The 260,108-nt window shown below is 33.0% G+C and overlaps 2 protein-coding genes across 6 annotated transcripts; both read right to left on the minus strand.

The window, feature by feature from the left end:
* Positions 1-220: 220 nt before the first annotated feature.
* Positions 221-90,505, minus strand: LOC141538797 (ABC-type organic anion transporter ABCA8-like). Its single transcript, XM_074260613.1, has 39 exons — positions 90,329-90,505; positions 88,709-88,815; positions 84,227-84,425; positions 82,995-83,159; positions 81,008-81,111; positions 80,585-80,811; positions 78,854-78,995; positions 77,428-77,613; positions 76,285-76,432; positions 72,154-72,310; positions 70,466-70,524; positions 64,689-64,799; positions 63,102-63,277; positions 62,758-62,877; positions 62,398-62,536; positions 61,685-61,775; positions 59,988-60,127; positions 53,792-53,911; positions 51,916-52,117; positions 49,734-49,900; positions 48,797-48,930; positions 45,262-45,399; positions 41,293-41,400; positions 40,765-40,947; positions 40,442-40,555; positions 32,279-32,386; positions 29,957-30,031; positions 29,339-29,433; positions 27,091-27,211; positions 22,834-22,951; positions 22,119-22,210; positions 14,821-14,999; positions 13,553-13,628; positions 13,381-13,475; positions 12,718-12,837; positions 12,340-12,480; positions 10,148-10,227; positions 936-991; positions 221-828 (listed from the first exon to the last, which is right to left on the minus strand). Exons 2-39 carry the CDS (start codon positions 88,802-88,804, stop codon positions 730-732), a joined length of 4,881 nt encoding a protein of 1,626 aa, XP_074116714.1. The 5' UTR covers positions 88,805-88,815; positions 90,329-90,505; the 3' UTR covers positions 221-729.
* Positions 90,506-114,032: 23,527 nt separating this feature from the next.
* LOC141538799 (ATP-binding cassette sub-family A member 10-like) lies at positions 114,033-232,638 on the minus strand. 5 transcript variants are annotated; one of them, XM_074260617.1, is made up of 41 exons: positions 232,106-232,638; positions 231,104-231,240; positions 212,986-213,137; positions 211,517-211,618; positions 208,517-208,721; positions 201,035-201,199; positions 200,209-200,312; positions 198,738-198,964; positions 194,470-194,608; positions 192,835-193,020; positions 185,268-185,415; positions 182,374-182,539; positions 177,683-177,741; positions 173,952-174,062; positions 173,262-173,437; positions 172,938-173,057; positions 172,453-172,591; positions 171,570-171,660; positions 166,460-166,599; positions 164,477-164,593; positions 157,269-157,458; positions 156,742-156,908; positions 154,648-154,781; positions 150,084-150,221; positions 148,521-148,628; positions 145,738-145,914; positions 144,616-144,729; positions 143,384-143,503; positions 140,245-140,325; positions 139,617-139,708; positions 136,926-137,046; positions 134,192-134,309; positions 133,244-133,335; positions 126,248-126,426; positions 125,698-125,773; positions 125,526-125,620; positions 124,587-124,706; positions 124,168-124,308; positions 117,987-118,066; positions 116,035-116,090; positions 114,033-115,910 (listed from the first exon to the last, which is right to left on the minus strand). In XM_074260617.1, the coding sequence occupies exons 4-41, from the start codon at positions 211,610-211,612 to the stop codon at positions 115,812-115,814; spliced, it is 4,887 nt and encodes a 1,628-aa protein (XP_074116718.1). In that variant the 5' UTR covers positions 211,613-211,618; positions 212,986-213,137; positions 231,104-231,240; positions 232,106-232,638; the 3' UTR covers positions 114,033-115,811. The 5 variants fall into 5 exon arrangements, with proteins under 5 accessions (XP_074116718.1, XP_074116717.1, XP_074116720.1 ...); XM_074260616.1 differs by having other exon boundaries at positions 231,089-231,240; XM_074260619.1 differs by lacking the exons at positions 231,104-231,240; positions 232,106-232,638 and adding an exon at positions 230,117-231,082.
* Positions 232,639-260,108: the final 27,470 nt, after the last annotated feature.

Consider the following 260,108-nt stretch of genomic DNA (forward strand, 5'->3'; position numbering starts at 1 on the left):
TTAATTGTATACTTTCCAAAGCTGCCAAGAAAATTAATTTCGTATGGAAGAACAACATGATTGGTAGCAACAATGATGGTGGTGGGTCCCACAGTCATTGTACTTAATACTGAAATTCCCTAACTAGAGGTATCCACAGCAGTTAGGGCATATCACTTTCCATTCCTCCTGGGAAGAGGACCAATGCAATCTACTAAATAATTTTTTTTCAAACTTGAGATTCTATGGGCATATGATTTTATTATTTTTAATCACCAGCATTTATTAATCACTTACTATATTCTAGGCATTGTGCTAAGACAAAGAATGAGAAAATAAAATTCCTGCTCTCAAAGAATTCAGCAGAGACATAAGTAAAAAAAAAATGAAAACAAGATATATACAAATTGGAGACAATCAATAAAAGGAAGGCACTATAATTAAAGGTAATAATGAAATGCTTCTTGTAGAAAGTAAGGATTTGATTGGGACTAAAATTAAAAAAAACTCAAATGATACTGTTTTTCTTTCTGTTCCTCAAACAAAACCTTCTATATTCTGACTCCATGCATTTACATTGACTGTCACAGATGAGTTGAATTATCTTCCCCTTCATTTCTGTTTCCTTTTATTCCCAAAAAATATTTGATTAGCTCATTTTTGTAACAAAATATAAGATAAATAAGGCAAATTAACTGAATTATAAATTATTCTATTGAGCTTAGTAACGAATATAGGAGGTGTGATCCTTTAGGGCTCTTCCTGTGGGAGGAGTTTCCATTTTACGTTTGTATCCAGTTCTTCTTCAAAATCTCCCATCTCCTGATCCTTTGACAACTCTAGGAAGATCTGAAAAATGGAGAAGGGAAAGAGGTTAAAAGGGGATGGGCAAAAGAAAAAGAAACGGCAAGTTGATTTCTGTACTCCCAAGTGAATTGTTTGGCAATATAACATACCTGTTCCAAAGTAGACTGAGAGAGGCTGTATTCCTCCAGATTGAAGGTACATTTGACTGCACAAGAATAAATTTCAAGTGAGAATACATCACATATATTCCATTCATTATTTAGAAGCCATAATATAACATAATGACAAATAGAAATAAATGAAGCATTGGGTGGCCAAAGCTTCAGGAGTCAAATATATTTAGTCAGTATCCATATGTTTCACATTTTCCTAAAAAGTGGAAGCTTAGAGTAAAAAGAGACCTAAATTCCAATTGCCTTAATCAAGAAGACCCCTGGATTGTTGAAGGAAGCTCCATGTAAAAAGCACATGCTCCAGACACCAAAACTTATTATGGATTAATTCTGCAAATTCATCAGAAGTTCTGTTGAAGAATTAGGCACAACAATTTGACTCCTATTTTAATGGATTCTCAGTCCTAGTTATCCCAACCTAAAGCATCAGTGTCATGTACATAATCTTTTCTAAATGTTCATCCTTATTCTTTTGATCTCTTTTTCTCTCCAATTCTATTACAGGTGGTTCACCAATCAATTAGTCCATTCCTGTGGAATACTCCTCCATTGGTGATACATACTTGAACTTTCAAACAACATTTTTTTCCTATTTCTTCATTCAAGAATGCTCAGAAAACAGATCCTGTCACAAAAAGGCTTATACACTAAGGATACTAAGAAACAATGAAAATGTTCCTGAAAGAGGAGGTAGAATAGGACTGTAAAGGGTAGAAACATAAATGGATAGCAATTAGGTTAGAGAGAATGCTAATTTCTCATTTTAATTAATATTTTTTGTGCTAATCAGATACTACTGTAAATTGTCTCTGTCTCTGGAGTAAATACAGATGCTATCAGCATTCTTTAAATTCAGGTGTGCCTGGGCAAAGCCATTATTCTTCTACTCTTATTAGGGCTCCATCTTTTTTTTTTAATTATAGCATATTTACTGTGAGAAATGCTGAACAGTTGGGTTTACACAGTGTTGTAAGCTTTGAGGTAGTGTGGGATTGGGATAGTGGGTACCACTGACCAAGAGGTTTGCAGAATGTGAGATATTAAGGAATATTAAGATTCGCAGAACAATTAAGTGATCAATAGAAGCCTTGAGCAAACAAGAAATTGAAGGGCTAGGAAGGCACACAGGTAGATTTGGCTAATCAAAAAGAGTCTTGTGGTTTTGAGAAAACCACAAATTTAAGATAATAGCCTATCCAACCCAAACTCCTTGGGGTCAATGACCTGACTTAACCATATCACTACTGTGGCTTGCTTAATAGGATAATTGAATATTAAACAACATATCCCAGAGGAAGAGTTTTCTGCCATTTTTGAACATGGAATGTTTGATGAAGGAGAGGGGACATGTTTTATACATATTAAGGGGAAACATGTAGTGGGCAGAAGACTGTAGAAAGACTGTAACTCAGAATAAAATGGACCAATCTGTTCTCTGAAGAGAGGAGCTGTGTCACACAAGCAAGTATAAAGATTTCCCCATTTCTGTACTCAGTATACTGTCTTCCTGAAGAGGAATGGGGTCCACTTCTGGCTAAAAATGTTAAGATGATTCCTTAAGATTCTTTTAAAATAAATTTTCCTTGACATCTGATTTTCAGTGTCGAGTGTTATTTCTAACATTTATTATGTGCCAAGCACTTTACAACTTTATGTTATCTGATCATCATAATGACCTATTATTATTTACATTTTAAAGATGAGGAAGCTGAGGCAAATAGAAGTTAATTGAGTTGTACAAGATAATACAGCTAGTAAATGTTTGAGACTGAATTTGAATTTGGATCTTTCTAACTCCAAGCCTGGCAATCAATACAACCAACTTGCTATTCCAGGTCTCAATACTGCTAAGATCATTCTATTACTTTTTTTTCATGAATTGGTACATGATTCATGGTCTCCCTCTACACTTATAATCAGAGAAACCTTTTTGGTAACATGATTTCTTAATTCTTTTGTGTTCTTAAGTCTAATGAATACTTCCATGCCACCAGTCATATCTGAGCATATTTTAGAATTTATTATTTCTCAGTATTATATACCTCCAGAACAAGCTCTTTGAAGTACTATTCTTCAACTACAGACTTCTTTTCTTTTTTTATTATTCTGCTTTAAATGAATTATTCAAATTTATCATAATCTTTGGTCTCTCGAACTATTTCTATTCCCCTAATCCATCTCTTTCATTCTGACTTTCTTCATTAAGATTAAACCTTTACTTTCCCCTTTTCTACTTCACATAGTTAAGATGTCATTAGCTTATGCAAAGAAATCCTTTATACCTCTTCCTTTCTGCTGATGTGACAAGGACTCTTCATTTCCAAAGAATCTCTGTTGATTTCTGCGCTCAAGAAGCAGAGCTAATAAAACTTCTTAGAGAAAATCTTTGGCAATATGGCTTCAGTTTCTAATTCTCTAAGGAAACTACTCTCTCCAAGATAGATATTCTTAAATGAGAATCCATGAATTTAGATTTTTTAAACTATTTATTTTGTATCCTACAACTTTGCTAAAGTTGTTAATTATTTCTAGTAGCTTTTAATTGATTCTCTAAATATAGTATCACATTGTGAAAAATGCTGTAAAGTTGGGTTTCCTCAAGTGTTGCAAACTTTGAGAGAGTGTGGGATAGTAGGTATCACTGACCAATAGGTTTTCAGAATATGAGAGGTTAAGGAAGGTTAGGATTCATAGAACAATTAAGTGATCAACATAAGCCTTGAGCAAACAAGAAATTGGGGTCCTAGGAAGGCACAGATGGATTCAACCAATCAGAAGGAATCTTATGGTTTTGAGAAAACCACAATCTTAAGGTAATAGCCCATCCTGCCTAAACTACTGGGGTCAATGATAATACTTGACTAAATCACTACTGAGCATGCTTAATAGACTAATTGAATATTAAACAACACACCCCAAAGGAGGAGTCTTCCTCCATTTTTGAACAGGGGATGTATGATGGGGAGAACATGTTTTGTACATATTAAGGGCAAACATGTAGTGGGCATATCAGAAAGATTGTATCCTGAAAGAAGTTGAACAACCCATTCTCTGAAGAGAGGGGGCTGCACTACACTAGCAAGTGTAAAGGTTCTCTCTCTTCTGTGCTCCCTCTTCTTGAAGAGGAATAGGGTCTGCTTCTGGCCAGAAAGGTTAAGATGATTCCTTAAAATTCTTCTTTAATAAATTTCTCTCCATATTTGATTTTTCATCGTCAAGAGTATATTTCTAACAATATCATCTGCAAAGAGTAATAATTTTGTCTCCTCATTACCTACTCTATTTGAGACAGACTTTTCCTGAAGTTCTTCCAAAATATCTTCTGCTGCAAATTTGTTACATTCCAAATATTTGTGGGTTCTGCCACTCTAAAACCTGTTCAAAGGCTTAATTTGGTGTTGATTCTGAGGGAAGCCAGAAAGAGCTCAATGACAAGTCTACTCTCTCTCATCTTGGTTCTTCAACTTAGATTTTTTTTCAAATTAATAACTATATTTTACTATAATCTATTTCCTTTGTAATATTATGCATTTTATTTTATACATTTAAAAACATTATGAGAAGTCCAAACAAAGGAATCCATTCTGAAAAAAAAAAGATTCAAAACTAATGTAGCGTGTCTAGTAATCTCTTAAATGCTAAATACAGAGGCTTTTTCAAGTATTTTTCATCCTTGAGTTTTCTGCCTAATTTAACATCTTGATTCTTACTTGATACTAGATACTTTCTTTTGAAAGCTATTGTGATAGTGCATTCTTCTAGTTCTTAGTTCTTTAATCATTTCTTTTTCTTCTTTGGACTTTTAACTTCTTTTCATCAATTTAAGAGCTGGAATTCCTCTTGAGATTTCTTGTGAGCCTCTTCATTTCTCTGTTTTCTTTCTCTTTTATTTCATTCACTCTGCTAGGAATAAGTATAACACTACTATGCAAGTCAAGTCAACAAATATTTACTAAGCACCTACTATGTGTTAAACACAACACTAAGAACTACAGACACCTAGAAAGACAAATACATTTACTGCTCTTGAGGAGCTCACACTGTAATTAAAAGTAAATTTGTCAACAACTATGTTCAAACAAGATTTATACAGGAAAAATTGGAGGTAATCTTAGAGGGAATATTAAATGGGGGGGGGTAAATCAGGAAACATTTCTGGTAGATACTGAGATTTTATAGCTGAGATTTAAAAGAACCCCAAGGAGAAGGGGGAGGAGAGAAAGAAAAAGAGTTCCAGAAATGGTGGACAACATTCCCTGTATAGAGAAAGTGTCTTTTCCAGGGAAACTGCAGAAGCCATTGTTACTCAATTCAATAAGGTAAATGAAGGGGAGTAAGATATAAGAAGACTGGGAAGTCACATAGGAACCATGTAACAAAGGGCTTAAAAAGTAAAATAGGGAATTTTATATTTGGTTGTAGAGGTAACAGGAAGAGACTGGAGTTTATTGAATAAAGGTAGTAGGCTGTGTGTTTCTGTGTGTGTGTATGTGTGTATGTGTGTGTGTGTGTGTGTGTGTGTGTGTGTGTGTGTGTGTGTGTGTGTGAGTATGCCTGTGTGTATGTGTGCAAGGCATGGTTAGACCTGGTGTTAGAAAGACCACTTCGATAAATGAGTAGAGGAAGGCCAGGAGTTGGGAGAGACTTGGGGCATGCAGATCAAGCAACAGGTTCTCATAATAGCATAGAAGTGAGATGATGAAGGTTTACATCAGTGTGGCTACAATGTCAGAAAAGAGAATAAAGAGGGCATTTAAAAAATTGCATCACTTTATATGTTCTCTTCTTTCATCCTCACAACAACTCTCTATTCTAGGGGTTTTTATTATCTCTGTTTTGCAGATGAGGAAACAGGATGAGAAATTTTAAGTGACTTTCCCATGTTGAGCAGTTGGTACAACCTTTCCAGAAGGTTTGTTATATATGCAGGTATCCAAAACTATGAATTTGATTTCTGGTTTTTTTCTTGGACATTGTTTCTTGAGAATTATTCTTTCTTTTTTCTATGCTGTACTTGCTGTTCTCTGCATCAGCTTTAGCAGATCTGTGAACTATTTTTTCACTCACTTGTTCTTTTCATTTTAAAGGCTCTTTGATAGTATTTACAAGAATTGGGATGAATAATTTTTTACTAGTTTTTTTTTACAGATCCCATCTGTGTTAAATACAATAGTAGTAGTAGTAGTAGTAGTAGTAGTAGTAGTAGTAGTAGTAGTAGTAGTAGTAGAAGCATCAGCAGCAGTAACATAATAATCAATAACATTTCTATATCTCTTCAAAGTTTTAAAAAGACAAATATTAACCATTTTATCCTCATAATGTCCCTAGAAGTACTGTTATCATCCCCATTTTATGGAGGAGGAAACTGAGGCAGACAGCAGATAAGTAACTTGCTTTGAAGATGCAAGGCCTTATCTAAGGCAGGATTTAAATGAAAATCTTGATTCCAGATCCAATGTTCTATCCACTGTACCACTTAGCTGCTTCACTTCTTGTTTGGAAATTCTAAAATCTTAACTTCAAACTCTACCTACTAAATATCTGTTTACTTCACAAATATGCCCTTTCCTTAGGAAGTCAATTCCTTTAATAATGAAAATACCACAAGGTGTCACTAAGGTCATCAGTTTTTTGCCCAGGATTTTATGCTTCAATATTCTTTTATTTAGTTATTATATGGACATACTTCACTGAACGCCTAGACCATAAAGTAATGATATAGGTAGTGCTAAAGGCAGGCAAGACAGTAATCTTCAAACTACAAGTAAATAGTTTGACTTAGATTCTTTGCAAAATTGAAAATGTCTTACCACAAAGATTGTTAAGTGAACATTAGAAAAAAAAAACAGTTACAGAGAGATAGCATGACCTCTTCAGGAATGGGTAATGTTAAATTAGGCATATTTTTTGGGGTTTTTTTTTTTGGCCAGGATTGCTAAACTTATAAATAAGTAGAATACTATAAATAATTCAATAATCAAAAGCAAAACATTTAATAAAATCTTTCAAATAATTCTTCTGCAGAAGAATAAGAGGTAGACCAATTAGTATGATGGCATAATTAGATAAAGAACTGGTTGGTAAGCCAGACCTGAAGAAAAAAATTTAATGAGTTCATGTCAATTTGGAAGGTGGTACCAAAGAATAGTAGAAAGTTTCTGGGAAGGATTCTGGGAAGATAGTGGAGTAAGATAGAAAATTCTAAGTTCTCCAGATTACCTCTGCAATAAAAAAAATAGTGCCTAAGAGTGAAAATAAACCAGTGAAAAACAAGTAAGACTGGAGCAGAACAGGAATTCTTCTGGTACAACTGGAGAAGACAATTGAAGAAAGATCCTTGGAAGGGGATTTAATTGGGTATGAAGTGCAAACATTTCCAGGGTATAAGAAAGAGCCAGTGTGGAGCCCTTTTACTTCCTAAATTCAGCTGAAGCCTCAGCATAAATCAGAGGAACTTTCACTTTTCCAATAGGGCAGTGGTGTCTGAATCTAGGAAGACTGAGGGAACCAGGAATGATTAAGAATGCTAGGTCAGCTGTTCTGCTGAGACAGGGCCTCGGGGTGAAGGAACCAGCATATTGGCAAGAACAAAGAGAGAAAGGGATGCTTCTGGCTACAGGCACATGCAGAGAGTGGAATTTTGGGTTTATAGTTCCAAATCAGTGGGAAGAGCTGAAGTGAAGCTAGAAGCACCATCACCCCAACCTGAGGATTAGAGGTGGTTACATTAATAAATTCTCATAAAAATTAATAAACAAAGAAGAAAGAACATGAACATAAAAACTTAGTATAGGAATAAGAAAGATTGGGGTTCATTCTCAAAAGAAGACACTCTGAAGTATAAAAAAATCTTTCCAACACCAAAAAGTAATGTTATATGGCTATCTTCCCAGGAAGATTTTGTAGAATTCAAACAAGACTTTAAAAATCAGAAAGATTTTTGACAACAATAAAACAATAAGAACTATCCAAGAGAAACAAGAATATGAAAAGAAAGTCAACCAATTAGAAAAGAAGATACTATCTTAAAGAAGAAAATAGTTCTTTAAAAATTAGAATTGGGTCCCTCTAATTTTATCTGCCTGCATTTTGGTTTTCCTTCACAGGCTAATTGTACGCTATTTCAAAGTCCGATTCTTTTTGTATAGCAAAATAACTGTTTGGACATGTATAAATATATTGTATTTAATTTGTACTTTAACATATTTAACATGTATTGGTCAACCTGCTATCTGGGGAGGGGAAAGGGGGGAAGAATTGGAACAGGGGGTTTGGAAATTGTCAGTGTTGTAGAGTCCCCCATGCATATATCTGGTAAATAAAAACTATTAAAATAAAAAAAAATTAGAATTGGGGCAAGGAGAAGCCAATGGAACTATAAGAGACCAAGAAATCACATAAAAAATAAAGATTAAAAAAACAGAACAGAGTGTAATATAAGAAACCAATTCTGTAGAACAGATCAAGAAGAGAAAACTAAAAAATATTTAACTCTCTGAAAGCTATGACAAAAAACCCTCAAGAATCTTGACACAATAATGCAAGAAATAATTAAAGAAAATTGTCCTAGAGTTTTAGAACATGAGGGGAAAGTAGAAATAAAAAAATCACTATTCACCACCTCAAAGAGATCCTTTGTGGAAAACAAATAGGAATACTATTGATAGACTTCAAAAACTCTCAGGTCAAAGAGAAAATTTTGCAAGAAACAAACAAAAACCAATTCAAATATACTTGAGCTACAACTGGAATTGTACAAGATTTATCAGCAGTCACAAAAAAACAATCGCAGGTTCAAGAATATTATATATCAATTATCAGAAGAACTCTGGTTTGGTCTGTGGGCAAAAATATATTTTGTAAAATTAATCATAATGTTGAGTATTGTTTCAGCTAAATCTGAACTTAACAGAAAATTTAAATGGCATCATCAAAGATTAATTTCAAGGAATCAAAACAAGGATAAACTATTTATGTTTTATATGCAAAAATATAAGCCTATGTCTAAGATTGACAGAAGTAATTGGGTAGTCCAAAATTAAGACTGGGGCAGAACTGAGTCTCATCTGACTCCAAAAAGAAAAACAGTCCAGGAGAAAGATTAAATTAACAATAATGCTATACAAATGAGATATATTCTATTATTATATGTGTTTTCTTGAAAAGAAAATTTATTGTTACATGTTTCGAATCTTCCCTGATCTGCTAGATACATAACAAAGCCTTTTCCCCCCTTTTATGTTTTTTTTAATTTTCTATTTTGTTTTTTCTTATTTTGAATTTAGTTTTAAATAAAGACATTTTTAAAAAAAAGTTTCTAAGCTTCATTCTCTATTGTTTAGCATGCTCTTAAGTTACTTAGAAAAATGCTTTGATAGAGCACTTTTCAAATTTGAAGATGGCACAGAGGAATAGCTAAAACATTGGATGACCCAGGATGCAGATACTCTCTTTTGAACTTTTTTCTTTTCTCCTGTTTATTTTGTAATGATTTTCAACACTCCTTCCTCCTTGTTTCTCTCTCTCTCTCTCTCTCTCTCTCTCTCTCTCTCTCTCTCTCTCTCTCTCTCTCTCTCTCTCTCTCTCTCTCTCTTTCTCTCTCTCTCTCTTTCTCTCTCTCTCTCTCTCTCTTCTCTCTCTCTCTTCTCTTTCTCTCTCTTTCCCTTCCTTCCTTTCTTCCTTTCAAAATTTTGTTCTCTTCTTCTGTTTATTTTGAAATTATTTTCAACACTCCTTCCTCCTTGTTTATTTCTCTTTCTTTCCTTCCTTCCTTCCTTCCTTCCTTCCTTCCTTCCTTCCTTCCTTCCTTCCTTCCTTCCTTCCTTCCTTCCTTCCTTCCTTCCTTCCTTCCTTCCTTCCTTCTTTTTTTCTTTCCTTCCTCCCTACCTGGTTCCTATTTTCTTTCCTTCCTTCCTTTTATCTTTCTTTTTTCCTTTCTTTTCCTCCTTTTCCCCTTAGTATTACTATCATTTACCTCTCATTTCCCCTCCACAAGGGGGCTCCATATGAAAATTACTGTGGAACTACAACATTAAATTTCAAATATACTATTTAAAAATATACTTATTTTGGGGAGAAAAACTTTAAAATGCTTTAGGAATTTTGAGCTATTGTTATTATATTATTTTTTAAAATTTTACCATCTGCTATGTAGAATGTTATTTTCAAAGTTGTCTTTGAAATCTTACCTGCCTCTAATTTGGAAAAGGCTTGAGATAGAGGTTGAACATCTTCCATAGGCAATTTATAAGCCATAAAAGAGGAATACCTTAGAAGTGGGGAAATAAAAGTTCGTTAGTTTTAAAATCACAAATTACCATTTTTTCAAATAACACAACTGGAAATAATTTTCCATTTTCTGTAAAAAAAAAAATAGTGTTATATAGCAACTTATTAAGCCATGTCCAACTCTTCATGACCCCATTCGGGGTTTTCTTGGCAAAGATACTGGAGTAGTTTGTCATTTCCTTCTCTAGCTCAATTTACAAATGAAGAAACGGAGGCAACAGGTAACTTGTCCAGAATCATACAATTACTAAGTATCTGAGATCAGATTGGAACTCAAGAAAATAACTCTTCCTAACTCCAGTCTAGGCACTTTATCTATTGTGCTACCTAGCTGTTCATATTCTAACTACAAAGTATACATCTAAAAACCATTCACTCACATTTAGAATTTCATATGCATCTGGTAAGACATCTGCCTTATTTTTACTCTCAATCTGAGTTCATTTACCTAGATTTCTCTAAACCTCTAAGGTCAGTAACCTACCTAGATACCCCTCCAAGTAAATGCTTTCTCTCTCTCTCCGTGCCTCTATATCTGCGTCTGTGTCTGTGTCTGTGTTTGTCTCTGTCTCCCCCACCCCCAGAGAATCCACCTAGATACTTCTCCTACTAAGTGCTCTCTTTCTCTAAATCTGTGTCTCTGTGTCTATGTCTGTGTCTGTGTCTGTCTCTCTCTCTCTCTCTGTCTCTCTCCCCCCTGGAATTATAAGGATGAAGAAACAAGGATTAGCATGAGATCTGGTGAGAAACAGAGAGAACTTGTTAACACCAGTGGTCTAATATACCCATCCATGTCTATATAAACGAATAAGCATATGATTCTGTTGTTCTTTTCCGTCTTTACTGTTTATTCTTTCCTACTTTAGGTGAGAGAGTATTAGAAATGGAATGGAATCATTTAAGACGCTATGAGCTTTGAAAAGTTGGAAGAGTGATCTGCCAGAGGTGTAGTGATGGGATCAATGCTAGAAATTTAGGACAGTTGAGCCTAAGAAGGAGTTAAGCCTAAATGTCCTAAATGACCTAGCAGGATATCAAAGACAGCTTATAGGGAAATAGCTTATCTATATCACATTTGGAAGTGAACTTGAAAAGGGTAAATACTTTGTAGAAAATCCTTTAAACTCTCCTCAGGAGTTGAAGTGAAATAGAAGAAAGGATCCACCTAGATGAGAGGTAAAAATGTCTGTTCTTCTCTCCTCATTATATCTTTACAGCAAATATTTCTTACTTTTTATTACTTGGTTAAATGATGCTGAGACATTAATCCTCAGCAATTAATATTAAGGAGGTACAGAGCAGAATGGGGGATTGAGCCAATAACATTAGACAAACTACTTTTGGTTACACCCTAGAATCTTGAGGTAAGATATAGTCTTCTTCAGGGACCCCACACATCAGTTAAAGTGAGAATTGCAACACAGAGAGACACCAAAGCGTATATGGGTTACATTTGTTTATTTTTAATCTAAACTCAAACTTCAGTTATTAGATTAATAATTCTTGTTCAGGTAGCAAAATTGTCAGTTTATTCAATTTTTTTATTCAACCATTTCAACTTTTATTCACTGTCAATCAATCAATAAAAAATTATGGGCCTACTATATGCCAGGTACTGTGTTAATTGCTGGAGATACAAAAAAAAAAAACAGGCAAAAGAAATCTCTGTCCTCAAGGAATTTACAAACTATATTCCTTCCTTCAATCACTCAACACACAAGCATTTATTAAGTAATTACTATGTGAAAGGCACAGTTCTAAGAGCTGGGAATACAGATGTAAAACAGATAGAACTACTCTTAAGAAGCTTCTTTATTTTCTGAGCATTAAAAGTCATTAATAGCATAGTTTTATTAGTAGCTAGTCTTCTCAAAGGAAAGACTTATCTGTAATCTTTGCCCTTGGTAGTCCCATAATCACTTTCTAGAAATAACAATTTATTCCTCTCTTTATTCCCAGGGAAACTAAATATTCCAGGTCATATTATTTATTTTTTCCTCAAGCAAATTGCACAAAAATTTATAGTAAAGCAAGAAAAGCTAAGGACAGAGTAAAGCTAACTTTTGCTGCCAGAGGAAAAAAGTTTCCTTACCTCTCTTGCCGAGCTGCTCTTGGAAAAAGCTTCAGAATCTCAGCATGTAGGGGCTTTATTTGCTCAGGTTCCTTCACTTTTATTTCCAGTAAATAATTCTTGCCAAATTTGCTTTTCAGATGTTGGATAGAACCAATACAACTAGGACCAAAAAAACAGGAACATAAAGGAAAGAGAGACAAAGTCAAAAATAATATATTTTCTATTTAATCTATTGCTCTAGATTGCTGTTATTCTTTAGTCTTTGAATAATAAGTGTTGAGAGGGAGGGGAAGAAGGGAAGCAGAGAAGAAGTTATTATAAGAGCCCCTGTATAAGACTCTTTCTCCTAAAGTGTTAAGTATTTGTTTTTATAGTTGTCATTATACATTCACTCACCGTAGTTGTCCTGACACCATGATGGCCACTCTGTCACACACAGCCTCAGCCTCTGTCATATAATGTGTAGTCAGGATAGCACCATTCTCCTTGTTCTTAAAGGTTGCTCGAATTGCTTGCCTAGAGTGAAGGCAAGAAAATGCTTGTAATCACTGGAAACACACTAATGTTTCTGTAAAACTTGTCAAAAGAAAAATGAATTTGTCTTGGGAATTCAGAACAGACAAAAGAGAAAATGATTTTGTAGAGGAAGATGGCAGGGTTACAAGGGACCAAGCAAGTTGTGTTCTCCATCTCTAATAAGTTGCAGAAATTGAAGGAAATAAAAATAATGAGAGAGGGATTCTGAGATAAGGCAGAAGCACAAATTAAAAGAGAAGAGCATTGAATTAATGAACAATAAAAATTAAAATAAATGTATAAGACAGAAGACCTGTTGTGTATAATAAAATAATTGGAGGATTTACTAGAACTTTAGGTAAGTTATTTAACCTGAGTATAAGAAACCTTTTGGAACTAAATATTGATTTACCAGAGTTGATCACTTGGAGTGAATGAAGAAATAGAACTTTCAAGGCCTACTTATAACAGAACCAACTAATAAATTAAAATCAATCAGATCTTTTGCTACTAGTGCTGAGATTTATTAAAATTTCTTCTCACCATATTTGCTGTTGCCCTTCTGGGTCCATTCCAGTTGAAGGTTCATCAAGAAGTACTATGGCAGGATTTCCCAGGATACTCAGTGCAAAACACAGCTGAAATGAAGAAAATTACTGTTTATGACTGGCCTTATTTTGGTGGCTCTTAGAAGAACATCAAGCATGATACATACCTTTCGCTTTATACCTGGTGGCAATTGTTTGACTGGAGATTTCATGTATTCCTGAAGTGTGAGAGCATCTGCTAATCTGATAGAAAATAAGCTAAATGTGTTATCAAACTCTATGCCCTTGGTGGACACTGGGATAAGGTACCCACAAAAGAGAATACAATTACCCTCTTCCATATCATGGAGGTGAGGGGCAAGGCACCCCCTGCAATCTAGAAAATCCACGTAAAAATTTGTGGCCTTCTCTTCATACCAAAGAGAGAAGTCTGAATTATTATGGTACTAAAAATAAAATATATTGATGTATAATACTATACACATATTTTATACATTTTGGATTTTTAAAACATTTTTTGTTATCTACTGGCCTTCATGTATTGTCTGTAGCTTCCACAAAACTCCCCAAAATTCCCAATTATTTGTGATGTATCAAAATCATAATGGGAAAAGTCATTATGTAGAAGGCATACTTTTAACTAGAATTGCTGATCATGATCATTCTGAAAATCCCAGTTCTGTATATCAGAAAATAGACTCATTTGGGCATAAGAGAGTTCTGATTTCTCTTAGAAATCTTTCAGTACAGATCAAATTTAACCTAGCCACTTACTTTTATATGGCCCTTCAGTTAAGAATGATTTTTTTTCATTTTTAAATAAAGATTGATTATATTTTAAAATGTAAAAAAAAATTCTTAGCTCATAGACAGGCCAGATTTGACCCTCAGATTTCAGTTCGTTAACTTTTGAAACACTTTTGCCTTTGAAATTTGTTACTTCTGTATTTTTCAGTTATTTAATTTCAACTTGCATTGTTTGCCAATTTCATGACTCCAGATTTATTTATTTTTAGGTTTTATTGTTCAAATGACCATTGAATTGAGACATAGGAAAGTAGATATTATCAAAGAGAATGCTGTTTAATTTTAAATTAGTTCTCTAGAGGAGGAAGGGAGAATATACTGCCTGACAAATTCTACATTGTTCAAATTTTCTTCTTCACTTTTTAAAGTCTCTAAAATCAACAAAACAATAAACCAAAGCTTGACTTATAGCATTTGCTAACATCTATGATGTAACTATTCACAGTGGAATTTAACTTTTTAGTTGTCTCCAGCACATCTTTAGTTCTATCCCAGCTCTAGCACTGATGACCTATGATTTGAGTCATAATAGCATACAAATTTCCATATCTGATTGTATGTAAAGGGATAACTACACTTTTCTGACTCCTCCTAGAGAGAACTGGTAGGGATTCTTTCTATTTCATACCGTGAAGTCGTAATGAAAGCATCTTCTTTGGCTATCCCTTTCACTGCAGCATACAGCTCCAGGTGTTCTCTCACAGTAATGTTTTGCCATAGTGAGTTTTCCTGAGCACAGTAGCCAAAAAATTGGAGCATATCATTTCCTTCTTGACTCATGGAAGTACCACTCCTTTTTAGCACCACCTATACAAAGATCCTGTTTTCATATCATTCATGTAAAATATATAGATGCATTTCCACAATATATTCTGTTCTACATTAGAATAAAGAATAAATCTAATAATTTAGCTATGATGAAAAGATGAGAGAGAATAATTGCATGAATATTAGGGTGTATAAAAGCATAGAAAGTGGTTCTTTTCATAGAATCCATCACTTTACCATGATGAATATACCTTAGTTTCTTATCTTGAAGAAAAGGAAAGGAAAAAGGAATAAATATTTATGTATAAATTATGATATGCCTGTCACTGTTCTAAGCACTTAAAACATATATATATATATCTTATTTGATCTGCTACCTAGCTGCCATTTTGAAGCTAAAATTCCTATGATTCTATGAATTAGTAACTGAATTCCTGATTCTTAATCCTGCCCTATTTATTGCAACTTTCCAAAGAGCTTGAATCTGACTTTCTTTTCACTTACTATTAATATCCTTGAACAGTGCTTTCCCCCTGAAAAAAAAGAAAATTATTGGTGTCCTTTGCTTCTGAAGGGATTATTATCTCAAACCTTATCCCTCACTAGGCAGACCTTTCTTCATGATACTTGCAGTCATTCTCCCTGCCTCTTTTCTTCAGATTAGCTCTCCTCTCTAGTTTTCCCAGGTGCCATCTGAGGCCTGGTTCTGCTCTGGGGACATCTGTCCAGAAGACTGGCCATTGCTACTGCAATGTATGTATTTGTAAAAAGTTGAAGAAAGAGAAAAAGATCTTCATCTCCTTCATAACCTATGATCAGTATCAACACCAAATAATTAATGAACTCACAATTTGTATAAGTTGACTATGATAGGAGCTGAATTTATAAAAAGGCATAAAGCACTATCTTTTCTCTTGAAGTATGCATAATAAAATTAGGATGGTAGGACACAAAAATAAATAACATTACATGGTAGTACATGCCAAGTGCCAAATGTATAGAATAGACCATGAATACTAGCTATATTTGTCTGCATCATCTGGATAATATAAAATTTGTGTCAGTTATAATTGGTATTCTTTATCGTAGGAATATATGTATATTATGGTTAGCTGGGTAATTCAGTGAATATGGTGCTGGAAATAAAGTCAAGAAGACTTTTCTTCCTAAGTTCAAATCTTGCCTGAGACATTTATTAACTGTATGAATCTAGTTAAGTCATTTTATCCTGTTCGCCTTATAAAATAAGCTAGAGAAGGAAATGGCAAACCTCTCCACTATTTTTGCCAATTGGGTGTCACAAAAAGTTGTACATGACTGCAAAATGATGACAACAAAACAATAAATGCTTTTGTATGTACATATATATGTATATTTGTTGCTAGAAAGAAGCACTATATATTATTATGTATTAATATTAATATTACATATATATTATATACTACATACACATGTGTTTTGTTTTTGTCAAGGAGGTGTGGATGTTAATGATTGTAATTTGCTGTTCAGGACAGAAATCATCCAGTGATTCTATTTCCAACTCCCCAGAAGAGTTCCACTGACTTTGTAGTCAATAGTATCTGGATTTTTATAAACTAGCCTCTAACATTTTAATGCATGGTGGGAGGAGTAGTTATCACAGGAGAGGGGCCAGCTCAGGAACAATTATGATGGTAGTGAGATGAATGCATGGGGATCAGAAAGGGGCATGCAAGAATAACTGCCACCATAAGGAGCAATGATGGAGATTTGGAGAGAAACTATGAAGTAGGTAGAACCAGCTATGAGTTCTACAGCCTCAGAATCTAGAAATGGAACCATGTATATAAATCAAAAGAGGATAGATATAAGAGAAGGTAACCCATGTCACTGAAATTCTCCTTGCTCTTCACACTAAGTCACTAATTCTTGTAATTTACCTTCTTCCCTCTCCCTTTCTCAATCCTTAGTAAATAAAGCATATACCTATTCTTCAAATATACATTTCATAAGTATTAAAAATGTGATTATTTAATCACTGTAGTACTGCTCTGTGAGTATCCTTATTCAAACACAGAAAAGAATGCTAGGGAATCACCAAGAGGCAGATAGTATTTTATTGGAATAAATTTTCTCTAATTGGGTGCTTGAGCTGTATAAATACATTTTTACAACTTCCTCCAGCAGGTAGAAAAATTTGAACCCAGATCTTTCTAAGTAAATGAATTAATAATTTGGCTGAGGGGGATGGGAAGCATTGTACTGCCTTGACAATTTCCTTTTACAAGATTTCTTGTAGCTCAGGAAAATTTTCTTGTAAAAGGAGGAGCAACATCCCTCATATAATTAAAGAGCAAATTAAATCACAGCTCTGCTTATCCAGACCAAAACAGTCATTCTATATCATCTCCCTGTGTGTATTCATGTGTGTCTGTGTGTGTGTCTGTGTTTGATAGAAGGTATAGAAAAGATACATTCTTTTCTTTGCCTATCAAAATGCTTCTCTTTCTTCAAGATTTAGGCCACTTTAATGAATATCTTCACTTCTCTGATTTCTCAAGCTCAGAGTTCTGCTTCCTCACTTTTTTTTTCCTGCAGAATTTATCTGGATTTCTCCTGTACTCCCATCATGTACAACCTTTTATTATTCTTGTTTTTCTGCATATTGACCCCCTTTTTGAGGATAAAGATTTTGGTTTTTCTTCTTTATGGCTCTAAAATATAGCACATTGTCTTGTATTGAGTAGGAGTTTAATTAGTATTTATTGAATTATCTGGTGATCGATATGTTTTCATGGCTGCAACTATCATTTCTGTTTCTACATATCTATTTCTGAACCTGATTTCTGCTGAAACATACACTCATTACCTGACTGATATTTTCCACTTGGATATATTTTATCACCTCATTTTTCATTTATCTAAAATCAAACTAATTATCTTTTACTTGAAGTCAAATCCCATTTATTATTTTGTAATTTCTATTAATGATATCTTTATTTCTCCTAGTACCCACAATCAAGATCTTGGAGTCAATCTTGACTCTTTCTCCTCTCTCACCAGCCCTTCCCAAACCTACCTACATTTGGTCAGTCACTGGTAATTTTGATTCCTTCCTTGTAACTTCCATAGAACAAATTCCCTCTTTTCTATTTCTTGTGGCAGAGCCTGACCTCATCAATCCTAAGCTTTGACTATCACATTAGTCTATTAGTTGATTTCCCTATCTACTATATATTCCTTTTTCTAATAAAATCTATAGATTGACAATTAATATTTTTAAAATGTTATTTTGCATTCCTTTGCACATGGGCAAAGCTCATCAGAGGTCCTCTATGTTCTGCTGAATGAAATCTAAAGGCCCTAACATTCAAGGCTCTCTTCAATCTGATCCTTGTCAATTCTATAGCAATACCCTTTATTTTCCTACTCATTGGATTGCAAACAGATTAATCTAATATTCTATTTCCATGTAGGTTTCCACTTTAAACATATTTTCTCCCTCCTTATCTTTTCCTATTTTTATAAGTCTTACTCAATTTTCACTCAAGTCCCACACATTCTCTGAAGTCCTTGCCGCCAGCTGAATTTTCTGACATTGATCTCTTTACAACTTCTTTAAGAAAATATTGTTATATAAAAGAACAGTCGCTTTGGGACAGCTAGGTAGCACAGTGGATAGAGCACCAACCCTCAAGTCAGGAGAACCTGATTTCAAATCTGATCTCAGACACTTAACATTTACTAGCTGTGTGACCCTGGACAAGTCATTTAATTCCAATTGCGTCAAAAGAAAAAAAAAAAAGAAGAAGAACAACCATTCTCAATACAGGTTAAACTTATAGGGAGACAGGCTAACTATCAAAGTAGAAAGACTGCTGATTTTGGAGTCAGGAAAATCTGAGTTCAAATCTGTTCCTCAATTGTAAAATGGGGATGTATATCTCACAAATCTGCTATAACAATTAAATGAAATATTTTAAAAGTATTTAGCATATAGTAGGTATTTAATAAATGCTTATTCCCTTTCCTAAACTTCTAGTCTTTTGAAGCAGAAATGAATTTTTAAGCAGAAAGAAATTACAGAATATTTTAAAAGACATGAGAATAACACAAGCAACTATGCAAAATATATGGCAAGTTGAGATTGATTTGATTTCAATAAAAAATTTAGGTCACAGTAGGAAAGGGTAAGGTTGCAATAAACAAAGGCCAGAAAAGTACACTAATGGATAGAGTGTTGGGCATAGAGTAAGAAAGACTCATTTTCCTGAAATCAACTCTGGTTGCAGACATTTATTAGTTATATGATTCTGTAGGCCTATTTCCTCCTCTGTAAAATGAACTGGAGAAGGAAATGATAAATCACTCTAGTATCTTTGCCAAGAAAAATCCAAATGGGATCATGAAGAGTCAGACATGACTGAAATGTATGAACAACAACTAAAAAAAGGACCAAATTAAGGATGAATTAAGTCTGAATGACAGACTAAGACTAAGATTCTATAGGAGACAGAGTTCTACCAGTGGTTTTAGAACATAGAAAGTTATTTTAGAATGACTACTTGACAGCAGTATATAGACTTGAATGAAAGGAAGAAGAAATGAGAAGCAAGAAAACCAAATAGTAAACTATGACAATAATAAAAAACCGAGACTAACTACTAGGGTTTGAAATAGAGAGTGTATTGAACAGACATTTCAAAACTCAAATCATACTGACTAGGTGATGGATCAGTAGCGAGGGGTGCGATGGAAAGAAGTTAAAGATAACCACAAGATTCTGAATCTGGAAAACTAGAAGAATCATGCTATAGAAATGGGGAAATTAGGAAAAAGAATAAGTTTTAAGAAGATATCCAGTTAAAAAAAAGATAGCCTATATGATCACTTAATAATAAGATGGAAGCAGATAAAATATTGGGGAAAATTGAAAATGTAGAGAAAATCAGATTACAGCTCAACAAGGAAAAAATGTCATAAAAGCCTAGAGAGAAGCCGGGATTCCAAGTAGTCAAGAGGAAAAGATGGAATTGCATGCTTCAGAAGAATCAAGTAGGATTAGGACTTATAAATGGTCATTAAGTAATGAAGAATCCATGGTGAGTTTTGAGAACAATTTCAATATAATGAAATCTGGAGAAGAGATTCTTAACAACATTTTAAAAAAATTGTTACAGATTCTCCTTGAAGTCTTATGAAATTTATGGAACTCTTCTCAGGATAATGTTTTTAAAAACATAAAAACCAAATGAAGAAATTTCAGTGTATCTGTGAGCTTGGATAGAAAAAAAATTACATTTTGTTTTCACTAGCCTTTAATTTCAATTTAGTTTTTTCTTTAATACATTCTTCTTATAAGTTATGAATCATAGTATTATTAACTTTCACCAGATTGCCAAAGAGGTTCTTACAAAAGAAAAAAGACTAAGAAGCCTTGGCTTGAGTAGATCTACTTGAAAACTATCCTTTTTTGTGAGTATTTGAAAGAGTAAACATGTATTCCAATTTCCCTTCTCCCTCCTTACTTACATAAGCATACTATGCAACATCTCAAGTCCAAGAAGATGGTGTTCAGCCGTTGAAGCCAGCTTAATCTAAGTGACCTTTAAGAAACCTTTGAATAATGCCTTTGGTTCATTAATAACTTTTTTGTCCTTTGCAGGATTTAGAATTTAGACAATCTGGACCGGAAAAATATTTTGTCTTTTCTCATATGTTACTTTTTCCTTATTAACTGATAAATATAAGATGTATCAGTTCTTTAAAGAGAAGGGACAATAATTTTCCCCTAGTTTTATTGTTTAGTAAAATTTTGAGCCATGATTTTTCCCATGATATTATTAGTTTGGAAAGTCATGTACTCATTTACCATATGTTATGTTTTGAATACTAAGTTAATCAGTCAATAAACATTTATTGAGTTCCTACTATGTGCCAGGCACTGTGCTAGGCACTAAGGACACAAATAAAAGCAAAACACAGCCCCTACTCTCAAGAGGCTCACATTCCAATGAGGAAGACAACATGAACATAACTATGTACAAATGATATTTACAGAATAAACTGGTGATGATCAACAAAGGGAAGGTACCAGAATTAAAAGGGGTCAAAAAGACTCCCTCTAGAATGTGGGATTTGGGCTGAGATATGAAAGAAATCAGGAAGACAGAAGGTCGTGACAAGATCCTAGTATGAGAGACAATCAGTGAAAATATCCAGAGTCTGAACATAAAAGTATTTTGTTAGGGAACTGCAAGGAGGCCAATGTTACTGTATTGTAGGGTAAATTGGTTGAATACAACATGTAAGAAAAATAATGGAAAGTAGGTTATGAGGATCTGAATACCAGATATTTCCTATTTGATCCTGGAAATAATAGAGTAATTAGAATTTATTGAATAGGAAGAAGGACACACTGTTCAGAATTGCACTTTAAAATGATCATTTTGACAGATTAATGGAAGATGGACTGGAGGAAGAAAAAACTTGAGATTGGCAGACCAACCAGTAAGATTGTAATAGTTCAAACATGACGTGATTTAAGTCTGCATCAGGGTAACATCAAGATCAGAAGAAAAAAGAAGAAATATAGAAGTGATATTACAAAAGTGTAAATGACGGGACTTGGTATTGGCTGGCTACGAAGTCTGAAAAAGAATGAGTAGTCAAGAATGACACATTGGGTGTTTGGGAGGATGGTGGATTGCTCTTCACTATATTAAGAAGTTTGAAAGGGCAGGTATGGGGGTAAAGATAATGAATTTAGCTTTGGACATATTGAGATATCTATGGGATACATAGTTTGAAATTTTTAGTAGACAAATGGAAATATGAGTCTGGAATTCAGAAGAGAGTTATAATTTTATAAATATATCATATTCATTAGCATAGAGATAATAATTACCATGGAATTACCAAGTGAAATAAAATAGAAGAAAAGAAGAGGACGCTCTAGGATACTCGGGATTAATGGGTTGAACTGAATGAAGATCCAGCAATCAGACAAGCACTTGGAGAACCAGGAGAGAGTAGTATCATGAAAACCCAGAGAAGAGCATAGAAATAACAAAGGCTATAGAGATAAGTTGCAAAAATCTAAAAATTAATATCAGTAGTTGAAAAACTTATCTTCTGGGCGGCATCATCTTTTAAACAATTTCCTTTTGTTTCTCCTACCTTTCCTGCAGTTGGACTTATGTCTCCAGTTATCATCCTAATTGCTGTACTTTTGCCAGCTCCATTGTGTCCTAGGAGCCCCAGGACTTCACCTGAAAGGAATAGTAACTGAAAGTTATTTTATGCTCAGATTAATTTACCAACCTTCTAAACAAATGTTACCTGGAGTCTAAAAGAGCAAGAAGTATTTTTGGAGCCACTGCATTGATTTTTCATTAATGTCACTGCAATGGATATAATGTCATTACAATGGAATAGAAAAGAGCTGTTTTGTTTACATTTTCTTTATGTCTTTTATATACCAGGAATTAGGTAGATTTGGGGAAACTTTCTGGAGTCCTGCTTTTTCAACTTGTAATTGAAATCTTGATTAATTTAACAGTTCATTCAATATCCCATTCTGACATAGTGGCACAGGTCTAGTCAAGTTTTAAACCATAAATATTTCTGTTGCATCTTGTTTATTATCATATACTTCAACAAGAAGTTTATAACTTTAATAGAGGTATAATTATTTTCCTATCCTAGAAAATAGCTGTCTTTTGATCAGAAATTACACATTAATAACACAAACACATTTACCCAGCTTACATATTGAATACTTTTATATTAACTACTAGTTTCAAATATACCAAACAAGCAGGACCCTCGAAAATTCTACATCTAGAAAATGGGGGGAGGGAAGAACTCTGCTAATTGATCTATTGTTTCAAACCTTTTTTAACGCAGAAAGAAATATTTCGTGTAGCCAGTTTCTTTTTTTTCTTTGCAAAGCAACTTTTCTTCTTGCCTTCATATTCCTTTCGTAGGCAGCTAGCAATAATAACGGGTTTCTGAAAAAAAGACAATTTTTATTTTCCTCACAATTTTGGTTGAATACTGCATTTCCCTGGCTCTACACCATATTCTGCCCCAAACTGTGAAACTAGTACACACTAGGGACAGCACCTGTATGATAAAGGCAAGAGTACTATCCCATCATGTGTTCATATCTAGGAGGATATGTAATCTCAAAATGTTGAGGGCTACATAAGCTAATTTTCATAGTTTCAATATGTTAATGATCTGTGGGTTTAAATCATGGAACATCACAATCACCAACAAATAAAAATTGCAAATGACTCATGGAGCAATGGAAAGATTGGTGGGTAAGTAGGCTAACAATAATGCTATATTTTAAAAGTGATGTAAATGACATGAAAGATGTAAATGACTAGAAAAAGAAGGGGTAGTCATATAAGGGAGAATGAGGGACAAAAATAGATATGAGGAGATATACCAAGTTTGTCTCTATTATACCAAAGGAAAGCTTCCAATATGTTGGAGAAATTCATTTTTTGTAGAATTTATAAGACATCGATTAGAATTGTACCAGATAAGACAGCATCCAGAATTTTAATTTTATAATAGTGGAGCAACCTACTTATTGTATCACAGAACTATGAGAGATAAAATGATGTGCTGGAATAAGAGTCAAAAAAATCTGTGTTCAAATTCTGCTACTCAATGTCTGACCCTAGGTGAATATGTTACTCCATGTCTCAATTTCCTCATCTGTGAAATCAGGAGGATTGGATGTTCCATTAAATTGTCAAAATTTATTATCATTTTCAAATTATAAATTTAATGTGAGTTAATATTTTCTCTAAATGGATTAAAGTCAGGCTCATTGGTACATAATTCTTCAATGTGCACAGAGACTATGAAAACTTTTACTTCATATTTAAAAACCAATGGAATCTTGAAGTGTTAACAATTTGACTGTCATTTTTGAGGAGTATGTGAAGATCTTGAGAATTTAATTGTGATTCTGGAAAATTATCTGTTTTCGTTAGAGATAAATTGAATGAAAGAACTAAAAGAAGCAACCCCCCCCACAAGATCAAAACAATGTGTAATCATATAAAATACTATAATTATTGATAAGCTACAGATTAAAACAACCTTGAGATAACATTCTACACCTATCAAATTAACTAAAATAATGGAAGGGGAAGATGACAATTGTTGGAGAGGACATGGAAAATTTGGGGCACTAATTCATTATTGGTGGAATTGTAAAATGATTCAACCAATTTGGAGACCAACCTGGAATTATGTCCAAAGTGTTATTAAACTAAATGTTCCCTTTGATCCAGTAATATTTGCTCTATTTCCAAAAATGGTTAGAGATAAAGGAAAAGAACCTATAGCTTCAGAAATGATTATAACAGTTCTCTTTGTGGTAGCAAATTATTGGAAACTCCAGGGATTCCCAACAATTAGGCAATTGCTGGACAAATTGTATGATTGTAATGGAATACTACTGTGCTATAAGAAATAAAGAATTCAATGATTTTAGAAAAAACAGGGAAAGACTTGCATGAAATAATGAAGGGAGAAATAATTGTATACTGTAAAGGCAATATTGTTTTAAGAACTGTTTTGGGCAAATAAGTTATTTTGACCATTATACTCAATTTAATTAAAAAGGACATATGATGAAAGACATCAAGAAAGAAGTGATAAATACAAGGATATATGGAACAATTGTGTTTGTATTTGTGTGTGTGTTTGTGAGAATGTGTATGTGTGTGTATATATATATATATATATATATATATATATATATATATAAAATGGTACATATCTCTAGAATAAAGGGTGGGAAGAGAAGAAAAAAAGAAATTTACATAATATTTCTGTTGTATATTTGGAAGGAATGGCAAGTTGTACATAGCAGATTTACAGTTTCATGGATAATCAGCTTTCCTATTGTACCATGTTGCAAAAATGTTGTTTTATTCCATAAATTTAAAATACTTTTTAAAAGAAAAAAATTATTGCCTGAAAGAGAAAAAATATTTCTTCTCTTGCAAAGAAATACCATGACAAGAATTCTTAAGAAACTTTGGCTGCCATTCTAAAGAGAGTTAAATGGTGGAATTTTTTTTTTAAATTAATGAATCAGTTCTTACAAAACTGGTGAGAGGTGACCCTGACTATGATCTTTCTCATAATGCAAATGTGTTAATAACTATTTCTTTCCATGTTTCATTGTTTGTTGGACATATATAAATTGTGTACCCAATAACCTTGATGGTTATTTAATTCTGGGAGATTAAGGATTTGACATAGAGAAAAATAAGTAAAATATTATGAAGATATATATATATATATGTATATATGTGTATGTATATTATATATATATTTACTTATTTTAAAAGTAATGTTTAATTAAATGTAAATTAAAAGAGCAAATTAATTAATTGGTATGTTGCATTTTTAGTTATTGATAAGGAAATACCAAAATATACTTCTTAATTACTGGATTGAGAGAACTAGTAAACTAACAAGTAGAAGGCAAAAGGAGTTGAAAAGTTTGAATTGTGAATGGTAAAGGAGCATACCACACAGCCCTCCTGACCCCATGTACACTATTCACCAAAGCTGTCAGTTCAAACCTTTCTATACATACAACATCTAAATTTAGCAAAAGGCCAGGTACTCTATTCCTATTCACCATTCCTTAAAATTAGTCTCATTCAAGTTCTTTGATTCAGAGCCCTTTTTAGAATTATTATTCATAAGCTTAACAAAATCTTTTTTCCTCAAAAAAGTACATTCTATTTCTATATATGTAAATTTATAGATATATTTACACTGTCCCTTTCATTTTAGTTTCTGAATAATCTTTTAGCATTCAAATTTTAACAAAAAGGTAAACAGATTCAAGATAGCAAGATAACAGATATTAAAAGAGAAATGTTTCCTGTCAATAAATGGGTCAGTGGATTGCCTCCATTTATGTTAAAGTCCCTGAGCAAAAGGACCGTTCCTTTTTGTAAATGTTGGGGAGTACAGAACAAAGAATAGAAGAGGATAGATGAAATGATGGGATTAAAGACAACATGACTGGTTACAGAGCTGAAGCACAGGGAATAACATGATTAGTTAGATGTTTACAAATGGGGCATAGAAACTATCTCCCTTCTCTCTTGAGACTAAGAAATGCTCATTGTTTAATTCCAGGTACAAGATAGTGGCCCAGATTTTTAGACAGCTTTGTGGTGCAAAGATACTAGACCCAATTCCCCTGTGTTCACACATGTCCCTCAAGGTCATTTAAAGTCCTTGAGTCAAAAATAGACCAAAAATAGATCAGAAAAGTTGGATTTTAAACTATGTATTACAGCCCAGTTGAGTCTCTGAACTTAGTTCAGAGACAAAAAAGCCATGATGTAAGCAGTTACAGAACAAAAACAAATAATTGTAAACAGGATCAATAAGCTAAATTATACAGGATCAATTCAGTCTTCTCAACCTCCAACATCATCATGCATTATGTCCCTTTGAAGTTTCTTTTCACATGGAGCTCGTTGGTACTAAAAGGAGCAGAATACTTTTGCAGAAAGAAAAAAATAATTAAATCAACCAATAAAAGATGCAGGGTACTGCTTCTTTCATAGGTGAACAGTTTATTGACTGAATGGTATAGGAAAAGAACTTTGAGACAAAAAAAAACTGGTAAAATATTTTTGTTAAACACATTTTCAGATGGACTATGAGAAGTTGAGTTGAAAAAAATAGCCAAAAAATTAATTGTGATATAAATTTCAAAAAATCTAATCAACTCCTTTGTATAATAGTTTAGCAGTTTAAAGGGGATTTAAAAACCACTTTTACTTATTCAAAATTGATAAAACTTTGAGTGATCCATGTGATAGTGGTTGATTTCTAGTAATTAGTTCTGTGAATTTGAAAACAGATTATGCAGAATTAAATTAAATTAAAACAGAATTCAGAGAGACACTGTGTCAGATATGAAATATTACTGTAGATGGCTCTTTTACATGTACATTAAACATGCATTAGGGAGACTGAATAAACTGTTTATATTACAGAGATCGGATTGCTTACCCTACTTGATAATTGGTCCAACTAAACATCTAAGTATTTTAGTAAATAGTGGTTATTTACTTGTCTATTTTACCTCATCAAGGTTTGAAACAGTCAATGCATTTGCTGTTCTCTCTCTTTCTTTCTGAATGTCCTCATCTTCACCTTCTGGTTCTTCAGGATTGGGACCTGCATCAATACTTGATGGAAAAATTCTACAGAGAACAAAGGAAATATAAAAATACATGGCATAAAGATCATGTTCCACCCGCAAAAATGTCTACATATTGTTATCCTTGGTCTTATTAGATTATCTTCTCCAAAAAAGTATCTCTTCTCTGTCAATAGTTCTTAATATTCTAGGTTAAATATCCCCTTCTGTATCATTTGTCATGGTAGAAGAGTTGGCTCAGTCAATGAAACTATGAGCTATGCCATGAAGGGTTACCCTAGGATAAGTGATAGTGCAGAGTTCTAACAAAAGATGATTCATAGGAGAAGAAAAAGGAAAATCACTTCAGTATCTTTGCCAAGAATACTCCATGAATATTATTGCTAGGATGCTATGGTCTACAAAATCATAAAGAGTTAATCATGACTGAACAACTGAACAATAATACACATATTGATAAAATTAACTCTTTTCTCTACTTTGAACCCCTAAATCCAATCTATCATCAAACCTATTATTCCCAACACACACACACACACACACACACACACACACACACACACACACACACACACACACACTTTCTCCTTATTTGCTTTTTACTGCTATCAGCCCAATTTAGGTCATTATGTCTATATAATTGCAGGAGGAGCATTAAGGATATCTTTATATTTGTTTCATCCTGATTCCATAGTCAAAATAATTTTTTAAACATTGTTTTAGTATGTTACTAATTTGTTTAAGAGCCAAGAGTAGCTCCTTATTACTTTTTTTTTTTAATTCAAATTTCTCTGCAGGTTTTCAAATCACTCCAAAATCCAGTCCCATAGATCTAACTTCAATTTCTTTTACTACCCAACACAAATAGTTCAAGTCAATCAGGCTGGACTTAATATTTCCACATTCATGGCTATTTTTAATTGTACCTTTTAGATTTTAAAATCATGGAATTTTTCCAACATCCCTTTCCTCTGCTCAAATCCAGAATCCCTAGTTATTATGAAGCAAAACAGTAAAACTAAATTGTCATTTGGAACCCCTAGTTTCCTACCCTCCTACAAAGGAAAAAGATTTGTTACATTTTTGTCCTTTAGAACCAACATTAGTCATTGCCCTAAGTTTAACTACCTTTTTAATGTTCTTTTCATTAACATTATTCCATAGGTCTTCCGTGTTTCGATTCACTCAGTTTGTGATTTCTCATAATATAATTATATATCATTACATTCACTTGTATATACCATTCACCAACTAATGAGCACACATTTTTCTAGCTTTTCTTTCTTTTATTTTTTTCTTTTCTCCTTCCTTTTTTTTGCTTCCTTCCTTCTTTCCTTTTTTTTCTTCCCTCTCTTCCTTCCTTCTTTCCTTCCTCTTTTCGAATAAAGAAAATGTTACTATGAATATTTAGATATACTATATATATACATACACACATATGTATGTGTCTGTTATTTCTCTGATATATGCTAAGATAGATAGTATGGCATAGTAGGTTGATTGCTGTACATGTAATAAAAAAGATATTTACTAACTCTGGGACTGTAGGCAAGTTACTTAATCTTACTATCTGGTTTCTCAAATCAAAATTGTGATATCTGTATTGACCTTGTGAGACTGAATTACTTCATAAATTTTATCATTATGTCAGCAATCATGATTATAATTAGTGGGAAAACTGGGAATGAATAGTTAAGAGATCTTTCCTACATAATTTTATTTCTTCCCTGAATTGTTGGCCAAACATATTATTCCTAAAGTCTGAAATGCTTTCTCTTTTCTGAGAAATCCTACCCATCTTTCAGATATCCTCCATTTCATCATGGTCTTTTCTGATTATAATAGCTGATTTCTCCCCCTCTATTTCAGCAACTAATTAATGACTAATTCCTAACCCTAATTCTAGGTAAAATGCAAATGCTCATTAAAGTTAGGATTTAGAATTTAGAGGTAGCATTAGGTTTACCTCCAGGTACGATATAATCTATTTAAATGCAGAGATTTTAATTTATCTCATTTTTTTTTATCCTTACCCACCCAATTCTATATTAGTAGAGTACGGTAGTATTGACCCAGGATTATTATTTAACACACCTTTTAAAAATCAACATGATAGTTTTAAATTTTAAAGCTAAAATTGAATACCAAATTCTATTTTTTTTCTCCAAACCTGAATATAGGGTCCATTCTTATTGATTTTTTTCCATATTTCATTTTTTCCAGGTATCGCAGAACAAAAACAAAAATGATGCAATGGAGATAAGGCTAGAAGTGGAGAAGCAGAGAAAGAAAACTATAATTATTAGCAATATTGCAAAGATTATATTCATATTTAAATTAGGAGAATCCCATCTTGTATCAAGGTAAACATGTAAAAATATTTTGTATTTTTGAGAGATAATGTGCATATTCTAATTATTTTTCTAAGATGGTCTCACTTTTTAATAAGCAGTGAGAATAAGACAGAAACATATTCATAACCTAGAATATTCACAAACTTCCAAATTCATGACCTTCCAAAACTAGACAAATTTCAAAATTTTAGAAAGAGTCAGAGTCATTTGGTAGTAACAATTATTATTCCAGATTATTCCATCAAAACTATATAAAAGCTGAATGTCTAAATTAATTCACTTTTTAGAAAAATAAGTTAGGCACTATTAAAATGATGGTATAATATTAATCGATGGTATAACATATTATTAATGGCATAATCTGATAATGTCATAACTTATGATATAACAAATACTGTCACCTTTAACTTATTGGAAAATGGAAAAGTTCTTACTATGAGAATAATGAAGAATAAATTTTTATTAATTTCATCTCTCTTATATTCAGGATTTATCTCTGCATAATAGACCTGCCAAAGAAAAACAATATGTAAATGGAAATTCATCAATTTAATAAATAAATAAAATAGGATGTAGGCATTTAATTTCCTTGCTAAATACTTGTCTAGGAATAGGCATTGCCTGGACATTTTAGAACTCTTATGTTCCCATATATACAGCATAAATTTTACACCAGTTCAGTTTAACTCAGGTTCCTTAGAAGCATTTTGCCTATTTCTGCTTAGGTGCGATCCTGAATTGATAGAGAAAATAATTATATTTAATATGCCCAAGTAAGAGGTGAAGTTGGTATGAGTGTTTTGGAAAAGAGAAGCATTTCTGCCTTAAGAGAAAAAACACATAGTTCTAATCTCTTTTGTGGAGAGAAATGAGGAAACAAGACACAGACTGAACAGCAACAGACCTATTGAGGAGCTGATGCCTCAAAAAGTCCCTGATTTTAAGCTTGTCTTTCTAGAAATTTGGGACAAGTTCCCCTTGAATGAAATTAGGGAACCCCCTTTTAGGTCAACTTGAACTATATTTGTTCAAGCTTCATTCAAGCTATGCTTTAATATTTCTTTTCCTGAAACATTTTAATCTAGATTTGTTATATGATTGGATATGGATTTACTCACTGTATGTTACTTATGATGATATTTAATGTAGCTAATATTTGGTATGAAGGAGTCAAGCCTGCTGGTATAAGCTTGGTGTACCTTCCCTTTTAAGGCAAAGAAATCAGGAAATCATCTTAAAATGTGGATGTATAGCTCTGTGTGTGTGTGTGTTTATGTGTGTGTATATATAGATATATGCATTTACATATATTTGTGTATTATGGGAGAAATATATCCTCTTTAAATTCATATACTAAATTACTATTGCTGAAATAAATGTATCACAAGCACATTTTGCTTGTGTTTTTTCTCTTTCGCTTCACGAGAAGTAGATTTTCTTTTGAAGAACAGTGAATGTGTTTTTTTTTTCTAATTGCATTCCAAAATTATTTCCTATGTGCTTATTTTGTTTTGCTTCATTTTTTTTTCTTGGAAATGCAATGAATTTATCCAAATTAAATTGCCTTGATTCCTACTTGAAATCAGCATGCAAATATTGTACAATGAATGATGAATTTATTAATATTCTATGTTTCTTAAAATTTTAAAATGCTACTATATATATAACTAATTGCTATATGTGAATGCATGATAAATTCATTAGTATTCTTTTTATGATTTGAATTCATGCCAATTGCTATGATAGTGTATTGTATAAGTATTAATACAGTAGAGCTTTGCTGCTATAACACTAATAACTAATAAAAATAACACTGCTCAATTAATTATTGTTAACATTAATACAGTATATAATTACGGCCAAGAGCTTGAAACATACTAAGCAGCATTCTAAACACATATGTAAACTTTATTTCATTCAACCAATTTCCCTTGAAATGGTTGTCTATGGATTATTGTCAGAAAAAGGTGGGTGATAAATACCTGAAAAAAGTGATATCAACCAAAAATCAAGGAGGTAATGATACCATGGATCTTGACCTCCAGTCATCTTACTAAGAAGATGATGGCAAAAAATTGGAGCCTTGCAAAGAAATGCTGCATTGGATTGTGCCAGATTCCACACACAGAACCAAGAAATACCTGGTACTACCCAAAGCTCTATAGGGGACATTGGTTCAATATTGTCATGAAAGATTAACATAATGACTTTAAACACATGAGTCAAGTCAATAGAGCTGATAAGAAAGACATTTTTCTATCCTAAGTGGGCTAGATGTTACTAAGAAATTTGTATCAAATGTGTAAAAGAAAATTATTACTAACTTGCTCTATATACCAGCAAACCTTAGGAATTTGTATATATTGACTTTTATATATGAAAGGAGATAATAAAACTATAAAGCATATCTTAGTGATAACCAATCCTTTCACCACATATATATAGCTACCCCAAAATCAGAAAATATCTACTGTTACCAAATCATTGTTTGTTTTTTTTTTCTTGGTAGAGATTTCAAGAGATTTCAATAGGATGCACTCCAATTAAGATAGAGAATTTGAAAGCAAATTACTCAAAGAAATGTTGACTTAAACAAGTATCAAAAAGTATGGAATCACCCAAGTTCAAATGTTTTATTTGCATACTATTGAATATATTGGGAACATGTACATCTAAATGATTTCCTTTGTGTGACAAAAATTTTTCTCCAAAATTTACATGATCTGGTAATTGGGGAAATCATTAATAGTGCTTACCTCAGAAAGAAGTTCAAAAATGCCAATCAATGTAAAAAAAGGTATAAATATTATGCAAAGGATCCTTTGGCTAAAGTTCTCATAAATATTTATCACTATTATTGATACCTGAAATAAAATATTAAAAAAGAATCATTATCATATGAGGGACAAGTTCAATACTTTGGAATTTGTTATTTTCTTAATATAAATAGTTTTCTAAGTTTTAAAAATATTAATAGCATTAATATAGCTTACAAAATACTTTTCTCATGGCAAAGTCAAAGAATAAAAAATAAATAGAGAACATGAAACATCTCATTAGAAAAACAACTGAGTTGAATAAATCAAAGAAAGATAATATAAAAATTGTTATACCTGACAATTACAATCAGAAAAAGATACTTGATAAAGTATTACAAGAAACTAATCAGAAAATTTTTCCTGAAGTTTTAGAACAAAGGGTAAATTAGAAGTTTTTTTTTAATCCACTATTTATGGCTTGAAAGAGATATCAGGAGGAAAACTTACAGGAATATCATAGTGAGATTTTGAAGCTCCAAGGTTAAAGAGAAAATATTACAAGCAGCAAGAAAAAATAAATAAATACTTTGGAGCTCTTTTGTGAACCAAATTTAACCAGCAAAGTTAAGCATCATCTTGAATAGGGGAAAAAAGACATTTAATGAACTGAAAGACTTTCACGTATTTGTAACTAAAAGGCCAGAACTCAATGGGAAATTCAATATATAAGATCCAGAAAAAAATATAGGAAAAACATTAAAGATCAGCTGTAAGGAACTCATTAAGGTCAAACTGTTTATTTTTTTACATATGAAAAAGTTATCAGTATTTTCAAGCCAGTGATCAGTAGTTTGAAAGAAAGGTTGGAACTGAGTTGGGGTGATTCTAAAAAAAAGAATTGTGAAGCAAAAGGTAAAAATGAAGGATTATCTCATATAAATGAGTCTTGAAAGAAAGTGAAAAAGAGGAAATAGGTGGGAGTGGCAAATTGGTAGAAACCTTACTCTCATCCTATTGGGGTTAGAGTAAAAACAACATATACTTCTAAAAGGATACACAGCTCTTTCAAAATAAAGAAATAAGAAGACTAGAGGACAGGATAATGGAGGGACTTTTAAAAGTTTGTATAAATTAATATTTAAGAGGGTGAGTGGAGATGATAAGGGAGGGACTCATAGGAATAAGTAGAATAAGTAATAGGAGGATAAAGGGAGAGGATAAGGAAGGGAGTCTTTAAAAGACTGGATTAGGGAGGCTATGGTTAGAAAAATTTTCATAGTTAAAACAAGAAAAGCAGAGCATCATTTTTAGATCACAATGCAATAAAATTATATTTAAGAAGGTATCAGAGAAACATAGATTAAAAACTAACTGGAGACTAAACAACCAAGAATGAGTGGTTAAAGAAAAAATCATGGAAACAATCTATAGTTTCATTAAAAATGAATACAATAATAAGATGATATATCAAAATCTGTGCAGTAGCACAAGTGGTAATCAGAGGAAATTTTACATTTCTAAATGTTTACATGAATAAGGTACAAGAACAAACCAATGACTTAGGCATAGATTAAAATAAACTAGAAAAAGAACAAACTAAAAATTCCCAATTACATACTAGATTGGCAATCCTAAAAATTATAGATGAGATTAATAAAATTGAATGCAAAAAATCAGTGAAATAATAAATAAGACTAGGAGTTGGTTTTATTAAAAAACAATAAAATAAATAAAATGTGGTTTATTTGATTTTTAAAAAGAGAAGAAAAGCAAATTACTAGTATTAAAAATGAAAAGGATTAATAAACCATTAACAAATTAAATTAAAGCAATTATGAGGAGTTATTTTGTATAATAAAATACAAAAAAACCAATAATGTGAAATTGGAAGAATATTTACAAAAAATTAAAAACTAGCTTAATCAGAAGAAGAGGAAATAAAATATCTAAACAGACATATTTTAGAAAAAAAATAAATTAAACAGGCCATAATGAGCTTCCAAGAAAAAAAAAAGCAGCAAGCCAGATTGATTTAAAAGTGAGTTGTACCAAAAATCTAAAGATCAATTAATGCCAATATTAAATAAATTACTTGGAACAATAAGTAAAGAAAGGATCCTAGCAAATTCTGTAAAAAACATATATGATACTAAATCTAAGCCAGGAAGAGTAAAAACAGAAAAAATAAAATTATAGACCAACTTCATTAATGGATATGGATGCAAAAATTTTTAATAAAATACTAGCTAAAAGATCACAACAATATATTATATTATGTCAAAGCAGGATTTATATCAGGAATGAAAGGATGGATTACCATGAGAAAAGATGTTAACATAATTGATTATATTAATAACAAAGGTAATAAAATTACATGATAACATTAAGAGTTGGAAAAAGCTTTTGTTAAAGTGCTACATGTATTTCTATTAAATACATATGAAGACATAGGTATAAATTGATCGTTTCTTAAATTAATAAAAAAGCATTTACCTAAAACCATCAGCAAGCATTATCTGTAATGGGGATAAAATAGTAGCTTTCCCAGTAATATCAGGTATGAACCAATGATGCCCACTGTCACCAATATTATTTAATATTTTATTAAAAATATTATTAATAGCAATAAGAGAAGAAAAAAGAAATAGAAGGAACCAGAGAGGAAATCACATAATAAAATTATCTTTTTGTAGACAATATAATATACTTGGAAAAACCCAAAGACTCAACTAAAAAGTTAGCTAATACAAGTAATAATTTTAGCAAATAAATACACAATAATCATTAGCATTCCAATAAAACACTTCAAAAAGAGATGATAAGAAATACCTCACTTAAAATAGCTCTAGATCTTATAAAATACCTAGGAGTACATTTGTCAAAACAAACCCAAGAACTATATGAACAAAATTTTTAAAAATTATACAGATAAAATCAGATAAAAATATTGTCTATGGATACATAGAGTCAATATAATGAAAATGACAACTTTACCCAAACTAATTTATACTTGATGCCATCCCAATAAAATTACCAAAATATTTTACTGAGCTAGAAAAACATAATTTAAAATTTTTTGAAGGGATAAATGGTAAAGAATATCAAAGAAAATAAAGTATGTAGTATGAAGAGGTTTATCAGTATCAGATCTTAAATTATATTACAAGGCACTAATCATCAAAACTATCTGGTACTTACTAAGAAATAGAAAGATATATCATTGAAACAGAATAGATACCCAATTTACAGTAGTAAATTATATAATAACCTTGTATTTAATCACTATAACAGTTTAAGATAAGAACTCATTATTTGGTCAAACAGTTGTTGGGAAATCTGGCAAGCAATCTGGCAAAAAATGAGCATAGACCTATCTCTTACACCATTTACCATTTATAAGGTAAAAATGGATTTATGACCTAGATATAAAGAAAAATATTATAAGAAAATTTGAAAAATATAGAACATATTACCAATCAGAGCTATGATAGTTACACAATATATTAAAAAACAAACCCCCAAAATACAGAGCAGTATGAAGTATAAAACTGATGATTTGGATTACATTAAATTAAAAGGTTTTGTACAAATAAAATAAATGTTATTAAGATCAAAAGCAAAGCAGTAAATTGGGAGAAAATGTATAGACAATTTCTCAGCTAAAGGTTTCATATCTCAAATATATAAAGAACTTTTTCAAATCCATTAGAATAATGGTCTTTCCTCAATTAATAAATGGTCAAAGGATCTCAACAGGTAGTTTTTCCATGAAGAAATAAAAAAAATTATCATGAAATGCTTTAAATAATTATTGATTAGAGAAATTCATATTAAAAGAACTTTGAAATATTATTTTGTACCTCTCAGATAGAATTAAATGATTGAAAGACAATGTTACAAATATTAGAAAGAATATTGGAAAATTGAAACACTGATTCACTGTTTATACCGCTGTGAAGTGATCCAATCATTTTGAAACCTTGTTTGGAATTTTGCACACAAATTGTTATTAAACTGTCTATACATCTTGACCCAGCAATCACATTTTTAGATCCATTTCCAAAGATGACTGGGGAAAAGGAAAAAAATCTATATGTTCTAAAAATATAAAAAATATTTTTATACAAAAATATTTATATAGAAAAGGACTAGAAACTGGGGATGTTCATCAATTGGGGAATGACCAAACAAATTGTGGTATATGATCATAATGATGAGCTCGATGGTCTTAGGAAAACATAGACTTGCACAAAATAATGAAGAATTAAATTAGCAGAACTAGGAGAACATTGTATACATTAAGAATAACATTATTTTAAGAACAACTGGTAAAATTAGAGCACCCCTTCTTTCTCCCTCATTGTGGAAAAAAAGAGACTACAATGACAAGGACTCTGTCTGACAAACATTGTTGGAAAAGAGGGTAGCAATTTATCATAATTTAGGTTTAGACTAACTTCTTATTTCACAAATTACATGAGCTCCAAATGTATATGTACATAACCTAGATATATAAAGATCATATAAGCAAATTTGAGAAGTAAAGAAGTAGATTTCTTAGCAGCTATGGATAGCAATGAATTCTTGACCAAACTGGTAATAGAAAGCAGATAAAATGGCTAATTTGGACTGTATCAGATGGAAAAGTTTTGCACAAATAAAATAAATGCCCTCAGAATTAGAAGGTTAAGCCATTAACTGGGAAACTATCTCTGTATAAAATTTTATTTTTTAAGGAATATTATTCAAACATCCTGGAATACATTTGGAAACTATATACCAAAAGTCAATAGACCATATTCCAATAATTAAACTATACAAACATGTATATCTATATATGTACTAACAATACACACACACACACACACACACACACACACACACACACACATAAAAAGCTCCAGGTTTTTTTTTGTTGTTGTAGCAAAATACTAGTAAGTAAATGTGTATACACAAATTGAATAATTACCAAAAATATCATGCTTATATCCTTAAGCTCCAAATATGATGACTTTTTCTCACTTCTAACCCTTCTTGACTTCTGTACTATCTGTGATACCATGTATTATCTTTTCTTCCTGAATGTTTTGCTCCTCTCTGATTTCATGAAATTGCTTTCTCTGGATTCCCATCTGCATAATGTCTCAGTAACCTCTAAATCACTTTCACTAACCATAGTTTATCTATCAAGGCCCTATTGTAGGCCTTCTTTTCCTCTCCTCTCTATAACATCTTGCTTGATAGTTTCATCAGTTCCCATGGATTAAATTATCATATCTTTGAAGATGGTTTCATGATTTACATACTCAATTCTAAGATCTCTTCTGAGTTCCAGCCTGATTTGAACATCTCAAATTGGATGTCTTATAGTTTTGAATTCAACATGTACAAAACAGTTAATTATCTTTTCCCCCAAATCCTCCCTTTTCTCTTACTTTATTATTATTTATATTAAAAGTACCGCCATCTTGGTTCATAGTCAGTGTCATCAATGTTTCATTTGTACTCATCCTTTATATCTAATATATTGCCAAATCTTGTTCTTACATTCACATATCATATATTTGCTTTTCTGTAGATTCATCTAGCCACACCCTTCTATAGGCGCTTATCACTTCTTAACTGAACTATTGAAATAGATTTCTAATTATTCTCCCTCTCTCAGATTTCTGCCCATTCCTCCATTAGGCTAATCTTGTAAAGTAATCTTGGTAAAGCTCTGGTCTGATCAAGTCACCTACCTAGTCAATAAACCCCAATGTTCTCCTATAAATTTCTGGGTTAAATATAAAATCATTTGGGGGGGGGGGAATTTAAAGCCCTTTATACCATAACTCTTTACCTTTGCAGTCTTTTTACACTTTATTTACCCTGCACAATCCAATAACATTGTCCTACTTGATGTTCTTTTCACCTGACACATCTCCTAACTTTTCAATAGATAATTCTGATTCATAAAATGATTTCCTTTATTTCTGATTCCTGATTTTCTGGTTTCCTTCAAAGCTCAAATCTACCTCTTTTAGGTGGTCTTTCTCACCATCACTCTCTCCCCTCCCCCTTATAGTTCCTTTCTATAAGATTATCTTCCATTAACACTGTATAAATGTAATACTCAATTACACTAATTAAAGACTGGAAGAATGAAGTGCATACAATCCATGTGGTTATCTCTTCTGTTGTTTTTGGAAGTTTAGTTTTGTAAAAAGTTATAAATTCAATAAAAATTACTCTAAGTTCCCAGTTAGAAAAATTCTTTAACATTTAGACAGAGGTTGACCTCTACTTTATTTTCTAAATGTAGGTCTCTCCATTTAACCTAAGTCTTTGTGGTAAAGGCAAATTTTCAGTTATTGCAAATGCTTCTTTAAAGAATTTCCAAACTAGTTATTCTCCTTAAAGTGCCTTATTTGTTATGTTCCTTAGAGAAAGAGGTAGTCTATGGAGCTAAGCCAATTAATGTCCTTTGATCTTTAGGACCCAGTTCTAGAAAATGATGAAAGAGGACCTCCATTGGGTAAGCTCTTCTCTCTCTCTCCTGATTTTGTTTGAGTTCTTATCTCTTCCCCAGCTAAATGGCTCATTTGCCTTTTTAAAATGACATTTTTTGCTTTAAAATTTGCTTAAAAATGACAAAAAACAGAAAACCATTAAAAATAAGTAGTAAAATGACAAATGGAAATCAAGAAAGTTCTATTATTTTTAATGGAGTTCTGTTATTTGTCTTTTTTTCAGAGGAACAAAGACATCACAGGGTGATATATTGACTTGTTCATGAATTAGAGATATAAGTGAGACAGTTGCACAGAATTGGCAGCATCGGTCTCCTAATTTTTTCTCTATCTCTTACTTGATTTTCAAAATCACTTTTGAGTTCTTCCATGGCCAGAACCCAATTCTTATTTTTCTTGGATGCTTTGTATATAGGAGCTTTGACTCTGATATCATCTTCTGAATATGTGTTTTGCTAAGATAATAGAGTTCAGGGCCACACAGCTAGAAAGTATTAAGTGTCTGAGGCCAAATTTGAACTCAGGTTCTCCTGACTTCAGGGCTGGTCCTCTATCCACTTTGCTACTAGCTGCCCCCACCATAACTTTCAATGATCAGAAACTTTTTTTTTGTTGTTGTTGTTGGCTCGTTTTTTGTAGTCTATTACTCAGCTTTTAACTCTTTGTTAAAACAGGACTCTGGATGGATGTTGCATTGTCCCAAGCTTCAGGGGTTTTGTGAAGCTGTTTTCAGAGATTCTTCTAGGGTTATGACCACAAGGACTCTTTTCTGCCCTGAGCTGTTAGAAGTGTCCCCTGCCCCACTGTAGCAATAATATCTAGTGTGCTAAAGCAACAGAACCGTTCTTTGCTGATGCTGGGGCTGCTGATTCTTTGCTAATTCAGAGATCCTGCCTTGCTGACAGCTGGGTTCAGGGGCAGAGCTGTTCTGGGATTGCATGGTGGGCTCCCACCTTGGTTCCACAGACATTTCTGCTGATCTTCTAAGTCCTCTTTGATGTCTCTGGGCTGAGAGACCTGCAAGCCACCAGTGCTGATGCTGATTCAGAGGTTGGGCCAGGATGAGGCTGCACTGAAATGGACTGCATCAGACTATATTCTGGATTCCCACCTTGGTGCCACAGATCATTTCTGCTGAGCTTCTAAGTTCTCTTCAGCTAGAAAATGTTTTACTCCATCTTTTTGTATGTTCCAATACTCTAAAATTTGTTTAGAGTCAGTATTTAAAGGAATTTGGAGCAAGTTGGGGGAGAGGTTGGGCAAATTCTTGTCTTTATTCCACCATCTTAGTTCTGCCTCTGGCAGCATGTGTTAACTACATTAGGTTCCCACCAGCTGTTAGTAATTGGGGCCAGGATCCTGTTAAATAATTAATCTCACATTCTTATGTTCTCTTTCAATGATAGAAATAAAGTAAGATTAATAGAATGTACTTTGGGGATTTATGTCTATTGAAAAATTTGTCATTTAAAAATCACCATATAAATAAAATTTAGCCATTCTATGCTTCTATGCAATGATTTAACGACAATACAATGCATTTTATGTTGTAACATTATATTACTCCATAGATAATTTTGAAGACAAAACTGTTACATAGATTTATATCAAGTCCTTAAAAATAAATGCATTATTTATGTGTACTTACAATAAAGAAGCAAATAGACCAAAGGCTTCTATTTTTTTTTCTCTTGCAAAAGATGAATGAAATTATATATGTGAAGAAGATAGTAGATGCTGCATAGCCAATACCTGACAGGATCTGAAATGGATACAAATTATTTTTAAACACAGTTAAGACAAATTTTATTCTGGTAGATATGTTAACTTGGAAAGATCTCCAAAATAAACTTGATATAATGAATATTGTATAGTTTTAATTAATATGATATTAAAATTGTTAAATATCTTTCATGTTTTCTTTAGACATTGTTATCTTTTTCTATATGAGTTTTTAAATACTGTACTTACCTGACCAAATATGATCCCAAAGTAATGGAAAGAATTAATGAGTATACTGAAGTTTAAAATATACATTAAGATAAGTGTTAAAGAGAGAATCAAACAGTATAGGGGGATATCCACTAGAGCTTGGCCACACCAATATGCAGAAGGGTAGAGGCCTGAAATCCTTAGTTGAGATTGAGCTTTTATCTGATAAAAAAAAAAAAGTACAAAATGGTTTTGAAGTTTGATATATTTCTAAATGCAGTTACATTAAAATATGTATTTATAATAATGTTCTAACAATTTTGAAAGAACCTGTTAAATATAGTGCCTTTCATTAAACACCAACCTTCTTCTTAAGGAATAACTAGGAATAACTACTTAACAAGTAGAACTTGTTTTAAATAGTTACAAATAGAAATATGTATAAGAACAAATAAACTAGGTGTTACACATATAAACATTTATATATTGTTGAATAAAACTGATGTATTTTTAAAAATCTATCCTCTCAGAATAAATTTAGTTGATGTTTAAATAACTTTTTCTTACTTTGTAATCGTAGATACTGCTCATTGCAATATAAGGAGAAATACTATTGGCCAGCGTTATCCAGAGAACATCACTGTATATAGGAATAAGCATAATTTCTGCAGAGTCCTAAAAATATAAAAAATACTATTAGCTATTTAATATAAGAAGCAAAATAGAAAATGATAAATAATGATGGTGTCAGTTTTTCAAGGTGGGAAACTTTTTGAGGGAAGGAAAAATAGAAGGGTAATATTGAATTTCCATAATAAAGTTAACAGAGTTTTTATATTTAAGGAAAATAGATGTTATTTTTTTAGTTTAATTATTTCTTTTTAAGACACATTTCTTTATTTTCTTTATGCATCATGTTGGGAGAGAAATATCAGAACAAAAGGGAAAATACATGGAAAAGAAAAAAAAAACAGAAAAAGAAGTGAATATAGCATGTGTTAATTTATATTCAATCTCGATAGTTATTTTTCTGGAAACAGAAGGCATTTTCTGTCGAAGTCTATTGGGATTGCTCTAAACCACTGAACCACTGAGAAAAACCAAGTCCTTTATAATTGATCACTGCACATTCTTGCTGTTATTGTGTACAACGTGTTCCTGATTCTGCTTATTTCTCTCAGTGTCAGTTTGTGTAAACCTTTGCAGGCCTTTCATTTTTTATAGAACATTTCTTTGGGATGCATACCTTCTTGCACTTCTGGGTCAAAGGTCATATACAGTTTTATATCTCTTTGGGCACAGTTCCAGATTGTTCTCCAGAATGGTTGGATCATTTCATAACTTTATCAACAGTGCATTAGTATCCCAATTTTCCCACATCCCCTCCAATAATAAAAATTCTTAAAAAGAAGAGTACCACCTTGAATAACAAAGAGCAATAGAAATGAAGTCTTGGATTCATATTTTAAATGAGGGGACAATTAATGGCTCTGACCTGAATTGTTACAACAGCCTACTAGTTGGTCTGTCTGCTACAAGTTTCTCTCCACTCCAGTCCATTTTTCATTCAACCATCAAATTAATCTTCCTAATACATAAATATGATCATATCACCTCAATTTCACCCTCTATTCAATAAATTCCAATGGCTCCTTATCACCTCCGGAATGATATATAAAATCATCTGTTTGGTATTCAAAGTCCTTCAAATATACCTCCCCCACATATTCAGTTTTCTTATACTTTTAATCACCCCAACTCTAGGTTCTTATTCAATGACACTGTCCTAGCTATTCTTAGAACCAGATATTCCATTTCCTGACTGAGAATTTTAATAGGCCTAGAATACTCTCACTTTTCATTTCTACTTTCAGGCTTAGCTGCCTTTAAGTCCCATCTAAGATGAATTTTTATAGGAAATATTTCTGGTCCCTTTTAATTCTAATATTTTCTCTCTATTGATAATTTCAATTTTATCCTGCCTCTATCTTGTTTTTACATAGGTGGTTTTTTTTAATGTATCTCAGTTGATGATTTTTTGTCATTAAGACACTCTCACCAGCTTTCCCAGAGTCTGTATGAGTTGAGTTGAACACCCTTTTCAACTCCAATAAGACTGATTTTTCTTGAAGTTTTTCCAGGCTATCTTGAGCTGGAGAATGGCTTAATTCCATCAGACTCTGTTCAAAGGCTTGGTTTCATGTGGTTTTTGAGGGAAACAGGGAGAGCTCAAGCAGCTTTCTGGCTTTACTTTGTCATCTTGACTCCACCCTCAGAAATTAAGAAAAATGAAGTGAAAAAATATATTTCATTTTGTACACAGAGTTCATCAGTTCACTTTCTGGAGGAGGATGGCAAGTCTTCAAAATGTGTTCTTTGGAATTGTTTTGGATCATTGTATTGATTTGAAGAATTAAGTTTTTCACATTGATAGTCATTGCAATGTTGCTGTTACAATATTCTTTTAGTTCTATTCATTTTACTTTGCAGTAGTCTTCCTAGGTTTTTTAAAACTATTCCCTTTTTTATTTCTTTTAGTTTGTTTGTTTTTTGATGAGGCAATTGGGGTTAAGTGACTTCCCAGGGTCACATAGCTAGGAAGTGTTAAATGTCTGAGGCAAGATTTGAACTCAGGTCCTCCTGAATTCAGGGCTGGTGCTCTATCCACTGCACCACCCAGCTGCTCCACTCTTTTTCATTTCTTATAGCATAATAGTTCTTTGTGATAATCATATACCACATATTGTTAACTACTCCCCAATTGATGCGCATCTTCTCAATTTCTAATTTTTTGCCACCACATAAAAATTGCTATAAATATTTTTGTACAAATGGATCCTTTTCCTTTCATATAAACATGATCAAATGATCTGTACAGTTTAATAACCCTTTGGGTACAGTGCCAAATAATTCTTTAAAATAATTGGACTAATTCATAACTATCAACAAATCATCAATCTACATATTTTCATAAATCTTTCCTCCAACATCAGTCACTTCTAAGAAGTATGAGGTAGTAACTCAGATTCATCTCAATTTGTAGTTCTCTAATGACTAATAATATAGACCATTTTTTAATGTGACAATAGATAGCTTTGATTTCTTCTGAAAACTGTTTATTTATATTTTCATATTTTTTCTATTGGAAAATGGCTCTTTTTTTTTTTTTTAGAAAGTTGACTCTGTTCCCTATATATTTGAGAGATAAGGTCATTGTTAGATAAACATGTTATTTTTTTAAAAATTGTTACTTCCTTGTCTATAGTACCTTTTAGCAAAATGTAATTTCCTGACGGTTATTGTTGCTGTTTAGTTGTTTCAGTGATGCCTGACACTTTAAGATCACATTTAGGGTTTTCTTGGCAAAGATATTGGAGCAGCTTGCTATTCCCCTCTCCAGATCATTTTACAGATAAAGAAACTAAGACAAACAGGGTTAAGTGACTTGCCCAGGATCACAGAGTTAGTAAGTGTGCTAAGGCTGATTTTACACCTATCAGATTGGCTAAGATGACAGGAAGAGATAATGGTAAATGTGGGAGGGGATGTGGGAAGACTGGGGCACTAATGCATTGGTGTAGAGTTGTGAACTGATCCAACCATTCTGGAGAGCAATTTGAAATTGTGCCCAAAAAGGCTATATAATTGTGCATATCCTTTGATCCAATAGTACTTCTATTTAATCTGTATCCCACAGTGATCATTAAAAAAGGAAAAGAACCCATCTATACAAAAATATTTATAGCAGCAATTTTGAAGGAACAAGAAATTGGAAATTGAAGGATGTCCATCATTTGAGGAAAGACTGGAGAATGTGATATATGAATGTAATGGAATACTATTGTTCCTATTGTTCTATAAGAAACAGTGAGCAGGCAGATTTCAGAAAAAACTTAGGAAATCTTACATGAACTGATGCTGAATGAGGTGAGCAGAACCAGAGATCATTGTACACAGTAATTTCAATAATGTGAGATGATCAACTATTGTAGACCTAGCTCTTCTCAGCAATACAGTGATCCAAGAAAATTCCAATAGACTTGTAATGGAAAATGCCATCCACATCCAGAAAAAGAATTATGGAGACTAAATGCAGATCAAAGAATCCTATTTTCACTTTTTCATTGTTTTCTTTTTCATGGTTTTTCCACTTAGTTCTGATTTTTCTTTTGCAACATGACTAATATGGAACTATGCCTAATGTGATTACATGTGAATGACCTATATTGGATTGCTTGTTGTCTTGGGAAGGGGGAGGGACAAAAGGTAGAGAGAAGAAAATGGGACTTAAAATCTTAGAAAAATGAATGTTGAAAACTATTTTTGCATGGAATTGGAAAAATATATACTACTAAAAGAAAAAAGGGGAAAAGGGTTCTTTTAAAAAATGTAATGTAAAAATCTTTTGGTCCTTAAAGAATCAATTAGATACTTAAGTATCAATTAGTTGGGACACTTTCTCTTCAACAACCTCATTTTTAAGCAATAGTGGCTAAAAAAGTTATACTTTATTTATATATTTATTGTTATACTTACAAGAGGAAATAAACTTCTCTCAGTTTGAATATGCTTTGAGGAATTAAACATTTTAAGAAGTCCATTACTAATGATGTCCACAAGCACAGGAAAGCAATTCAGTCTCTTGGTGTTACATGCAACTGAATACTCATAGTCCTTAGGGAAAATAAATGCAACATCAACATCACTGGAAATAAAATTCAATCAATTAGTTGTTTATGAGTAAAAATAGTGGTGTTCATAGTTTTCATTCTTCATTTAAATGATATTAAGTTCATATCAAGTTTTGAATGTTAAATAAATTCTATAATTTGTATCTGGGAAAGATTTAATAAATTAGGAGTTCAAAATACTATAGTTAACTAATGATGATTATTGATATGTGGTAAAGTTATGCCTATGGTTACAAACATAAAGCACATCACAAAAGCCAGCAGAATGAAGAAAGTATTCTATCACTGAGATGATCTTTTATCAGATATATTAAACTTAGTATTAGTTTGCCAATTTTTTTCAGTTCATTTTACAGATGAGAAAAATGAGGCAAACACATTTAAATTAAGTGACTTACCCTGTGTCACACAGCTTGTAACTGCCTGAGGCTACATGTAAATTCAGAAAGAGTTTTTCTGACTCCAAACCTAGCACTTTATCCACTGCGCCATCTTGCTGCCTGGCTTAAAAATGGTATCATATGAAGGGCTTTAAATGCCTAAGAAGAATTTGTTCTTTGAAGTAATAAGGAAATAAGTAATAAGAAAATAAGGAGTTTTGTTTGTAATTTTTATTTTTTTTTTTAATTTGGAGATGAAGGGATGAAGTAATATAGAAAGCCCTGTGCTTTAGAAACTCACTTTGGCAGTAAAGTGGAAGAGGGGATGAAATGAACACAAATGAAACAGGGAGACTAGGAGACTAATGAAATCATTCAAGTAAGATTTGATAAGGGCAGGTACTACAATAATGGCACCTGAGGGGAGAAATGTGTGAAAAATGTTGTGAAGGTAGAAACAAAAATACATAACAATAGATTTGTGTAGCTAGTGCAATTGAGGCATTGAGGATGACACTTTTTTGTGAGTCTAGGTGACCGAATTAATGGTGATATGTTCAACAGTAATAGGAATATTTAGAAGAGGAATATTTAGAAATATTTTGAAATTTTGGGGAATAGGAAAGTTCTCATAGAAACTTATTAAGTTTGAGATGCTTGTCATATATTATATTCATGATATCTAAGAGGCAGTTGATGATTCCAGACTAGAGTTCAAGAGAGGATGGGACTGGATATGGAGATCTGGTAATCTTCTTCGTAGTGATCATAATTGAATTTATAGGAGCTCCTGATATCACTAAGTTCAATAGCATAAGAAAAAAAAAGAAGAAAAAAAATCATGATAGAGCCTTGGGAAATGCCTATGATTAAGTGGATGTAATCTTGATAAAGATCAAGAAAAAAAGACTGATGTATAAATCTACATCTCATTTGTGGAGATTTTACTTATCCCTTTGCTTTCATCCTAGCTGTTTATTACAGTCAGCAATATGTATTTTCTTTTCACTTCTTTTGTTATGTAAATAGTATTCTTTATGTGAATTGCACTCTTTTGAGTGCTTCTGAATTTAATTTATAAGGCTATACAAACTTCTAGGAATTGATACAATCTGCACTTCATTTGATAGCAGGAGTAACTAAAAATATTATTACTAATAGGAATTAAGTCTTCTATTTGTACTCTACCTTGGACTATGCCAGTGGTAAATATCTTTCTTAATTATATGATTTATGATTTACTCCATATTACTAATGAGATCAAACAAAATTCTGTTATTACTTCTTTCAAGAAATCTTGTATGATTTTAACATATGTTTGAAAGACTCTATTGGAGGAGAGTTTTTAAGTTGATATTTTGCTCTACTAAATCAATTGTTTCTTAAAATAAATTCTTAAATATATCCTCTATACTGTAAAGAATTACTTAACTGAAGATATTATTTTCTAAAATCATGCTTATTCTTTCACCAAACATATCCTCAAGGTATATATCATAAAATTTTGTCATGAACAGTAAAAGGATCACATGGTTTAGTAATTTTTTCAAATGTTCTTCATCATATGTGAGTATGTGAGTGTGTGTGTGTGTGTGTGTGTATGTGTATTGTTCTTTCACCAAATATATCCTCTATGGATATATCATAAAATTTTGGCATGAACAGAAAAAGAATCATATGGATTAATAATTTTTAAAATGTTCTTAATCATGTGTGGGTGTGTGTTGAAATAGGGAAAATGAAGATAGAAAATTCCTTTGTTTCAGATACTTTGGTAATTGATCCACTAAAGGCCCTCAAAATTTTGTCACTGCCAACACAGGTTTCAACTGATTGGATTTAATATCGACTAGCTGTTTATGTCATCTTTGTCTATGTGTATAAATTAAGTTCTGTGAAATTATAATTGTAAGAGAGATTTGTTTAGGAAAGACATTTTGACAAATCAGTTAATCCTTCAACTAAGTGTTAGCAGAAGGTAGAGATGGTTTAAAAACAAAAGCAAAAATTATTTTGCTAAATAATGACCTAAAATTTAATTTCATCCCATATCCTTAAACATTTTGAGAACAGAGTAAAATCTAACTTTGTTTGGTTGCTCTGTTCTCCTTGGTAGTGAAAAGAATTTGTTTATTTTTTAAAAATCTGTGCAAATATTTTTCATTTCTTCTTTGTCATTCTCTTTTTAGTTCTAAAATCAAATATCCTCTGCATTGTTGCTTAATTGGTTGAAATGTCAAGCTCCCTTGAAATTTAATTTTCTCCTCCACTCTTTTATACTGTTTTATAAAATAATAAGTCCCCACATCTTCAATCATCCTTTTCTACATGAGTCTAAAAATGACTTTATAGTCTAAATTCATGTTGTCCTTGGGTGCCATAGTTCTCTGCTGGGCAAAGTGTACAAATATGTGCTGTCTAAACTCTTTTCTAGTATTTGTATATAGTATTCTATGTATTTGCATAAAGAAGAATTCAGATAAACATGGGAAAAGTTACATGAACTGATGTGAATGAAATAAGAAAAACCAGGAAAACAATACAATCAATTATAACAAGATGAATGGAAATAGCAAACACAAACAAAAACATATAAACAAACATTCTCAGAGGAGAGATAAGAAAATTAAACTCTGCTTTCTTTTCAGAAGTTGAAGGCTATAAGTCAGGTAATAGTACCATAGTCATTTGATGTATTGGTTAGTTTTGCTGAATGGCAAAAATCTGGGCAGAGGATTTTTTAAAAATCTGACTTTATTCCCTACTTATTAAGATAATTATCTAAATTAGGACCAAATGGCCTCAGAGATGGAATTTAAAGTCTCCTTTTCAGAGACCTACTGGTATTCTAGGGTCTCTGCCTTCCCTTCTCCACTTCCCAATGAAGATTGTTTACCCCAAGAGCAGTCAATAGTGCTTGCTCCATTTGTTAAAACAAAATGTTTACCCCTCTTAATAACACCAATATATTGATATCTAGTAAACTGGAGACTGACATACCTTTTTAGTACCTGATACAATGATGGCTCCATTGTATGATGGATCATCAATGCCATTCTTATTTACAAAATCCTTTATTTCCACAGCTATGTTTTGGTGCTTCAAAGAATCTATAAAATCTTCAATGTTTGACCCTAAGAAATTATAATTAAAAAGAAATCATCATGAAAATGGCAAAATAAAATCTCATATTCTATTATTTTTTCAGATGTTTATATCAATGGCAACAATTATTTCTTCAATATTGAAGAATGCAAGTAAACATTTCTTAACAACTGTGAGAACCAAGCTAGTTTATTTAAAATTTGTGTGCAAATAACTCAATGTATATTCATATGGCAAACTTTGTAGAAGCAAAACATGATTTTCCCCCATGATGGATGTATCCCAAACCCTCTGATTTAGGACATTGGGATAATGAATGTAAAAACTTTCTCATGATCTAGTTTTTGAGTGATGAAATTAAATTTTAGATCATTATTTAGCAAAATAATTTTTGCTTTTGTTTTTAAATCATCTCTACCTTCTGCTAACAATTAGTTGAAGGATTAACTGATTTGTCAAGATGTCTTTCCTAAACAAATCTCTCTTACAATTATAATTTCACAGAACTTAATTTATTTTCTTGTGTTTCATAACCTTTATAGCCTTTCTTCTTCCACAAACTCATTATACCCCCCCCACAAAAAAACCCCAACTCTGAATATAGGGGTACGTGTGTGCGTGTATATACGTGTGTACATAGGATTTAGGACTGTATATATATATATATATATATATATATATATATATATATACACATATCAGTACTATATAGAAAGTATCAGTGTATATAGATCTCTTTTAGTTTCTGAGTATACTTAGAGCATGCTTAGTTTATTCTCTTAACAAAAAAAATAAATAAAATTAAGACTAAATTTTAGCCCAACTTCTTTACCTGTGTTATTAATGATTAATAGGCTGGTGAGTGGACTTTGTGGATATTGTCCAGGAGAGAGGAAATACATTTTAGGTGAAAGTCCCCAAGAAATCTCTTGATGAAGTATTTTAGACAGCCCCTTTTCTAAAAAAGAAGGTACCAAAGCCACTCCAAATAGCAGTAATCTAAATAGGAGAAAAAGTAACATAGGGGAACATAGACATTTTTTTCTATAGGAAAAAAAGCATACTATATCAGACCTGCTGCAAATCAATACAATAAGCAGCAGTAATCAAAACCATTTGCTACTGATTAAGAAATAGAGTGGCGTATCAGTGGAATAGATTAAATACACAATACACAATACTAAGGCCTATAGCAATCTAGTATTTGATAAATCCCCAAACTCCAGCTTCTGGAATAAGAACTACTTGACAAAAATTGCTGGAAAAACTGGAAAATAATATGTCAGTAATGGCATAAATCTACATCCCACACCCCCTATTAAAATAAGGTCAAAATGGACACACGATTCGGGCATAAAGGATGATTTCATAAACAAATTAGGAGAACAATTTTCAGATGAAGAAATTAAAGCCATTTATAATTATAAGAAAAATGCTTTAATTAATGATTAGAGAAATGCAAATTAAAACAACTCTGATGTACCACCTCTGATTGACTAAGATGACAGGAAAAGATAATGATAAATGTTGGAGAGGATGAGGGAAAACTGGGACACTAATGCATTGTTAATGGATTTGTGAAATGATCCAACCATTCTGGAGTGCAACCTGGAACTATGCTCAAAGGACATAAAACTGTGCATACTCTTTGACCCAGCAGTGCCATTATTGGGTCTGTATCCCAAGGAAAACATAAAGGAGGGGAAAGAACCCCAAGTGCAAAAATGTTTGTAGCAATTTTTTGTGGTAGCAAAGGTAAAAAAAAGTAGTAGATGCCCATCAGTTGGAGAATGGCTGAAAAAGCTGTGGTACATAAAGATAATGGAATATTATTGTTCTATTAAAAATGATGAACAAGCTTATTATAGAAAGGTCTGAAAAGATTTACATAAACTGACACTGAGAGAAACAAGCAGAACCAGGAATAAATTGTATACCATAATAGCAAGAATGTGCAATGATCAATTATGAAATGCTTGGTTCTTCTCAGTAGTTCAATGATCCAAAGCAATCCCAATATACTTTACACCAAAAATGTCATCTGTATCCAGAAAAAGAACTATGGAGATTAAATTTAAATAAACACAAGCTGTATTTATTTCTTTTTTCTGGGTTTTTTTTGTCTTCCAGGGTTTTTTCCTTTTCCTCTGATTTTTCTCTCTCAATATGATTCATAAAGCACTGTGTACTAAAAAATACACAGTTTGTTGTTGTACTACACAACAAAATAAGGTTAAAAAATCAGGGGGAAAATACAATTGTGCATTTAAAACTATTTAATAAGAAAACTCAAAGTGTTGGATTCCCTTAAATAAATTTGATGACTATAAATAATAATCAGTTGGATTTCATTAAATATAAATAAAATATATAGAAATAAATGTTTAGAGTGAGCTTCTCTGGTAGAGACTTCATTTCTCAAACATAATAAAGTCAAATTTATAGAAATAAGAGTCATTTCTCAAATGATAAATGGTCAAAAGATAGCTTTAAATGCATAATTGCTTTAGATCTTGAGCATTGTTTGATTAGGTTTGGTTAGGAGTTTTGTCTTTAAACAACTGACAAAGGAATCTCATTCAATTTTCCCCTAATTTTGTTATGATGAAGTAACATAGGATTGAGATCTTAGTTTAGAGATTAGGAAATATAATTCTCTCATTTTTCAGATAAGGGAACTGAGCCCCAGAATCCTGAATAACATGTCAATCAATACCGTACAGATAGCAAGATTGTTGGATTAGAGGCTAGGAAAAAAAATTCTGGGTTTAACTTCTAGGTTTGTTTCTTATCCTAGTTAGTTGAAGACAGACTTATGCAATTCCTTGTGATTCACTAATTTTATACAAGGATCACATTCTCCCATAACTGTGGCCCCTCTATTAAATTTGACCATACTCCACTAATCCTCAAGGAGTGAGGAGAAATGCTGGAGCAAAATTTTTCCTCCTTCTTCCAACTGAGTTCTGATACAATATTTAAGTCGGGAAAAGAACTAGGATTCTTATACTCACAGAGTCAGAAAAGTTTTTCTATCATGTTTTAGTTTTAAGAATCGAAGTCTTGCTATTGCCCAGACTTGTTGTCTCCACAGAGCCATGGGACTAAGTGTCACCTTTCTCCTTTCAGGAAGGGAAAAGAGAGCCTGGTCAAGTTCAACAAAGTCTTCAGAGTTTCTTGTCACTTCTGCTTGAGCCTGTACCCAATTGCCAAAATCTGTGGACAAATTGAGAGACAAAACAAAGAAAGCTATTACAAGATGCTATTCTAAATTCATCAATATTGTCTTTAAGGATGTTGAAAAAGCCATAGAATATTCATGGTCATGACATAAATCATAGAATAAATTACTTACATCGATAAGGTACAATGGAAAAAATAGTGAACTTAGAGTTAGGAAGACTTGAGTTCAAATTCTACCTCAGACTCTTACTAGCCATGTAACCTTGGGGCAAGTCATTTAATCTCTCTCATCATTAGTTTTCTCATCTATAAAATGGATGTTAATAATACATTGTTTTGCTGGATTGTTGCAAGAATATAATAAGAACACGTATAAAGCATTATAAATGTTTTAAATAGCTATCCATATGCTAGCTGATTCAGTGCCCCAAAATTTGTTTCTTTAAAAACAAATCCAAAAGAGAGTGTGATTCATAGAAGGAATTAAGAAACATAAATCCACTGCCATAAAGGAACTTATTTTTAGGAATGAAAAATAATTGAAACTCTGAGCAAAATTAAATTATTCCTGCACAATAAGTATAACTCTTTGATAATTTGTCTTTGAAAAATCCTTTCTTTTTTCTTTCAAGTCATTTGGAAATGTATTTACCTAAATCAGTTCTTTTATTTCAATGACTATTTTGGCAGTCTGATAAATTCTACAAACCCTCTCTAAAGATATTTCTAAATTCATAAAAAAAACATAAGATATAAAGAAAACCAATTATATTGAAATAGTCATAAAAAATTAAGAGAGCAAACAAAATCAAATTAATAGACCCAATATGAAGTTCTTATTACTGAAAAAGCATCTCTTTTTCATTTGAATCTTTTGCTTGATTATTTGCTTTTGTTCTTGAGAATGGCTCTATAATTAGTAATGCTTCTGTTTATAGGAAAATTTTGAAATGGTCTTTGGAATGAGGCATTGCCAACTATACAAAGGAATAGTGGAATGGATGGTAAATGTTAATAGCAAAGAAAACTGTTAAACGGGTTGGGAATAGTTATAGTACAAATAGCAATGTGACCAGGGATACAGGATAAAGGAGAATGTCAGTCTCTCAGAGAATCTTCACCTCTTGATGATCCAGGGAAGATGGGCCTGGAAAAAGAGACATAGAAGCAATGGACACTGATGATGTTAGCTTGGATGATTGGTAAAGGGATTGCCTATATTTTAGGTGGACCAGTGAAAAATCATGAGATGAGGTAGGATGCTATAGGATTGATTATTATTGGAAACCAAGCAGGCATTAGGTCAAAGACATTTGCTAATTATGAGTCTGATTTTATCCATTAACAATGTCTTATTTACTGTTAACCTCCAAAACATCAAGCACAATGCCTTGGCACATAGTAAAGATTTAACAAATATTATCTGAATTAAATTTGCTAAATTTGAAAATTTTTAAATTAGCTAAATTAAAACCAGGATTAGAAAGCAGTATAAATAATTTACCATATAGTATTACTAAAAGTACTCAAGTTTTATCTCTCAGACAAAAAAAAATATTTCTTGACATTTACCTATAATTCATGAAATTGCACTATTAGAAAGTTATTTCTTTGGGCAAAATCTTTAAAACCTATTAAAATTAAAATTATTGGCTTATACATTTCAAGTGATCATTTTATTGTTAATTTCCATGAAAAAATTTTTACCTGCTTCATCAGTTGCTGCTTTTCCTTCTAATTTTAGGAATACTTCATTCAAAGTTGTCTTAGAAACACCATAATGCACAATTCCTTGACCATTATAACTATCAATATCTCTGTAAAGGTCTAAAGAGCACAAAATAATATTAAAATTATAAGAATTACTTATGTTACTTAGATTGATAGTTAATATATTACTAGAGATAAAAATAAGCCAGAAAGAACAATTTCAGAATTATCCTCAATTTCTCATTCTCCCTTCCTCCGCATATCTAATCAGTTACCAGATCTGCCTCCATTACATCTCTCTCATCTGGTTTCTTATTTATATTCAAATGGCCATTACCTTAGTTCAAATAATTCTTTCCTCTAACCAGTATTACTTCAATGAACTTCTGATGCTTTGCCTCAATTTTCTCTCCATTCTAATCTATCTTCAAGATAGAGGCCAACATAAACCTCCAGTGACTTCCTGTTGTTCATGGGATAAAATATAAATTCTTCTGCTTTTTTTTTAAATCCCTTTACAAACTGGCCCTCTCTTTCTCTCTTCATTACAAATTACTCTTTACACTTCATTATCCAACCAGACCAGCCTTCTCTCTGCTTCTCTGACTATATTCCTTTATGTTGTCTTATGCCTTACAGTGGCATGACTAGAACACATTCCCTCTTCACTTCATAGAATCTTTCCATTCCTTTAAGATGCAGCTTATGTACTATCTTTGAACTGAAGTCTTTCCAGACCATCTCCACTGCTAGTTCTCTCCCTACTTCCTATTTTAATAATTTGTATTTATTCGTAGAGACTTATATATGTGTACACTTCCCTGAGAGCAAAGTTTGCACCCATGATGATGTAAGAAACTGGGCAGAGCAGTGTCAAGAAATCTTAATTCTCTGTTCTTAGCCATCACAGCACGCAGGCAGCCCAAGGAGAATCCATAGCAGCAGCTCCACAAGAGAAAGGGTTAGGATAGAAGTTAGAAAACAAAACATATTTCTACCTTATATTAGCACAATAAACAATATTGGAATGAGGCTCAATACACTTCAAGTAAGCCATGGAACCAACTTCTAGTTCAAAATATTTAAGAAAAAACAGAGAAGAAAGCAAAACCAAAATCTGTTTAGCCCCTTTGACATGAAGGCAAATAGCATAAACTTATGTAGAACCTGAGGCCCAGTATAAGCCACTCCATACAAAAGTAAGCAGACCCTGCTCACAGCACCCAATAGTATAAGAGGGAATGAACCTGATCCAAATGCAAAGCCACAATGCAGAATGATTCTAAAGATATAAGTGAAAAGAGGAGAATGTCAAACACAACTAAAATTTCAAAGGAATAAGATAAACTCAAAGAATAAATTCAGAAGAAAAGACTTTAACTTCACAATAAGCTCAAGGAGAGAAAAAAAAATGCCTTGACTATTAGAGAACCTGGAAAAAGTTACAAATTTTTAAAAAGGATGTTAAAAGAATGGAGAGCCATGGGAAAAGATTGGTAAGAATTAATATCTTACAATAAATAATGACCAAAAAACCCAAAAAACTTAGACATGAACTGAACTATTTAGTAATTTGAATAAGCCAAATAGAAAGCAATGATTCCATGAGTCAAGAATTGGTGGGGAAGGAGAGTGGGGGAAGCTCAAATATGGAAAAATAGAAGAAAACATAAAATATCTGCTATTAAAAACTGACTAGGAAAACGGGTCAAAGAAATAATCTAATCGTCCATCAGATCACCTCTAATTAGTGTGTTTGAAGAAAAGCCTAGATATTGTATTTCAATAAATCATTACTGAAAATTGTTCATATATCTTAGAACAAGAGGGCAAAGTAAAATTAGAAAGAACTGAGCAATCACCTCCTGAAAGAAGCACTAAAATGAAAACTCTCTGTTATGTCTTAGCCCAATCCAAAGCATCTACATCCAATGAATAAATACTAAAAAGTTGTCAAAATGAAAAAAATTCATGTACCCAGGAAGCAAAGTCTTGATCACATATATCTTAGCAGCTACCATATAAAAAAGGAGAACTTGAAGCACAATATTCCAAAAAGCAAAAGATAAGGGTTTATAACCAAAATATCTCACAAAACTGAATGAAAAAGGAGAGCGGGAATAAGGCGATTTAATGAAATAGAGGAATTTTAAAAATTTGATGAAAAGATCAGAATTGAATAAAAACAGATGGAGACTTTAAATCTCTCTTTCCAACAACTGGTGGAGGTAGAGCCAACATAGTAGAGTGAAACCAAGAAGCCGCTTGAGCTCTCCCAGTTTCCTTAAAAACCATATGAAACCAAGCCTCTGAAGGGAGTTTGACAGAATAAAACTAAACTACAGTTCAAGATAGATTGGAAAAACTTTAAGAAAAATCAGTCTCACTGGAATGAAAACAGTGTTCAGTTCAGCTCAGACATTCTGAGGCTGGGGTTAAGTGACTTGCCCAGGGTCACACAGCTAGGAAGTGCTAAGTGTCTGAGACCACATTTGAACTCAGGTCCTCCTGAATTCAAGGCTGATGCTTTATCCACTGCGCCAGCTGCCCTGAGAAAGTCTTAAACACAACAAATCAGCAAATAAAATCCTTGGTCCTGGCTGAGTAAAGGAACAGATCAGTGGGGCAACTTCTAGTCCATCTCAGAAGGCAAACTCTGAAAAACCAGGCTGTTTCCTGAAAAAAGCAGGCAAAACTATTCTCTGCAAACACAAGGGGCCTTTGTGCTCAAAGCCAAGGCTCAAAGCTACACAGGAAGCATGGAATAATGCCCCTTTTATCCCAGGAGCAGAGTTTGGCTATAAAAGTAAAAAAAAAAAAAAAAAAAAAAAAAAAAAGAAAATAACAAAAGGAAAGAAAATGAGCAAGAAACAGAAAAGACCAAAATACAACCCAAATGAGAGCAAAATGTCCACAGAAGAAATCTCAAAGATTGATATGAATTGGTCTCAAGCCCAAAGATTCTTCTTGGAAGTGCCTTTAAAAGGCAAATAAGGAAGGTAGAAGAATAAAAATAAATAAATAATGAAAAAGAAAAAAGAAAAAAGAGGTATGCAAGAGAGAGTCAATAGTTTGGAAAAGAAAATCAATTCCTTAAAAAATACAATTAGGCAAATGAAAAAAAAAAATCTACTGAAGAAAACCACTTTCAAAAGTACAATTAATCAGATGGAAATAGAGCTAACTGAAAAAAAATTACATTAAAAATTAGAACATGGCAAATGGAAGCAATGTCTTTAAGAGACAGAAAGAATCATTCAAACAAATTAAAAAGAATGAAAAAAATGAAAGAAAATGTGAAATGCCTTGTTAGAAAAAATTATCCAACTTGAAAACTATATCCAGAAGAGACAATGAAAAAATTATTGATCTACCTGAAACCATGACCAAAAAAAGAGCCTGAAAGCATTCTTCAAGAGATCATCAAGGAAAACTGCTCTGATATTCTAGGGACAGAGGGGAAAATAATCATTAAAATAATCCAACAATAATTGTCAGAAAGAGATCACAAGAAAAATCCCAAGGAACATTGTTGCAAAACTCCAGAACAACAATTTCAAGAAAAAATACTGCAAGCTGCCAGGCAAAACAATTCAAATATCAAGGAGCTACAGTCAGGATTATGTGGCATCTGGCAGCTTCTATAATAAAGAATAGGAAGACCTAGAATACTATATTACAGAATTCAAAGGATCTGGGGCTAAAACCAGGAATTAATTACTCACATAACCTGAGCATTATCTTTCAGGGGAGATGATAGATCTTCAAAGATTTAAGAGACTTTGAATCATTTTCATTGAAAAAAAAACAGAATTAAACAGAAAATTTAATCTACAAAGACAGGACTCAAAGCATAGAAAGCTAAACAGTTTACCATAGAAATGTAAACAGGGGAAATATATATATATGTGTTTATATACATATATATACATATATATATATTTAATATGTATAATATGTGTTATATATTATATATATATATATATATATATATATATATATATATAATTTAAAGGTGAATCTGTTTATATACCTACATGGGGAAAATGATAACTGTAACTCTTGATAAATATACTTGTTACTGGGGCAAACAGAAGGGGACAACACATGGATGGAGAATGTGCCTGTGAATGGACTCTGATGTGATGATAACTGATGTAATAACATCAGAGAAAATTATATTAAGGGATGGAAACAGATCCATACTGGAAGAAAAGGAAAGGGGAGATATAATGGGACAAATTAGATCACAGGAAGAGGCACAAAAGACCTTTTACGATCCAGGGAAAAAAGAGAGGGGTTTGAGCATTATCTGAAGCTTGATCTCATCAGTTTTGGCCTCTAAGTGGGAATAGCTTAATCATTCAGTTGGATTTAGAAATTTATCTAATCCTATAAAAAAGTAGAAGGACAAAGAGGAGGGGAAAGGAGTTGGACAGAAGGGAGGGTGGAAATAAAGGGGAAAAAGTAAGAGAAGGGGTGGAAGGGTGATAGAAGATAAAGTAACAAAACTCTTCTAAGGACAGGATGTAAAGAAAGAACAAAAATATATACAGGGGAGAATATAGGATGGAGGGAAATACAGAACTGTGAATGTTAATGGCATGAATTGTCCCACAAAATGGAAGCATATAACAGAGCAGATTAAAAAACAGAATCGTGCAATATGTTGTTTACAAGAAACACTTTGACATAGAGATACACATACAAAGCAAAGGTAAAAGACTAAAGCAGAATTTATTATAATTCAGCTGAAGTAAAAAAAAAAAAAGGCAGGGTAGCAATTCTGATTTCAGATAAATCAAAAGTAAATATAGATCTAATTAAATAGATAAAGGAAAATATCCTGTTAAATGATTCCATAAACAATGAAGCAGAAATAATACTAAGTGTATATACACCAAGTAGAAGAACATCAAAATTCCTAGAGAATATATTAAACCACTTATAAGAAGGAATAAACAGTTAAACTATATTAGTGGGGGGCCACAACCTTCCCCTTTAAGAATAAAACCAATCCAAACACAAATTAAATAAGAAAGAAACTAGGGAAGTTTATAGGATCTTAGAAAACCTTGATGTGATAGACCTGTTGAAAAAAAATGAATAGGAACAGAAAAAAATACACTTTTTTTGAAGTACATAGCACCTACACTAAAACTGGCCATGTTTTAAGGTATAAAAATCTCATAATTAAGTGCAAAAAGGCATAAAATGTAACTATTTCCTTTCCAGACTACAATGCAATAAAAATTATATTCAATAAAGGGCCAGGGAAACATACACAAAAACAAATTAGAAATTAAATAATCTAATTCTAAAATTTGAGTGGGTCAAATAACAAATTTCAGGAACAATCCATATTAATTTTTCAAGAGAATGACAATAATGAGACTGCATACCAAAACCTATGGGATGCAGCTAAAGCAGTTCTTAGGGGAAATTTTATTTCTGAATAGCTACATAAATAAAATAGAGAAAGAGGAAATTAATGAATTGGACATACAACTAAAAAAAATAGAAAAAGAACAAATTAAAACTCCCCAATTAAATACCAAATTAGAAATTCTGAAACTCAAAGGAGAGATTAATAAAATTGAAAATAAGAAAACTATTGAAGTAATTAATAAAACTAAGATTTGGCATTATGAAAAATCAACAAAATAGATAAGCCTTTGGTTAATCTAATTAGAAAAAAAAGAAACAAATCAAATCCCTCTTTCCATGTAAAATATATAATTCTAAATCAAATAATTTTCCTGTGATATACTACAACTCAATCTCAGATTTAGGAAGTTTGAAAAGCAGACTAAAGATCTGTCATCTTTATTTGGTTGATGATACATTCCAAAAAAGTTTGGCCCCTGGAAGCAGACTCTGAAGTGATAATTCCCTTATAGAGAATGAAGCTTATGGGAAGGAGAAGAGAGATTTTTCTTTATCTGATGAAGTAAAACTAAAAGATGGAAAAGTCCATTTTTTTTTTGTTTTTTGTATTTTGGGGTTTTTTTGTAAGAAGACATGGTAGCATGGTAGTCTTAAATGGATGATGGCAATTGAGGCCTAGACAAGGGGTGAGAGAGACAGCTGAGGTATAACAGGCCAGATACAATACCCAGATCCCAGATTAATGTAGACTAAACTCAAGAAAAGTAGGACAATGGCACCACTGAAAGGCATTCATATAAATTACCTGGAAATTTGTCGGTCCTTTCTAAGGGCAATGTATAGACAAGCTTTTCTTCACTTTCTTCCCTTAATTTGGCATCAGGGATATGATGTTTAACTAAAGATGTTATTGTCTTTGAGTCACAGTTTTCTTTTTTTTGCAAACTGATGGTTTTGTTTAATAAAAAAAAAAAGACAGGTTTTTATTATATTCTTACCATCAGAACTTTGAAAAAAATTTAATGTTCCTCTATTTACATTATTTTATTACTAAGCTTTATAACAGAAATTAATAATATAATGATGAAATATTATGACAAAAATGATTATTGCATAAGAAAATATTAGGATAAAAGAATTGGATAATGATATGAGGAGTGAAATTACAGCTATGTTCTAAAGGAGAATAGATAGCAGAGAACAGAGGTTAGAAAATCAGGAAAGCAATATATACCTGGAGAGAAAAAAAAAAAGAAGTGCATATGATAGAACCAAATATTCAATGATATAAGAAGAAACAGTAAAATAAAAAAAAATTAAAAGAATATAGTAGGTATCTACTTTTTCTCTTTTTCTCTCTGTCTCTCTCTTAACTTTATTTTTCTTGAGGTTTTTTTTTTGGGGGGGAGATCTATGTTTTCTTTTACAAGATGACTTTTATAGAAATGTCTTATATTCTTTTACATGTACTTTCTTACTAGGGAATGGGGATGGGGATAAGGGAAAGAATCTAGAACTCACAGTTTTAAAAACAAATGTAAAAAATTATTCTAAATGTAATATTAAAATAAATTATTTATTATTAAATATTTAAATATTAAATAAACTTTTAAAAAAGGTTGTCTTGTTGCACTTTGGCTTATAGAAATATGAGAGTTTTAGTGATTTGGGGGGGGTTAAAACCAGTTTTGTCATGTTTTGATTTGCTCTGTTGTTTCTTTTTTCATGTTTATATTGCTTTCTGTATGAGACATTTTACTTCTTAGAAAATCCATTGGCTCATTGAGATTTTTAAAATATACTTTCTGGGGGGCAGCTAGGTGGCACAGTGGATAGAGCACCAGCCTTGAATTCAGGAGGACCTGAGTTAAAATCTGGTCTCAGACACTTAACACTTCCTAGCTGTGTGACTCTGGGCAAGTCACTTAACCCCAGCCTCAGGAAAAAAAAATAAAACAAAATATACTTTCTTTCTCATAGATTAAATTTATAATCTTGAATTCTTCCTTCAAATATTTAATTTCTTTCCTTTCTTTTTTTTTAGTTTTAGTTTAGTTTTTTTGTAGAATTTTCCCAATGAAACTTTTTCTTTGTATTGTTCATATATATGTATATATGTGCATATATATACACATAAATCTATAAACAATATAAATATGTATATATATTATACAAATATACAAATAATATATATATATAATTGTATATTAATTATTATCTTTATGTGATAGGTACATATTTATAGACATGCTCTCTTATCACTCGGCTAATGGTTTCTATTGCATTCCAAATCTTTCTGTAAGTGCATTTATATCATCTCACTTTACTCAGACTCTAATTAGATTTAAAGTTTCATATGAGCAAGGTATCTTATCTAAATCTTGTATTTTATCTAAACCTAAATCTGCACACAGTACGTACTCAAAGAATGTGCCTTGTTCACTTGCTTATATTATTATGTAACTAGTATATATCCTTACAGATTTTTCCAAAATACTATACCTTAAATGATATCCAATCCCCCATTTCCTCTTCAGAAATAGAGAAGAACCTGCACATTTCAACTGCCCATTGGAAATAAATATTTTTCTATCTGAGTAGGAAGAAGTTAATGAGAAATTAAGTTAAAGTCTTTTCCATTTACTTCAAAGAAATAACAGTGAGAGAAATAATTCACTGGCATACTAATAAATAATTAACTATGTAGTCTAGAAGCATTTAATATAAAAATTTAAATTTAAAATCCAGAATTTAAGCTGGAATTCATGGAAATTGATTATATTTATTATTTGATTATAACTTTTAGATTGTTTCTGTACCTTATAACTTTATTGTTATGTTGTTTCATTAAAATTATGTCAGGGATAACACCTTAACCTAAGATCTTAGAACCTTAAGACATATACTTACAAAATTGCCTAATTTTTCAAATGAATATATATCAATGTATCCTATGTTTTTCAATAGTTAAAATATAAAGTCTAATAGCTCTGAGGAAAACAAGATATTTTGTAATAAATTATTTACCTTGTTACAATATGAACAATTTTTCACTGAGATTCAAAGTGTTACCATAAACTAGAAATACAATGCAGAGAAATAAATTTAACTCCAAGCCTGTCTCCTAATCCCTGTCAATCCCAGATTCTTTTGATATCTTCATTTAGTTCTCAGTTTTACAAAAACCTTAAACATGAGTACAAACCAAAACTCACCAGCCAGTATATCAGCCTCATCCATGAACTGGGTACTTAAGAGGATCCCTCTTTCTGATTTACCTTCTTTTAGAATGTTCCATACTTGATGCCTTGAAAAAGGATCCAATCCAGCAGTTGGTTCATCCAACAACAAAACCTGTAGAGAATGAAAGCATAAAAAAATGCCTTTCCATTCCAAGGGAAATTCTTTCAGAAAAAGACATGGAAATTATAAAACATGTTTTTCAGTTGAACTTTTAACTTCGAAATGTTGCATTGCATTTTCATATAGTTTCCACTTTATCTATATTTAAAAAAAAGAGTGGAACTTGTACCAAATAATATTAGATTCTTCTATCAATTTCCATCTTTTCTTACTTGAGGATCTCCTAGAATGGCAATTGCAAAGGTCAGCTTTCTTTTTTGTCCACCACTTAGGTTTTCTGCGATGATATTTTGAATGTTTTTCATTTCCAATTCTGTAACAACTCTTTGTACCTAAAAGTAGACCAAATTTAAAGAGCAGATCAGATTAAAAACAAAACAAAACAGTGACTCCTTTTCTTTTTGCTCTCCATTAAACATGGAATAACTTTTTCTTGAACTTTTTTGCCCAAATTTATAATGATTAAATGCAGATGGATATCTGAATAGAAATAGAATCAGATTTCCTTGTGTGAATATTTTCCATCTCAATTACACTAATCTTAATGTGCTCCTACCTCTTGTTCTACCTTCTGGGGCTGAATCCCTTTAATTTCAGCAAATAGCCTGAGATTTTCTTTCACAGTGAGGAAGTCAAACTGTACATTGAATTGTGGACAAACACCAATTATCTTTCTGATTTCTTCCAAATCAGCCTTGTCAGACAGTTTGTTGTTATAAATGGTAGCAGAGCCTACAAGTATAAGTTTAAACAGAGTTCAGGAGAATGAGGCAGAGAAGAGAACAAATGTTTAACAACATCTAGAATACTAATTTTTAAATAAATGTTATCCTATTGGATAACTTAAAATATTTTGTAACCTGTTTTTGTTCATTGGTGGAAAAATATCTTACTTTATGTACTCTGTGAAGAGAAAATATAGCATAAAATAGTATAAGAAAACTTTTTCTGTTTCCCTTAAAGATAACCCAGATGTAGTTGATCATTCTAATAATGGATATATGACTTATAACATTTTCTTTGTCATCTTTTTGGGGAGTACTGCTTTTTCTTTTTTTTTTTTAACCTAGTCTTTCTTCTTTTAGATGTCTTCTAGAGCCTTTAAATTTTTGTTCTTGTTGCCACCCGTGTGTATTTGTTTTCATGTAATTATTCTGACCTAAATCTTCTTTTGAACTTCATCTTAAATAGCTAACTTCTTATTGAATTAAGTCTTAAATGATCTGATAGTAGAATTAGTGCAGTGCAGTTAATTAGAATTGGGATAAGGATGATCGGGATTCAAATTTTGTCCTTGCCACTTGCTACTAATCAGATGATCTTGTGTACTTGCCCAAAGATTTTAACTTCATGTACCTGAAGTACCTTCATAAGATTTGTCTACTGTGTCAGAGATAGTTTGTGAATTATTGACAAAAATCATATGTAAAGATATATAAAAATACATGTCTTAATGACAATTGATGGCTCTATTAAGAATGAGATGTGTAGCCTCATGAATTCCCTTGACAGGCTTTATCTTTCTGGATTTGACTCAGTAGTGAACACTACTGAGAATCATCAAAAGATGTAGGAACAAATAATTCTCTGTTTTAATAACTTTTTATTGACAGAACATATGCCTGTGTAATTTTTTACAACATTATCCCTTGTACTCACATCTGTTCCTATTTTTCCCTTCCCTCCCTCCACCCCCTCTCCTAGATGACAAGCAGTCTTATACAAGTTAAATATGCTATAGTATAGTCTAGATACAATATATGTGTGCAGAACCGAACAGTTCTCTTGTTGCACAGGGAGAATTGGATTCAGAAAGTAAAAATAACCTGGGAAGAAAAACAAAAATGCAAACAGTTTACACTCACTTCCCAGTGGAACAAATAATTCTTAATGAATATTTCTGTGAGCATCAGCAAATACAAGGTCTATGAATAACTTGTATCTCATTCTTAATGCTATCCTACCATCCAGCTTGGTCCATTTCCATCTTAGCCCCAGATCATTTGTGTAAAGCCATCATGGTTTTCCTGACATGGAATTTTCTGTGCTGCAGATTTTTTGTGAAGGGCTCTTTCTTCACATATATATTTTGAATGCATAACAACCAATTTAAAAATTTTCCTTGAAGAAATTGATTTCTCACCTTCTGTTGGAACAATCAGTCCACTAAGAATATTTATCAGTGTTGATTTTCCTGCTCCACTGTGACCAAGTATTGCAGTGATCTGGCCTTTATAGATGTCCAATTGCAAACCTAGCAGCAAAATGAAAATGTCTTAATTTTAAATTGTCATACTACTACTAGACATATTATATTCTGGGGAAAAGATCAGAATGAGTATATAAATGTATTTAGTGCTCTAATAATCAAAAATTTCATAGTATTTCCATAGTCACTGAAAGTAAAAGGAGAAAAAACTTAGACAACATCAAGTATTTCTTCAAAATATGAAACATATGCTTCAAGGGGATACAGCAAATTTTTGTATTCACTACTAAGTCAATCAGAAATTGATAGAGGAGGGAGAATGACCATTTGAATCATCATGCTAAAAAGCATGGAAGCACAAAGCCCTACTTTACTCTATTAGTAACTAAGAAAAGCATGAGAGCTTCATCCACTACCTAAACCCATGCAAATAAGTCATTATGAAACAGCATACAATACTGATGGACTTCCTTGGGCAACCAAATTTTGACATGATCTTTCACAAGCCTTCATACCTGACAGTATAAAAGGCTTCTATTAGATTGATGAACATCGTGTACAGACCTCTGTTCTGCTTCTGGCATTTCTCCTGGAGTTGTCAGGCAACAAACATCATATCAACCAATCCTTTGCCCTTTCTGAAACCACAGTGGCTCTCAGGCAGATGACCATTTTCCAGGTAAAAGATCATCCTATTAAAGAAGACTCTGCCAAGAATCTTGCCATCAATGACTAAAAAGGAGACTCTCCTATGATTGTCATAGGACAACCTATTTTCTTTTCCTTTATAGAGATGTCAATGGAGACAGCCTTGAACTCCTGGGACATAATGTCCTCTTACCATATAACACAAGCATAACATAGCATAAGCAGCAGCTTCCCTGTCTTGTAAATCTCTTAGAGAATAAAATCAGCATCAGGTACTTTGCCACATGAGAGCATCTTAATGTCATTCAAAATCTCCTCTTCAATTAGAAGTACAGCTAGAGAGGGGTTCATTTTAACCTGAATCTGTATTCAGTGATGTCAACATTGGTTAAATATGGTCTGTTGAAAACACTGTAGAAGTTTAAGTGTCCTTATCACTGATCATGTAACTCCATCGGTGCTGAGTAGCTGAGATGCACCAGAATTCTTTGGTCCATAAATAGTCTTCAGAGTATTATAGAAGTAGTCTGAATTGCTGCTATCAGTATAAAACTGAGTTTCACTTGTTTTCTTAGTGAGCTAAGAATTCTGCTTCTCTCTAAGCTTTGTTTGTACTTTTTACTTTTGATGAAGTTGAAAAGAAACAAAACAAATGAAGAGACAGTGTTCAGAATCTAGGGAAGAGAAGAATAGACTGGCAGTGGAGTGAAAACAGTTCGCTTCATTTATAGATCACAATGTATTTCACCACTTTCTTTTTTGTAAAGAGAGGAATAGGGGCTGGAAGGAAGAGAGGAAAATGGACAAAAAATATGACATAAGGAAATGTACAATTAATAATCATAACAATTAATAAGAATGGCATGAACTTGTCCATGAAACAGAAGAAGATACCACAATGGATTAGAAAGCAGAATCCAAAATATATTCCTTGCCAGAAAAACGCTGAAAACAAAAAGACACACAGTTAAAATTAAAGGATAAAGTAGGGTTTATTTTGCTTCAAGTAAATTTCTAAAAGCAAGGGTGACAATTGGAATCTCAAACAAGAAAATATAGTTAAAAGAGAGATTAAGGGGGAAATTATATTATACTTAAAGGTATCACAGACAATGGAATAATATCAATAATTAATACATATTCATCAAATTATATAGTACCCAAGTAGCTAAAATAAAAAAATTAACTTATAAGAAGAAATAGGCCATAAAACGATAATAGGAACTTTAACGTGTTCTACTTTTATATTTATCAAAAATAAAAGAAAGAGATAAACTAAGCCTCTAAATGAAACTTTTAAGAAAATTGGAAATGACAAGATTCATCAGGGAGATTAGGCAGGAAATAGGATGAGATTTAAAATGATAAAAAGTGGGACTGATAAAATGGTCAGGACTATAGACAAGAAGGGAGGAAATGAGATCCAGGGAACAAATAAAAATTGTAGAATCTAATTTTTTTGGCAAAAAAAAATACTTTCTTCTTTAAAAACTGGATCAAAATAGGTGAAAATGGGTGAAAAGTGGGGAAGGACATAAGAAAAAATGAAAGAAAAGATGTCCTCATCTTTTTAGTTTTCATTAAATATTGAGAATGTCATTTGTTATGACATAAAGGCAGGGGAGCAATGGTGTACTGGTAAATGTTTGACAACTAGCTCTTCAAAAATATGTATATCCACAATATGCACTTTAAGTTTTATCTGTCTTAATACCATTTTCTTAAATATAGACAAAGAAACAACAAAAATAATCAAATCCTGATTTGTAACATTTGCCATTTCTGAAATATATATATATATATATATATATATATATATATATATATATATATATATGTAAACATTAAAGATTTAACAATCAGATTTCATTAGACTTTATCAGTTGGTTCTAGTATCACCACTGAGTAGGGCTGACATTGGGATACTGAGGAGAGAGGAATAGGTTTGGAACTTCCATTATTGGAGCCTGATAGAGAATAAAGACTAAGTACTACCATGAAGTTGCAAGACTCAGTTAAAATTAGATAATATGAATCTATTATAGGTACATAGGAAATGTGTGTTTTCCTCCAAGACCCTTAAGCCCAATACAAAATAGGAATTGAGAGGACAGATAGTAAGGATAGTGAGAATGACCCACAAATAAGATTTGCGAGAACAAGAACTATAGAAGGACTAGAAGGCAAGAAATTCAAGGGTGAAAGAAGGCTCATAGATTAGCTGATTAATTATAGGATCAAGATTATGAATATCTAAAAAAGGCCATTGATGTGAATTCTGAAATGAAAATTAAAATATAAAGGAAAAAATTAAAATTTCAGAGGAAATAATTTGAGTTTAATTATTTTCTTTTAAAATGTAACTCTTTCTGATCATGATCATGAGGTTTTATTTGATTTTTATTATTTATCTTGTTTGTTTCTATTTGCTCAGATTGATTTTAGTTTGTTATAAAGGATACATTTTTAAAAGAAATTATTTAGTGGCCTTTAAGTGAAATTTTGTTAAATAAGAAGGCCAAGCCAAGCTCAATTATGGAAATATTGAAATAATTTAATATCATAGAATCTTAAAATGTGAGAAGCAGAAGAGACTTTAATCTAAAATATTAGAATTCTTTGACTATACATGAGGAAACATAGTACTCAATATGAGTACTAAAGTGATTTGTCCAAGGTCATAGATCAAACTGGAAAAATAAAATGCTTAATTATGTCTTTTTATATAACTGTTTCAATTCTACAAAGCATTTCTCTCATAAATCTATGAGATAAATAGTAAAAATAATAATGATTTTTATTTTGCAGAAGAAAATAATGTATCTTAGGAGTCACTCAAATAGCAAAAACTGTAATTAGGACTTGAACCCAGATCTTCTGATTCTTTGAGATGGATAGGGAACTTTATTCCAATCTCAGTGCTGCTAGTAAATAGCTATTTAACCTTGAGTAATTCTTAAGAAATAAGCTAGTTGCTAATGGAATACAACTTGCTGGCAAATCTAGAGAAATGACACTAAGAAAGTTCAGCAATTTAGCAAGATATGATCTAGTGAAGTAAAGACATGTCCTTCCTTTTTTACCTTTTAATTTATTTCAAACACAGGTAGTACTAAACCATACTTAAAACTTGTAAGAGCAACACATTGATGATGCCTTATTAAAAAAAAAAAGAATAAAATGAACCAACAAGAGAAGAAATCTAGAAATAAATTTTTATAATTTGATTGCATTTGATAAATATTTGTTAAATGCTTGTCATGTCCCAAGGACTGTGCAAAGTATTAGAGTACAAAAGCAAACACAACACAGTCTCTTCCTTTAATAAGCTTCCTTTCTACCAAAGAGAAACAACAAGATGCAAATAGGTATTTATAAAATAAATATACAATACATGGATAGCAATATTTTTTTCTTTTTTTTCTTTATTAAAGCTTTTTATTTTTTAAAACAACTGTGTGGACAATTCTTCAATGTTAACCCTTGCAGATTGTGTGATGATTAACCATGATTGACTTAACTCTTTTCAGATACAGTGATACAAAACAATTGTAAAAAGATTTGGGAGAGAAAATACCATCCACATTCATAGAAAGAACTACAGATATTGAATATAGATTGAAGTACCTGTTTTTGTTTGTTTTTTATTTCTTGTGGCTTTTTGCTATACATGATTAGTATGGACATAAATATGTTTAAAAGTAAAAAAAAAAATTAATCCTTGCAAAACTTTGTGTTCCTATCCCCCCTTTTCCCCCTTTTCCTCAGATGGCAAGTAGTCCAATAGCAATATTTTTTCTTTTGTTGTGGGTAGAATCAAAACAAGGTCCTGGTGGAAAGTAGCTCTTGAATTGTCTTAAAGGGATTCGAATTCCCCAAGATAGAATTGATGTGGGACAACATTCCAAGAATGAGACAAAGTTATATAAAAGGTAGCAAGATAAAAGATGGAATATTATCTACAAAGACCAGCACGCTGACTAATGCAATTGTAATAAAAAGTATATGCAGAGGAATTTGTGTTTTATCTTACAAAAATAAGGGAAACCACTAAGTAGAAAGTGACATAATCAAACCTATCATTTAATAATTTCACTTTTGACAACTATATAGAGTATGGATTAGAGAAGCAAGATTTAGAACGAGAAAAGAAAACTTATTAGGAGGTTATTGCAAGAGTTAGAGAAAAATCTCAACTAAAACAGTGGATATGTCATTGGAGAAGAGATGAATGTGTGAGAAAAATTATGGAGATAGAATTGAAATGATTTGATAAGTTATAACAGAGGGAATAATAATTGGATATAATGAGAAAGTGCATGAAGTTCTTAGGTTATGAGCATGCATGACTAGAAAGATACTGATGCAGTAACAAGATTATGTGGTGATCACTGTGATAAACTTGGCAACGAGATGATTTAGGCCAATTCCTGAAGAGAGCCATCTGCATCCAGAGAGAGAATGTAGGGATTGAATGTGGATCACAATATAGTATTTTCATCTTTTTGTTGTTGCTTACTTGCTTTTTTTCTCATTTTTCTTTCCTGTTTGATTTGATTTTTCTTGTATAACATGATAATTGTGGAACTATGGGTAGGCTAGTACAGCTCAAACCCAGTCACTATGCCAGCCCTAGTCCCAACAAAGCAGGAATAGATCTTGGACGTCTGCATCAGTGCCAGTACTGGTGGTTTCTAGACTTCTCAGATCAGAGACAACAAAGACAACTTGGAAGGTTAGCAGGAAAGATTTGTCTATAGGTTAAAAGGGCTTTGGGAAACCAGCAAACTAGGAGTAGGTATAGGCAGTGGTGGCAGTGGAAGCTTTTGGAGGCCTCAGATTACAGGAGGTTTTTTTTTTGTTTTGTTTTGTTTTGTTTTTAAATAAGTACTGAGGAAGGATTCTATTACTTTAGCACATGAGAACTTACAGTTACAATAGCTAACAATTCCAGGGCAGAGAAGACTGCTTGTGATCAGCAGTCTAAAAGGACTCTCTAAAATAGCTATTTCTGCTATAACACTTCAATTAAATGTCAATATAAATGAGATTTTCCTCCTTACCTTTCAGAGCTTCTACTTTCTCAGAATTCCTTTTATATTCTTTTCTGATATTTCTGATTCTGAAAGAATAATAAAGTAAACATTCAATGAGTTTTTCCCACTATTAGAGCTGGCAATCCCAGCTCTGAAGTCCAGAAGACAGATGTTGAAATGCCTATCTATCTATCTATCTATCTATCTATCTATCTATCTATATCTATATCTATCTATATCTATATTATATATATATTTTTTTTTTGAAAAACATCTACTGCTAGTTGAACTTATGAGAACTGATGAAATCACAAGCAAGATAATATAAAAATCAAAGAAAAAAAGGTACAGGACAGATTCTTGTGGGTAATCAGAGTTAGTAGGTATGAAACCGATGAAGACATAGCAAAGGAAACAGAGACATTGTAGTCAAACAAATAGGAAGGGAAACAAGAAAGAGCAGTTGAACAAAAGTCCAGTAAGGCAGAATATCTAGGAAGCAAAACATTATCAATGTAATAGTAACAAAGATTGCAGAGATTAGAGAAAGATGCAGGTTTAGAAAATGTGTTGAAATTGGTTGTTAAGTGATAGTTGGTAACTTATCAGATAGAAGTTTCTTGAATAATAAGGTAAAAAGACAGAATAAAAGGTTTAAAACTAAAAGGAGAGGAATTAGAACTTGTGGAAGACAATTTTCTCAAGGAGTTTAACCAAAGAGAGAAGAGATACAGATCAGTTGCTAGTAGGAATGGATGAATCAAAAGAGAATTTTAAAAAGAAAGTAGTTGTGGGTATGTATACAGGCAACAAAGGGAAAAGTCATTACATAAGAAAAGTTTAAAGATAAATAGAGAATGATAATGAAGGCTATTGATTGGAAAATATAGGAGAGAATGAGATCAAGGATACATGTAGCAATTTACTTAGGGATAAACAAGCGTCACCTCTACGTCAGAAACAGGGCTGAAGGAGGAGAGAGTGGGGAAAGATATCTGAATGATATAAGAAGAGAAAGGAAGAAGGGACTCTCAATGAATGACCTCTGTTTTCAGAGGCTGAGTTGAGGGTAAGGAGGGGGAGTACCATGGGAATTTAGAGAAGACATGAAAATTTCAAACCAAAAGATTTGGAATAGCTGCTGCTGTGAGTGGAATAGAAAATCAGTTTAGGAGGTATAAAAAGATTTCCTTGCTCTAGTGAAGACTCATTTAACACTATATTGTCTAAATTTGTACTGAACTGGGTCAACATAATGTCTTGATTTTCTCCACATCTATTTAGCAATGAATGCATAAATATGAATAAGGAGGTATATTGTGAGAGTAATCCAAGGTTACAACTTGACAAGGTATGGTTGACAATAGAATGAGGGACAAAGAATTCTAGTATATTGGATAGTGTTGAGTTAAACTAGTTCACCCTCATGGTCAATAATAGAAAAGAGAGGAGGGTATATTGAACCAAAGATTTCTGAACTGGGAAAGAACTGAGGGTTGGAGAAAATAGAGCTCATGATAAGGATGAAGAAAATGGTTGGACTCATTAAAGAAAGGGAAAGGTAGAATGAAAAAGGATAATGATAAAAAATAAAAATTTATCTTTTGCCTAAGTCTAGTCCTAGTATAATTGATAAGATTCATTAAATTAATACTAATATTTTTATATAATAAATATATACTAATATTTATTACCTGAATTACATAATCCATTACCTGATGATTTCTTTCCCATGGAATTCTGGAAATATTGGTTCAAAAAAGTCAGAGCTATATTCAGGACTGGTCTCATTCTCTCTGACTCTCTGACAATCTCTATGTTGACGTCGAGACTTTAGAAAAAACAAGGGAGAATCCCAGTATCCATATTCACCTAATTTAACAAGAGGATATTATATATTGGGTCATATCACTTTCTCAAAAGGGTATTAAAGAGCTTATCAAGTGATTTTTGCAAAGCACAGGGGAATAAATATAGTCTCAGGTTGAAGGAGCTGCTGTAGTAAAGAAAGGGATGGCTACCAAGAGAAGGGTACTCAAGGTGAAATATGAACTCCTTTAATTCATCAGCAGAGGATATAATTTACCTCTTGATCCAAACAGCCAGCCTGATACAAAGCTGAAGATCTTTTCTTGGATTGGAGGAGAACACAAAAGTGCCTAAATTTTAGGTATTTTTTGAAAAGACATTTGAGATCACGGATTTTACCACTTGCTCTTTTCTTGGATTTTGTATCATGAGCTATTCTCTATACATTGTTACTTTTCTGCAATTGATTTGGTGAACCCATACACACACAATGTTATAAATTATATTATGCTGTTATATCATATATGTTGCATATTATGATATATTTTCTATATTGAATCACATATTACATGTCAAATATACATGCTATATGTTGTTATACACCATATGATATATATATTATGTCATATTATGTATTTATGTTTTACAATACATATATTTATGTAAGTAGATTTCTTCCTATCCCCTTCATTTTAATATTGTTTTGATCAAATTTATAAGACTTCATGGAAATACATTTCTATCAGCCTTTGTTTTGTGCATTCTGTCTCTGGCAAGGGATCAGTATTTACTACATTTTAAGCTATGAACCAGAAATCCAAATCCCATTGTTAAATATTTTCTTATTATTTATCTGTTTACTTTACAAATTAGGTTTTCTCTTTGCCTTTGATAGGGAGCAGTGCTGATGGGAAGCAATACTGAAAAAAAAACTTCTAGTACCCATAAAGTTTTCAGGTTTTTACCTGAGACTTTTTATTCTTTGGTAATACTTTCTAAATTTTGTCTGTTTCTATTTAGTAGTCTTAAAGACTTAAAGATTCTAAAACAGATTAGGAATCCATTATGATTCTTAGATTCGTTTTTCCCCCTTTGTCATATAGCAAACATCCAAATTTTTCATGGAACACCTTGTCTCAGAATATCTGGAAAATAAAGAAGCATACTTCAGTCCCTTTATCTTTTTCTATAGGAAAGATATCAACTCACACATTGGCTACAGATTCTTTTGGTTGCATTACTATGGTCTTATTACTGACATTTGAAATTACTCAAAAAAGTTTGAACTAACAACAGGCAGAAAAGAAGGGATGAAGAATGTCTACTTTTTTCCCCCAACAGTAAACATGTAGTTGGGCGAATAGTCAACTGAGTTATTTCAATAGTACGTATTTCTTGAACATTCATGATGGACCCCAAATTGAATGACTAGATTGTATTTGTGAAATTAAAAATCTTTTAACTTCTTTGTATGATTATGAACTATGGAAAATGCAGATATCTGAAAGGAATTAATATTGCAGAGAACTCAAAGGATAATAAGGAGACATCTTGTATGTGTAAATAATGCTTAATGCCTATTTCCTATATGGTAAAGGAACCTCTTAACCCTAGAAAGACCAGATACATGAATTGCATAAAATGACTCAATAATGTTTCAAATTTTAAAGTCTTCTAATTATTTACTATAATTTCTCCTATTTGTATAAATATGAATAATTATGAATAAATGTTGTGATTTTATGAGTCTATATGTATAGAGAAGAAAATGGCAAACCACTCCAGTATCTTTGCTAAGAAAATTCCAACTGGGGTCACAGAGTCAGACATGATTGAGCAAGGATGTTGTAGAGGTTCTTAATGAATGGCAAAAGACAGGAGAGTCTTCAGTGTGATGGACAGATATTTTACAGAGCATTTATGTGCAGGTGAACAGCAATAATACAGAAAAAGAAAGCGAACATAAGTTACTATCTGAACAGATGAATAGGGTACACATGTAGAAGAGAACAGACATCCAGTAAGATAATAAAGAGGTCAATATCATCCACTAAAATCTTATTCTTAATGTCTTGCTATAATTGGGAAGATAAAACTATATTCCTAAAGGTAAAGAAAGTGGAACACAAGTCCTACCATGTCCTACCATGCTGTTGTCATGGAGGACTGGATAATGGGACAAAGTTTCTCAGATCATGGGTTAACTCATACTCAGATGTTGGTGAGGCTTCCTCTGGAAATGCAGAATGATATGTATCAGGAGCAAAGAGAAGAGTTCCATTATATATTAGAGTATGTAGACATTCTGGCTTTTTTATTGTTTTCCTGTTTCATGGTAAAGAAAGACCTCTTAACATTAGAAGAACCAGGCACATCAATTGCATCATATGACATTTTTTATTATTTGAAAATTTTAAAACATTTTCCTCTAATTTCTCCTGTGTATGTACATGTACTTTAAATGTGAATAATTACAAGCAGATATTATTTTACTTTGCAATAAAATTTTTTCATCCTACTAGCTGTAGTTTCTTGGCCTTGTGGATTAAAAAATGTATTAATTGATGTATCTCAGTTCTTTGAGGTGTGCTTAAATTCTACCCCTTCTAATTTAACAAGTGCTGAGCCTATACATGTGTATACATATAAAATTCCATAAGTAAGAATCCAACCTTTTTTCTCATCTTCTGGGGGTGATTAAGGGCAAAAATTGTGGAAAGCCTGGGAAATTTGGGGGCTGGGTAGGGAGAGAAGTAGTACCAACAATCTGTTCTTCCTATCTTGCCTGATTCACAACACATGGTGCCTCTTTTCATCTATACTTTACTATTCTAAGGTGAATGAAGATTGACCTATTGGTCAATAGTGTCAGGCTAAGACCCTGTAAATTTTGAAAATCTGAAAGACCTACATATTGTCAACTAAAATCCAGTCAGAGCTTGCCAGCAACTGGGCCCAATGAGTCAGAACTTGAAAGATGATCTTTTTCAACTAATCTAGCAGTGAATCAACTAACTCTGTGGTCAAGACATCATCTGAAAGCAAAGGAGTGATACAACCAACAGAGATGCCATACTCTAAAGTAAACTTGATGGGATGAAATGCTAAATGCTGTATATAATTGTTATTATTATACCTTTATAGTAAACATGTTTTTATAAAGAAAAAAATGATGTGAATTGCTTATTGTTGTTATCAAAAATGTCATCAGATTAACTAATATTGGGTCAGTATTGGGTGAGTAATATTAAGGAGAAATCCCAGAACCTTGATCTGAAGGATTTTAGGAAATCTTTATACTTAGGGGCCAGGAGAAACACAATGATGTTATTAGTGAATATTTTTTTTATTTATTTATATATTTATTATATTATATTATATATTATATTATATAATATTATATAATATATAAATATATTATTATTATATATTTATTTATATAATATAATTTATATATTATTTATGAATTATTTTAAAATAGGGGTTCTTGATGATCAATGAGAAAAACATTACAGCTTTAAAAAACCCATTATTTTGAGAAGGAATCCATTGATTTCAACAGTTTGCCAAATGGGATTATGATTTTAAAAGTTAAGAATTGCTGTTCTAAATTGTTAAATTCATTCCTGACTTGTACAGTAATGAGCCAGATGAAGTAGATGATGATTTTGAGGTATTTAACAAATCTTACTGCCAATTATAAAATTAAAATGTTTCAGAAACTTGAATGTTTCCATTAGTTCAAATAAAAACACTTCACCAGAATGAATAAATAACTGTTTCAAAGTAATCTTTAAAAATAGAAAAAAAAATTCCATAAGTATATAGCAGTAGAAAGTCAAAAGGTGACTCCATGAAGAGGGAAAATTTGCATAAGAATTCAAGTCTTCAGTTCTAAGAGGTAAGAACAAAGGAATTGCTAAGCCTGTACAATTAGTATTTATTATTGTCCTCTATTAAAGTTAGGGATATTTCTTAATAAGTAGGCAAAAAAAAATTTTAAGTTATAAATGATTTATAAAAACACTATTACTTACGTGGTAAGATTTTGTCAAAATAAAATGTCAGTGCCAAATAAAGGATAGTATCAAAAATCAGCATAAAAATCGTTGCTATTAACACATGCGATCTCCCTGTGGGGTCATGGAAAGTAAAACCTTTCAAGTCATAGTCCAACCACATGATCTGAAAATGCAATAAATGCAAAAGAAAACAATATTATTGGGGGATTAAAGAAGGAATAACTCTTGATAGGAATTGTAACTTGCACTTAAAATGACTGTCATCAAGGAAAATATAAATATTGAAGTTAACAATGGTGGTTAGAGCATTGGACGTGGAGTCAGGAATCCATGAATTCAGAACTGTCAATCACTAACTAGTTGTGTTAACTTCTCATTTTTCTTATCTATAAGACAAAGGACTTGGAGTCAATGATCTCTAAAATCACTTGGAACTTTAATTATATTACCTTATAATCATTACTAAGATTGATGATATTGTTATTTACTAAAGAAAAAAAATGTCACATATAAAAGATGATGGAGGGAAACAGAACTATTTAAGAGAGGTTTAATTTACTAATGAACCCTTGTTGTTTTAAGAATCATTAAGTACTTTAAGAAAGATGAAATCAATTTTGATTGACCACACCCTAACCATATTTGTTATTATAAAGTTTTTGTTGTATCATTTCAGGCATGTTTGACCCTTTATGAACCCTTTCACAGTTTTCTTGGCATATATACAGGAGTGGTCAGCCATTTCCTTCTCCAGATCATTTCTTTCAGATGAGGAAACTGGGGCAAACAAGGTTAAATGATTTGCCTAGGATCACACAGATAGTAAATTTCTATGGGCAGACTCATTTTCATGAGCTTTCCTGATTCCAAAACCAGTGCTCTACCCACTCTCACAGGTACATAATTGATTTATTTATAAAGAATTTTTAAAGCATGTTTCAGCTCTTTTAAGTTATGGGATATCTCATCTTGGGCTAAAAAATAGTTTACTTAAAAAAAGAAGATCTACCATAGCAACAGTAAACGAGCATGGATTGGGAATTTGAATGCCTGAAACTTTGAAAATTAGAATTATCATCTACTAATAATTTTTTCAAAGTCACTTTTATTATTCCTATTATAAATATAATAAATGAATGAATTATCATACTGACTTACCTGGATCATTCCATGAGTAAAAGCAAAGGGACTCAAGAGACATAAAATCCATTCCAAAGATTCAGGAAGCTGTCTGTGCAATGAAATAAATCCAAAACATCCCCAAAGAGCAATAAGGAAGATTGTGATTGAGCCGGTAAGTACAGGTCTCTTTATCAAAACACTCAACAAGAAAGCAAAAGCTACCTAAAGCAAGAGAAAAATTCCTGTTAGCAGCTGATTCTTTGGGAGGTCTTAAAAGTCTCAATGAAATAAGGATGTTGGCTTTATAAACTTATCAAGTTCTCATCCTCAGAAAGAATGTCTCACATAAATATAGAAAACAGAACGGAATGGAAGTAACTGCAGTGGTACATATTTTATTCTACATACTTAAGACCTGAGTAGAAGGTGTGAAAAATCTATCTTGCCTTGCAGGAAAATAGGAGGAAAATGGAATATGGGAAGTGGAAGGGAGGATGATAACGAGAGGGCATATTGGGGGAAGGAGTGCTCAATAACAAAACACTTTTGAAGATGGCAGGGTGAAAGGAGAGAGAGAATAAATGGGGGAAAATAAAATTAGCAATAGTAATTGTAAAATAAATTTGGAACAGGTTTCTCTGCTAAGCGCTCATTTCTCAAGCATAGAGAGAACTGAGTCAAAATTGTAAAAAATAAGAGTCATGCCCCAGTTTATAAATGATTAAAAGATATGATCTGTGCCCAAAGAGCTGTAAATTCATGCATATCCTTTGACTTAAACACCACTATTAGACATGAATACCAAGAGAAATTCAGAAATAAACAATAGCAACAAAAAAGGAAAAGTACCTATATGTACAAAAAATATTCATAGTAGCTCTCTTTTCAGGTCAAAAAGTTGGAAACTGAGGAGATGATCAATTGGGGAATGGCTCGATAAACTGTGGTATGTGTTGGTGATAGAATATTATTATTCTCTGGGAAATAATGAGCAGGATGCTCTCAGGGGGAAAAGCACCTTGAAAGTCCTCCATGAACAAAATGAAATATACTGTATACAAAGTAGAAGCTGGGATAACCAGCTATTCTGAGTAATACAATCATCCATGATTACTCTGAGGGACTTAGATTGAAAAATCCTATCCACATTGAGAGAAGGAACTGATTGTATCTGAATACAGATTCTTTCTCTTTCTTTTCAACTTAATTTTCTTGAGGGTTTTTAGTTTCTTTAGGGTGGGAGATCTATTTTTATGATGACTTTTATGAAATGTTTTGTCTAATTTCACATGGGTTTCTTAATTATGAGTGGGGATTAGAGAGAGACCCTAGTACTCAAAAATCTTAAAAACAAATTAAAAAAAAAGGAAAATTGTTTTAAATGTAATACTTTGAAAAGCATTAAATAAATAAATATTTTTTGGGAAAAGAGAGAGAAGTAATATTTAAATCACCAACTCACCAAGGAGAGACCATAGAAAAAGAACAGAATAAATATCACAAAGTAGCCAGTGACAATCACAAGTTCAAAACATGTTATGGTAAGTGCCAAACACGTGGCAATAATAAAGATGAATCCAACATACAGTGCACCCCAGGAAAGCCTATAGTGAAAACAGAGAATTATTTCAATGTTTTACATGCTGTTCAACCTTGAGGAAAAGGTAGGAAGACATAAACATCACTATATGTTAAACACCTATTTTTATTTTCAGTGGTTCAAAATGTTTCTTCATGAACAATTAAAATCTCCTCCCCTTCAATATAAATTCATTCTTTTTAATCAGTTATTTGTAAACATTTTAAAAATATAATATATCCTCTTCAATAAAACTCTTTATATATGACTTGTAATTATAAAGTAAGTGGATTTTTAAAAACAAGTTATAATTTATAATGTGCATTCGCATACACAACTGATTTGAGTTTTGCTCATCCAATTCTCATCTTGATAGGTGAATGAATCAATTCTGTGATTCATTCATTATTTGAGGCATATTATGTAACAAATGCCAAAAGGTCATTGCCATAACTATATGGTTCCATCTCCTCTTTGACAACAAATAGTATAGTATGTTATTCAATAAATTCTGATGGCTTTCTATCACTTTCAGGATAAAATATAAAATTCTCTATTTGATATTCAAATCTCTTCATAACCTATCTTCTTCACTTTGATAGTCTTCTTACATTTATGTTCTCCATGCCCTGCCCTGCCTTGAGTTCTATCTTTGCCCAAAAAGTACTCAATAATCTTGTTATACTGACCTCCTTATTGTTCCTCTCATAAGACTTTCCAACTACCGACTACATGCATTCCTTAGGCTATCTTCCCAATGGAATGTTCTCTCTCATCTATACTTCTTGGCTTCCATAACTTCCTTTAAGTCCTAGCAAAAATTTCACCTTCTACAGGAAACAATTCCTGTGTCCCCTTATTTCTAATATTTTCCCTCTGTTCATTATTTCCAACGTATCCTGTATAAAGTTATTATTTGCATGTTGTGTCCCATGTTAGACTTTAAGAGCATGGACATAACACAGGGCACTTAGTAGATAGTTGGTGTTTATTATCTATCTTATTCATGAGATTTGCTTCTAAAAAATTTTTAACTATTTCAAAATCTCAAAATCTCTCTTTAAGAAAGGTAGCTTCACTGAAGATGCCAAAAAAAATTGCCCAAACTTTGAGGCCACTTCCCAAAAAGTTGATTCAAAAATACTTTGACCAAAAACCACATCACTGAGTCTCTCTATAAAGGTTAAATTCTCAGGAATGGTTTGATTTCATAATTTTTGTCACATTTCTTAAAAATCAATTTTAATACTTTGACATCACATAACAAATATGTGAATATGTGTGTATAAAAATATAGACAGATAAATATACATATACTTATGCTTTTAATAATAATTAATCTTCTCTCAGCTGGGCTAACCAATTCCAATTCCTTAATCTATATTCATAAGTCTTTCTTTCCATGATTTTTGTGCATTTCTATCCATTTTTTGTGGACATCTTTTAGTTTTGCCACATTCTTAAAAAATTTTATGGTGACCTTTTTCATTGTAGGTAACTGTGATTTTCTGTGTTGCTACTTATCTCTGTTCATTATTTGTCTGTTTTCCACAAAGAGGTAAATAATTATTACTTATAATTATTGAATAAATATTGGAATAATAATTTATTTACCAGAATGCTGAATCTTGGAGACCCATCATTTTCATCCATTCCTTGGCTTTTTTCCTCTCTTTTGAAACATTGACTGATGCAAAGTATATCAGTGGGGTAAATGAAATTATGTAGATGAAACTAATGAACTCATTGATAACTATGCCTTTAGAAATAAAAGGTAGCATCTTCATTTTTATTCCATTGAGTGCCATCATTTTATCCATCACTGAATGGTTTGTTGCGATCTAAAATATAATATTAATATACAGACCCATTATCTCAAATATAGAAACAGACAGGAAGAAATAACTAAAATGCTCCAATTAATTATTTTAAATTTTTAGTCTTATACATTCAAATGTATGTTACACTATTAAAGCATCAAGTATCATCTTTTGTCAATGTTCCAATGTACCTTGGATCTTTCAGTTATGCACTTACTTCTATAATAGCAGCATTTATGGCGGCTTGAAATGCAACAAAACCATTATTCCAATATTTTTCAAGAAGACATTTGGTGCCTTGATAATATTCATAGCAATGAGCTTTAAACAAGAAGAAAACACAAGCTATCATGAGAGAAGATATGGTATTGAAAACAAAAGACATTAAAATTGGGTCTATGGAAATGGCTAAAAATCCTTGTTATACTCTTTTCTTTTTGCCATCTAGCCTTTAGTTACACCTCTTCTCTTGGTCTATAGTGGCATCTAATATATGGCTATATATATATATATATATATATATATATATATATATACATACATGTGTAAGTACAAATATACATATTTATGTATCAATAACATGTGATATATATATATTTTTTTCCTGCATTACAAATATACTAAACCTGTAGGAGCTGGGTGAGGTCATCACGAGAGTGCATATAAAAAGCCAAGAGAATAAGTTCCAGCCTAATCTTGGACAACACCTAGTGAGTGTATGATTTGGATAATGAGCCAGCAAAGGTAATTGAGGAGATAGCAGATAGGTAGAAAACTTGGAAAAAGTATTGTCATGAAAAGCCAGAGAGGAGGGAGTATACAATATGTGTGTGTATGTATGTGTGTGTGTGCGTGTGTGTGTATGTGTGTGTATGTGTGTGTGTGTGTGTGTGTGTGAAAACTTTGAGAAGATTAGAGGTTTGTAGAATAGGCCCTTCATTTTTCCTCAGTTCTGTGCTTTCATATCTGAGGCATTACTTTAGCTCACCATAGGAAATATGTGTTCTCAGAAGTCTGTTATAACTGCTCATATTGCAGATAGGAAAATGTTCAAGGAAGGGAAGGGCATATGAGCTATGTGAATGAAAAAAAGAAAAGAGGATATTTATGACATATTGTAAAGGTAGAATGAGATAGATTTTTCAATTTATTGTAGGTCAAGAGAATAAATGGTTATATGAAAACGGGATTGTGAACTTGGGTGACAGAAGGGAAGATAATGCTCTAAACAGAAAAAGGGAAATTCAGAATGGAGGGCAGGAGGAATTTAGGCAGGTGAGGTGGGAGGGTAGATAATGGAATCAATTCTGTAATACAGGTTAGAGACCAACCATTTAAATATGTGGATGTATATGTGTGAGAAACATATAGTAAAAGAGAAAGACAGACAAACTGACAGAGAGGTAACACAATATAGTGGACAGAGCTTGCCTTAAAACCAAGAAAACCTGGATTAGTTGTGTGACTCAGTAAGTTAAGTTCTCAGTGCTCTAAACAACTCTCTGAGATTCTAAATAGCAGAGAGGATACATTGACCTGCATTACTAAAATTTCCTTGACACTGAATTCTCTATACAAAGAAACCACATACTCATTCCCTATTCATGTACACATATACGCACACAGACATGTGATTAACAATTTCTTTATTACCCAATAAGAGGAAGCTATCCTTTCTTTTTTTAAGAACTCATCTGTATAATGTTCGGGCTAGCTGTCTGGAGGTCCTTTAGATGGCCTTGGTCTCAGCAGGATAGATACCAGGAGAATGGTCAGGAATAGAATTTAAAGTCTATATTCTGGCCCAGTCTTGATCTTAGCAGAGAGTGCAGGAGGCAGGAGAGCCACCAGGAGGATGGTCAAAAATGGAATGTCTCTTTTCCAGTCCTTCTCAGCCCTTATATACCTTGGTATGGTTATATCATTACAGCACACTATGTATATGTGAACTAGAGAACCATTACATCACCATGGTAAGTACTAAGTATATGTATACTAAAGAACCATCATCTCATCAATTTCACTGAATTAACACCTTGTGTAAGTATCCTTGTTTCTAGTGTACTTCTCCAAAGTTCCGGCCCTCTACACATCTGGATTCAGAAATTAAATATATTATTCTCTCTCTATCCTATACTTCCTTCTTCCAGTCACTTATCTGTAACCTTCCATGGCTAACTTTTTTTCAAGCATGGGAAAATTACCTGTGAGATCTTTGTTTTCCTCAAAAAATGGAAGTCTGTATCCCATAAGAAACTTTAATTCATATGAGAAAGTATCATGAAAGATGATCCCCACAATTTCAGTCCTGTTCTGTTCAATTATTACATTCATGGCTTCTTGATTTACAGCTTCAAATACTTTTATCCCTGCCATGCAGAAGGAAAAAAACAGAACAAAACAAAAAACTTGGCAGATGATTATTATTTAGGTAACTCTTTGAATATCTAATTCTTTATAAGTCCCTGTCTATGAAAGAAAGCTAGTATAGTACGTAGGGGCAGAGGGCCTTTCCTTATCATGAAAGTGTTACAAGAAAAAATAGTTGGCATATTTCACCCTATTAGGATTACAAACAAGTTTGGGGCACCTAAACATTCCATAACATTTGACTCAGTTATAAAAAATTCATTCAAATAGATAGAATATAGTGGATTTTAAATTTAGAGTGTCTTTAAATTTCAGTTTGTGAGTCAAAAAATGATTAATTAAACCTAAGCACTTTGCAAGACATTGTTGGGTAGAAATAGGTTTTATAAAACCAAAAAAGCTGTGCATTTTCGTAGCATCTCTAAATGATGCTTACACACAAATCTAACTGATCAAAGAGAAAAGAAATGGGCTGATTGTCAATTGGTTATAACATGCTTTTGTTTTTATTTTCTCTAGAATTATTGTTAGCCCAATATAGAGAGTGCGATAAGATTCTTATAACCCTTGCTGTTATTTCAAAATTAATATGTGAAATATGTTTTCCAATCTTCCTTTGACATGATTTCTTTCTTTAAAAAATTAAATATTCATATTAGACCTTTTTGCCCCATGTAAGGACTGTAAATGTTGTGTTTTTATTAAATTCATACCTATGATTGAGCAAGAATGTCAAACCCAATTATAAATTCAAATATGTGAAACTATAGGTCTATTCACCCAGTCTTGCCATAAAATCTAAGTTTAGAAAATTAGAGGAGAAAATTTTATTTGAAATACTAAACTCTCTCAATTGGGCCATACTTAGAGTTAATCAATAGTCAGGGTAAAATACATACCAATTTTTATTGGGTATGAATTTAACTTAATTTTGTATATAATAAAACACTTAGGAAATTATATAAACAATACATTTTATATTGAACCCCACGTTAAACATTTGTGTCTTTTGTAATAATTAAAATAATAATAGCAGGTATTCCCACTGGGCTGATAGATAACACACCTTTCATAAAAGAAGTTGCTCTTATTTTATTTATTATCTGTTGAGTTGTATCGAAGATAGGTGTATATGCAACTACAAAATCAGAATCATCAAATTTATCTATGCGTCCAAGCTCCACAGGAGGCATTTCGGAAACCTGAGCTTCAATTGTTGAAAGTAGGAGCAAAAGAAGAATTAAAAGCAAGGAGCCAAGCAATTCCTATATAACAAAAAGAAAAGAGAAATCCATTAGAATGTTTATCTAATTAAACATAGTCACAAAGAGGTGAGTGATTATCAAACACTTATTTTATTGCCCTTGTGTCCTTTCTTCCAAATAAAAAATTCTCAGACAAAAAAAAATTTGAAAAATAGAAAATAGTCCTGTCATCATGGCATTAATCTTCCAGGACAAATGAACTGACTGACATAGACAAAATAGAACAATAACAAAGGCCAGGCAGTATTTTAGCATAAAGCTTCTTAAACTGTGTGCTTTGATCCTATATGGGTTCTTGTAAATGAATGTGGTGGTCACAGAATTATGATTTATTATCATCTAAATATTAATAGTTATATCATTTTAATTTATTTATATCATTAATAAATCATATTATCAATATAATAAAATTATTATTAATAAATGATTATACCATTTTTATATACCACTATCTTAAAAATCAGTCTCAATACTTTGCCATCATAACACGTCGTGTGTGTGTGTGTGTGTATAAAAATATAGATAAAAATTTCTTGGGCAAAAAAAGGGTTGTGAGTGAAAGAAGATTAAGAAATCCTAATCTAGTAGAAAGATCCTACATTTGGAGTCAGAGGACCTTGTTTCATTACCTACTATCTGGGTGACACTAGGCAAATAACTTCTTTTTGCTCTATTTTAGTTTCTTTCTCTCTAAAGAATTCATATTAGATGGGCCCTAAGGGCTCTTACAAGTCTAAATGCATTATCCTATGATTTAAGGCTCATCCTCAGAAGGGATATAATCCTTATGACTAAGAACACACAGATAAATATATATTTTCTTTAAAGAAATAAAAATAATTCCCAATGATGCAGTATTTTTGGTGTTTTAAAAATGTTTGTTGCTGCTTCTTTAAAATTGATGTTTTTCAAACATTTTGATATTTATTTTGCCCTATTTCCTGTCCATCCCCAATTTGTATTATCTTTCACAGAGAACAGTGTTTTTAGAACTGGACACTATACTCTAAAAGGTATTTGATAAGGAAAATGAAAATTAGTAGTTATTTAACACCAGTTCTGAAGGGACTTTAGAGTTGTTTAGTTCAACTTGCTATTTTGCATATGGGGAAATTGAGACCCATCAAGATCAAATGACTTGACCAATGTTAACTCAATGATTTATGGTGAAATAGCTAAGATTCTATTTTGAGCCCCATGACTCTGAGTTTAGTGTGCTTCCATAATATTGTTAATCATCATATGTTTAAGCATCCCAAACTAAAAAGTTGTGGACCCACTCTTCTCTATCTTCATGACAGGTGTCTTTGGGTATTTGAGAAAGAGGAAGTATATTTATTCAACTTGACCTAAAAGAACAGAAGAAGAAGCAATAGGTAGAAGTTCCAAGATTTGAATCAATGGTTTTTATTTTGGATCATTTAAAAAAAAAACTTTTCTAAAATCAGAGTGGTCCAAAAACAGAATGGGGACCGGGGCACCGTGGATAGAATGTCAATTCTATAGTCAGGAAAACTCATTTTTGTGAATTCAAATCTGCCTTATCCACTTGCTAGCTTTGTGATTCTGGGCAAGTCACTTAATCCTGTATGCCTTAGTTCCTTGCCTATGAAATGAGCTAGAGAAGGAAATGACAAAGCATTCCACTAACTGTGCCAAGAAAATTACAAATGGAATCATGAAGTCAAACAAAAGAAAAAAGATTAAACAACACAAAAGAGCAAAACAAGCTGATTTATAGCAATGAGTTTACCATCACTGGGAGTTTTCAAATAGATTGATCTGTGATTAAGGGTTTTTAACCTGGGATTCACAGGCTGCCAAGGCATCTATGAGATCATAAGGTTCAATGAATTTGCTTCAAAATTTTTTTTTAAATAAGTGTGCTTCAATACAATTGATTCTATTTGTAATTTTATGTATGTTGTTTTTGTGCATTTAAAATATTCTTCTGTGTTTCAATATAATTGACTCTGTTTCTAATTTTGTATATGCTGTTTTCATGCATTTAAAAACATTCTTCTGAGATGGAGTCCATAAGCTTCAGCAGAGTACCAAAAGGGTCTATGACACAAAAAAGATTAAGAATCATTTTGCAAACCACTTGCTAAGAATGTTTAGAGAACTTCTTGCATGGTTAATGACTCAAATAAAAGGCTTCTAAGTTCTCTTTCTACTTCTGATATTCTATCAGTTATTCCACAGTATTCAAAAGACAAAACTAGGACTAAAGGGTAGTAGTGATAGAGGACTAGATTTAGGTTTGAAGGAAGAGAGCTATTCAAAAGTGCAATGGAAAACCTTGAGGTGATAGAAATTCCTGATTACAAAAGGCATTTCATAAAAGGCCATGAAGCAAATATATGGTAGAAGCAGATTCTTGCTCAGATATGAACAGGACTCTGGCTTTTGAAGTTCCTTCTGATATGGAAAGAGAAAGAAATAAGGTAGATAACATTGTATGCATACATAGATGTATATGTGTGTAGATGTAAATAAGTTTACCTGAGTTCAAATCCAGCCTCAAATATTTGACACTTTCTAACTGTATGACCCTGAGTAAGTCATTTAATCTGATTTCCTCACCAAAAACAAAAACTACACACACACACACACACACACACACACACACACACACACAGAAAATCTATAGTTGCTGGTTACAGTGATCAAAACCCTAGAATGATAAACTCAACATAGTAATAAAGATGTCAAGATCAATGGAGGTACTATTATATTTTGTGGTCATTTATAAAATACATCAATATATAAATGGAACTAAAATCTTGCTAATGTGGGCATTCTCTCTATCATCATAAATAATAGCTAGCATTTTAAATTTCCAAAACACTTTATAAATGTTCTCAAGTCATATTTACAATAATTTTTGAGGTAAGCTGTATATAACAACAATAAAAGCAATATTTTATAAAGTTTTTAAGATTTTCAAAATGATTTAGAAATAATAATAGCTAGCATTTATAAGACATTTATTATATACGAGAGATTGTGATAAATAAAAATTTTATATCATTTGATCTTCACAACCCTGATTGGTAGATGCTATTATTATCCCCATTTTACAGAAAAAGAAACTGAGACAGAAAGAGATGTCTTATAAATTTCTTGTGCAGGGTCACATAGCAAAAAAATATATGTAGTTAACTTGAATTAAAATCTTCTTGATTCCATGTCAAATACTCTATACACCACCTTCTCACTCATTTGCAGAATGTTAGAAAAGAACTAAATTATGCTTTCAAAATGTGGGATCAATATAAAGACAAAAAGCCCCGTCACCACCCCACCTCTCTACTTTCATTCCCCATTCCCTCTCTTAGTTTCTACCATTCAGGCTTTTTCAATAGCTCATCCCTCTTATAATTATCTTAATGATAGTGTATGTGAGTGGGAGAAACAGAGATTATGTCCACATTTTTCTCAATTGTAAAATACTAATTCTAAATAAAAATTAAATTTAAGTTTGATTAGAAATGTTGTTATTGTTGTTGCTGTTGTTACAGACTTTAAAGCTCTGGACTTGTACATTATGGAACAGTTTGATAAGATACCCAAAAAATAATCACTTAGAATAAAGGGGTACAACATGGAGGACAGAGTTGTGAAGATCTGGGTTCAGAAAAAATACCAGTCCCATGACTGTAAGCTATAAATAAATTGATGATCAGTGTATTTCCTTACTGCTTCCAGGGAACTATTTCACGAGTCCTGGAAGTTTATGGAGGGAGCAACTATACATGAATTAGAGTAGGAATTTCCATATTAAAAGTACCTTATACTGAAAAAAATTACGTAAGTATATCAAAATGAGGAGAATTTCTGTTACTTTATTACTTTATAATTACTTTATAAAATGGATAATTTATTTTTCAGTGCTTAAATATCATTTACTTATGATATTTTAAAATTATGAATGGGACCTCATTCTGCAGTATGTATAAATAATGACATAGTCCCAGCTCAAATAATCTAGGCTGCTTATTACAAATTGAGTTAATGGAGAGCTGTAAGAATAAAAAAAAAAAAAAAAGAGGAACGCTTAAATGGCGCAGTGGATTGAATACTGGTCCTTAAGTCAAAAGGAGCTGAGTTCAAATTTGAGTTCACAATAATTCTTAACTGTGTGACTCCAGACCAGTTACTTATTACCAGTTATCTCAGAAAAAAAAGACAATTAATAATAATGAAGGAAAAAAAAAGAATTCACACCATCTAAAGAGATATCCCATCCCAGATGTGAGGACACAGATTTTTAATCATACCCACAAACTTTCTCTTTTAATCCTCCATTTTTTAATGACATTCTTATACAGAAGAGCCCGAGTTTGCTGACATATACTTATCTCTCTTTTATTCATTTTTGACCTGTCTGTAACAAAAAAAAAAAAGAGGAAACAAATTTAATGAGATGTTAGTTTATTGTTGACAGGTGAATACAAAGCTCACCCAAAAGAAAATTGAGTCATATTTATTCTAAGATAAAGTTGTTTACTCATCAACTTTATGACATTTTTCAACACTTCAAGAAAAGAGATTTCACAGAACAGTTCCTTGAAAGTATTAATGAAGTTGATATTTCCTCTAAAGAGTTCATTTTATGATAAAACATTTTACATGAGATAAATTTAGAAATAGAGCACAACAAATGGGAACAAGAGCAAACTCCTTTTCTTTACTGTCAAAGAAGTCAGGATTCACTGACAAGTCCTTCTTCTCTCTCCTATGTCTGCCTCTGTCTTTGTCTCTATCTCTTTCTTTCCTTTATAGAACAGTAAAATACTTAATTTGCCAAAAGCATTCTCAAAGGATAGAACATATGTACTCCTTAAATCTGTTGACTGAAGAAAAATAATAGTGAAATTTAAGTGCTATTTTATAATACAGTTTTGCAGTGAATGAAGCAGAACTTGTGGCTCTGAAAGAATGAATTATCCCCCACAAGCATATGTTCAAAGTTCCCAACATTTGCTCTAAGAACAAACCAGAATACATTTGGATGAATAACAAAATAATAAAGCCAGCTCATTTTATTTTAGAAAATAACTCCTACTAATAAGTTTCTATTCAAAAATTTTTGTTTTGTGTTCAAGTAGATATTCCTGAGCTGGAACTCAAAGTTCTCAAAATCACATTAGCAATGAGAAATTCTTTAAAGAAATAATAATTTATGTTAGAAATAGAAGCTATAAAAATCTAAAAATTTATTTTTGACTATATAACTATAATGATAATCTATTTTTGAAGAATGATGATGAGAACTAGATATGGTAAAATTTATTTCTTCTATTTAATCTGTCATCCATCTGTGTCTATGTATGTCTATCATCTATTTTGATATCTACCCCTCTCTCTCTGTGGATCTGTCTGTTATCTATCAATCTATTTCTTGAAATTTTCTATATGGAAAAGTCTCCCGATGGAGCTCAGCAAATTCCCCTCAAAGTTTCTTTAAATTTATGAAGAAGAAGCAAGTTGTCTAGATTGCAAATCCTTTTTTTAAATAAAATAGAATAAAAAGACAAGAATGAAAAGTAACCAGAAATAATCTCAAATTAGACTTGAATCAATGTGCTTTGAATATATTCCTCTAATACATTCAGTAGTGAATTTCATCTTATCCCAATATTCTTCTTATTCTTTTTCTGCATATAAAATAGGAATTTGGAAATTGAACAGGTCAGCTATTAGATACAAGTTTTATATACCATATATCACATAAAAATCCAGATATTTTTGTCCACATAATAAAAATTTCAAACCACCTAATTGAATTTTTATATTTTCTATTCAGACTGGGAGCATTCATTCACTTAGTTGATTCTCTTTGGGTAAGCATTATATACATTTTATAAAACAAACAGGAGAAATAAAAATTAACTTACAATCAGGAAAGTCAGAGCAAGGAATCTTGAAATATTTCTAAACAATTGGACTCTTCAGATTTTAGCAATTTCAAGGTTCTTTTCTTTACAAAATATTTTAATGTTTGCCCATTTTGAATACTTCCTATTCTGATTGGTTTTTGAAAGACATTAGTATCTGATTTCAACCAGGCTTCTGAAGTGACATAATTTGGGCTATGGCTTTTGAACTGTTATTCATTCTTTTCTCCTCCTATCACTGCCGAGAAAGATAGTATTTACACATGGTTGACTGAACATAGTGTTCCACAAAGAAGACAAATCCCACATTTGTTCTTTTGGCTCTTTACTTCTTGAATAATAGAGAAATAGCCAAGTTCAAGGAGAGGGGGAAAAACAGAGGGTAGTGACCTCAATCTTTAAACAAACAAAAAAAAGTAAACAGATGTCAAATAAGAACAACTTTAAGAGGAAAAAGATAAGTGGGAAGGAAAATAAAGTAATTATTTTAAAACTTTCATAAATCAAGGCAAAACGTAACATATAAGAAAGTAACATCTAAAAGGTTAATAATGAAATAATAGTGAAAAACATAATAATAGTGGATTTTTTAAAATAGGTCTCTCAAGTCCACAAATCATTTCAATATCATATTTGCTTTATCTAATTTGTTTCTTTGAGTTGCAACAATGAGCCCATGAGTGAGCAGTATTAATAATTATTAACTAACATTATTACCATTTTACAGAGGGAAGGTCCAAAGTGGCAAAGTGACTTGCCCAAATTCATGCAATCCTTGGGTTACCAGGATTTAAAACCCTAGTCTTTGAACTGAAAAATATAGAACTCTTTCTATTAAACTGCCATTCAACTCTCTATATTACTTATTAACTTCATGCAGCTTGGAATAATTGTATAAACTGTGAAGATTAGCCCTTCTTTCCACAGTCCAATATTTTTTTAATTTTCAACAGCAATTTATTTTTTCCAAACACATGTAAAGATAGTTTTCAACATTTATTTTTGTAAGACTTTGTGATCCAATTCTTTCCCTCCCTTCCATACTTCTCCCCTTTCTAATACAGCAAGCAATCTGATATGGGTTAAATATGTGCAATTCTTCTATTCATATTTCCATATTTGTCATGTTGTACAAGAAAAAAAATCAGACCAAAAGGAAAAAAAAAACATGAGAAACAAACAAAAGGATGAAAATACTATGTTTCAATCCATATTCAGTCTCCATAGTTCTCTCTATACAGATGGCATTTTCTATTCCAAGTCTATTGGATTTGCTTTGAATCACCACATTGTTTTTTTTTTTTAATTAATTTTATAATTATAAATTTTTGACAGTATATATGCATGAGTAATTTTTTTATAACATTATCCCTTGTATTCATTTTTCCAAATTTTCCCCTCCCTCCCTCTACTCCTTCCCCTAGATGACAGGCAATCCCATACATTTTACATGTGTTACAGTATAACCTAGATACAATATATGTGTGTAAATCCAATTTTCTTGTTGCACGTTAAGTATTGGAATCACCACATTGTTGAAAAGGACCAAGTTTATCACAGTTGAGCATCACATAATCTTGCCATTACTGTGTTCAGTGTTCTTTTGGTTCAGCTCACTACATTTAGCATCAGTTCATGTAAGTCTTTCCAGGCTTTTTTTTAATAAATTGACTGCTCATAATTTCTTATAGAACAATAATATTCCATTACATTCATATATCATAACTTATTCATCTATTCCCCAATTGATGGGCATCCACTCAGTTTCCAGTTTCTTACCATTACAAAATGGGCTGCTACAAAAATTTTTGCACATATAGGTTCTTTTCCCTTTTTTGTGATCTCTTTGGGATATAAGCCCAGTAATGACACTGCTGGATCAAATGGTATGCACAGTGCATAGTTCCAAATTGTTCTCTAGAATGGTTGCATTCCACCAATAATGTATTAGTGTCCCAGTTTTCCCATATCCAAATGTTCTCCTCCCTCTCTCTCTTTCCTCTTTCTAATATAGTAAACAACCTGATTTATCATTTATCCTTATTTTATCCAATATTTATCATTATTTTTTGTTATCTCATCTTATTTTATATTTCTCTAGTCAATAGTGACTTAAAGCATTTTTCATATGACTGGAAATGGTTTCAATTTCATCTAAAAATTGTCTGTTCATATTCTTTGACCATTTATCAATTGGAGAGTAGCTTTGAGTCAATTCTCTATACATTTTAGAAATGAGGCCCTTATCCGAACCTTTGAATGAAAAAATTCCCCCCCCCCAGTTTTCCTCAAATCTTGTCAGCATTTGTTTTGTTTATACAATTTTTTTTATTTAATATGTTCAAAATTATCCATGTTGCATTTCATAACATACTCTAGTTCTTCTTTGGCCATAAATTTCTTCCTTTTGCACAGATTGGCTCTCCTTCAGTCTTCTAAAATGCTTATAGTATCACTCTTTATGTCTAAATCATGAATCTATTTCAACCTTATCTTGGTTAGTGTCTAGTTGCTACCATACTATTTTCCAATTTTCCCAGCAAATTTATCAAAAAGTGAGTGAGTTCTTATCCCAGAAGCTGGGATTTCTTAAACACTGGATTACTATAGCTATTGATTGTTGCATCTTGTGAACCTAACCTATTCCACTGAATGATTATTTTATTTCTTAGATAGTACTAAATGGTTTTAATAACATCTGCTTTGTAATACAATTTTAAGTCTTGTATAGTTAGGTCACCTTCATTTGCAAAAAATGAAGCCCAATTCCCCAAACAAATATTTCAGCAAAAAATATGGAAGGATATTAGCGGAATTCAAGAAAACCAAAGAAAAGAGAAAATACTGTTCAATTCTTCCATCAGAATACATAAGAAATTCATCTTCTTCATCATCATCAGAGCTTCAGGAAGCTCTGATCAGGATTAGGAGGATTGGAAGAAAAACAGTTCAGAAATCCAATAAATTGAGCCTGAAAAGTAGTGGGATTTTAGTTGAAATCTCAGTAGCGGCAAGCCTATAATATGTCAATGGAGGGGCAGTTTGTTCATGGACCACTTCAAGAGATCTGAAACCAGTCCTATTGTATAGCAAGTACCTAATCGCATTCTCAAAAAATAAAAAATAAAAAATGGCTACCTGGTTATGGAAAAAAGAGGGATATAGTTGCAAAAAAATTGCAACATCAATCAAAATGATAAAAATTCTAAAATATGTTCAACTAAATTGAGAACCATAATTAGTAATTTGAAAAAATGTGTGTTTTTTTTTTTTTAGTAGACTCAACTTGAGCTGAGTCAAGCAGACTAATGTGGCAGACAAAACAAACAAGCAAAAAAAAAAAAAAATAAGAACATAGATGTCCTAAAAAGAAAAAGGCTTTCCAGGGATATGAAGGTGATAGTCTCTCTGTATGCTACCCTAGTCAGAGTACATCCTTATTCAGTTCCAGGTAATTCTTGTAAGCAAAGTATTCTCAGGTTTTCATTTTTAACCATTGGACTATTCCATTTCTAATATTTAAATTATATTCAGTGGCTAAATAAATTATGGTATATAAATGTTATGGAATATTACTGTTCTATAATAAATGGACAGCAGGATTATTTCAGAGAGACCTGGAAAGACTTATATGAACTGATGCTAAATGAAGTGAGAAGAACCAGGAGATCGTTATACATGGCAACAACAAGATTATAGGATGATCAATTCTGATGGACATGGCTCTCTTCAACAATGAGACGATTCAAACCAGTTCCACTTGTTCGGTGATGAAGAGAGTCTACATCCAGAGAGAGTACTGTGGGAAGTGATTGTGGTTTCACAACATAGCATTTTTACTCTTTTTGTTGTTGTTTGCTTGTATTTTATTTTACTTCTCTCATTCTTTTATTGGTTTCATTTGATTTTTCTTGTGTGACACGATAATTGTATAAATATATGTACACATATGCTGGATTTAGCATATATTTCTACCGTGTTTAGCATATATTGGTTAAATAAAATATATTTAACATGTATTAGATTGGCAATAACATATATTGCCATCTAGAGGAGGACATTGGGGAAGAGGGAGGGGAATTTGAACACAAGGTTTTGTAAGGCCTAATGTTGAAAAATTATCCACACATGTTTTTAAAAATAAAAATCTTTAATAAAGAAGAAAAAATAAATTATATTCATTAATTGTACTCTCATGCTTTCCTTTCTGTTTCTCACACTGTCTTTATAGATAAAACTGTGAGGTAGCTGAAAGTGTGTTTAATGCCAGTACTCCATGTCTAATTTCATCTACTTTTCTTCACTCTTTCCTTTTGCTTTGTTCCCCTAAACACAGTTTTTAACCCTTTCCACGTTTTCTTTAAATGTCTCTTCATAATTTATCCTTGTTTTGCTTAACTTCCCTGAATGTAACCCTCTACCAAGGGGGAAAACAGCCAAACCCCCAATACATACATATATAAATCTGAAAATATGTTCCATACTTGTGAATTGCTAACTCTGCAAAAGCGTTTGGTAGTATTGAGCAATGTCTTTTCATAGCTCTTTTTTTTTTTTTTTTTTTTTTTTTTTGGAGACCACATTTGTTCTTTGTAATTTTGTGGCATTCACTTTATTTTCTCTTTTGTGGTTATCTTTCTATTTATGCTGTAGTAATCATGGATATTGTTTCTTGATCTTGCTTATATTACTCTAAAGAAGTTCAGGTAAATCTCTATATGCTTCTCGATATTTATCATTTCTTAATCATAGTAACATTTCATTATATTTATGTAAGAAAATTTGTTTATTGATGACAAGTTAATGAGCATTTCCTTTATTTTCAGCCTTTTGCTATGACAAAAAGTGCTACCAAAATATTGGGAGAAAAGGTGCAATGACCACATTAGTACCCTGGATACCTTAGAATCAGCCAGTCAGGATAAGCAAAAGTCTTTATTCTTGGTCTTTTGGGGTCACAGTCAGGGGATTAGATATAGGAATCTCTACACCTCCTTTTTATCTCTCCATCTCCAAAGAATGAATCTGCTTGTCCTACTCCACCCTCTGATCTCTCTCACCCTTCTCTGTCCACACCCACAGATCCAGCCAGCACAGAATAGTTGAGTATCCTCCAAGCATATGTTAATAGAGTATTGCCCAATTGGTAATTAGCCTCAAGTGCTTGGTTGTCCAAGTGCATCTGCTGAGAGTTTCAGCCCTTTACATTCCCCACTTTCTTTTGTTTGAGAACACAGGTGGTCATGCCATCCCTGATTTCTCAGGGAGGTGAGAATCCCAAAAAGGAGGTGATCACACCCTCCCTGAGTTCTCAGGAAAGGAGGTGAAATCACACCTAAAAAAACCGAAGTACTCATTTTTAACCCTAATTATTGTAAAATGTCTCTTCCTCACTGATTGATGGGGATTTTTTTCAACTATAAAAGGAGTAAAAACTCCTGTTTCACCTTCAAAAGTCCATCCTAAAGGGGTAGCACTAACTTCAGCTGCTATTGATCCTCCTACACCAGACATGTAGGTGTCTGCCTTAATCTCTGTTCAGTAACTGGGCCAGTTGTCCCCTTTAATGACTGTGTGATCTGCCAGTGTCTACCAGTCCTTCTAATGGTATGCTATTTATATAGATGGTGAGCATAGGTAGGTCAGCTGTCACAGCTGCTATCAACAATATTCCTGGATTTTGCTGCTTGGAGTCAGAATGTGGGTGACAGTCACCAGGTTGCTTATTAGGGATCTGTATCAATAAACCTGATGCTACTACTTCTCCTGGTTGATAACTCATACATTGTCTACCTGTATTAGTGACTGGAATATTATCTACACATTCCTCAGTTTCCCACATCAGTGTATGGATGAACACTGTTTTGTAAGTACTCTCAGGAGGTGAAATGGTCAAGCTTACTGTGTTTGGAGGCAAGGGTTCCATAGGCTGAACAGGAACAGATTTCACCTCTCCAAGGGGTATCTCAGTTGTCCCCGCTGCATACAACTCTATCCTCCCCAATTGTAATCCCTTTTTCCCATCAGATGGCTTCCTGGCTGATTGGTCATATCTGGGTATTGGACTTCTAGGCACTCTCTGGGTGTAGCATTGGCTGCCTTCATGCCCCAAGTGTTTTATGCCTGGGGCCCTGAATTATCCTGTTTCCCTGAATTAGTCTACATTCTGATGCCCAATGGAACCTTCTGTTGCATTTTGGACATGGGGATATTGGGTCTAGTTCTCCCACCCTGTTTTCTCACTCTGTCTCTATGCCAACATTGAGCTTTCAGATGGCCTACTTTACCACATTGAAAGCATTGACGAGTCTCTCTGGAAACCCCTTGCCAAAAGAGACCCTGTCTCCCCATGTTGGGATCTTGGGAAGTCTACATCACACCCTGGCTATAAAAGGCATTTGAAAAGGCTATCAAAACCGTATTTGTGTCATAGAACAAGTTTAGTTAGATACCTTCCTTACCTATTTTTCTAAGTAGCATATATAATACTGGAATTAATTGTTCTTTAAGTGCTTGGTAGAATTTGCTTGTAAATCAATCTAGTCCTAAAGATTTTTCTTATGGAGTTCATTTATAGCCTTTTCAAATTCTTTTTATAATACAGGGATATATGAATATTCTATTACATGACATTATTATTATATTAATTTAGGTGAGTATTTTGAAAATCAGCTGCCAAATAGCACCCAGACCCATACCTAGTGTTAGCACAGGCATCTTCTGTAATGTCTCTTTGAGTAGACATTTAGGCCCCTTACCATTATTACTTTTCTAGGGTTGCTACTGCTGAAGTTGTTGCTGTTGTCATCACCTATAATAGGTCCATGTTTCCAGCCAAACTTCACTCCACTGTCTGCATTACTCTCTTTCCCTCCTCCTAAGATGTCTTGGGATGGAAAAATGGCTTACTGCCACCTTTTTTAAAAAGTTATTCTCTCTCTCAGTCTTTGACATTATTTTTAAAAAGTTATTTAAAGAGGACAGCTAGGTGGTGCAGTGGAGAGAGCACCAGCCCCAAAGTCAGGAGGACCTGAGTTCAAATCTGACCTCAGACACTTAACAGTTCCTAGCTGTGTGACCCTGGGCAAGTCACCTCAATTGCCAGAGGGGAAAAAAGTTATTTAAAAGATTGCTTGGTAGAGCTCAATACTCAAATTACTTCTCCATCTTGCCTCTACTTCTGGAATAGTATTTTCCAAAGGAAGGTACTCAAGATGCAATTCAAGATTTTTATTGATTACTTTTAATTTCACATACATTGGATTTCCCTTTGTATCTCTCATCTGTCCTCTATCAGGGGATATAAACTATCCCTTATAATAAAGATTTTTTAAAATGAAAATGAATTTTTATTTATAAATTTATAATTTTATTTTTATATATTATATTACAATATGTAATACATTATATAATATGTATATTATATAATATATATTATGCAATATATAATTATATGTAAATATTATATATTACATAAGTATACAATATATAAAATATTAACTATTTTATGTATTGTAAATTCATAAAATTTTATTAAATATTAAATAAATAGTTATTTTCTTATAATATAATATTATATGTAATAATATTATTGAATTAATTAAAGGTATTGAAAAAATTTTAAAAATTAAAAGAAAAGAATCTTTTTAATAAAAAGAAAAAAAGAGAAGAGAAATATTCTGCAAAAGAATTAACATATTTGAAATCTAATTGCATATACAGTGTTATAAATTTGTGTATTACTCCATTCTACTCACACACATACACAGACACATACATACATACAAACATACATATCTCTGCCCCAAAATAGAAAGAGATAGAAATTGAACCAAAAGACAGTCAGAAAAGATTTAACTATTTCTATTTGCTAATGATATGATTTCTTTAGAAAACCTCAAGGAATGATACTTATTGAGAAAATAGCCTCAGTAAAGTTGCAGGCTATAAAACAAAGGCACAAAAATCACAAGGTTTTCTATATGAATATTACAAAATCCAAGAATTAGTAATAGACAAAGAAGTAATTTTTTTTATAAACAACAATTTTAAAAATATGATAATTATACCAAAGACCACAAATCCTTATATATATTAAATTATATTCTTTGAAGGGAATATAAAAAAAAAGTTTAAATAATTGTAGGAGTATTTGTTGTTCATGCAACATTCCATAAAACATTTCATAAAACATAAAAATTGACAATACTACCTAATTTATTCACAGTTTTAATGCTAAACTAATCGAACTAACAAATTATCAAAGAGATACTGTATAAAATTATTTAAAAATATAATTTTAAAATTATTTGAAAAACAAAAGATATACTATATCAAATGAAATAATGGGAAAAGACACAAAAGACACTTCCAAATCAAAACTAGATTAGAAAGCAACAGCTATCAAAATAATTTGGTTAGCAGTTCAATGACACAGACTAGATAAGAGAGAATTAGAGAAAATTAAACTCAATAACTCACGAAGAGAGAAACTCCAAAATTAGAATAATTTAGGAAAGAACTTCCTATTTGATAATAATTAATAAAAACATCAAAAACTACACAATTATCTCAATAGCTGCAGGGTGCTGCCAGAATGGTGATAATGAGAAAGCTTTGGCATGGTAAAATATTTAATATGATTTTTTAAAAAACTACACAAAGTAGGTTAAAAAGAACTCTATACCTAAAGGTATAGAGATTTAACCTTTAAAAATATAACGTAAAAGATATATATAAAGTCAATAGCAAACATCATAAGTGATAGGGATATACTAGCTTTTCCAATTCATTAAAATGAAGCGAAGATGTTCATTCTCTCAGTATTATTAGATATAATTCTAGAAATGTTAACAATAACAATCAGAAAGGAGAAAGAAATTAAAGGTACAAAGATAGATGAAGATAAAATTAATACCCTGTTGATGATATGATAGTTTACATGGAAAAATGCTTGGACATCTGAGTAACTGAGATAAGAACTTCAGCAAAGATACAGACAACAAAATAAGTTCTCAAAAAAAAACCAACAATTATATTTCAGAGGTAATGAACATGGAAATTGAATACTTCTGTATGATAGCAAGATCAAGATTATGATCATCTCTATGTGTACTGAAGTGAATGAAAGAGAAAGTAATGGGATATTAGTAGATTGAGGAAAATGGAAGTTAGAAAACAAGATGTTGATATCTCCTAGAATAAAAACAGATGCTGTGAATAGAAAAGCTTGAGGCCAGGCACTGAACACAGTGAAGAAGGAAAGAAGATATATGATTCAGCAGATAAGAATCTGACCAGTGTTTGATTTGGATAATATAATCATCAAAAGAGACCTTCCTTGTTATGATTGTGGTAGGAGGAAGGTAGACAAGAGCCATAGGGAGCAATTAATACTGTAATTCTCCCAATCATAGAAATGAATGAAAGTCAACCTCTATTACAAAGAAATCCAATATTATTAAAAGTCAGGTTTCAATGAATGATGGAAAATGGAAAAAGTGTGGTAGGAAAAGAATTCAGAGAAGTTTGGGAAGATATATGAAGTGAATAAAAGTGAAGTAATGCAGTGAGAAAAACAATATTTGCAATGACTACAATAAATAAGCAGAAAGAACATGAATATTAACAAAACATTTCTATTATAATGAACAAGTTTAGCCATAAAAAATAGATGAAAAAATGTATGCCCTCCCTTTATTGAAGAATTTTGGGGTTACAGATGTGAAATATATAGTCAGACTCAGTTTATAAGTTGGTTGCTTTGTAGAAATGCCTGAAAACATTCTTCAAGAGATCATCAAATAAAAGTGCTTCAATATTCTAGAAGCAGAGGAGAAAATACTCATTGAAAAAATCCATCAATCATCTTCAGAAAAAGATCTCATAAGATAAAATCACAAGGAATATTTCTGAAACACTCCAGAACTACAATCTCAAGGAAATAATTCTGCAAACTGCCAAATAAAATCAGTTAAAAACATACCAAGGAGCAACAGTCAGGATTACCCAGGATCTGGAAGCTTCTACAATAAAGGATCAGAGGGCCTGGAATACCATATTCTGAAAAGCAAAGGACCTGGAATTACAACCAAGAATTAACTATTCAGAGAGATTGAACATCCTTTTTCACAGAAAGCAATGGATCTTCAATGAAATAAGAGACTTTCAATCATTTCTATTAAAAAAAATAGCACTAAACAGAAAATTTAATCTATAAACACAGGATTCAAGAGAAGTACTGAAAGGTAAACAGGGGGGAAACATGTTATTTAAAGTGAAACTGTTTACATCACCAGATGGGAAAAATGGTATCTGTAACTTCTGAAAACTATCTGTTACTGGGGCAGACAGAGTGAGGTATCACATGGAGTGAGGATGTGGTTAACGGTCCTTGATGTGATAACGTCAAAGAAAAAGATATTAAGGGGTAAGAAAAGGTCTATAATGGAAAAAGAGTAAAGGGGAGATATAATGGGACAATTAGTTCACATGAAGAGGTGCTGAAGATCTATTACAGTCTAGGGAAAGAAGTGAGAAGGGTGAGCATTATCTGAATTTTGATATCATCAATTTTGGCTTTAACAGGGAATAAGTTAATCATTCAATTGGGTATAGAAATTTATCCAACTTAATAAAGAAGTAGGAGAAAAAAAGAGGAAAGAAAAGAGAGGGGCTGAATAGAAGGGAATAAATTATGACCAAAGAAGAACTATCAAACATTATGAAAGGCAAAATGAACAACTCTTATTACCTTAAATTAAAAAGGGTTTGCTAAGACAAAACCAACAGAAGCAAGATTAAAAGGGAAGTACAAAGCTGGGGAAAATCTTTAAAAGCCAGTGTTTCTGATAAAAGTCTCATTTCTAAAATTTATAAAGCATTGTATCAAATTTATAAGAATACAATTCATTCCCCAAATCAAAGGATATGAACAGACAATTTTCAGATGATAAAATCAAAGCCATGTACAGTCATATGAAAAAATGCTCTAAATCACTATTGATTGCAGAATTACAAATTCAAACAACTCTAAGATATCACCCACACCTCTAAGATTGACTAAAATGACAGGAAAAGATAATGATAAATGTTGGAGAGCATATGGAAAAACTGGGATACTAATACATTGTTGGTGAAATTGTGAACTTATCCAATCATTCTGAAGAGCAATTTGGAACTATGCCCAAAGGAATATAAAACTGTGCATAGCCTTTGACCTATTTATGTCTCTACTATGTCTATATTCAAGGAAATCATAAAAGATAGAAAAGAAACCACATGTGCAAAAATGTTTGTAACATCTCTTTCTGTGGTAGCAAAAAATTAGAAAATGAATAAATGCCCATCAATGGAGGAATGGCTTATCAAATGAAATAGAAAGGTGTGATCTATGAAGATAATGAAATACTATTGTTCTATAAAAATTGTGAACAAGCTAATTTTAGAAAGGCCTGGAAAGATTTACACAAACTGGTGCTAAGCAAAAAATCAGAACCAGGAATACATTGTACACAATAACAGCAAGAATGTGTGATGATCAACTTTGAAAGATTTGGTTCTTTTCAGTGTTTGAGGGATCCAAAGCAATCCCATTAGACTTTAGACAGAAAATGCCATCTGCATTCAAAGAAAGAACTATGGAAATTGAATGTAAATCAAAACATGCTATTTTCACTTTTTTTTCTGTTTTTTTTCCCTCTCTCATGGTTTTCCCCTTTTCTTCTGATTTTTATTCCCAACATGATTCATAAAGCAATGTGTATTAAAAATAAATAAATAATGTTAGAAAAAAAAAAAGACCAGTTCATAAGACTTAAATGAAATTTTCTAAATCTATTTGTTGACTAATTTTATTTTTTTTCTTGTCTTCATCCATGTCTACTCATGCAGGCAGATTTTTTTCAGTTTAATATCATATATGCTGATATTGCATTTAGTTTTCCCTCAATTATGTGATCTCAGTGTTAATTTCATCCATTTGCTTAAAAATCATTTATGCAAGTTCCCACCACAGAAAAGGCAAAGTGAAATGAGCTATAATTAAATTATGTAAGCAGGAGAAAAAGAAGTTATAAAAGAGTAAAAAATAACTGGAGAATGAATTTTAAAAACAATATGAATCCATTCATTGGTTCCTGAATATCCAATAGAATAATTGGAATTTCCTTAGTCTTCTACATAATGGTTTCAGTGTTTAAATTCTTTGAACATTTCTTACTAAGACTGATTTTTCAAAAGGCTTAAGGCTCTAGTTGAATCAAATTGCCAAGATCATACAATTCAAGTAATTACTTTGGCGTTCTTTGCCTTTTCATTCTCCCTTGGTCAGTAAAGAGGGAGTAATTGTTCATGCTGATTGTGCATGCCATTCTCTGAGGAATAATCTTACAAAGACAAATCCCACATTTGTTTCTTTGGTGCCCTACTTCTGAAGAAGAGGGACAAGACCAATTTCAAATGTTTAAAAAAACCCAGAAAATTATTACCACAGCACATATTTTTTAAAACATCAACAAGTCAGTTTAAATAGTAATAAATTTAAGTAAAAGAAAGATAAACAAGTAGAGAAAACAATTAATAAATCAAGAATGCAATGAAAAGACTATAAGAGTATCATCTAAGGGTTTGATTTCCATTCAGTTGTTATAAATATTATGATGAAAGAAAACAATTATTTATTAAACTTTTTTTCTATATGCCAGGTTTTATGCCAGGCACTGTATTAAACATGCAAGGAATATAATATCATTTGATGCACATAGCAATAAGTACTATGACTATCTGTGTAAGAAAATTGAAATAGACTGAGTGATTCACTCACTGTTACACTGCTAGTAGGTATCTGGACTTGACCTTAGACTTCCCTGACTCCACCCCACTATTCTAACCACTGTACTACCTAGTTGCCTGTATTAATAATAGTTTGAATTTTTATAATGCTTTAGGATTACAAAGGAATTAATCTATCATATTTGATAGCTTATGAGGTAAACAAGGTAGCCATTATAATTATTAGATTAATAGGCTCTGAAACATGTAATAACTTCCAAATTATCATAGTTAACAAATAGTGAAAAAATAATTTGAATCTAAGACAATGCTGTGGAGAAAATATATTGAGTCTGAGTTTACTCTTACCACAGATTGAGGTGGTAAAAAAAGAGAGAAAGAGAGAGAGAGTTTGCCTACAAATCTTGTGAAGTAAATATTTCTTCTTTTGTTTTTGTGACATCTTTGAAATAAATATCTCTTTGCAAAAGTTATTTCATGTCAATTTGTTAAATGGAACTGGATTGCAAGTCACTGATCACTTGCAGTGGGAAAATTCATCCACAATGAATACAAACATTAATAAATAAGATTAAATCAATCCCTCAGAATTACCTCTATAACTCTCCAGGGAAGATAAAGCCAGCCAAACTCTAGGACAGTGAGACCAAAAATACTCAGCACAATGTTCTTTAGTATTCTTTAACAATGTTCCTTAGTAACTAACAATGAGAAGAAGAAATTATATATACATATATAAATTAATATAAGTAGAATAAGAAGAATGCAGCCATTATGCATGGGCCAATACAGTAATTTTGCAGTGAAGGGACCTGAAACAAGTCAATGCAAAAAAAGAGGAAAGAGACAACAGAAGGATGCAAGATGCTAAAAATATTGTTTTGCTGATTTCTCAAGATATATATCATATACTGTTATTCCTAAGTAGTTCCTGTTCTCCTTTTCTTCCTTATCTCCTACCACTCAAATGCCTTCTGCCTTTATAGCTTTCATGCTTATCTCACATGATAAAGTAGCTTTCCTTCCTACTAAAGCTTGAATGTTTGAGCAATTCTAATCTATCCCAATACGTCCAATGGATTTCCACCATTGCCATCCCCACACTATCATTTATTTTCTATCTCTCTGCCTATTGTCTCCTTCTCTAACACATGCTCATGTCTTTCCTATCCTCAAAATACCCTCACTTAATCTTTCTTACTTATTATCCTAAATCCCTTCCACCCTTTGTGACCAAATTCCTTGAAAACATCATCTACAGAGTTCTGGAGCTGGAGTCAAGATGGTAGAGTGAAGTCAGGAAGTTATTCCTGTTTCCCTCTAAAACTACATGAAACCAAGTTTCTGAACAGAATCTGATGGAATGAAACCACTCTCCAGCTCAACAGACTGAAAAAAACTTCAAGAAAGGTAAGTCTCACTGGGGTGAAAAGAATGGTCAGCTCATTCAGATATATTTTGGGAAAGCCAGTGAGAGGGTCTTAATCACAGCAAATCAGCAACTAAGACTCTCAGTCCTGCCTCAGTAGAAGAGCAAATCAGTGGAGCAGTATCCAGTCAGTTCAGAAGGCAAACTCTGGGAAACAAGGCTGTTTCCTGAACAGAACAAAGGGGCCCTTGAGCTCAAAGCCAGGACTCAGAGCTCCACAGAGAGCTTGGGACAGTACCACCTTAGAAGCAGAGCTCCACCTTAAAAGTCAAAAAAGAGAAAAAAACAAAAGAAAAGAAAAGAAAATCATCAAGAGACTGACAAGAATCTTGACCATAGATAACTACCATGGTGACAGGGCAGACCAAAACAAAAACTCAGATGAGGACAGAATGTCCACAGAAGAAATCTCAAAGAGTGAGATAAATTGGTCTCAAACCCGAAGAGGTTTCTTGGGAATGTTCATAAAAGATTTCGAATGAGAGAGGTAGAAGAGAAAAAAAAAAAAAGAAAAATAAATGAAAGCTATGAATAAGAGTCAACAATCTAAAATAAAAAAGGGGAAAAAATTGTCTGAAGAAAACAACTCCTTCAACAGAATAAATTAAATGGGAAAAGAGACACAAAACATAACTGAAGAAAATCACACATTAAAAACTAGAATAGGGCAAATGGAAGCTAATGATTTTTTGAGACAGCAAGAATCAGTCAAATTAAAAAAATAAAAAAAAAATGGAAAAAACCTCATCAAAAAACAATCTACCTGAAAAATAGATCAAGAAGAGACAATTTAAAAATCATTGGCCTATCTGAAGGCCATGACAAAAAATAAAAAAATAAAAAAAAGAGCCTGGATAGTATTTTACAAGAGATCGTTATGGAAAACTGCTCCAATATTCTAGAAACAGAGGGGAAATATTAATTGAAAGAATCCATCAATCCCCTCTGGAAAGAGATCCCAGAAGGAAAACTCCAAAGAACATTGTTGTGAAACTTCAAAACTACAGTCTCAAGGAAAAAATACTGCAAACTGCCAGACAAAAACAAGGCAAATATCAAGGAACACCAGTCAGAATTACCCAGGATCTGTCAGCTTCTACAATAAAGGATTGTAGGGCCTAGAATACTATATCCTGGAAGGCAAAGGACTTGGGGTTACAACCAAGAATTAACTATTCAGAGAGATTGAGCATCATCTTTCAGGAAAGGTGATGGATTTTCAATGAAGTAAGAAACTTTCAAAGAGATAGATCCCAGAAGGAAAACTCCAAAGAACATTGTTGTGAAACTTCAAAACTACAGTCTCGAGGAAAAAATACTGCAAACTGCCAGACAAAAACAAGGCAAATATCAAGGAACAGCAGTCAGAATTACCCAGGATCCTTTTCCCTCTTTTATAATCTCTTTGGTATATAGACACAATAAAGGCACTGCTGAATCAAAGAATATGTATAGTTTAATAGCCCTTGTGGCACTCTTGAAAAATGCTGTCCAGGATGATTATATCATTTCATAACTCCACCAAGAATGCATTAGTATACCCAGTTTTCCAACATCCCCTCCAGCATGTATCATTATTGGCTATCATCTTAGTCAGTCTTAGAGGTCTACAATGGTACCTTAGAGTTGTCTTAATTTGCATTTCTCTAATCAATAGTAATTTAGAGCATTTTTTCAAGTGACTCCAAATGGCTTTCATTTCTTCATCTGAAAATTGTCTATTCATATTCTTTGGCCACTTATCAATTGAAAAAGGCTTATATTCTTATATATTTGGGTCAATTCTTTATATATATTAGAAATAAGGTCTTTATCAGAAACACTGCTTTTAAAATTTTTTTCTCAGCTTTCTACTTCTCTTCTAATCTTGCCTTCATTGGTTCTGTTTGTGCAAAAACTTTTATATTTCATGTAATTAAAACTATCCATTTTGCATTTTATAATGTCCTCAAGTTCTTTGGCTATAAATTCCAGTCTTCTCCACAGATCTTAGAGGAAGAGTATTCCTTGCTGCTTCCTGCAGCAAAGGAATGAGCAATATTATGAAAAAAGAAACCAGGTTATGCAGGTAGCTCATGTAGAACTCCACTTATTAGTCATAAGACCAAAATTTATGTACTGTTTTAGAACAAAGAATGTAACTAAAGAACAATCTTGTTTCCCGTTATTTTTCAAAAGATTTGTTTTTCTTATTTTTTCTTTAACATCATAGTTTATGTTTGATGTCAGAGCCATTCTTCAAGTGTCTAATCTACCCAAGAATAAGATTTAGATCATGTCCCCAGTTACTGAGATAGAGAAAAACTGTGACACAGCTACAGCTGGAGCAGTTCTACTTTTACTCAGATCAATATGATAGTAACCCTGAAGATTCTCAACATGTTGTTCTCCTAATTTCCTTTATATGTACATCATGAATCTATTTCAAACTTATCTTGGGGTAGGGTGTTAGATGTTGGTCAATGCTTAGATTCTGACATACTATTTTCCAGTTTTCCCACCAATTTTTGCCAAGTATTGAGTTTTTATCTCAGAAACTGGGGTCTTTTTGGTTTGTCAAACACTAGATTACAATAGTTATTGACTATTGTGTCTTGTGAAGCTAAGCAATTTCACTGATTCATTACCCTATTTCTTAGCTAGTACCAAATGATTTTGATGATCTTCACTTTACAATATAGTTTTAGGCCTGGAACAGTTAGGCCACCTTTCTTTGTATTTAACAACAAACAAACAAACAAAAAACCCAACACAGTCTAATTTCCTTGACATTCTTGACCTTGTGTTCTTCCAGATGAATTTTGTTATTATTTTTTCTAGGTCTATAAAGTAATTTCTTTGTAGTTTGATATGGCACTGAATAAATAAATTAATTTTGATAGAATTGTAACTTTATTATATTGTCTGTCTACAGTTATTTAAATGATTATATCATAAGAGTCTTCTCTTTTTATCTCTTACTGCTGGACTTTGTTGATAACTTGTAGAAATGTCAATGACTTGTGTGGGTTTATTTTATATCTTGCAACTTTACTAAAATTATTGGTTTCAGTAGTTTTTTAGTTGATTTTCTAAGAGTTTCTAAACATACCATTATATTTTCAGCAAAGAATGATAGTTTTGATTCTTCCCCACTTACTCTAGTTCATTTCATTTTTTTTTCATCTCTTATTGCTAAAATTAACATTTCTAGTACAATATTGAATAATAGTGGTGATAATAAGCAACCTTGTTTCACCCCTGATCTTATTGGGAATGCTTTAACTTATATCAATTTACTTATAATGCTTGCTGATGGTTTTAGATAGATACTACTTATTATTTCAAGGAAAACTTCTCTAGTGTTCTCTAGTGTTTTCATTAGGAATGATTACTGTATTTTGTCAAATGCTTTTTCTGTGTATAATGAGAGAAATCATGTGATTTCTGTTAGTTTGGTTTTTGATGTGGTCAATTATGCTGATAGTCTTCCTTATATTGAATCAGTCCCTTTTTTTCTGGTATAAATTATACTTGATCATAGTGTAGATGGCTCTCTTCATCACTGAACAATTGGAACTGGTTTGAATCCTTGGATGATTGTAGAGAGCCACATACATCAGCACTGATCATCTTAAAGTTTTGTTGTTGCCATGTATAATGATCTCCTGGTACTGTTCATTTCATTTAGCTAATTAGTTAGTGTCAGTTTCTCCAGATTTCTCTGAAACCATACTGTTGTTTATTTCTTACAGAACAAAGCCTTACTTCTTAACCAGTGCTTGTGGCTAGAATTTTATTAAAGGCCATTAAGCCAGCAGTACAATTATCTGAGATAAGACCTGACAAGATATACACTTTTTATACCAATGCACAAATTAATGTGTGCTGTGAAACCATCCTAGAGTGGCAACTTTTATTAGCCATGGCTCCAAATTTTACACACAAGTCTCCATTAAAGATAACCTGACTATTACATAATTGGCAATGGATTTTTGAAGAAAAGGTTTCTAAGGTTCCTCTTAAGGGACTAACCATGTTTACAGATGAATCCAAATATAAAATTTGTGCTATATACTCTCATGACAACTACAGAGTAATCAGAACTTCCTTTCAGTCCACTCAGCAGAATGAGTTGTATACAGTCATGCTAGTTGTTAATTATTATCCAGGAGATGTAAATATAATATCTGATTCAGCCTATTCAGTAGGTAACAAAGAATTGTCACAGCCTAAATAAAATTTGTAGCCTCTAATATATATCAGCTCTTTAAGGAACTTCAAGAGCAAGTAAGAAAGCATCAAGATAAGATTTATATCTTGCATGTCCACTCTCACAGTGGACTTTCAGGTCCTATTTTTTATGGAAATTTAAAAGTAGATAGCCTTCTAATTATGTGGGCCAATACTCCTTTATTTCAGGCAGCCCAAGAATCACATTCTAAATATCATCAGGCTGCTGGAGCTTTACCTTTGCAATTTGGGATAATAAATGAGGAAGTTAGAAGCATAGTAAAAGCCTGTACAGATCGCCTTCCTTTCCACTCTCTTACACTCCCTGCAGGGAAGAACCCTCGTGGTTTGAGACCCAACGACATTTGTAAATGGGTATGACCATAAATCTTTTGGCTATCTGTCTTTTATCTGTGTTGTAGTAGAAACCTTTTCAGGATTTACTTTTGCAGTTCTAGCAGCAAAAGAGACAGCCCAAGTAGCACTGATTTCCTTATACAAGCTTTTGCAATTATGGGTATGCCACAAGCAAGATAATGGACCTGCATATGTTTCTAAACATATTGCACACTTTTGTGCACAGTATCAGATTTTACACACCACTGATATACCTTTTAATCCTCAAGGACAGGCAATAGTAGAGAGGAGAAACAGAGACCTCAAGACGCTCCTCCAAAAACAAAAGAAAGGGAGAGTCATAGGTAACCCTAGAAAACTTTTTAATTTAGCTCTTTATACTATTAATTTTTTGATTTTTGATAAAGATGCACTGGCTCTGGCAGACAGGTTTTATAACCCATCGGAAGGGCAGTGTCCAGTGCGAGCAGCTCTACTATCTTTAGATAACTGCCAAGTGATGTGAAGAGATCTAGAAAGTGGTGACTAGAAAGGACCAGATAGGTTAACTGCTTGTGGGAGAGGGTTTGCTTGTATCTCTACAGATGGAGAAGGAATCAGATGGGTGCCAACGAGCCATATTTGCCTTGTCCATCAGAGAGAGCCAGAAAAAGAGAGTACCCTCGAAACAAAGGAGAAGACCCAAGAAACATCACATGGTTCCATATCTGACTACATGTGCCACTGAAAAAGCATGGCTGTTAACCTAATGTGTATGGCAATTGATTCATGAATATCAAAAAATTGTTTCAAAAAAATATCAAAAAACCTGCTAACAATATCTGGTTTGGCTCCCTATTTCCCTTTGGTGTTCTCACGTACTTTCCTGAGAAGTCAGGGAGGGCATGACCACATGTGTTCTAAAACAAAAGAAAGCAGGAGATAAAGAGGACCAAAGATATTGGGGAACCCTAAGAAAAGTATACTTGAAACAAGGATACTTACAACAGGGTGTTTACTCAGTGTGATTGATGAGATAATGATTCTCTAGTTCACATATACTTAGTACTTAATGTGATATGTTGATGCAATGGTTCTACAGTTGGTACATGTACAATGTGCTGTAGTGATGTACTAATTGTACTAAGATATTTAAGGGCTAAGAGGACTGGAGATAATGAATGAGAGTGTTCTTAAGCTCAGACTCCAGACTCCAGATTCTATCCCTGATCATCCTTGTAGTGACTCTCCTGCTAAGACCAAGGCCCATCCAGAGATCCTTCAGAAAGCTAGCCCAGACATCACACATGGCTATTAATATTTAGCAATTGTCCCTTTTAGAATTGGACTTTGAAATAGTTCCTTTACAATTAGCCTGTAAAGGAAATTGAAAATGCAGGGGGACAAAAATAGAGGGATTGGGAATTCTATGTAGTGGTTCATAGTTGTCTCCCAGAGTTCTTTCATTGGGTGTAGCTGGTTCAGTTCATTACTGCTCTATTGTTGCATCTCATTGTTGAAGATGGTCAAATCCATCAGAATACATCCTCATACAGTATTGTTGTTGAAGTATATAATGATCTGGTCCTTCTTATTTCACTCAGTATCAGTTCATGTAAGTCTCTCCAGGCCTTTCTGAAATCATCCTGATGGTCATTTCTTACAGAACAATAATATTCCATAACATTCATATACCACAATTTATTCAGCCATTCTCTAATTGATGGGCATCCACGTAGTTTCCAGTTTCTGGCCACTACAAACTACAAGGCTGCCACAAACATTTTTGCACATGTGGGCTCCCTTTCCCTTCTTTAAGATCTCTTTGGGATATAAGCCCAGTAGTAACACTGCTGGGTCAAAAAGAGGACGTAACCATCCTTGACCAATGGTGACCAATGTTGTCTGCCTCCCTCAGGTCAGGTTCTTCATCCAACTTCACTAACTTCCTGCATCTCAGGGTTCAAGGTCTGGGAATAGGAATCATGTGACTTCCTGAAACCCAAGGCTCAACTGGGTATAAGGATCATGTGACTTTGGCCTAGTCTCATAAACTTGAGAAAACTTCATCCAATCAGTTCCATTCACATTGAAATACACCCTACACACACACACACACACACACACACACACACACACACACACACACTTATTTGTATGAGTACACATACATACAAATATATCTAATATATATATATTATATATATATAAATTTGTGTGTATGTATATGCACATATATACATATATGTGCATATACATACACACAAATTTATATGCATATATATATTAAAAATTTAGTGATTACTGAGGTCATACTCAAGTTTCATAGGAATCAGTTTTATGTGAAAAGTTCATACTATTTTGTATTATTATTGGCCCAAAATGAAGCCTGATAAGTTAACTCAAATTCAAGAAAGAATATGGAATGGGCTTCACAAGTTTCATAGTTAATCTATTTGAAAGTCATACTGCAACTATATATATATATGCTTAGAGAAAGCTTCTTTAAGCCTTCATATATATAGATGTACACATATGTGTATGTATGTGTTTGTACATATATATTTTATATATGTATGTATGTACATAATGTGCATTTTTGTTCAGTCATTCAGTCATGTTGGCTCTTCACGATCCCATGGGCCATCACATGTATATATAGTTTTCTTGTTGTTTAGTTGTTTCAGTTATGGTGACTCTTTGTGACTCCATTTGGAGTTTTCTTAGCAAAGGTACTGGAGTAGTTCGTCATTTCCTTCTTCAGCTCATTTTAAGTATGAGAAAATGGAAGCAAACAAGATTAAATGCCAGGGTTACACATCTAGTAAGTGTTGAGGTCAGATTTGAAGTCATGTCTTCTTGACTCTAGGGTGAGTGCTCTATGCACTATAGTCAGAACAAGCATTTTTTCATAAGTCTCTCATCAGTCTATTGGTTCCACCCTTTGATGTGTTAGCCATTTAATTATCCCGACTAAAAAAGTCTTACTGGGTTTCTTCTCCCTTTCCTTCCCCGCAGTTTACTGAAGGATCTGGGAGGATCCTACTCACAAACAGCTCTCAAATGCTGCTGCTTCTTTGTTTCTTGTGATTCTTGTGTCCCACGTTTGGGTGCCATATGTGGTGATATGGGAGCCACCTGCCAGTGGCTGCTCGAGGTCTAACTCAGCCCTGTAGAATGGATCTCTTCATGTAGGAGACTGAGAAGCAATTGCATTCTCTAACCTTTCCATATAGATACACAGTCACACACAAAAATACATATTATATTATATTATATTATATTTATTATATTATATTATTTATATATTATATTATATTTATATTGCATAATTATATTATAGAAAACTGAGCTTAACACATATATAGATCCACATTAAGAATGGCCAAAGAATTCAAGTGGACCTTGGAAATCAGGGGGGAAAATTGCAGCATGCTTTGAACACTAAATGCACTGAAATAACTTCTCTGTCCCTTCCTTTCTTTCCTTCCTTCTTTATCCTCCCCCTCCTTTCATAGTTCTCTCTCTCTCTCTCTCTCTCTCTCTCTCTCTCTCTCTCTCTCTCTCTCTCTCTCTCTCTCTCTCTCTGTCTCTCTCTGTCTCTCTGTCTCTCTCTCTCTCTCTCTCTCTCTCACACACACACACACACACACACACACACACACACATGCACACTTTAAGAAAATGATGAGAGCTAAAACCTCAAAGGTCACAGAATAAAAGGAAGGATGTCAGATCATATGTATATAACTATAGTAGAAAGAAGCCAAAGTAGCTTGTTAGCACCCTCAGCATTTTTTGTGACTGAATGTGAGTTCACAGAATAAGAAAGGTATAGATTGGCATGAGGAAAGGAAGAAAGTACACAAATAGAAAGTATGTGACTGGAGTAAAAAGAATTCATGGAGAGACATGGAGGATACAATATATATTGAGCTATTCTGAAAGAATTCAATGAATTTTGCTTTTATAGACATTTCTTCTTTCTCCATCCTTTTGCTCTCTTGAAGGAGTGATAAACCTTTTCTAAATTTTTATTCTTTATGAACTTGTTGGCTTTTTGTTTTATTTTGTGTTGTATTTTGAAAATTTAATTTATTTTTAATACACATTGCTTTAGGAATCATGTTGGGAGAGAAAAAATCTGAACAAAAGGGAAAAATCATGGGAGTAAAAAAAAAAAAGTGAACAAAGCACATATTGATTTACATTCAATCTCCATTGTTTTGTTTTGTTTATCCAGGATGCAGATGATGTTTTTTATCCAGAGCTTTCTGGGATTGTCTTGGATCACTCAGCCACTGAGAAGAACCAAGTTGATCATTCACATTCTTGCTGTTATTGTGTTCTGCTTATTTCTCTCAGTATCAGTTAATGTAAACCTTTCCAGACCTTTCTAAAGTCAGCCTATTTATCATGTTTTATAGAACAATAATATTCTATTATCTTCATATACCAAAATTTATTGACTCAATCATTCCCCTATTGATGGTTATCTACTCGTTTTCCAATTTTTTTGCTACTACAAAAAGAGCTGCTACAAATATTTTTGTACATGTGAGTCTTTTTCTCTCTGTTAAGATTTCCTTGGGATACAGACCCAGTAGTAACAGTGCTGGGTCAAAGTGTATGCAGTTTTACAGCCCTTTGGGCATAGTTCCAGATTGCTCTCCAGAATGGCTGGATGCATTCACAATTCCACCAACAATGCATTTGTGTCCCAGTTTTCCCACATCCCCTCCAACATTTGTGATTATCTTAGATCCCCCACTAATTTAGTTTTATTATCAATTTCTTACTGTGACTGGCTTATTATCTTCTCTAGAAATTTGTAGGTTCTACCACTTGGTGGTCATTACTACTTCATGAGTTAATAGACTGATAATGTTTAGGAATGCCAAAAGGTATTTCCTGGCACAAAAATTCAAAGACCTGGAACAACAAAAGAGATTTTATTGATAGATATTTTATAATTTCCCCAAAGCAGAAAGAATATATAAAATCAGATCAATGTCTAGAACTAGTGACTCAAGGTAATTCTGATTGTAAGGTGCAGAGGGGTTATAAATGAACTGGATTAACTTTTTGAGGTAGTTGCCTCAAGTACATTCTATTTTCTTTTGTTTTTCCTGTACCAAGTTTGAAAGATGAGCCACCCTAAAGGTGTAGAGCCCTAGGAACAGACTATGGGAAAATTCTAATCTAAAAAAACAAGTTAGGAAAGAGGGACACTATTCACTTAAGAGTAGGCACTAGAAATAGAGAGTAACCAACTCTGTTCATCAATATTTCACTTTCTACCTCACACACTATTAGAAACATTACTACCACTCCTATGCATATTAAAAACAATCCCATAGAACCTAGTTTATTCACATTTTACAGAAAATTTACTTTATTTTATTTTATTTTTTTTAATTTTATTTATAAATTTTTGACATTATATATGCATGAGTAATTTTTTATAACATTATCCCTTGTATTCATTTTTCCAAATTATCCCCCCCTTCCCTCTACTCCCTCCCCTAGATGACAGGCAATCCCATACATTTTACATGTGTTACAATATAACCTAGATACAATATACGTGTGTAAATACCATTTTCTTGTTGCACATTAAGTATTGGATTCCGAAGGTATAAGTAACCTGGGTAGATAGACAGTAGTGCTAACAATTTATGTTCACTTCCCAGTGTTCCTTCTCTGGGTGTAGTTATTTCTGTCCATCATTGATCAACTGGAAGTGAATTGGATCTTCTTAATGTTGAAGATTTCCACTTCCATCAGAATACATCCTCATACAGTATTGTTGTTGAAGTTTACAGTGATCTTCTGGTTCTATTCATTTCACTCAGCATCAGTTGATGGAAGTCTCTCCAAGCCTCTCTGTATTCCTCCTGCTGGTCATTTCTTACAGAACAATAATATTCCATAACCTTCATATACCATAATTTACCCAACCATTCTCCAATTGATGGGCATCCATTCAACTTCCAGTTTCTGGCCACTATGAAAAGAGCTGCCACAAACATTTTGGCACATACAGGTCCCTTTCCACTCTTTAGTATTTCTTTGGGATATAAGCCCAATAGTAGCACTGCTGGATCAAAGGGTATGCACAGTTTGATAACTTTTTGGGCATAGTTCCAGATTGCTCTCCAGAATGGTTGGATTCTTTCACAACTCCACCAACAATGCATCAGTGTCCCAGTTTTCTCACAGCCCCTCCAACATTCATCATTATTTGTTCCTGTCATCTTAGCCAATCTGACAGGTGTGTAGTGGTATCTCAGAGTTGTCTTAATTTGCATTTCTCTGATCAATAGTGATTTGAAACACTCTTTCATATGAGTGGATATAATTTCAATTTCATCATCTGAGAATTGTCTGTTCATATCCTTTGATCATTTATCAATTGGAGAATGGTTTGAAGAAAATTTACTTTAAAAGGTATGTAAATACATAAGAAATCACTGCACATTGGTCTCAATTCAGTCAATGCCATTGTTAAAATGATGGTAACTGTTTTTTCTACAAGCCTTCCTTCCCTTATTCTAACAAGAAAAGTTATTATGATATTTAATTAGTTACTAAGTAAAAATGTAAAATACTCGGTTAACTTTTTCTGCAATGATATAGAAGCTTAATAACATAAATTCATGACACTAAAATTAGTCATAAAATTAAAAAAATAAATGTAGGCAATGTGGGTCTTTAAGGCTCTTCCTGAGGGAGCAGTTTCCATTTTACTGTTGTACCCAATTCCATGTCCAAATCTCCAAGCTCTTGCTCTTTTGAGAGCTCAAGAAATACCTAAAAGAAGGAAAAAGAAAAAGATCAAGAAAAACAGAAATGAAAAGTTTGGCCATTCTATCCAAAAGGGAACAGGAAAAAGGAGGTATTAACAAAATTAAGACTAAAAAAAAAATACACATACCTGTTCCAAAGTAGACTGAGAAAGACTATATTCCTCCAGGTTGAAGGTTGATTTAGCTGCATAAGAGAAAAAAACAATATCAGAAATTTGTGTTTCCCTCTAAGCGTTAAAAAACAAACAAACAAACAAACAAAAATAAAATAAAAAACCACTGCACAGAACAAAATGCAGAGGGTGAGAAAAAAACTTATTACATCATTTAAGAAAATATAGTGTTTGGTTTATATCTGGAGTTTAAAATAAATAGATAATTTCATGGCTTTGTGGGGATTTGCTGTTGTTTAGTCATTTTTTCAATTGTGTCTGACTCTGTCTAACCCCATTTGGGATTTTCTTGGAAAAATAGTAGAGTGGTTTCCATTTCCTTCTCCAGCTCATTTAAGGATGAGAAAAAACTGAGGCAGACAGGGTTAAGTGACTTCCCCACAGTCACATGATTAGTGTTTGAGATTTTCATTCAGGAAGATGAGTATTCCTGATTCCAGATCTAGAATTTTAGCGAATATACCATTCAGCTACCCATTTTATGGTTAATCATTTCAAATATTATGCCCTCTATCTGCTAATTAGACTGCAAGTAAGATCCTTCATATAGACAAATAAACTCAGATCTAGAGGTCAAAATTAACTTCCAGGGGTACAACACTTAATGGACAGATATGTTATAATAACACTTCAATATTATTTATGGAGACATATTTAATGATAGAAAATTCTGCTTTCCTTGCAACATAAGAAATAATTCAGTGAAGATATAATTAATAATTAGCACTTATATTATAGTTTATGTTTTTAAAACACTTCATATATATGAAGAAAATGACAAATTACTCCAGTATCTTTGTCAAGAAAATCACAAATGAAGTTAGGAAAAGTTGGCTATGACTAAACCAACTGAACAACAAATGGTTTATTATGTTGTCATACTACTGCTGATTCCTTCTCAGATAGAATCTAAAATGTGATACCAAGTTTTTTTTTTCCTTTTCATTATTCTCTTGGCTCTTTTCTTTCTCTTCTGTGATTTCTTTGATTTTTAAGACCTATCCATTCATAACTGAAGCTCTGTCTTAAGGCTATATACAGCAGTGTTGAGTAGTGCTTAAGTTTATTATTTACAAGCAACAATATATACCCTGTTAACTCAAAACATAGTGCTAGACTGGTTTAAAATTCTACTATTCTCCTCCTAGTGTCATTGGATCATAGATTTAGAACTGGAAGAGATCTTAGAGGTCATCTTGTCTTATTATCAATAAATTTAATAAGATGAAAAGAAATTAAGTAGCTTGCCCAAAGTCCCATAGTTAGTAAATGTCCCTGTCTTTCTTTGAAATACTTGTATTTGTTTCTAATGCTTAATACTGTTCCTGGCATACAATAAGCACTTAATAAATGCTTATTGACTGGCAAGTACAGTAAAATAAAATATAGATTATTTTACACAGGTCCATCTCCTTAATTTTATGGATGAGAAGCTAAGGCCCAGAAAGATTAAATACATTGTATCTTGTCATATGAGTATAGTAAGTACTGAATAAGTATATAAATATATGTCTTTTTTATCATATATTAATGTTAATATTATATTATTAATAGTATTGCCATAATAACATAATATTTATGTACTTATATTAGAATTATATAACACTATTATATGTTACTGACATAATATAAATATATGTTCCATTTATATTAATTACATTAAAATTTATCATTCAATTAATTGCCTAAGTTACTGATATTTTATTGCACTTTGTTGATTTTATTTTGCTCATGCCCCAGCCACTTCTAGCTCTCTGCTATTATTGGTCTTGGTTTCCTTATTAGGAAAAATGGTGATGATAGTACTTGTCCTACCTATCTAACAGCATTGTTGTGAGGAAAGTACCCTATGATTCTTAAAATACTATGTAAATATTATCATCACCAATAAAAATCATCACTCTTACCTGCTTCTAATTTGGAAAAGGACTGAGAGAGAGGGTGTACAATCTCCACAGGCAATTTATAGACCATCAATGAGGAATACCTGGGAGGAAGAAAAATTAAGGTTTGTTTTTTAAATTTTATCATCTTGAAAAAGCATGACATTATTGGTAATGATTTTCTGTCTATTAAAAAGAAAAGTTTGGTCTTATAGATTAACAGATATGAAATTGATGCAATTCACACACACAAAGAAGCATGTTTTCTAATCTCCCTGTCTAATCTCTAACTTCTGACCATTCCTCCTCCAGTTGTAATCCTTCTCTGGGAGGGGGTTTCTTTTCTCCCTGAATCTTTTTCTCTGTCCTCTTCACTTGGGAATCCTTGGGAGGTCTGCTCCTTGATCCAAATTTTCCAGACTCTTAATTTCTTCATTTATCCTCCCAGAGAATGGGTGTGTGAGAATGCAAGGGCTTGTGGGAAAATTACTTCTACCAATGAACTTGTTCCTTTTAAACATGCAAGCTCTTCCCCAGAAGTTCAAAGGGGTAAAACTCCCCTTAAAGGCCGGAACCAAAAAGTATGGAGTAGAGAATTGTTAAGTACCAACTTAACACTTAGTAAGAACCTAACACAGAATTTAATTCAAAGGTAAGCAACAGATTAGTGTGGTGGAAAAGGCAGTAAAACAGAATAAATTTTGCCATTCTAAATCACAGGTTTATAAGGAAAGCACTTGTGCTATTTAAATTCACTTCTGCTTAGTTGTCATAGTGTATTACTCATAGTAAGTATATGTACTTCCAAATTTAAGAAAAAAAAAATAATTGAACAAAACTGTTGTATTTTTAGTTTAAATCTCTATGATGCAAGGTTTTCTCCATAAGCTATATGATGATAACTCTGATACTAATTTCCCAATATAACAATTCATCAATGCACATTACTAGAATAAAAAAGTAGTTGAATTTTTGCTTCACCCCCATATCCCAGCTTTTTCTCATCCTGTTTCTTTTCTCTAAATACCTTCCAATCTAATAGAATTATCAATAAGGTAAGGCAAACAGAGATTTTTCCTATGACAAGGGATTGGACTTCTTTCATCCCAGTAAACCTCCCATGCCTCATGGTACCTGGTGTCTTGCTCTTCAAACCCTTTGTCAACATAAATAGATGTCTTTACCTGGCTGGTCCCATAATAATCCTGGAAACTATTATTCTTCTCTGCTGAAGCTGGGTAGCCTGTCACACACCAAACATATTCTTGATAGCTCTGAGCAGTAAGAGAGCTGCTGCACCTTTCCTCACTGGTCTGTTCTATCTGCTACCTCTTCCATTTCTGTTCTTTTGTCAGGATTGTGGAGAACAGGATTCATCAATTGCATCATTGGCGTGGGTTAGATTCTGAGAAGGCTATACTGTTACCACTACTCCTTGCATGACTGAACCTAATTATGGAAGGCCATACTTTATATCCACATCAATCAAGGTGATTTTATACAATAACTAAGGTGACACACCAAGGTCTTTTTATGGTACAAGTGTGCTCCACCTCAGCTCCCTGATCTGGTGCCATTTCAACAATAGCCTAGTCTATTTCTCTTTCAAGTGGTAGAATTCTTGGACTTTCTTTCATTGGGCCTTATGTCCCCAAATTCTAGGTAATTTCCTTAGGTCACCTCTCTTCACCATGCCATTGTTTCAGGTTAACCAGAATTATTATTTAGAATCATATACAGTATACCAAAGAGTTTTCCTAGCTCCTTATTTTATTTAAGAGAGATACTGATTTTTGCCTTCTAATGTCCAGAGAGTCAACTTCTCAAAACAGCTGCTGTGAATAGCTGGATACAAGTTGAAGAAACATTTCTTAGAAGAAAAAAAACTTCTTAACAATGAAAGATGCTCAAATGTTGCATAGGCCACATTAGGAGGTAATGGATCCCCTACATCCTCATTGTATCTTTTTATGTAGAGCTATATGACAACTATTCAGTGATGTTGTAGAGAGGCTTCTTGGTTTAAAAATGGATTGCATTAATTTAGAACTATGCCCAAAAAGCTATAAAACTGTGAATACTCTTTGAACCAGGAGTCTCACTACTGGGTCCATATTACAAAGAGATCATAAAAGAGGGGAAATGACCCACATGGGAAAAATGTTTGTGGCAGCTCCTTTTGTAGTGGAAAGGAATTGGAAATTGAGTGAATGTCTATTAGTTGGGGAATGGCTGAATAAGTTATGGTACATGAATGTAATGAAGTATTTTTCTTCTAGATGAAATGGTGAGCAGGCTGATTTCAGAAGCCTGGAAAGAGTTACATGAACTAATACTAAGTGAAGGAAACAGAACCAGGAGAACACTGTACATAATAACAACAAGACTGTGTGATGATCAGCTCTGATGGACTTGACTTTCTCAACAATGTGATGACATTTCCAATAGACTTGGGATAGAAAATGCTAATAGCATCCAGAGAGAGATTCTATATTGACTGAATGCAAAACAACATATAGCATTTCCACCTTTTGTTTGTTTGTTTCTTCCTCGAGATTTTTTTTTCCTTTTTGGACTAATTTTTCTTGTATAACATGACAAATATGGAGATAGGTTGTAAAGGATTGCATATATTCAACTTAATCAAATTGTTTGCTGTCTTGGGGAAGAGGAAAGTCAGGGACGGAAAGAGAAAAATTTGGTAGACAGTCATAAAAATGAATGGTGAAAACATGTATTTACATGTATTTGGAAAAAAAACGCTGTGAGGGAAAAAAAGAGTGAGTTACATTTAGTTCATTACAAAGGTAACTTTCAAGGGAAGAACCATGATGGTGGAGTGGAGGCATGAAATCAGTTAAATTTTTTCCAACATTTCTTTCCAAATAACTAAAGTAATTGATCAAATCAAGTTCTGGAGCAGCACAGCCAACACAAGGTCAAGGGAAGACAATGTAGGAGGTAAATAGGGGAGGTCTGCTACAGGCAAGTAGGAGCTGGCTCCGTACTGGGCCTTGAAGGTCACTGTGAAAGTAGCAGAAGCATCTCTCATCTCACAGATAATAAGAAGGGTTGAACAATTTGTACGAAAGAGATGACGGAATCCTAAACAAGTACTATTTGGCAACTCCATTGTCCATTGTACAGTTCCAGAGCACAGAGAAGAGCTTGTAATTGATCATAAGATTATCAGGAGCCCTGGTCACAGTTTAAGAGAATACAGGGGAACAGAAGCACTTCCTGGGTAAGAGCAGAGAACAGAACCACGAACATACCTCTCCCAAGATAGCACAACTTAAAAAAAAACCCAAAAGTTTTCTTTTTCTAAGAAAGATCTCTGAAAATTGTAGCACAAAAAACCTCTCCCTTCCCCCTACCTCAATATAAAGAAATATTATGAAAATCCCAGCAAACAAAACACCAAAGAAAAATTAAAATTGGACAAAAGCTCAAAATAATTACTGGAAGAGTTAAAGAAAAAGATAAGATTAGTAAGGGAAAAATTGGAAAAATGAAATGAGAATAATACAAGAATATTGTGAAAAGAGAATAAACAGCTTAGTAAAAGTCACACACATACACATACATACATACATAAATATAGAAGAAAATAACACCTTAAAATAGAATTGATTTATTCATAAAAGAGACACAGAAATTCACTGAAGAAAAGAATTCCTTAAAAAGCTGACTTTGTCAAATAGAAAAAGAGGTACAAAAGTTCACTGAAAAAAAAATAATTCCTTAAAACTAGAATTGAGAAAGTAGAAATTAATGACTCCATGAGACATTGAGAAACATAAAACAAAGTAAAAAAAATGAAAAATGTAGAAAAAATGTGAATTATCTTATTAAACAAACAACTAAACTAGAAAATAGATTGAGAAGAAATAATTTAAGAACTATTGGACTACCTGTGAGCTATGATGAATAAAAAGAATATGCACATCATATTTCAAGGAATTATAAAAGAAAGCTATTCCAATATTTTAGATCTAGAGGATAAAATAGAAATCAAAATAATCTGTCAATCACTTCCTGAAAGAGAGCCTAAAATGAAAACTCCAGGAATATTATAGCCAAATTCTAGAGCCTCTCAGGTCAAGCATAACATATATGTGCTGCCAAAGAAAACATTCAAATATCATGGATCCATAGTCAAATTCACATAAGCTGTTACCATCTTCAAAGAATGGACGGTCTGGAATATGATACTCTGAAAAATGAAGGAGTTAGGATTAAAATCAAGAATAATCTACCCACCAAAACTGAGTATAATCCTTATGGGGGAAAGGGAAGAAGGAGGAGGAAATAAACACTCACTTTCAAGCCTTCCTGATGAAAAGACCAAGAGTAAATAGAAAATTTCACACTCAAACACAAAATTCAAGAGAATCATGAAAAAGCAAACAGAAAAGAGAAATGATAAAAGGATTAATAAGATTAAACTATTACATTTTCATATGGGAAGAGAATACATGTAATTCTTAAGAATCTTACCATTATTAGGGCTATTAGGAGTTTCAAAGACAGGGGACAAGGGTGTGAGTCAATTATATTGGAAAGATATTTTTAAAATGAAGGGATGAGAAAGAGAGATATTCTGTCAGAAGGGGAACGGAAAAGAGAAAAAGAATGGGAGAAATTATGCAGATTTGAGGCATGTAAGGAAAAACTTTTACAATGTGGGGGAAATTTGAGTTGGGGATGTGACAGGAAATGCTTGAATCTCATCAGAATTGGTTCAAAAGGGAGAAATACACACACACACACACACACACACACACACACACACACACACACACACACACAGTTAGGCCCAATGGGGAATTAAGAGAGGACAGAGATAACAAAAGAGGGAGGGGATGATAAAAGAAGGGTAGATTAAGGAATACAGCAATCAGAAGCAACACATACTTTTGAAGAAGGACAGAATTAAAAAGAGAGAATTAATAGAAGAAAAATGAATGAAAGGAAATACACAGTAATAACTATTCCTATGAATGGCATGAGAAAACTCATAAAACAAAAGCAAAATGCAGGATGGATTAAAACTAAATCCAATAATATGTTTTGTGTTTTTTATCATGAAACACTCCCTTGAAAGAGAAAGAAACACATAGAAAGTTAAAATAAAGGGCTAAAGCAGAATCTAATATGTTTAATCTAAAAATTTAAAAAGATAGAAATAATAATTATGATCTCAAAGTAACAAGCAAAAAGAGACCTAATTTAAAAAGATATCGGAGAATCTATATTTTGCTAAAAAGATAATATAATATGAAGTAATTTTTAAAAATCATAAGTTCCTCTGATAAAGGCTCATTTCTCAAATACATGTATATCAATTTTATAAAACTATTAATTATTCCCCAAATGATAAATGGTCAAGAGACACGAACAGACAATTTTCAAAGAAAATGGAAAACAACAACAACAACAGCAACAATACATACACATATTTATAGAAACTCTTTTTATGGTGGAAAAAAATGGGCATTGAGGGCATATCTGTCAATTGGGTCTAAACAAATTGTAGTACATGATTGTGATGGAATAGTATTGTTCAAGAAGGAATGACAAGAAAGATAGATTTTGAAAACCTGGAAATATGAATTCATATGAAGTGAAGTGAGTAGAACAAAGAGATTATTGCACATTATCACAGTAATATTATAAGGATGAACAGCTGTGAAAGACATAGCTACTCTGATCAATACCATGATTCAAGATAATTCCAAAGGACTCAATTAAAAAATGTTATCCACCTCCAAAAAGAACTGATAAACTCTGAGTGCAAATTGAAGAATAAGTTTATCACTTTATTTTCTTGCTTTTTGGTAATGTGGCTAATATGTAAATGTTTTGCATTACTTCATATGCCTAATTTAATTGCTTGTCTTTTCAGCATATGGGAGGAAAATGGAGGACAGAGAAATGTAGAAAATCAGAAATTCAAAATTTTTTCTACTGTTAAAATAAATAAATAATATTTTTAAATGTAGCTTTCAAACTTAAGATTTAGGATTAATTCTGGATTAATTAATTTATTTTGTTCTTCTGAGGCCTGAAAAACCAAGCCCCTTGCTTCCCAAATATCTTCCTTGGCATCTATACTGCAATGAGACCTATCACAAATGAAAAATAATTTATGGCAGCTTAATATCTACTTTTCCACCAATGGGGAAAAAAAAAAAGTCTTTACCTTTCTTGTCGAGCTGCCTGTGGGAAAAGCTTTAGAATCTCTGCATGGAGGGGCTCAACTTGCTCAGGTTCCTTCACTTTTATTTCCAATAAATAATCTTTGCCAAACTTGCTTTTCAGGTGTTGAATAGAACCAATGCACCTGGAGGAAGAGAAGAGAAGGAAAAATAGAGGGAAAGAAGAGAGGGAGGGAAAAGAAAAAGTTAAAAAAAATATCCAAGTACAAATTAAGCCATTGTCATTATTCACGGGTCTGTGAGTGGAGGGGATTATTCTCCATTTTGAAGTCAAAAGTAAATGCAATTATTCACATAATAAATAAGTTTGTACATTATTCATTCCTTGAAGGAGTTTTTTCTTTACACAGTATTGTCATTGATTTTATGAAAATATACCAGTTGTACCAGTACATTCACTCACTTTAACTGTCCTGACACCATGATGGCCACACGGTCGCACACAGCTTCAGCCTCTGCCATGTAATGTGTAGTCAGGATAGCACCACTGTCCTTGTTTTTGAATGTTGCTCTAATTACCTTCCTGAAATTAAGTTAAAGAAGTGAATTAAGGGAACGTTGCATATAGTAAAAGTAATATTGCTTGAAGAACAATTGTGAACAACTAAGTCACTTTTGGTATTATAAGTATTCAAATCAATTAAAATGAAGATGTAATGCACCTCCAGAGAAAGAACTAATAAATAGAAGTATGTGTGTGTGTGTGTGTGTGTGTGTGTGTGTAATTGTGTCAAATGTTAGTCTTCTCTGGTGTGGAGTAGTAGAGAGTGAGGGAGACAGTTTGGATCTTAAAATATAACCCCAAAAGTTATAAAGTTCAGTTTTTTGAAACAATTGACTGCAACATGAGAAGTATGGCAATATTTTAAGAAAAATTGTCAAATTAAATTTGAGTAGACACAGCAAAGAATTAAGATTACAATAAGGGGAAGATTTTGCAGGAAGATAGAATTAGGAAAGAAGTCATATCACATTAAATAACTCTAAATGTATGGAAGGGAGGACTTAGATTGAAAAACACTAAGAGAAAACACGAGATAATTATCTCTGGAAGAGATACATTAGAAGAAAAGAGAAGAACATTAAATTAGTAAATGATGAAATTGATGAAATGATGAAAAAATTATTCAACAAAATCTTTGGAAAGTTTTTTAGACTTTTATATGAAGTATGTTTTCTCAATAAAAATTAGATAGGAAATGAAAGAAAAATCTTTTGTGCTAATTTCTAATTTCCCTAGGTCTGACCATTTAAATTCTATTAGGAAAAAAGACCCCTTTAAAGAGTAATTGTCAAAGACTCCATAAGAAGAATATATTTGTACAAGGCTTCCACTTCTTACCACATTTGTTGTTGCCCTTCTGGGTCCATTCCTGTTGATGGTTCATCCAGAAGAACAACAGCTGGATTTCCCAAGATACTCAGTGCAAAGCACAACTGAAATGAAAACAAATAATATTTGCTACCATATTCATAATGAGAGCACTTAGAATATTGTTAAAGCTAATACACACCTTTCGAGTTATGCCTGCTGATAATTCCTTGACTGAAACTTTCATATACTCTTGTAGCTTGAGAACATTTGCTAATCTAAAGGAGAAATGCAAAAAAAAAAAAAAAAAAAAAAAAAGTTTTATCAGGCACACTAATCAATGAGGAATATTGGTTGAACCTATTCATAAAATAGAATAATTGTGATATGGAAGAGTTGGATATGATCATCCTGAAACTGTAAGTATTGAGTACTTTTACTTATTTGATTCAGAAAAAAAGAGTTTTGTTGCTCTCTGGAAATTCCACGAAAAAAAAAAAATGTATAATTTACTTGTTATTGCTGTTTTCCATTATTTCTTTTCAATTTCCTTTGATCAATCTTCCATCTTTCAGATTTATATCCTATAGCTTTTCTAAAATATCTCTGAACTGAAACCTAGGAAAAAAGGTACCTGTCCAACTCCATGTCTGATGACTTAAATACTGTTAAAAACAGTATTTAAAATCTCCATGATCATACTCTTTCCTGTCCCTTCTTACAGAGAATTGAAATTTCCCTCCATACTATACCGTGAAATCATAATTGTGGCATCTTCTTTCTTCATCCCTTTCACTGCAGCATATACTTCCAGATGATCTCTTACTGTAAGGTTTCGCCACAGTGAGTTTTCCTGAGGACAATATCCAAGGAACTTGATTGTATCAGCATCATGTTGACTCAGGGATGATCTGTTCCCTTTCAGTACCACCTATTCAAGACAATGAATGCTCAGCTTGTGTTTAATACATTTCTTCTCATAAATCTTTTGTACTATAGTGTTGTGCCACAGTTTCCTTTTATTGTTCTGCCTCAGTTTCCCTAAATTGTACTGCCTCAATTCCCCTGGTTGTAACCCCTCCCTTCCTTACTATTAGGACTGATATAAGTTAGTGCTGGCTACTTTAGGGTCATAAACTGTAAATGTTTAATCTCAGATAAGGGGAAGATCTTCAATTTTAGACATGGTAATTATGTGGTACATGAATATTATGGAATATTATTGCTCTGTAAGGAATGACCAGCAGAATGAATACAGAGAGGCTTAGAAAGACTTACATGAACTGATGCTGAGTGAAATGAGCAGAACCAGGAGAACATTATACATTTCAACAATACTGTATGAGGCTGTATTCTCATGGAAGTGGCTATCTTCAACATAGAGAAGATCTAATTCTGTTCCAATTGATCAATGATGGACAGAATCAGCTACACCCAGAGAAGGAACATTGGGAAATGAATGTGGACTACTTGCATTTTTGTTTTTCTTCCCAGGTTATTTTTACCTTCTGAATCCAATTCTTCTTATGCAACAAGAGAACTGAATGATTCTGCACACATATATTGTATCTAGGATATACTATAACATATTTAACATGTATAAGACTGCCTGCCATCTAGGGAAGGAGCTGGAGGGAAGGAAGTGAAAAGTCAGAACAGAAGTGAGGGCAAGGAATAATATAAAAAATTACCCATGCATATGTTCTGTCAATAAAAAGTTATAATTTAAAAAAAAAAGAATTTATAGTCTTCACACTCCACCCTCTCAGAACCAAATTGATGGTCCATTCCTGGAAATCCCCACTTGCCAGTGCTCACTTACACCCCACCCTGCTTCTGCCTTTGTGTCCTATAAAAATCCTTGGAATCTCACATTCAATGTTGAATTCTTTGAGACATCCCACTTTTTTTTTTTCCCTGAGGCTGGGGTTAAGTGATTTGCCCAGGGTCACACAGCTGGGAAGTGTTAAGTGTCTGAGACCAGATTTGAACTCGGGTCCTCCTGAATTCAGGGCTGGTGCTCTATCTACTGTGTCACCTAGTTGCCCCTGAATTCTTTGAGACAGAAGTCCAATTCAGCCCTGAGGGAAAAATGGATTCTGCTCCCAGAAAATCTCTCCCTCTCAGAAATTCAAATAAAATATTAAAAATTCTCTAATCTCTATTTTGCCTCAGTTTTTCCGGCATTACAAAAGGAAGGAAAAACAACACTTGCAATAATTAAGTTCTAAAAAGAAAATAGAATAAATATGGCATATGAAGTCTACATAAAGGTAAGGAATAGATCTACATATAAAAATAGCTTATGGTTGGTTCCTCACCATATTCAGATTTCATTAGCCCCTTGGTCCATGTTTATTGCAACTACTAGGATCATCAGCATTGTATTTTCCTCAATAGTCAACATTATTTATTTTTTTCAAGGACATGGTAAATATTGGTTCTTTTCTTACCTGATCAGTTTATTATTAATATCATTCACTGACTCTTTCCTACTTCCTACCTCAACCCTCTGTTTTAAGTTTCTTACTCTTCTACTTTTATTAATATTCCTTGAAGGAAGTCTTAAATTTTGCCTTGCTCTTCTTCAGTACTTAAAAAATTCAATGATTTCCTGTGTGAGCATTTTTCCACATAAACAAAGCATAACTCCTCTGTATATTAAAATTATTTTGTTAAGGGGTGAGATACCCTAACAGTGATGGGGGTCCCCAGGCTGGTGTCCTAGGTTTTGTGAAAGAATTCACAGTCCCAGTCTGCAAGTGAAGTTTTTGGTGAAATGGGCTTATTTTCATGGAGTTCCAAGAAAAAAGATAACCATTTGAACCCAAAATTTAGCTAGACTAATTAATAGAGTAGTTAATTGTGGGTAAAGGAGAACTACTTTGTATTTTCTCTTACAATATTTAAAAAAAAATTTTTAAATTTATTTTCTTTTTAATTTATGGAACAAAGCATACATTTCTGTAACACTGTAAGAAAAATGGTTATACAAGAAACTGAAAATCTATTATGTATGACATGATTCCTTTTAAAAATATAGTTTTCGTATAAATTTCTTTTCCCCCTATTTTTCTTCCCTCCCCCCACTTTAGAGAAGGCTACCATTAGGCAAAAACATGTGTGTATGTATGTAAAATCATAATACTTCTATTCTTCTATTTATCATATCTTTCTATGGTCTTTGTAGTTAATTTGTATATTTAAAATAGTCAAAATGACATATTTGCTCAAAGTCTGCTCATTTTCCTCTTCATTATTTTGTGCAAGTCCATGTTTTTCTAAGGTCACCCAGCTCATCATTTCTTATATCACAACAGTATTCCATCATAGTTATATACCAAAACTTTTCAGGTTTTGCAAAAAATTTTAACCACTTCTGTTAGCATGACTATTCTATTAAACCAGAGCCAGTTTCAGGATGGGTCAAAGCAAGCAATTGTATAAATTAAAAATAGCCCATTAAAAAACAATTCTCGTCTAATGTCTCACCAAAGACAAGTCTCCCCTCTGATCTGGAATGACATTCACAACATTAAATTGCCTTAGGAAGTAACAAATGTGGGACTCTGAATGTGCTATCACTCTTGTTGGTCAGGTTAATGGTGTAAGTGGGAAGGTGTGAATTAACCCTTCATAGTTTCATAATGCCAACTGGAATTATTGTATATAATGAAGCAATGGTGTGGAACCAGGGAAGTTTGAGTTAACTTTGTCCCCAAATGGACTGAAATAGGACCTAGATGTGTGTCTTCTAGATGCAAAGAATATATAAGTAGTTTTTAACATTGGTAGGAAACCCGAAACTCCAAGAAGTTTCCTTAACAATTGCTTTAACTTCTCTGATAGTAGTTTCTATCTTCTATTGTCTTTTCAAATTGTTTTTTTTTTTAATATCTCCTTGGGAAGTACTTTTACCCTAAGAGAACTGGACTATGTTTTTAGAGAAAGGACTGCTTATTTGAACCCTGGACAATAAGTGACGCTTTGTACCTGATGTAAAAGCAAAATCTTGATATACATTGAGGATGAGCAGTACAAAATCACCAGCCTCTTTTTCTCTTCCAGAGCCATCTGGGTCGGTGGTAAAGTGCAGATCTAGACTACTGAAGATATCCCTGGATACAGTGGAAGATCTTGGTCTTTTTAAACTAAAGTCTTCAAGCAAAACTGTTTGACTGAGGCAATACCCAATCAGTGATTAAGGATAAGTAAGAAATGAGTCAGAGAAAGACTTTTTTTACCTAGTCAAAAAACAATCAACTGGTAAGGGGAAGATCTTCAAGGTTTCTGGACAAAACAGAAACAATTGCTATTTATATTCACTCTGAGCAAATCAGGGCCCAAACAATGACCAAGTACTGAGCCTGGGACTCAGCTAAAATTTGCTGGTCAATGAGAGCCAGAGTGATTTGAGTTTAAGGCATGGTTCTTAAGAAAGAAATTTAATCAGTAAACCTCAAGATATCTTATGAGGCAATCTAATAATGAAATGATTTGGCAACCACAGCTCATTAAATTATGTAAGTGGTAGATGAGTTGCATTTTGCCCTAATAAAGTAGGTATCCACATTGAAATAATAAGAAATACTTAGAAGAATAAGAAGTAGAGAAGGCTTTTTCAGATCAGAAAACAAAACTAGTCATCTAAAACTATGTCTCAAAGCAGGTTACCTATATCCAAAGAGATGATTTTATACTTGATTCTGCGGATAATAGGGTACCATTGTAATTGACTGAATGTGAAGAGATAGACATGATCAAACCTATGGTTTGTTGTTATTGAATTATGTCCAACCCTTTATGATCCTGTGGAACATAGCATGCCATTCTGATGTCATTCTGATATATTCTGATGTATCTTTTAGTATTTTCATACAGTTTATAAAGTTTTCTTCATAAAGATACTGGAGTGGTTGGCCACTTCCTTCTTTAGTGGATCACCTTTTGTCAGAACTCTTCATTATAACCTATCCATTGTGGGTAACCCTATATTGATGCAGATAGTGTTCCCCTTGAACATTTGGGGAGATGGGAGGGAAACTCTGAAAAGCTCTCCTCTGGAGAGAAGAATCATTGTATAAAGTTCTGGGAATAATAATAGTAATAATATCTGTATAATGTTTTTCAGCTTTATAATAGATTTCATACATGCTCTTCATACTCTTGATACAACTCTGCAAATTAAATGGGATTAGTGTTGTTACTATGCATTTTGTGTGAAAGTAAGAAGAGGGAAGGAATCAAGTAGTTTCATTCTGCAATCTTGTTGAGACTACTACATCCTGTTTTGAAAAGTTATATCTTCTATTGAGTTGAATATTAGTTCAAGACCACTCCTAGTAGCTTATTCAATTGGAGATCTTGGTCTGATAATCAGCTCAAACTGCCCCCTAACCCCAAGGCCAAGATTTGGCCATAAAATAAAGGTCTGTGAATGTACTCCTTGCAAATTTCCTGATTTGATTAGGCATTTGTTTGTAAGAGAATTCTTTCTTAGTGAAAAATAAAACTTTCTTTTTACCACTGTTTCATGGGTTCACGAATTCTTTTCACATTAAATCTGCACCTCTCTCTGAGCTCATTAAGATCTTGAGTATGGACAGCTCAAATGTCATTGAATTACCACAACAAAACATGATCCAAGAGGGACAGACCTATGCTTTAGGAAGATCACCTTGACAGCAGAATGTGGAAGATAGAGTGGAGTGAAAAGACACTTGAGGATAGGACACCAATTAAATGATTATTGCAATGAACCAGAATGGTGGAAGTATCGTTGGAAATAAGATGTGTGAAGATGGTATCCATAGAAGTTGGCATTGCATTGGATATGGAAAAGGGATGACAGAGAGAAGCACTGAAGTGATACCTAGGTAGTGATCCTAGTGGAACAAGTCAGCAAAATTTCATGATTTTCTCTGCCTTTTCTCTATCATCATTCAGCAACACATGAAGCATGAAATGATGTGTCATCTGAGGTTTTACAGAGAAAGATCAGTGATAAGGTGGCAAAGAAATTGAGAGAAATTGAGAGTACAAAGGTGAGCTAATTCTCCAAGGGGTCAGGATGGGGAAAAAGAAGAACATAGTCAATTATGATGTGACCAGAGAGACTAGAGGTTATGGTGAGGACAAAGAACATCATTTCAGGTCACAATGCATATTTTAATTCCCTCATCTCTCAAGACAAAACTTATTAATAGATTTATTATTATAATATTTTCATAATACTAAATAAATAAAATAAGAAATAAACTTATTTCTCAAAGAGGACATAAAGTAAAAGTGAGTAAATTAAAATGTCTTTTACTTCCATGTGGTTTATGACTTATTTTCCCAAAGAGAAAGAACCAAAAGCAAAATGAAAAGAAACCAAACCAAATACTTCCCTCAACTATTGAATCTTGCTTAGACCAGCACTACTTTTCTACCTCTGAGTCATTATTCTTTATTATTATTGATTTTTTCTAGTCTCATTTAAACAAATTTCAAGAGATTTCTCTTTTTAACAGCAATGTATCTCTAAATACTAGCACAACACTCAAATTACTGTTCTCTTTGATCATTTTCAAGAATATTTCTATTGATTATGTGTGTAATGTCTCATATTAAATATAAGTTCTGCAAGAAGTTATGATTTACTTCAGCATAGAGAAGAGCTAATCCAATTCCAATTGATCAATGATGGACAGAATCAGCTACATCCAGAAAAGGAACACTGGGAAATGAGTGTAAACTGTGAGCATTGTTTTTTTGTTTTGTTTTGTTTTGTTTTTCTTCCCAGATTATTTTTAGCTTCCGAATACAATCCTTCCTTTGCAACAACAACAACAAAATTCAGTTCTGCACATATCTATTGTACCTAGGATATACTATAAGATATTTAATATGTATGGGAATGCCTGCCATCTAGGGGAAGGGGTGGAGGGAAGGAGGGGAAAAATTTGGAACAGAAGAGAGTACAAGGGATAATGTTGTAAAAAAAAAATTACCTATGAATATGTACTGTCAAAGAAAATGTTATAATTATAAAAATTAATAAAAAAAATTTAAAAAATGAAACACACACAAAAAAAGAAGTTATGATTTAATCATTCTTTTTATTGGTAGATAGTAAGGTAGAGCAGAAAAAACACTGAAGTTAGAATCTAGATCCACGGTTTGCTAGCCATGTGACCTAGGATAAGTATTAAAGACTCTCTCTCTACTTTCCTTCCCTCTTCTTGCTACCACACAAAATGCATAGTAACAATACTAATCCCATTTAATTTACAGAGTTGTGAGTATCAAGAGTAATAGTATGCATGAAATCTATTATAAAACTTGAAAGACACTATATATATATATTTACTATTATTATTCCCAGAACTTTATACAATGCTCTAATTCTTGTCAAAGTTCAATAAGTAATTCTTTTAAGATTCACCACATATAACAGTGAAGACAATATTCATTGAAAGAGAACTCCTAATAATGCATATATATAGATGAGATGTCTTTATCTTGGCAAAAAATATGTGATAACATTTCTTAACACTATTCTACCTCCTAAGGGGATATAGAACCTGCCTTCTATTAAATTCTGTGGGTATTATAGGAATCACCTATGAATTAACTCATCCACTTGCTATCCAAAACACTCTGAGATAGAAGTAAGAAAACTTATTTATATAAAAGATTATCATTAAGATTTAAAATCTTCTCTTTTGGTAATTATCAAAATATTTTCCTTCTGTTTCACTTACCTCTCCTGCAGTTGGTTGTATTTCTCCAGTTATCATTCTAATAGATGTACTTTTGCCAGCTCCATTGTGCCCTAGTAGTCCCAATACTTCACCTGAAAGAAAGTGGGCTGACTCAATCTCTATAATTTGAATATCCATTAACTAAAAGTTTTTTTTTAATTTTGATAATACATTCTGAAATCATTACTCATTCAGTTACTTTGTGAATAGACATCAAGTTTGTAAATCCATCATGTCATATTGAGCTTGACATTATCCACATTAGTAAAAATATTTACGTAGATGATTTCCTAACACAGAGAAGTATGTTTTTTCAACAGTCATTGTGCTAAGCACTTTACAAATATTACTGTATTCGATCTTTACAACACTGAAAAGGAGGTTCCATTATGTTCCCCATTTTACAATTAACAACACTGAAGCAGACAGAAATTAAATGACTAAATGTCACATAATTAATGTGCCTAAGACCAAATTTGAACTCAGGTTTTCCTGACTCTGGTCCTAGCACTTTATCTACTGTATCATCTGGCAGTCCCTATATTAACTATATGACCCAGAAAAAGACTAATAATTTCTCAGTACTTTAGAAAACTATCAGTTGAGAAAGTGATGACCTGCATTAATAGAAGGAATTTCTTCACCTGGAAGTGTACTAGGCCAAGGAAATGAGAGGTTTAGTTATCCTTATTCAATCCTTAGGAAGTTCCTTATATTAAACTGAAATATAATTCCCTTTAATTTCTACATATAATTCTTTTTCTTCCTCTTGGAATCTATCAAAATAAATCAAATTCTCTTCTCTGTTTTAATATTTAAGATCACTAACAACCTTCTGTACTCTGTCCTCCAACACACATTCATATACCACTACTACCATTTTCCTCCTCAGATATCCTAAATTTCAAAAATAAGAATTATTTTGTAAAAGAGGTCAGTATTTCTAACCTTTTTTAACACAGAAAGAGACATTTCTTGTGGCCAGTTTCTTTTTGCTCTTTGAAAAGCAAATTTTCTTCTTGACTTCATATTCCTTACGCAGACAGCTGGCAATGATGACTGGTTTCTAAAAAAGATAGTTCATTTCCTTATTAAATTTCACAAATGTGTTTTACCCTCCTGAAAAACTGCTTTTTTTGTTACAAATTATGGAACAAATCATATTTTTCATTAAGAGAACGTGTAATTAAAATGTTTAAGTTTAATGAAGTTCTAAAATGTTTCATGTTTCAAGAACTAGATATTTATTTATTTTTTTATTTTGTTAGTATTAACTTAATAGTCAAAGACAAATATGAACAATAAAGGAAAACAAAAAAGAATTGGATATAAACTCATGAATTTTTGCTTCATATGGTTTGTGTCTTAAATTTAACATAGTATTGAGAGGATTGCCCTATTTGAAAATGTTATTTCTGCTAAGATGATACAAGCACACACACACACACACACACACACACACACACACACACACAATACACACTTACACACACACAAAAGCAGCAACAGTAGTATAACAGCAGCTTCAGGAACTTGCAGCTCAGAAATGGTAATGGGATTAGAGAACTGATCAAAAAAAATTACAGATAATAATTGGCAATTCTATTGCCCATATGCAGTTCTAGATTGCAGTTCCAAAGCACAAAGGAGTGTTTGTGGTTTGTCACAAGGAAGCCTGGGTCCTGCTCACATTTTTTAGGCATGAAGAAATACCAGGTGACTCCATGAGAATAGAAGACCTGAACACAATTCTGGGAAAAGAGAAATACTAGTGCTTGCAAGCTGCAGGAGAACAGGGGCCTTTCCTATATAAGTTCCAGAGTGCTGACCTGAAAAGCAGTGATCATACTTCTTTCTTTCAGATACACTGAAAACTTGTAAAACTTTTAAAACTAGTTCTGAAAACAACAGCATGAAAAAGCATTAAGTTTTGGAGTGTGCTTCCTCACTTCAGTTGAGCAGAACCCAACTTCATAGTCAAGAAACAGACTGTATACATATTTAACCTATATCAAATTGTTTGCTACCTTGGGAAGGAGGGAAGTGAGAGACGAAGGAAGAACAATTTGGAACGCAAAGTCTTACAAAAAATAATGTTGAAAACTATTTTTACATGTATTTGGAAAAATAAAATACTTTTGAGGGGAAAATAAAATATTTAGAGAAAAAAAGAAACAGATTGGGAAAACAAGCAAACAAACAAAAGGAATTAACCATAAAAAGCTACAATGGTGGCTGGGAAGATGAAGACACAAACTCAGGAAAAACAACAACAACAATAATATGAAAACAGCCACAAACAAAGATTAAAGAAAAATAAATAGGATACAAACCCAACAAGGATTTCTGGAAGAGGTAAAGAAAAAAATGAGAATTGTAAAAGAAAAATGGGAAAATTATGAAAAGATAACATTTCTTTTAGAGACACAAAAAATACTTAAGAAAATAATTTACAAAACAGAATTGTTTTAAAGACAAAAGGTATAAAAATTTGCTAAAGGAAAAAAATTCCATTTAAAGCAAAATAAGCCAACAGGGAAAGGATGTCCAAATGTTACCTGAATAAAATAATTACTAAAAAATGGAATCGGGCAAGTAAAAGTTAATATACCATGAGACATAGAAGAATGAAAAAATAGAAGAAAGTATGATATATTTCATCAGAAAAAAATCATGTGGAAAATGATTGAGGAAAGAAATTCAAAAATTACTGTTAAACTTGGAAGCTATGATCATTAAAAAACATAGAAATGATATTTCAAGAAATTATAAAGGAAAATTTCTCTCATCATAGATCTGTAGAGTAAAATGCAAATTGATAGAATACACCAATAATCTCTTGGAGGAAATTCCAAAATGAAAAGTCACAGGAATAGTATAGACAAATTTTAGAGCTCCAAGGTCAAAAGGAAAATATTGCAGACAGACAGAAAGAAATAAATCAAATATTATACATCCATCATCAGAATCACATAAGATTACATGTTAAAGCAACAAAAGACTGGGAACATAATATTCCTACAAGGAAGCAAAAAAAAAAGTGAATACTCATGAATATAATTTCTTCTATTATTATATATGCTTTCTAGAAATGGAAATTATTGCTATATGTTTTGAATCCTCCATGATGTTCTCTTGGGCACATTACAATGTTTCATTTTTTGCTTTTCTGTTTGTTTTCTATTCTGCTTTTTTCTTATTTTGTACTTAGTTCAGTAAATAAATTTTGAAAAGAAAAAAAAAACCTTGAAATTGAAATTCTATAACCCAGTGTTAGATAAACATGATCACTTGTGGATAGATTCCTTATTTGACATGAAGCTTTTACATCCACTATTGGTTGGATTGCCCCTCCAAAAGAGATGACAATTTATCAACATCCTTTATTTACAAGGGAATTGGATTACAAATGTAGAACACTTTATATATATATATATATATATATATATATATATATATATATATATATATATATATATATATATATATTTAGTTGATGAGATAGTTTCTTGAGCTTCTCTTTTCTGTTTTTATTCTTTGTTACAGAGGATAGTTATTCAAACAAAAAGTAAAAACAAAAGATATCAAGATTTTCCAAATGAAAAATCTAGGTGAACTTAAATAAATTAATATATAAAAGAAAAAATAAGCAATTGAATTAAATTTATTCATTTGATTTTACCTCATCAAAGGTTAAAGCAGCCAATGCACTTGTAGTTCTTGCTCTCTCTGCTCGAACATCTTCATCTTCACCTTCTGGTTTTTCTTGGTTTGGAAAAACTTCACTACTTCTTGGAGAAATTCTACAGAGAATATCATAAAGATAAAGCAAATAACCAAAAACATTTATTAAGCATTTATTATATATATATATATATTAAGAACCAAGAACTATGATAGGTAATGATCATGCAAAAGCAAAAATAACAGTCCCTGAAAATTCTATAGGAAAATACAAAATGTATACAAATACAGTTTTAATCTAAGACTTGGATATGATGAAAAATGGCTGAATGATGATGATCTAATAGGTCATTAGAAGGTAGGAAAGAGAGGATCAGGAAAATCTTCATGTTAAAGGTGACCTTGAGATATACTTTGAAGGAAACTAAACATATTAAAAAGTGACATATAGTAAGATGGAAGTCAATGAGTGAACAAGGTAACAATCAAGGTTGTGAAAGACTTTATATGACAAAAGTAAGAATATGTATTTGCTCCTACATCACCTAGTTTTTTAGGAGAGGAGGGAGAGCTTGGTGTGTGTGATAAAGTTAGTTCTGCTTTAGAAAAATTACTTTGGCAATAAGGAGATGAAATCCATCGATACTTTAAAAAATTAATTCATGCTATTCACTGAAAGATCAAATATTAAAGCTGAAACTAAGATAGTTTGGAAACATAATGAGAAGATAGGAAAAGTCCCTGATGTTTGGAAAGATTAAAGATAAAAAAGAAAAGGGGATGGTGAGAATGAGATGGATAAATAATATCATAGAAACAATGAATGTAGTGGACAATAGTGGGCCTGCTATGCTATGATACATGGGGTAATGGAAAGTTGGACACAAATAAATGACTAAACAACAACAACAACTTTGGTAGCTCCGTAAAGGATGGATTTTCAGGTGAAAAGCTATTGTCAATAAAATTGTGGTCCCAATAAAATGTTACTTCGATTTAATAGAAAAGAAGATGAAAAGCCTCTCATCACTCCCTCATTGTTTCTTACCAAACTAATTTCCATCCCAATTATCCCATTTTTATTAGTGTTACCACCATATTCATCTTCATCTATATCTAGCAACTGGACCCAGATGCCTCTAGAGGGGAAAGTGAGGCAGGAGACCTTGCACAGTTGGATTTTTAAATCCAACTCACTTGCATGTCATGGCATCATTTCCCTGAAGTCATGGTCCTCTTAGAGAACGAAGGACAAACACCATCACAATATTCTTCTAATTTACTAAAACATCTTCAATCATATTTAATTTTCCTTCATCATCTACACTAGTGGTCTCAAAAGTTGGAACCATGAAATGACCTCGTTGGATATATGATAAAACAATTGGCATGTGGGAAGCTGGTAGCACTTGTCCCTTCCCCTACCAGCAAATTATGGGCTAGTCTACAATACAATCACACCAACACAATATTTCATCCATTCCAATTCATTCTACCTTTTTTGCCACTGTACAACTTTCCAAACTTTCCACCATTAGTCCCCAAGGTCAACTGTAACCTCATCCTGACCCAGGCACCCATGGAAACAGTTGCTCAGATAGCACTGGGAAAATCCACCTCCTCCCTAGCATATCATAATCCTTACTTCCCAGATCTCATTTTTTAGCCGTACCAGGTACTCTTTAAAGTACAAACTCTCTCTACTGCAGCAGTAATAAGTAAGAATTCCATTCTTCTTTGTTTGGATGAGACAGAATGAGTTACAGATTTCATTCTATTATTATTTTCCCCAAACTCAAAGCAGTAGCTCTCTATTTCCTATAGAATCAAATACAAATCCCCCTATTTTGTATTTAAAATCCTTTATAGGATGGCCTAAACTACCTTACAATCCTTATTATGTTATTCCCCTTGTTGCATTCTACTGTCCAGCTAAACTGGCTTTCTGGATTTCAAATATATTTAAAAACTCACTAAAATATCCAAATATGAATAAGTATGACCAGATAAACAACAAAAATGTATTTATACTGCAAATTATTTAAGAAGTTGAAATCAGAGACATTTTACCTTTTTTATTTTTTTTAACTTTGCATGGTGAATGTCTACAGCCAGAGAAATAATTATATTTACTGATTATTAAGACCTGTCTTTTGATTGTTATAATGTGTATTTTCAATTTAAATTATCTTTAAAAAGAACCTTGCTTGGTTAACAGAATAATTACTAACAATGATTATTTCTCAGTTTTCTATATGCTCTAGCACAAACAAGGACTTAAAAAAATGATGAAGCTATTCAATAACATTGCTTTGTCATCTTTAACCATGGAAATTTTGTCTGAAGTTGGATTTGAAATCACAAAGATAAGTCTTCCTGATTTTTGACCTAGCACTCTATCTGCTGTGCTACTAGGTGTCCTCAAATAAATGTGCAATAAATATTTTTCATTGAATTTTTGTGCTTAGGGGCAGCTAGATGAAAGCATAGATAGAGCACCAATCTTGAATTCAAGAGGAACTGAGTTCAAATCTGGTCTCAGACACGTAACACTTCCTAGCTGTGTGACCCTGGGCAAGTCACTTAATCCCAATTGCTTCAGCAAAAAAAAAAAAAAAAAAAGAATTATTCGTGCCTAATATAATAGTCAAACACTTAGTATTTAAATTAATTGAGATGTTTAGTCTACCTGAAGACAGGATCCTTTCTCATTGATTTCTTTCCATATTTCATTTCCAGAAACCGTAGAACAAACAGGAGAATGATAACTTGAAGATAAGGCTAGCAGGAAAGAAACATAACCACCATTATTTACAATATAACAGAAGATCAAAAGTTTTTACAAAATCACAAGCCTCTGAGGCATGTGTGAGTACTCCTTCCACCAATGCAGAGAGTATCCCATTTTAGATGTCCTTAGAGAAATGCATTACTCAGAGTACACCTTAATAATGAGTCTCTCTAAACTTACCCAAACTAATTTCATACAATGCCAATCCCATATTTAAATAATTTCCCAGAGCTGTTGCTCTACTTACTATAGCATCTCAGAGTTAAGGTCATTTTCATGCTAAAAATGTATATTACACTAGAATTTTAGAAAGACCAAATAATCTGGAGGGAAACGGGAATGCATTGTTTCTATAAATTTATATATATATAACAAAAATCTTACAAATTTAGGGCATAATGCATGGATTTTAAAACATTTGCAAAAAAGCTTATAAGCTTTACATAGTTCAAAAAAATTAAATTATTTTTCAGTAAATAGCATTTCCCCTCTCCCAGAAATAAAAATCCCAAAAGAAAGTTCTTACTATTAAAAACACTAAGAGGCTGCTGTCACTGACTCCATCTATTTCATCTTCATAATGATCAAGATTGTTCGAATAAGAGAGCTGTTAAAGGAAAACAATGGCCAAATGAAAGTTCATTTGTTGAACAAGTATATTTAAATTAACAAGAAGCTCATTCAGCAAATATTTCTTCCCTTATTCTGCTTGAATTTCTTCACTGCTCTAGGAAAAATGCATTCTTCAAAAGTGGAGACAAGAATCTTCTCTCTATGATGTACTCCTCTCACTAAGTCTTTTTTAATTGTTAATTTTAATTTCTTTCTCTTTACTCCTTTGTCTCTTGCACTTTTATCTCTTCTTCCCCGTTCTTTGTTTCCTTCCTTCTCATTGAATCAGACTATACATTTAATTTTGAAATAATAAGGAAAGTGAGTTTATCCCTATCCAAAATTGTGAAACAAATAAATCTTGTCCTTCTGTGTCCTTTTCTATCTTTATAATGCCAACTCCTCTCTAGATTCTTATGCCATATCTTCCCTGTGAAATATAATCTCAAAAATAATTTTATAAATTCATTCATACTGAATACTATGTCATTATCAATTTTTTTAAATTAAATCTCTCCCTCTCACAATACTCATTGAAAATTGGTTTCCTACACATCACCTCATTATATTCACATTCTCTCTTCTTCATTTTAAACATACTGGGTCAAAAGGAAGAATAGCCATGCAAATTGCTCCTTACTATCACTTAAAGAACTTTCTTCTGTTCCACCAGGTAATAATTCTTCCATCTTTGAGATCTCAATTATATCACCCTAAGGACATGGTAATGCTTTAGGAGCCACTTTCATTTTCCAATTTTTCCTCAAGGAATTATGTGCCTGATTAACCAATATCTACTTCAAGCTAAGGTCAGTCATTTGGGATTTCAACACACATGCTGGCATCTCTCACAAATAGTCTACCATCTCAGTTCACCAAATTTCACAGTTCTCACAACATGTATCTCTTTTCAGTCTCAGTCACACACAGGAATAGTCATATCTTTGATCAGCCATAAGTATTCCATTTCCAAGATATACAACTCTGAAATTCTTTATTTAACAATAGTCTCCTTCCTTTCCACCTAGGATTCCTCCTAATCTTATCCTTGAACCTTACCATGAACTCAAGTCATTCTTACTGCTCTCCTGGTCCATCATTATTACTCTGGTCTCACATTAGGTCCTTTGTAATCCTATCCTGAAGTCAGCCAGTTCAGCTATACACTGTCATCTATTCTCAAATTTATGGTTATTATCTATGTGTGTGTGATTTTTCTTTCCCTATCCCCTTTCATTGATAATCATTCATATTATACATCCTGTGGTGTTTTCTAAGACTTTGTCCTGTGTCCTCTTCTCTTTCTTTTTTCTCTTTCTTAGTGACCTCACCAATTCCCATGGGTTCAGTAGAACTCTCTAGCAAATTATTTTTCACACCAATATATTGAATCATCATCTATCTCCTGATTATTATCCAAATTACCAGCTGTCTGTTAGGTATAATCTGGATGTCTTGTTGACACCTCAGACTTGAGACCTTCCAAGACTTCTGAGAAAAGGCTTATTATCTTACCTGCCCCCAACTCAAACACATTCCTCTTCCAAATTTCTCTATTTTATCATCCTAACAGTCACCCAGATTTGAAATTCTGCTCATCTCAAATCTTCTTGTTGAATCTCCCAACAAAATGTAAGCTCCTTGAAAACATGGAGTATTTTTAAATTTTACTTTGTATCCCTAATGCTGAGTACAATGTCTTACTCATAATTATTGTTTTGAGCTTCATATTCAAAGAGCACTGATGATATCAGGGGTAATATTTTGACTTGCTCATGAATTGGATTTAAGTGAGGCAGAACTCCACTAAGTTGTCAGCTTCATTTCCTGAGTCATCAAAGCTCAGTGACAGGAAAAAATCAATACGGATGGTAATAGCCTCAAACACAATGAATGATCTGAGTGTTTTTGATACCCGGCCAAATTCTAAGCACTCCACGGAGTCTACCCCAGCGACCTCCAGGGCCACTGGAACAAATTGTTCTCATTTAGGATGTGGCCACTGTGCATGCTACAGCTTCTTGGAGCCACAGGTAAGAGTTGGATGAATCAATTGGATGAAGCTACAAAGGGTGGATAAGCAGCCCTGAAAGGGGCTTGGCAGGTTCTCATACCAGGATGTGTCAGTCCTTCTGAATATCCTAAATGTCAAAAAATATTGATATGAGGGAGCTGGGTTGAGTAACTTTTTGTTGGTGTGCTATTGAACTAAATGGATTCTGAATAATAAATTCTGTTTCAACTGAAAATTTTCTGATTCTATAACTAATGAGCCTTAGTTTATCACTTCTTCAAAGGAAAACATATTTTAAATCACAGGAATAAATTTATGACCATTGTAGAATTTAAGTCTAGTGAAATGGTATATGTGTTAAGAGGGTATGGTAGAGTTAGTTAAGGAGATGGTAATGCTAACTTTCTAATGTCCCTGAAAGCACAATAGAATAGTGTACAATCATACTGCCTTTTGGTAAGGCTAATCTCCCACAATCATGTGTATGGTAAATGAAAGTATATTAATGAAGAGACCATTTGGTTGTACTCTACCTTCCCAAATAGAGAAATAGATTCTCCATTGATCTGCATATACCACTGGAGTTCATAAATGAGTTTAGCCTCTCCCCTAAATATAAGGAAAGGTAATTAAGTTAGGAGATTTCAAATTTCATGTCTCTTTGCTGAAGCAATTAAAGTAATGGGTAAAGCATTGGACCTGGAGTCAAAAAAAAAAAAAAAAAAAAAAAAAATCTGAGTTCAATTCCAGCCTTAGGCCCTTACTAGCTATGCGGTCAAGTAAGTCATGTGACCTGTTCACTTCAGTTTCCTCAACTGTAAAATGAAAGTAATAATAGCATTTGCCTCCCAAGGTTGTTCAAGTGAGATAACTCTAGCAAGCACTTAATAAATACTTGTTTTCTTTCTCTTCTAACATCAGCCTTTTTGTATTTTATAAAACTGACATTTTATATATTGCATATTTCCTCATGTGGAACAAAGCTTTTTCAACTGATGATATATTTCAGTATCTTACTAAAAATAATAGAATTGCTTACCCCATAAAAAACCATTAGACAGCCAATCAGTGTGTAAAAAGGCGCTAATATCATACAAGGAAGCATGATAAGTAATTCAAAGCTACTTAAAAATAGGATGCCAAATAAGAACATAGAGATCTGAAAGAAAATTTCAAATAGGTTAGAATCACATATTATTTTCAATGATTTACAGAGTACAAGTAAATATATACTGTCTCTAGGGGACAGTGCAGGGCTGAGCTGAACAGAACCAGGGGACAGAATGTCTATCTACATAAGGATAGAACAACTAGGGAAGTTTCACTTGTGCTTCTGTTATTAGAAAACATCTTTAGTGGAATCAAATTTATTCAAGACAGGATTATACAAATGGTTCCTCTTAGAAACATTCCCACTTTCTGCAATAGTCTCTAGAGTGATTAAAGTAACATTTTGCCTTGATTCAGAATTTCTAATCTACTGATGTGTTAGAACTGAGACATCTTTCTCTAAGATATGACCTATAGAACATGAAGTATTTAGGCTATGAATAAGAATAGGATAGTTTTTCAGCCTACATTGTCTCCAATGTCTATAGAAAGACAAATTGGAAATCAAAGCTATGCTGATAGCTGACTTTCCTATACATCTTCATCTTTCAAAGTCTTCTCTCTCCATGGGCCTTATTAAAATGCGTATCTTTCTTCCAAAAAAGTTGTAGCACTACTTCCATCCCTCATACTTCATTCAACAGTTCCTTTTCATATTAAGAGTCACTTTCATATTAAGAGTCACTTTCATGCTTATACAGAAACAAATGAATTGTCCCAGGCTTCTTTGGAAGGCTATTTTAAAGAAATTTGCAAGAATTATGAATCAGTATGAATGGTCCTCCTACATTTAGACATAAGAAAACGTATGATGTACCCCTGGAATGTTAAACCTTATTGCCACTAGCATTCTCATGGTTTTGGATAAGCAAGTATGATATCTTTGTTGCTCAGTTGGTCTTTTTTGTTAAGTAGCTGAATTAGATAATTTCTCAAGTCCTGTCAAGCTCTCTAAAATTTTATGATTCTATTCTTTTCAGTGAAATAAGAATGCAAGTTATGAACAGATGCCAGGAGAAATAAAGATGGAGATAGAGGCTGAAAATGATACAACTGTAATAAATATCTATGAAATAATATTAATTTCTATAGTTCATTGAAAAAAAAGACAATATTAGTTTTGAAGGTGAAAATGAAATTAATAGAATGGTTTGTACTTACAATTAAGAAGCAAAAAAACCAAAGGCCGCTATTTTTTCTCCTCTTACGAAAAATGAATGAAATCACATATGTGAAGATAATAACAGATGCTGCATAACCAATAATACACAGTATCTGAAATTAATAGAAAATATATTAAGTATTAGAAAGACAAATGCTGTCCAGGAAAATATGGAAAATCCTAACAACCATTTGCCAGGAGGTGTTCAAGACATATATGAGGTAGCACAGAGACCATGTTAATACTTGAAATGATTATTCTGTCTAGATGCTTGCTTCTGTGGTTAGCAAACTCCCTCTCCACCTTATTATCCTGGTCAATATGATACAGAATCACACATTCCTATAAGTTAACCTCAAAACCCAACTGCCCAACCCTACTTTGCCTTCTCTAATTCCTATTCACTTCAACTCTACATCTCCTATGCCCCACTTCAGATCTATCTGCCCTTTCCCCTATGTCATGTGAAAATCCAATTTTATTATTAACAAGCTTTCATTTTAGACATCTTAATTTTCTTGTATTTTTTTGCTAGTCACAGAGGCCTGCTGTGAATGGATAGTCATTAGTTCGGGATCATCCAGGAAAAACTGCATCTTCTCTCCTACCTGGTTCTGATATGGCACACTGATTCTGGAGAGTTAAGAGGTATGTCAAAATGCTCCTTGACACCTACTGTCAGTTCTAGACTTCCTTTCTGCCAACCACACTTAGCTATTTCTCATCTTTTGATGGTTATGATATACAAATTTGTCACCCAATCTGGACCAATCTGGACCTGAGTATTATTTACTGGCTGCTAGATTATTATTTTTCTCCTCTCTCTCAATTAAATACTTGATTTGCAGTCTTCCTTTCCATTCCAACCTTTGCCCTTATACCAAGGGATTTTAATATTTGGCATTTCTTCAAATAACATAATCTTGCATTTCATCAATTTCCTGTGATTTACTTTGCTACTCCAAATCAGTTACACACAAGATCAGCTATACTCTTGATTTTACCATTCATATATGTAATATGATAAGTATAACATTATTGAACATTTGTCTGATTATACAGATCTTAAATTATAGACTTTCTAATGAACATTTCTTTGTGCTATAAATTTTGTGACTTACCTGAGCACACAGAATTATAGGTGTTGGCCAGGCTTCATCTGTATTATTCATGAGATAGTTAATGACATACATTAAAAAGAGAATCATACAATATAAAGGAATGTCCACCAGGGACTGCCCACACCAATATGCTGAAGGGTATAGCCCTGAAATCCATAGCTGGGACTGGGCTTTTATCTGATGGAGAAATAGAAAACATATGATTTTGAAAAGTGAAGTTTAGAGAAATATTAAATGTTAATGATGTCAGTTACATAAAAATACCCATTTCTAAAATAATGCTGTATACACCTTAGATACATCGTATGGATCAAACTGTATGACTAATTCAAAATAGCATAGGCCCTCTCCTCAAGGAGTTTATCATCTTGGGGAGTAGCGTAGAGAATAAGTCATGTATATAAATAAGCATGATACAAGGTAGAAAGTGTCAGGAGCAAAAGGAAATAAAAAGGGAAGCAAATACTTAGGAGGAATATGAGGTGTTGAAGAATGACAAGATCTCCAACCAGGAATGATGATAGTGGAAAGGAAGAGTAGTAGGTGGAAAATCATAGGATGTTTCATGAGTAGGTGGCACCTGAGCTTGGCCTTAAAGGAAAAAAAAAAAGAGGATTTCAATAGTTGAAGAGTAAGGGAAAATATGTACTAGACATAAGAGAACAATTTTAATCAAATCACAGAGAGCCCAGGACAAAAGGAAGAATCAGATAGAGACAAGAGGCAATGTAAAAAAAAAAAAAAAGGTTATAAAAGTAGATTTCAATTAGTTTTTAGGATACCTGAAATTCTAGATTGAAGAGTTTACATCTTAATCCTCAGGGAACTATTAAAGGTTTTTAAGTAGGGGATAGAAGATATGCAACACGGTCAGGCTTACATATTAGGGAATGAAAATGTCACCAGTAGGAAGGATATGTCAAAAAAAGGAGAGAGAAGGCAAAACCAAGACGACTTCCATAGTCTGGGTGAAAGGTGATAGGACCTAAACAAAGATCATGCAGAAATGGAAAGAGATATCAAAAACACTGTGAACACAAAATAATACTGTGTTTCTCAACTATTCTCCCTACTCTTTTATTTTACTCCATTGCCTGCTGTGCATCTCTTGGGTGCCTACTGGGACATTGAAAGTAAAGGCTCCTCTTTCATTTATTCCCTAAATGAACGTCAGGAACTTTGGGCAGGTCTAAAAGCATTCTTTGAACACAGGTCTTTGCATTGCTCAGCATGATCTCTTCTCCACAAGTAATTCTCTTTTCTTGTTCTAGACTTCTATGGCCCATTGTGTTCATGCTCTGAAAATCCTTCTTCCATGCTTGTGTGGACATACTTTGCTAGTCACAGAGGCCTATGTGAATGGATGGTCATTAGTTCAGGATCATCCTACTCAATTTAGACTGCAACACTAACTAGTTACTCTAGCCACAAATCTCAGAGGTCCCTCCTGGTGATTTGTGGTCAGATCTCCACACATCCAAATCATTAACATACTACAGCAATTAGGGATCTCACAGATGTTGCCATGTGAAATGCCCTGAAGCCTACACCTTGTAATGCTGCTTCTTTTTACATCACTCAGATTGTTGGAAGTACAAGGAGAATTCAGACTCAATGGTACCATACCAGTCCAAGAATGTTTGAGACATTCCTTCTACTTTGAGCTAAATTCTATAGTGTGTGGGATGATCCTATTTGGGATTTTCTTGGCAAAGGTACTAGAATAGTTTGCCATTTCTTTCTCCAGCTCCATGAAAGGAAATTAAATCAATTTGATTTGAATTGTCTTATGAAAATTCTGAAAATAACCTGGTAGGGTAAGATACCAGACACTGAGATCCTTTTTCAAACTAAACTGCCTAGCACTCCAATTCTATTGCAGAGAGCACAACTCTATTGGGCTGGCTGCATTGTTTGAATGCAAATGTATGTTTGCTCCAAAAAAATATTCTATGGAGAACTTATACAGGACAATTGCTCCCAAAGTGATCACAAAAAGTGATATACGGATACTCTCAAGGTTTCTCTTAAGAAATTAAGACTGGAATGTATGACATGGGAGACCCTGGCACAAGATCTCCCACTATGGCATGCCCTCATCAGAGAAGGTGCTGTGCTCTATGAGCAAAGCAGAAATGAATTAGCCCTGAAGAATACAAGATGCACAAAATTAGAGAAGCCACCCCAAATGGTCAAAGGGATTATTTGTGTCTGACCTGTGGCAGAGGATACTGGGATCATATTGGTCTGATCAATCATAGTCAGATCACACTGTAACTCAATTTTAATATAGTAAAGTCATTTTGGTCCTCTCCAAGAATGACGAGCAACAACCAACCAGCATGGGGTGATGGAGAGAGTCTCGTGTTGTGAATCAGATGACTTGGTCTCTAGATCTCGCTCTACCACTAATTACCTCACAGATGACTTGGTCTCTAGATCTCGCTCTACCACTAATTACCTCTATGTTCTTGGGAAAGTCACTTAATCTTCCTTAAATGTGATACTGATTTTCAATAGGTCAGTCATCTTTGAAGATGGTATATTTTTATCATAATTTTTGAGTAGAGTGAATTGTCTACATTAATTAACTAATGATTGTAAGTTTTTATCTAGCTATTTAAAACAAGATTAACCACACCTATGGAAGGATATAAGTGAAAGCTGTTTCACATTTTCTGTAAATGAACTTTCAGAGATCATTTAAAGGGAAAAAAAAATCAATGCATATAAATATTGCAATTGTAATTACTTTAAAATTCAAATTTTAGTAACATGCTTACTTTATAATCACTAATGCTACCCATTGCAATATAAGGAGAAATGCTGGTTGCAATAAACATGCAGAAAAAGGATGTCTCCACAAAACCAACTCCTATGGATACATCATCCTGAAAAATGAAGAATAAATACGGTAAGATAGTGAGTAGTAAGTAATGAGCAGTAAGTCAGAAAAATCATAAATACTTATTAATGTTTTGTTCAAATGAGTAAAAAATATACTCAAAGTTATAGAACTTATTCTCATCAAAAAGTACAAAAAAAGTATTACATTTGGGAAAGATAAAATCAACAATCATTAAGTGCTTACTATGATTCAAGAATTGTACTGAATATTAAAGATTTTTTTTAATCTCCTGATTCCAAGGAGTTTGTAGTCTAAATTAAAGAGATAAAACAGAAACAAGACGAAAACAAACTAGAGATAGATGGAGATATTTAACACAGGGAAGGCATTCAGAGGAAGAAGTATTGGGAAAGGCTTCTTGTAAAAACTAGGATTCTAGCTAAAATTTCAACATAGGGAAAATTTGAAGATGGGTAAAATATCTTCATATGAAAAAGGTTCATCTCTCTTACCATAGGACACTAGGAGCTCTGCCTGCAAAACCGAATATACAACTCTTAGGCTCTTACTAAGTGCCAGGCACAAAGCTGTGTTTTACAATTATTATTTCGTTTGATTCTCACAAGATCCTGAGAAGTAGGTACTATGATTACGCCCATTTTACAGAAGAGGAAGCTGAGGCAAATAAAAGTTAAGTGACTAATGCAAATATATAACAACAAGAGAAGTCTTCAATAGATACATATGCTTATTGACTTAATTCTAAGATTCCATCTCATAGCCATCATATTTGCAAAGATGACCAAACAAAAACAAAAACAAAGATAGGAAGGAATGCCAAATGTTGCAATGGTTATAGGAGAACAAGCTCTAATTCATTGTTGAAACTATAAGGTAATCCAATCACTCTAGAAAGCAAACTGAAATGTAATCTAACAAATCACTAAATTGTGCAAAGATAAGAAACAATATATATCCATACATAATGTACACACCCATATATATGTACATATATGTATATGTAGACAATATATGATTCTATTGATCAATTGATTAATTTTGCTGAACTGATTTTGTTTTTTAATTCTTTGTTTTAAGGGATAGAGAGGGACATAATGGGAAGTAATGGTGATATATAAAAATAGCTTAAATCAATAACATTTAAATTTTGAAAGGAAATATGCTAGATTATTGATTATTAGATCAGATTATTCTGAAGTCTTCTAATGCCATAAATTTGTTGGAACAAATCATCAATTTGTTGATTGATGATTAATCAAGTAACTATAAAAATTTTTAATTATATTTATTGTACTCTTGTAATAAAATAGGGAAGCATATTTATACATTTTGGACAAATTTCCCCTAAAAGTTGTTTATAAGAAGGGGAATGGGAAATTTCATGGTTAATAAAAGATTTCATTTACCTAGAAAAGTCACTATGTGACACATTATGTTTACTGACAATTATGGATAAATAAAACATTATTATACTTACGTGAAAAAATGTGCTCCTCTTCGTTTGAATCTGTTCTGATGGATTAAAAATTCCAAGTAGTCCATTGCTAATAACACCCATGAGAACAGGAAAACAGTTCAACCTCTTGGTATTGCATGCAATTGAAAACCTGTAATGCTTAAAAATGATAAATGTGAGCTCTTAAAGCAAAGGTTTTGGTGTATAATACATGAAAACATTTTTAATTGCCATGTTCTGGTTAGGGTTCTGTATTAAGTTAGTGTTGGTATTTACAACATTTGGCCACATACTCTATATTCAAGAACTTGTGATTTTGAAAATGTCAGTTAATGATATTAGGGATAATGGCTACTTTATATGTATGAAGAAAACTAGCATATTTTGAATCTCTGCTTCCCAGGCTTATTGAACTATAGAAGATTTTGAGGCTAAAAATGTAAGATTGGAAATCTTGCATATGGATCATAGTGAAAAAGCTCTAAAAACATATAAAGCCTCTAAAAATAAAGAGAAATCAGAAAAAAAATTAGAAACTGAGAAGAAATTTAGCCTATTTTCATAATAAAATGATTAATCATAACACTTTATATATAATTAATTTTAAGTTTTGTATTTTGGGAAAATATATACAGTTTAAAATTTTCTAATAAAATTCCAATTCATATAACACCAAGCTTCCAAAAAGTAAGATACAGTACCTTAAATGGGCTTTAAGTAGCAATGTCTTAAAAGTCCAATAGATGGCATTATTTTGCTATGAAAGCAAATTTGAACTTAGCAAGGGAATAGATTGGATTTTTTCAGTTATTGTGGTTGTACTTTTGTAGTAGAAAGCAAGCTAAGTATTGTTTTTTAAAATCAAATATGCAGTCATTGTATTGAATTCAGTGCAAATTTTCTGTTTTTCTGAATTTTCTTGAGATTAAATTGAAGTATGAAACGGAGAAGAAATTCTCCTCTTTTCTTTCTGAGTTGAAATTAGATATAAAAGTAAAATAAACTGTATTGTGATCTTTCCAGGTCAATGCCCTTGATTGTTGTGCTATGTATATGCACAATATTTTTAAATGATTTACAAATTGTTTTTGCCTAAGGCTTCAAAAAAGCAGGCTTTTTTCATTACAAAATAGAGAACAGCATCTTTGACTTGCAAATAATCAATAATTACATCTCATTCTTTGAATAGAATAAAATACCTAAAAACAAGCAAACAAATAAACAAAAACAAACAGAATAAACAGGTATTTGTATTATATCTACAATTTAGTAGTATGTAGAAGATTATAGAATGTTTCATGGAGTAGTTACCTGAATTTAAGACTTGAGGGAAGAAAATGATTTTAATAATTGAAGATTAAGAGAAAGTACTTGAGGGAATAGCTTTCATCAAATAACAGAGTCCAGGACAAAAAGGAGCATCACATAGAGACCAAGAGGCTATGTGAACAAAGGCTAGAAAGGTAGGTTACAATTAAATTTTAGGATATCTTAAATTCTAGATTGAAGAGTTTGCATCTTAACCCTCAGGTAACTATTAAAGGTTTTTAAGTAGAGGGTAGGAGGTATGTGACTTGCTAAGGTTTACATACTAGGCAATGAAAATGTCACCTATGAAGGACATGTCAAAGAGAGAAGGCAAAAAAAAATTATAAAATTACTTCTATAGTCTGGGTGAAAGGTAATAGGATCTGAACAAAGACCATGCTCATATATATGAGTGCAGAAATGGAGAGAGATGTCAAAAACACTGTGGAAACAAAATTAATACTGTGTTCCTCATCTATTCTCCCTATTTTTTTTACTTTCATCCATTGCCTGCTGTGTACCTCTTGGTGCCTAGTGGGACATTGAAAGTGAAGGCTCCTCTTTCATTTATTCCCTAAATGAATGTCAGGAACTTTGGGCAGGTCTAAAAGCATTCTTTGAACACAGGTCTTTGCATTGCTCAGCATGATCTCTTCTCCACAAGTAATTCTCTTTTCTTGTTCTAGACTTATATGGTCTATTGTGGTCATACTTTCTAATTAGTCTCTGAAAACCCCTCTTCCATGCTTATGGAAAGAGCATCATTAGCTTTTCCTACTCAAGTTAGACGGCAACACTAGTTCTCTAGCCACAAATTTCACAAGTCCCTCCTGGTGATTTGTTGTCAGATCTCCACACTTCCAAACCATTAACATGCTACAGCAATTGGGAATCTCACAGATGTTGCCATGTGACATGCCCTGAAGCCTACACCTTGTCATACTGCTTCATTTTACATCACTCAGGTTGTTGGAAGTACAAGGAGCCTAGGCTTGGTGGTACCACACAAGTCTAAGAATGGTTGAGATATTCCTTCTACTCTGAGCTAGATGCCATAGTGTGGGGGTGGGAGGTGGGTAGAAAGAACGAATCAAATGACTGAATCAGATGACTTTTGCCTTCTCACTTTACCACTAACTACTTCTGTGTCCTTGAAAAAGTCACTTAATCTTTCTTAAATGTGATAATGATTTTCAATAGATCAGTGGGGCATATCTTTGAATTTCTGTGGAATAAAAAATTAACATCTAGCAATTCAAGAAATTTCATAAATAGATTAATTGGGTAAACTGATTTCCTTTGAAGATAGTTATTTTTATTGTAATTTTTGAGTAGAGAACATTGTCTGCATTAATGATCGGATTATTGGTAAAGCCTTTTTTTTAGCAATTTGAAACAAGGTTAACTACATTTATGGAAGGATATAATTGAGAGCCAGTTACATAAATGTTTCATAATGAACTTTCATAGATTACTTAAGGAGAAAATTACTGCATATAAGATATTACAACTAGTTTAAAAGTTCATGCTTTAGTTATTTTGTTATCACTGTTATTACCTATTGCAATATAAGGAGAAATGATGATTTGCAGGGAAATTATGCTTTTATAAAAATCAACCTCTATGGATATAACACTATTTAAGGCTAAACAGAACTATGATGGACTTTAATTTTTTCCCTGAAAAATATCATATTTTATAACTATTTTAATATTGTTGTGTTGGTTATCTGTTTTAAATAGTTTTTCTACATAGAAATCAAATAATCTATCATCTTTAGTATACTTAGGTCTCTTTTACATATTTGCACTATATAAAAAAAGTCATGAATGAAGAATTCATTATAAAATTTAGCAATAATTAAGAAAGACAATATAAGTGTTAGCATGCTTTGGCATATTTTATTCAATAATTACTGAATAAATAAATAATTTGTTCTTTAAACTCATAAGATGTTTTTTTGGTGCATAGACCTTTAATATATCTCTCAAGTCACTTCTGCCATGGTGGTATTTAAACTTCATTCTTAAAGAGAATCATTTATTTGATCAATTTATTACAGTTGTTCTACTGGCAAATTATTAATACCATTAGACTCAAGAAGGGAATTTTGAAATTCCTAACAAAGTATATTCTTCTCCTTTTCAATACCATCTGAGACATCAACATCATTTTCTCATACATTACATTATTTGATGAAACTTCTTGTGTCAAGTGAAGGTTTTAAATTACCCCATGTTATTCTCAAGCTTTTTCCTCTTTAAATTGTTAGCTCCTAAATTTCTTCTATTTTATCTATTGAAATAGTCGGCTAGTGGGTCTGTCTGCCTCAAATCTCTCCTTATTTTAATCCATCCTCCAACTAGCAACTAACATGATTTTCTTAAAACAAGTTCTGTCCATGTCACCTCATTTATTCAATAAATTTCAGTGGCTTCTTATTCTGTGCCATGTAACTTATCTGATATAAAGATTAGCTAGTGTTATTATTGTCAGTAATACATTATTGTTTGACTTGGACCTGAGGGTACCATCAACAAAACCAATAAGAAGTTTTTCTCTGTAATATCTGTTTCTAATTTTGTTATCAGAAGATACTGGCATATGATGGAAAAATCATATATTCAGTTTATTTCAAGCATATTTATAGTCTGCTCATTTTAGTGGTGAACACCATCTGTATTGGAGTCTTTCCAGCATGTGGGGGTATTGGAATTTCTGATTTTTGTTTTTTACTGTAACATCAAAACTCAAAGAGTCCTCTATTCTTTATCTCAATCTGATCATCAAACTGGTTTTATGTAAGGTTGATTTGTGACTCCCAATCACTGAGTTCTATTTCTTTAACTCTTAGGAACAATGACACAACACTTATTGAGGTATTGACCCAATAAATGGTATCTTCAGAGCTCAATTTGCTAGTCTTTCAGTATTTCTGTCAGGCCTTTACAGTTACCATAATAGTCCCAGAATATGCATTCTATGTATCACCTTACTTTGCATCCCTAACATTGCCTTGGATAATAGTGATGGTTATTGTTATAGTTGCTGATAAGAACTAAAGTGTCTCATGAAGTTATTGGTTTTTATTTTAATTTTTTAATTTGCAAATTACATTTTTCTTTAAACATGTACAAAGATGTTGTATGCTTGCTTTTTCCTGAATTAATAAAATATGTTAAATGAATTGCCATGTTGCTATTTTTATGTATTACAGCATAGTTTAAAATATACATATACACACACATACACACCCACATAAAAATAGAGAACATACCTTTTGTTTACCAGAAATTATGATAGCTCCATTATATGATGGATCTTCTATGCCATTTTTATTTCTAAAGTTAACTACTTCCAAAACAATATTCTGATGCTTCAGTGAATGTACAAAATCTTCAAGGTTTGACCCTAACATGTAGGAAATAATAGAAGAAAGGACTAAATTATGAAAAAGTGACCCCAAAAGATAGTCATGTTAATATTCATCACAATTTAAGTAGATTTTATAAACCTAATATAGGAAAAATATCAAATTTCCTAGAATGTGAAAAGGCTTCCCTGTGAACATTGTTAAATTTTGTAGAAATAAGTATTTCATTTTCATGATTTATATTTTTTTCAGAGACCAGAAATTAATGAAATTTCATTAATAGATGTAAAAAAGGAATTGTTGTAATTAAATAGCACTTATCTAATTTGTTTTTAAACTTCTTTCTATCCTATTAATTGGCCAGTTTCAAGTTCAGGTGAATATATATGTCAAAAAATCTTTTGTACACTATATTTCTCTGTGTTATTATCATTGTTTATATTTTCATTATTTGAAAATGTTAGCAAAGATTTTCTTCTACTAAGATCCATTACTTCTCCCAGATATAAGATGTTGTTTCTGTTAGTGGTTCGGTTAACCTTGTCTTCCTGCCACCTACATTTTTCTAGAAGGCTGCTATTCTCTCTTAAAGTTTACTATTTACTACCCCTAACCCTGACCAATTTGGGGGAATTATGCCAAAGACAAGTACATTTTGATTGCTGTCTTGAGACAGACTTTCCTAATGTGATTTGAATAATCTTATCCACTGAACTTAGAAAATGAGTTGGGGAGCACATAGTGTTTTATAATCAGTTATCAATGTCTCAATGCTTAACAGCAACAATAAGGCACTGTCCCTTTAGGGTTGGATAGCCATCTCTGAACTCACAGATTAGAAAATATATTAGAATGGAATTTAGGTCATTAAAGCAAAAGTTATTGGATACTTTTGGTGTCATGAACAATTTTAGCAGTTCAGTGAAGCTTTCAAGGTCTTTTTCAGAATAATGTCTTTTAAATGAATAAAATAAAATACTTTGGATTACAAAGGAAACCAATTATATTAAATACAGTACTTAAATTATTTTTGAAATCAACTTCATGAGCTCAAGTTTGCATTTGAGACTGCAATAATTACATGTGTAATGAGAAGCAATAAGTTACAAACTAAAAGGAAGAAGTACTTTTTTGAAGGAGGAACTCAAGGAACTCGTTTCTAAGTCTTATAGTATATATAGGGACTTAAAGGAATTTCAATTGATGGGTCTCTGTATGTATAGTTGACATAATACATCAAAAAGGATAACATCTGATTAAGCACCTTTTTGCTAAAGTTATAAGATTTGTAGAGAAAATTACAATGGATAAAACTCCAGCTTCCTGCCCTATTGCAAAAGAAAACCTAGACTCTTCTTATTTGTACCAAATATCCAGAGAGAGTGGTAGGTATCACTAATGGATAGGAAAATTGATGCCAATGAAAGGAGAAGGTAGTAATTAGGAGGATTCAGCAGAGAGCAGAAGAAGTACTATAGCAAAAGCTATAGAAACCAGTGGTTATCATTGAAAAAAGCTTTGTAGATTGTGAGAAAGATGCAGTTTATATAGTCTAACAGACATTGTTAGCATGAGAAGACTCTCATATTTCAAGTGGTATTGGGGGAAACCTTGAAGAATTTGAGGTTGTTACAATTCATTTACATAAGATAATAACACATTTTTATAAATAACATGATTATCTTTAATAACAAGGCTTGACTGGGTCTGTCTGTACAAGAGAATTTGTTGGGTTTATGAATAAGGATTTGAACCAAGGGAAATATGAAAATATAATTAATAATAACCTAGATCCATTGTGCTTTAATCTACCCCTTCCTACTACAACACAAAAGTAGAATAGTCAATTTTTCCTTTGTCTCATCAGTGATATTTTATGCCTAAATAAAGCTGGATATTTTCATTTTCTCATAGTTACTATGTCTTAAGAGTAAATTAAATGGAAAAATAGATATTAATCACATATATATGCATGTAGATATAGATAGTTACTTTTACCTGTATTATTAACAACCAATAGACTAGTTAGAGGAGTATGTGGTTGTTGTCCAGGGGAAAGGAAATACATGTTAGGAGAAAGTCCCCAAGAATTAGTTTGACGAAATACTTTATACAGTATGTTTTCCATAATGAAAGGGAAATAACCAATTCCAAACACCAGTAATCTAAACAGAAGAAATATAACATTATTTATGGCAATATTTGTTTTGTATGACATTCAATCATGCTCCATTTAGAAACAATTATGCAACCAAAATTATTTTAAAATTAGCAGATATGCTGATAGAATAAAAATTGATAACAATATGAGTTTATCCAGCGCATTTAATAATAATCATAATCATTGAGAGAGGAAGCATGGCACAATAAATGAAGAACTGGAACCAGACCAACATGTATTCACATTCTATTTGTAATGAAGAGAGAATGAAAGATAGAGATAGATAAACAGATATAAGTTTCTGTGTGAAGATTTTCTTTTCTTAAATGTTTGACAAACACATGTGAAGTTCTTTGATACTCACAGGCACAGGAAAGCTTTTTTTTCATGCTTTAACTTCAAGAGGCGAATCTTTGCTATTGCACAGACTTGCTTTCTCCACAGAGCCATGCCAGTGATCATTTCAGTTACTGAAGAGAGAGCTTGTTCCAATTCAACAAAACACCTAGCATCTCTTGTCATTTCTATTTTCTCCTGTCCCCAAATGCCAGAATCTATGAACACATCAAGAAAGCAACAATGCAAAATAAGCCATTATTAAAGAGCTATCTTAATTATAAGTAAAAGAGAGACAACATTATGTAATTGATAAAAAACTGGTTTCAGAGTTAAAAGACAGATTCAATTCTTGTATATATTCTTACAGTGTGATCACTTAGCTTCTTGGTGCTCTAGGCTAAAGCTTCTTAAACTGGATTATGACCCCAAATGGAGTCACATAACTGAAGGTGGGAACAGTGAAAAATTTGGCAACAGTAAAAGATATCCTGAGGTGATTCAAGGCAATTCCAATACACCTGGGATGGAAAGGGCCATCCCACCCCCTTCCAAAGAGAGAAATCTAGAGTCTGAATGTGGAACAAAGCATAGTATTTTTACCTTTTTATTGTGTGGTATTGTTGTTTACTTGGGTTTTTTTCTTTTTTGTGTGTGTTTTTTTCCCTTTTGATCCATTTTTTTCCTACACAGTTTGATGAATATGGAAATATGTTTAGAAAAATTGCTATACTGGATTGCTTACTGCCTTGAGGAGAGGACATGGAGAAAGAGAGGATTTTTGCAAAGATGAATGTTGAAAATTATCTTTGCATGTATTGGAGGGAAATGAAGTACTATTAGAAAGGGACAAAACAGTAGAAGATATCAAATATTTTTGCCACAATTTAATTCTTTATGTAAAAACATGTACTTCAATCTTGCTTTCGTCTTTAACAAAAGATAAAATTATCTGTATACCAAATAATGTTTTTAAACAAATTTCTTTATGATTTATTATCAATAAAGTTGTATAGTTATTTTATATACCTATATACCTGGGTTCTCATAAAAATTTTCTCAAGCAAAAAAAGTGTCCTTATTGAAAAAAATTTAAGAAGCCCTGTTCTAGACAACTCTCTAAGACTATGTAAGTTACAGAGAAGGTGATGATATGTATTAATAGAGGTTACTTTCTCAATCTAGAGTTTTTAATACAATGAAATCACAATACTAGCTTCTATCACTATTTTAAGTATACTTCAAGAACCTCTTTATAAATATTAAAAATGTTTAGAGTATTTATAGTCATTGAAAAAAAGAAAAGAAATAAATGATAACTAACATGTTTTATGGATATTTTATCTGCCCATAAATTTCAATGAAGAAGTTCAATTTTTTTGTTTATGCAAGTATTTTGGTAAATTATTCATTTCAGACACAGATCAGCATTTTAAACACAAGATCAGCATTTTAAAGTTGCTAACTGGAGGTGAGAAAATTTGGGCATTGCATGATGCTAAATTACAGATTTTAAGAAAGCAAATTTGTAAGGGAAAAAAATTACTAAAACAGTTAATCAATAAACATTTATTAAGCACCTACTTTTTACCAGCCACAGTGTTAAAGTTGCAAAAACTAAAAATCCTAAGGCTAAAAGTTCTCAATAAAGTCACTGGAATGGATAGAGACAATTATTATCTAATTTAGCATGGTTCAGTATGATTGATCTGATCCTACAAGGAGATGTTATGGGCCAGAACTTGAAACAAGGTACTCAGTGGAATTGAGGAGACACTGGCTAAATCTAATTTAGATTGATTTAATCCTACACCAAATAATGGTTTCCTAGTGATGTAATGATCGGTGTGTACTCAGTGTGCAACATATAAGCAAGAAGCTCTCAGGGCCAAAGGGAACTTTGGGAGATTCAGAGTCAGGATTTAATCAAGACGATTCACAAGTCCGGCAGAACAAAGGAAGACAGAGATGTGGTGGTAGGCTGTCCTGTGGAGAACACTGTGTGTCTTTGGAAATTGAGTCAGGTCTCTCTGACTCAGAATGCAGAGGTGGGTAGAGGGAGAAGGAGGAGGGGGAGAGGCAGTAACACAACCAGAACCACCTATTAAGCAGCCTATGACGAGATTAGAAAAAGCATTGGTGAAGGCAAAAAATGAAGGATTTCTGATTTTATAGACGCATACCCTGTGATTGAAGAGCTTGGTTCTTCAGGTCAAAAAAGGAGAAGATACACTCCTTTTGATTTGGATAAAATTAAGGATTTGAAAAAAGGTTGCCCTCTTTATGGGGGCATTTTATTATCATTTATTAGCATATTATCTTATGCTAAATTTGACTTATGAAATCCTAACCCCTATATATGCATAGGTAATTTTTTACAACATTATCCCTTGTACTCCCTTCTGTTCTGAATTTTCCCCTCCTTTCCTCCACCCCTTCCCCTAGATTGCAGACATTCCCATACATATTAAATATGTTATAGTATATCCTAGTACAATATATATGTGCAGAATTGAATTTTGTTGTTGTTGTTGTTGCAAAGGAAGAATTGGATTCGGAAGGTAAAAATCCGGGGAGATTTTTCCTGGGGAGAAAAACAAAAATTGCTAACAGTTTACATTCATTTTCCAGTGTTTCAGTGTAGCTGATCCTGTCCATTATTGATTAATTGGAATTGGATTAGCTTTTCTTTATGTTGAAGATATCCACTCCCATCAGAATACATCCTCATACAGTATCATTGTTGAAATGTACAATGATCTCCTGGTTCTGCTCATTTCACTCAGCATCAGTTCATGTAAGTCTCTCCAAACCTCTCTGTATTCATCCTGCTGGTCGTTTCTTAAAGAACAATAATATTCCATAACTTTCATATACCATAATTTATCCAACCATTCTCCAATTGATGGACATCCATTCAATTTCCAGTTTCTAGCCACTATGAAAAGGGCTGCCACAAACATTTTGGCACATACAGGGCCCTTTCCATTCTTTAGTATTTCCTTGGAATATAAGCCCAGTAGTAGCACTGCTGGATCAAAGGGTATGCACAATTTGATAACTTTTTTGGGCATAATTCCAGAGATTACCTGTCTTTCAATGGCAATTGATCTATCAGTGACAGTTGGCTCTGGTGTTAGCAAAATAGTAGGTCCCTTCTTCATAAAGGGTCATGCCTTGCCGATGACTTTGGGGTCTAGACTGGAAGCAGAACCACTAATCTAGGTAGTGTTACTCTTTCTGGAGCTCTTGAACTCATGGTCCTGGCCTCTCTCCCCCAGATTCTAAGTTACAATTGAGGTGATAGAGATGATTTGACCTCTATAGACATATATCTCTCCTGCAGCTTAGAATGGGGATCAAACTGTCAACATTTGTTGTTTATTTGTTTGTTTGCATCCTTATATAGCTATCATGGGAGAAAAAAAGAAGACTATAGAATTCTAAATTTACTTAGGGTAAATGTGATTGTGATAACTTTCGTTTATTTAGAAAAGAATGCAGAGGTGCTCCATTGCATTCTCTGCAAAGGAGAATGACCTTGATACTAGAAATGACAACAAAAATGACAGAGTTATTAACCCAAGAGAAATAAGAAAGCTGAGCAGCTCTAGTTGAATTCAAGTAACCTGGCCCAGATGTGACTGCTGAGCCACTTTCAGTGATATTTGAAAGTTAATGAAAAAAAGGGGAAGAATTGATTGGAGATTGGAGAAGGATAAATGTCCCCATCTTCAAATAAATTAAAGGAACAAGATCCACAAACTATATCAATGAGTTTAATTTTGATTCTAGGGAAACTTCTAGAATGGATCTTTAAGAAGGGTAAGGAATAGTTAGGGGGAAAAATAGGGGAAAAAATCTCAAGAAAAAGTCATGGCAGACTATCCTCATTTCTTTTACTGACAGGATTACTATGCTAGTAGATGGGGACAATTTTTTGGATACAGATCATTTCGATTTACAGCAAAGCTTTAGATAATGTATTTCACATTCTTGTAGAGAAGATGGGGAGATAATGATTACATGAAAATATAATCAGATGAATTTAGAACTGATGGAATGGCTGCATTCAAAGTGTATTTATTTATTAATGGATCCGTATTAATATGACAGAAAATCTCCAGGGAAATACCCTAATGATCTTTGTGTAGCCCTACATTAAAAAAATGATCAGTTGTTAAGGGACAGGTCAATTCTCTGAGAACCCCCACAGCTGTGGATCATAACATCTGAAGGAATTTCAGGACAGCCTTTGCTGACACAGGTGTTGCAGACTGGGAATGAGATAAATTGGAGGCAGAGGGAAGAGGAGAAAGGCCAGAGAACAGCAACTGCCTCTCGGTCTCCTTATATCATCTTCTCACAAGAGGAGATCCATTCTGGGTTGGATCTCCAGCAGCCACTGTCAGGTGTCTCCCATGTATCCCAATAGCTTTCCCGTGTATTCCAACAATCAATGACTTGAATAAAAGTATAGATGGTATGCTCATCAGATTTGCTGATGAAATAAAGTGGAAAGCTAACACTAGGGATGACAATGTCAGGAATCAAAAGATATGGACAGGCTCAATCATTGGGATTAATCAAATACGATGAAATTCCTTAGGAATAAATGTGAAAAATTTAACTTGGGTAAACAAATTAGCTTCATTAAGTATAAGATATGTTTAGATTGCAATTGTTCTGAGAAAAATATCTTAAAGGTTTCAGTGAACTACAAATTCAAGATGAGTCAGTGTGCTGTGGAAGCCAAAAAAGAGAATGCATTTTTCATCTATATTGAGTCATGAATTCTAGGAATAGGGAGGCAGTAATCCCACTGTATTTTTCCCTCAGACTCCATCTAGTATATTATGTTTAGTTCTGAGAGCCACAGTTTAAGAAAGATATTGATAAGATGAGAAATATTCCAAGGAAGGTGACCAGGGTGGTGAAGAAATTTGAGTCTATTGTATACAAGGATCAATTGGGAAAATAGGATATGTTAAGCCTAAAGATGAGAAGACTCAGGGCGCATTGGGAGGGGAACTCAACTTGATAGCTGAGTTTAAGTTTACCATATGAAGGAAAGATTGGGTTACTTCTGTTTGGCCCTACATGGCAGAACCAGGAGTAATAATTTAAAACAGCAAAAAAGTAAATTTAAATTAAATGTAAAGAAAAACTTCCTAATAAGTTTTCTTCCTGGAAAGCTCCATTCCATATCTTCTCCACTTGAACCACCTCATGCCAACCAGAATATAGGTATCTTGGGACCACCTGTGCTCATTCTGACTAGTGGATATTCCCTTTATCTTGAAGAATCAAGCCTTCTACCTCCCTTCTTGAACATTTCCACATCATGCAGGTTTCCCTACCTTCTAGTTTCCAGCTCCCTTTAGAAGGACTCCATTAAAATGAAAGTTACATAAAAGTGGAAACTACGATGGATTGCTTGTATCCTTTCACTTAGTGAAGAAGCTGGTATTTTTATGTGCTTTAAAGATACTCTGTGTATCTAAGAATTAGAACTTTTCAAATTGGAATTAATTCTGAAGAGAGGTAGTGCTTTCTTCTTCCTGTAAAATCTTCAAGCTGAAGCTAGACAACCATGGGTAAGAGTATGTTCGAGTAGAGAATATTTTCATGTATGACTTGGATAAATTAGTTGCTGATGTCTTGGGCAATCTAGAATTATTCAGACCCTCATCATCTCTTTCCTGGACTTAATGCAACATAGAACTAACAAAGTGTACTCCTCAAAGTAGAGGTCTGACTACTCTCTAGCTCAACAGTCTTCTGCAGTTTTCTATTGCTTGGAAGATAAATACTTTATACTTAAAGTCTTTAATAGTCTGGACCTAGTTTCTCTTTCCGAGTTAATTACACATTACTCTCCTTCACATATTCTATCTCCCAAAAAAACTAGTCTACTTGCTTTTCCTCATAATTAATATTCAATCTCTTATATTAATACTTGCTAAGCAAAATCAATGCAACAGAGTAGATATATAATTTATAGCAGAAAATAAATGTAATAACCTTGTATTTAGCAAGTATAAAGACTTAAGATTTTGGGATAAGAACCTAATATTATAAAGACCAAAATTCAAATCCTGCCTTAGACATTAAATAACAAGGAAAATACAGACAAATCAGTCACCCTCTGTCAGATTCAACTTTCTCATTTGTAAATTGAGAATGACAATAGCACTTAATTTCCAAGGTTATTGTAAAGATAAAGTGAGCTCATGCATAGAGAGCACTTTGCAAATCTGAGTATAATAAATGTTGACTTTTTAAATGTTTTATTATTATATGATTTTAAAAAGCATATCAAAATTATTCCTCTGTCCCCAAATATCTATCTCCTCATCACTCTCCTCTGTTATTGATGCCTAAAGATTAGTGATTCCTCCTGTTAAGTTGTTACCATCTACCCTACACCAAAATTCAAATGTTCTTAGCATTCTTAATATTGCAATATCTGTTATCAATACTAGATTTTTTATAACATGGCAGTTATGGAGTAGATGAGAGACTAGAATATTGGGTAATTAGCTCTAAAATTCAAGGAGACATTGTATATAAAAGAAAAAGGAGGGGCAACTAGGTGGTTCAGTAGATAGAACACCAGCCCTCAAATCAGGAGTTCAAATCTGGTCTCAGCCACTTCCTAGCTGTGTGACCCTGGGCAAGTCACTTAACCCCAATTGCCTCAGCAAAAGAGAGAGAGAGAGAGAGAGAGAGAGAGAGAGAGAGAGAGAGAGAGAGAGAGAGAGGAAGATTTTTTAGAACATAAGCAAATCATTCAAGGAGGAGACAAAATAGTTATCTGTTTTCAAATTTTGCTTAAATCCAATTCTAGAGCAACTAAGGTACTTCCCAACAACAAAATATGGGGGGGGGGGGGGCAGCTAGGTGGCGCAGTGGATAGAGCACCAGCCTTGAATTCAGGAGGACCCGAGTTCAAATCTGGTCTCAAACACTTAACATTTCCTAGCTGTGTGACCCTGGGCAAGTCACTTAACCCCAGCCTCCAAAAAAAAAAAAAAAAAAGAAACAAAAGAAAAAGAAACAAAATATGGGAAACTATGTTCTCTTGGCAGATTCTGCAAAGAAATTGATCTATAGTACATTTTATATATATATATATATATATATATATATATATATATATATATATATATATATATATATATATATATCTTCCTTATTGATTTTCTAGAGAATACTGAATTTTTTTTGTTTTACCTGATTCATCAGTTGCTTTTCCTTCTAGTTGTAAGAATACTTCATTCAAAGTTGTCACAGAAACACCGTAATTCACAATACCTTGGTCAGAACAGTTATCCAGATCAGTGTAGAGGTCTAAAGAATTACAAATTTAAAAAACTAAAATTAATTATTGTGTGATAATAAACACTACTCTTTTCAAAAATATATATAAGGGGGCAGCTAGGTCGTGCAGTGAAGAGAGCACTAGCTCTGAAGTCAGGCAGACCTGAGTACAAATCTGGTCTCATACACTTAACACTTCCTAGCTGTGTGACCCTGGGCAAGTCACTTAACCCCGATAGCCTCAGCAATATATATATATATATATGTATATAAGCTTTATGTATATATGTATATATATATACATATATATATAATAGGACAATTTGAGTAACTTTTGTGATAGTTTGAACATGTAAAAGCATTCATTCAATGAAAATTTTTCACATGAAGTAGTTGTATCCTTCAAATCATCTGTGTCATTGTCAATTTCTGTCAAATATTCAGACATTAAACATTTATTTTCTCCCTTGAAGAAATTGTTTCTCATTTTAAATCCATTTTAGATTTCATTTAAATGTATTTTAACAGTTAAGTAGCATTATGTTCAATTAGTCTAAATAGAAATAAGCTATTTGCACCTTTCCTTAATTGTTTTCAGGAAGGAATTCTATGTTAAAAGAGAGGAAGAATTGTTTGAGTGTTTGCTGGAAAATGTCTATTATGTAAAAACAAAATATAAAAATTAATTTTAAAATTTGTCATGCAAAGCCAGAAATGTTCTAAGATTAAACTCAAATAAAAAAAAAAAACATTTCTGTAGAACAGAGGTATTAGTTTAATGACAATTGTTAGGCATATATAACAAACTAATTATAAGCAACTTAAATTTTTAACATCAAAAGGGAAAAATAATATCTTCATTAAGTGGAGAAAAATGTCTGTGTGGATAAGGATAATAATAATTTTAAAAAGCATGCAGAGTATACAAAGCTGTGATCATCCATTTTCTTTAAGCTTCCCTGAACAGAAATTTAGGGAAAATAACCTAAAGTTTTTCCTAGAATTGTCATGAAGTAGTCCCTAGGACAGCCCTCAAAGATAAAAGTATTAAAAAAAAAACTGAAAGTGAACATTAATTTCGATAATGAGAAATTAATTAGTTTCCATTTACTAGGAAAGTTTGCATAACAATTGGGTATTAAGGTCTTACAGGTCAAAGGAAACATTAAATTACTTTCTTTAAATTAATGTAAGCAAAGGGATTAAGATTCATCAGTGGCTAAAGTTGATTTTACTTACATTTACCTTATATTAATGACAAAAATGACTATAAGTTTAGGATATAATAGTTGTAGTTAAGGCTTGGTAACTTTTAAATTTTGCTCTAAATTGTCTATCACATTTAAAATTTGCTAATTAATATTTAGCTATTATTTGTGCTTTGATCTTCTAATAAAGAGTTCTATTCTCCAAGTAAAAGTATAATTAAGTATGGAAGTATGCTAATATTGTTTTCTCAGTTAAATCAAGGCCCTTCAAACTTAGTATGGCATTGTGCATATAGTACAAGGCTTGAGTTCCAATTCTGCTTCTGTCTCTTGCTAGCTGTGAGATCCTAGGCAAGCTATTTAAATTCCATTGACCTCCAACTCAGAAGGACTTATCTCCTGTTATAGATGACTTGTAATCTGTGAAGGTAAAAAGAATCTTTCACACTGCCAAAATTGCTTTTTCACATATGATCCTTTACATTTATTTATATAACTATACCTATGAGAATCTTTAGTATTTGCCCATGCTCCTATTCTCACCTAGTGCCAGATTGTTTGAATTTCAGGCACTGTAATTGTAGTAAATAATCAGTTTTATGTATCTTGTAACCCCGACCTATAAAATGTCAGTAAAATTAGATGAAAATTAATATTATTTTCTGATTTTCATTGCTCTCTTAATTACCTGGAAATTTATTGGTCCTTTCCAAAGGTAATATATACACCAGTTTTTCGTCACTCTCTGCTGCCAGTTTGGCATCGGGGATGTGATGTTTGACTAGAGATGTTATTCTTTCTGGATCACACGTTTCATTCCTATGCAAACTGATGGGAAGGAAGACACAAAATATATATATATATATGTCATTAGAAGTTTCTTCAATGTTATCACTATTAAAAAGCAGTTATTGAGCACTTTTAATGAACTGAATTGAATGTATAATACACATATAATATTTTACTAAGTATTCAAGACTACAAAGAAAATAGAAAATATAATTTTTGTTTGGAATAAGCTTATCATTCATTGGCACATTCATTGGCAATGTACTTACACCTATGTAGGTCTTCCATTAATTGCCCTCTAAGATCTTGCAGAAAAATTCTAGTCCTTTTTCTATTGTATAGATTTTGAAATATTTGAAGACAACTATTATAGTTCTTTTTTGTTGTCTTCTGCTCAAACATTTTTATTTAGCTTCAAAAAATCCTAATATGATATGATTTCAAGTTAATACCCCTTCTCTAGAATGTCAGGTCTAAAATGTAGCACCTAAAATGAACAAAATAGTTCAAATATTATCTGACTAGGACAGAGAAATGTAGGATAATCACTTCTCTAATCATGAATTATATCACAATCTCAATGTGATATAAGAACAAATTATATTTTCATTCTCTTATCCTTATCCACTTCAGATCTGTACAAATTTATATGCCATATCTATTACTTCCACAAAATAGATGAAAGACTTTGTAAAAGTCTTTGTTAATATCTAGATATCTATTGACTTCCTTTCATCTAATAACTATATTTTTTCAAAAGGAAAGTTTTAAAAATGACATGACCGATTTGCTATTTATGATCACTAATCGTTACTTGAATAATATATTTTGGATTTTTTTAAAAAAAACTAAAACCAAATTCAATGGCCTATGAATCATTTAATTTTCTCCAAAATTGAAATCTTCTAATTCCTTTTCCCATTCTCTAGACTTTTTCAAAAGTCACTGACAATGGATAAAAAAAAATTTTTTTCAATATAATGGGAACTCATCCAAGGCAGGTAGGTGTTCTCTAACTATTTCCCAATTTATCATGGAATTATCTGGGCAGTGAAGTGAAACAGGCAAAGTGTTGAATTTAGAGTTAGGAAGACCTGAATTTATATTCCACTTCAAACACTTACTAGTTGTAAGTGACTAGTGACAGGGGAAAGCCATTTAAATGCCTTCAACTCCAGTTTCCTTATCTGTAAAATTATTATAATAGAACCTAACTGAAGCTATGAAGATAACATTATCTTAGATATCTATTCCTTATTTTCATTCTGACCTTTTATGACCAAACATCATTCTCCTTGGAGGAGAAAATAATAAATAGGAATTGAACCTAGCATACTCATTCATCTCTCCCTAAATCCTTAAAAATAAGCAGAAGCTGAATCAGCCCAGCCAATGGATTAAACAACTGGGATTGGGGGCCAATGTGTATTATTTCCTTAAGAAAAGGAGCCTGGATCCAACTAGAACCAGTCCTGAAATCCCAGTTGTGAAACCAGGGTTAGAACAAAGAGCAATAGTTGTAAAAAGTAAATCCTGCAATGTAGGAAAAGACTGAGATAGTATTATGGTCAAGCACAGAAGGCTAAACACACTAGTAAAGGAGAAGTCAAAAAAATGAGGTGTAAGAGAATAATGGGGGGATTAAATTCACCAAATATTTCAAAAGGAAAAAATTTCAATTTAAAAACTAGATAATAATTAGACAAATAAACATAAAAGATGCAAAAGTTAGAAGAGAAATTGGATATCAAAATATTCAACAATTGTAAATTCTTTTTAAAAAATTATTGTCACAAAAGAAATTGAGCCAACACCTGATGAAACACAAAACCCTATGTATTTCCAAAAGCTCATGGAAATGTAAAAGGATGTTTCAAAATTATTTTAACATAAATTAGAATCTTTAGAGAAGCTAAAAGGGATCGAATAACAGAATTTATGATCTGAATGATAAAAAATTTAATTGAAAAACCTGAACCCATAAGGACAAGTTTTCCAAAGATATAAAAAAGAGAACAAGAGATTGAGATACATGCTAAAGTAAAAGACAGTCTGGAAGAAGAGAAACAAAAAGCAATCATATTTAAAAAGTATACATGATTTCTGTGTAAACAAAAAGCCTCAATCTAGAAATACAATTTGTAGAAGTAACTTAAGAATTGTAGATCTCCCCAAAGACCAGGGTCAGTCAAATATCTGAAATACAAGAAATAAGAAAACTGCCTAGAATTTCTGAAGAAAACAAAGCACTGATTGCAAGAATACACAGATTATCTCCAGAAAAAAATAAAATATGTACACTCAAAACTCTAAGACATAATATTGATAAAATTAGAGTCCCAGGACAAACAACAAATTCTGTAAGTGACCAGTAGAAAGGAATTTAAATATAAAGGAAAGGAAATTTGATTATCATAATACTATTCTCTACGCTCTATAAACTATAGAAGAGAATAGAATGATGTATTTCAAAAAGCAAAGAAGCTCAAGATGCAACTTCAAATAATATACCCTGAAAATATAAGCTTATAAAGAAAAAATATGATCATTTGTGAGGAAAAACTCAGATGTGGTCAGATTATTCAACTTGTAAATACTCTCCAAAAAAAAAAACAGAAAAACTACCAATATAAACTACTACACATCTATATATCTAAAATATATAAGTTCAAGAAATAAAATAAATTATCCCCATTCCTTGAAACCATTAAAAGAAAAACTGGAAAGTTAAAGACTCACATATATATATATATATATATATATATATATATATATATATATATATATATATGAATTATTAAAGGGATGAAGATGAAGTCAGAATTTAAAGAAGAAAAAGGGACAGTGGGGAGGAACAAGCCTAAAGTACCATGGACTAAACTATCATAAACTATGACCACCACATATAGATAAATATGTTTTGGTGGCATTCAATTGCAAAGTGGAAGGGAAAGGGAGAGTAGAGGATAGAGGAAAATGTATAAAGCATCCTAATGAAGTTCATGGCTAAACAACATAAATAAAATAATTCCTATAAGTCTCATAGTAAGAATAGGGGGCAAGAGGAGAATGAGTGAGATGACAAAAAGAAAGATTGAAACAAGAAGAAAGAAAAGATCTCAACTATTTGGATAAAGAAGATCCCACTGAAGAGCATTTCCATAGAAGCAGACATATTCTGTAATGAGAAATACAAACCTCATAAGGGATTTAATCTGCAGGGAGTTGGTACACAGGGACACCACTTCTGAGAAGGTTGTGCGTCCAAAAACAATACCCTATTGCAAAATGACAATCAAAGTTGTTGGGGACAATCAGTAACCAGAAGGATAGGAACAGCATACACCCCCCAAAAAGAGGTGCAGGACACATGGGAAAGAAAATGAATATGAAGAAGGGATTAGACCATGCAATTTGGGACACATGGAAATTTCTACCATGGGGAAATTCTTGTATCATTATTATCTCCCTGATAAATTGATATTTTTTTTTAAAGTAAAGCATAAAGGAAAGAAGCAGTCAATGGGCATAATATAAGTTAAACCAGAAGAAATAAAAAAAAAAATAACTCTCAAAACAATGCCAAAAAACTGAAAATATAAAACAAAGGATTACCTTTCAAAATATAGTAAAATATCCTAAAAGAATACCAAAAGAGGTCTTAAAATTGAGAAAAAGAAACTCACTAAGAACCAAAGGGGAAAAAAATCATGTTTCTGATGCATTTATAGGAGAATTCTATTAATCTTTTAAAGAATGATTAATTCCAAAATCTAAAATTCCAAGAACACTATAATGGACTTTTTTACTGAGATAAGTATAATTCTAACGTGTAAATCAGAGAAGAATAAAGCAAAGAAAGAGAACTATAAGTGAGTGTCATTCTTTTGAAGATTACAGCAATTTATTCAAGAAATTATTCATTATACACAAGTTGCATTTGTACCAGTGATATATCAGGTTTTTTTTTCAACTTTAAAGAAAAAATCAACATAATTATTAAAACAAAAATATTTCTAAATTACATGATATGTCAGTGAACACATGAAAAGCCTTTAGTAATGCATAATATTCACTTTTTAAAAAAATCTATATAGCATAGGTGTATTTATATCCTTTTTTGATGCCATAAAAAGAATCCATCTTTAACCCAAAGTAACCACATATAAATAGGTATTCACCAGATATTTTGCAGATAAATATAGAAGTAAATCAAGGATATTCCATTCACCCAGTGATTATTTCTTGTAGTTCTAGAAATGCTAGCAATAGCAATAATACAAAAGAAATTATGGGCATGAAGTAAAACAAAGAGCAGATAACTTAGGCAGTTTGCTTATAACTTGATGGCTTAATTAAAAAGAACCTAATGTAATTTATGCCTTCAATAAAGTTAGGCTACAAAATAAACTTGTAACGCTAGCATTACTTCTGTATTTTATACATTTCTATATAACAACAAAATCTGAATCAATAATAGAGAAATCCCACTTAAAATAACTACAAATTCATATAATTTGTGGGTGAATATACTAAAAATACATTCAATACTCTCATAGATTCAATTACAAAATATTCTTTAAAAAATAAATAACTTGAAAATGAATGTGTCAAAATTAATAAGAACAAACTTGGTCCCAAAAAAGAGATATGCAAAGACATCTCCCCCATTCCTTTGTAGAGGAGGGGAAGACTAGGAGTATGAAAAATTTAATATAATGTCAGAGGTTTTTGGTAACATATTGATTGCCTTTTGCCCTTTTCTTTCTCTATCTTTTAAAAAGTATTATAAGGGATGGCTTTGGAAGCACAAGGTAAAATACAGAGGAGAAATTTAGCTGATTGAAACATTGAAGATATCAATACAATCTATTAAAAAAAACCTATGTATTTAATGGTTCAAAAAGAGACCCTAAATTCTAGTTTACATCTTTTTAAAAATCCATCAAATACATATCTTATATATGATTATATGAGATTTGAACCCACAGTTCCCATTAGCATTGTACCTTAAATGATATCCAATCCCCCATTTCCTCTTGAGAAACAATGAAGAGCCTGCACACTTCAATCTCCCACTGGATATAAATACTTTCCGATCTAAGGAAAAAGAAGCAAATGAGATCTAGTTGAGGGGTTCTTTTGATCCATGGATTAGTCCAAAGGTCCAGAAATAACTGTCCCTCTACATTAACACATTGATTAGTTCAAAGTTTAAAACATAGAGCACAATCTTGACTGTTAAATTAAGGTGAAAAATTCTAAATTCTATCCTTCTGACCATTTGGGTCACAACACTTTTTTTTATAAATAGTTTTTATTTACCAGATATATGCAATTGACAATTGCCAAACCTTTTGTTCTAATTTTTCCCCTCGTCCCCCCCACCCAGATAGTAGGTTGACCAATACATGTTAAATATGCACAACACTTTTTGAGAAAACAATTCAACCTTTCCCTGCTTTCTTTTTTGGATATTTGTGAAATATCTTCATTTTTCAACTGAACATGTCTTAATCTAGATGCCTCAAAATGTTTTCTCTCCAACTTAAAAAGTAGGAGTCAAAATTCTTCACTAGTGAGAGCCAAGTCTCCTTGTTTGTAAAAATTACAGGTAGGTAGGGTAGGTAGGTAGGTAGGTAGGTAGGTAGGTAGGTAGGTAGGTAGGGTAAGTAGGTAGGTAGATAGATAGATAGATAGATAGATAGATAGATAGATAGATAGATAGATAGATAGATAGATAGATAGAACTGAAAACATAAATAGAATGGAAATGACTCCTTTGTTCTATTTCACTCTGATTTCTAATATAGACAGAGGCTTATATAACATCTGTCATTCCTTGACCCATTCAATTTCTGATTATAATAGTGAAAGAAAACCAAGACTTGCCAGCAAGTAGATCAGCCTCATCCATGAATTGGGTACTGAAAAGGATTACATGATTGGATTTCCTTTCCTTTAAAAGATTCCAAATTTGATGCCTTGAAAAGGGGTCCAATCCAGCAGTTGGTTCATCCAATAGTAAGACCTGCCAAGGAAAAATACATGTAGAAGGATCTTCATGTAAACATTTAAATTAAGTTTTACATGTGTTAAATGTCAATAGCTCCATGCTTACATCACTGTGCTTTTCATTGATTGTGCAAGTTCTTTCAGAAAACAATCCTTAAAATGTATTTTTTAAGCTTAATATCAGTCCTCAGATATTTCCTAGCTTAGAACTTAAAAACTATACATTTGATCTTGGTATTTATTCCATCTTTGATTTTTTCTAATCATACATGGAAAAAACCCCAATAACCATGAATCATTTCTAATTGTAATGTACTTCAAGTGCATCAGTCTCAATCATTTGAAAGTCTGGTGCCACTTACCATAGGATCTCCTAAAATGGCTATCCCAAAAGATAGCTTTCTTTTTTGTCCACCACTTAAGTTTATTGCAAGGGTGTCTTGGATATTTTTCATTTCCAGTTGTGTTAAAATTTGCTGTACCTATCCAAGAGAGGACATTAAATTCAAAAACAGAAAATGTTTTAGGTGAACAACTTTTTATTTACTATTCATTATTTTTAAGGAACTTTCCTAGGACTTCTCTTTCTAAACTTTCTACATTTAATATCTTTTAAAAGACAGAACAGAAATAAATCAAGAATAAGGATACGTCTAGTCAAATTTCTCATCCTCATCCTCATGTACCTCTTGCTCCACCTTCTGTGGATGAATCCCTTTTATTTTAGCAAATAGTCTGAGATTTTCTCTTGCAGTAAGAAAGTCAAGTTGAATATTGCCTTGTGGGCAAACACCAATGATCTTCCTTATTTTTTCCAAGTCAGTCATTTCAGAGAGCTTATTATTATAGATGGTAGCTGAACCTAAAAATACAAATTAAAACAAGTTAATATTTAGGTTATAATGTACTAGATAAAGTTTATTCAATTATCATAGATTGTAATGTAACCTAAAATCAGAAGTTTGGATGACAAAATAGTTTGCCTTACTTTTCTTCATACTTTTGTTTAGATTATAATCCAAATGAAAATCATGTGTCAATTTCCAAAATATATTAGATAATTAATGGAATATTTAAATAATAGGTTTTTAAATATTAATTATTTTACAAATACTGATGATTACATCATTAACAATACAAAACAATATACAAATGATAATTTTTATAAAAACACCCGCTTCCTAAGAAAACTATCTTCATTAAATTATTAAATAAACATTTTTTCTAATCAAAGTTTGCATAATTAGTAAAATTACAGTTTAGAGAAATGTCTAATATATTCTACTATATTTATACTTTGGGAGAATGCTATCTACTGACTCTAGCATGAATTTTGATTTGTCAATCAATCTGCTTTTGGGAAATGATTCTCTTACCTTCTGTTGGAACAGACAATCCACTAAGAATGTTTAACAATGTTGATTTCCCAGCTCCACTGTGACCAAGTATTGCAGTGATTTGGCCTTCATAGATATCCAGTAGTAAACCTCAAATTAAAATAGAAAGGTGTTAAAATAGGCATAGAATTCTGTGACTTCCAGGCCACTAGACATGGCTTGAGCATAGTGGAGAATGGAAGGGTGGGAAGGGCAAGGGAGTACTGTGAAAGAAGAAAGAGATAAAGGAATTTGTAATAAGACAAACATTTCTCTAATATTCTCTCTTTTTTTGTAGCACTCATCCCAGGCAGTATGCATGGCCCTGAACTGAGTTCCTTTGGTGTGCTTAACATCAAAGAACTTTAGATAGCACAGAAATCCTTTGGATCCCTAAAGAGCCAGCAGAAAGAAAAAGGCTATATCAGAGAGAACCATTGAGTCAAGAAGAATTGCTCACTCAGTAGACTTTCACAGGAAACAACTTCTATTCTCAATCTCTTCTTTCTCTTTACTATTTAGAGGCCTTGGATCTCTTTTAGATTTTGTGTGGGGCAGATGGTTCTCTCTTTTCCTGGAAGCTATAGCAGCTGCTTAAACATGACTATTACAAAATTACCCACCTGATCCATAAATACCTCATCTATTTTGTTTCTTTTACCAGCATAAAGGTGACCAAATAGTAATCCTGAGGTGTATGTATATATATATATATATGTATATATATACACATATATATGCACATACATATGTATATGTATATATATATATGTGTGTATGTATATGTATGTATGTATATATATGTATGTACATATATATGTATATGTGTATTATATATATATATATGTATGTATATGTTATCTGTTTGAGGGGTTGGAAGATCATAACTCCCACAGTCAGGGAATTGTATGTATGTATGTATATGTTATCTGTTTGAGGGGTTGGAAGATCATAACTCCCACAGTCAGGGAATTGATGGACAGTTAGGGAAGTTTTCTATAACTACTTTTATCTTGTAGGAGATGACCACTGACAAGAGCAAGTAATATAGCTGCTTGTTAGAAGATATAAACTTTGAAGGTGTTGTTTGGATAGGGCAGAAGGAAGAAAAAGATGAAATGGTTGTTTAGCAATACCTCAAAACGTTTCATATTTTAATATTTGAGCTCTAAACCTAAAGGTAGGAAGACTGGTATTCACATCTTCCCTCAGATGCTTGCTACATCTCAGTTTTCTTATTAAAATAGGGGAAATAGTTCCTTCAACTTCAAGGGTTATTGTGAATATATAATGGTATAAGGTTTGTAATGGAATTCTGAATCTTAAAGCATTATTTAAATGCTAGCCACTGTTATTTTGATAATAATTTTTTTAAAATGATGCTTTGTCAATGTATACTTAGTTGTCTCATATTTTAAGTGTATCTTCTGTGAGAAGAAACCAATTTATTATTCAGTCATTGTCATGTTTGATTTTTTTGTGAATCTATGTACCGAAGCATGTCAGGCTCTTCTGTCCTCCATTATCTATCAAAATGTGTTCAAGGATGCAGCTAGGTGGCGCAGTGGATAGAGCACCAGCCTTGAATTCAGGAGAAGCTGAATTCAAATATGATCTCAGACACTTAACACTTCCTAGCTGTGTGACCCTGGGCAAGTCACTTAACCCCAATTGCCTCAGCAAAAAAAAAAAAATCTGTTCAAGTTTAAGTCCATTGTTTCTATAACACTATCTATCCATCTTATCCTCTACTCTGCCTTTTTCCTTTTGCCTTCAAATTTTTTCAAGTGAGTCTTTTACCTGATTTCTGCTTTTCATTATTTAATGAGCCAAAATTAAGTTTCAATTGCCCCATATTTAATCTATATTGTACATTGAATACCTTTGTACTCCTTTTTTAGTATGACCTTGACATAAGCCAAATATAGATTTTAAGTGATATTCCCCAAGACTCTGGTATAAAGGTATAAATAACTAGAATTTAGATGTAAGGACTAAGACAAGAAAAAGATCCTGACCCCTGTCTTTAAAGGTGAGGCTCCCACAACACTGATCCCAGAACCCATCTGAGCCTGGAATCAGGATAGCAAAGTAGCCCTAGACTCATTGGTCCAGTCCCAATGCATAGTGACAATGATATAAATGTATTTGGACAAGTTAAACTTGAGAGATCCTATCATTTTACTTTTAAAATTTTAAACATATCATTACTATCTTCATTTCTTTAGAATCTCTCACATGAACTTCTTAATCCATATTCAATCAGTTTCCATTCTTCCAGTCCCCACTTAAATTCATCTTATAGAAACAGCTGCCAAACTAATATTCCTAAAATAGAGGACTGATCATGTCACTCCCCTGCTCAAAAATCTTACACCTTACTCCCCTATTCATACTCTTTGATCCAGGGACACTGACCTCTTGACAGTTGTGAAAGCAAGATACTTCATCTCTTGGTTCTATCTATTCTTCATACCTCCCTTCTCCATTCTAATTCTTGACTTCCCTGGCTTTCTTTGAGTCCAGAAAGGCTTGCCCAAATCTTCTTAATTCTATTGGCTTTGCCATTATTCATTTCCTAATTATCCCATATCTATTTTGCTTTGTATTTTTTGGTCTGTATGTTGCTCCCTCTCCCCCATTAGACTAAGCTCCTTGAAAACAGAGAATACCTTTTGCCTTTTTTTATATCTCTGGTGTTTAGCACAGTGCCTGACATATAGTGGGTATTTAGTAAATATTTATTAAATTAAGTTCCATGTTGCCCTTAGGATGAAATGCAAACTCTTTTGTTTAAAAATTTAAAGCCTTTCACAATTGATATCCAACTAGCATTTTTAGAGTGTTACATAAATATATATATAAATCATCTTATAAGTCAAGAATTATGATCAGTGCTTTATAAATATTATCTCATTTGACTTTCACAATGACCCTCAGAAGTGGGTGCTATTATTATAACCATATTTTGAAACACCCTATAAATGTTAGTTGTTACAATACATAACAAAATTATATGCCTCATATCTATATTACATATAAGTTATATCTCTGTTAGTAAAGTTAATATGCAGTTATATATTGTATATACTAATAGTAATTATTACATTTGTATAGCACTCTCAGGTTTATAAAGTGCTTTACATATATGATCTCATTTGATCCTCACAATAACCCTAGGAGATAGAATGCATTATTACCTTCATTTTACAAATGAAAAAACTGAGGCAGACCAAGGTTAATTCCCTTTCCCATGTTCACAAAGCCAAATTTTTGAGGCAGTGCTCTTGCCAAAAAGATATGAATCCCAAAGAAGTTATTTATTCCTGTCTTACTCTAAGAATGGTTCTCTAAAAATTTTAAATGAGAAATTAGTGAGTGAATAAAAGTATTTTTATTCCAAAAATGATAATTGAGTAAAAAGATAGTTTTGAGGTTATAAAATACTTCTATAAAATTTAAAAAGAGCTCAGAATTTCATATCCTACTTATGTTACATCTTTTAGAGATGATTTATATCATTCTTCTAAACATAACAAGTTTGCTATAATTCACTAAGAAAGTAAGGGTAAAATATATCTCTTTAAACATAGATACATATATAATGTGTGTATAACAAGTTGGAATGAATAGCAAATTTTGTAGTTTCCACACTATGCTTCACTAAGACAAAAAATTTAATCCATATAAGGGGCTAATATAACATTATATAATGAAATTTTGCTTTTTACCTTTCAAAGCTTCTACTTTTTCAGGTTTCCCTTTGTATTCTTTTTTAATATTTCTAATTCTGAAAGAAAAGTGAACAATGTATCATGGTTACAAAGCACATACTAACTAAAAACTTGAAGTATAATAACATAATTCAGAAGTAACCTAAGATATAGGCAGAGTAAACAAAAATTATGTTTCCTACATAGTTTATTTTGAGGATTCTGCAATACAATTTTCAAACTCCAAAATTAGTGCCCCCACCTTGAAAAAGCAGTAAAATATACAAATGACATGATTTTAATTTTAGTCTACATTAAAGAATTGGAAATTGTCATTTCCAAAGTGGCAGTCATCAAAACCATTTGGTGTTGGCTAAGAAATAGAGTCCTAGTCCCTTTGACCCAGCATTGCTGTTATTGGGATTATATCCCAAAGAAATACTAAAGAGTGGAAAGGGACCTGTATGTGCCAAAATGTTTGTGGCAGTTCTTTTTGTTGTAGCTAGAAACTGGAAGATGAATGGATGTCCATCAGTTGGGGAATGGTTGGGTAAATTATGGTATATGAAGGTTATGGAATATTATTGCTCTGTAAGAAATAACCAGCAGGATGAATACAGAGAGGCTTGGAGAGACTTACATCAACTGATGCTGAGTGAAATGAGCAGAACCAGAAGATCACTGTACACTTCAGCAACAATACTGTATGAGGATGTATTCTGATGGAAGTGGAAATCTTCAACATAAAGAAGATCCAACTCACTCCCAGTTGATCAATGATGGACAGAAATAACTATACCCAGAGAAGGAACACTGGGAAGTGAATGTAAATTGTTAGCACTACTGTCTATCTACCCAAGTTACTTATACCTTCGGAAGCTAATAATTAATGTGCAACAAGAAAATGGTATTTACACACATATATTGTATCTAGGTTATATTGTAACACATGTAAAATGTATGGGATTGCCTGTCATCGGGGGGAGGGAGTGGAGGGAGGGAGGGGATAATTTGGAAAAATGAATAAAAAAAATTAAAAAAAAAGAAATAGAGTCCTAGTTCAGTAGAATAGGCTAAGTACACAAGGCATGATATTCAATGACTATAGCAATCTACTGTTTGATAAACCCAAAGACTCCAACTTCTGGAATAAGAACTCACTATTTGACAAAAGCTGCTGGAAAAATTGAAAAATAGTATGGCAGAAAGTAGGCATGGAACAACAACTCATACTCCATGCCAACATAACATCAAAATTGGTTCATTATTTAGACATAAAGAATAATACTATAAACAAATTAGGAGAGCAATAGTTTACTGGTCAGGTCTTTAAAGAAGAGAGGAATTTCTGACCAAAGTAGAACTACAAATCATTATAAAATGCAAGATAGATACTTTTGATTGCATTGAATTACAAAGATTTTACACAAACAAAACCAATACATCCAAGATTAGATGGGAAGCAGAAAGCTGGGAAACAATTTTAACAACCAGTGTTTTTAATAAAAGCCTCATTTACAGCTATCGAGAAAACTGAGTCAAATCTATAAGAATATAAGTCATTCCCCAGTTGATAATTGGTCAAAGGATATGAACAGATAACTTTCAGATAAAGAAATTAAAGTCATCTATAATTATATAAGAGAAATGCAAATAAAAACAAATCTGAGCTTCCACCTCACCCTTATTAGGTTGGATAAAATAACAGGAAAAGATAATGACAAATGTGGGAGACAGTGTTGAAAAGCTAGGACACTGATACATTGTTGATGGAGTTGTGAACTGATCCAGCCATTCTGGAGAGCAATTTGGAACTATGTCCAAAGAACTATAAAACTGTACCTACCCTTTGATGCACCAGTGCCACTACTAGGTCTATATCTCAAAGAGATCATAAAGAAAGGGAAAAGACCTACATGTGCAAAAATGTGGCAAGAAATTGTAAATTGAGTGGATGCCAATCAATTAGGGAATGACTGAATAAGTTATAATATATGGATATATTGGTATATTATTGTTCTATAAGAAATGATCAACAGAAATTTATTTCAGAAAAGCCTAGAAAAAAGTTACATGAATTGATGCTAAATGAAGTGAATAGAATCAGGAGAACATTGTAACAGCAAGATTATATGATGATCAACTATGACAGACTCAGGTGTTCTCATCAATGCAGTGATCCAAGACAATTCCAACAAATTTGGCATTGATAATTCCGTCTGCATCCAGAAGAAAAACTATGGAGACTAAATGCAGACCAAAGCATAGTATTTTCACCCTTTTTGTTTATTTGCTTTTTCTTTCTCATGGTTTTTTTTCTTTTGTTTTGATTTTTATTTCTCATGACTAATATGAAAATAGGATGAAAATGATTTTATATATACCACCCATATCAGATTTCTAGGGGAGTAGGTATTGGCAAGAAGGGAGAAAAGTTTAGAACTCAAAATCTTACAAAAATGAATGTTGAAAACTAATTTTACACATAATTGAAAAAATAAAATTCTACTGAGTAAAACTGATTTATTATCATTAGATGTTTCCTTTGTATTCCTATTTTATATGCCTAGATACCTCAGTTTCCATAAAGATCTCAGGCAAAAATGGGTCAAGAGTGGAAAAAGTTTAAGAAGTCTTGATCTAAAATTAAAGCTGATCTTAACCCTTTTGAACAACATACTTTTAAATGATTTCTGTTAGGACAGCATTTCACTCATCAGCAAAGCTTATTATTATTGATAGACTTGTAAAGAGCACTGAGAATTTTTACTTCTAGTTCATTTATAAAAATGCTCGAAGAAACTCTTACCAGAATCAATTTCTGGAAACACTGAAAAGGAAAGTGAAAATTAACCTCTACTTTCTATGTCAATTCTACACCTCCTGTATGCCAATTCCGTAAACTGCTAAATAACATAGGAGATAGATGAATGGTATGTGAGAAGTGGTCCCTATACTCAATCAGCTTACAATCATATACATAAGAGGATAAGATAAAATTCTAGTTTGCATAATTTGCATAATTTAAATGATAAATTCATTTATCAGTTATTCAGAATAGAAAGAGATTAATATGGGATACAGTAGTCCTGGAGGGCTTTGCCAAACAAATTAGCCACAAAGACATCTTTTATGTATTTAAAAATTTTGAGCCCTAGGAAATATGGAGTTTTCTCTTTGTCCATTCCCTTCTATTTTTCCTTTATTCTTGCTCTCTGGTCTGATTTTCACCCTTTCCTAATCATTCTCCTTACATTAAGTTGTTGTTGATGTTGTCCTTGTTTTAATAGCTCAATGTGGCTTTATTGTTGCCTCTATATGTACAGAGATCTCTTTTTTTAGTCCATCTCAGTATAAAGTGTGAAATATTCGAACTCTCCTTTCTGAGGATATAGAATGGAAAAAAATTAGTGAAAGGAAAAAAAAGTTAAACCCTAGTTGTCTCTTAGAGATATTACCTCTCAGGAATCCTGCAGCTGGAGATAGAAAGGAGAAATGAGTTGGAGGATGGAGAGCACAGAAAATGCAAGATTCAGAAACACCTTAGCCATGTAGGTCATGTTTCCAAAGGAATACCATAATTTCAATAAGATTCTCAGGGAAAGGATAGCCCCAGATTCCCCTCTGGTTCCTAGAACTACATAATAGATAAATACTGGAAGGAAATTGATAGTGTAAAAGAGAATCTGACAAAACTCCTAGTCTCTGAAGCATTTATTTAGTCCTCAAGAAACTAAAAAAGAAAACCAAAAACCTGTCTCCATTTGAGAAGATAGTATAGTTAACATCATCTAGTCCCTTAATTGGGCACTGATCAGAAGGAATCCATATTTCCCATCCCAAAGAGGATGAAAGGAGTATCCTGTCTTCCCCAGATTTCATTTTATAATTTGAAGAAAAAGATAATAGTCACTTCAGAAAAAAGTTTTTATTAAAATTCCCCAACAGTACTTTAAAATACTAAATTATCAAGAGATATATTTCATCTCCTTAAAGCTTTTTGTTAAAAAAAAAAAAGTCTTTTAATTTTTCAAATAAAATTTAAAATTGTATACAATAAAATATAAAATAAAGATACATGCCACTGTAACATTCCCTTCGAATTAAACTGGCCCCTTATTTCTCAGGGTTCTCGCTTACCTTCCTTTCTCAAAAAAAAAAAAAAAAAAAAAAGGAAAAAAGGAAAAATTAGGAAGGGAGAAAAAGAAAAAAAAGAAATAAGTGGATCATTTGCTGTCTTGGGGAAGGGGGAAAATTTTGGAACACAAGATTTTGCAAAGGTGAATATTGAAAACTATTTTTGCATGTATTTGGAAAAATACTATTAAAATAAATACATAAATGACTTAACATGATCTTAAAAAAGGAAAGAAAAAATAGTAGGCAGAGTAAGAAAGGAGCATAACATAAAGAGAATCAAGGGAAAACACAGAAGCTAAAAAGGGGGGGGGGAATAGACTAAAGTAATGAGAAATGTAAAATTGTTCTTGGAATTATTACATATATAGTAAATTTAAATGTTGTAATAAATTCGTTTTACAGAAATTTTCCTTTGAGATAGATGTAGGAAAGGAACAAATATGTTATCAGGAGAGCAGTTCAGAAGAAAGATGTAGGATGGATACTTTGAAATTTCACTTAAAGCTAATAATAGCAAAGTTAGTTTATTAGTCTGTGGTGTTGATTTATATGATTGAAAAATTGGTTACCTGATGGCTTCTTTTCCATGGAATTCTGGTGATATTGGTTCAAAACAATCAGAGTAATGCTCAGTGTTAGTTTCATTCTCCAGTATTTCATGAACAGTCTTTTGCTTTTGGAACCAAAATGAAGACTTAAGGAAAAACAAAGGAGATTGTCGACGTCCATATTCATCTAATAGGGACAAAATTAAATATTGGATTATCATATCACAATAATTAAAGCAGCCTATCCTAAGGTGGCATATTTTGATTTTACATCTCATAATATGTAATTTTTTACTTTAATATTTCTTTTGATTCCATATATTTCCTTACAGTAACTGGTGTAAATAAAGTAGGTAAATGCAACAGTAACTAGGCCTGGAGTCAGTAACAGTGAGCTCAAATACGATCTCAGAGACATACTAGCTATATGATCCTGAGTAAGTCACTTAACACTGTTTGCCTCAATTTCTTTATCTGTAAATGAGATGGAAAAGGATATAGCAAATCACTCCATTTTGTTTGTCAATAAAATCCCAAATAGGGTCACAAAGAGTTGGACACAATTGAAACAACTGAACAACTACTGTAAAGTGTTCTTGAAAAAAATCACTTCCAAAGCAGAGGTGAAGAGGGATGGGGAAGTCAGGTAGATATTAAAAATGATGGATATGTTTATGAGAAGCAATGCATTTTTCTTAATATGTTTATCAAAGTAAAATTGAATCGAGCCAAAAGGAATGCATATTAAATTAAACACTGGTTTTGTCTGGGGTTTATTAGTTTTTTTTTTTGTTTTGTTTTGTTTTGGCAAGTCAATTGGGACTAAGTGACTTGTCTAGGATCACACTGCTAGGAAGTGTTAAGAGTCTGAGGCCAGATTTGAACTCAACTCCTTTTGACTCCAGAGCTGGTGTTTTATCCACTGCACCATCTTGCTGCCTCAAGAACTGTATATTAAACATTAAGAATTTCCTTCTCTTTAAGATTTTCAGACCCTCAAAAAAGAATCACAAAATGCTTCTCCTAGGAAAAAGGACTTTAACAGAATCTTGAAAAGAGCTAAAGATTAGAATAAATGGAAGTGAGGACAGATGAGATTCCATATGTGGGAGTAAGCCCAAGCAAAGTTAATAGGTAAAATGTCATCAATGACGAATAACAAGTAAGAGACTGGTTGAAACACAGGGTGATTAATGGGCAGTAATATGAATCTTTTTGTAAGATAGATTGTAACTCAAAGGCAAAGGGCTTTAAATAACAAAAAGAATAGTTTTTACTTAAGGAGAGAGGCAATAGGGAACCACTGTAGCTTCCTGAGCAAGGGAGTGATGTCATCAAACTTTTGCTTTAAAAATATGAATATAGCAACTGTATAGAGGACTGATTAATGAGGAAAGAAATTAGATGAAAGGAAACAAACTGAACAGCTTTCACAATTGCCCAAGAAAGAAGAAAAATGAATTTCAAATAAAATTGGAAAATTTGGAGGAAGGAGAAGCTTAAGGGAGAAGATAAAGATTTGATCCAAGACAATCCCAAAGGATGCATGATGGAAAATGCTATCCATATTCAGAGAAAAACTGATGGAATCTGAATGCAGATCAAAGAATATTACTTTTAGCTTTATTTTTTTCATCTTTTTTTTCTTTTGGTTTGTTTCTTCTTTCACAACATGACTATGTCACAATATGACAACATATAATTATGGTTGCCTATATGTAACCAATATCAAATTACTTACAGTTTTAGAGGAAAAAAGATGGGGGATTGAGGAGTTAAGATATAGGTTGTCCAACAATTATCTCTCACTCTCATCATAAAATCATTCCATTTTGGTTTTTGTTTATGCAACTATTTAATAAGATCTTTTACTCTATTTTTTCTGTGTAATTGGTTTGTGATACCCACTGTGAACTGCTTTATTGCCCTCTAAATTATTTCTATTATTTTTCCAACTCTTCATGTGGTCTTGTGGGTCATGGCAAAGATACTTTCAATGATTTGCCATTTTATTCTCCAGATCATTTTACAAATAAGCAACTGTGTGTGGCAAATAGGTTAAATGACTTGCCCAGGATCACACAGTCAATAAATTTTGGGGGCTGGATTTGAACTCAGGAAGATGAGACTTTCTGACGTTAGACCTGGCATTTGAACCATTATACTAATTAACTAAGTACTGTTCATTTTCCATTCTTCGGAGACTACAGAACTCCATGACTTTCTGCCATACAAGCATTGAACAGCTAGGGATAAAGTTAGTGGATAGAGTGCTGGATTTGGAGTTAGGAAGACCTAAGTTCAAATCTGACCTTACAAGTACTGTGAAACTTGTCAAATTATTTAATTTTTATTGGCCTCAGTTTCTTCATCTGTAAAATTTTCTTCATCTGTAAAATTCAGATAATAATGTTACCTATCTCCCAGTATTGTTATATTAAATAATATTTTAAAATATAATAATTATTTAAATTATATATTTATAGATCATATTTATTCATATATTTATTTTTATTATTTATTATTAATTGTAATATAATAATTATCAAATGAGATAATAATTATAAAGAAATAATTATAGCATAGTGACTAGAATATAGTAAGCATTCTAAAACCATTAGCTACTGTTGTTTTTTTCATTATTATTATTATAACATGACCAGTAGAATACTGATATTAAAAAGATGGAGCTATGTTTCAAGGAGACATTTGGAATAATTTTTAAAAATTAGAAATGACCTCAAGGTAATCCACCCTGTTCTAAATCAAGAAATCATTCTATCAATGATAACATCTCATTACGTTGGAAAAATAGCTCTGAATATTTGGGAACATCAACTTTTCAGAAAATATTTTGAAAGAAACTGAAGTTTTGAAATTAATTTGAATTTAATTGTAACAACACTCATACTTACTAGGCAAGATTTTGTCAAAATACAATGTCAATGCCAGATAGAAAAGAATATCAAAAAACAATATGAAAAATGTTGCTAGGATTAGATATGAGTCTCCGGAAGGATCAGGAAAGGTAACACCTTTTAAATCATAATCGAGGAGGATAATCTGAAAACAAGTAAATAAAAAAATTAAATGAGCAGAACAGAATTAAAGTTGTCAGCAATATGAATTATAATTTGATTTTATGATCAACTTCATCGATCAGTTTAAATAAACTTTTTATTATTAGCAATCCTAATTCACAGAGATTGAGAATTACAAAAGAAGAAAATGACATGAGAAAATAAAAACCCCTGACAAGATTGAACTAAAAGTTCATTGTTGGCTTTTCCAGTAATAACTGCAAATGTAAGAATCATTTATCTTGTACATTTATCAAGTTTAATTTAGACGATGCAATTGGGTTTTAATTTGAGACATTATAAATATATCTATTATTGTAGTTCATTTTCCACCACTCTGTAGTGTTCACAAATTCCTGGGGACAACGTGGTAAATAAGTGAACCTTGATTATTACATTTTTAGTTCCTACTTCATTGTGAAACTAAGGACCCCTATGTCAGTAGACTCCATATCTTTTTGTTCATATATCCTATCAGCAAAATAAAAGTTTTGAGTGTCTAAACCCAATATTTATTACATATATATATACATACAAATATATGCATATATGTGCATGTGTGTGTGTATTTACATACATATATATAAAAATCATCTTTATATGTGTGTGTATATGTGTATGTATATGTATATCTATATATATATATACATATATATATATGTATGTGTGTGTGTGTGTGTGTGTGTGTGTGTGTGTGTGTGTAAATCACATATAAGGCAGAAACAAGATGGTGGGAAAAGAATAACAACTTACCTGAACTCTCTCCAAAGCCATCCTAAAACTCCTTTAAATAATGTTATAAAACAATATCTGGAGCAGCATAACTCACCAAAGAACAGGATGAATAACTTTCCAACCAAACTTACAAGTTTAGCAGTAAATGTCTGTTGTACCTAGGTGAGAGTGGAGTGTAGTTCAGCTCAAGTGGCAGCTCCATTCCCAGAAAACCAGGAACAGGCTATAATCAGCAACAATACCTGCTTCTGGACTTCTCAGTTCAGTAAGAGAACCAAACAACTAGTCAGAAGGAAATTACAGAGAATCTTTTTGTTAGAACTGAGGCAGGACTCTGTTGGTTTGCCCACACTTGGATCGAGGTGACAGTCCTGGGTAACAACCCCAAGGAGAGGAGGAGTACCAGTATATTAAAGCTTGTGGCCACAGTGGAACAGGAATCATCCTCATAGTTACAGGTCAGAAAAGAGTACTTATGGTCATTCACACACCAATACACAGGTGAGGAGAGTAGTAAACACATCTCTCCTTAGATCATACCACCTTGGAAGAACTGAAAACTTACAGTCCCTAGAAGGATCTCTGAAAACAGTTGATCAAACCCCCTGAAACTTGGAACAGTGCACCCTCAACCCTGTATGCAGAGCCCTACTTTAAAAAAAATAGTTAAAAATAAAGAAATAGATTGGGAAAGCGAGCAAACAGCAGAAGAATAAAAAATCTGACTTTAGAAAGTTATTATGGTGACAAGGAAGACCAAAGCACACATTTAGAAGAAGATCCTCCATCCAAAGCTTCCAAGAAAAATATGATTTGGTTTTGGGCCATTGTAAGAGCTCAAAAAATATTTGAAAATCAAACAAGAAAGAATAAAAATTGAAAAAAAATTTAGAAAAAAAAATTTTTATTTGAAGATAATGCAAAAAAATAATGTAAAACCAGTTAACAGCTTAGTAAAGAAGACACCCTTAAAAGAACCCCTTAAAGGAGTACAAGGGATAATGTTATAAAAAAAATATTACCTATGCATATGTACTGTCAAAAAATGTTATAATTATAAAAATTAATTTTAAAAAATAGGAAAAAAAGAACCCCTTAAAAACAGACTAGGCCAAATGATAAAAGAAGTACAAAAAGTCAATGAGAAGAATTATCTAAGAAGCAGAATTAGATAAATGGAAAAAGAAACATGCTGAAGAAAAAAATACTTCTTAAAAGTAGAATTAGTTGAATGGAAAAGGAGATACAAATGCTCACTGAAGAAAATAATTCCTTAAAACTTAGAACTGAGCAATGGAAGCTGATGACCCTATGAAAAGTCAAGAACAAATTAAATAAAAACAAAAGAATAGAAAAATAGAAGACAATATAATCTGAAAAATGGATCCAAGAAAAGACAATTTCAAAACTATTGGACTACCTGAAAGCCAGGAAGAGCTTAGACATCATCTTTCAAGAAATTTATCAAGAAAATCTGCCCTGATAGTCTAAGAACCAGAGGATAAAATAGAAATGAAAAAAAAATACCTATCATTTCCTGAGATACAAAAATGAAAATTCCCAGGAATAGTATAGCCAAATTCCAGAGCTTCCCGATCAAGGGGAGAATATTACAAGCACCCAGAAAAAAAAAGCAGTTCAAGTATCATAGAGCTATAGTCAGGATAATACAATATTTAGTCACTTATACATTAAAGGGCCAAAGGAGTTGGAATATGATATTCTGGAGTACAAAAAGCTAAGATTATTACCAAGAATTACCTACTCAGGAAAACTGAGTATAATCCTTAAGGGGAAAATGGATATTCAATGAAATAATGGACTTCCAAGTGTTCAGACTAGCTTTCAGTGTTAGCAGTAGTAACTGTGAAAAAATTTTTGAATCAAGTTTCTCTAATAAAGGCTTCCTTTGTCCTATAAAGAGAAATGAATCAAAATTTTAAAATAGGATCCCATTACCCAATTGATAAATGCTCAAAGGATATGAATAGTTTTCAGATGAAATAATCAAAGCTATCTATAGTCATATGAAAAAAGCTCTATTGATTGGAGAAATGCAATTTAAAACAATTCTGAGGTTCTATTTCATATCTAGCAAATTAGCTAATAGGAAAGAAAAGGAAAATAACACATGTTGGAGGGAATTTCCAGAAAATGAGACTTTAATGCATTGTAAAAGGGGTTGTGAATTGATTCAACCATTCTGTAGAGCAATTTGGAACTATGTTCAAAGGATTATAAAATCATGCATACCCATTGATCTAGCAATAGCACTACTAGAGCTGTATCTCCCCTTCATTTTTTTTAAAAAAGGAAAAGAAAGTATATGTACAAAAATATTTTAGGAGCTCTTTTCTGGTGGTAAAGAAGTAGAAATTAAGGGGATGTCTATCACTTGAAGAATGGCTGAACAAATTGTGGTATGTAGTGATGATAGAATATTTCGTGCTATAAGAATGATGAGTAGGATGCTCTCAGAAAAACCTTTAAAGATTTATATGATCTGATGTAAAGAGAAATGTGCTGCATACAAAATAATAGCAATATTGTGAGATGATCAGCTGTGAATTATGTAACTGTTATTAGGATTATAATGATCCACAGCAACTCTGACGAACTTATGATGAAAAATGCTATCCATCCTCAGAAAAAGAACTAATGATAATGGTGTCAATGCAGATTGAAGTATACTTTTTCTTTTCTTTATTTTTCTTAAGGTTTTTTTTATCTGAGTTTTCTTTCACAATATATGGAAATATTTTGCATGAGTACACTCATTTAACTTGTATTGCTTGCCTTTTCAATGAGGGATCATGGGGAGGGAGAAAGAGAGAATTTGGAATTCAAGTTTTAAAATAAATGTAAAAACTTATTTTCACATGTAACTAGGGAAAAATAGAATATTCAATAAAATAAATCAGTAAATAAATCACATATACAAATAGTGCTAGAATATAAATATACATTTTAAACTTATACACAAAATAGATATTTTAAAAGAATGAGATAATGATAAAATAATATTTTATCCCAAATCAATAGGGAACTGAATTTCATTAAGTGTAGAGGTAAAATGATTAAACTTGAGCTTTTTGAAAACCCCTTTAGCAGTTCTTTGAAGGGTGATTTAAAGTAGACACAGATTTCAAGCAGAAAGACCAATTAAGAATCTATTGTAATAATACACATAGCATATGAAGAAATTCTGAAATAAGACTGTGAGCAGGGAGAAGAATTTGGACTCAGAAGATATTGTGAAGGTAAAAACATCAAAATTTAGCAACTGATTGCATATGTGAGGTTCAAAATAACACCAAGGTTATAGAGAATAACATAGTAGTGATACCAAAGTAGTTTGAGTAACTAAAATGAAAGTAGTGTCTTCAACAATAAAATAGAGAGTTCAGAGATAGTCATGTTGGAAGTGAGGATAAAGAGAAGATATGAAATATCTGGGAACCAGACCACAATCTATGTATGCCTTTTCATCTTGATTAATTCACTCTGACCTACTCAAGGTAAAAAGGGAAGAGTTAGGTCTCTTACTCTCTGGCCATTGTGCCCAAATGCCAAAGCCCACTCTCTGAGGTGTGCATGCCACAGCCAGGAAGTGATCTCAGGAAAAGTAGCAAGGGTGGAATTTTCCCAAAAGTATTCAAGCAGTTCCTGTGGGTAGCAATTAATTTAGTTTATAAATGCCTTAAGCTGCCGACACTACATTCAGAAGAAGAGGATCAGAGAGGGAAGAAACTTACAGGGTAATGGGGGAATCATTGGAATGGAGGGAAGGGGTTACAAAAGCTTAATTGGAACAAAAAATCATTAGGAAAATTCTCAAAAACCACTAAATGATTGCACTCCCAATTTCCTCCTTTCTAGAGAAAGTTTGGAAAGGAAGCTTCCCTTTATGCCCCTGGAAACTGGAAGAAACAACATAATGTCTTAACTGCCCTACTCCTCACCTCCTCACAGTTTTATTCACAGACTACTTGTTTAATTAATTCTGTGGTTTGGTTCTGGTGACTTCCATAACTAAGGACCCCTTACTCTACCTCTTGATGGCTCTGCTTTTTCATATTCTTTGCCTATGTCCTCATTATGACAGCCCCTCACAAACGGCACAGCATCCCTTAGGAATTCAAAATAAAGACCTCCCAGGAGAGTTATAATAAAAGGATCATTGAAACATAAGTAATGTGAGAAATGAGTAGGGGAGGTATACATTTCTAAATTTTCCAGGTTTCTAGATCTTTTGCTCTTAGAGAGACTTACACACAGACTTTTCATGGTCTTATTTTTTTTTTAAATAAGAGAAACCTGCCACTAGATTCCTGTGTTTTTCCTACCATGGGGTAAAGAATAAGACTGAGGTGCATTATCCCAGGGATTGCAAGCAAGGAAAAGCAGAGCAAGAAAGGAAATGAGATCATTTTGTGAGACTATTCATGTACTTGCTATAAACTGAAAGAAGCAGAGGAATAGAGAATCTGAGTACACAGAGGTGGACAATATCTGGATCAGATGCACTAAACCTGGCAGAGAAACCTGAGGGTTACCCAGGCCACCATCAATATCATTGCTGTCATGATGAAAACAGAACTCCAGGCCAGAGTTTCTTTCTCCCCTTGTTGCCTCAGAATACTGCTATGCAAACTCCTGCTGGGTTGGTTTTTTTATTTTGCTTTGTTTTTTGTTTTTTTGTAAACTTTCCAATCTCCTCAGACCAGCTGGGAGAAGGAGTAGAGGAAGAGAAAGGAAAAATTAATCAAAGCTGCAACAACATTGCCTCCTGCTATTTGAATCTTTGTCTTTTTATTGCTTGAGTTTCTTTTGTGTGACTAAAAAAAATCAAATAGCTGAGGGTGGGTGGAGAAAAAGAAAAATTTGGAATACAAGGTTTTGCAAAAATGAATGTTGAAAATTATCTTTGCAAATATTTGGGAAAACAAAATACTATTAAAAATAAAATAACTGAATTTAAAATAAAAAAACTAAAAAAAAGCAGCAACTGTTAAACTCAAGCTTGAGGACCGTAAGGATGATGCTTCAAAGTATTATTAGGAAAAGATTTATTTTTTAAACCTTTTTATTTTTATGTGTGTATGTATGTGTGTGTGTGTGTGTGTGTGTGTGTGTGTGTGTGTGTGAAAGAGAGACACAGACAGACAGAGACAGAGAAACAAAGAGACAGAAAGAAACAGAGACAAAAAGGCAGACAAAAATAGAGAGACAAAAAGAAAGAAAAAAAGAGAGACAGGAACAGAGAGACAGAAACAGAGCCACAAAGACACAGACAAAGACAGAAACAGAGATAAAAAGAAAAATAGAATTTTAGGGATATATTATAAATATATAAATAGATTTGCATGTAACTGAAGGTCACATTAATCCTTCCAGGCCAAAAGAGTAGAAGTGGTGAGGATGGTTATGGTAGGGGTGGAGTTGTGAAGAGTAGACTACTCATAGAAATCTGGCGGCCAAATAACACAACACACCTCTCTCAACTAGTTAAATATTGACAGTCAAATGATAGCCAAGCTGTCTAGACTAGCAGAGGCCAGGAAACAAGACAGAGATGGTTGTATTTATTACTAAGAGTATCTTTTGATCCTGCATTAGCACTTCTCCTCTAACTCTGAGACTGACCATTAGGTAATGAAGTGTATTGGAGTCAAGAAAACGAGTTCCAATTTGACCTAATCATTTCACCTGTCTGCCTCAGCTGCTTCAGCCATAAAATGGGGACGATAATAGCACTCACTTCTCAAAGTTGTTGTGAGAGTCAAATGGAATAATATTTGTAAAACACTTAGTAGATACTTAATAAAAGTAGATACTTTATTAATCATCAGTTTTGACTATTTAGAATATATATACAAAATAAAGTTTCTGATGGGATGGTTATGCTCATTGCACAGTACACAAACCATCATAGGCTTCCTCTATTACAAAGACCCTATTATACTTCAACCTCCCCTTAATAAAATACTTGTATCAAGAATGCACATATAAAGCACATTATAGACCAGTGTTCTTCAAAAACCAGTGGTTCTCAAATGGTTCCACAGTTTACAAGGGTGCTATGAGTTTTGAAAAGTATGCCATAAAAATTTGAATATTATATTGTTTCGGGTAAAAGAAAAAATTTAAGTAATTCTTGCTTAATATAAATTTTATTTAGTCAGACTGCACAGTATGGTAAGTATAGTATACACACACACACACACACACACACACACACACACACACATCCCTTGCCTTTTGTGCATATGCATTAACCTCAAAACATCAGACCTTGAACTCCTAACGAACTCAGCAAAAATACTTTTTTTTTATTAAAGAGAAACTGCACATATGCAATTCTCTTGGCTCTCCCTTAATGTTGTCAATTTAACCATTCCACATGCCTTATTTCTACAGCAAGGAATGCAATGCCATATGCAAAACAGTTTGTGAGAATAGACTATAACTGGGTCCTGCTTAGAGTAAATAATGGTCTTATTTAAGTGTCTTGTTATTTGAACAAAGTCAGAATAGCATTGACTGGAAAATGTTTATGCTTAGTATGTGAAGCATGGACATCATCAAGTATCAATACCTTTAGTTTTAGATTACCTTTAAATTAGAGACATCTTTATAGATGTCTCACAGCTCAGATTAGACTTACCCGCACCATTCCAGCACTAAAGGCAAAAGGGCTGAGGAGGCATAAAATCCATTCCAAAGAGGCAGGAAGTTGCTTGTACAATGTAGCAAATGCCAAACATCCCCAAAACACAGTAAGGAGGAAAGCAATCAGTCCAGTTAGCAGAGGTTTCTTTATCAATACACAGAGAAGGAAAGCTAAAGCTACCTGAAAAAGAATAACTTTATTTGACAATTGGATAGCAATAGAGAGGGTACAATATAATAAGGATCTTTATATTACAAAATTAACATGTAGTCCCTGTCCCCAGGTCCATTGGTATTAGACTCTCTCCTTACTGGTAGAGTTTAATGCCTTTCCCTGAATCAGGAGTAGAGAAGACCTAGCAAGAAAGGCAAAAGAGCTTCTAGTTCTTGGGCAGTCCCTTTGGGGACTGACTCTTCAAACTTCAATTTAAATTTGTTCAGGTACTTCTGTTTTTCAGCTTTGAGAAAGGAGATGATATGGAAGAAGTTGCTGATTAAAAAAATACTTTGAGAAGATATAGGAACACATCTCTAGGAAGAGGAGTAGGCAGTCTCCATCTGTCCCTATATTCAGCTTGCCACTCTAAAATAGGGAGTTTCACCTTGGATGAGATTCAGAACCCCTTTTCTAAATTAAACTGTGTTATTTTGTTTCTGATAGAGTTCATTCTCTGTTGTCTGTATATTTTCCTACATATTCCTTATCTGATTCCTGTTTTGCTATAATTGGGATATATATGTTTCATTATTACTCACTATGTGTTTTCATTGGTGAGATAGTAATTTTTGATGGGAAAGAGGTCCCTTGGATATAGTGCTTGTAGTCTTCCTTTTCCCAAAAAATGACAAAACAATCAGAGGTTATATGGACTCTGATCATATCTCCTAGATGGTAACATCCTAGGTAACAGAAGATTTAATCCTAGCCCAACCCTTCACTCTCTCAGAATAGAATTGTGCCTTTGATACCAAATTCCTACTTTTCCTTCCTGGCAAGAATTAGAACAAAAAGGTGGGAAAGACGAGGTTAAAAATATCTATTCTACCTCCCTTTGAGCCACAAAATAACAAGCTGCCACAGATATGTCTCACTATACTTGGGCACTTTCCCTACATATGATGGCTTTTCTCTATTGCAACAAACATATTACAACTATGGAATCGTTCTCACTTGAAGTCTTTCTAGCTCTGAATCCAGCTATCTATGCACTAAGCAATAATTTATTGAATCCTTTTATGCAAAAATGCTAATTAATTTTAACCACAAATATGTTTCATTATTGGAATGATAATGTAGAAAAAAGTCATCATGTTTCTAAGGCAACCTAATAAAATGGAATACATTAATGCAAAGTCCTAAATAATATGTCAAAAATAATCTTCCATTGTCATATTCTGCCAAATATACTTGTACCTTTTTGTTTACTGTATTTTCAAAAGAATGTGGGAAAAACTAATAATGGACAGAGGATGGAAACAGCTCATATCTGAAGCTGATGCATCATTTTTCTCATAACAATCATGTCAAGGAGAGAAAAAGGAACTCCATTAACAGCTTATGTTGATGTTATTATTCACTCAAATAGTTGACTCCAAAGTAGGAAAAGTAACATGTAGTTTAGCAACTTACCAAAGATAAACCATAAAGAAGAAAAAGGATGAATAACACAAAGTATCCAGTCATGACAACAAGATGAGTAGATGTCACAAGTGCCAGAAATGTGGCCATAATAAAGATGTAGCCAGCATATAGCAATCCCCAGGAAAGCCTAAAGCAAAAACATTGTATTACTCCAAAATTCCATTTGCCAGTAAAAAATAGAATTACAGGTCTTTATCACAGTCCCCTTCTTTCCATTAAATAATTCTATATATTCTGAAGTACAAATAAATAATTTTTCTCTTGAAAATTTCCAGAAACAAACTCTACAATTTCCTTTAATAGTAGAAACATTTTTTCCTCATGACTAGCCAGAAGCTCTACTCTTTTGACCTAAGCCTGTTTTGTTAATTCTTCTGTGGTTATGTATACCTCATGTTTTCTTGTACATACTATTCATACATTGTTTATATAAGTCTATGAAAGAACACACCAATTTTCTCTTTTGATGACAATCACCGATTCAATTTTTAACTTATACTAAAAAAATATTTTCCATTCTTTCATAATTTGCTTTTTACAGAATCATAGAATCTTAAACCTGAAAAAAGGATAGGATCATCCATTTAGAGCAGGAATAAACATTAGATAAAGATCATCTGGTTTAGGAGATCTTAATCTGGATTCTTAATCTAAAAATATTTTGAGAACTGCATTTCAACATATATGGCTTCTTTCATTAATCTACATATTAATTTTCTGTTAAAAAAAAAAAAGTTAGTCTGATGCAGAACTGTTGCTAAGTGATGTGAGCAGAACCAAGAGAACATTATAGATAGGAACAAGATTATGTGATGATCAACTGTGTTGGATTTAGCTCTTTTTAACAATGAGGTGATTCAAGACAATTCCAATAGACATGTAATGGAGAATACCATTCATATCCAGACAGAGAACTATGGAGAGTAAATGTGGATCAAAGCATTTTCATCTTATTGTTATTGGGTTTTGTTTTTTTTTTTGTTTTTCTCCCTTTCTCATGTTTTTTTCCCTTTTGATCTGATTTTTTCTTGTGCAGCTTGACTGATATAGAAACATGTTTAGAAGACTTGCACATGTTTAATCTTTATCGGATTGCTTGCTGTTTTGGGAAGGAAATTGGGGAGGAGGAGAGGGAGAAAATTTTGAACACAAGATTTTACAAAATTGAATGTTTAAAAGTATGTTTGCATGTATTTGGAAGAATAAAATACTATTAAAAGAAAAAAAGTCTGAAAAAATGATTTATATAAGATTTGTCAGATTGCCAACCAAAGTGGTCCAAGACTCAAAAAAAAAAAATGATTAAGAGGTTCTAATCTCATTTTACAGTTGTCAAAAATGAATTTCCAGAAAAATAACTGACAATTTTGCTCTGTTAATTATTTTGCTGTGTATGATCCCTCATAAACTGTAAAAAGAGATGCGGTATCTCATGTTTTTCAGGGTCTCCTTTTCTTCCCATATTTGAATAAAAAGGTAACTATGACAGAGGATTCCACAGTCCTAAGAATGTCCTCCTCCCCTGTCTGACCTAATAGTTTTCTTGGATTTAGTATAATTAGCTATCCTAAAAAGATAATTCCTATAGCAAATGATACGTTTCTTTGTGTTACTAACTGCATTTTAATCAATAACTGTCTTTCTTTTTTATATAATGTGCAGATGTTGCTTATTAAATCTTTGTTTACATAATGTGTAGACATTGATTGCTAAATTATGAATGACACCTATCCCATCAACTGCTGGTGAGACATTCCACATTCTAAGTTTAATAAAAACCCATTTCTGTTTTGTTTAGCTCTGTTGGCATTAGCTAGTCAAATCGATAGGCATACTTGTGATTCAGTCAAGAAATCTGAGGTCTAAAATCTGGCTAAGGTCACACAGCAACACAGCTAAACAAAAGCCCAAGTAACTGGTGAGCTTGCCCAGTGAAGTATCTAGATCTTTCAGTAGTCTTTCTATAGCCCTATTCAAATGTCTCAAAATGATGCATAATATATTTGGCAGAGTGTGACTACAGAAGAGCATTTTAGACAGATGATCTCAGATCTTTGAAGCATCAATGGATTCCATTTTATCATGATGAGGTTTTTTTCACAATGCCATTCCAATAGGAACACATTCTCAGTTTGTTGTAAAAATCAGACACCTCTTCTGAATACTTGCTTATGCATACAAAAAGATCTGAGAAGCATTGTTAGTAGATAGAAAGAGGGACATGGAGTCCATAATAAATGGATTCAGGGGCTCCCTTTCAGGCATATTGGCTTGTAATCTTGGAGAAGTTATTTAACTCCAAGCAACTCTCTAAGACTATAGATTGTAGAGAAAGTGATGATCTGTCATGGTAAAAGTGATTTTTCACTAATCTGGCAGTTTCCTGTATGCCAACAACCTCTGTCATAGGCTAACTCTTTTCTGTAGTAATAATTTTCCTTCATGAAGAGAAAAGTCTTACGTAGACCTTTGAACATTCTTTGAACTAGCCGAGCCCAAAGCCAAATGTCAGCAGGGAATTATTCCCATTGTGATTTCACCAGGCCACAGTGTGGTCCTGACTCTTTCTCACAGACACAGATGAATGAAGCCTCTCTCTAGAGAGCTATTTTTTTCTGGAAATAAAAAGAAAAAACTTATAGGTTGTAAATCTCCCTAGAGGAAACCCTGGGGAGATAGAAAAACTCCATAAGAGGAAATATAAAGATGGGAATCAGTGAGTACTGAAGCTATCATATGTGCTTAACCTGATCCAAAAACGTTATCTATGAAAAATATTTCAGTACTATGATACATAATGTCTTGCCACTATCTTTTTAGATGTAACAATGGAACGAACACTGGTTTTGGAGTCAAGCCTGAATTCAAATTCTTCTGTCATTTGTTTCCTATGTACTGTTGAATATAGTCATTTACCCACTCTCAGTCTCAGTTTCCTTCTCTGTAAAATTGAAGAGGTAAGACTAGAGATAGCAGATGGAGCACTGGACTTAAAGCAAGGAAGACCTAAGTTCAGATCCTGCCTTAGTCGCCTAAATCCTCCATCCTCACCTATTGAAGACAGCACTGGATGTCGAATTAGAAAATCTGGGTTCAAATCCTTGGATCTGCCACTTATTCTCTTTATGATTTTGGGCAAATGGTTTAATTTCTCTGGGCCTCATGTTCCTCATCTACAAAATCAAGGAGTTAAACTCAATGACCTCTGAAGTTCCTTCCAGCTCTAAACTGGTGATCCTGGGAACTGAATTAAATTATTCCTTGGGTTCCTCTGAGTGGGAACAACTGAATCTGTTGCCTTGATAACAGGTAATGCACAGAATAAGGGCTGAATAAATGCTTGTTGCCTGCCTGCCTTCCTGCCCACTTGCTTGATGTTTTCTTATGCTATTGTAATATATCGGGAGGCACTGAATTGTTGTTTATTCTTCATTCTCAAAGAGGACCAATGACATCAAGAAAGTGTCTTCAATTGCAAGTGAATTGGATTTAAGTGAGACAGAGCAGTGCAGTCATCAATTAGCTTCAATCTCTCCTCCAAAATCATCAAAGTTCAGTGACAAGATATAAGTCAGGACAATGGGAAAATACTGGAGAAGAGACAATTAAAAGGGATGCATGACAGCTCTTGCCTCCAATGGCCTTTTCTTCTGAGATAGCAGTTAGTTTCCTAGTCTATCACTTTAATATGGACTTGCCCTTCCCATGTTTCCTAAAAATATGAAGTAAACATTACATTATTTTTATCTCAAATAAGCAGAGAAAAATTATATTATTTCTTGTCTCCAATACAAAAAAACCATTTATGAGAGCCATCTAATCCAATGGCAAATACATATGAAAAGATAACAAATAGAGCAAATTTACATTAATGACATTGTATTTTAACAATAATTTAATATAATAAACAACGATAGTATAACAATATTTTGTATTCCCATACAAGCCCACCTTCTACAGGAAGCCTTTCTCAATCTCAATTAATTCTTCCTTCCCTCTGTTGGTGATTTCCAATTTATTCTATATATAGCTCTGTCTGTATATAGCTGTTTTCAAATTTTTTTTCCCATTAGACTATGAGCTCCTTGAGAGCAGAGACCGTCTTTTACTTTTCTTTCCCCAGGACACTACTTAGCATATAGTAGGTGGATAATAAATGCATATATTGCCTGATTAGACAAAAAATATATAGTTTTATAAATATCTAGCTCCCCATACTTCATTCATTTGTTCCATTCATAAATAAATTAATTTACCAAAATGCTGAACTTTGGAGACCCATCATTGTCATCCATTCTTTAATGTTTTTTCTATCTCTTGTAATATTGAGCGATGCAAAATATATTAAAGGTGAAAAAGAAATTATGCAGAAGAAAATGAAGATCTCATTTAGGAATCCTCCTTGGGCAATAAAGGGCAAAGTCTTCATATTTATACCAGATACCGCCATGAGCATATCCATAACCGAATGATTTGTAGCAATCTAAATTTGAATGTTAACACAAATAATCATTATACTGAACAGTAGTAGATATCAAGAAATTACATAACCTTTTAATTTTTTTGTGTTTAGTAGTCACATGCGTGCTAAATTCTTTAAATATCAGGTCATTCATGTATATCATGTATATCATGTATGTATATATATATATATTTATATACACAAATTGTTTAGTTTTGGGAAGATGGGAAGAAAAAAAATTGGAACTCAAAATACTCAAAATGTCATATCAATGAATGTTAAAATTATTTTTATATATAATTGGAAAAATAAAATGCTATTTTAAAAAATCTGGCTGAGATTTCAGAGATAATCACTCCAACTCCTTCAGTTCACTGATAAGGAATACTGCCCAATGTCACAAAGGCAGTAATTGACCTACTCAAAATGAGAGGCACTAGGGTACATTGGAAAACTCATTGGTATTGAAGTAAGAGGACCTCAGATCAAATCCCACCTCTGCTATTTACTTCAGATCAAATCCCACCTCTGCTATTTACTACCTATGTGACTTTGGTCCAAGAATGAGCTTAAGGCATCTCAAAACAGGAATAATTGTTACATTTTCAATGTGAGAATTTCAGTATCAGAAACAGGCAAATACTACAAAATCAGGGCTCAAGTTATTGCTTGTTTGATGCTTTGGATTTAAGAATGTGATAGAGGAAAGGGTCAGTAATGACGATTGAACTTTAAAAACTTTAATTTTTTTTTAATTTGGTTGTTAAATATTTACTAAAGGCTTTCAGCAATTCATTTAACCTCTCTTGGCCTCAGTTTCTTCAACTTTAAAATGAAATAGGTGAACTAAGTCTTTTCCAACTCTAAATCTAATATCAGGAACCAGTCCCTCTGACTCCAAAACTTTCTATTTAGCATAGACTTCTACTGTATCACTAGAACATTAAATGATAGCATAGCATGCAAAGTGCTAGATCTGGGGTCAGGAATGTGATTTCAAATGCGACTTTGATCACATACTAGCTCTGTGATTTCAAGAAAATCACTTATCTCACTTGTAAAATGAAGATAATAGTATTACTGATCCCTCAAGGTTGTTGTAAGGATCAGATGAGATAAGAATTGGAAAGCCCTTAGCACACAGTGTCTGGCACATATTAGGTGCTATATAATACTAGTTAACTTATTAATCTTACTATGCCAAAAATTGGCATTTCTGATATTAATACACATTAATCATTAAGTTCTTTTAATTATGCACTTACTTCGATTATAGCAGCATTAATGGCAGCTTGAAAAGCAACAAAACCTCTTTCCCAGTAGCTTGTAAGGGAACATGTGATTTCTCCAAACATCTCAAAACAGTGCGCTTTAAAAGGAAGAAAAGCACAGTTGTTAGAGGGAGTGATTCAAAAGTATATGTATAGATATATATAGATATAGATATCTATATATCTATATATACAAAAAGTTATCTCAAAGCCTATGATACAGAGACAAGAATTTTCTCTAAGTTAAACACTAGAAATAGCACAGAAATTCCTTTTATTGATTATATGCATTGCTTATATGTAAAAGAGCATTTGGTTACATGGGTTGGTGGGAGATGATGAATAATGATAATGACTCAAAAAAAAGTAGAAAAGAGAAGAAAAAATTGAGATTAGAACAGAATGGAATACAGAAGGAGACAGACAGGTAGGTCATTTTTGTTACTATTAAATTAAACATACACTTTAAAAACATCTTTAATTTCAATCCCTTTTTCTGTTATTTTTTGCATATTGGAAGGTTCTCATTTGTTGATATGGTACGTTCCTAATGAAAAAGAAAATGCAAAAAAATTATAGTGTTTAAAAAGCAAAACATGAATTTAGGAAAAAAGAGTTCTCTTTCATCCAGTTCTTCATTAAATTTCACTGTGGTAGAGAGATTTTTTTTGGAAAAACAAGAAGCATCATATTTGAGTTAATGCATGAAATAAATATTATACTTCCTTGCTAATATGATTGTTTCTATCATCTCATTTATAATACATAATATACTGTCACAAAAAAAAGAATAAGTATGATTTTGTAATGAAAAAGTTACCTGAATGGTCTAAATGTTCCTTCATAACAGGCGTCCTATATCCCCAACTAAACTTCAACTCATAGGAGAAATTATTCATAAAGATGATTCCCACCATTTCAGAATAATTTTTTGGAATTATTGCATCCATTGCTTCTTTATTTGGCACTGCAATGATTTTTCTTCCTGACATTTGTAAGAAAAAAAAACCATATAAAATTCTTGCTTCAATGGTACAACATTGTAATCAATTGCTTTAAGTAAAACTCTTTATTAGAACAAAATAAGTTAAACAGTGAATAAACTGAAAATAAGGTTCAGACTCTAAATTTCTAGGACTGGTAAGAGTAAATAGAAAATAGATATTTAAAATTCAGTTGACTGATCTTATGAACCAACTTTGGTCACATAGATACACCAATCTAATTTAGCTTTGCACAAAATAATTGAGCGTATGACTCATTTAAAATAACAATAACATTAAAAGTCCTATATTTTCCAGGCACCTTAATACATTTCTCAACAATCCCCATATTGTAAAAATATCAAATTTGCACCATGTGCACAGTACTGGTACACAGTACCAGTACTAATATCACTAAGTTGTTTGTTTTCTAAGAATCTTTTAATCCAATATAATTGTTTTCAATACCACAATCAGGATGGAACCATATGAATGACTTATTCAGCTGGAATTTGGACTTCAGCCAGCCAACTCATAAAGTTGATGAAAGTTATAGTTCTGGAGAGGAAAGGGGCTTTCCTATTGGGAGTCCCTGATAATCAAAAGGACATATGTCATACAACTTGGCATCTAGTTGGTACAGTGGCTAGAATGTAGAATGTGGAGTTAGGAAGATCTGAGCTCCAATCGAGACTTTGATAGTTACTAGTTGTGTGAGCCTGAAGCAGGTCACTAAACCTCAATGTGCCTCAGTTTCCTCATATGTAAAATTAGTTTTGTGAAAACAAAATGAGATATTGAAAAGCACTTTAAAAATCTTAAAAATTACTACTTAAAGCTATGTTTTATCATCATCATCATCATTATACAGTTACAAGAAGATATATTACAAAGACATAGGTATTTAAATTGGATCCAAGGACCAGGAATAAGCCAACATTTTTAACATGTTTTATTTGTCTATTGTAATCTATTTTAAAAACAGGTTTCAAACAGGCAGGCTGAATAGAGGATCCAAAAATTTGGAATTTGGTTCTCCCTTGTAAACTGTTCATATGGCTCATATAACTCAAAATCATTTTTCCTATACGCAAGTTCTACCAATTACTTTTCTATTCAAAAACTTGTAGTAACTTCTCAGTCCAACAAGATAAAATACAAATTCCTAATCCTAGCATTTAAAGCCCTCTAAAATCTGGCTGTCATACAACTTTCCAAATTTATTTTATTCTACTGTGTTTCTCCCCCAGCAATATATGCTTTAGCTATTCTGTGACATCAATTCTTCATCTCCTGTCTAATCATTTGGGCAAAGTGTTCAATATGAGGCAGCAAAGTGATTCAGTCAATAGAGTCTCCCATCTTCATCACCCCCCAGCTGGAGTCAGGAGGACCTGAATTCAAATCTGACCACAGATACTTACTAATTCCGTGACCCTGGACAAGTCATTTAACCTGTTTGCAGCAGATTTTTCATTAAACAGGGATAATAATTGTTCCTTCCTCTGGAAGTTATTGCAAGGATCAAATGAGTTTAGCAGGAGCTCTTTATAAATGCTTACTCTAAATGTTTTCTCCCTTGTCCCTATCTTTCCTACATCCCACATTATTTTCACCTTTCAAAATCCTTGTCTTCTTACATGGTTTATCTTTGATATAGTCTTCTTTATGAAACACTAAATCAAATTCCCTTCCCTGTATTAGTACTCTCTTTCTCTTTAATTTTATTTTGTGTATATTCCTAATGTACAGAACTGACCATGCCAGCCCTTAACTGTCAGCCATAATTCCAATGGTTTCCTTTTATCTCCAGGATCACCAGGATATATTTGTCTTTTAAAGACCTTTACAAACTGACCCATTCCCATATTTCTGGTCTTGTTATATTTTACTCCTTCCCCTCCTGCCCCCTCACTACTGCCATAATTGCTGATAATATGGAACTTTGATAATTTTTTAAAAACCTCAGAACACTTTAATTGAAACATCCAAAATCAACCATGTTTTCTTGCCTTCACTTATATGTGAAGAATATGCGATTTGGGGGGAATTCCTGGTGTAGCAAATCCCTCTGCAATTGCAAATCACAACCTTTATATGAGGATAACTTAACAGCATATAGCACAATGCCTGGCTCATAATAAGTGTTTAACAACTGCTTGTTGACTTAGTAGGTGAATCCTATAGCATTGTTTAAGGCACATAAGGTCAAGTTATTTGCTTAAAATCTCACAACTAATTGTCACAAGTAGGGTAGGAACCTATGCCATGCTAAAATTCTGTCACATTTGGCCCTTCCTTTCCTCTCAAACCATACCCACTCTTAATTCAGAGACTCCTCATTTTTCATAAGAACTATATAAATGCCTCCTAAATGGTCTTTCACAATCCAGTCTCTCCTCTAAGTTACTAACAAACAGGTGCCAAAATAATATACCTAAAAGAAAGGGATGATTGCATCAGTCCTCTGCTCAAAAAAGTTTAGCGATTCCCTACTACCTAAAACACAAATTCTTCTTCTTCATTCATAGATTGGTTTCAGTTTAAATTTTCTAGACTTAGCCTTCCTTATATACTTTCTGGAATAGCCAAACTGGCCTATATAGTATGTTCTTCTTCTCATCTCCAAGTCTTCACACAAATTGTCCCTCACATATGGAATGCTCTTTCCTCACCTCTGCTTTTTTTTTTAAACCTAACTTCCTTCAAAGTTCATATCAAAGGCCTTTTCTTACAAGAGAAGTTTCCTGATTCTTCAATTCTCAATGTAACCAATACCACCAATGATGTCACTTTGTATTTCTTTTGTTTATTTCATGCATTGTATTTACTCTTTTGTCCCTATCCACTAGCTTCTATACCCACCCTCTTCCCCAATTTGTATTCATTCTCAAGAGTATCTCCGAAGGAGGTAACTACTTTGAGTCATGGGGTTCCATGTTGATGCATCCAACTAAAAGTCTTGCTCACAATTACCAATATGTATGTTTTCCATTAACAGTCAATACAATTAGCTCAAAACATAGAAAAAACTTAAGCACAAAGCATTCATGGATCATATTCCACAGACATCTCTGGACCAAACTGACCTTATCTGCTTGACTACATCTTTTAAGGGCATGGTCAATCATTGTTCACCAATAACTTACTTCCTTTGGACTCAATTAGGAAAAGGAGTAAAAGAATCGGGGCAGCTAGGTGGCGCAGTGGATAGAGAACCAGCTCTGGAGTCAGGAGGACTTGAGTTCAAATGTGACCTCAGACACTTAATACTTCCTATCTGTGTGACTCTAGGCAAATCACTTATCCCCAATTGTCTCAGAAAAAAAAAAAAAAATTAAAAGATAAAGGAATGCTGATACCTTGTTAATAATACATTCACATTCATTCTCTCTGTATTAAGGGGTCATATATCAACTGAGAATAGGGAGAAACCAAGTTTTCCATCCATATAATATTTTATTTTTAAAAGTTTCTATTTTGTCTAAGAAATACCAGGATATAGTATGGTGCCTGGCATATAATAAGTATTTCTTAAAGAATTGATTAATTGGGGGGCAGCTAGGTGGCGCAGTGGATAGAGCACCAGCCCTGAATTCAGGAGGACCCGAGTTCAAATCTGGCCTCAGACACTTAACACTTCCTAGTTGTGTGACCCTGGGCAAGTCACTTAACCCCAGCCTTAAAAAAAAAAAAAAAAAAAAAAAAAAAAAATTGATTAATTGAAACAAATTGAGCACTGGACTTTTAATAATTTGGATATCACTAAACTGAAAGGAAAAAACACTCATTGTTAGAGGCAAATATGATGCAATTTTTATTATTATCTAAACTAGGGATTCTTCATCTGAGTTTTGTGAACTTTTTTTTTAAATTTTAATAACTACATAACCAATATAATTGATTCCCTTTGTAATCCTATATATTTTTATTTTATATATTTAAAAACATTATTATGAGAAGGGGTGAATAAGGTTCACAAGATTCTCAAAGGGGTCCCTGCCACAGAAAAAATATTAAAATCCTTTAATTTAGATGCTTTATATATATATATGTGAAAAAATGTATATGTATATATATTTATATGTAAATACATACATACATACAAAATCTGTGTAACAAATGGTCTAATGATATATTTACAATCACAGGTGTCACTTGATAAAATGCAAGAATGTTACATTTATTCAAAAAGAAGACAAAATATAAAAGGATTGGGGGTAAGAAGATAGGGTAGTACTAGATTGTACTAGAAAATGTTCTCGTGTAAGAAATTACAGGAAACAAAGATGGGAAAATATGGTGGAGAACATTAGTACAACGTTAAACAGAAGAAAAAATAAAAGCAATATTATCATTGGAAGATATTGAAAACCACCTGGAGAAAAGAGGAGATAGATGATGAGTTTGGGAAATAGATCATAAAACTGGCAGGGGGCAGTGAGGAGAGATGTTATTAGTAGCAACAGGGGACTTCAATTATCCAAACATCTGAAGAATCATCCTCTCTGCCAAAAGTAGAGCAGCTGATATATTTAGTGACTCCACTTGAGACAGCTGATATTCTAGCTTCCTTCACTTCCTCTCTCCTCATTCTCCTCTAGATCTATACATTCTAGATTTTGATCCAATCATACAACTTAAATTGCTTTCTCCAGAGTTACCAATGGTCTCAATTTTCAAACCTAAACTTTAATTTTAAAAGCTTAAAAGTGCAGTAAGATTTTTTTAAACACCTTATGGGTATGCATTTATATATGTTTGTGTGTGTATAATATATACAAACATATGTGTCCATATAGGTAAATACATGTATGTGTATATGTCCATATACATAAAAATACAAACGTGGTGTTCCAAAACTGTGTCTAAGTGTGTCCATCATTCTCTAGGATATCCAGGCTTACAACTTTATTGTTGTATTTGACTCATCACTCCCAGTTACCCCATATTCCTGATCTGTGGGCAAGTTCTGTCATTTTTACCTTCAGAAAATCTCTTGTATAAGCCCCCCTTCATTCTGCTAATACAATCAAAATAGGCCCTCATCATATCTCACCTATACTATTGCTATATTTTCTAACTGATTTCCCTGCCTCAAACCTTTCCCACTTCCAATCCATCTTCCACACAACAGACAAAGTGATCTTCCTAAAGTGTTGGTCTGACCACATCCCCCTGCTCCAAAAACTCCAGTAGCTCTCTATTACCTATTGGATCAAATATTTAACAATTAAAGTACTTCACAATGAGGACCCTCTTCCTTTCTAGTCAACTTGCATTTTATTATCCATGCACAATATAATCCTGTCATATTGGCTGACTTGCTGTTCCCCACACATAGCAGTGTCCCTCACATTTCCTATCCCCCTAGTGCTTGTTCTAGCTGTTCTCTATATATGGAATGACCTGCTTTCTTTTCTCTAATTCTTGGCATCTTTCCTGCTCATATAGGCATATTTCTAGCTCAAATGCTACCTTCATCAAGAGTCATTTTTTCATACTCCAGAGGCTAGTCTTTCTAAATTTAACTCCCATAGATGCTGTATATAACTTATGTGAAATGAATTATTTGCATATTATCTTTTCTACAAAGCTAAGGATAGGTAGTTTTTTTTAAAACTTTCTTTTTATTCCCAGTACTTTTCACAGTGTCTAGCACACAGTGAGTATGGAAAAAAATATTCATTGATTGATTAATTTTTTTTTATTATCTTAAAGAAGTCCACTCCAAAGAAGGTAAAGCAACTAATCAGGGGAAATTCTATTCTGGATCTGATTAAGCATGATCTGGTTGCTAATTATGGAAATTATAGGAACCTAGATGAGAATTATGGAAACCGAATATTGGAATTTGTCATTGAGAAGTAAACAGCCTGGCATAGTTGATCCCAGACTTGGAGAGAAAAAATTCCAAAGGTTCAGAAAAATGATATGTAGGGTCCCATTAACTGAAATTTGATTTAAAAAAAAATAATAACTTGGAAAGGATAAAATAAAATTCTGAAGGCAGAAAGAACAATGCTATGAGGAAAAGATATTTGAAGTAGCTGAGGTCTCCATAGAACTTATTAACCAACCTATATATGTATTTTGTTTTGTTTTTGTTTTTTTAAAACTGTGTTTTCTCTCTCTCTCCTTCTTTCTTTTCTTTTCTCTTCTCTTCTCTTCTCTTCTCTTCTCTTCTCTTCTCTTCTCTTCTCTTCTCTCTCTCTCTCTCTCTCTCTCTCTCTCTCTCTCTCTCTTGTTCTCACTCTGTTTTTTTCTCTTTCTCTTTATTTCTTTCTTTCTCTTTTTCTCTCTCTCTTTCTGTTTTTCTCTTTCTCAGTAATCTCACACCTCCAGTTGCCCAAATAAACATTTCTATCTAGGTTTATTGTTATATCAAATTCAACAAATGTGAATGTTTTTTCTCCAATCCTTTCCCTTCCAATTTCCAAATTTCTGTTTAATGTTTTATCATCTTCTTAGCAACTAAATTTATTGCCTGAGAATCATGTTTTTGATGTTTTTGTTTCTCTCATTGTGCCCTCCTGAGTCCTAGTCAGTTGCCAGTTCCACAGCTTTGTTAATCTATTATCTACTTTCCACTCATATAGTGTCCACTGAGGGAGACTCTCATTATATCCTCAACATCTCTCACCTGAATTTTTAAAAAATCTTAACTTTGGTCTCTGGTTGAAGACTTTCTCCTGAACAATCTATCCTTTACATGGCTACCAAAATCATCTTCTCAAAGCATAAATCTGATCATGTCATTCCTGTCAGTCAAAAACTTTCAGTGCTTGCCATCGGTGTGAGGATAAGATGTTAACTTCTCAACCTGGCATCTAAATCTCTTCACAATCTGACTGCAATTCACCTTCCCAGACTTAGACCTTATATTGTTCCTCTTCATACATTCTGTGCTTCAATATAGTTCATTATCTAGCAGCATCACGGACTCTATATCTTACCTTCAAGCATTCACTCACTCTTCATCTTTACTTCTCTGATTCTTTTATTTTTCTTCAAGACTTAACTAGTACCTCCATATTCTCTGTGAAGCCCTTCCTTGATTGCCCTTAGTTGTCTTCTTGACAACTTTCCTGTTGAAATCACCTTGTTTTTATTAATGGGTACATTTTGTAACCATATTCCTAGGTAATGTGTATGTTTTTTGAGCAAAGGCAAGTGATTTTTGTTGTTTGTTTTTGTATCTCCAGTTCCTAGCATAGTGCCTTGTACCTGGTATATACTTAATATTTGTTGAATGGAATTGAAAAAAAAAAATTGAACAATAATATTAGATATCACCCTCAGATTGGTAGACAACACACCTTTCATGAAGGGCGCAGTTGCCATTTTATCCATGATCTTCTGGGTTGTATTGGATATCGGTGTGTAAGCAACCACTAAGTCAGAGTCATTAAATTTATCTACTCGACCCAGGGGCATTGGCGAGGCTTCAGGAAAGTGATTAACTTGATTATAGTTTGAAAAGAGGAACAAATACAATAATAGAAGCAATGAGATGAGCCATTCCTACAAAGCAAAAGGGAAATATTTTTTAATTGATTGTGGTTGACAAAAAAATGGAACATTTTTAATAAAGATCTTTTTTCAGTGGATCCCAACCTTTATAGAGGATAAGTGCTTTTTTAAATTTAAAAAATTGTAGGAGTCCATTTCCCTCTCACCACCAGCAGTGATCTCATAGATTTAGAAATGGAAAATACCTCATAAGTAATCTTGTCCAACTTCCTTATTTTAATAATAGTGATACCTAGACAGCTAACCAACTTACTAAGGTCATATAAGAAGTAAGTAACAGAGAGAGGATTTAAACCAACATTTCTACCATATGGCATCACCTTTTATTTATTGTACTATGCAATGATTAAAAAAAAAATGATGAGGAAAAGCTAAGTTATGTTAACTTATAAGAACACTTTTGTAGTCAAGCTTTGAGACAAAGAAACTCTCACCCTTATACTATCCTTCCTTGGAAAAGAAGGAGTTGTGGGAAAAGGAGATATGAGAGGTTGGAAAAACCGGAAAACCTTTTGAAAAAGAAGCATGGAAGTAGGGAGCATGCTGAGAGACGACATCATGGTCTACTAGATTTGGACAAATCCTATATTTCAACAGGAGTCCCAATTCAATGGAAAATACTTGAGTCATGGCCTCTAGGGAACTCTTCTATATCTAAGCAAAAATAGTTCCTCTCTCTTCCAGCAAGTTAAGTTGCTAATTTGTCATTTTTAAACTATTATTTGAATTTAAATATGCAATATCTACTATAAAATTCAGTTGTCCCTCTGAAATGCTAAAATCCTTGTGCATGTTACTTAATGATTGCAAATAAAAAGAGGTTAAGAGAGAAAGTTTTCTTTATTCTTGGAACAAGAAAAAAATGGTCATCAGGAGTTGATCTAAGGACTAAAGCAATTGGGCTAAAAGTAGGAAAGATTTATTAAACTGTTCAAGGCTGACATATGAATTCAGTTTTCCACAATTGCTAGAAGTAAATCAAGAATGGGTAAAAGAGAAAACTGAAAAATGAGGCATGAGTGAGAGTATTTTCCTTTTCATATTACCAGTGGTTATTCTTGGTGATCTGGTTTTGAAAAGAAAGGCACTTGAGAGAGGAGCAAAAGGAAAGTTACAAGATGCCAGGACACTTGCAGCTTAGGTTGCTCTGACAACTAGAAAATTAGAAAATAACTATATTTGTGTGTATAGTATCACACAAGTCATTTAATGCCTTTGTGTCCCAGTCTTCCTTATGTAAGAAATAAGATTTTTGGTCAATGTTCTTTAAGGTTTCTTTCAACTCTAAATCTATGTTTTCATCATTTATTCAGTATATAGGAGACATATTTGTGTATTTGTCATATTGAGTCATGATGCATATTATCTTGAAGCAAAAAGACCAAAAAAAAGATCAAAATGATAATGATTGATAAATTTATGGATTTTTGGGTTACTTACGAACTAAATCCCTTTCCACAATCTGGCAAGCATCATCCATCAACAGGTTGGGATCCACTAATTCATTCAACTCACTAATGTGCTTGACTGGATTAGACAAAAGTTAATTCTAAAAGAAATATCAATTTTGTTCTCATGGAGTACATGTTCTAAGGCAAAACATACTGACACAAATATAATATAGAAAAGTAATAAAAGATTTGGAAAAAAGGATAATATTTTTATTAGAATCAAGAAAGATATTTAATTGAAAGTGTAGCTTCCATTTGCTCTCTTTTCTTCTTTCAGCCTTTCATCAATTTTTTTGGTTCTTTATCATAGATTCTTTGATATGTATGTTCTGACCCTGTAGCAATAGACCCATTCAGGTTTTTCTGACACTGAAAATATGTTTTAATACTAGAGTCAAAATGTTTGAATTGAATCATAAACTGTTTGGGGGAAAATGCCTGTTGCTTTTGAAACATTCTACCAGCAAGTGGACTGCCGCATTTTTTTTCCTTCTTACAACCTCTTTGTTTTGGCAAGTAACAACAGAGATCTTTGACACAGTGATGAGAACTTGAAACTAAAAGGGTCCCAGGATTAGCTGTGTGCATATTTAGTCACTGTGTCTAGTCATACATAGCCCATAAATTAGAAATATTTTCTGTTTAAAACTGTATGACTTGGGGCAGCTAGATGGTACGGTAGATAGAGGATCAGCCCTAATCCAGTCTCACATTCTTAGTACTTACTAGGTGCATGACTCTAGGTAAGTAACTTAACCCCAACTGCCTTGCCAAAAAATAAAATAAAATAAACATAGAAAGTTGTGATATCTCCTACCGTGCAGATCCCCAAAATAAATATTTCTCATTTTAAAAAATGAAAATGTATGACTTTTAGAAATATTATTTTTTAAATATTGCTTTCTCAGTTTCTGCTAGTCAGTAGTGTCATGTGCCCTTTTCATTTACTATTGTCTCAAAATAATCCACTTGATAAGTTTCTCTACTATGTTTTTTGTAGGCCTGGAAGCTTTGGGCCTTTGCTAAATGGAAAATTTTAATGAAATTCTGGTGCCTGATAGATTAATAATTTGGGGAACTGCTATATCTACTCTATAAATTTTAAGTGCTTTATATTTCAGAAATTAGACTTCTTTAATTAGCAGTAGTTTAAATTATAAATATAGTCTTGTTCTAAAACATTTATAATTTGAGCACAGCTAAAATCAACAAACCAGTTTGCTCACTAGAAGCAGAGTTCTGAGCAATATACAAAAAAGGAAAAGGATACATACAACCTGAAAGGAGCACATTTTCATGCTTTTTAGATTAGTAGAAACAGATTTTGAACCATACCAAGATGCTTTCTCTTTTCATCCGCCATTTTTTAAGAAAGTTTGTATGCAGTAGGGCCTGAGTTTGCTGACACACACTTATCTGTCTCTCATTCATTTTTGCCTGTTTAGTAAGAAAGAGAGGGAAAAGAGAAAGTGAATGGAATGGAATGTGACCTTGGGGAAAAAGTTATGCCAAAAAAAGCCTAACTGAAAACAATTCCATGAGTAAATCTTTTCCTGGAAGAGAATATTAGTTCTTTATCTGTTGTAAAACATCTTTCACAACCTCAAAAAAGAGAGGCAGAACTTTTCTAAATGATTCCTAGATAGCATTAATAATTCTCCCTCCAGGGACTTTTTATTTTTCTTGGGGGGGAGGGGAACATGGGGGGGAAGTGTTCACAATCCTTTCAACCAAGGACATTGTAATTATTTTTTTTATTGCCTACTTCCTCACTTTTATCAAAAGCCAAACAAAAACTGGAATATGCGAAATGATGCAAGTTTTTGACTAATTAAGGAAAAGAAAATAACATTGGAGGAATGAAACAGTATTTCAATGTTGTTTCTAGTCAGTGCAGTATTTGCTCTGGGAGTATGTTTTCACTGTGGGTGGAATACTAACTTTTAGAGTTCAAGTGACCATTTAGTAAATTATTACTATAGGGAATTATTAATATGGTGTATCATGAGGTCTAGAAGAGCAAATGATCCTTCCCAATTGCATATAAGCAATAGGCAAAAATATATTTAAACATTAAAATTATGAAATGAGTTAAAATAATGGTAGTTTCCCATTTTAACAAATCAGTTTCTACTTGGTAATTCTTTGCTCTTTGTACTATGATGAAAATTCCAGAGCAGAAATCATAAAACCCTCAATATCATATTACCTCAAGAAATCTCACAGGAAGTCATGTCAGCTAGAAATAATAAATGTGTAACTGTGATATAATAATAATAAAAATATTGATTTCCCTTTCAGACTAGACGCCTGGTATTTAAAAATAAAAAATATTGGATTAAATTCTAGTGTTTTTAGACTGAGACTAAGAAACAGAGGAAACAAAGATATTTCCAATTTGTTAACAGAAAAATCTCTTTAAAGATCGCAGTTAACTACTTTCAAAGTTAGTAAAATATTGATGATCACAATGATGAAAAGAAAAGCTGCCTGTCTGAATGCTGCCAAATACTGTGATGATGCCTTTTTTTTTAATCTTAAAAATATATTCAAAAATCAGTCAGAACTATAAATGAATTCACAAGTTAAATATATTTTCTTTAATGGATACATTAGCAAATTTCATTTCAAAATTGTTAATTTTATACACATTTAATACATATAATATCAAATAATTATAGTTAATAATTCTTGAATAAATGACTGATTGTTATAGCTTCCAGTCAAATGTTTGTGTATATGTCATTTTTATTAAAAAAAAATATCATTATACAAATAGAAGAAGAAAATAGAGTTGAACTTACTTGCCGGAAATTTGGAGCAAGAAATCCAGAAAAAAATGTTAATCCTTGAGTCTCTTTATATCCACAAGAATAGTCCAAAGTTCTTCATAGTTTCCTCCATATAGTGCTTTAAAAGTTTCCCTATTTTGAAGAACTCCTCCTCAGACTTCTTTCTGAAAGGGGATTATGGTCTCAATTCAGTCAAGCTGCCAAAATATACTGTTCACATGATGACTTTAGTGCTGTTTTCTATTTCTTTCTCTCCTAGTTACTTCCTCTGCAGGGAGATAGCGTTACAGATGTTTGGCTAAGCACAGCATTCTTGTAAAGAGAAATCCCATTTTTGTTCATTAGGTTCTCTTCTTCCAGACACAAGGAAGAAGTCACAAAATTTAAAATTTAAAAGTATAGAAACTCCAGCATATTTTAAATGCAAAAACATTAAGCCAAAGTAGTGCAGATTGAAAAAAAAAAAAAAGGAAGAAGAAGAAAGATGTCTACTGAGAAAGAAATAGCATGTTTCCAATCAGAAAAGTGGACAATTTGCACAAGTTTAAACTAAGATTCAGTTGCACCTCAGGCAAATGATGCTAATAAAAATAACAAAACCCAGTCCCCACTTATTCCTTTGAATGGTTTAGAGTAAATGAACAGAGAAATGCCAGACCTTAATGATTGCCCCATAATTACATTCAGTCTTCAAGTGGTTTTGGATAATTGTCTAAACCAGACGGACTCAGAATTGTGAATTAACCCTTTTCATCCTTGCAGCACAGCTAAAAACTATAATATATTTACCATTCAGATGTTTATGTTTGAATCAAATGTAATAAAAAGATGTCAACAATATCTGTGAGGTTCAATTGGCTTTAAGAGTGTATCCTGTGGAGTGTGTGCAGGATTTTAATTCCAGTAGACAGTGTGGAAGCTGCAGGACTCCTTCTAACTAGATATAACTCAAGGCTAAACAAGCTGGATTCAGTGGATTTATAAAAAAGAGTCATCACACCTTCAGTCTCTCTCTTCCTTTCTGGTTAAGAAGTATATCAGGACTATTTTAAGTGTCTTCCAGAACAGTGAAGGACTTGGGTAGAGAGAAAGAAGTAGCTTGCTCTCCTCCATTCTAAGCTGTGCACAGATGTCATCCAAAGTACATGCTTAGGCTAAGCAACAATCAGCTTTGCTTTAGTTTGAGCTGTATTTCTTATTTGTTTCGTCCTGATCGTAAGTAAATGAGTTTCAAACATACATAAATCATATATGGCCAGCCAGAAAGATCATTTGTGAGTTTGAGAGGGTTAAAGTTCCATGAAATTGGTTCTGAATGGGTAAAGAAGTCCCCATATCAGCTCTAGCACTTTTAAAGAAGATGGCCACACACAAGAAGATTAGCCCAAGTCTGGCTGTTTTACAAGCTGAAGTGTACCACCCCCCCAAAAAAAGTGTTTAGATTGCCCAAAGCTGAGACAGAATATAAAATAACCAATTAGCAGTCCTGGAAATTGCTTTATATTCTGATAAGGTTTATTTTAAAAATGTATTGTTTTAAATAGTTGAACTCTAAAAAAATTAATAAATAAAAATAAATAAACAAATAAATAAATGGATAGTTGAACACCTCCCATTGCTTCGTCCAATTGAATAATAAAAGAAAAATCATAATAAAATGTATAATTCAGCAAAATATTCATATCTTGCACATTTTTGGACATGCATTTTAAGTCCATTATCTCTCTATCAAGAGGTGTATGACATTTTTGATCTTTCTATCCTCTGGACTTGTGGTTCACCATTACACTGATAAGAGTTCTAAGGTATTTCATAGTAGGGGTTTTTAATAATATTTTATTTTTTCCAAATACATGCAAAAATAGTCAATATTCACCTTTGCAAAATCTTGTATTCCAATTTTTTCCCTCTCTCTCTAGCCCCCCCACAAAACAACCCAGCAAGCAATCTGATATTGGTAAACATGTGCAATTCTTCTAAACATATTTCTGTATTTGTCATCTTGCACCAGAAAAATCAGATCAAAAGGGGAAAAAAATGAGGAGGAAAGAAACCAAGCAAACAAACAACAACAAAAAGATGAAAATATTATGCTTTGATCCCCATCCAATCTCCATAATTCTTTCTCTGGATGTGGTTGGCTCTTTTCAACACAAGTCTATTGGAATTAGCTTGAATCACCTCATTGTTGAAAAGAGCCAAATCCGTCACAGTTGATCATCATGTAATCTTGTTGTGCCTGTGTACAATGTTCTCTTGGTTCTGCTCATTTCCCTTAGCATCAGTTCATGTAAATCCTTCCAGGTTTTTCTGAAGTCAGCCTGCTCATCATTTCTTCTAAAACAATAATATTCCATTACATTCATATACCATCACTTATTCAGCCATTCTTTAACTAATAGGCATCTACTCAATTTCTAGTTCCTTGTTACCACAAAAAAGAGCTGCCACAAACATTTTTGCATATGTATATCCTTTCCCTCTTTTATGATCTCTTTGACATATAGACCCAGTAGAAATATTGTTGTATCAAAGGGTATGCACAGTTTGACATCCTTTTGGGCCTAATTACAAATTGCTCTCCAGAATGGTTTGATCATTTCAGAACTCCATCAATCATGCCTTAGTATCCTAGTTTTTCCACATTCCCTCCAATACTTATATTTTCCTGTCATCTTAGTCAATCTTAAAGGTGTGGTACCTCAGAGTTATTTTAATTTGTATTTCTCTAATCAATACTGATTTAGAGCATTTTTATCTGACTGAAAATGGCTTTAATTTCTTCATTTGAGAATTGTTTATTCATATCCTTTGACCATTTATCAGCTGGAAAGTGGCTTATATTCTTATAAATTTGAATCAATCTCCTATGTAGTTTAAAAATATATCCGAAACACTGGTTATAAAAATAGTTTCTACTTTTCTGCTTCCCTTTTAATCTTGGCTATATTAATTTTGTTTGTGCAAACCCTTTTTAATTTAATGTAATCAAAATTATCAATTTTACATTTCATAATATTCTTTAGTTCTTCCTTAGCCATGAATTCCTCCCTTCCCAACATATCTGAGAGGCAAACTATCTCTTTGTGTCTGAATTACAAGGCCATTTCAACATTATCTTGGTATAAAGTGTTAGATATTGGTCAATGCCTATTCTTGCCATACTATTTTCTAATTTTCCCAGAAATTTTTGTCAAATACTGAGTTTTTAATCCCAGAAACTGTAGTCTTTGGGTTTATTAAATAGTAAATTACTGTAGTCATTGACTGATATGTCTTTTGAACTTAACCTATCCCATTAATCCACTATTATATTTCTTGGCCACTACCAAATGGTTTTGATGACCATCACTTTATAATATACTTTTAAGTCTGGTACAGCTAAGCTACCTTCTTTCACAATTTTTTTCATGAATTCCCTTGGCATTCTTGGGCTTTTGTTCCTCCAGATGAATTTTGTTATTATTTTTTCCTCAAAGTTTTTTTTCATTATAATACTGTTGTCATTGTGCAAATTTTTCTTCTGGTGCTGCTCATTTTACTACTTCAAATCAAAGAGATCCTTTCAGTTTCTTCTAAAATTGCTTCACCATTTCATCTGAAACAATAATATTCCATCAAATTTATAGACCATACTTTGTTTTAGCCATTCCCTAATGGACTTAGTTTATGGTTTTGAATTCCTATGGGGAAAAAAACTGCTGTAAATTTTTTTTCTTTTTTCTCTTCCTTTGTCTTTAGAGGTGTAAGCCTAGTAATGGTATACATGGATGGAAGGGTTTCTATATCTGCGGTTTAGTAACTTTGGGGGCAGAGTTCAAATTACTGTCTTCATTTCTCTTGAGACTGCATTCCTAATTGTCCATACTTTCTCTGTCATGACACAGAAATCTCTTCATCCTATAAGTTTATCTTCCTTTGAACTTCTTATGCTGGAAGTACTTTTCTTTCCTGCATCTTTTTCCTCTGACTGCTTTCTTCCAGAGTCTCCATTTTAAGGAGGACACTCATCTCTTTCTCTGTTTGCTTCATCTCAGAACTTCTGTTTTAAGAATATCCATGTTTCTTTTCTCCCCAGGCTGCACCCTTGAGCCTCGAAATTCTCTTTACCATGTCCCTGGATGGATACTCTCCTGTCCTTCCTCACCATCTCCTCTTCAGCTTCCATTTAAATGCTGTCTCTTCATATATTTAAATCCTTCACTAAGCATCATATGTAATGGGGATAAACTGGAACCTTTCCCAGTAAGATCAGGTGTGAAACAAAATTGCCCACTATCACCATTACTATTCAATATTGTATTAGAAATGCTAGCCTCCACAATAAGAGTCAAGAAAGAGATTAAAGGAATAAGAGTAGGTAATGAGGTAGTCTAACTACCACTCTTTGGTGATGATATGATGGTATACTTAGAGAACCCCAGAGATTCTAATAAAAAAGTTATTAGAAATAATTCACAACTTTAGCAAAGTTGCTAGATACAAAATAAATCCACATAAATTATTAGCATTTTTATCCATCACCAACAAAATCCAACAGCAAAAGATACAAAGAGAAATTCCATTCAAAACAACTGTCGAGAGTATAAAATATTTGGGAATCCATCTACCAAAGAAAAGTCAGGAATTATATGAGCAAAATTACAAAACACTTGCCACAAAAATAAAGTCAGATTTAAATAATTAGAAAGACATTCAGTGCTCTTGGATAGGCTGAGCAAATATAATAAAGATGACAATACTCCCTAAACTAATCTATTTATTTAATGCTATACCAAGAAACTATTTTAATGACTTAGAAAAAATAACAATAAAATTCATATGGAAGAACAAAAAGTAGAGAATTTCAAGGGAATTAATGAAAAAAAATCAAATGAAGATGGCCTAGCTGTACCTGATCTAAAACTATATTATTAAGCAGCATTCACCAAAACCATTTGGTATTGACTAAGAAATAGACTAGTCGATCAGTGGAACAGATTAGGTACACAGGACAAAATAGGGTACAACTATAGCAATCTAGTCTTTGACAAACCCAAAGATACCAACATTTGGGATAAAAATTCATTATTCGGAAAAAACTGTTGGGAAAACTGGAAATTAGTATGGCAGAAATTAGATATGAACACCACACCATATACCAAGATAAGATCAAAATGGGTCCATAATTTAGGCATAAAGAATGAGATCATAAATACATTAGAGGAACAGAGGGTAGTTTACCTCTCAGACTTGTGGAGGAGGAAGGAATTTATGACCAAAGGAGAACTAGAGATCATTATTGATCACAAAATAGAAGATTTTGATTACATCAAATTAAAAAGCTTTTGTACAAACAAAACTATTCGAAGAAGATCAGAAGGGAAATAACAAATAGGGAAAATATTTTTACAGTTAAAGGATCTGATAAAGGCCTCATTTCCAAAATATATAGAGAACTGACTCTAATTTATAAGAAATCAAGGCATTCTCCAATTGATAAATGGTCAAAGAATATGAGCAGACAATTTTCAGATGACGAAATTGAAACTATATCCACTCATATGAAAGTGTTCCAAATCACTACTGATCAGAGTAATGCAAATTAAGACAACTCTAAGATACCACTACATACCTGTCAGACTGGCTAAGATGACAGGAAAAAATAATGATGAATGTTGGAGGGGATGTGGGAAAACTGGGACATTGATGCATTGTTGGTGGAGTTGTGAAAGAATCCAATCATTCTGCAGAGCAATTTGGAACTATGCCCAAAAAGTTATCAAAATGTGCATACCCTTTGATCTAGCAGTGTTACTACTGGGCTAATATCCCAAGAAATACTAAAGAAGGGAAAGGGACCTGTATGTGCCAAAATGTTTGTGGCAGCCCTTTTTGTAGTGGCTAGAAACTGGAAAATGAATGAGTGCCCATCAATTGGAGAATGGTTGGGTAAATTATGGTATATGAATATTATGGAATATTATTGCTCTGTAAGAAATGACTAGCAGGATGAATATAGAGAGGCTTGAAGAGACTTACATGAACTGATGCTTAGTGAAATGAGCAGAACCAGGTGATCATTATATACTTCAACAACGATACTGTATGAAGATGTATTCTGACTGAAGTGGATATCTTCAACATAGAGAAGATCTAATTCAGTTCCAGTTGATCAATGATGGACAGAAACAGAAAAGGAACACTGGAAATTGAGTGTAAACTGTTTGCACTATTCTCATTCTACCCAGATTACTTTTACCCTCGGAATCCAATTCTTAGTGTGCAACAAGAAATTTGGTTTTACACACATATATTGTATCTACGATATATGGTAACACCTTTAACATGTATGGGATTGCCTGTCATCTGGGGAGGGAGTAGAGGGAGGGAGGGGAAAATTTGGAAAAGAAGTGAATGGGATAATGGTGTAAAAAAAATCACCCATGCATATGTACTGTCAAAAAATTGTAATTATAAAATTAATTTTAAAATTTATAATAAATAAATAAATCCAGCTCACAAGTCAGTGAAGACATTACCTACAATGTCTTCAAATAAAGGACAAACAACAACCTTCTGAAGGGAAAGAACTTTTTACCTTTAAAAAAATAAATGCTGTCTCTTGAGGGCAGGAATTGGTTTTTGTTCTGCTTGTATTTATATTTTCAGGGTTAAGCACAGTACCTGATACACAATAAATTCTTCATAAATATTTGTTGACATGCTATCCAAAATGGCTAGAACCTGCCAATAACAAAGAGTATCTATTTTCCTATGATTATTTTGGTGTTTTTTGTCATCTTTGTCATGTACATCTAATAGATGTGACAGAATCTGAGAGTTCCTTTGATTTGAATTTCTCTGATTATAAGTAATTTGAATCATTTTCACATATTTTAATAGCTTTGGATAATTTTTAAAATGTCAGCCACCTCCTAAGAGAGATGAAATGAATTCTGAGTTAACATTGAAATATACTTTTTTCTTGCTTTTTATTGTGTGTTTGTTTTTTTGCATCATGAATGATATGGAAATATATTGTGTATGACTTCAGGGGCATAATTAATATTATATTGCTTGACTTCTCAATGGCTAGGAGAGGTTTGGGAAGAAGGGAAAGAATTTGAAATTCCTTAAAGAGATGATATATATTGGAAGCTACAAATTTTATTTGGTCTGTGATAATTCTTTGTACCATACTTACTGAATAGGCTGAATCAGATATTATATTTACATCTCCTGGATAATAAGTAAGAGCTAGCATGATTGCATACAATTCATTCTGCTGAGTTCTGACTACTCTCTTTATAGTTCAGTTACAAGAGTATATAGCACAAATGTTACATTTGGGTGCATATGTAAAGATAGTTGTTCCTTTGAGAGGAACTTTAGAAACCTTATCTTCAAGAATCCATTGCCAATTATGTAATAGTCGGATTATCTTTAATGGAGTCCTGTGTGTAAAATTTGGAGCTGTGACCAGTAAAACTTGCCACTCTGGAATGGTTTCCCAGAATGCACATTAATTTGTGCATTGGTATAAAATTATATATCTTATCAGGTCTTATCCTAGATAATTGTACTGCTGGCTTATTGGCCTTTAACAAAATTCTAGCCACAAGCAATGGGTAAGGAGTAAGGCTTTGTTGTGCTGGGAGGTTCATCCACTCTATCATACTGTCTCTTTGATGAAGGACTGCTATGGGTGCCTCTTTTGTAGCAAAAACTGATATTTCCAAGGGTTTCTGAGTGACTCTTTCAACCACATTGGATAAAGCCAGTTCAACTTCTCTCAAAGTCTTTTGAGCTTCTTTTGTAAGTGACGTGGTGAGTTTAAAGCACTGTCTCCAATGCAAATTAAGACAATTCTAAGATTCCACTACACACCTGTCAGATTGGTTATGATGATGACAGGGAAAGAGAATGCAGAATGTTGGAGGGGATGTGGGAAAACTGGGATACTGATACATTGTTGATGGAATTGTGAATGCATCCAGGCATTCTGGGGAATGATTTGGAACTATGCTCAAAAAGTTATCAAACTGTGCATACTCTTTGATCCAGCAGTGTTACTACTGGGCTTATATCCCAAAGAGATTTTAAAGAAGGGAAAGGGACCTGTATGTGCAAAAATGTTTGTGGCGGCCCTTTTTGTAGTGGCCAGATACTGGAAACTGAGTGGATGCCCATCAATTAGAGAATGGCTGAATAAATTGTGGTATGTTAATATTATGGAATATTATTGTTCTGTAAGAAATGACCAGCAGAATGATTACCGAAAGGCCTGGAGAGACTTACATGAACTGATGCTGAGTGAAATGAGCAGCACCAGAAGATCATTATATATTTCAACAACAATACTATATGATGATCAATTCTGATGGATGTGGCCCTCTTCAGCAATGAGATGAACCAAATCAGTTCAATAGAGCAATAATGAACTAAACCAACTACACCCAGGGAAAAAACTCTGGGAGATGACTATAAATCACTACATAGAATTCCCAATCCCTCTATTTTTTTCCACCTGCATTTTTTATTTCCTTCACAGTCTAATTGTACACTATTTCAAAGTCTGATTCCTTTTGTACAGCAAAATGATTGTTTGGCTATGTATACATATATTGTATTTAACTAATACTTTAACATTTTTAACATGTATTGGTCAACCTGCCATCTGGGGGAAGTGGTGGGGGGAAGGAGGAGAAAATTTGGAACAAAAGGTTTTGCAATTGTCAATGCTGAAAAATTATCCATGCATATATCTTGTAAATAAAAAGCTATAATAAAAAATGAAATAAAAAATAAAGCACTGTCTCCCCTTAAAATATCATATAATGGTTGTAATTGAGAGGTAATCAAGCCTAACACACTGGACGCATCCATTGGATATTTCCTATCAATTTCTGAAAGTCTAGCTTCTCTGTTCTTAATGAAAGTTTTTGTACTGTAAACACCTTAGGGTATACTTCATTCCTAAATATTTAAAAGAAGCATGTCTTTGAATTATTTCTGGAGCTATATGCAATTTGTAATTCCTTAATGTCCTTTGTAGATATGCTTCTAACATTTGCTCCTCAGGTGCACATCCCAATATATCATCCATGTAATGTAATAACATTTCTTTGGGAAATGCATTTCTTACTGGAGTAAGAGCAGTGGCAACATATATTTGACACATAGTAGGGCTATTTTTCATTGCCTGTCGCAAAACTGTCCATTCATTTCTTTTATAAGGCTCAGCTGGGTTAATGCTGGATACTGCAAAGGCAAATATTTTCATATCCTCCTTATCTAGAGGAATAGAATAGAAACAATCCTTAATGTCTATAACCCAAAGGGGCCATTCTCTAGGCAATTGCATAGGAGATGGAAGTCCAGGCTAAAGAATTCCCATAGTTTCCATCTGTTCATTTACTTTTCTTAAATCAGTCAACATCCTCCATTTTCCAGATTTCTTTCTTACAACAAATACAGGGGAATTCCAAGGATTTAAAGAAGGTTGTAAGTGTCCTTGGTCAAGTTGCTTTTGTACTATATCTAATAAAACCTGACTTTTATCACCAGCTAAGGGCCATTCTTCTATCCACACTGGTGTATCAGTTTTCCATTGCATAGGAACAGGTGAGAATGTAGGTAGACCTTCAACAGCAGCCCTGCCTAAAAACCCAAAGTACTCATTTGTAACCCTAACTGTTGTAAGATGTCTCTTCCCCATAGATTGATGGGGATTTTTTCAACTATAAAAGGAGTAAAAACTCTTATTTCACCTTCAAATGTTCATTTCAAAGAGATAGCACTAACTTCAGCTGCTATTGACCCTCCTACACCAGACATATAGGTGTTTGCCTTAATTTTTGGCCAGTGACTGAGCTAGTTGGCACCTTTAATAACTGTATGATCTGCACCTGTGTCTACCAATCCTTCTAATAGTATACCATTTATATAGATAGTGAGCATAAAACGGTCAGCTGTCATAGCTGCTGTCAAGAATATTCCTGGATTCTGTTGCTTGGAGTCAGAATCTGGGCAACTATTACCAGATTGCCTATTAGGAGTCTGTATCACTAAACCCGATGCTACTACTTCTCCTGGTTGATAAAGTAGACATTGTCTACCTGTATTAGTGACTAGGATAACATCTACACATTCCCCAGTTTCCCACATCAATGTATGGATGAACATTGTTTTGCAAGTATTCTCAGGAGGTGAAATAGTCAAGCCTACTGTGCTTGGAGGCAAGGGATCCATAGGCTGGAGAGGAACAGATTTCACCTCTCCAGGGGGTATCTCAGTAGTCCCAGCTGCATACAATTCTATTCTCCCCAATTGTTATCCTTTTCTTCCATCATGTTGCTTCCTAGATTATTGATTATGTAATCCCTTTCTCCCGTCAGATTGCTTTTTGACTGATTGGTCATGTCTGAGTACAAACCTCTAAATACTCTCTGCCCCAAGTATTTTTGGTTTTGGCCCTGGGGCTGGGTCCCCCATATCCTTTTTCCCTGAACCAGTCTACATTCTGATGCCTAATAGAAGCCTCTGTTGCATTTTGGACATGGGCTTTTGGGTCTTGTTCTCCCACCCTGTTTTTTCTGTATTTATGAAAACCTTGACCTTTCAGATGCCCTACTTTACCACATTGAAAGCACTGACGAGTCTTTCTGGACGTCCCTTGCCAAAAGGGACCTTGGCTTCCCATTTTTGGATCTTGGGAAGTCTGCATCATAGCCTGGGTATAAAAGGTATTTGTGCCTACTGTGGCACAGCATCTTATGATCTCCTCTAAAGGAGCATCCGTGTGTAGTCCTAGTATAATTCTTATAGAAACCTCATTAGCATTTTCTTTAGCAAGTTGCCTTATCATAATTTCTGTTGCTGCATTTTCACCAAGAGTTCATATGACAGCTGTCTGCAGAAGTCCCATGACATCAGCAAAAGGTTCATTTGGACGTTGTGTTATTTTCATGAAGGCTTCTCCTCTGTATTGTTCACCTAGGAGAAAGTCCCATGCTTTGACAGCAGCAGAAGCAATTTGCTCATATGCTGCTATGAGGTAATTAATTTGTGCTGAAGTGTCTGCATAAGAACCTACACTTGTTAGTTGGTCACAGATTATTGGTGTATTAACTCCAGTTTGCCTATTTTATTGGGCTTGTATCCTACAGAGTTCATTATATTCAGAAAACCACAAGTTCTGTCCAGGTTCTAAATATGTCTTTGCTATATATTTCTAATCACTAGGCGTTAAAATTTCATAAGCCAAATTCTGTAATAACATCTTAACATAAGATGATGTAGCCCCATAAAGAGTGCCTTTTTCATATCTTTAATAATTTCTAGATTAAAAGAGTGTATCTTCTCCTTTCTTGATCTGAAGAGTTAAGTTCAATAACAGTATTCATTTCTATTCTCAAATCAGCTGTATTCGGCCCTTCCTCTTTGTCTTTAAGTAGTGCCCTTTGCAATTGATTCATAGGAGGGGGTGATTGCTGGGGGGAGAGGGGGAATGCTGGTGATATCACTGCCCTTCCCACTCCTCCTCTTCCCTCCACCCAGGGAGATGAAGTTGATGGGGGAGAGTCAAAATCCTGCTTGGGTGTAGGCAGAGTTGAAGTTGGAATTTTGAGATTGGGAATCACCATGCCCTTCAAGTTCACTTAACTCCTCATGCCCTCCAGTGATATTTCCATTACCCTCTCCCTTCTCTTCCTCCTTCTCCACAAGCTTCCTTGTTTGACTATTCTGCTTAGAGCTTTTCTTTTTTTCTATAACTTGTGAAATTCTTTAAGGCCAATTGTATTGTTATATATATAGAGAGAGAATGTTTCCTTAGAAATTGTATCAGGACTTTTATCATTGTATATTCACATAGTTGATCTCCTACTAGCTTCCAATTATCTGCCTCTATTTCTTCTTGCTTGAAGAACCAAGGGGACGTACATTCTTATGGTTCTAAGAGTCCACCAATCTGCTCCCAAGTTACAAGCTAACCTTGCCTCTTTCTTAGTCTAAGTATGCTTTCTATAGAGCTCCCTTAGAGTGGAGGTGAGGGAGAATCTTTTCCTAATATTTGCCCCATTTCAGCTAGAAAAGGAAAATTACTAGTTTAGTCCTTAACAAAGTAAGTTCCCTGTTTGTGTATTTTAATACTCACCCTATTTTCTGGTCATAGGGACTTCTTCAGTGAAATTAGGGTCCTTCGTCCACATATTGGGCCCTGAATGTAGGGAATGGACTAGCTCCCTGGAGGGCTTCAGGGACAGCCAGAATCAGGACAGAGTAAAGTCCTTGTCTTTAGGGGGAGAAGTGGAGAAGGCAGGCAAGCTGCCATGAGACTTGCCAAAGATGTCTCTTGGATTCTAGAGTCAGTAGACTCCAGCCTCTCTCCTCCTCATCCTGTCACCAAGTGACTCTCCCTTCTCTCCCTCCAACCTCCAATCCTTGCCTATAATCATCTTACTACCAAACATTCAGCAAGCACCAAAGATAAGGAGAGACAAGATCCAAATATATGCTAATAAAGCCATTGTCTCACATCTGATAGGTAATTAGCCTTAAGTGCTCTGCATTCTCAGATTCAAGTATACCAGAGTTTCAGTCCTCTACAATTATTTTTTAACATTAAACCTACATTTATTTAGTCCTTCATTGGAATTAAACTTTGAATATTAACTAAGAGGTGCTAGTTTTAGAATCTGTCTACAACATCTTAAAATACAATAGTCTAAAAGCAAAACATAAATAATTATAAGCAAAAATATCTTATTCTGCAAGGTGTGAGGCTATAATTCTTTTGTGAGAGAATGAGATTTTTGGTAAGATAAAGGGATTTGAAGTTTTCCTAATGAGAAGAACTGACCTGAGAACTTGGAAATACAAATAATAATCAAGAGAATTTTAGAAAGAGAAATACATTTGAACAAATAGAATATTATAGATATAGTTTACCTAGATTTCAGTAAAATTGTTGATGGAGTATTTCATCCTATTATGGTAGAGTGGATGGAGAGATGTGGACTAAATAATAATTCTGTTAGATAGATTCAGAACTGATTAGGGAATCAATTTGAAAGAGAAGTTAATTGTTCAATGTCAGTTTGGCAAGAGCTCTCCATGTGATTGCTCCAATCACATTTTTATCAATGAGTTGTGTAAAGGAATAAACAGCATTCTCATCAAATATTCAGATGATATCAACCATAGAAGAAATGCTAACACAATGGACAATAGATTCATAATCTAAAAAGTTTTTTATAAGGTCAAAACTTGCCTGGGACTAATAAGATATGATTATATAAAATTATCTTAAAGTTTTAAATTTGGGTCCCAAAAGATAGCTTCATATTTCAGGAGAAGATAGAAATGATTACATAGCAGCTTATTTTTTTAAAAAATCTAGGAATTTTGATGAGGAGTAAACTGAGGTCTAAACCGAGATGGGTCAGTTCCTTTCTCTCTCTCCTTCCTTCCCCAAAGTAACCAAGGGCGGGGTCGGCAGCAAAGGAATTTGCTACTTAATGCTGTATGGAAACATAGTCTTTATTGATTAGAATGGAAACACCGGAGAGCCTGTGGGCAAAATGGCTGCATGGTACAAGGCCAATTTTGCAAAGAATTTATTTTTGAGGACTCTGTTTTATACAAGAGCACAATCATTCAGATGCAGTGATGTGAGGAGGTTCCTGAGAGTGATGTAGATAAGATAAGGATTCTCTTGTTATCTTTTGGGGACAGACAGAAGTCTCTTCCCAAAAAGGAATTTCCTGATGGCATTTGGTCTATCTGAGTAGATTAGAATGGGGGCTGTAAAACCCCAGCCAGCTCAGATAGCCCAAACTAGTTGCATCAGATCTTGTATCAAAGGTCCAAGTCCCAAAGGAAGTTGGAGATCAAACAAGGAATACCAAGGGGCTACCGCCCCCAACATAACCCCCCTCAAGCAGTTAACTCTTAAATTCTTTTAAATTCTGCAAAAATGTGAAGAGGCCAAAATAGATTGGCCAGCAGCTTCCTATGTGAAAAAAATTTTGGGGCAGGGTCTCTTATTTGAGGAAGATTTTCTCCAAGGATCTTCAGAGTAGCAGGGTCCCCTCTTGTTCCCCCCTCAAGCAAGTCACCTCCAGATGCATGTGGGAATAGGGGCGATGAACTCCTCTTTAACTGCTTCGAGCTGACAAGGGTCGTAGAGATTTGGGGTTCATGCCAGGAGGTGAGGTGTGGGGGATGGCAACAGGGCATCTAGGGGGTGTCCCAATCAGTTGTCCCGTCAATTTTTCCCAGTTAAGGTTCTCCAGGCTGAAGTCCAGCTAAGAATCCAAAACTCGAAGCCTAGAGAAAACAGATCTCGGGAACAGATTAAAAGTGGGGTGTCATCCAGGGTAGAGATGGTGACACCTGGAAATGGGGAAATATCTCAGATCCCCTCTGTGGGCTGCTGGTAAAATGCTAATGGCCCATCTATTAAAGAGAAGTAGGAGAAAATGCTGAGAAAGTCAAAGCTAATCTCCTCTACTGTCTTAGAATAACAGCAATATTTAACAACTCCCTACACAATAATAAATAACCCAGACAAGGTTTAAAAGTCATTCATCAACCATTCCTCAAGTCCTCCACATCAGCCCAAAGTTCCTTAGAAGCAGGGTTTTTAGTCCATTGGGATGGGTCTGCTTTGCTGACAATCAAAGCTGATCTAGGTCCCAGAAGCAAGTCAATATCTATAATTTGACCCAAGATCTAAAACAAAAACATAAATCTAACAAATAAAGGTTAGAACAGTCTGTGATAGAAAGACTGGTCCATAGGACTGCTGCAAAAATGTGAAGAGGACAAAACAGATTGGCCAGCAGCTTCCTATGTGAAAAAAATTATTAAAAACCTTAAAACAAAACATCAGTGTTTTCTAACAATAGCAGACAGATGACCAGACTAAATGCTTATTTGCTGAAGCATTTAGGATACAATGATTACATATAAAAGGGTGGAGCTTTACAACTCCCCAAAAAAGCATTAACTAATTAACTTTAAGTTCAAGAAAATTTTTATCTCCAATAATAAATTCCATTAATCAGATTTCTGATAAATTTTAAACAAATATTTATCATAACCTTATATTGATAACAATAAGGAATTTGTCTCAATAATTTCACAACTTAAACAATTATCATATTCAAATAGATGTTTCATAAATGAGCACTTTGCTTTTTTGAAACTCAGTACATAGTAAAATATCCCAAATTGCATATTGTCCTTAACAGAAACACTTTCAAAAAAACCCAGAAAAAACCTTATTACTTTAGAGGCTCTTTTAAATAATCTTAGAATGACCCAATATAATCTTTAAACTTATATGTTTTAAACTTATACAAAATGTCCAAATACCACATATAAGAATTCAAGAAGTTCTCAAAATAGCAATTAAACTTTCAGTATGGATCACATTTATGATTATATTTCACAAACATTAAACCCATTTTGTATCAAGAAACAAATATTCAATCAATTAACCTAAACTTCATCCAGTCTCTTTAAATCACTCTTTTGTTGCTACAGCAGCAACTTGATGAAAAAACTGCAGGAAACACCTGGGGGGGAGGGGAGGAAAGTTCCTGCTCACCCTTCCCCTATTCAAAAACATTTTTTTTCCTTTCATCCTTCCATTAAAAACTTTCCTTCTTGTAACATACCTTCTAATACCTTGCAAATCTTTAATTGCTCAATCCTTCTCCCTTCAAAACCTGTAAAATTCACACTGTATAGCGTATAAACCGAATCAAACCAAACAATTTTTTCCTTTCTGAGGATTTGCCAAACTGCAATTAGCAAATCTCTCTTTAGCAGTAAATGCATCAATATTCAAACAAATTCCAAGATCTTGTACTCAGAATAAACAATCTAGTATGCAAAGACAACAGCCAATTCTATTTCCCATAATAAAATGGTTTTTCTACTGCTTGATAAGGGCGTATAGACTTTACTCTAGCAGGCTCTAAAGACTGCTTTAAGGGAAAAAAATTTCTAGTTACTTTAAAATAGCCAAGTTCCCTTCACATACAAATTAGTACAACAGGTTAAAATTTAAAATCACAAATAACTAACCAATTTCCAAATTTCTTAATCCTAATTCTTAAAACTCCTATTTCCTCCCATATCCCACGGAGAAAGTGAGAGGGTGTGGTGATTTTTTGGAGATTTTAATCAGAGAGAACTGAGATCCTAGTTTTCTTTTATCAAATTCCTACCCATCAATGAGCTAGGATAGGAAGGGATAGATGGAAACATGAGGTCCTCAAGCCGGCAAGGCAGGGCGGGGTTTCCAAACAATTTTTCCCTTCAATTCCAGTACCTTGAGGGGGATGGGCAAGTAGGATCTGAATGGAGGAGTAGAACAACAGAGGCTTCCCATATGGAAAAACGAGATTGGCGTACCTGCTAAGTCCAAATTTACCCCGGGCAGCTTGGCTTTGCTGATAGAAGAAGGTGGGCCTGGTCCAGGGGCACGCCCCCTCAAGTCTGGAGAGGCCTGGGGGGCGAGGCTGGAGTCCATGGTCCTTCCCTTCTCTGGGCAGTCGCTCTTCCAGTGTCCTTCCCGTTTGTCCTCGCCCAGTGGCTGACCAAATCTGAAGCACAAACTTTGGGGCCCATGGAAAATAGCGGTAGCCAGAATCTGTGCCTGCTCTCTGCTCTTTACTCCTAGCCTTCCGTCCTCCTCCCAATCCCTATATGCCCCAAAGGCGACTTCTGATAATTGAGTCGTGGAATTTGGGGATTCTAGAGCCAATTTCTGCCAGTTTAGTCTTATATCTGGGGAAGACATTGATAAAATGAATGGAAATGACAGCAATCCCCTCTAGAAAAGTGGGGTGCAGGTTAGTGAATTCTCTAATAGGATTCTTATCAGCTGCTTGCATAAGATTCTCGTAATCTACCTGCTTTTTATTCCCCTTTTCCATTCCTTCAATGGGACAGGTTAGGAGATGATCCCTCATCTCTGTATCCCCACTCCCCTCTTGTATGTCCCCACTCCCCTCTTCATAGTTCCCACTCCCCTCTTCATAGTTCCTCCCGGAATCTGTGAAGGGAATAATAGCAAGGGCCCCGTCTGGTACCTCCCAGTCATGTTAGCAGCAAACCTCGGCATCAGCTCCCAGATCATTTTTACCTCCTGTATTGTGGGATAAGAAGAGATAACATCTCCCCAGGACAGATCGCTCTGAAAAGGAACGGCTGTAAATCCCCCAATAAGTTTCATTATGTGGGAAAAATCCCAAGAAGGGAGGGACCTTTGCACTCTAAGCGTTTCCCCCAAAGAGCTGGCCATTTCTCTCAGGAGGGGAGGCTTAGAGACAGCTAAATCAGAGTCCTGGGCCGCAGCTGTGGTAGCGTCAGGCTGCTTGGGAGGGGTAGGAGGGCGGAGGCTCTGGCAGGGAAACCTGATTAGGAGTCGGGAGGGAGCAGGGTGAGGAGGAAGGGTCGCTGCTTCTCAGCGGAGAAGGGCAAAGCATCAGAGTATTCCCGGAGTCCAGCTCTGGGATTAAGTTCTGCTGGAGATCAGCGTCTCTCCCCAGTTCCACCTCAGTAAACTTAGGCAGAAACATCCTGCAAGTTAACCGCGATTTGGGATCCCTATAGAGGACACAGAAAGCTTGCACTCATGCAACTTCTGACCATTTACCGTGTCTTCTGCAATATAGATCTAATTCCCTAATAGTAGAGAAAATAATAGATCCGTTAACAGGCCAGGCCTCACTGTCCAGTTCTTGATAAAGTGAATAAGACTTTTTAATTTGAAATCCTTGAGGACTATTTTTTTTTCTGTTTCTCAAGAGATATCCCAGAGGTGAATCTTTAGGGATGGAGGAGAAGAGTTGACCCATTTTTACCACTACACAAGCCCAAAAATTTCCACTTTTATAGCTCAACCTGATCAGACGTCTCTGTCTGGTCCCACAAATATTCCTCTCTTCTATATAGAGGAAATATCTGCCCAAAAAACAGAATCCATTTGCATCTAGCGTCCCATTTCAAATGATTCCCAGAGCTCTTTCAGCTCCACACAGTTTAAAACCACTATTTTCTCAAGATTTTGGTTTTAATCTGCCCCCAAGCTTATAAAAGAGAATTTCCAGCTTACCTCAGTAAAAATTACCTAGAAAGATCGGGCCACCAAATGATGAGAAGTAAACTGAGGTCTAAACCAAGATGGGTCAGTTCCTTTCTCTCTCTTCTTCCTTCCCCAAAGTAACCAAGGGCGGGGTTGGCAGCAAATGAATTTGCTATGTAATGCTGTATGGAAACATAGTCTGTATTAATTAGAATGGAAACGCCAGAGAGCCGGTGGGCAAAATGGCTGCATGGTACAAGGCCAATTTTGCAAAGAATAGATTTTTGAGGACTCTGTTTTATCCAAGAGCACAATCATTCAGATGCAGTGATGTGAGGAGGTTCCTGAGAGTGATGTAGATAAGATAAGGATTCTCTTGTTATCTTTTGGGGACAGACAGAAGTCTCTTCCCAAAAAGGAATTTCCTGATGGCATTTGGTCTATCTGAGCAGATTAGAATGGGGGCTGTAAAACCCCAGCCAGCTCAGATAGCCCAAACTAGTTTCACCAGATCTTGTATCAAAGGTCCAAGTCCCAAAGGAAGTTGGAGATCAAACAAGGAATACCAAAGGGCTACCACCCCCAACAATTTGATTAAAATATAAACCCAACATGAGGTAACTGTGTGATGCAATAGTTCTCCAAAAAAATGTACTCTTAGGTTGGATTGAGAGGAATAGCTTCCAAGATTATGGAAATGAAAATCTCTTTTTACTCTGTCCTGTCAGGGCTAACTTAAATGGTATGAACACCATAATTGAAGTAGAACATTGCTGAAGAATGTTCAAGGAAGACTACCAAGATGGTGGAAGATCTTGAATTACTGTCAGATGAAGATCAGTTAAAGGAACTGGGAATATTTTACCTGAAGAAGGGGGGACTCAGAAATTACATTGGTGTTCAAGAATGTTAAGAATTATCAAGTTTAATAGAGTCAATAATGTGCTCAATAATTAGCTTTATCCAGGAAAAGTGATATACTTATAGCACATTTTAAGTTTCATGGGGGGACTGATAGAAATCACAAGGACTGGAAGCATGACTTACCAGCTGAAGAGAATCTGGAGTTTCAACAGAAAAGGTAGGTTCCCAGGGGAGGAAGAAAAAAGGCCAGCACAGACAGGGTGAGGTGCTAGCACACTGCACTGATGGAGCTGGGGAGAACTCTGGGATCAGAGAAGCCACTGAGATAGAAGAATCTGGCACAAGTTGTTAGCTCTTCTCTGCTTATAAAACAGCAGTTCAGAAGAGAAATCAAGCCACTCTGAAAGTGACTCAACAAATCTCGGCACTGTGGGCGTGGCCGACTTCGGCTGTCCAGGGCTTCACCTGGGGGTAGTTAAGAGATTGAAAAGCGGGGCAACATATAATTCACCCAGTGCCTGGCTTGGCTGGAGGCTGGGGAACTCAGCCGCGGAAGTCCCAGAGAAGGGGAACCTTTGAAATAGGGACTGTGGTTTCCGAGCAGACACTTCCAGTTGGAGCGCAGGGGCTTTTCACGTCAGCTGCTGATATCCACGCCCCACCGGACGCATTGGCTGAGCTTTGTGTCGCCTTTACTGTTCAGCCTTAAACCTCAGGGAAGTCGCTAGGCCACACAGCGGGGTCCTTCACTGGGAAATCCTCACAGGGCAGCCACAGCCATACTAATCACCTGAGGCACTTCCAGGGAGGGGGAGGGGAACTCTCTCCCGGGGCTCTCTCTTAGCTCAGGCAAGGAGCCACGGTATCCATCTGCTCTGGGAGGAAGCTGGTAAAGAAATAAATATTTTCTTAACCCCAAGAACTGACCCCAAAAGATTTTTTAAATATCAGTAAAAAGCTAAAGAAAACTTTAGATTCCTTCTACATAGAGAAAGAGCGGGTATCCAACCCCAAGGAAGTTAACAGCTCCCATCAAACGGAGACAGATAGCAGACTGAATCAAAAGTCAGAACTCTACAATGTGTTGTTTACAGGAAACACACTTAAAGCAGGGAGATACATACAGAGTAAAGGTAAAAGGTTGGAGCAGAATCTATTATGCTTCAGGTAAAGCCAAAAAACCAGGGGTTGCCATCCTTATCTCAGATCAAGCAAAAGCAGAAGTAGATCTAGTTAAAAAAGATAAGGAAGGAAACTATATCCTGCTGAAAGGTAGCATAAACAATGAAGCCATATCAATACTAAACATATATGCACCAAGTGGTATAGCATCTAACTTTCTAAAGGAAAAGTTAAGAGAATTGCAAGAAGAAATAGACAGTAAAACTATAATAGTGGGAGATCTCAACCTTGCACTCTCAGATTTAGACAAATCAAACCACAAAACAAATAAGAAAGAAATTTAAAAAGTAAATAGAACATTAGAAAAACTAGGTATGATAGACCTTTGGAGGAAACTGATCGGCGATAGAAAGGAATATACTTTCTTCTCAGCAGTTCATGGATCCTATACAAAAATTGACCATATATTAGGACATAAAGATCTCAAAATTAAATGTAGGAAGGCAGAAATAATAAATGCCTTCTTCTCAGACCACAATGCAATAAAAGCTACATTCAGTAAAAAGTTAGGGGTAAATAGACCAAAAAGTAATTGGAAACTGAATAATCTCATCTTAAAGAATGACTGGGTGAAAGAGCAAATTATAGAAACAATTAATAATTTCACCCAAGATAATGACAATGATGAGACATCATACCAAAATCTGTGGGATGCAGCTAAAGCCGTAATAAGGGGAAATTTTATATCTTTAGAGGCTTATTTGAACAAAATAGAGAAAGAGAAGATTAACGAATTGGGCCTGCAACTTAAAAAACTAGAAAAAGACCAAATTAAAACCCCCCAACCAAAAATCAAACTTGAAATACAAAAATTAAAAGGAGAAATCAATAATATTGAAAGTAAAAAAACTATTGAATTAATAAATAAAACCAAGAGTTGGTTTTATGAAAAAGCCAATAAAATAGATAAACCTTTGGTAAATTTGATCAGAAAAAAGAAAGAGGAAAATCAAATTGTTAGTCTTACAAATAAAAAGGGGGATCTTTCCACCAATGAAGAGAAAATTAGAGAAATAATAAGGAGTTACTTTGCCCAACTTTATGCCAATAAATTTGATAACTTAAGTGAAATGGATGACTTTCTCCAAAAATATAGGCTTCCTAGATTAACAGAGGAGGAGAAAAATTGCTTAAATAGTCCCATTTCAGAAAAAGAAATAGAACAAGCTATTAATCAACTCACCAGGAAAAAATCCCCAGGACCAGATGGATTTACATGTGAATTCTACCAAACATTTAAAGAACAATTAGCCCCAATGTTATATAAACTATTTGAAAAAAATAGGGGATGAAGGAGTCCTACCAAACTCCTTTTATGACACAGACATGGTACTGATACCTAAACCAGGTAGATCAAAAATTGAGAAAGAAAATTATAGACCAATTTCCTTAATGAATATTGATGCTAAAATCTTAAATAAGATATTAGCAAAAACACTTCAGAAAATCATCCCCAGGATAATACACTATGATCAAGTAGGATTTATACCAGGAATGCAGGGCTGGTTTAATATTAGGAAAACTTTAGTATAACTGAGCATATTAATAATCAAATTAATAAAAACCATATGATCATCTCAATAGATGCAGAAAAAGCATTTGATAAAATCCAACATCCATTCCTACTAAAAACGCTTGAGAGTATAGGAATAAATATTCCTTAGAATAATCAGGAGCATATATTTAAAACCATCAGTGAGCATAATATGCAAGAGAAATAAACTGGAACCTTTTCCAGCAAGATCAGGAGTGAAACAAGGTTGCCCACTATCACCATTACTATTCAATATAGTACTAGAAACCTTAGCCTTGGCAATAAGAGCCGAGAAAGAGATCCAAGGAATTAGAGTAGGAAATGAAGAAATCAAATTGTCACTTTTCGCAGATGACATGATGGTATACTTAGAGAATCCCAAAGACTCTGCTAAAAAGCTATTAGAAATAATTCAGAATTTTAGCAAAGTCGCAGAATACAAAATAAATCCACATAAATCCTCAGGATTTTTATACATTACCAACACAATCCAACAGCAAGAGATACAAAGAGAAATTCCATTCAAAATAACAGTCGATAGTATCAAATATTTGGGAATATATCTACCAAAGGAGAGTCAGGAATTATATGAGCAAAATTACAAAACACTTGCCACAAAAATAAAGTCAGATTTAAATAATTGGAAAGACATTCAATGTTCTTGGATAGGCCGAGCGAATATAATAAAGATGACAATACTCCCCAAACTAATCTATTTATTTAGTGCTATACCAATCAGACTCCCAAGAAACTATTTTAATGACCTAGAAAAAATAACAACAAAATTCATATGGAAGAATAAAAGGTCGAGAATTGCAAGGGAACTAATGAAAAAAAAGTCAGAGGAAGGTGGTCTAAGTGTACCTGATTTAAAGCTATATTATAAAGCAACAGTCACCAAAACCATTTGGTATTGGCTAAGAAATAGACTAGTTGATCAGTGGCATAGATTAGGTTCACAGGACAAGATAGTGAATAAAAATAGCAATCTAATCTTTGACAAACCCAAAGATCCCAAATTTTGGGATAAGAATTCATTATTTGACAAAAACTGCTGGGAAAACTGGAAATTAGTATGGCAGAAACTAGGCATGGACCCACATTTAACACCACATACTAAGATTAGATCAAAATGGGTCCAAGATTTAGGCATAAAGAACGAAATCATAAATAAATTGGAGGAACATGGGATGGTTTACCTCTCAGACTTGTGGAGGAGGAAGGAGTTTGTGTCCAAGGGAGAACCATTATTGATCACAAAATAGAACATTTTGATTACACCAAATTAAAAAGTTTCTGCACAAACAAAACTAATGCAAACAAGATTAGAAGGGAAGTAACAAATTGGGAAAAAAATTTTACAGTTAAAGGTTCTGATCAAGGCCTCATCTCCAAAATATACAGAGAATTGACTTTAATTTATAAGAAATCAAGCCATTCTCCAATTGATAAATGGTCAAAGGATATGAACAGACAATTTTCAGATGATGAAATTAAAACTATTTCCACTCATATGAAAGAGTGTTCCAAATCACTATTGATCAGAGAAATGCAAATTAAGACAACTCTGAGGTATCATTACACACCTGTCAGATTGGCTAAGATGACAGGAACAAATAACGATGAATGTTGGAGGGGCTGTGGGAAAACTGGGACACTGATGCATTGTTGATGGAGTTGTGAAAGAATCCAACCATTCCGGAGAGCAATCTGGAATTATGCCCAAAAAGTTATCAAAATGTGCATACCCTTTGACCCAGCCATACTACTACTGGGCTTATACCCCAAGGAACTACTAGAGAAGGGAAAGGGTCCTGTATGTGCCAAAATGTTTGTGGCAGCCCTTTTCATAGTGGTTAGAAGCTGGAACATGAATGGATGTCCATCAATTGGAGAATGGTTGGGTAAACTATGGTATATGAATGTTATGGAATATTATTGTTCTATAAGAAATGACCAACAGGAGAAATACAGAGAGGCTTGGAGAGACTTACATCAACTGATGCTGAGTGAAACGAGCAGAACCAGAAGATCATTATACACTTCAACAATGATACTGTACGAGGATGTATGCTGATGGAAGTGGATTTCTTCAACATAGAGAAGAACTAATCCAATTCCAATTGATTAATGATGGACAGAACCAGCTACATCCAGAAAAGGAACACTGGGAAATATAATGTAAACTGTTATTTTTACCTTCTGAATCCAATTCTTCCTGTGCAACAAAAAATTCGGTTCTACACACATATATTGTATCTAAATTATACTGTAATATATTTAACATATATAAGACTGCTTGCCATCTGGGGGAGCGGGTTGGGGGAGAAAGGGAAAAAATCTGAATAGAAGTAAGTGCAAGGGATAATGTTGTAAAAAATTACCCATGCATATGTACTGTCAAAAAATGTTATAATTATAAAATAAAATAAAAAAGTAAAAAAAAAAAATATATACATATATATATATATATAGCTTCAGGAATAAGGAAGAGATAATTAGACTAGTCAGATCTCCTCTAGAATATTGTGTGTAGTTCTGGGCATCACAGTTGAAGAAGGACATTAATAAGTTACAGATGTCCAGAGGAAAGTAACCAGCATGGTGAAAGTCCTTGAATTCATTTCATTTGAGGATATGTTGAAGAAACCAGAGATATTTTAGCCTTTAGAAAAAAACTATCATGTACTCTCTAAGTATATGATAGTTGTCTTTAAGTATTTGAAAAGCTGCCTTTTGGAGGGGTGAAAAAATTTAATTTGGCCAGAGAGGGCAAGATCAATAGTGATGGTTATTAAGTAACAAAGAAGCCAATTTGAACTTCATGAATGTCAGGAAAAACCTTCCTAACAATTAGAGCTGTTTTAAGGTGGAATGAAGTATCTCAAGAGATCCTAGAACATCAGGATCACAGCTTTCGAAGTAGAAGGGACTTCTAGGGTAAGAGGTTCTCCCTCCTTAGAAGTCTGTAAGCCTCTTGGCCATTTGTTAGGTATATTGTAGTGGAATTTCTTCTTGGTATGGGTTGGATTAGATGGCTGCTGAGGTCTCTTCCACTTTTCAAATTTTGTGATTTATAAAGAATCCAGCCAGTAGCACAGCAGCTCTCTCCAGTCCTACTTATGTGGTACAGCCATTGGGAATAATGGGTACTTTAATCAAGTCCACCCTGTTCCCACTGTCAAGCTTAAGGCTCACCAAAGGAAGTAATATTCCTGGAATTGTTTTATCTTGTCAGCATTACCAAGGCTGGACTAACTTAGCAAATCAGTAAGTCCTCTGCAGATAAAGGATCCTTCATTCTTCTGAAGACGAACACTAGAGATAATCTTGTCCTACTATTCTAGTCTTTATGACCAAAGGATTATTTTGTATTAGTATATCCCTCTTCCTGTGTACCCATAATTCAATTGCTGATACAAATAGAATGTGCTGGTTTAATCTTGACTAGGATCCTCCCTAACTTCTCCCTAACTCTTTGGTCCTTGCCCTCACTCCCTCTTCACCTCTTGACTTTAAATCACTTCATTTTAGTCACAAAGAGTTATTAGATTATCGGTGACCTGATTCTTTTGTCTTTTAACAAGATAAAGAGCTCCAGATGGCTATCAGAAGCTTTTGTCAGTTATTTATATTCTAAACTGCTCTCCCAGAACCTGGTGTTTTGTCACTACCAAACTAGAAAGGCTCTGTGTAAAGGGCTACTTATAGATGTTTGTCTGTCATCCCATTTCAGATAATTTTAAAGAAATTGATTTACAAGTAGACTACATGATAATGAAGCCTTGAAGGCCATCTATTAAAGTTTAAAGAAATTGAAATCTGCATCAGTGGAGGGAATACTAAGGTGAACAAAATCTTAACACTAGACTATAATTGTGATGTTCAGGACTTGAGTAGAAGACCACTACAAAATAGCACATTCTGTCAAAACATCAACAGGAACATCTAGCAAGAATAGTTATGAGTAAATTCAAACAGAGCTAATTTTTATAAATAATTATAAAATATTCAGAGTGTCATAAATATTATTCTTTAAAAAAATACAGTAACCAAAAATAAATAAATAAACCAACCCATACCACTAGAATGTTAGAGAATTTGATTTCATCTCAAAAAGTCTAAGTTTTTCTATTTACCAATCATGTGTCTTCTGGCTAGTCATAATCCCTTTGAGTTTTAGTTCCTTATCTCCAAGAAGCATGTTCTATTTTCAAAATCTTTACCGTTTATTATTAAAATATCTAGATCAAATTAGTATAACTTGCCATTTAAAAAATACTGCTTTTGTTTTTTTTCCCTACGATCAAAAAACTATGTCATGCCTTTCTTTCTCCTAACTCATGATCCATATACGTTTTTGAGATAATCAAAATGGAATTTTCCTCTTAAAATCCTGATTTTCTTAAGGAAGTGAACTCTTAATGTGATGATCCTCCAAGATATAGAATTCATTTATTTATGTAAATATGGTAACTTCCAATAAGGTAGAAGAGTAGGTAGTTGCTTTTCAACAAATCTCCCAACTCTTATCTGATTTTAGGCAATTAAGGAGTTCAGTAGATAGAAAGGTCTTGGAATAAGGAAGACCTGAGTTCAAATGTGGCAGGCAAGTTAACTAACTTCTACCAGTGTTTGTTGTGTGGATCAAATAAGATTATATTTGCTGTACTTTGAACAGTACTTGGCACATTGTAGACTCTTAATTACTCCTCCCTTACATCCTATCCTTTCTGAACAATTGGAAATATATTTAGAAATGTAAAGCAAATTACAGCAAGAAGAAAACAAATGCCTGTACATATTATAAAACCTTCTAAAAAGTAGTATCACATCTAGGGTGATCCCTTAAATTGCCCTCATAAATTGTATGCCAAGAGAGAAGCTCTAGTACTCTCAGCCTTCAAGGCTATATTCTGGTTTCATCCTCCTAAAACTGAACTTAATGAATCCTATCCATGTGCTTCACATTAACAATTAGCCACTGGGCAAAAATAGCTATTAACAAAGGCATATAATAAGGCCTCATATTAAAAAAAAAAAAAAAAAAAAAAAAAAAAAAAAGCATCTACAAAACATTCTCCTATAAATCTGGGTTACACTCTCCAAAATAATGAAGTATCCATGTTAATAAGAGATTCAAATAGAGTACAATGGCAGTAAGATACCCATGTGGAATACACACACACACACACACACACACATACACACACACACATATATATTTATGCAAAGAGAACTCTAGCTACTGGTAAAATGCAGGACCTAGAAGTCCTTTCTATATTAATAAGGTCCTCACACAGTTCCCTTTGAATATAACATTTCTGCTGCTACCAGGAATCATCATTCTTGAGCTGTTTCCTCACTTACTTGACTGTTTCTCTGTATTGAGGTCTGTTAGGAGTATGTCTCTTCTTGCTAAATGCAATATCTTCTGCTAATTGAATATTTAGGTCTCTTCTGATGTTATATGCTCAAAAGGAGAAAGGAGAAAGGAAAGGAGGAAAAAAAAGTTATCTCCTGTCCTCCTGAATAGGTCTCCTCCACAAGCAACTTATGATGTTTCCCTCTCTTAAATTCTCAAGATTGTCTCCCAGACTGAATACATTTACCTTGTTTACTTTGATACAAGCATGAGAATGATTCATAAGCTATCTTTTTTTTAAGTGATATTGCACTTTAGCCTTCTTCCACTAACACAAGGCAGGGAAGAACCAAGGTTTGCCATATCATATCAAAAGACTAAATTTTGGGAGGCCTCAGCAGTAGGATGCTGGAGTTAGCTCATATGGCTTTCAGGAGTTAAATTCTAGTATAAGCATTTATACTTCAGAAATACTGCAAAAATGACAAATCAAGGTTGATTTATTGTTTTGTTTATTGTTACTATCACTTAAAATTATAGAGAAAATGGTAATAATGAAGATTAAACATAAAAGTGTATCATCTACTTTTTGTTTTGGTGGGGGATGGAGCTAATTATTAAACATTATCCAGCACATCTGGATCACTATAAGTTTGGAAGCACATAGAGAATTCATTTCCAAAATAACTAAATTATGAGTCATACATGAAGTCATCTAAATGTAGAGGAATATCTTGGCGCACGTTCCAAAAGTAATAACAGAAGATTATTTGAAGGACCATTTCCTCTAACCATATTCAGGCCAGCTATGCAATTGACCTCTGTGTTCAAACTTTGACTTAACTCTATTGTGGTTTTTATTCTGACCCACTGTAACAATGACATAGTCTTTTCCTCACTCAGTTTCTTAAAGGAGAGAGGTGGAGCACAGAACTCCTCTAGTCTGGCCATGGAAAAATCAAAAAAATAGAAATATATTGGTACAAAACCAACTGGGACAAAAGAATCTTCCACAAAAAAAAGGGGATGCATAAACCTAGTTATGGTTGTCTCCATATGGAGTTTCTGTGAAGCAGAAATACACTGAGATTTGCTCCCCATATGATCCTAATTTCTCAAAGGAGGTCATTGAAGACTTCCAGACCTAGTGATCACAGTAAAAGAAAAGCAGTGTTAATGGATGGGGTCAGGATAAACAATGATGGGGCCTGATCCCTAGAAAGGAAGAGAAAAGGTAGAAAGCAAGAATGCTAGAGAAACAAAAGATGGGTAAATGCTGTACTCCCAAGAATATAAAACAGTGAGATTCATGGGGGGAAAAAAAAAAAAAGGAAAAATGAAATGACAATTTTTAAAAGCCCACAATACAATAAATAAGCATAATGTCCTAAAGAATAAAGATTTGAAAACCACCAGGGGAGTGCGAAGGAAGCAAAACAATAAAGTCTTGGGAAGAAGGTTTGTTTTGTTTGGTTTTTAATTTATACAAGCCCTCAAAAGCCAACTGCTAAATGTCACACATAGCACAGAAATAACATGAAACTTGTAATTAAAAAAAAACCTAAACAATAAACACATTGTTCTACTTTCTTCCACAGATACTATAATTTACTGTTAGGTTCTTTAAACTATTTCTTAAATTTGAGGGCATCTGTTATTCTGCTTGAATAAACAAATGAATGGAAACATCATTCATCTTTCTCCTCAAAAAAAGTCCCAGTGGAATGGTAGAAGCACAATGGAGACATAATGAAGAAATAAAATATTGTAGAACTTGAAGGTATTTGGAGTTGATTCTTCTGTTTTTAAAAACAGAAGGCGGCTTCTTTTCCTTTGGATGCTACCAAGAGCAGAATTTCAACAAATGTTCAGGAATAGGAAATAGCCAACTTATATATTTATTTCTTGCTCAGATTTTCAAATATGTAGTGTTCTTAAATCAATAATTACTATCCAGAACTATCTTTCAAATTTTGTTAGTATTTTATATTATAACTCTTCTGCCACAATTCTCATATTATGAAATGAGCTACTTTCACACATGCTTATTTACTTCTCCTCTCTTTCTCTAAATTCTATAGATGGTATAGGTCAATAAAAAGTACCAAGGCGTTAGAATCAAAGAATGTAGAATCAAATACTGGCTTTATTATTAAGTTTTCTGAGACTCAGTTTTCATAGTTAAAAAAAAAAAAAGTAGGGACTGTACCAGATGACTTTTAACTCTACAATCTATGATTTCTGTAAAGTTATGATGATAAGTGCAGCAAAATATTTTTAGCTTCCAAATTTGCTTTTGTCTATCTTGGAGTGCTTAGAATTTCTTAAGATGATTGTATGAAGACTCCATTTCTGATTTTATATTACCACAGTGTTGCAATTGAGTAAGTAGTTTCACCTGCTATCATTGAGTAAGTTGCTGTTCCCAACTCTTTTGGTATACACTTCTAAGAACTAGAGTCATTATTTTGTGTTCCTTCTTTTTGGGTAATAGTGGTAGTAATAGTGGTGGCTTTAAATTTTTATCCATCTTACAACCCATCTTCCAAATACCCTCTCATTATGGTCTCTGGTCATTTGGTATCTTGTTTTATTTTTCTTATCAAAAGTAACATCTGTGCCTTAAAATTTGTGTACTTCTGTGTTGCTACATGACTGATTTAGTTTAAAGATTTGTGCTATGGAGATAGAAGATGAACCATGTAGCATCTCCAGCTTTTGGAGTCAACACAACCTCTAGAGAAGGAAAAAGAAGAACCCATAAAGAAAACACGAGTTGAATTGTTTCTATCTGATCATTTTTAACTATGCTATCAATTCTGGCTTTATACCCTCCTGCCACCCTAAGAAAAATGGTCAAAGGCTACAGAGCTTAAAGAGGGCTCATCACTTTCTCATTCAGAAGTTGCTGCTCTAATTTGATAATAGCCACTTTCTATCAATTACTATCATGGTAAGGTCCTTGACATTGGAGATCCATAAAAGTCAATTACCAACTCAGCACGTTGTTAACTTTTTTACTTACTTGTCCTACATCATAATTCTAGCAATTGTTCATTTGGACCGGGCTCTCTATCAGTAGTCATAGTACTGCATTCTTGTCTTGTTATCTCCTCTGATCTAAAATCCTTTTTATATTATACTGTCCCTATACTCTACTTCTTTTTTGCCATCTTTTCCAAAGACCCCAAAATATAGACTCAACAGCTGGCTCACTGTTATTTGCTGCCAAATTCATCAATACAGATTGGTTGATTATATTTATTCCTGAGGCCAAACAGTATATTATCTAGATAGTGTTTACTATATGCTGGGACATGACCCATTTTTCATCCACAAGATTTTCCTTGTTACTATATATTTACATGCTTGGGCCTCTGTCTCTCACCTAGCCACAGAACCCCCTGACAACACACTTTCATGTAAATGGCCACTACCAGACCTCCTGTCTGTTTTCCTGGTCATTATTGCCAAACTGCAGGATTATACCAACTTCCATACAGACTTCCTATTAGAGTCCATAGCTGAAATTTTCCTGGATCAACTGTCCTGTTATGGCCTAGCCTATCCCCACCCAAACTCAATGTTTGTTAATAATAGTTATATTAATAACTATTATTGTTATATTAATAAAATGTTAATAATAGTAATATTATGAATGATCTACTTACTTGTGCTTTCTATACAGAAACATAAAATAGCCCAGATAAATTTATTTTACTTAACGAGAAATTTCTTACAACCACAGTTAAAAGAAAAATAGCGTTTTTGCATTAATAATGTATTCTTCACTCCAAATTTCTAACAACCGTTTGTAAATAAGAGTCAGTTTGGTTCAACAAAAAGAGTACCAGACAAGAATCAGGTGACAACTAGATAAGAATAAACACTTCTACTAACATACCAAAGAAAAGTAACTAATTCTTTTCCAGCATCAATTTCTTTATTTGTAAAAATTGAGAATAATATTTGATGCAGTTATCACATAGGATCATTGCAAACAAAGCATATCTGTATATAGTAAAAGGTTATATAAACGAAAAGTTGTTGTGAGTATTATTAAATAATTTCTGACATCTCTTGTTACTAACGTATTCAGGCTCTACTTTTAATCAAGCAGGAAGTCAGATAGAAGTTTATCATCAGTTGACCTTTAAGAAGTAGATGCTAATTGTTAAGTCAGCCTTTCTCAATCTTAAGGTCTCTAATAGCTGTTAAGATCAACTAAAATTCTTTTTTAATCAAGGCACTTCCAGCTTAAACCTTCTCAGGGACACCCTAAAAATCCTCCACAAAATCTAAGTATAGCTTTTTTGATCTTCTACAATCTGTTACAATTACTCTTCTCAGAGTCCCTCCTAAATGAAAATAACATAATTCTCTGGTAATTCCCCCACCCCATTTCCCATTTTTAAGCAATATAAGTTTTAAACAAACATAAATATTTTTATTGACAGGATCAGTGTATTTTAGAAAAAGAAAAAACAGAAGAAGACACTATAGAGTTCATGAAATCTTGGCCCATGTAGAAATAACTTATTTTTCATGTGTTTATTTTAATTTCCTTTTAGCAAATATTTCTTATTCAAATATTCTTAATCCTAATCTCAATGGGATATGATGAAAATATCATTATAAAAAGATTTCATGGATCTTTTGGTAACCACAGACTATGTATGTTATTGTTTAGACAGCTGTGATCAAATTCTCTGTAGCTGAGGTTTGCTTTTTACCATAAATCCAGTAAATGTTAAATTGGATACAACAGTCAAGTTACAAATCATGCTTATGAAAATTGTAAATAAGGGAAAGAGCCTCTCCTGTCAAAAGTACAAGTTAGAAATTAAGTAATTTTGAGTTTTATTCTCATTGCTGACTAATGTCTCACATAAGCCAAACATAGTTCTCTTCATCTTCTAGGCATTGCCCTATATTAAGCTGGAAAACTATATTACTCCTTGTCTGTGTAGGAGAAACATTATAAGATATCTCCCACAAAGTGCATCTTTAAAATCACAAAGGAACTAATTCTATCAAGTAAATACTTGGGAAAAGAGCTATGCTGTTATGAATGAAAATGAAATCCTTCAAGGAAATGAAAACTCAATGATATAACTTTCAAGGTAAAATTATAGCATTCAGTACAATTTTTAAAAGGTATATTTATCTCTAAAATGGGTACTAATTAATACCTGGCTGATTAGATCAGGCTCTTTGGCACTGTATTTTATTTTAGTATTTTTAAAAATAAAACTGTCCTTTCTCAACTACTGATTTTATATTTCAAAAGGTATTTGTTGAGTTGTGTGTGACTCTTTGTGACCTCTCTTGACATTTTCTTGGCAAAAATACTAGCGTGGTTTGCCATTTCTTTCGCCAGCTCATTTTACAGATGAGGAGCTGAAGTAAACAAGGTTAAGTGACACAGCTATGAAGTCTGAGGCTAAATTTGAACTGAAAAAATTAGTCTTTCTGATTTCCAAGTCTAGCTGCCTCTGAAAAAAGCGGATAGAATCTCTGAATTCAAAGGGACTTCAGAGTCTATCAAACACATACGTAGGCAAGTATCCTTTCTAAAACATCCTTGATAAGTAGTCTACCTGTGTCCACTGGAGTACCTATAGTAATGAAGATACATTCACAACTTGAAAAGTCTATATAAAGGCATGGTATAGTGAATAGAGCACTGAACTTTGAAGCCAGGAAAACCTGGGTTCAAATCATGTCTCCCACCCTGGTCCTATGTGACCAAATGCAAGTAATTTAACCTCCTGAGCCTCAGTTTCCTAACCTATAACTGTAGTAACTGTTTTACATGGAGATATTACAAAATTTTAAAGCAGGGTATAAATTAAAGTTATAATTTATTGGAGATAATTTTTTTTAGAAATAATTATTTGCTCCAAAAGTTGTCTATTTGATTTTGAGGGGTAACACTAACTGCTAGGAAGTTTTTTCTTAGAATTACCTGAAGTCTATCTCTCTGCAACTTCAACCTATTCATTCTAGCTCTATGTTCTGAGGCTCAGAAGAACAAATCTGTTAAATAAATGTATATAGGTATGCTATGTAGATCCCTTTAACTTTCTATTGTCTCCTAAACAAGATGTAAAATGCCCTATATTAGACAAGCATTTCTTATGAACTTACTATGAGCCAGATAGTATGTTGTAGATGTGTATGGGAGAGGACAAAGACAAATGAAAAATAGTCCTTGTTCTCAGGGAATAATACAGAGGTAGCCTTTGAGATGACCTTAGAAGGGTGTAAGGAATTCTAAGATGTGTAGAAGAGAAAAGAAGTGCATCACAGGCACAAGTAAAATCATGGAAAGAGAAAATAGAATGTCACATATGCAAGGAAAAGAGAGAAGACTAGACAATATTGACTTGAAGCAGAAACATTTGGAGACGAGAGAGAGTAGCAGAGAAAGCAAAGCAACATAAACCAATCCAGTAGAAATAGAAGGATTGATGGCATAATTTTTTATATAGAGAAACATATATGTCCATGTGGTTCTTCAGGAGAAAAGGAGTCAAGGCTTAAAGAAACAACCTAAAAGTATCCTTTCCATATAGACTATACAGGTCCTTAGAGAAGGTGGGACCACTAAAGGATAAGAAATAAACTAAGATGTGAAATTTTTATGCTTTCCATTAGGTTAAAAAAAAACCCAACTTTTCTTAAATAAAAAAGTCAATGTCTTATTAGTCTTGCTGTTTGCCCTGGAGTTGAAGACATTTGATGGGAGATTAAACAGGAGTAAAATACAAATTTTGGAATTCCCAGAGGAAATCCTGGGTGGGCCTTCACCATAGAAATAAGACATGTTAAAGATGGAATTGAATGAATGGTGAGTCCAGATCTATACATCCTAAGCCACATATTAAAAATAGAACACCTTTTTCCATGGGTTTTGAATTCCTCTAGTCTAATCACTCCACAATTATCCACCAGCTTGTCAATATCCTTCCCTAAAAGGTCTTACTAAGAATTGAACATAGTATTACAGAGAAGTTCTAAAAAAAAAAAACAAAATTGTAAAACTACAATCTCCCCTTTTCTGGGAAATATATTTAAATTAATACAGCCTAACATAGCTTCATTACTTTTGGATCCCACTGTTAGCTTACATTGAGATTGTAATTTGTTAAAATCTTTAACTATTTTCTGCAAGAAAAGTTTCCATTTCAAATTTATTAACATTAACATTTGTTGTTTAGCCAATTACTCATGACTCATTTTGGGCAGAGATACTGGAATGATTTGTCATTTCTTTTTCTAGCTCATTGTATAGATGAGAAAACTGAAGCAAACAGGGTTTGCCTAGGGTCACACAATAGTGTGATGACCAAAAGTAGATGCTTCAGGAAGTCAAGAACAACTGAAAAAAACCTCATGATTTTCAACAAAGAGATGATTGGTAATTTAAGAAAAAGCTGTTTCAGTTACATGATTAAGTCAGAAGACAAATGGAAAAGTAATGAGAAATTGAGAAGAGATGAATTAGGAACAAGTATAACTAGCTATTCCTAGGAACTTGACTGTGAAAGGAAGGAGACACATGAACAATGAAAGGACACTGGAGTCAAGTGAAGATATTTTGAAAATAAAGAAGGGTATTGCTCTTTAGTCACCAGTTTGGCAAAGATGACAAAAAAAGGAAAAGTTAAAATTACTGGAGGGGCTCTTGCAAATGAATATACTATGTTAGAATTGGGAATTGGTAAAGACATTATGGAAAACAACTTGAAATTCTGACTCCAAAGTCACTAAATTATGGATTTATTCTGATTCAGTAATACCATTAGAAGGCCAAATAAAGAAATAGTAAAAGGAGATGTACAAAAATATCTATAGCAGCTCTTTTTGTTATAACAAAGAAATGAAGGTTATTCATCAACTGAAGAATGGCTGATAAAATTATAGTATATAGATGCAAATGAATATTACTATGAAAGCAAGAAATGACAAAGAAGATAGTTTCTGAGAGACTTGGAAACACTTAAATGAAGCAATGCATATTAAAGCAAGAAAAATCAAGACAATAATATGTAATAACATTATAAAGAAAACAACCTTTGAAAGATTCAATTTAATTAACAATAACTGACCACAACTATGAAAGACTGATGATGAAATGAAGAATAAAAAATATTTTCAGATATTGTGGTTTCTGGTTAGTCGTTTTCAGTCATTTGTTACTCCTTTTGGGGACTTCTTGACAAAAATATTGGAATTATTTGTTATTTTCTTCAACCAGATCATTTTATAGTTGAGAAAACTGAGGAAAACAAGGTTGCATGACTTGTCCCAGATCACATACCTAGAAAGTGTCAAGATTGGTTTTGAATTCATGTCTTCTTTACTCCAGGACCATTACACTCACCTAACTATCCTTTTCCAGACATTACCAATATGTTTTCTTGATTATGCATATTTGTTACAAAGTTTTATTATTTTATTATTTATATAGATTTTATATGATATATAAGTATATATTATTTGTAAAGCATATTTCCATAATAGCCATACTTGTAAAAGAAGAAACAGATCAAAACGGGGAAATATACACACAAAAAAAATGAAATGGGAAAAATGTGCTTAAATATGTATCTGAATGCATTAGTTCTTTATCTGGATGTGGATAACATTTTTTTTCATGAGTCTTGTCTTGAATTATTGTATTGCTGAGAAGAGCTGAGACATTTAGTTCATCATCACACAATGTTGCTGATACTACTATATAACATGTTTTCCTGGTTCTTCTCATTTCATTTTGCATCAGTTTTCCCATCCTCCCAGGGTTTTCTGATCATTATTTTTTATTGCACAATAGTAATCCATTACATCTGTATACAACAGTTTGTTCAACCTCAGTTTCCAATATTTTGCCCCCACAAAAAAAGGATAGCTATAAATATTTTTGTACGTGTAAGTCCTTTTACCTTTTATATGATCTATTTACCTTTTATATGATCTTTTTACCTTTTATATGATCTATTTATTTTACCTTTTATATGATCTATTTGGGTTCCATTAGTGGTATTGATGTGGAAAAGAGTGTGCACAATTTGGTTGCCCTTTGGGCATAGTTCCAAATTGTTTTCCAGAATAGTTGGATCAATTTACAATTCCACCAACAATGCATTAGTGTCCCAGTTTTCCAGTTTTCCTTCATCCTTTCCAACATTTATCATTTTCCATTTTTGTCATATGAGCCAATCTGATAAGTGTGAGGTGGTACCTCAAAGTCGTTTTAATTTGCATTTCCCTAATCAAAAGTGAGTTAGTATGCTTCTTCATATGTCTATAGATAGTTTTGATTTATTCATCTAGAAATTGTGTAAACATATCCTTTAGCCATTTATCAATTGGGTAATAACATGTATTCTTGCAAATTTGACTAAATTCTCTATATAGTGAGGCCTTTATCAAAAACATTTACTGTGAAGATTGTTTACCAACTTTCTGCTTTCCTTCTAATTTAATCTAATTAGATTCTAATCTCATCTTAATTGGTTTTGTTTGTACAAAAGCTTTTTAATTAACAGTTGGAATTATGTTTTATATTTCATAATCTATTGAAATTTAATAATACTCTCTATTTCTTGTTTGGTCATAAATTCATCCCTTCTCATAAATCTAGAAGGTAGACTATTTCTTTGCTATTCTAATTTGCTTATGGTATCATCCATTATGTCTAAATCCTGCATTTATTTTGACCTTATCTTGATAGATATAATGAGATCTTGGTCTATAACTAATTTTGTCCTGTTTTCCAGTTTTCCTACAGTTTTTGTCAAATAGTGAATTCTTATCACCAAAACAAGAGTCTTTAGGTTTATCAAATATTGTTCCTATAGTCATTGACTACTGTACCTTGTGTACCTAATCTATTCCACTGATCCACCATTCTATTTCTTAGCACTAGATAGTTATAATGCTTGCTGCTTTGTAATAGGGTTTAATATCTGATATTGCTAGATCACTTTTGCACCTAGTCATAGTTTATAATCCTTGTGATATATTACTGTTATCATCTTGTGAGTATTTTGTTCAAATTTTTTGCATTGATACTCATTAGTCTATAATTTTCTTTCTCTATTTTAGTTCCCCATAAAATTATTCTATAATTTTCTTTCTCTGTGTTAGCTCCCCATAAAAAGAGTTTGGTAGGATTCCCTTTTTACCTACTTTTCCCAATAGTTTATATAGTTTAGGAATTAATTGTTCTTTAAATGTTTGGTAGAATTTACTGAAGAACCCCATCTAGCCCTGGGGACTTTTTCCTAGAAAATTCATTAGAGTGTTCGTTGTCTTTTTTTAAGATGAAGTTATATAGTCATTCTATTTCCTGATCTGCTAATCTAAGTAATTTATAATTTTTTGTAAATATTCATTAATTTCTTTCAGATTGTCAGATTTATTGTTACATGATAGAACAAAATATTTCCTAATGATTCCTTTCATTTTGTCTCCATTGGTGGTGATTTCACATTTTTCTTTTTTGACACTGGCTATTTGGTTTGCTTTTTTCTTTTTTTAATCAAATTAATCAATGGCTTACATAGACTACTGGCTTTTTTCTTCAGAAAATCAGATCCTAATTTTATTTATTATCTCAATAGTTTTTTGTTTTGTTTTTTTAACTTTCAGTCTTATGAATTTGATTTTTTTTTATTTTCAGGATTTCCAATTTGGTGCTCAGTTGGGAATTTTTAAATTAGTTCTTTTTAAAGTTTTTCTTTTAGTTGCATGTCTATTTCATTGATCTGTTCTTTTTTTCATTTTGGTGCTGTAAAAATTTAAAGAAATAAATTTTCTGCTAAGTACTGCTTTGGCTGCATCCCATAAATTTTGCTATGCTCTCTTATGGTTATCATTTTCTTTAATGAAATTGTTGATTACTTCTACAATGTGTTCTTTATGTTACTTATTCTTTTGGATTAGATTATTTGGTTTTAATTTAATTTTAATCACTATTTCCACTTTATTGGATGTAATTTTTATTGCATTATCATCCAAAAAGAATACATTTGATATTTCTTCCTTTTTATATTTGATTTTGAAGGTTTTGACTATTGCATGGTCAGTTTTTTAGTAAATACCACATGATACTGAGAAAAAGGTTTATTCCTTGGGGCAGCTAGGTGGCACAGTAGATAGAGCACCAGCCCTGAGTTCAGGAGGACCTGAGTTCAAATCTGATCTCATTTAACATGTCCTAGCTGTGTGACCCTGAGCAAGTCACTTACCCCAGCTTTAGGGGGAAAAAAAAAAAAAAAAAAAAAAGGTTTATTCTTGTCTGCTTCTATTCTCCAAAAATCTGACATATCTAACTTTTCTAATATTCTATTTCCCTCCTCAGTTTCTTTCAAATCTATTTTTGGTTGGATTTTTCAAGCTCCAAAAAGAGGACAGTACTACTAGTATAGTTTTGTTGTCTGTTTCTTTTTATAACTCACTTAACTTCTCTTTTAAGAATTTGCATGCTGATGCATTTTCAAATGTATTATGCCTTGTTCTAAAACTTTTGTTTAGTAGGAGCACTTAACAATATTGTGGTCATTTGTTATGGTGCTATTTCAATTAGTCTAGGTTTAGACCCTTGTACATTTTATGTATAACTTTTTGCAAAATTTTCCTTTTATTGCATTCAGAGAATTCTCTCTCTCTCTTTATGTGTGTGTGTTGGGGGGGGGGCATCTTTACACTTCCAATCTTATTTTGTCTCTTAGAGATTATTGAATGCAGCTTGTCTAGAAGGGGCAAGGGACTAGACTGTAAAATTTATTTGAGACCATGGGAATGGTCTTCTATTCCCAATTATGGGAAGAAACTATTTGCACAGAACAGATTTCTAGATACTGTTTTGCTACTAGTTTTATATGATAATTATTGAACATTCTGACAAATAGTTAGTTTTATAAGTGTAATTTGAAACTTTAAAGAAACTTCACTAAAAAGCAGTACAAATACATTGCCACTTGAATGTTGAATGTCACAATATGCTTGAAGTTATATATTTCAGGGTAGTGTAAGCTTTTAATATTAAGTCATAATAAAGTCTTAAGTCAAATTCGCAGACCCAGTATTGATGGTGGAGCCATATTTTTCTGATGCTAGTAAAACAAAATTGGCAACTTAAAATTAAAACATGCCAAGGTTTTGATACACTTGTCTTAAGATATTAATGAAACACTTCTAAACACTGAAGTGAAGTGTCCAGATTCTCAGATGTTTGTTGCAAGACTCTTGTTTAGTTGTGTGTGGTTTGTGGTATTTTTGTTTGTTCATTTTTTCAGTGAATGGCTGTGTATATTGCAATCCTCAAACATATGGTTATCTTTGTTGTACTGGTATAAATGGTGATTTGTACATTAAGCAGTAATATTTTAGCCAATTTTATCAGCCAGTAATATTTTCACTTTATAAATAAATATTCAAATCATATGCAAGAATGGATTGAAACATGCTAAATATAAAGATTGAACTTCAAGTCACTGTTGGTTTAATAACTGCTTATTGTATTAGTTTAGATTCTAGCACTTCATGTGTTGGGTATATTCTGATTTTTTAAATAAAAAGTTGAACTGCAAAAAAAAAATAATAATTTAGATGCTGGTCTCACTATTAGATCTGTATTCCAAAGAGATAACAAAAGAGGGAAAAGAACCCATAGCTGCAAAAATGATTATAGTAAGTCTTTTTGTAGTGACGAGGAACTAGAAATTGAGTAATTGCCCATCAAATGGGGAATGGCTGATAATTTATGGTATATGAATGTAATGGAATATTATTATTCTATAAAAAAATGATGAGCAAGCTGATTTCAGAAAAGCCTAGAAAACTTACATAAACTGATGCTGAGTGAATTAAGCAGCGCGAATTAAGAGAACATTGTACACAGTAACTTCACTCTTCTCAACAGTGCAGTGACTCAGATCAATTCCAATAGACTTGGGATAGAAAATGACATCTGCCTCCAGAAGAGATATATGGGGACCAAATTTGGAATACAGCACAATTTTCACTTTTTGTTTGTTTATTTCTTACAGTGTTGTTTTTTTTTTTTTTCCTTTTTGGTCTGATTTTTTCTTGCACAACATGACACATTTGGAGATATATTTAAAAGAACTGCATTTATTCGACCTATATTATATTGCTTGGAGAGGGGGTTTCAGAAAAGAAGGAAGAAAAATTTGGAACACAAAGTCTTTTAAAACATTTTTAATAATAGCCTTTTAAGAAAAAAATAGCCTTTTATTTTCAAAATACATGCAAAAATAGTTTTCAACATTCTTCCTCACAAAACCTTGTGTTCCAAATTTTTATCCTTTCTTTCTCCCTATCCTCTTCCTTAGATAGCAAGTCTTCCAATATAGATTAAACATGAGCAATTATTCTAAACATTTCCACATTTATCGTGCTGCACATGAAAAATCAGATCAAAAAGTAAACAATGAGGGAGAAAAAGCAAGCAAACAACAGAAAGTGAAAATACTATGCTGTGATCTATATTCTGTCCCTATGGTTGGTTCTCTTTCTGGATACAGATGGCTCTCTCCAACACATCTCTATTGGAATTGGCCTGAATCACCTCATTGTCAAAAAGAGCCAAGTTCATCATAGTTGATCATCACATAATCTTGTTGGAACAAAAAGTCTTACAAAAATGAATGCTGAAAATAATCCTTACATGTATGTGGGAAAATAAAATATATTAAGAAAAAAATAATTTGGATGTTATATCATTTGATGCATATATGTTTAGTATTGAATTTGCATCTTTGGCTATACCTTTTATCAAGATGTTTCCTTCCTTATCTCTTTTAATTAAGCCATTTTTCCTTTTATTTTGTCTGAACTCAGGGTTTCTACTCCTGTTTGTTTGCTTTCTGTTTTATTTTGAATTATTTTTACTTCAGCTGATGCATAATGAATTCTGCTTCATCCCCTTACCTTTACTCTGTGTGATTTTCTTTGCTTTAAGTATGCTTGTAAAATTGTAGAATTCTGGTTTTTGATCCACTCTGCTATCTGCTTACATTTTATGAGACAGTTCATTCCATTCACATTCAGTTATGATTACTATTTGTGCATTTCCCGCCATTATATTATTCTTTCTATTTGTCCCCTCTCTTCTTTTACCCATTCCTCCTTAATAGAGTTTTGCTTCTGACTACCACTTCTCCATTCTCTCTTCTATCAGTTGTCACCTGTCCTTTTACTAACTCTTTATCTTCCACTTCCCTGTTGGATGAGGCAGATTTCTATATTTAACTGACTGTGTCTATTATTCCATCTTTGAGCCAATATTGATGAGAGTAAGATTTAGGTACTCTCCATCACCTACCCTCTTATTTTCCCCTCCACAGTAATAGGTCTTTTGTGCCTCCTTATGTCAAATAGTTTACCCGATTCCATATTTCTCTTTCTTTTGTATTCCTTCCTTTTTTCTTTTCTTAAATCTATTTCATGTTTTTAATATTTACTTTTATAATATTTTGATTTTTTCCCTTCCTCCATTCTCCTCCTCAACATGGTAATCAATCTGATATAGGTTATACATATACTTATTAAATATTAAACATATTTCTACATTAGTCATGGTGTGAAAGTTCTTTCATGTCTTGATAAAAATAAAAAAGAAAAAACACAAGAAAGGAAAAAAACCAACAACAAAGTGAAAATATGCTTCAATCTGCATTCAGACTTTATAGTTCTTTCTCTGGATGGGTAGATCATTTTCTATCATGAATCTTGGAATTGTCTTGGTCATGTATTGCTTAGAAGGGCTAAGTTTATTAAAGTTGATTATCAGCAAGGGTCAATGTTGAAAAATTACCCATGCATATGTTTTGTCAATAAAAAGTTATAGGGGTGGCTAGGTGGTGCAGTGGATAGAGCACCAGCCTTGAATTCAGGAGGACCCGAGTTCAAATCTGGTCTCAGACACTTAATACTTCCCAGCTGTGTGACCCTGGGCAAGTCACTTAACCCAGCCTCAGAAAAAAATAAAAAAATAAAAATAAAAAGTTATTTAAAAAAAAGAAGTTGATTATCAGTACAATGTTACTGTAACTGTGTATAATGTTCTTCTGATTCCCTTTATTCAATATCAGCTTATGTCTCTTCAGGTTCTTCTGAAATCTTTGTGATCACCATCTTATAGCACATTATTCCATTACACTTATATGGCACAATTTGTTCAGTTATTCCCCAGTTGATGGTCATCCCCTTAATTTCTGATTTTTTCCAACTACAAGAGCTGCTATAAACATTTTAGCTCATGTGGGTCCTTTTCCATTATTTATGATCTCTTTGGGACACAGACCTACTAGTGGTATTGCTGGCTCAAAGGTATGCTCAGTTTTATAGCCCTTTAGGCATAGTTATAAATTGCTCTTTTAGAATAGTTGGATCAGTTCTAGTTTTTCCACATCTTCTCCCACATCATTTTTCTTTTTTTTGTCATATTAGTCAATCTGATAAGTCTGAGGTAGTACTCAGTGTTGTTTTAATTTTTATTTCTCTAAACAAGTGATTCAGAGTACTTCAGATGCCTCTAGATAGCTTTGATTTCTTCATCTGGAAGCTGCTTATTCATATCATTTGGCCATTTATCAATTGGGGAATGGTTTATATTCTTATAAATTTGACTCAGTTTATCAGAAATGCTAGCTGTAAAAATTATTTTCCAGATTTCTGCTTCTTTTCTGATTTTGGTTGTATGATTGTTATTTATAAAAATCTTTTAACTTTATAGTAATCAAAATTACCCATCCATCTTGCATTTCACAATGTTCTCTATCTCCTATTTGGTCATAGATTCTTTTCTTCATAGATCTGAAATGTAAACTATTCCTTGATCTCCTAATTTGCTTACACTATCCTCTTTATGTTTCATTATTGTAATGTTATTGGATGAAATTATTGTTTCTATGATTTTGCCTGTCCCACTCATTCTTTAGGATGATTGTTTTTCAATTAGTTTTTAGTCTATCTTTCCATGGCCCTTTATTGCATATAATTTTTATTGCATCATGATCTGAAAAGGCTGCATTTAATATGTCTGCCTTTTTGTATTTGTGAACTTTTAAATGCTCTAATATGTAGTCAATTTGGTGTAGGTGCCATGTACTACTGAGAAAAAAACATTCCATTCTACCCTAATTCAGTTTTCTCCAGAGGGGTCTGTCATATGTAACTTTTCTAAAGTTCTAGTTACCTCAATTTTTCTTATTTATTTTGTGGTTAAATTTATCTAATTATGAGAAGGGGGATTGAGATCCCCCACTAGATAGTTTTTCTATTTCCTCCTGCAAATAATTTAGTTAACTTCTCTTCTAAGAATTTGGATGCTATTCCATTTGTTGCATCTATATTTAGTATTGGTACTACTTGTTTGTGGTACCTTTTAGCAAGATGTGATTTCCTTCCTTATTTCTTTTAATTAGATCTATTTTTTGCTTTTGTTTTGTCTGAGATTAGGATTGCTACTCCTGATTTTTTTAACTTCACCTAAAACATAATATATTCTTTTCCAGTCTTTTACTTTTACTTTGTGTTTATTTCTCTTGCTTAAATGTGTTTCTTATAATCAATATTTTGTAGAATTCTATTTTTAATTCACTCTGCTATCTGTTTCTATTTTATGGGAAAAATCATCCCATTCACATTCACAGTTATGATTACCACCTCATCTCCTCTTACTTCACTGTTGAGTGAAACAGATTTCTATATTTAATTAAGTATTTATTCCCTCTCTGAGCCTGTACTGATGAGATTAAGGTCCAAAAATGTTCATTCTTGTCTTTGTGATTTAATTTATCCCATTTTGCCTTCCCTTTCTTCTCCCAATACAATAATTTTTCACCCCTTAATTTCTTTGTCATCACATCCAAGTCAACTTATATCCACATACTCTATGTATGTCCCATCTAACTGCCCTAATATACAATTTTCAAGAGTTAAAAGTATCTTCTCATGTAGGGATGTCAAGAGTTTTACTTTTAAATAACATATTGGGTTTTGTTTTTCCTTTCCTTTCCTGTTTATTTTTTATGTTCCTTTTTATGCTTTTCTTGATTCTTGTATTTAATGATCAAATTTTGTTTAGTTCTGATCTTTTCTTCACAAAAAGTCCACATTTTATTTATTTACCATCTTTCTCCTAAAAGATTATAATCAGTTTTGCTTGGTAATAGTTTCTTGGTAGTAATCCAAGTTCCTCTGCTTTATGGAATATCCCACGCCTTTCAATCTTTTAATGTAGAGGCTGCTAAATTCTGAGTAATCCTGACTGTGGCTCCTCAATATTTGTATTGTTTCTTTCTGGCTGCATACAGTATTCCATCCTTAACCTGATAACTTTGGAATTTAGTTATAATGTTCATTTAGGGATCACTTTCAGGAGGTGATCAGTGGATTTTTTTCAATGACTTTAATGCACTGGATATAGTGTATCAGACAATTTCCCTTGATTTCTTAAAAGATGCTGTCCAGATTTTTTTTTTCATCATGGCTTCCAGGTTATCCAATAATTTAAAAATTATCTCTCTTGGATTTTCCAGGTCAGTTGTTTTTCTAATGAAGTAATTAACATTTTCTTTTTTTTTTCATTCCTTTTATTTTGTTTGCTTCTCCATGTCTCATAGAATCATTAGCTTCTACTTGCTCAATTCGTTTTTAAGGTATGATTTTCTTTAGTTAGCTTTTGTACTTCCTTTTCCATTGGCTAATTCTAGTTTGGGTTTTTTTTTTTTTTTTTTCCCTGAGGCTGGGTTTAAGTGACTTGCCCAGGGTTACACAGCTAGGAAGTATTAAATGTCTGAGACCACATTTGAACTCAGGTCCTCCTGAATTCAAGGATGGTGCTCTATCCACTGCGCCACCTAGCTGCTCCTAATTCTAGTTTTTAAGGAATTGTTTTCTTCAATTTTTGTCCTTCCTTTTTTGAGCTGTTGACTTTCTTTTGTATACCTCTCATTTCTTTCCCCAATTTTTCTTTCACCTCTCTTATTTTACTTTTAGAATCCTTTTTTAAATTCTTCCAAGAGAAAACTTTTTGCACTTGAGACCAAATTATGTCTCCCTTTGACATTTTCATGTGGGTATTTTGTTCTCTTCATTTCCGAGATATGTAAGGAATCTATTCAGATCTATGAGTTATTCCCCAATTAATATGTGGCCAAAAGATATAAAACAGCACTTGTCTAAGAAAGACATCCAAGTTATTGATAGCTATGTGAAATCCCATTATATATTCATGATTCAAGGACACTGACCTCATTGCTGTTCCTTGCAAATGACAATCTCGCAACTATAGGTATTTTCATTGGCTGTTCCCCACAGAAGTAATGATTTCTATCCTCTTTTTTTGCTTCCTGACTTTCCTGGCTTCATCAAATTCTAGATGATATTCCACCTTCTACAGGAAGCCTTTCCCAACCCCACTAAATCCTAGTGCCTTTCTTCTATTTCCAATTTATCTTATTACATAGTTATTAACATGTTTCTACCATTAGATTGTCAACTCTGAGGGTAGTAGCTTTAGTTGTCTTGTAAACCTTTGTATCATCAGTACTTAGTACAGTATCTGACACAAAATATATGCTTTAATAAATATTGACTGATAATATTTTTATTCACAGAAAGCTATCTAAAGGCAATTCAAGCCAACTTTAATTATGTACCAACTTTGTGCTAGGCACAAAGGATAATGATACAAATAAAAAAAGGAAAAACACAGTTTTTGCTCTCAGATAACTTAAGAGTTTAATGGGGAAATATGGCAGCAACTTTGTATAAACAAGCTACATATGAGATAAACTGAAGATGGCCTTAAAGGACAGCTTTGGAGATTTGGAAAAGCTTGTTAAGTAGGGTGGGATTTTTACATATAAGGCGGCATTTTTTGCTGGGACCTAAAGCAAACCAGGGAAATCAGATGAAGATGACTCTGAGAATTCCAAGTATGATAGATACTGAAAATGTAGTCAGATGAAATATCTTAGGCAAGGGAAATCAAGGAGGTTTGTATTACTATATCAAAAAGTATGTGGAATGTGCAAAAATGTTTGTAGCAATTCTTTTGCACAAATTGGAAAATTAGTAGATGTCCATCAATTGGGGAATGGCTGAATAAACTATAATAGATGAAAGTAATAGAATATTATTGTCCTATTAAAAAATGAACAAGCTGATTTTAGAAAAGCCTGTCTCTATGAAGACTAAATATTTATCAATCCACACTAGTTTTACATTTTTCCTTTTTGTTCTGATTTTTCTCTCCCAATATGACTCATATGGATATATGTAAAAAATAACAGTACTCATATAATCTAAAAAATTAAAATGTGGAAGAAATATGGAAAGAACAGAGGGGAAATAAAAAGACTAAAAATATAGGAGACCATGTCATGAAGGGCTTTTCAAACTAGAGAACTGTGCATTTGATTCTGGAGATAACAGAGAGCTACTAGATTTGGGGCAAGAGAACAGCCTGGACCAAATAGTAGGGATTGTGAAGTGATGAAAATCTATAGCAGGGAACTCCTAGCATCAAGAGACACAAAAGGTGGTTGACTCGGAGAATAATGGTGCTCTCTACAGTAACAAAGCTAGGAAGAGAAAGGTCTAGAGGGGAAAAGATAATGATTTCCGTTTGAGACATAGTTTGGATTCCTACAGAACATCCAGTTCAAAATATCCAATAGGAAGTTGGAGAAGAATAAAAGTCAGAAAAGAGGACTGATCTGATAAGTTTAAGTAACTTGTCTAGCACCACAGCCAAAACACAGGATGCTTCTAGATGTTTCAGTGATATGCGGTTATACTTTGGGAAGATTAAGCACATATGCATTATTCTGTTGGCAAAGGCTAGCATGTTCAGCTCCTCCAAATCCTATTGATTCTACTTAAGTAATATCTTATACTCCCTTTTCTCCTGATTCTGCTACTACCCTATCCAAGTAACTTAGCTCCTTAGTAGCATCTATTGGTTATATGTATGAACTACATCTGCCTTTTCCCCCTCTGATTTCATTTCTTTGGAGGTTTAAATTATACTCCAATTCCGTATTTTGCTTCTTTTAGAC

This window comes from Sminthopsis crassicaudata, chromosome 4, assembly GCF_048593235.1.
Source record: "Sminthopsis crassicaudata isolate SCR6 chromosome 4, ASM4859323v1, whole genome shotgun sequence".
In the NCBI taxonomy this organism is placed as follows: Eukaryota; Metazoa; Chordata; class Mammalia; order Dasyuromorphia; family Dasyuridae; genus Sminthopsis; species Sminthopsis crassicaudata.

Excerpts from the sequence above, each read along its gene's own strand:
- LOC141538797 (XM_074260613.1), bottom strand. The coding sequence starts at position 88,804 with ATGAATAAAAGAGAGATAAGTATATGTCAGCAAACTCGGGCTCTTCTG. Across the intron at positions 77,614-78,853 it reads TTTTCTATGGTCTCTCCTTG|GTAGCTTTTGCTTTCTTGTT; the intron begins GTGAGTTGGTGA and ends CTCTTGCTTTAG. Across the intron at positions 40,556-40,764 it reads TTGGGATCATATTTGGTCAG|ATCCTGTCAGGTATTGGCTA; the intron begins GTAAGTACAGTA and ends TATCCATTTCAG.
- LOC141538799 (XM_074260617.1), bottom strand. The coding sequence starts at position 211,612 with ATGAATGAGAGACAGATAAGTGTGTGTCAGCAAACTCAGGCCCTACTG. Across the intron at positions 185,416-192,834 it reads TTAGTGCTGGAATGGTGCGG|ATTATCCTCCTCGATTATGA; the intron begins GTAAGTCTAATC and ends ACTTGTTTTCAG. Across the intron at positions 166,600-171,569 it reads GGGATTGGATATCATTTAAG|TTTGCATAGGAATGAAACGT; the intron begins GTACAATGCTAA and ends CCTTCCCATCAG.